Genomic DNA, 288,358 nt, shown 5'->3' on the forward strand with positions numbered 1-288,358 from the left:
AATGGGTATGTACATTTATGTCTATATTTGTTTCCACGAATATTTCTATGTTAGTTTCTTGAATATTCATTTTTGATACCAACATATAGATATAAATTTATACAAGGTATGATCTATTTTCCCCCATAAAAATTATATTTTAATTGAAATTTCCCTCTTGTGTAGTTCTCCTGATGGGCCAGTTAACTTGTATACTGATTATTTCCTTTAAATGATTAACAAGTTAAAAGCTTCATTTTATATCCTTGCATTAAACTTTTAGTGCCAACCATAATCATGTTCTATTAAAATGACCACCTCCTCACTGTAATTCTACATCTATATCATACTTAGACATAAAGCATTGATTTTTTTCAAGCATTTACAAGTGCAGAAAGGGAAAGTGAAGGAGAAATTTTTTATGGACCATTGAGGCAGACACAAAGAATGTTTTGGAGGATAGCAATTTGTATATTTATTTTTAAAATATTATGTAATGAAAATTTGCTGCATATATTTAATAAAATCATGGTGTTTGTAAGCAGAAGGATAAAATAAAATGCCCTACATTTTGAGAAAGCAATATTTAATTCAAATAATGTTAACACTAAGTCTGCTGTTTGCTACAGTATTTTATAACCATGGCTACACTGTTTTACAGACAGAATTGTACTGACATCTATTTTTCTCTAAATTTAGCTCAGTCAGTGCTGAAAAATCCTCTCACACAAATAGGTGGATGGTAATTTAATAGTTCTGTAACTGAGATATCGATATTTTCCCAGAGATACTCAAAATTGAGGCAAGAATTGCATTTTGTTTGGGTTCCTTAGTGACATCAGAAAACGAGCCAGGCTTTTTTTTCCCATGAGGATTAAATAACTATTAGTAGATACATTTGATTAAATGGCACCATGGTTTACAAACTTACTAGTAGGATTCTATACATAAACAACTCTAGTACCACAACTTCACCTATGTCCCAGTGTCCCTCACATATTCCCTACATAGTAGCAAGCTTCCTGCTGAAGACCTGTTCTCAGTTTCTATTGCCCTTGGGTACTTGCTATGTTTTTCCTTAGTGAAATACCATGAGGTACAGTTGTATAATTACATACTTTCGTGCCTGGGTTTCAGTTGTACAATGATCGAGTAACCATCCCCCCACCAGTGCCCATTCTCCACCACCAATGATCCCAGTAGCCCTCCCACCCACACCCCCATCACCCCCACCCCACCCTGCCTCTGTGGCAGGAATTCCCTTTTGCTCTCTCTTTCCTTTAGGGTGTTATAGTTTGCAATAGAGGTATTGAGAAAGCATTGTGTTCAGTCTATAGTCTACGTTCAGCTTGCGTCTCGCATCCTGAGCGAATCCTCCAAACAAACTTTACTTGGTGTTCCCTTCTCTCTCTGAGCTGCCTTTGCATGTGCTGCCGGCTTCGAAGCCATGGAGCAGACTTCCTGGTACTTCTCTCAACCATTCTTGGATGTTCGACTCCCATTCTGTTCGACTCATATTCCCCAGATGAGTGCAGTCTTTCTAAGTCTGTCCCTCTTCCTGACTCATTTCACTTAGCATGGTACTTTCCATGTAGAACCACCGGTGTGTAAATTTCATGACATCATCTTTTCTAACAGCTGCATATTATTTCATTGTGTAGATGTTCCAAATTTTTTTAAACAGTCTTCTGTTCATGGGCACTTGAATTTTTTCCAAATTTTGGTTATTTATTGTGAACAGTGCAGGAATGAACATAGAAGTGCAGATTTCATTTTGACTGCACTTTTTACCTCCCTGGGATATATTCCCAGGAGTAGTATTGTGGGTTAAATGGGAGCTCAATTTCTAATTTTTGAGTATCGTCCATACTGTTTTCCAAAAGGGCTGAACCAGTCAGGATTTCCACCAGCAATGAAGGAGAGTCCCTTTCTTGGCACATCTGTGCCAACAACGGTTGCTTTTGTTCTTTTGGATGTGGGCCAGTGTCTATGGTGTGAAATGATATGGATCTGCATCTCCCTGATGATTAGTGATGTAGAGCATTTTCTCATGTGCCTTTTTGCCATTCGGATTTCTTTTTTGAGAAATTTTCTGTTGATTTGTTGCCCCATTTTTTGATGGGGTTGGATGTTTTCTTCTTGTGGAGTTCAACCAGTGCTTTGTATATCCTTGATATCAACCCGTTGTCGAATGTGTATTGGTTGAATATTTTTTCCCATTCTGTAAACTCTGTATTTTGGTCATTGTTTCTTTTGAGGTGCAGAAGCTTCTTAGTTTAAGACAGTCCCATTTGTTTATCTCTGTTTTTACATGTTTGGCAAATGCCATGTCATCTTTAAAGATACCTTTCGCTTCAATATCATGGAGGGTTTTGCCAACATTGTCTTCAATACACCTTACGGATTCCGGTCTTATATTGAGATTTTTTAATCCATTTTGATCTTACTTTTTTACATGGTTTAAGGTAGAGATCTGAGCCCACTTTTTTGCATGCAGCTGTTCAGTGCCAGCACAATTTGTTAAAAAGTCTTTCCTTGTTCCACTTCACACTTCTTGTTCCATAGTCAAAGATTAGATGATCATATATTGTGGTGGTGGGAGGGGTGGCAGTATATTTAGCCCTGTTTCATTGGTCAGCGGCTCTATCTTTGTTCCAGTACCATGCTGTTTTAATTATTACAGCTTTGTAGGAGAGTTTGAGGTTGGGGAACTTGATTCCTCCCATTTTCTTTTTCCCAAGAATTTCTTTAGCTATTCGTGGGGGCTTATTGTTCCATATGAATTCCAGGAGTGTTTGTTCCATTTCTTTGAAGAATGTCATGGGTATCCTTATAGGGATTCATTGAATTTGTACAGTGCTTTGGGAAGTATTGCCATTTTGACAATGTTAATTCTCCCAAACCATGAGCAGCAGATATCTTTCCATTTTCTCGTGTCCTCTTTTATTTCCCGAAGAGCATTTTGTAGTTTTCTTTGTACAGGTCTTTTATGTCCTTAGTTTAGCTGATACCTAGGTACTTGATTTTCTGGGGCACAATTGTGAACGGGATTGTTTTTTTCATGTCACTTTCTTCTGTCACATTATTTGCATATAGGAAAGTCATGGACATTTGGGTGTTGATTTTATCGCCTGCAACTTTACTAAACAAGACTATTGTTTCTCGGAGTTTCTCAGTAGAGGTTTTAGGGTTCTCTAAGTATAGTATCATATCCTATGCAAATAGGGAGAGCTTGATTTCTTCCTTTCCTATCTGAAAGCCTTTAATATTTTTTTCATGCCTAACTGCTATTTCAAGTAGTTCAAGTACTATATTGAACAGCAGTGGAGAGAGTGAGCATCCTTGTCTCATCCCTGGTCTTAAGGGAAGGCTCTTAGTTTTTCCCCATTGAGGATGATGCTTTCCATAGGCTTGTGGTAGATGGCTTTAAATATATTGAGGAAAGTCCCTTCTATACTCATTTTGGCGAGAGTTTTCATCATAAATGGGTACTGGATCTGTTAAATGCTTTCTCTGCATCTATTGATATGATCATATGGTTTCTATCTTTTCTTTTGTTGATATGATGGATTATGTTGATTGATTTCAGAATGTTAAACCAACCTTGCATCCCCAGGATGAATCCCACTTTGTCATGGTTTATGATCTTTTTGACGAGTTGTTGAATTCAATTAGCTGTTGTTTTGTTGAGAATCTTCACATCCGTGTTCATCAGGCATATTGGCCTGTTGTTTTCTTTTCTTTTGGTGTCTTTGTTCCCTTTTGGTATTAGAGAGATATGGGCTTCATAGAAACTGTGTGGGAGACTTTCTGTTTCTTCAATTTCCTGGAAAACCTTGAGAAGAACGGGCAAGAGGTCCTCTTGAAATGTTTGGAAAAATTTGCTACTGAATCCATCTGGAGCTGGCCCTTTGTTTTTGGGAAGACTTTTGATTACAGTTTCAATTTCTTTGATATAAATAGGTCTATTCAAGTATTTTAGATCTTCTTAATTCAGCCTTGAGAGGTTATAGGAATCCAGGGATTCATCCATTTCTTCTAGGTTCTCTTGTTTTGTGGCATACAGACTTTCAAAGTAGTCTCTGATGATCTTCTGAATTTCTTTGGTTTCTGTTGTGATATCCCCCTTCTCATTTCTGATTTACTTAATTAGGGTTCTCTCTATCTCTTTCTTGTGAGTCTTGCTAGTGCTTTATCTATCTTGTTTATTTTCTCCAAGAACCTTGTCTTTCCATGTCATTGATTTCTACTCTAAGTTTTATTATTTCTTTCTTTCTGCCTCGGTTGGGCTCCCTTTGTTGTTTTTTCTCTAAGATCTTGAGCTGTGAAATCAAGTTGTTTATGTGGCCCTTTCTTCCTTCCTGAGAAATGCATGGCTTTAGCTGCATCCCACAGTTTCTGGTAGCTTGTGTCTTCATTCTCATTTGTTTCCAGGTATCTTTTGACTTCTTCCTTGATTTCTTTCCTGACCCACTCATTGTTCAACATTGAGTTGTTTAATTTCAGGTGTTTGATTTGGTTTTCTGCATCTGTACATGATTAACTTCTATCTTCAGTGCATCTTTATCTGAGAAGATAATTGATACATGTCTATCTTCCTGATTCTATTGAGGTATGCTTTGTGTCCCAGCACACGTTCTATTCTGGAAAAAGTTCCATCTGCACTGGAAAAGAATGTTTATTCTTTTTTGTGGGGATATAAAGTCCTGTAGAGATCTATTAGCCCTCTGTCTTCTATTTCTTCTTTCAGAGCCATGATTTCCTTGCTGAATTGTAATATTCTTCATCTATCCAGGGTTGATAAGGCAGTGCTGAAGTCTCCAACTACTATTGTGTTGCTTCCAATGTCTTTCTTAAGGTCTGTTAGCAGTTGTTGTAGATATTTGGCTGGCCCCTCATTTGGTGTTATACGTTTAGAAGTGTGATTTCTTTCTGCTGTGCATATCCCTTGATCAATAAAAAATGGCCTTCACTGTCCCTTCTAATATTTTTCAACCTGAAATCTATGTTGTCCAAACTACTAAGGCCATTCCAGCTTTTTTGAAGAGTTGTTTGCTTGCAGGGCTGTTTTCCATCCTTTGACTTTGAATCTCTGTTTGTTCTGATTGTTCAGATGTGTTTCTTGTAGGCAGCAGAGTGTTGGGTTCTGTCTCTGAATCCATTTTGCCACTCTTTGTCTCTTAGTTGGTGAATTTAGTCCATTGCCGACATTCACGGTCACAGGTCATGGTACTCCCATTATTCATCGATTTGCTCAAGCGGGCCCAGTAACATCTCCATCATGAGACTTGTTGTTACTGCGTTTGGCATATTGAATACGTCACGGCAAGCTTGCCAGGTTTTGCCGTGCGGGCGAAATACTCTCAGTAGCTTGCCGGGCTCTCCGAGAGGGGCCGAGGGATCGAACTCGGGTCGGCCATATTGGCCGCTTGCAAGGCAAACGCCTTACCCGCTGTGCTATCGCTCCAGCCCATTGCCGACATTGAGAGAGATTATTGTTATGGGGTTTTGTGTCATCTTTCTGTAAGGGTTTGTTGTGCTTCTCGGGGTTAATCTTGTCTTACAGTAGCCCCTTTAGCCCTTCTTTTAGGTTCGGTTTTGAGTCTATGAAGTTCCTGAGCTGTTGTTCATCCACAAAACAGTGTACTATTCCTTCGAATTTGAGTGAGAGTCTAGTCGGATAAAGTCCTTGGTGAAGCATTCATTTCTGTGAGTTTTTTCACTATATCCCACCATTGCTTGGAGGGTTTCCTCTGATAGGTCTGCTGTGAATCTAAGGGGTGCTCCTTTGTATGTGATTTCCTTCTTTGACCTTGCTCCTTGCAGCATTGTGTCTCTATCCATGGCATCCATCATTCTAAATGTGATATGTCTTGGAGTGTTTTTGTTAGGATCTCTTTTAGCTGGCACCCTTCTGGCTCCTTGAATCTGGATGCCTAAATTCTTTAGCTCTGGGAACTTTTCAGCAATGACTTCTTTAACCATGGCTTTTCTATTGAGATTATTTCCCTGACCTTCTGGTACTCCAATGATCCTAATGTTGTTCCTCTTGGAATCACCTCCTAGAATTCTGATTCACTCTAGAACTATTTTGAGGTCTCTTGCCATTCTTGTTGCCTGTAGGCTTCCTGCAGCTCACCTTCCAGCTTACTGGTTCTGTCTTCAGCTGCAGCCATTCTACTGTTGAGGGCATATACTGAGTTTTTTATTTCATCTACGGATTCCTTTATTCATGACATTTCTGTGCGTAGCTTCCCAATTTCTGCTCTCATTTCTTCCTGTATTTTCTCGATTGTTTCTTTCATGTCCTCATTTAATTTACTGGGTATCTGTCTCATTGTTTCTTTGAGTTCATTAAACATCTCCATTACTTCATATCTGAATTCTTTATCAGAGAGCTCCTTTATGTGAGTAACACCTACTGAGGCTTCTGGACTCTTTTCATCGTCCTCTCCTCATGATGGGTATTTTCGTTATTTCTTCATATTGTGGTGGTGGTATGGAGACTGATATGTTACAGACATTGCTGGGTTTGGGTAATTTAACTGCGGCCTCGTGGTTGTCCACCTGCCCCAAAATAGGCCACTCCCACTTCTGAGAAGCCACACCCACTTCTACATAGGCCAGGCTCTCTATGGGTACCCGGTGGGGGGGAGGGGTACAGACTTGGAGCAAGAAAACCCGGGGCAGTGTTGGGGATGAGCAGGAAAGGGATTAGAAACGGTGGAAGTCCCAGGGTCTCAGAGGACGCCTGGGGCATGTGCGCAGGGGAGGAGGAGTCCTGGGTTTGAATTTTCACTCACCCGGGAGCAGGAGAAAATTGGGCAAAGCATTGGGGACTAGAAACAGGAAGGGGCTCTGGTACTTGCTCTTTTCTGCTCCATTTCTTACTATTCTGCATATGAAAGAGATAATTCTTGTGTCTATCCCTCTCCTTCTGTTTGTTTTCACTTGCATGCTTCCTTCTAGTTTCATTCACCTGGTAGCAAGTATCATGATTTCATTTCCTTACATGTGTGTATATTTGTCACAGTTTCTTCTGCAAATTATTTTATCTTGGACACTTGGTTGTTTCCAGGTTTTGGTGATTGTGACTAGTGCTTCAATTTACATAGGCGTGCAAATGGCTATTATAAATTAGTTTTTGTACATTTGGAGTAGAACACAATTTTCCAGAAGTTGAATTGCTGGGTCATGAGTGCTCAGTTCGTTAGTTTTTTGAAAAAGGGTTTATATTGTTATATTGGACCAATTCACTTCCCCACCATTAGTGAATGAAGGTCACTTTACCTCCATATCAATATCAGCAAAGGTAATTTTGGGATTTTTTTTTTTTTTGGTGTGTGCCTATCTCACCAGTGTGAGGTGATTTTCATTATTTTTTAGTAGACCTCTTTCACAAACAGATTATTCATCCAGGACTTATGAGGATTATTATTTTCATGGTAACCATGATTAAAGCTTTTGATCTAATGCCCTTCAATGTTCACTTATTTTATTGAATGACTTTCCAGTTGATGTCAGCAGCAATTAAATTTTCTTACAGAAGTGAAGACATTTATATAATGTTCTCTGATTCAACTATCCAAAACAACAGTTCCTTTAGAAAATTTATTATTATTAGTGAGAAATTGTGGTTTAATATTACTAATAGTTACATGTTGGGCAAATATGTTACTGAAAACCATCCTCATAGTGCCAATGCTATCCTCTACCAGTATTCCTAGTCCTCTCTTATCCTCTCCATCAATGCCCTCCAGAGGCTCCCCCCGCCTCCGCCACTTTTTGCCTATATCCCACTCCCTATTTGTAACCTCGATTCTGCTTTTACAATCTAAAGGTTGGTTTTCATGAAATCACCTTTAGATTGTGAAGAGTCTGTTACGTTGCTTCCTTGCTTGATATGCTATACATTAGTGGAATCATTCTGAACTTTTCTTTCTCCTGACTTATTTCACATGAGAAAACATTCTGTAATTGAGTCACACTGCAGGAGAATGCATTTCATTTTATATTTTGTCTTATATCTGAGTAGACGTTCATTCTTTGTGCATGCTATAATTTGTCCACCCATCTGCTATGAGGCATTTGGATTCTTTCTAGATAATGACTGTTGTTGATGATGATGCAAAGAATGTCTGCTTGCACATTTATTTTTGTCTTAATAGTTTTGTGTTTGGGGGTTATATATCAAAGAGTGAAATTGCAAGGTCTTAGGAAAGTTATTTAAATTTTTAAGACATCTCCAGACTATTTTCCTTAGAGGTTAAACCAATTACAATTCCACCAACAATGAATGAGGGTTCATTCTTCACTGACTCTCCATCGACACTGGTTGGTTCCAGCTTCTATGATAATGGCCTTTCTCATTGGTGTGAAGTGATATCTCTTTGTCATCTTGCTCAGTATTTCCCTAGTGAACTTTCTGTGGTGATGATGATTTTCATGGGCTTTTGAAATATCTGTTCCATGAACCGACTTTTTTTGAATGCAGCAATCTTATTCTGAAAAAAGAAATTTATTAATTCCCCAAGGAAAAATATTAAGTTTTTTGAGAAAGCTATATTCATCTACCATACACGCAAGCTTAGCCATGCACATAGTTTCACGATAGCAAAATGTGTTTTACTTCTCTCTCACTCCATAAATGTGTTAAAAAACTGTCTCAACAGTCTTCCTCAGTTTTGAACAGAAGACAAGGCAGGGACGGGGTTGCAAGTCCTTAGACACAATTTTGCAGATAGGTGGAGTTCAGAGTTTGACTGTGGATTCTCGTTATGATATCTACCATGCTATTCATTACACTTAATGTGGGGATCTTTTCCCATTTCCTCTCCCTCCCTCCCTCCTCCAAATCCCTCCTTATATAGAGTGGGAAAAATTCCTGAATAAGCAATCTCTTTTCGTTTCTCTACTACTCTTGGTGAGATCCAGTTCTGCTGACAGCACTGTCCATTCTAACAGTTTTCCCTAGTTTACTTCCTCTTCTTGAACCAACTCATCAAGAGCACTGATCAGATCCCTAGCTTTGAACTAGGGATCTGTCCGGGTAAGTCAAGACAACAGACTATTAATTCCCTTAAGTCATCCCCTTCACTGTGCTTCACAACACATGGCAGAATGACAGTTACTGTGTCAGTTAATTCATCAAGTTGAATGGCAAAGCACGTCTACTTCTCTATCCCCTTGGCAATGAACTCTTCAGAACCAGTGCGCATGTCAACAATTCTCCTGTGAAGCTGTTCTCTGAAAGGAGTAGGGCCTCTAGTTCTGGATCGCTTGAGTACCTCAAGTTCCCCAATGGCATTTAAGACTCTACTGATTCCACTAATAGTTGATGCTTTCTCCTTTTTAAATATCTGAAGAGCAACTAAATAAGATGCTTGAGGCAGCCACTTGTCAGTAGTCATCATCTTCATTTGAGATTTCTGACTTCTCATTTGGTTGTGTAATCTTTGAAAACACCCAGTGGCTTATGAAAAAGATAAACGTGCTTTGAAGGCAAATGGTGAGCAAGTTTGGAAGGTTTCACAGCATCATTCAATAGAACATCAGTCACATGAAGGCTGAGGTGACAGTTCTCTGCCAGGGGCTAGAGTGGAATCAAGCTTTAAGTCTTCATAGAAATGCCTAACAAAGTCCCTTTCCTGTTTTTTTAAGGGGTTTCAGTTGTGCGTGCTGGGGCAGCAACATCTTTCTTTCCCTCATTTCTTCTAAACTGGAAGCACTTGAACTTGGAGGATTATTTTTACCATCATTACATTTCTTTCACAATTGTTCTTTCTTTTAAAGAAGGTTAAACGTTTTGCTATTTGACTTTTAATCTCCATTTGAATGCTTTTAAATTTTCCAACACAATGTGGCAAAAATTAACTTTTTGAAATAACGCAAGATTGACAAACAATACACAACGATTGCTTCTCTCCTTGACTCACAACTTCTTGTGTTATGTAACAACAATTTTTTGGCAGACCTGCAGTAATTTCTAAGCATAGGTCCTCAATGAGGTGGTTGAAAATCATGGGTAAACTGCTGGCTTCTTAAACTCTTTTCCTCATTATACATTTAATTTTAAAATAATGCCTGGTCATTGCCCACTAAGGAACCTCTTATTGTTGACAAATAATTCATGACCTCCATCTGCAGTTATGTAAAATATAAACTTGTTGTCATAGCTACAACAGTAATGAAAAAATAATACAAACATTCTAGTCCATAGGGGACTTTCATTTATTCAACAAGTACTCATTGATTACCTGTTTGTGTGAGGCATTGCCAGTTCTCATCTTTCTCTTTGCTGATCCACCACCTTGCCTGATGCAAAATGGCAGTAAAACGCTTTCAGATAACTTAAATTTATAAAGCTTCCTGTTATCTGAATCCTTACCACAAATTCAGTTGTTGTCAAGAACCATATTATGAATGAATTCAGTTGACCTTATTTGCAATCATTCCTAAGATATGTGTTATTCAACAGATACATGCATATCAAAATTAATCCCTAAAGAATAAGAAATATTCTGAGATCTCAACATGTAATTTATTCTTTTTAAAAGTTAACCTTCTTTATCAGCTTTTTCACTCTGAAGAAGCTCATGTACTCTCTTGAACACATTTATTTTTTTCTCTTTCATCTCATATTTCTATAAATTAATTTCAATAAAAAATAAAACAATCAAATTTGGCAATTATTTTCTAATCCCTTGAATTAGGAATTGAATTAGGAATTATTAAATCATCTTCAGGGGGGTGGTGCTGGAGGCAGACATGCCATGCTTAGCGCTTACTTTGTGCTCAGGATCCTGACTTTGTGCTCAGGGATCACTATTGATAGGGTTTACTGGACTATATTGGATGCCAAAAATTGAACCCAGGTTGAGCACATGCAAGGAAAACACCCTACCCACTGTACTTTTGCTCTAGCTTCAGGGATTGTTCAATCTTGACCCTAAATTGTTTAATAACAATTTCTGGAGCAATTGAACAAAACATCTTTTAGAGAAAGCTTTTTTTCAGTAAAGTTTTTAACAAAGGAGGACAATTTGATGTGTATGTATCCCCCCCAAAAAAACTCCTAAATATTGTCAATAGAAAAGAAACATTGCAAGATGAATTATGCATATACATATATCACTGTATCACTGTCATTCCGTTGATCATCAAATTACTCAAGCAGGCACCAGTAACACCTCTATTCCTCCCAGCCTTGAGATTTTAGCAGCCTATTCTTACTCATCTTTTCCCAATGATTGGAGGCTCTTTCAGGGTCAGGGGAATGAGATCTGTTGCTGTTACTGTATTTGGCATATCGAATATGCCACAGAGAGCTTGCCAGGCTCTGCCTTTGCGGGCAGGATATTCACGACAGCTTGCCGGGCTCTCGAAGAGGCATCTATTTATATATTTTTCTCTATGATTTGTTGCCTACTGTCTGAATCCTATTAGATATGTTGTAGTAATTGTGGAAAATAGGTAGGAAGTGTCTTACAATGTGTTGCGTGCCCGGAAAACAGCCTGGAGTGTGGCGGTGATTGGGTAGTGGAGGTCAGCTCCTGGGGCTGGGTCCCTTGGGGTGGGGAGGGCTCTCAACCGCCCCACAACCTGGCACAGAGTCCAGTGGCATGGTTCTGGGAGCCTCATTTTATATTCCCATCTGGGAGGAGCATCCTGAGTTCTGGAGGGTGGCCGATGAGAAGATTATCTGGTGCCAGCAGTGTGTGGCTTATGGGTGTGATCCCTGAGTCACTGGGATATACATATATACATACGTACATACATATGCACTCATATACACACATGCGTATTATATGTTGTTACAAAGTCAAACACATTCTTACTTTAAGTCCTAGGGATTGAACCCCGGGTTTAGTGAGCTATGATTGAAGCTCATGAGATATGATTATAATATTACTAAACCTACTGAACCCAGAGCTCCTCTTCACATATGAGAAGTTGAATCCAGTAAATTATATCTTCATTTAGAAATTTAAGTTTAAACTCTCACCATTAATTGCTAAAGAAGAAATATTTAAGAAATATTTAAGATATGTCAAGCTATTTTCATTTTTTAATTAAAAATTGGTAATTTTTATATTCTTATAAGAACCCAACATTCTGCTGCCTACAAGAAACTCATCTCAACAGTCAGAGCAAACACAGACTCAAAGTGAAAGGATGGAAAATAATTCTGCAAGTGAACAGCTCCCTCAAAAAAAGATGGGGTGGCCATACTAGTATCCGACATTAATTTCACATTGAACAAGATTAGAAGGGACAGCGAAGGCTATTTTCTCTTCATCAAGGGATACATACAACAGGAAGAAATCACACTCTTAAATGTATACGCATCTAATGAGGGAACAGCTAAATATTTAAAACAACTGCTAACAGATCTTAAGGAGAACATTGCTAGCAACACAATAGCAGCTGGAGACTTCAATATTGCCTTATAACCTCTGGATAGATCAACAAGAACAAAACTCAGCAAGGAAACATTGGCTTTGAAAGAAGAAATAGAAGAGAAAGGGCTTATAGACCTAGACAGGCTTTACACCCCAAAAGGAAAGAAAGAATACACATTCTTCTCCAGTGTGCATGGAAGATTTTCCAAAATAGACTATGTGCTATGCCACAAAACATAACTTAATAGAATGAGGAAGATAGAAATAGTATCAACAACCTTTTCAGACCATGATGCAATGAGAATAGAAGTGAATCACACACATACAAGGAGAACAAAATCAAACACCTGGAAATTAAACAACTCAATGCTGAAAAGGTATTAAGGGCATCCAGGTAGGAAAGGAAGAAATCAAGCTCTCACTATTCTCAGATGATATGATACTATACTTAGAGAAGTCTAAAACCTCTACCAAGAAACTCCTAGAAACAATAGCCTTGTATAGTAAAGTGGCAGGCTATAAAATCAATACCCAAAAGTTCATGGCTTTCTTATATGTAAATCGTAAAAAAGAAGAAAGTAACATGAAGAAAACAATCCCGTTCACAATTGTGCCTCAGAAAATCAAGCCTAGGAATCAGATTAACTAAGGAAGCAAAGGATCTGTACAAAGAAAACTACAAAAAGCTACTTCAAAAAAATAAAAGAGAACACGTGGAAATGGAAAGATATTTGCTGCTCATGGATTGGGAGAATTAATATTGTCAAAATGGCAATACTTCCCAAAGTACTGTACAGATTCAATGTGATCCCTATTACAGTACCCATGACATTCTTCATAGAAATGGAGAAAACACTCCTGAAATTTATATGGTACAATAAGCCTCCACGAATAGCTAAAGCAATTCTTGGGAAAAAGAAAATGGGAGGAATCAACCTCCCTAACTTCAAACTCTTCTACAAAGCGGTAGCAATTAAAACAGCATGGTACTGGAACAAAGGCAGAGCTGTAGACCAAAGGAACAGAGTTGAATATACAGTCATCACCCCCCAAGGGTATAATCATCTAATATTCGATAAGGGGGCAAGAAAAGTGAAGTGGAGCGAGGAAAGCCTCTTTAACACATTGTGCTGGCAAAACTGGAGGGCTACATGCAAAAAAAGTGAGCTCAGATCTCTGCCTAATGCCACGTACAAAAGTAAGATCAAAATTGATTAAAGACCTCAACATCAGACCGGAATCCATAAGGTACATTGAAGACAAAGTTGGCAAAACCCTCCATGATTTGAAAGCTAATGGTATCTTCAAAGATGTCATGCCACTGGCCAAGCAAGTGAAAACAGAGATAGACAAATGGGACTATCTTAAACTACAAAGTTTCTGCACCTCAAAAGATACAGTGACCAAAATACAAAGACAGTCCACAGAATGGGAAAGGATATTCGCTGAATACACATCCGACAAGGGGTTGATATCAAGGATATAAAAAAGTACTGTTTTAGCTCCACAAGAAAGAAAATATCCAACCCCATCAAAAAATGGGGCAATGAAATGAACAGAAACTTTCTCAAAGAAGAAATCCGAATGGCTAAAAGGAACATGAGAAAACGCTCTATATCACTAAACATTAGGGAGATGCAATTCAAAACAACGATGAGGTATCATTTCACACCACAGATACTGGCCCACATCCAAAAGAACAATAGCAACCTGTGTGGCGCAGATGTGGCCAGAAAGGGACCCTACTTCACTGCTGGTGGGAATGCTGACTGGTTCAGCCCTTTTGGAAAACAGTATGGACGATTATCAAAAAATTAGAAATTGAGCTCCCATTTGTCACAGTAATACCACTTCTGGAAATATATCCCAGAAAGTCAAAATAGTATAGTCGAAGTGACATCTGCCTTATTTGTTCATTGCAGCACTGTTTACAATAGCCAGAATCTGGAAAAAACCTGAGTGCCCAAGAACAGATGACTGGTTTAAGTAACTTTGGTACATCTACACAACGGAGTACTATGTAGCTGTTAGAAAAGATGAAGTCATGAAATTTACATACAACTGGTACTCCATGAAAAGTATAATGTTAAGCGAAATGAGTCAGAAAGAGAGGGATAGACATAGAAAGACTGCATTCATCTGGGGAATATAAAGTAGCAAAAAATGAGAGTAACACCCAAGAGTGGCCGTGGTTAGTATCAGGAGTTTTGCTCCATGGCTTCGAGGCCAGCCACACATCCTAGGGGAAAAGGGAGTTCAGATAGAGAAGGAGCACCAAATAAAGGGTGTTGGGAGTATCCTCCCAGGATGGGAGATGCATGCTGAAAGTAGACTATAGATCAAACATGATTGCCACTCAAGGCCTCTTTGGCAAACCACAACACCCAAAAGGGAGAGAGAACAAATGGGTGGGATGGGGGTGGATGGGGGGTGGGAGGGATACTGGGACTCGTGGTGGTGGAAAATGGGCACTGCTGGAGTGATGGGTGTTTGATCATTGTAAAATTGATATCTAAGCACAAAAATTTGTAAGTCTACAACTGTACCTCTTGGTGTTTCATTAATAAAAATTAAAAACATAAAATAAATTCAAAAGAAAGAGAAACTCAGGAATTGAATGAGGTAATCCTGATTAATATAAAGTGCATAACATAAATCAATATTGTATTCTTGTGAGCTTATATATTAGTAAACACACAAAACAAAAATATAGTGAAAAGCAAATGCTCATATTTAGGTACAAATAGGATTCGTAATGGAATAGAAAATTGTAGAAAGAAATAAAAACTGAAGCAACCCAAAGGGAATTAAGAGCTGGATTCAATTATAACTGACAAACAGCTCTGGGTCTGGGATGCTGAGAATGCAGAGAATGTTTCTCTATCTTGCCCTTCCTCTCTAAGCCTATACTAGGAAGAAAGCATCTTAATCAGAAATCTTTAATTCTTTTTTATTTGAAAATCATTGGGAATGATTTGTAATACATCAGAGGAGTGGTCCACAAGAAATCTATTCACCACCTTGGGGCCACTAAGTGCATTTCTCCTTCTTTCAGAATAAGCTTGCCACTGCTTTATCGATATAAAATACATCTTGTGACTGCGGGCAAGATTTTTTTTTTATGTTTTATTAGTGAAACACCATGAGGTACAGATGGTTTTTGAGGTACAGATGGTTTTATAGGATGTGACTCTACATTCTTCCAACCTATAGGCTGGTTGGTATAAAGCTTTCTCTTCCCTGCCCCTTGTCTTAATTGATGAGTCACTCCAGTAACAGTGAAGTAAGAACTGCATGATTACAGGGCTGATAAGTATGGGCCCCAGGCCTTAACCACACTAAAATTATTATTAGCATGTAATGAACTGAGATAAAGACAGGCATTCAGGACAGTGTAATATGAGGATGAGATTTAGAGAAGAATGAATATGGATATCAAATATGTAGACTACCCATGGCTATGTATGTTGCTCAATGACATGTGAGCACTTGTGTAGCATGTCTGAGACTCAGAGTTTGATCCCTGGACCTGTAGAGAGAAAAAAATATATATTCTTACACCTCCACAGAAATATATATATATTTTAAAATAAATTAATTAATATTTGGGGGGAGCAATAGTACAGCGGGTAGGGTATTTGCCTTGCATGTGGCCAACCTGGGTTCAATTCCTCCATCCCTTTCGGAGGGCCTGGCAAGCTACCGAGAGTATCCCACCCATATGGCAGAGCCTGGCAAGCTACCTGTGGCATATTCAATATGTCAAAAACAGTAACAGCAAGTCTCACAATGTTGAAGTTACTGGTGCCCCCTCGAGCAAATCAATGAACAACGAGACGACAGTGCTACAGTGCTACTTTTATTTCTATGATAATAAGAATCATTAAATGACATTTATTTACTAGTGTGTATTGAATTTTATTTTATTTTAAATTTTATACAAAGCCCCTGCTTCCATGGTCAGTGAGAAAGCAGGTGAGGGGAATAACATTTGAGTCACTCTTTTTAAGAGTAAGAAGGCAAAATGCCTGGGGCTGGAGCAGTAACACAGTAGGGAGGGTGTTTGCCTTGCGTGTAGCCAACCCAGGTTCGATTCTCAGCATCCCATATGGTTTCCCAAGCACTGTCAGGAATAATTCCTGAGTGCAGAGCCAGGAGTAACCCCTGTGCATCGTGGGTGTGACACAAAAAGCAAAAAACAAAACAAAACACACACACAAATGAACAAAGAAGGCAAAATGGGTAAACAAATAACATTAAGATGCTCAAAACCTACTTATATGTGTGTATACCAACAGCAATAATATATTGTTCGAAAAGTTGAGTTTATGTTGATCATAAAAGATAATCTGAGGGAAATCTATATACCTAATGGTGTATCCTCAAAACTTGCACTATAACTGCTCTTTTATAAGCATCTTTTCCCTAGAGAATATCAACATGAAAATGACTGAAAGTGTTTTAAGTACAGGAGTGTGCCTCTCAAAGAAATTGATAGTCCTTTTGTTGAATTCTTCTCTTTTATCATCAATTTCCTGGTTCTCAGTACTTTGGTTCTTGATGGGTTTTGACAATTTTTTTTTCTCTCCTGAGATTGGAAGCTTTTAATTGATTAGGATGCTTGATTTAAATCTCAAGTCTTTGAAGCACAGGTCAGAATAGCATTAGAGCAAGGTTGGGAAAGTCTCAAAGTTTCTAAATCTCAAAATCATTGTCCTTTTCAAAGTAAAGAAGGGGCAGGAGGTAGATGGTGAAAAGGGGAGAACATAAATAAAGGCTTTCTAACACTTCAGATAAAGAAAGTAATTTTCACTCTTTTGAAATCAGATTACTTAGAACCAATGGTAAATTGGTTATAAAAGCAAGAGGAAGTAGAGGAAGCATAGTAAATGACTCTATTATTCTCTTGGCAATCTAGAATTAGAAACAAAACAATTAAGTTTTTCTTCAATTTGAAAATGGGAATGCATTCAATGTCCTCTATGGACATTTAATTTAAAACACTTTTCTTAAGGACATATATTAATTTTAAATTTTAATAAGCTGAGGTCATCGTGGTTACAGGAAAAAAATTATGTCAAAGATTAAAGTAGAGGGTTCTTTAAAATCCTCCTTCCCTTGGGATCATCCTCCTGACAGAACAACCACTCTGCTATGTAATCTCCAAATCCTTACCTCAGCATGTCAAAATGTCTGAAACCCATCACCCACTAAAAAGAATATAATTAAATGTATTCTTTGTTTCTGGAATACTCAGAACATACCCTTGTAGTCTTATATGCTTCCACTGGAAAGCACGACACTCATTTTTCATCACCTGGACTCACAACTTCATGAAATTTTGTCCAACCTCTCTGTGATATGATTGCACATATAGGTTTGGTGTTTTTTTTCTTTTTTAATCACCATGAGATACAGAGTTACAAGGTTATTCGTGATTGGGTTTTAGCCAAAACTATAGTTCATCACCCTTGTGTACATTGGTGAAGGGACTGGAGATGCATGTCTAGTTTCGACTTTCTAATCTCTCCAAATCAGGGTCCTATTGTTAAGACCCTCTGTTTCCTTTAATCTCACGTAAGATATCTTGCTTCAATTAAGCTTTTTCTCTCCAAATCTGTGGAAATATCCCAATTTCCCAATAGTCAGATGATTAAGAAAGGTGTCATCTATATGTTTAATACCAACTATACAGAAAGGTGAAATATTTCCATTTACATCAACATGAACAAAGTCTGAGGGGGCAAAGCTAAGCTAAATGAATCAGAAGAAGAATAACAAACAACCAGATGATTTCACTCAGATGCAAATACAAAAAAACAAAGCAAGGAATATACAAAACTGAACCATATCAAACCCTTGAAATCTGCAGAACTGAGGTTATCAGTGAGGTAATGAACCAAAGGGAGGAAGGATTCCTGAGTACCCGTGAAAGAATATTGGCATCACACTGGTGGTGAAAAAAGAGTGTGGGAATCCATATATGAAGACTGTGAAATACTACACCAGAGTTGTAACCAAAGTTTCAAATCAATCTTACCTCAAAAATAAGATTTTTTTAAAAAAAGAGACTCTCCTTTTGAAGGCATTGCCTATCCTTGTAGCACTGTGGAAAAGCATCTTATTTTCTTTTTGTATCACTGGGCAACAGAGGTTGATTGACCAGCCTTTCTTTCCTCTTCACTCCTCATCTCAGAATTTTCATTTTTCTTTCTTTTATTCACCAGCATCACTGGGGTCCTTTGGAACAGAGAATATCTGTGTGAAAACTGGGGATGTGATTCTGGGAAAGCATATGCCTTATGTAAATGAGATCTGGGTTTGAAATCTGTAGTGCAAAACAAACAGAAACAAAACCTGTACTTATTGTCCTTGTTGCAGTCACCTATTTTTCAGCATAAGAGCTCCTCTTCCTGTTTATTTAATCCCCCATCCCCTAATGTCTCCCGTTAAAATAATGGATGGTTTTAATAACCACAAAATTATCTCTTCTGTACTCTGATTCTCCTCATCAAAAATTACCTTGTCTTTTAGCGTTTTGCTCCTGACCAATTCTGTGATCAGAAAGATCTTGCCATTTGCTTTCATACATTTTTCTTAAATTCTCCATTTCAACATTGTACAGACTACCACTTTTAAAGTAATTACCATTTATCTAGTTGCTCGAGCCCCAAAAAATGTAGTATTATTTTTGATTCTTCCTTAGTCACAATCCATCCTCTTCTCCTACAATTATAATCTAGCTTGGTAAAATACTGTTCTTTTTTGAAAATATAATTCAAGGTCCTTTGTATAACTCCCATGAAACCATGATAAAATTGAAACCAAGTTAAGGCAATGATTTTTTTCTCCCTCTCTGATCAAAACTAAACTAACTTACTTCTTTTTTAAACAAATAATTTTAATTGATGTCACATTTTATTATAACATGAAAGCTTGAGTTATGAATTATTAAAATGCAACATATTTATGTACTAAGTTAAATGCACCCAAAACTCCAGTTCTGTCCTCTACCATAGAGTTTGCTTTTCATCCTAATTGACCCATACCTCTTTCCATTTCTCTGTGGTAACAAATAATTAATCCAAAAGTCCATTTGAGGGTGTTTTAGTTCATCTGCTTTGTTTTGTCTGTATACTACATTGAGTAAAATCATGTGTTCGTTGTCATTCCCCATCTGGTTTATACCATCTCAGGGTATTTATGTTGCTACAAATACACACTTGTCACATTTTCCTTCATTTGATAGGTGAAGGGCGTCTAGATTGTTTCCAGTTTTGTGCTATTGTTAATAATGCTGGATTAAACAGGGGTGTGCATCTGTTTCTTTGAATATGTGTTTTTGTGTAAAAATTCTCGAGTGGGATATCTAGGTCTGATGGAGGTTTGTTTCTCATTTTAATTTTTCAGAAATAGTTTTACTGCTTTCTGTAATGGCTGCACTGATTTACAATTTATATTTCACCAAGAGTGTTCCAGGATTCTCCTTACATCCTTGCCAACACTCGTTTCTTATCTCTGGGATAATAGCTGTTCTCACTTATGTGAGAAGATCTCATTGTTTTTATTCTGATTTCTCCTAATGATGGATGGTGAACATCTTGTCCCTGTGGTTATTGTTATGCCTAGTTGAAGAAGTGTTAGTTTTATCCTCTCACCAACAAAAGTATATTTTTTCAGTTTTGTGAGTTAAATATTTTGGATATTGTTCTCTTATCAAATGTAATATTTGCAAAAAAATCCTAACATTCAACAGGATGTCGTTTTGTGTTGATAGCTTTACTCTGCTCAATTGCTTTTTTTGTTTATTTGTTTCATTTGCTTATATTTGCTTCTGTTTCAATTGTTAATACCCAAACATATCTTAAGGTCAGTATCAAGGATCCTCTGACCTGTTTTCATTTATGTATTTTGTAGTTTCAGAGCTAATATTCAAGTTGTAATCAATTTTGAATTAATTCTCAGGTATGATGTTGATAGTGTTTTTGTTTTATTTACAGGTGATTTTCTAGTTTATACAAAACCCATTTACTAAAGAGAATTTTCTGCCCATTATACATTCTGTATAACTTCTTGTCATAAATTAGTTGTCTATATGAGGATTGACTTAGTTCTGAACTTTGACCTTTGTTGTGTTGATTATAGGTATGATGTTCCAATGCCGTGCTGGTTATTATTATCACTTTGCGGTAGTTTGAAGTTAGGGAGCCTGGTAGCTTCTTTTAGAAAAACTAATGTTTGTTTTTGTTATTTGAGGTCTTTTGTCGTCCTTTTATTATTTTCAAGTTCTTTTATATTTTATGAATTTTGGACAATATCTGTGTATAATGAATGTACTTTTGGGCAGGTACTGTTACAAATTTGTATATTGCTTTAGGCTATAAAAATATGAAAAGAAATAATATCTTCCTGCCTTTTTCTGTTTCTTTTAAGAATATCATAGTTTCCCGTATGAAGGTCTTTATAATTCTGAGGAAAATGCATCACTAAGTATCTTATTTATTTTGATAATCTTGTTCTAAGTTTTCTTTCAGGTGGCTTGTTTTTTGTGTGTAGCAGCAGAAGAGATTTTTGTATATTTTGTAATCTGTCATATTATTACATCATTTTAGCAGATTATTTTTACTAGAGTTTGAGATTTTCTATGTACATTTTTTTGTATTTACAAATAATAACTTTACTTCCTCCTTTCCAATTTGGATCACATTTTATTTCTATTTTATTTTTTAATTAAACTGCTCTTGGCCAGAGTTCCAATATTGTGTTGAATGACAGTGGTGAGACTTGACATATTTATCTTGTTCCTGACATAAATGGAAAATGCTTTTAGCTTATGAAAATGAGTGTTATACTGATTATGGATTTATTATGTATCACCTTTTTTTCTGTTGAGATATATTCTATATCACACTGTTGAGTTTTAAAAATCACAAATGTTGTATAATGACAATTTCTATATCTATAGAAATGCCATAATTTTCATTTTGTATTTGGTAATGTACCTCAGATTAACTTTTACATTGTTGAACCTTCACTGTATTACTAGACTAAACCCAACCTAATCACGGTAAATTGTTATTTTAATGTATTATGGGATTGAATTATTGGTATCCAATTATTTACTTTTTGTCTGAAGCTATATGTGTTGGTGCTCAGAGGTTACTCCTGTCTCTGTCCTCAGGGATTGCATATGATGGGACTTGGGGGATCCAATCTGGTATTAGGGATTGAGCTTGGTTTGCTGTGTGCAAGGTAAGCACTGTACCTACAGTACTATAGCTCAGTGATATTTCTGTTATTTAAAATCACTTGATCACTTGATCACTTGACATCCCGTTTCTCATTGATTGGCTCGAGCGGGTGCCAGTAATGTCTCCACTTGTCCCTGCTGCATGCTAGTATAGCCCAATGACGTCTGCTTGTTCCAGGAACATGAAGAGCATCAAACCGATTGTTTAGGGTCTTAAAGAAGTCTGACCATCTCATAGGTGGGTGGCCATGTGATCTTTTGACATCCCATGGAATCCAGTCAGTAACCGCTCTAGTCCAGCAATTGTCTCCAAATCACATTATGTGTCAAGCCCATCTGATTTTTGACGACTGGGCAAACAAGACATTGTCCCTGATTCTCCATCATCGATGGAGGTCAGAACTCTGGATTCCTTCTCTCACTTGAGTGAAGCATAATAATCCAAGCACAGCTCTTTCAATTCCTCTTTGGGAGACCCAGATAGCATTTTCATCCTGTTTTCCTAGGGCCCAGATCTCTGAGGTTTATGTTAGTGCAGGAAGAATTGTGGCGTTAAAGAGATGTGCTCAGAACCAGAGAGCGGTTCTTCATCCTCTTAACTATTTCTTTGACCTTCTTGAAGGCGTTCCAAGATGCTCTCCCTCCTACACAGTTCTGGCATGAAGTCATTCATCATGTTGAGTTCTTGACTCAGGTACACATAACTGCTGCATCTAGAGATGTTCATCCCATTGAGAGTGAATGGAACATCAGGAACAAGTATGTTTCTCATAAACATTGTCTTGGTGAGATTCAGCTCCAGTCAGACCTTTCCACACTCATAGTAGAAGTTGGCCAGCATTTGTGCCGCTTGGCTAATGTTTGGTGTTATAAGAATGATGTCATCAGCGAACATGATGACATGTTCATGTAGTTGCCAACCTTCTATCTTCACTCCCATTCCTTCCTATTCCAGTCATCGCATGACGTTCTCGAGGGTGGCACTGAAGAGTTTCAGTGAAATGGTATCACCCTGCTGAACCCCTCTCTTTATGTCAATGATCACTTCTTTGTAGAATGGTGAGATCTTGGTCATGAATCTGTAATACAGCTCACGGAGGATCCTTATATATTGAGTTTGAATGCCCTGTTGGGCTAGGGCTTTGATGACTGCTTCAGTCTTAACAGAATCAAAGGCCTTCTTCAAATCAATGAATGTTAGACAGAGTGGTCTAAAGAAGCAAACAGCACCCGGCCCAGACAAGGCCAGACCTGAACACTTGAAGAATCTGCTGTCAGTAATCACCAAAATCATCAATACACTGGCTCGGCTCTTCACACGCTACCTGTCTGAATGCAAAATTCCATCCCAGTGGGAAACCAGCAGGATTGTTCTACTGTATAAGAAGGGAGACATTCATGACATTGGCAACTATCGCCTGATCTGCCTGTTGTCTGTTGTCTACAAGCTGTTCACTCAAGTCATTCTGAATAGGATTGGCAGAAAACTAGATGAGGGACAACCATGTGAGTAAGCTGGGTTCTGAAAAGGATTCAGCACAGTCAACCATATCCACACAGTTACCAAGCTCTTTGAGGTTTCTCAGGAGTTCAAGATTATTTAACATAAATAATTAAAATTTTATTTTGTTGTGTTTTGTTTTTTGGTTTTATTTTTTTACAGTTAAAGATCAACAGAGACTTAAGGTAATTTAGAGGCCATACTCCAGGTCTCTGGAACAAAGGTAAATGCCTGAAGTTGTGGTCAAAGGTAAGGGAAAATGGAGAGCTGGAGGAATATACACTAAAAAATAGCTGTTCATATTTTATTGAGAACTTTGATTTAATTATGTTACCATTTCCTTTCCAATTTGGATACTGTTTTATTTTAATTTTATTTTGATTCTTTATCAAAAATATTGATGTCCCTTTCTGGATCCTATAAGGATAAATGATATTTTATATTTTCGGGATATATTTATAGAATGAAAGTTTTTACTCTCAGTATTACAAAAATTTTTGAAAAGGATAGTCTCTTATTAATACCCCACGTGATTCATGGGTACACTCCAGTAACCCACACCACCCTAAAAATTCCGGAAAAGTTCCAAATTTATAATCAGTAGATCAAAAAAATGCTGAAGTAAACCACCTTTTTAAAAATTCTTCCAGAGAAGCATCACCTATATGCCACCCCGTAAATCCACAATTCCCACCTTCAGGGCCCGGGAACCTTCAGGGTTGAGTGCATACTCTGCAGGCAGGTGCGCTGAGTTTGACCCTGTTAATCCTGGTGCATACGGCCGACCACATTTCCTCTGCTCCTTGCAGAAGGAAGCCCAGTGAGCACACCATATTCCCTTCGGGCAGTCTGCTCTCCGCTGCCCACTCCTGTCCCACCAGGTCATGCCTCTCTTATCAAGAAACTCACTGGAGATAACTGCTACATACAGAATTTACTTTCCAAGCCCCCCCATTTGCCTGACCCCGCCCCACCTGTACTGCCAATATTCCTCTCCTCTGAGGCTCCCGAGTGAGACTGGCCACCTTGCCCACTGTCAGTGTCCTCTGGCACTGAGCCCATGGTCAGCACCTTCCAAAGAGCAAGCCCAGACGGTAGTAGCGGGAGGCGGGAGTGCTGTACAGATAAGCAGTTCCGTGGAGCGTCGCAGAACTGCTCTTAGGCTGTGCCAGTTCTTGGATGGAAAGGCATCAATTACCAGTGCTCCAGTGAGAGGACCTTTGTTATATTTTTGTGTCATGTAGCTGGCCTGTCAGAACACACCAGCCCCCCTGGACAGGTTTGGTGTGGAGTTAATGCTTGTTTTTCTATATCCCCATGCCCTCTCGTCACAAACCACACCTTCAGGCATTCCCCCCAGTCGACAGAGCATGAATCAACTCTGAATTATCTCTAAGTCTATATTCATGGTTAAGTGCCAAATGTGTTTCTGTTCTGCCTTGTGCAGCGGGACTCTCCATGTCCTGTACTATAGGTTGTTGCTGCTTTTGGGAGAAAAGCAAGGAACTCTATTGCTAACTCGGTGATGGTCACCATTGGTGTTCTCCTTGGTCTCCATACTGCCATTTTGGACACAGTCTAGTAACTCTAGGAGCCAGAGGAAGTCCATTAAGAACAATTTCAATCAAATGACTTCCTGCTCAAAACACTTTAGTGCTGCCCCGACTCTGAAGAAGATGTCAACTCTTTAAGTTAACCTCAGGTCATACGTAATTTATTTATCACAACTCCAATTCCTCCTATCTTGCCTTATTTCAGACACTGAATTGTAGCTTCCTTTCATTTCTCGAACCAGCCGTCCTGTTTCAGGCTTTTGCAATCGCACAGAGTGCTTCTTAGAGCCTCGTGAGTCTTCTTTTATCTATAGGACTTGCTATTTCATTTTATTTTGATCTCTTCAGTGGGGCCTTTTCTTACCACTTTATCTAAAAGAAGATTCCAACATCTGCCCCTATGGCTTTATCCTGCTTTTACTTTTCTAACATTCAATTTCATTGCATTGCATTTTTATCATCTCTTTCCCTTAAAATGCAAGCTTTATATGAACATGACTCTGGTATGTTATGTTCATTCCTATCCCTTATTATTTGAAAGAGAATGTGGTGTTTAAAGGGGACTCAGTAAATACACACTCATAAATCCAAGAAGAGCCATTTGACAGAACACAAAATCAAAACAATACTAGTTTTTTTGGAAAATATTCTATGTTGTGGTTTATGGTGTCGAGAAATATTAAACTGAAGTCTTACTCATTTTTTGAAAAATGACACTCAGTTGGAAGTTTAATGCCAGGGTCTAAGGATTTAGCACTGCTTGGATCCTGTGGTATCAAGGCGTATCTATCTATGCCTCGCCAGTATTTCCTGGGAGCCCTCAGGAACTCTACATTGACCCTTACAATTCATAGGTACAGGGGTCCATGCAGTGCTGGGATTTCAAATCAGTTGCATGCAAGGCAACTGTCATAGCCCCATGCTACCTCTCTAGTTTCATATTTGTTTGCTTTTAGTGCTGAGCTTCTCCCATTACTAAGTTTAACTGCATCTCACATTTTCTCTGCCATATTGTTATACTTGTTTAGCTAAAAATATGAGTTTTACTTTCAGTGGTATTTTTTCTCTAATCTCTCAATTTCTAAAAATGGCATTTGAGATATTCTAAACATTATTATGCTTTAGTTACTTTTTAGTTATTTCTAGCCATTGATTTCTAGATTAAATTTCACTGTGGTCAGAGAAGCTTCTCTACTTGATTTCAATCTTTTGAAATTTTTTGAGATTTTAAGGCTAGCAATATAAAAATTAAAACGTTTTGGGACCATTTGCTATGATAGAGTACTCTCTGATTCTTTGTTATCCTATATATTTATCATGTATGAAATATTTGAACTATCATTTTCAATGGGGGCTGGAGCGATAGCACAGTGGTAGGGTGTCTGCCTTGCACGCAGTCAACATGGCCGACCCGAGCTCGATTCCTTCGCCCCTCTCAGAGAGCCCGGCAAGCTACCCAGAGTATCTCGCCCGCACGGCAGAGCCTGGCAAGCTCCCCGTGACGTATTCGATATGCCAAACACAGTAACAACAAAGTCTCCAATGGAGACGTTACTGGGCCCGCTCGAGCAAATCGATGATCACCGGGAGGGCCTTTACTTTTACTTTATCATTTTCAATGAATTAATGCAATTAATTACTTTCATGGTGCTGTAAATAGAAGTCAGGGTCTCAAACATCTGAGGCACCACTCACTGCTGAGTTATCTCCCTGTCTGTTAACTGGAGTGTTCCAAAATGACAGTGTATATATTTTTACCTGTATATATTTTATAGACTAACAGCTATATTAAAACACTGAGGATAACTTTTATATTTTCTCCTGTAATTCTAAGTTACTTTATGTAGTGTGAGGCTTCAATAAGTGGAGCCATGCACATGTAGATTTTTACTTCCTCTAGTAGATGGAAACTTTTATTATTGTTTACAACTTTCTTCCCTGCTGACATGTTCTTACTCTTTTAATTTCTAGTTTATCTGTTATAACCATAACTTATACAACAACCAGCTTCTTACAGGTATTATTTTAATGAAATATCACTGACCCAATCTTTCTGCTTTCAGCCATTTTATGTCCTAAGAGCTAAGGTGCACATCTTGTAGTTGGGTGAGCATATGATGACTTGCTACATCCTTGCTTCTTGTATGTGTTTCTTATCTCTAGGAATGATAACATCAGGGAGTGGTGCCCACTTTTAACCATACATAAATATTAGGATATGCCTGGGAATTAACATCTCTTAGAAGCAGACTTGATTGAATTAACTTTGTTTGTTGTGCTTTTGGACCACAACCTGTGCTGTGAAGTGGCTACTCCTGACTCTGTGGCCAGGGATCAGGCCTATGGTGCTCAGTGATCACATGCAGCTCCAGGAAATCAAACTGGAGTCATTTGCCTGCCAGGCAAGAGCGTTGTCCTCTGTCTATCTCTGATATTAGTCAAAGCCTTACAGGCATGGGCGTATGAATGCCTCTGTTCTTTGAACTTGGGCAGGGTTATGCATTTTGCACTGGGTTCTAGAATCCCTCACTGAATTAAGCACCAGCAACGCCTTCTCCTGGCTGGTTTAGTGCACCTTCTTCAAAGGAAACTACCTTCTTCAAAGGAAGCTCTCGACTTCCCTGTATCAATTGTATCTTTCTTCCAGCCCCGTATTCTTCAAACTTCCAAGGAAATACTTGGTTCCATGATGAAATATCCTCTTTGGAATCTGTTCCTAAGACAGAGATATTCTTTTAGAACCTATGAAATATTTATTTATTGTTCCAATCTACTGAATCACTGTGAAACCCAAAGTTGTTTGTGGTTGAGTTTCAGGTGTACAATATTGGGACACCCATTCATACTCACTTCCCCCCAACCAATATCTGCAGTTTTCCTCCTGTCTCCCCTACCCCGCCCCCCACACACACTTCCTGCCTCCATGGCAGAAACTTCTTTTCTTTTCTCTATAGGCACTAGGGTTTATAGTATTGTTACTGAAAGGGTGTCATGCATACCAGTTTACCTCCTTTCCTTTCAGTACCCAGAATCTAGCCACTATCATTGTCATAGCTGTCTCTTCTCTGATCTAACTGCCTTCACCCCCATTGTGGCAAATTTTAAGTAAGAACTATTCCTCCTGACCACTATTTCTCTTGTGGTTGGGTGTTATTCTTCTACTGTGTCTCTTTGTATCCTGCAAATGAATACAAAATTTTAAGCCTATGCTTTTCTCTCAGACTCATTTCACACACTAATTCTCCCCACGTGTTAGCAAATGTTGTAACTTTTTTTCTCTATCATCTGCATAGTACTCTGTTGAAATAGAGAATTTTTTTAAATGTTGCTCAAGTTTACCAATCACTATACTAATCGTCATCTACCATCCAGCTGCATAGTTATTTTATGTGTGATATTCATAATATATGGTTTTAAATTTACATTAAGTATTTTATTTCTACTTATACTATTAGTTCTTAGTTTTTACCTGTTCTTAGATTAAGATAAAATTCTAACCTTCCATTAGTTCTGCAGTTTTATGATAATGTTGCTATTTTTAGTGAGTAGAACACTTATTTTGATTTGTTAATGTCTCATATAAATCAGTACTTTTACAACTATAGTTACTATTTTGTTAAGGACTTTGATTTAATAATCAGAATCCAATTAGAAGGATAAGCACATAGTGAATTAATGTGTCTACATGATATTAAATATACAAACTGTTTTATTTTTTTATTTATATTTTGATTTTGGCCATATCTGGCAATGCTCAGCCAATGCACCTGGCTCTGTACTCAGGAGTTACTTTTGGAAGAGCTCAGAGAAACTTATGGGATGCTGGGTATAGAACCTGGGTAGGTGGAGAGCAAGTCAAGCACCCTACCCATTGTATTCTCTCTGACAGCTACACACACAATACTTTCAAGCAAGTTTTTAATTGTAGTATCATGACTTAAGCAGCACTAATACTGTCTTCAACTTAAAATGCACTGTATCACCAACAGTGTGCCAATATTCCATCGTTGCTGTCCCAACTTTCTTACCCACCTCTGGTTGACAGTCTCATTTCTGTTGGCAGAATTGCAAAATTGGTTTTCATTGGGCATTGTATATTCTCCTGATTTGTTTCTTTATAATCCATATATGAGAGAGACAATCTAGTATTTATCTTCCTCTCTACGTAGTATTATACGCTCTAGTTCCAGCTACATTCCAGTGAAGTATAAAATTTTATATTTTTTAATACCTGAGTAGTGTTCCTCTGTGTGCGTATCTCATAATTCCTTTATCCACTCATTGGTTGTTGGGCATTTGGTTATTTCTGGATCTTAGATAACATTAGCAGTACTGCAGTGAACTTAGCATGCATGTATCTCAAAAAAATCTGCAAATCAGTGCCATTTATTGAAGAGGATTTCCTTACTCCACTTAATGTGTCTTGCTCTTATGTTCTAAGTATCACCCATCAGCTAATGGATTTTCAATCTACCTTATTGGTTTGAATGTCTGCTATTATCCCAGTATGACAGTTTGGATTCTTATAACTTTTCAGTATTACTAAAAGTCAGAAATTATATCACAAGCCATCTCTATCTTCTCAAACAGCTTTAGCTATTGTGGGATTTTTTTTATATAGTTATGCACAAATTTTAGCAGTTATTCAATGTCCATTGTTTAAAAAAAACTGATTTCTCTCTAGGTTTATATGCACAATTTGGTTATTTTCCCTTCTAAATATATTTTCATTGAGTTGTCATTGTATGTAGTACTATTAACATTGTTGTTTATGTGCAGTGTTGTTGAACATACTCACTACCAGTTAAGATTCCTTCCGTATCTGTCCAAGAGACCCTCTTTGTGTCCCCTTAAACTTATGTCTATTGACGGATATGTGATTTTTCTCCTGATAAATGGGGAGACTATTTAGGCCTTGTTTCTTTTACAATGCAGAAGTGTTTTAGCTTGATGTGTTCCTGTTTATTTCTGATTCTGTTTGCTTTGCCAAAGGGCTGTACTTATATGTGTAGATTTCTCTGAGGTCAACATCAGGAATTTTGACACTGTGGCATTGGACGTGATGTAGTAGTATTGGAAGTATAAAATATATGTTTGTTCTATTACATTGATTTGTTCTGATCTCTATTGTTTTCCTGCATGTTCTTACAGCTTCCTCTGTTTTCCTTTTCCCATGTTCTTAAGATCTACTGCCAGGTTATTTACTTGAGTCTTTTCTTTTTTTTTTTCCTGCTGGGTATTCATATTGATATGAACTTCCTCTTAGAACACTTTTTGCTTTGTTTCATATGCCCTGGTAGCTCATGACTTAATTCTCAGTAGTTTCTAGGAATCTTTTTAAATTTCTTCTTTCATTTCTTCTTTGACCCAATGTTTGTTCAATAGTATAATGTTCAGTATCTAGTAGTTCGAGATTTGGCCAATTTAGTGCTTGTTATTTACACCAACCTTTAAGGTATACTTAAATATAGATATGATTTTTGTATCTTTGAATTGTGGACCTCTGTTTCGTGTCTCAGCTTGTGTTCTTGGATAATGATCCACGTACCTAGAGATGAATATATTCACTGTTTAGGAGAGAAAAAACTCTATACAAATCCTATAAGCTCAGTTCTTCTATTCTTTCAGTAATTTTAATATCATCATATTGATATTTTTGGTCTAATATATAACAGCTCTGAGTAGGGGTTTTAATATCACCTCCTCTTAAATTGCTATCATATCTTTAAGTACATTCATTGATAACGTATTTTGATTTTCATTTATTTGGTGCATGTATATTAATTTATGATAAGTATTGTCATATCAATTCCTTGATAGTTATATAATGCCTATCCCTATGCTTTGTTTCCTTTAATTTATTTTATATAATATAGGTATGTCCAGTCAACTCTTTTTTAGGTTTCTCTTTTCCTGTATGACTATTTTCTAGCCCTTTGCTATTTTTAATAATTATCTGTGATATCTGTGCTCATCATAATAGTTCTTATATATCTATTGCAAACAGCAAAATGTTGGGCTCATTTTTATGACACAGATACTCTGTGCTTTTGATTGGTAAGTTGAGACCACTGATATTAAGAAATGTTATTGAAATAAAGAAATTTATTGCCATCTCTATGGATACATTCTGGGTATCAAGTTCATCTTTGTTTGGGGCTATAATATATTTACTTCTCCTATACTTTGATATTTGCCTTTTATGTAATGGTAATATTCCATTTGTCTCCTTTTGTTTGTGACTTTTAGGTTTGTTTGCCTGAAGAATACTTTCAATTTACCTCTGAATTTCTGGGTTTGTCGTTCCTCTGAACTCTAAAGCACACAAGTAAACCCTTATTTGTATTTTTCTTTACCAAATCTTAAAATCTTTTAAGTACTTTATTACGCAGATAGTTTATTTACCAAATATGGAAAATCACTGAGTGTTTGGTGCAGAGCAGGCTTCGTGCCCAAGAACTTCTGTAGCTCGTATTTGCCTGTAATGCTTCTTGTCATTGCTTTAAGAGATAACCCAACTGTAATATGTTTTTGTTTAAATTTCCTTTTCATTCAATGTGTTGTCTGTATCGTACCCTTCAGGCTTTCAAGATTTTGATAGTTTTGTTGTGGGACTTATGGGGGTTCCCTTCTATGTAAGATTTTCATTATCTCCCATTGCTATTGGGATACTAAGGTTTATCTCTGTCTTTTATCGTCTTATATGCAGTATGTTTAAGTATTCTTCTCTTTGAGTCTATATTATTATTCAGAATTTTAGTTATAGTTATCTGAGTCTTCAGATTGTGAAAACTCTAGACCAAAATTTCCTCTACCAATACTTCCTCCAAATTCTCTTTTTATTCTTATACCATACTCTTTAAAAACTTTTTTTATTTTATGGACCTTGATTTACAATACAGTAATAGGATTTCATGCATATAACATACTAACATCATACCCTCCACCGGTGTCCACTTCCTTCCACATTTGTGATCCCACAACTTTTTGTTTGTTTTGGGGCCACGGTTGGTTCACCCAGAGTCTATTCCTGGCTCTGCACACAGAGATCTCTCCTGGCAGGTTCAGGGAAATCTTTGGGATCCCAGACATAAAATCCCAGGTTGCTCACATTAAAGACAAGTGCCCTACTGAATGTGCTAACACTCAGGCCTGTGCTCCCACACTTTTAAGGTGAACTTGAAAAGCTAACCTAAATACAAAAGATATACAATAAATTTTTATTTATTTCTTCCACTTAGGTATATAGAATAAATGGATTTTCAGATGCACAATTCACAACATTATGGTCTCCGTAATTTTAAAGTTTAGAGTAAAAATGAATCCACAGCAATACTTTGAAAAACTGAACACTACTCTGTTAACAGAATAGTTTACATGGTTTCTATGTTTAGGATACTGTATATCATGAGGAACATATGTTTTAAAAGTTATTCTGGGTGATTTACCTTAAGACCACGTGTCAGTGATAGTCTTTTACACATAATATAAAATATTTCCATTAAAATGTATAGAAATAATATAGTGATGAAACTAGTAGTTTTAAACAGTCCGTTGGATATGTGACTATTGTAAGGAGTTACTGATGTTTTATTTAAATATTTTTCAAGTCTAAGTATTAAAAGTTTTACATTTCAACTCACCTTCTAAGGGATTAGAGAAAAGAATGAGTTTAATTTTAGTAGCAATGATGATAAAGAGAGAAATGTATTAAAATTATATATACTTCTTCATTTGAAGAAGTATGAGGACGATTAATACATGGTTGAAAACGTATTCAGTGAATGTATGACATGAGCAAATATTGAGATTAAATATGAAGTCCTTTCTATATTCTCATTTCTGGTAGGAAAAAATGTGAATCAAACAGTTTTATGTTGAATTCTTTTGTCAAGATATCACTGTCCCAGTTCCTTTGGGTGGTGTTCAGTTCCTTTATGCCAAATATTGAATGAGTAAACATAGACATTAGCTCTTTCATGTATATAGCATTAAATTAACTAGTACTTTGTAAAAAAAATTCTTCCAAATATCAGAGTATGTCAGTACTCAGAGTATGTCATGGATTTTTATTTTATTAATGCAAATTTAGAACAACAAAATCAGTTGAAAAAGGTTAGACTGTGCATGACACATGGAGTAGAATAAAGGTAAGCTAGAAAATATGCCTATGGCTCATAGTACACGTGAAGGGAGTGCAGTCTCCACTATAGATATGAAGAGGAAGGGAACAATCCTTACTAAAATTGAGAAGCCATCAGTGTTTGTCTTTACCATAAGTATATCTATGGATTTTTCTTTATATTTCATAAATTGATCATTACCTATACATCGATTTGTGATATTTTTAAATGTATTTGTTTATGTATATATTTTTGGTTTGGGGCCACACCTGGTGAAACTCAAATGTTACTCCTGCCTCTGCACTCAGAAATCACTCCTGGTGGTACTTGATGCACTATATGGTCCTGGGGATCAAAATCTGATTGGTTGCATGCAAAGCAAGTGTCTTACCCACACGTTATCTATCTCCCTTATATATTGAGGTATTAAGAAAATTTAATTACTCTTATGAGCAATTCATGCATCTGGTATTTGTGTCCTGACAGCAGTACAGGTACATGACAGGAGTAGGACTTTGAACTGTTACAACAAAATTAGCTTCTTTAGTATATTTTTCAGATTTTTGTATATCTTAGATTTTTTTCCTCTTGGCTTTGTGCTCATGAGTGACTCCTGGCTGTATCCACAGGACCAAATATCAATCCTGGGATTAAACCAGGACTATGTATAGAGCAAGCACCATAACCCTTTGGCTATATCTTCATCCCCTTTATGAATTTTAATACAAAACTATTAATTTGTTTATGCTTGACTCATATAGACTCATATAGAGTACCAATCTTCCTACATGTAACACATATTGAAATAGTTTCTATGTTAACAGTAAATATTAGTGGTTAACTTTTAGAACCTGAAGATATTTCTGCCAGTAATGAGAATATGGTTGTCTTTTTAAAATTGTATTTATTGGGGCTGGAGCAATAGCACAGCAGGTAGGACATTTACCTTGCATGCGGCCGACCTGGGTTTAACTCCCAGCATCCCATATGATCCCCCGAGCTTGGCCAGGAATAGTTCCTGAGTGAAGAGCTAGGAGTAACCTCTGTGTATTGCCAGGTGTGACCCAAAAAAGCATATATATATATATACATATATATGTATATATGTATATATATATATGGAGCTGGAGAAATTCTATAAAGAAGATCACACCTTCTACAAGATCATTGTCGGTGATTTTAATACTAAGATAGGACCAAGAAGATCAGTCGATGAACTCCACATCGGGACCCATGACCTGGAATGGAACGAACAGGGTGACAGACTGTCTGAGTTCATCATGTCAACCAAAACCTTCCATGGTAACTCACAGTTCAAAAAGGCTGAATCTAAACGTTGGACATGGGAGTCTCCCGATGGACGGTTCCACAATGAAATAGACCACATCATATTCAATCAGCGGTTTTGCCTAACCAATGTTGCTGTTGTCCCAAAATTCCAAACGGGATCAGACCACTGTCTTCTTCGTGCAAAATTCTACCTCAGAGAACGAGGAGAAAACAATGCAAGGTTTAAGAAGAGGACTCCCAGAACTACCACCAACTGGGAGCTCTTTGGCTCTGTTGCGGCAACATGGGAAGATGCCGTCATTGACAACATTGATGAGGAATATGATCGAATGATTCAGCACCTCCATGATTGTGCAAGGAATGCCAAGAGAGAGATAACCAAAAAAACGGCCTTTCTTCGAACACTATTGAACTTATTCGCCAACGTGGCTTGGCACATGCCTCAGGCAACCACAAGCGAACATCCGAACTGGCAAAACAGTGCAGAGAAGCCATCAAGGATGACCTCAAAAACAGGAGAGCAGCAGTACTGGTAGATGCGGCAGAAGCTGGGAAAAACATTCGTAATGCCCGCCTGTCCTTCACCAACTACAAAACCAAGATGACTGCCCTCTGACATCATGATGGATCTATCACATCTTCCAGAAGGGCAATGGAGAAGATTATTCATGACTTCTACTCAGATCTCTTTAATAGCCACGTCCACTTGCCCACATACCACATACCACATGATGGATATGTCGTTCCCAATGTTCTCCCTTCTGAAATCCAACATGCCATCTCGTCGGTAAAGAAATAAAGAGCACCTGACCCAGACAAGATCAGACCTGAACACCTGAAGAACTTACCATCAGTACTTATCAATACATTGGCTCGGCTCTTCACACGCTACCTGTCTGAATGCAAGGTTCCATCTCAATGGAAAACCAGCAGGACTGTACTACTATACAAGAAGGGAGACATCCACGACATTGGCAACTATCGCCCAATCTGCCTATTGTCTGTCATCTACAAACTATTCACTCGAGTCATCCTGAGTAGGATTAGCAGAACACTAGATGAAGGACAACCATGTGAACAAGCTGGATTCCGAAAAGGATTCAGTACCATAGATCATATCCACATGATTACTAAGCTCATTGAGGTTTCTCGGGAGTTCAAGATGCCGCTCTGTCTAACGTTCATTCATTTAAAGAAGGCCTTTGATTCTATTGAGACGGAAGCAGTCATGGAAGCCCTAGCCAATCAGGGCATACAAACTCAATACATCAGGATCCTTCGTGAGCTCTATTGCGGATTCACTACCAAGATCTCACCATTCTACAAAGAAGTAATCATCCATATCAAGAGAGGGGTTCGGCAGGGTGATACCATTTCACCAAAACTCTTCAGTGCCACCCTCCAGAACATCATGCTACGACTGGAATGGGAAAGCATGGGAGTGAAGATAGATGGTCGGCAACTACACCACCTCCGCTTTGCTGATGACATCGTTCTAATAACACCAAACATCAGCCAAGCAGCACAAATGCTGAACGACTTTGACCGTGAATGTGGAAAGGTCAGACTACAGCTGAATCTTACGAAAACAATGTTTATGAGAAACAGCCTTGTTCCTGACGCTCCATTCACTCTCAACGGAACCACCATCTCCGAATGCAACAGTTATATATACCTAGGTCGAGAAATCAACATGATGAATGACCTGGCACCTGAGTTGAGCAGGAGGAAGAGAGCGGCTTGGAATGCCTTCAAGAGCATTGAAGAAATAACTAAAAGGACAAAGAACCTCCAGCTACGAGCACATCTCTTTGATTCCACTGTTCTTCCTACATTAACATATGCCTCAGAGACCTGGACCCTACAAAAATGGGATGAGAACGCTATTCAGGTCTCTCAAAGAGGAATTGAAAGAACTATGCTTGGAATATCACAATTCACTCAAATGAGAGATAGAATCCAGAGTTCTGATCTTTGTCAATGCTCAAGAATCAGGGATCCTGTCTCATTTGCCAAGACATCAAAAATCAGATGGGCTGGACATGTAATGAGGTTTACAGACAACCACTGGACTAGAGCCTTTACTGATTGAATTCCACGGGACATCAAAAAATCACGTGGACGACCACCTACAAGATGGTCAGACTTCTTCGTCAAGACCCTAAATGATCGGTTTGAGGCTCTGCATGTTCCTAGAACGAACAGATACCATTGGGCTATGCTAGCATGCAACCGGGATGAATGGAGATGTTACTGTCACCCGCTTGAATAAATCGATGAATAACGGGGATTAAGTGATTAAGTGATAAGTGATATATATATTTTATTATTTTCTAAACTGTATAAACATCATGGTTTACAAAGTTGTTTAGAATGCAGTTGTTTTAGGCATCCAGTGTTTCAACACCAGTCCCACCACCAGTGTGATCTACCCTCCACCATTGTCCTTAGTCACCCACCCATCCCACATAATAGTTTATTTCCTATTGCTTGTTGCAGCACAATGGTAAAAGGAATGGTTAGAAATAATTCAGTAAAAGGAAATTTATAAAAGTTGTCTGATCTCACAATTGTGTTATTAAAGTCACTGTCAGTATTGACTAAATTGTTTGTTGTTAGTTGAGCCTTCTGTGTTTTTGTTTTCCGTTATTAAACAAGGTTGGCTTCTATGCCACTTTCCCATCAATTTTTCTGTGCTCCTACTGGGCTGTTAGTATTGTGGAATTTGGAGGTGTCTTGTGGCCTCTTTTGTGACTGTACTCCAGGAGCTGTAGAACTGGGACAATTCTTAGGCTTGGTATCTCCTAAGATTAGTCATGAACCTGGGCTGTTTAAATGATTCATGATTCAGCTGTGGGGTGTGGCTGTGACTGCTGGGGCTTCTGCAGGGCAGGTACTTGGCCCAACTTTATCCCCTCACCTCCCCAGAGAAAGGAGAGCTACTAGGATCATTGGTGTCAGAGAATGGGCACTGGTGGAAGGATGGGTACTCTATCATTATAACTGAAACCGAGGCATGAAAGTTTGTGAGTCTACAACTGTACCTCCTGGTGTTTCACTAATAAAAAACAAATAAATAAATAAATAAATAAATAATGTAGCTGCAGGGTGTGGCTGTGACTGCTGGGCCTTCTTCAGGGCAGGTACTTGGCCCAACTTTATCCCCCTCACCTCCCCAGAGCAAGAAGGCCTAAGGGTTTTCAGCCGAAACTTGTGTATCTGGGAGTTCCTTAGCTTGGTGTATCTCCCATGTTTGAGATTTTAAAATGAATTTGGTATAGAAGAAAATGCACTGATTCAGTGGATATAAATATATATACCACTAGGTAGTAAATAATATAAAAGTTCATATTCTACTTGGCACTGTTTTCTGTCTTTCCTTGTACTGAGATGTAATTTGCTGGGCTTAAAATATTATTTAAATTGAAGGTGCTTATATTAAATCAAATCAAAGATTTAGGTTAAAAGAACAGAATTCTTTGCAGTGACATATTAGAAGGGATGAATTTGGGTAATAAGAAAGATGTGAAATTATATCACCCAGTCACTTTCTCTACCAGTATCCAAGTTTCATTTTAATGATTTGAGGAAAAGTAATTGAACTTTGAATGATCCAAGAGAATCTAATCCTCTTTTGTTATTAACTAACCATGAGTCATGGAAGATATTACAGTTTTTACACTTGAGCTATTATTAAGAATAAATTTTAACATATATCCTGAAGGGTTTAAAGCAAATGATCCTTAAAAGTATGACCATCTTGCTGCTTATTTGTAAAATTGGAAATGAGTATAAAATAATGTGTACAATACTAAAAGTAATCAACTAAAAGGACTGTACAAAGCTTCAGAGGTGTACAAATATTTGAACTATGAGAATCAGGATATAATTTATATGATTTTTATGGTAAACAGTGTTTAACAAACAGCAAAGCAAAAGGAGTTAGCTCCTTTTCTCTTTTATATGATTTAATCACATTTTATTTAGTTTATATCACTTTTACAGGTGATCAAAAGTTCAGTTTTTCAACTAAGAATTATTTATGGACACTTTAGTATTTCAACTTTTTTCGTGAAATACACAAACTATAGTTTATGTGAAATTTTTGTGTCAAGATGTTGTAGCCCCTAACAAATGCGTGTTTTCTAATATATGTTGATAGTTTTGAGAAGTAGACTTTTATGTCTTGAAGTATATATATATTCAATCACAATCAATCACAATCACAACCATCCTGTTATTCGTCGATTGCCTTGAGCAGGCCCCAGTAACGTCTCCTTCGTCCTAGCCCTGAGACTTTTTTAAAAAGTGCCATATTCAAGGCTCTTTCAGAGTTAGGAGAATGAGACCTTTCATTGTTACTGTTATTTGGCATATTGGGTACGCCATGGGGAGTTTACCAGACTCTGCCTTGTGGACAGGTTACATTCGGTAGTCTGCCAGTTTGTCCAAAGTAGGAATGAGATGATAAGATGTTCCTCTGCCGGTACATTCATGTGTGCGGAGAATGGTCTCAGCATGGTGATGGCTGGTTCTGGAGGTCTTCGGCTGCCGGAGCCCTGGTCGGGGAGGGAGCTGGATTTTATAGTCTCTGAGTATTGGCCATTGATGGGATTACACGGTGCCAGGGGGCCAGTTGATAGGTGTGACCCCCGCCTACTGGAATTTGGAGGATCTGGATGAAGGATGCTCGGCCCCGATCCGAGTAGGCTTGGAGATCTCAGCCCCGAGACCCGCGTGTCTTTGTTCCTCTTCCGGTAACTTCATGTGTACGGAGAGTGGTCTCAGCATGGTGGTGGCTGGTTCTGGAGGTCTTCGGCTGCCGGAGCCCTGGTCGGGGTGTGGAGGAAAACTCAACCCGCTCCATCCAAGGGGCCCTGGCGAGGACAGCCAGGCTCAGGGGAGGAGACTCTGCGCTGTTTTCTTTTGGGCGCTGGATTTTATAGTCTCTGAGTCTTGGCCGTTGATGGGATTACATGGCGCCAGGGGGCCAGTTGGTGGGTGTGACCCCCGTTTACTGGAATTTGGAGGATCTGGGTGGAGGATGCTCAGCCCCGAACCGAGTAGGCTTGGAGATCTCAGCCGCGGGACCCGCTTACCTTTCTTCCTCTGATATATATTCAAATCGTTTTTAAAATGCAAAATAGCAGTTAAAGAGAGACATGCACCATTGTTTTGATTCTCTGCACTCCATTATAGTTTTTCTCCTTCATTTTTTCTAAAAATAGAATCACAATTTTCATAGAGAAATAGTTTAAGAAAACTGCGTACTAACAAGATAGCCCAACAGATAGGTATAAAGATTTATTTACTCATAAAAATATTTATCCTTGATTATTTTAAAAATACGGAAGTCTCCTTGGAGTGTTAGAAGTATGTTAATGAACATATGAATTCTAAAATTTCACTAATTTAAATGTCATACAAACTAAGATTTTTTTGTTGATGATTCTTTCACACCTAGCCAAAACAAAAACGAGCTAATACTAAGATACCCAAAACTAAAAAGTATTTTGGGAGACCAGTGCGATAGTACAGTGGATTGGGCATTTTCCTTATACATGGCTGACCTGAGATTGATTTCTTTCCCCAAGAACCCCCAGGAGTGATGCCTGAACACAAAACAGGAATAAGCCCTGAACATCACTGGATGTGTGGCCCAAAATTTAGAAAAAAAAGTGTTTTCATAAAATGACTACATTTTGAATTTTGAATATCAGGCAGAAAATTATATTTTTGTGCGTATAGATCTAGGAATTTTAACACATACAGAGAATTGTGTAGTTACACCACAATTGAGAGATGAATTAGTTCGACTATTCTAAGAAACTCCATCATGCTTTTTTTCCTGCATTCAAATATCCTTCTCCCCTTAAATTTTGACACTCTCCACTTATAGATTAAATTTTAAAGATATTACATTAATGGCACCAGTAACATCGATTTGCTTGAGCGGGCACAATGGGAGGACAGTGCTACAGTTCTACATTAATGGAATTAGAAAGTGGGCTGGAGTGATAGCACAGCGGAAGAGCATTTGCCTTGCATGCAGCCGGCCGGGCTGGGTTCGATTCCTCCACCCCTCTCAGAGAGCCTGGCAAGCTACTGAGTATCTTGCCTGCATAGCAAAGCCTGGCAAGCTCCCCGTGATGTATTCAATATGCCAAACACAGTAACAACAAGTCTCACGATGGAGATGTTACTGGGCCTCCTCGAACAAATCGATGAACAAAGGGAGGACTGTGACCAGAATTAGAAAATATGCAGCCTCTTTTTCTCAGTGTTATATCTTTGAGATTCAGCCACATTTTTGTATGTGTGCCCAGTCCATCCCTTTTCATTATTATATAATATTTCTATAGTGTGAATGTTACATGATTTGTTTATTCTTTCATTCACTTCAATATATTTATTTTTCCAGGCTTGGTCATTTAGAAATATATGAATTATAATCTTTGTGTGCATTTATTAGTGTGAACACCCTCTTTCACTACTCTCAGTTAAATATATAGGGTAGAAATTGGTACCTCAGATAATAAGAAATTGATACCTCAGATACAGTTAACTTTGAGAAGCTTGCCTAACAGTTCTCCAGAGTGGATATGCCATTTTCAATTTGCATTAAGGATGTGTGAGAGTTGAACAAACTGTTACACATCCTTGATATTCTTTTGTCTCTTCTGTATTTTTAAGGTAAGCAATTCCATTAGGTGTGAAGGGGTACTTTCATTTATCTAGTGGATAATTATCCTGAATGTAATTTTGTGTGATGAGTTGCAATAAGTATATCCTCACTGGTGAAAAATCTGTTCCAATTTTCCCAATTGTTTGTTTTGAGTTTTGAGTTTTGAGAGTTATTTACATATAAATATCCATTGTTACAAGCAATATTAAAATATTCTGTCTGTAACTTGAGTTTTATTCTCACCTCAGAAACTGTTAAGAAAACAAAGATTTGTATTTTGATATACACTTTCAGTTCTTGACATATATACCAAGAAGATTTAGTATAATAAAAAAAGGTAGTATAAATGCTATATATATATGTATACTCATATAAATATAGTCCTTTTTATGTATATGGACATATTAACCATATGTCCAATGAAAACTTTTTACTCATACAAATATTGATTCTAGATTATTTTAAAAACAGGCAAGTTTCCTTGGGATGTTAAAGTATAAAGTTAGCAAATATTAATTTGCATTAATATGTGTGATTACTACAATGTGGATGATGGAATTAAAGGCAGGTATGATATGTGAAATCAGTCAAAGGTAAAGGGATAAATACAAGATGATTTATATTATACAGAGTTTATAAAGACCAAATGGGCACTATCAAAGGATAACAAACCTTTAAACTATAGAACTAAGATCCCAGAGTGGATGGATGCAAAGACTTACAGGCGAGCAAAGAGAACGCAGACTGAAGTGACACAAAGACTGTTGTGGGCCGAAGATATCCAACTCTGATGATGGTAGTGCTCCAGGAACTTTGTAAATGGGTAATATTAATATTAGATGTTGCAAATACATTACCTCTGATACAATACAAATTTTGAAAAGGCCAAATTTACTATTATTTTTCCCCATGGTGACTTATATTTGTGGTAGAGTGTCTAAGAATTTCTTTACCTACCATGAGTTACAAAACTTTTGTTTGTTACTTAATCTTTTTCTTTTGTTTCTTTGGTCCACATCCAGTGGAGATCAAGATTTACTCCTGCTTCTACATTCAGAATCACTCCTGGCAGTGCTCAGGATCCCCTGAGGTACCAGAGAGTGAACACAAGCATCCTCCTTGCTGTACTATATCTCCAGGCTTTTTTCTGAAATTTTAACGACTTTATCATTTATATTTAGATATATGATATTCTGAGGAACCTTTTCTGTTAAGTTTTACTTAGCTATTTTTTGCATATATTACTAGTTCTCCACTGAATTGTGTTTATACTTTTGTCAAAAATATATCAATTGAACAACGTGTTTCTAAGTAACTCCTATCTCAAAAGAGAAATCTTGGGAAAACTCCAAAATGGAAGTAAAATAAAATGAAAATAAAGCATTAAAATTTTTGGTTCAGTGAAATCAGTTCTTAGAGAGATTATGTTTATCTTTTAATGCTAAGTTAGAAAAGAAGGATATAAAATCACCCTAAAATCATGAGTCTAAATTGAAACATCAAAAAACTAAAATACTATGCAAAGGAATCAGAAGAAAGTATAAAGAACTTGAGCAGAGATCTATAGAACTGAAAATAGGAAATCGTAGCTGCTTCTTTAAAGATCAATTAAATTGATAACTATGAGAATGAAATGAGAAATCTTTATTCTTGGAGATAAAAGACAGGACATAAATGCAGCTTCCGTGGACATTGAAAATATAATAAATGAGTACCACAAACAACTCTATGCCTACAAATTTGCTAAATAGTATAGATTATTTCATCAAAGACACACATATACACATATACATATATATATTTAAATCAGATGAAATAGATTTTTAGGTAGGCCTATAGCTAAGAAAGCAATTTAATCAAGAATTAATAAACTCTAAATCAGAAAGCTCCAGGCCTAGTTGGGTGCAAGGTTGAATTATATCAAACATTTCAGAAAGTAATTACTTTAATTCACTACAATCTCTTTGAGAAGAGAGATAACAGAGTGGATAATTCCTAACTCATTTATGAGGCCAATACCCTAATTTCAAAACCAGACTCACATGTCATCATAATATTTCTAATGGACTATTAACATGGATCTGAAGGAATAAGAAATTTAAGAAATGAGAGGATTTTCCTTTTGACTTAAACGTAATTTTGGTACACCAGCATGAAAAACCTGCCTTACAAAACAATCAAACGATGGGAAGTCTCATAGATATTTGGTGTTTCTTTGTCAGCCTCTAATTCTGGTCAGAAACTAGGGCAGTTACTGTGAAAGTTGAAAAAGATGGCATTTAAACCTTTAAGGAAATTAAAATAACTCATTGAATAAATTAAGTGAATTTCGTGTGTAAATTAAGTGCCAAGGTAGAATTTTTAACATTATATAGACACTAGATGAAATAAATTTCAACATTATACATTTGGGCACGCATTACCTATTCAGTTTGTAGCTTATTCATCTTATTCACATCTTTCACCAACTTAAATTTTTTCTCTCTTTTCTAACATTTTTTCTGCACCACATTGTTTATCTCTCAGAGTATATTGATAGGGATATTAGATTTGTTGCTATTGTTTCACATATTCCTTTTTGATTCTGTCTCTTGGTTCTAATGAAAATAAACTAATGTGTTAGTTACTATGGCTTCTCAATTTTGTGATTGGTCATCATGTAAAGCAGTCGTGGTCAGACTTGGGTGTGGCTTCCAGGAGTAACATCATCCCTGGAATACACGCAGGATGCGCAAGCTCTGTCCCTGCTCTGAGTACCCAGTCCTGGCTCCCAGAACGCTGCAGGGCTCCAGCCTGAGGGTCCCTAGCGTTGTTAGGCCTGAGCACCCCCAAATGACTGGATCTAGCACTTGACATGTGACACTAACAGCTGGGTCCTTTAAGGTGTGAAGTGGCCTTTGTGTTATGAAGCATTGCTGGGACACTGGAAATTCAGTAACAGATCTTTACAATGTTTTTGTCTGTTTTTAAACATTAAGTAAAAGAGTTTTAATTGAAGAAATTTGCTTTGAGGGGAGAATAGGAGGGGAGACAGCTGTGTGTTCAAGAGAAACATGGGCTTCTCCACAGTGAAAACTTCCTTCCTTCCTTCCTTCCTTCCTTCCTTCCTTCCTTCCTTCCTTCCTTCCTTCCTTCCTTCCCCCCTCCCTCCCTCCTTCCCTCCCTCCCTTCCTCCCTCCCTCCCTCCTTCCCTCCCTCCCTCTCTTCTCCCTTCTTCCCTGCCTCCCTTCCCTATTTTGGGTCATACCTGATGGTGCTTAGGAGTTCTCTGGCCCTGAGGTCAGGGATCACGCCTGTTGGAGCTCAGGGTTCACATGCAATAGTGGGTTTGGAACCAGGGTCAGTTGCCCATAAAGTAAGCTACTACCTATTCCATGCTACTGCCTCGTGCAAGGGCAGTGCTGTGCTGTTCTATTTCTCCAGTCCCTTTTTCCAATTTGTAAACTGGTTCTTTGCTTTGCTGAGTTTTTTCTTTTTAATCAAATGCATAATATATATATATATTTATATTGTGTATATATATGTATGTGCAGTTTTGGTATTTTTAATTATAAGATATGTGTCTTGGATTTGGTATATCATTTTAGCTTTTAAAGTTTGGGGCCAGAGAGAGTATATTGCCTAACGCACTTGCCTTGAATGAGGTCAATTTGGTCTCCCAAGCCCACCAGAAGTGGTCCTGAGCACAGTGGTCGGCATAAAACTTGAGTACAACTGAATGTGGCCCCAAATTAAAATAAAATAAAAATTTATTTTAACATTTTATTTGAGGGTCCATGATTTATAACACCGTTAACAATAGGGTTTCAAACATGCAAGAGCCCAACACCATACCTGGCGCTAGTGTCTGCTTCTCTCCATCATTCTTTGGGTCTACCCTTGCACCTCCATCTCTCCAACAGAAAATTTATAGACTGGTTCCCAGCTTCTGTTGCCTTTGTTGATTTATTATCCTTACTGTGCCTCTTTATTTGAGAAAGATACTTCTCAGTAGGTCTCTCTCCTTCTGGCTAACTTCACTCGGCATTATATTCACTATATCTATCAATGTAGTAGCAAATTGCAGGATTACATCTTATAGCTGACGAGTATTTCATTGGATCCATAGTTCATGTTTCTTTATCTACTCATCTGTTCTGGAGCACTCAGGTTGTTTCCAGATCTTGACTATAGTGAATATTGCAGCAATGAAAACACAAATAAAAATGTTGTTTCAAAGTAGAGTTTTGAGGTCCTTGGGACTTATGAGAAAAAGTGAAATTGGTAGGCCATATGAAAAATCAATTCTTATTTTACTGAGAAGTGTTTGTCTTGCTTTCTAAAAAAGTTGCACTAGTCGGCATTGCCACCAGCAATAGATGAAAGTTCCATTTACTCCATATCTATGCGAATACGGGATATTTTATTTTCAGTTATGTCTTGAAACTATGCACACAGGAATCAGGCCTTTTGTTTATTAGAGGAAACATTATAACTACGTTGAGTGTTTAAGTTTGTTTGCTTGTTTGTTTTTAACAATTCTTTACAAATGGCTCTGATTAAGAAATTCGTTTACGATCTATAATCCTCTAGCAAAACTCACAAAGAAAGGGAGAGACAAAACCTTAATAAACCGAATCAGAAATGAAAAGGGGGTCATTACAACAGAAACTACAGAAATTCAAAGAATCTTCAAGGAGTTTGAGAAGCTTTATGCCACGGAACATCAAAACCTCGAGGAAATGGATAAATTTATAGACTCCTACAGACTCCCAAGGCTGAACCAAGAAGACCTGGAATACCTGAACAAACCTATAACCATCAAGGAAATTGAAATGATAATAAAAAGTCTCCCCAAGCACAAAAGTCATGGCCCAGATGGATTCACCAGTGAATTCTTCCAAATCTTTAAAGAGAACTTACTCCCAATCCTCTTTAAGCTTTTCCATGAAATTGAAATATCAAAAACACTTCTGAAGAGTTTCTACGAAGTAAATATTACCCTGATACCAAAAGCAGACAGAGATATCACAAAGAAAGAGAATTACAGGCTGATAATCCTGATGAACACAGATGCAAAGATCCTCAACAAACTACTAGCAAATAGAATCCAACTACTCATCAAAAAGATCATACACCATGACCAAGTAGGATTCATCCCAGGAATACAGGGATGGTTTAATGTTCAGAAATCAATCAACATAATCCATCATGTCAACAAAAGAAAAGATAACAACCATATGATCATATCAATAGATGCAGAGAAAGCATTTGACAAGATCAAGCACCCCTTTATGATGAAAACCCTAGCCAAAATGGGTATAGAGGGGAATTTCCTCAACATAGTTAAAGCCATCTACCACAGGCCTACAACAAGCATCATCCTCAATGGGTAAAAACTGAGAGCCTTCCCTCTAAGATGAGGGACGAGACAAGGATGTCCACTCTCTCCACTGTCGTTCAATATAGTACTGGAAGTACTGGAAATAGCCATTAGGCAAGAAAAAGATATTAAGGGCATTCTGGTAGGAAAGGAAGAAATCAAGCTCTCACTATTTGCAGATGATATGATACTATACTTAGAGAACCCTATAACCTCCACCTAGAAACTCCTAGAAACAATAGACTTGTATAGTAAAGTTGCTGGTTATAAAATCAATACCCAAAAGTCCATGGCTTTTCTATACACAAACAGTGAGAAAGAAGAAAATGACATAAAAAAAACAATCCCATTCACAATTGTTCCCCAGAAAATCAAGTACCTAGAAATCAGCTTAACTAAGGAAATAAAGGACCTATACAAAGAAAACTACAAAACACTACTTCAAGAAATAAAAGAGGACATGAGGAAATGGAAAGATATTCCCTGCTCGTGGGTCGGGAGACTTAACATTGTCAAAATGGCAATACTTGCCAAAGCACTGTACAAATTCAATGCAATCCCTATAAGGATACCAATGACATTCTTCAAAGAAATGGAGCAAACACTCTTGAAATTCATATGGAAAAATAAGCCCCCACGAATAGCTAAAGTAATTCCTGGGAAAAAGAAAATGTGAGGAGGAATCAACCAACCTAACGTCAAACTCTACTACAAAGCAGTAATAAATAAAACAGCATGGTACTGGAACAGAGGCAGAGTTGCAGACCAATGCAACAGGGCTGAATACACTGACATCTCCCCTCAATCATATGATCATCTAATTTTTGATAAAGGTGCAAGAAATGTGAAGTGGAGTAAGGAAAGCCTCTTTAACAAATTGTGCTGGCAAAACTGGATGGCTACATGCAAAAAAAGATGGGCTCAGATCTCTGCCTACGACCATGTACAAAAGTAAGATCAAAATGGATTAAAGATCTCAACATCAGACCAGAAACCATAAGGTACATTGAAGACAAAGTTAGCAAAACCCTCCATGACGTTGAAGCTAATGATATCTTCAAAGATGTCACACCACTGGCCGAGCAAGAGAAAACAGAGATAGATAAATGGGACTATCATAAACTAAGAAGCTTCTGCACCTCCAAAGAAACAGTGACCAAAATACAAAGACAGTCTACAGAATGGGAAAGGATATTCGCCGAATACACATCTGACAAGGGGTTGATATCAAGGATATATAAAGTACTGCTTGAACTCCACAAGAAGAAAACTTCCAAACCCAACAAAAAATGGGGCAATGAAATGAACAGAAACTTTCTCAAAGAAGAAATCCAATTGGCAAAAAAGCACATGAAAAAATGCTCTACATCATTAATTATCAGGGAGATGCAGATCAAAATCACAATGAGATACCATCTCACACCTCAGAGACTCGCCCACATCCAAAAGAAAAAAAGCAACCGATGCTGGCGCGGATGTGGTGAGAAACGGACACTCCTTCACTGTTGGTGAGAATGCCGACTGGCTCAGCCCTTTTGATAAACAGTATGGGCCATTCTCAAGAAATTAGGAATTGAGCTTCCATTTGAGCCAGCAATACCACTCCTGGGAATATATCCCAGAGAGGCAAAAATGTATAGTCGAAGTGACATCTGCACTTGTTTGTTCATTGCAGCACTCTTTCCAATAGCCAGAATCTGGAAAAAACCTGAGTTCCCGAGAACAGACGACTGGTTAAAGAAACTTTGGTACATCTACACAATGGAGTACTATGTAGCTGTTAGAAAATATGAAGTAATGAATTTTACATACAAGTGGTACCTCATGGAAAGTATCATGCTAAGCAAAATGAGGCAGAAATAGAGGGATAGACATAAAAAGATCGCATTCATCTGGGGGACATAAAGTAACAAAATAGGAGATTAATACCCAAGAATAGCCACGATCAGTAACAGGAGGATTACTCCATGGCCTAGAGGCCAGCTGGGCACCCTAGGAAAGGGCAGCTCAGATAGAGAAGGGAGCACCAAATAAAGGGTGTTTGGAGGATCCTCCCAGGAGGGGAGATGCATGTTGAAAGGAGACTATGGACTGAACATGATTGCCACTCAATGCCTCTTTTGCAGACCACAACACCCAAAAGGAAAGAGAGAACAAAAGGTAATGCCCTGACACAGAGCAGGGAGGGATGGGGGGATGGGTGTGGGAGGGACACTGGGATCCATGGTGGTGGAAAATGGGCACTGGTGGAGCGATGGGTACTTGATCATTGTATAATCAAAACCCAAGCACAAAAATTTGTAAATCTACAAGTGTACCTCATGGTGTTCCACTAATAAAAATAAAAAAATAATAAAAATTACATAATAACAAATAAATAAAAATATAATAAAAAATGAAGCTTATACAATTCTGAAACTTAAAAAAAAGAAATTCTTTTACGATCTAATGGCTTGTGGCAAATGAAAAAAACAACTTTTCTAGTTTTTTAAATATAGCAGAATAATTTGGAGACAATATTGCCACATATCCCTGATCACATTGAATTGTCTGTGGATTGTTTACCTTTAGTTTTTTTTTTATTTTTTGTTTTATTAGGGCGTTCGCCTTACACGCGGCCAACATGGCCGACCCGAGTTCGATTCCTCCGCCCCTCTCGGAGAGCCCGGCAAGCTACCGAGAGTATTCGATATGCCAGACACAGTAACAACAAAGTCTCTAATGGAGACGTTACTGGGCCCGCTCGAGCAAATCGACAATCAACGGGAGGGCCTTTACCTTTACCTTTACCTTTGTTTTATTAGTGAAACACCATGAGGTACAGTTGTAGACTTGCAATTTGTTGTGCTTTGGTTTCAGTTATACAATGATCGAGTACCCATCCCACCACCAGTGCCCATTCTCCACCCTCACCAATCCCAGTATCCCTCCCACCCCCCATCCCCCATCCCATACTTCCTCTGTGGCAGGGTACTCTCTTTTGTTCAATCTCTCCTTTAGGATGCTGTGGTTTGCAGAAGAGGCATTGGGTGCCAATCATATTCAGTCTATAGTCTACTTTCAGCATGCATCTCCCATCCTGGGCAGATCTTCCAATCTCCCTTTATTTGGTGCTCCCTTCTCTATCTGAGCTGCCTTTTCCCCTAGAGTGTGCAGCTGGCCTTGAAGCCATATTGTGAACAACTTAGTGTTTACCACAGCTGTTCTTGGGTGTTAGTCTCTTATTTTGTTATTTTATGTTACCCAGATGAATGCAATCTTTCTATGTCTGTCCTTCTCTTTCTGACTCATTTAACTTAGCATGATATTTTCCATGTAGTACCACTTGTATGTAAATTTCATGACTTCATCTTTTCTAACAGTTACGTAGTACTCCATTGTGTAGAAGTACCAAAGTTTTTTTAACCAGTCATCTGTTGGGCAATCAGGTTTTTCTATATTCTAGCCATTGTAAATTGTGCTGCAATGAACAAACAAGAGCAGATGTTACTTCAACTATACTTTTTTGCCTCTCTGGAGTATATCTCCAGGAGTGGTATTGATGGGTCAGATGGGAGCTCAATTTCTGATTTTTTGAGAATCGTCCATACTGTTTTTCGAAAGGGTTGAACCAGTCGCCATTCCCACCAAAAGTGAAGGAGGGTCCCTTTCTCACCACATCCACGACAACGCAGTTTGCTTTTGTTCTTTTGAATGTGGGCCAGTCTCTGTGGTGTGAAATGATATCTCATTGTTGTTTTGATCTGCATCTCCCTCATGATTAATTATGTAGAGCATATTCTCTTTTGCCTTTCAGCCATTTGGATTACTTCTTTGAGAAAGTTTCTGTTAATTTCGTCGCACCAGTTTTTGATGGGGTTGGATGTTTTCTTCTTGTGGAGTTCAAACAGTACTTTGTATACTCTTGATATCAATCAATTGTCGGATGTGTATTCAGCGAATATTCTTTCCCATTCTGTAGATTGTCTTTGTATTTTAGTCACTGTTTCTTTGGAGATGCAGAAGCTTCTTAGTTTAAGATAGTCCCATTTGTCTATCTCTGTTTTCACTTGCTTGGTCAGTGGCATAATATCTTTGAAGATACCATTAGCTTCAATGTCATGGAGGGTTTTTCCAACTTTGTCTTCAATGTATCTTATGGATTCCAGTCTGATGTTGAGGTCTTTGATCCATTTTGATCTTACTTTTGTTAGGCAATAGGCAGAGATCTGAGCCCAGTTTTTTGCATGTAGCTGTCCAGTTTTGACAGCACTATTTGTTAAAGAGGCTTTCCTTAGTCCACTTCACATTTCTTGCTCCTTTATCAAAGATTGATGATCATATGTTTGAGGGGAGAATGTCAGTATATTCAAACCTATTCCATAGGTCTGCATCTCTGCCTTTGTTCCAGTACCATTCTGTTTTAATTATTACTGCTTTGTAGTAGAGTTTGAGGTTTGGGAGGTTAATTCCTCCCATTTTCTTTTTCCCAAGAATTGCTTTAGCTATTTGTGGGGGCTTATTCTGTTGATCCTTTTGTAAGATCTTGAGCTTGAAGTCAAGTTGTTTATGTACATCCTCTCTTCTGTCCTGAGATATGCTTGCAGGGCTATAAATTTTCCCCTTAATACGGCTTTAGTTGCATCCCATAAATTCTGATATCTCGTGTCTCCATTATCATTTGTTTCCAGGTACCTTTTTATTTCTTCCTTGACTTCCTTCCTGACCCACTCGTTGTTCAGCCGTGAGTTGTTTAGTTTCCAGGTGTTTGATTTGGTTCTCTGCAACACGGGCTATTTGACAAGAAATTTTAATTAGTTTCCTTAATATTTTGAGTAAGTGCTATAAGAACTTAACCTTTGTTAAAATCTTTTATGAAAGAATATTTTTTAAGTTTATTTTATAGCAGGTGGGCTGGAGTTACAGCACAGCAGGTAGGGCATTTGCCTTGCATGCAGCCCACCCAGATTCGATTCCTCCTTCCCTCTCAGAGAGCTTGCCAAGCTACCGAGAGTGTCCCTCCCATACAGCAGAGCCTGGAAAATTCCCCATGGTGTATTCCATATGCCAAAAACTGTAACAACAAGTCTCACAATGGAGACGTTACTGGTGCCCGCTCAAGCAAATCAATGAACAAGGGGATGACAGTGCTTTATAGCAGTCATTTACCTAGTGGTTTCAAGTCACAAACTTTTTTTCATGCTTCAACGATTTCAATGATAATTGATCTTTTAAAGTTTTTTGAAATGTGAAATATATTTGTTTCATGGTTGAAACACTCTCATCAGACAGTGAATTGAGAGGTGATCTGTCTTTTTAGTTCCTGACAACTTTGGAATAACTACATATTAAATCCTTGATCATGGAGCTCAAGGGTGATGCTGAAAATTCAGCAATTGATCAAGTCATTTGTATGATTCTTAGAATTTATTGGATTCTTTGAATCTCTTTTTTTATTCTAGTCAGAAAGATAAGATTATTTCACCTTACTCTATAACCAAATTCCATGATTTATGACTGTACTAGAGTCACAAATAGAAAAAATAGAAACATATGTAAAAGGGAAGAGGGAGTAATGGAATTTTTCTAGTCTTCTTAGTCTGACAGATTTCCTTATAAGGAAAGATCATGCTTGCTCAGAGTTTTAGCCTCCTTGGACTTATGTCATACTTGGTGCTACTTTTGCCAGGGAAATACTTTGAATGTGGAATGTAAGAATTGGGAAAATATGAATAAATTAGGGATCTTATTAATTTTTTACAGCCTCATTCTCCCACAACCACTACTCAATACTTTCCTTACTTTGGAAAAGTACTAGAAAACTCTAGGACTCATTATTTTCTTACTTGTGCTCAACTGAGATCATTGTTTATTTGTAAAAAAATAAATAAAATAAAATATAGAGGTACCAGATAAGTATCTCAATGAACTGGAGAGTATGCTTTGCATGTCAAATTTGATCTCAAGAACCACATGACCCTCTTGACACCACCACAAGCAACATCTGAGCACTTCTGGTTGTGGCTCCAAACAAACAAAAATGAAAAAACAAAAAAAATCTCAAAACCATAGTAACCAATAGTATGGTAGCACATACCTTAAATTCTGGCTTTGTTTTCAATCTATCAACTATTATTTATTTTAATAGTCTTTAAATCACTATTACATATATTATCTAATATTTTATAGCTATATCTAGGGGAATGGCAGGATATAATGTATATATCTCTTTGCAGAAGCAAAGTAACATGAGAAGCATTTAAGGTGTTCTCGTGTTGCCAATCTTATTTTAAAATATCATTTATTCACACTTTTAAAGAAACTTAAAATACATAAAATATTTATTTTGGTATTGATTAGTTTTTATCTGCTTTTCTGAATTGCTTTATGTATTAAAATCACAAAAATGATTATTTGAGAATCAATCATGCCAATATTTGGCTTCTCATTAGATTTAACTTCTCACTCTTCCTATAAAACTCAGCACTGGGGCTGGAGCAATAGCACAGCGGGTAGAGCGTTTGCTCTGCATGCGGCCGACCCGGGTTTGACTCCCAGCATCCCATATGGTCCCCTGAACACCGCCAGGGGTGAAACTGAGTGCAGGACCAGGAGTAGCCCCTGTGCATCGCCAGGTGTGACCCAAAGAGCAAAAGAAACCACAAAAACTCAGTACTAAATACTGTTGTTTTGTATTGGTTAATATTTCTCTCAAAAATGGGCTATGGATAGTCACTGGAGTTCAGTGAATAAACATTTACTTTACAGTTTATGTTCAATTTAATTTTGCAACCTTTGTCTACTTTTACATATGACAATTAACTAGTACGTGACACAATATATGACATATAACAGGTGTTCAAAATATCTGTTGAACTTTATGAAGTCAATGCATTCATTTCGTCAAGCATGAAATGTCATTTCACTGGGATTATTTGTTGATAAATTAAAAAATGATGATCAAAGTATGACTCTGACAACCAAGAACTCTCAATGGAAAAAGACATACATGTAAAGAATCTTTCTCATTATAGGGCATAATGAAACAAAGGTAGGCAAGAAAACTTTATTGAAAGAAAAATGAGGATGTAAGTAGATTTTTTGGATTAAATTAAAAGTCCAGCCAAAATTTTGTTGATTTGAATCTATTTATGAAAATAACTCCAAATTTAAAAAAATTAATAGGTATGCATTTATTTGCTTGCTATTACTTATCCCTATTTTTAAAAAGTTATTGTTTTAAAATTCAAACACTGTGATTTACAAGATTGTTCATAATCCAGTTTCAGGCATTCAATGTTCCAACACCAATCCCACCTCCAGTGTGACCTTCTCTTCACCACTGTCCCCATTTTCCCACATACCTTCCCAAGCCAAGAGGGGTGGAGTAATTGAACCTGGGTCGACAAGGTCGGCCACGTGGAAGGCAAACGCTCTATCCGCTGTGATATTGCTCCATACAAGTTGAAACACAACTTATGGTGAGGTAGAATAGCGGGTAAGGTATTATTTTTTCATGGAAAGCCAATGAGTTCAATCTCCAGCACCACCTATGATCCCCCACGCACCACCAGGAGTGATCCCTAAGCGTGGGTCCAGGAGTATGATCTGGATTAAGTGTGGCTGCAACCTAAAGAAAATTAAAAAAAATAATAATTTAAAAATATAAAATGAGTAAAAATCATCTTGGCTTCTTTGATGAAAGAAAACTTACAAAGAAAATAGACAACTAATTTATTTGTGTTTCTGCTTTAACTGTTTTTTAATTTTTATTTTTTTTGAGCAAACGTTCAGTTTTATAAAGCGTTTGCCTTGCATGTGGCTGACCCGGGTTTGACTGTAAACAAAACACAGATACTTGAGGAAAAGATATGAACTTGGATATTATCTCAAAAATGGAATTTATCAAAACAAAGATGTTATTAAAATAATAAAACATCCATCACCCATCACATATTACTATTCTTTAGTATTTATAAGTTAACTCATTTATTACTCATAATTCATGCTTTAGGTATAGATTCAGTTAATATCTCATAAACAAACAAATTATCTGCTCCAAATTACAGAGCTTCTCAATGGTAGTCAGAGTTGAAGTGTAGACTTTTTGATTTTTTATATATATATATATATATATATATATATATATATCTCACAGTCATGGTCTTCACGTTGTTCATCGATTTGCTTGAGCAGGCCCAGTAACGTCTCCATCATGAGACTTGTTGTTACTGTTTTTGGCATATCGAGTATGTCACAGGTAGCTTGCCAGGCTCTGCCATGCGGGCGAGATACTCTCGGTAGCTTGCCGGGCTCTCCGAGAGGGGCAGAGGAATCGAACTCGAGTTGGCCATGTTGGCTGCGTGCAAGGCAAATGCCTTTCCGCTGTGCTATCATTCCAGCCCATATATATATATATGTATATATATGTAGTGTATATATATGTACATTATTCTCTATTACTAGAAACCAAATTTTATGAGACATATCATAAACACCAAGGAAGCAAATTATTCTGTGGAATAAATGTCCAAGTTAAACATTGGTCTTTTATGTCTTTGACTTTTACATTTTAAGGCATTGTTTCAAAATTCAATATAAATAGTAGGTTATATGAAGAATTTACCTACTATAGTTATACTATAAACATTAAAGACATCTATTTCTTAGAGGTTTACATATTCATATGGTTAATGTTTCATTATTAGGGGACAAAAATGGCCATATTTTATAGTATATAACAATACTAGAAAATCATTTTATTAATAATTAATCACTAAATGTATTATCTAGATGTCATAAAGACAGAATTTCCTCTTCAATAACTCAAAGCCATTTTTCTCCTAAATTAGGAGATTCTATCTTGCACATGTCTTGCATATAACTAAAATCTAGTTGGTTTACTATAAGTGATAAGATCCACTTCAAGACCTGGTCCATAAAAAAAGTGATCTTCAGGGGCCAGTGGGATAGTATAATAGGTAGAGCCCTTGTCTTTCTCTTGGCTCACAGAGCTCAAATTCTGACACCCCACATGGTCACCTAAGCTCGACCAATAGTGACTTTTTGCACACATAGCTAGGAGTAAACCCTGAGCACTGCCTAGAGTAGCCCAAAGAAACAAACAAAAATCTCTAACATGAAGTTTTATGGGCTTTCTCCCTCTTTCCATTCATTGGATTAGAGATGCCTTTTCAGTGACATTTTGGAGTTAGATTTTAACAACCCACTAGAGGTAATTATGAAATAGTCATGAATGTTTTCAGTTATTGCACAGTAGATATTTTTTGATAGAAAGAAAGAGTGAGCAATGGTCAACTAGCACACTGCCAATACTCAGGCGCTGTGGTGATTCCCTTGTCAAACGTGGTAAAATAAAAATCTGGAAGGAATTTATTCTTTGAGTCATTAGAGACAAAAGCCCAGAAACACATATATTAAACTATGTGTAAGCAAACATAGGATGCCCATTTTTGCTTGGGATAATCCTACTTTGCTTTTCCAGTCTAATTAATAGTGCCCCCTTTCACTCAGAAAACGTATCGTCTCTTAATTTGAATGATAGTCATACCAGCAAGATAAAAGTCTTCATTGTATTAAAACAATAAGTACTTGAGATTTATCTGTCAAAATGTGTAACTAATGCATTAATTAAAACTCTAATACTTCCATTTTTTAAATTAAAAACAAATTCATCATCTTAGTAATTTAAAAAAATCAGTATATACCTTTTCACACATACGTAACATAAATTCTCCACACATTGGATTTTAGACTTCTAACTTAGTCCCAGCAATAAGGACAACAGCTATCCACACATTTCCCATAATCTGGGGCCGCAGAGATAATACAGTATGTAGAGTCTTTGTCTTGCACACAGCTGACCCGGGTACAATGCCCAGCACACTATTTGGCCCTCAAGACTGCTAGGAGTGATCCCTGAGACAGGAATAAGCTCTGAGGAAAGCCAGGTATGGCCCTCCAACAAGCAAACAAATAAATTCAATAATCTTTTGAGAATAGTATGTGGATTACATGTTGTGATTCCTTTGTGTTCAGGAGGTATTTATGTTTCCTCAGCACACATCAATGTAGAGAGAAAGTAATGTGTTATAGATGTATCCTGAGTGGCCATATGCAATTTACTAAGCATAGCTGTTTTTTGTCTCCTGGGGGCATTTTATTTCTCAGTCAAAATGATACAGTAGCTACTGCTTCAATATGTTAACAAATTAAAGATATTTGGCTTCACATCAAATCCAGCATCACAAGTTTTTGCCTCTAGCAACTATAGTATAGAGAGACCTATGACTGGAATAAATGGTGTCATATCTAAAATCAATCAGAATTATGGTTAGATTGACTTTCTGCATACAAACTCGAGTCTGTACACAAACACAACTCATACTTATGCCCTTTATAAAAGCCGCTGAGTGGAACAGCTCTTTAAAACAATAGTTCCGTTATCCATCTTCATTCCTGGATGACTTCCAACGATTGTATGTAGAATCTGATGTTTTAATTCCATTATCCCACAGTCACTCAAAAATGTCAAAAATATGTTTCCATTGCACATTTAACAATAATATGTGAAAATAATGTACAATAAGATTAACATTTAAATCTAAGGTGAGCTTTTCATATATCATTCGCTCCTCATAGATAGCACATAAATCTGGTGTGAATAGTTTTACTATTGAAGAAAAAAGTGAGGTTCAGAGAGTTCATATAAAACATCTGCAAACTGAGGCCTATACCTGCTTCAGCGACCCCTCCACACCTAGACCCGCACCCCTGAATGCCAGCTGCCAGGACCCCGGCCTGGGGCACCTGCCTCCACTTCGGCAGCGAGTGCCAGCTCAATTCGTCGCCAACCCTCCCCCGCAACAGGTCAATGGACTAGCATCAGGATGGGCTAGGGGCATGGCCTTAACTTTTGTGGGCGTGGCATCCTCAAGAGTGGGTGTGGTCTTCTGTGTGGTGGGCGGCCGCTCATGCAGCCACTCCCAGCACTCTTGACTCACATCCCAGCCTTCATCACCTCACCCAATTTCTGTGGTAAAGGTTCTGACTGCCTCAAACAGGATAGGACAATAATCCTTCTGCCTACTCCCATTATGACAAAAGTCCAGTGTACCTCAGAAGCTGTACAAGCCCAATAAAAAAGAGCTCTTCCTCCAACGCTTCACTCGATGCCTATCATAAACCACAGAATAATGTCTGAGAGGAAGGACATACTCTAGAAGGGGAGAAGGGTGACCACCATCGACCGACCTTATTCAGAATGCTTTCCCACAATAATAGGGAACAGTGTTAATGAAATTCAAGGTTTTACTTCTATACAACCATAACAGCATGAAGGAACAGTGCAAGTCTCCACTACGAGGAGAGGACAAAGAGTCCCGAATCCTCAACAGGAAAGAAATAACAAAACTTTGAACAGAAATTAATGACGTGGAAACCCGAAAAACAATCCAAAGGTCAATAACACCAAGAGCTGGTTATTTGAGAAGATAAAAATGATTCATAAACCACTAACAAGACTGACAAAGAAAGAGAAGGAACCCTAATAAACTGAATCAGAAATGAAAAAGGTGACATCACAAAAGAAAACAATGAAATTCAAAAGATCATCAGAGACTACTTTGAGAGTCTGTGGGCCACAAAACAAGAGAACCTAGAAGAAATGGATAAATTCCTGGATTCCTATAATCTCCCAAGATTGAACAAAGAAGACTTGGGATACCTGAATAGACCCAGTCATATCAAGGAAATTGAAGCACTAATCAAGTCTTCCCAAAAAGACAAGTCTTCCCAGGCCCAGACAGATTCACTAGTGAATTCTTCCAAACATTTAAAGAAAACCTTTTGCCAGTTCTCTTCAAGCTTTTCCAGTAAATTGAAAAAACAGGAACTCTCCCAAACAGCTTCTATGAGGCACTCTGTCTCCCTAATACCAAAAGCAAATGAAGACACCACGAACAAAGAAAACTATAGGCCAAAATCTCTGATGAACATGGATGGGAAGACCCTCAACAATATATTAGCAAATAGAATCCAACAACTCATCAAAAAGATCATACACCATGACCAAGTGGGGTTCATCCCGGGGATGCAAGAATGGTTGAACATTTGGAAATCAAACATAATCCATCATATAAACAAAAGTAAAGATAAAAACCATACAATCATATCAACAAGCACAGAGAAAGATTTTGACAAGATCCAACACCCGTTTATGATGAAAACTCTCACCAAAATGGATTTTGTAGGAACCTTCCTCAACACAGCAAAAGCCGTCTACAACAAACCCATGGCAACAAACCCATCCTCAATGGGGAAAAACTAAGGGCCTTTCCTCTAAGATCAGGGACAAGACAAGGATGCTCACTATCATCACTTCTGTTCAATATAGTACTGGAAATACTTGCAATGGCAATTAGGCAAGAAAAAGACATTAAAGGCATCCAGAGAGGAAAAGAAGAAATCAAGCTCTCACTATTCGCAGATGATATGATAATATATATAAAGAATCCTAAATGCTCTACCAAGAAATTCCTAGAAATAATAGACCTGTACAGTAAAGTCGCAGGCTATAAAATTAATAACCCAAAATTCATGGCCTTCCTATACGCAAATAATGAGAGAGAGGAAAGTGACATGAAAAAAAAAAACAAGCCCATTAACAATTGTGCTCTAGAAAATCAAATACCTCAGAATCAGCCTAACTAAAGAGGTAAAGGACCTCTGCAATGAAAACTACAAAACACTATTCCATGAAATAAAAGAGGACATGAGAAAATAGAAACATATCTCTTGCTCATGGATAGGAAGAATTAACATTGTCAAAATGGCAATTGTCCTCAAAGTATTATACAGATTCAGTGCAATCCCTTTAAGGATACTCATGAGATTCTTCAAAGAAATAGATCAAACATTCCTGAAATTCATATGGAACAGCAAATGCACATGAATAGCTAAATCAGTTCTTGGGAAAAAGAGGTGGGGAGGCATTACTCTCTCCAACATAAAATTCTACTACAAAGCAGTAATAATTAAAACAGAATGGTACTGAAACAAAGGCAGGGCCACAGATCAATGGAACCGGGTGGAATATCCATATACACAACCCCAAATATATGAACATCTAATCTTTGATAAGGGAGCAAGAAATGTTAAGTGGAACAAGGAAAGCCTCTTCAACAAATGGTTCTGGCATAACTGGACAACTACAAGCAAAAAAAAAATGGACTTAGACCTCGACCTCATGCCATGTAATGCCATGCACAAATGTCAGATCAAAATGGATTAAAGACTTCAACATCAGACCGGAATCCATAAGGTACATTGAAGACAAAGTTTGCAAAACCCTCCATGACATTGAAGCTAATGGTATCTTTAAAGATGTCATGCCACTGACCAACCAAGTGGAAACAGAGATAAACAAATGGGACAATCTTAAATTAAGAAGCTTCTACACTCCAAAAGATACATGAAGTGAATACAAAGACAATCTATAGAATGAAGAATGGGAAAGGATATTCACCTGATACCCATCCGATAAGGGGCTGATAAAAAGGATATACAAAGCACTGGTTGAACTCCACAAGAAGAAAACATCCAACCCCACCAAAAAATGGGGTGATGAAATGAAAAGAAACCTTCTAAAAGAAATTTGAATGGCTAAAAGGCATATGAGAAAATGCTCTACATCACTAATCATCAGGGAGATGCAGATCAAAACAACAATGAGATATCACCCCATACCACAGACACTGGCCCACATCCAAAAGAACAAAAGAAACCAGTGTTGGCACGAATGTGGCGAGGAAGGGACTCTTCTTCACTTTTGGTGGGAGCGCCAACTGGTTCAGCCCTTTTGGTAAACAGTATGGACAATTCTCAAAAAATTAGAAATTGAGCTCCCATTTGACCCAGCAATACCACTTCTGGGAATATATTCTGGATAGGCAAAAAAGTACAATAGAAATGACATCTGCACTTGTGTGTTCCTTGTCACGCTGTTCACAATAGCCAAAATCTGGAAAAAATTTGAGTGCCCAAGGACAGATGACTCGTTAAAGAAACTTTGGTACATCTACACAATGGAGTACTATGCAGCTGTTAGAAAAGATGAAGTCATGTAATTCACATACAAGTGGTACTACATGGAAAGTATGCTAAGTGAATGTAGTCAAAAAGAGAGGGACAGACATAGAAAGATTGTATTCATCTGGCGAACATAAAGTAACAAAATAGGAGACTAACACCCAAGAATAGCCGAGATAAGTACCAGGAAGTTCACTCCACGGCTTGGAGGCCATCCATACATGCTCGGGGGAAAATAAGCTCCAATAGAGAAGGGAGCACCAAGTAAAGGGTATTGGGAGGATCCTCCCAGGATGGGAAATGGATGCTGAAAGTAGATTATAGACTGAACATGATTGCCACTCATTGCCTCTTTTGCAAACCATAGCACCCAAAAGGAGAGAGAGAACAAAAGGGAATGCACTGTCACAGAGATGAGGTGGGATGGAGTTAATGGGGGTCTGGGGTGGGAGGGATACTTGGAACATTGGTGCTGGAGAATGGGCACTGGTGGAGGGATGGGTACTCGATCATTGTATAACTGAAACCCAAGCACAAAATTTGTAAGTCTACAACTGTACCTCTTTTTGTATCACTAATGAAAATTGAAAAAAATTCAAAAAATCTTATTCTTCAGTTATGGAATACAAAATCAAGTTCGCAAATATATTATAAAATCAGAGAGACAGACTCATCCAGGTACCCGCCCAGAGAAAGGGCCCTTTCCTGGGGCCGCATGTCTAGACCCCCTGAGAACGGCCAGTTTTCCTCCTTGGTCTGTAGGGGACAAGAATTGAGGCACACAGTGCACAACCAAAGCTGAACTGTTCTGGAAAACCTCTGCTCACTCATCCAGGTACCCGCCCAGCAGCAGGGACCCTTCCCGGAGCCATGGCCACTAATGCAGTTGTGAGTTATTCTCCCCCTACATGTCCCATAGGAACCATAAGTTACCCACTTAGATGGAACTTTCACTAGGTTAGCTTAACCACCAGAAACACATTAGCCAATAATTCATTAAGCCCATCTCAATTAATACTGCATCATAAGCAGAATAGTAACAGTGAGCATGAAGGTCTAAACCACACAGGTCACAAACGCAGAAGCCCACCTAGCTTACTTATTGAAGAGGCTAGCCCAGAAGACTCCAACAGTAATGAAGTTCTAGACAACCTTTCTGACATAGAATTTAGAAGAGAGCTACTTATTTTATTTCATTGAGTTTTTTCACTATATCCCACCACTGTTTTCAGGCCATAAGGGTTTCATCAGATAAACCAGATGTGAATTTTAAGGATGCTCCTTTGTAGGAAATTTCTTTCTATGATATTGCTGCTTTCAGAATTTTGTCTCTATCTAAGGTTTTGGTCATTTTGATCAGGATGTGTCTTGGGGTGTTTTTATTCGGATTTCTTCTAGCTGGTACCCTTCGGGCCTTTTTATTGAGGAGATTCTATCAACAATTTTCTCAGAGAAAACACAGGCTCAAAGTCAAAGGCTGGAAAACAATACTACAGGCAAACAACTCTCATAAAAAAGCTGGGGTAGCCATCCTAGTATAAGACCACATTGATTTCAGACTGAAGAAGGTCATAAGAGACAGTGAAGGCCATTTCTTATTGATCAAGGAATCTGTACAACAGGAAGAACTTACAATATTAAATGTATATTAACCTAATGAGGGACCAGCAAATTACTTAAAACAACTACTTATAGACTTGGAAAAAGACATTGATAGCAACACAATACTAGTGGGAGACTTCAACACCACTTTATCACCTCTTGATATATCAACCATACTCAATCATAGCAAGGACATACTTCATCTGAGGGGAAAAATAGAAGAAAGATACTTAGTAGATGTATACAGGACACTTCATCCTCAAAAAGTTGAATACACATTCTTCTCAAGTGTGCATGGAGCATTCTCCAAGATAGACCACAAGCTGAACCACAAAACATACCTGCATAAAATTAAGAAGATAGAGATTCTATCAACAATTTTCTCAGATGGCAATGTGCTGAAATTAGAAGTAAATCTCACACATAAACAAAAAACTAAATCAAATACCTGGAAATTAAGCAGCTCACTATTGGACAACAAATAGCTTAGAAAGGAAATCAAAGAAGAAACCAAAAGATTCCTGGGAATGAAGGAAAATGAGGACATGAGTTACCAAAACTTATGGGACACAGCAAAAGTCGTTTTAAGAGGAAAGTTTATAGCTCTACAAGCATTCCTCGGGAGGGAGGAAGGAGGAATGATCCCACATAAGCAACCTAAGCTCACAGTTTAAATGTTGGAGAATGACCAACAAAAGGAGCCCAATCCAAACAGGAGGAAGAAAATAATAAAATTCAGAGCAGAGATTAATGAGATGGAAACCCAAAAAACAATCCAAGAGCTGGTTCTTCGAGAAAAAAAAACAAGATCAATAAGCCTCTAGCAAAACTCACAAAGAAAGGGAGAGAGAAAACCCTAATAAACCGAATCAGAAATGATAAAGGGGGTCATTACAACAGAAACTACAGAAATTCAAAGAAATCTCAGGGAGTACTTAGAGAAGCTTTATGGCACGGAACACGAACACCTTGAGGAAATGGATAAATTCCTAGATTCCTATAGCCTCCTAAGTCTAAACCAAGAAGATCTGGAATACCTGAACAGACCTATTTCCAACAAGGAAATTGAAATGGTAATAAAAGTCTCCCCAAGCACAAAAGTCCTAGCCCAGATGGATTCACTAGTGAGTTCTTCCAAATCTTTACAGAGGACTTACTCCTAATGCTCTTTAAGCTTTTCCATGAAATAGAAGTATCAAAAACACTTCTGAACAGTTTCTATGAAGCAAATATCATCCTGATACCAAAAGCAGACAGAGATACCATAAAGAAAGAGAATTACAGGCTAATATCCCTGATGAACACAGACACAAAGATACTCAACAAACAATTAGCAAATAGAATCCAACGACTCATCAAGAATATCATACACCATGACCAAGTAGGATTCATCCCAGAGATGAAAGGATAGTTCAGAATTTAGAAATCAATCAACATAATCCATAATATCAACAAAAGAAAAATAAAAACCATATGATCATATCAATAGACACAGAGAAAGCATTTGACAAGATCCAACATCCATTTATGATGAAAACTCTCAGCAAAATTGACATTGAAGGAACTTTTGCTCAATATAGTCAAAGCCATCTACCACAAGCCCACAACAAGTATTATTCTTAATGTGGAAAAACTAAAAGCCTTCCCTCTAAGATCGGGCACAAGACAAGTTTGCCCATTTATGCCACTCCTATTCAATATAATACTGGATGTCCTGGTCATTGCAGTTAGGCAAGAGAAAGGTATCAAGGGAATACAGATATGAAAGTAAGAGGTCCAGCTACCACTATTTGCAGACAATATGATACTATAGTTAGAAAACCCTAAAGATTCTACAGAAAAGCTCCTAGAAACAATAGGTTGGTTTAGTAAAGTGGCAGGCTACAAAATCAACACCCAAAAGTCCATGGCTTTCTTATATACAAATAACAAAAGATAAGAAATAGACATTAAAAGAACAATCCCATTCACAATAGTACCTCAGAAAACCAAGTACCTTGGCATCAGCTTAACCAAAGAGGTGGAGGACTTATACAAGGAAAATTACAAAACACTACTTCAAGAAATAAAAGAGGACACTAGGAAATAGAGACACATCCCCTGCTCATGGATAGGGAGGATTAACATTATCAAAATGGCAAAAATTCCCAAAGCACTACACAAATTCAATGCAGTCCCTATCAGGATACCTATGACATTTTTTAAAGAAGTAGACAAAACACTTCTGAAATTCACATGGAACAATAAACCCCCACGAATAGCTAAAACAGTCCTTGGGAAAAAGAAGATGGGTGACATCACCCTCCCCAACTTCAAACTGTACTACAAAGCAGTAGTAATTAAGACAGCATGGTACTGGGCTAGAAACAGACCTGCAGACCAATGGAAGAGAGTTGAATATTCTGTCACAGACCCCCAAATATATGACCACTTAATCTTTGACAAAGGAGCAAGAAATGTGAAGTGGAACAAAGAAAGTCTCTTCAACAAGTGGTGCTGGGGAAACTGGATAGGGACCTGCAATAAAATGAACTCTGACCTCTGTCAAATGCCAGGCACAAAAGTAAGATCAAAGTGGATTAAATACCTCAATAACGGACATGAATCCATAAGGTACATAAAGGAAAATGTAAGCAAAACTCTCCACGGCATTGAAGCTAAAAACATCTTTAAGGCTGAAACTGCACTGACCATGCAAGGGGAAGCAAACATAAACAAATGGGACTACACCAAACTAAGAAGCTTCTGTACTTCAAAAGAAACAGTGACCAAAATACAGAATGGGAAAGAATATTTACCCAATACCCATCTGATAAGGGATTAATATCCAGAATACACAAGACACTAATAGAATTGTACAAGAAAAAAAACCTCCAACACCATCAAAGAAATGGGGAGAAGAAATGAACAGAAGTTCCTCAAAAAAGAAATACAAATGGCCACAAGGCACATGAAAAAATGCTCAACAATCACTAGCCAGCAGGGAGATGCAAATCAAAACAACAGTGAGATATCCTCTCACACTACAAAGACTGGTGCACATTCAAAAGAACAAAAGCAACCAGTTCTGTTGTGGGTGTGGGGGAAAAGGGACACTCTTTCACTGTTGGTGGGAATGCCGACTAGTACAGCCTTTCTGGAAAACAATATGGACAGTCCTTCAAAAACTAGAAATTGAGCTTCCATATGACTCCGCAATACCACTTCTGGGAACATATCCCAAGAATGCAAAAAAACACAGTATAAATGACATCTGTACCTATATGTTCATTGCAGCATTGTTCACAATAGCCAATCTGGAAACAATCCAAGTGGTCTTGAACAGGTGACTGGTTAAAGAAATTTGGTATATCTACTCATAGTCACTTGATCACTTGACATCCTGTTACTTATTGATGTGCTCGATCGGGCGCCAGTGACGTCTCCATTCGTCCCTGTTGCATGCTAATGTAGCCCAATGGTGTCTGCTCATTCTACGAACATGAAGAGCCTCAAACTGATCTTTCAGGGTCTTAACGAAGAAGTCTGACCACCTTGTAGGTGGACGGCCATGCAATCTTTTGACGTCCCGTGGAATCCAGTTGGTAATGGCTCTAGTCCAGCGGTCATCTCCAAATCTCATTACATGTCCAGCCCATCTGATTTTCAATGCCTTAGCAAATGAGACAGCATCCCTGATTCTTGACCGTCAATGGAGGTCGGAAAAGGGCTTGGGAAGACCATTATAATATTGCTGCATGCGTGTCAGGGTATTGGTAGGGTGAAGAGGTATGTAGCATTGTGGTATTCAAGAACAGCTAGTGTTTATGTTGAGAGTTTGGATTCTAGAGAGAGAACTGGAGTTTGATGAATAGCAAAAACAATGTGTCAGCTATCTTATTTGTGCATAGCTCCACTAGGGTAGTTGTAAAGATGAAATGAAGTGGTTGTGTCTAAGGTAATATAGAAGATTTCTTGGAACTTACTTTATGATCCTTGATATTATTTTTATCTAGCCAAATTCCTGGTGATCTAAACAAGAAAATTTACAATATGAAATTTTTCCTATAAATAAATAATAATTTTAATAACAATATTAAAAATTTATACTTGCATTTGCTGTAGTTTTATATCATGGTGGTTTACTTTTTAATTTAAAAGCCGTTAAAATTATTGCTCTTTTTAAAAAGAAAGTTGGATCAGAGAGAGAGTATAGTAGGCAGAGCACTTTCCTTCGATGGCCCTAACTAGGGCTCAATCTCTGGCACCTTATATGGCCTCCGAAGCATTGCCAGGAGTGATTCTTGAGTGCAGAGCCAAGAGTAAGCCCTGAGCATTGCTAGCTGTGGACTCAAAACTAAAAGAAAAAACAACAAAATTCCATCCACTTTTTTTTCAAAAAAATATAGTAGAAATACTGATAAGCAAGGAAATGGGTAGAGCAGGAGTAAGATGAAATTTCACCCTTCTTGCATCACATCCTTTCTTCCTTTACACCCTTTGTCATCTTTCCGCTAGCATCTATGAAACAGACTGAGATTTGCGAGAGCACATTTTCAAAATAATTCAACTTAAATATCACATAGCCCATTTTATTGTCCACATTTTTAAAGTATGCTCCTGTTTTATGCCAGACCATTAAGTATTAGGATTTTACTATTGTTACAGAGACTCCCAGTAGAATTGTTTTGCTGAGCAACGTTTCAGAATACGGCAAGTGATTTGTAGATTTTTCCTTGTGTTAACATACTGTTGAAGAACTTTCTAAGTTCATTTGGTAGAGTCTCTTTATGAGGCTCCCTGGGAGAAATTTTTCTCAAACCCTAAAACTGGTGGGGTGAAATGGACAATGTTCTATTTATTTGTATTTTATCTTACTGGCAGGGAATCTTGTAAGCTATTTCTCTCTTTGCTTTGACCTCTGACTAGAGTTGAATTTGAGATCACTTCTTAGACACTGTGTGCAATATTCCTTTGTTTAGTAAACTTATTGTGATTTCTCCAACTAGTCTACCTTTATTTTTTTCTCTATCTCCCACCTCCAATGCTTTTTCATGATGTTTTGTAAACAGTATATGTGGCTTACTGGGCCAAATTCCCAGTAGTGGAATTTGCTGGGTGAATGTAATTAAGTCCTCTTGTAGCCTTTAATGTAGTCTGTGATTGAAATAATCTTCACTTTTCCTTAAGTCTCCCTTTACTATGAATTGTTCATGACCAACGGTGTGAAAATAAATCTTGTGAACAAGACTCACCTCTTCTGATTTTCGGGAGATGTAAGAACATAGACGGATATTTCAGTAGTTTTTGATATGTACTGATTTATTAACAAAGATTAGTCTTCATTGGAGTATTTTATATCTACCCGTAATACTGGCATCTTTAATTTCTATTGAATAAAAGTGAATAAATGTTATATTTGAAGCAAATGCCTCAGGAACAGAAAACTAATTTTTCTTTGCTAATTGTGTCACCTATGTCTTGGGCAAATAAGAACCTCCCTTGGTGCTCATTTTAGCAAACCGGATTTCTTCACACCAGGTTTTCTGAGCCTACACTGTAATTGTTCTTGTGATATGAGCCATCAAGTCATACAGTTTTTCCAAACAAGGAATGTCCATTAAACAAGGCAGGAAATGCATCTACTTTCTAGGACTCTGTTTGCTGTATGTAATGAGTGAAACTACTACACTGTTTATTTTTAACTAATAATTAGCTTTCAATATAAAAGGAAGGAATTATGAAAGGGTTTTTCTCTATTGAATTGACTCCATAATGCTCCTTAGGAATAATGCAATGTTTACTGTGGAGTATGTTTTGTTTACTGTGAGGATTACTTTCACACACTCGTAGTCCTGGACAGAAATTAAGTCAAGTAGTGACTCTATATTAAACACCCACAGCCAAAGTAAATGTCCACAAACTGCACAAACAGGTTTAATTTTTTAAGTAAGAGATTGAGTAATAAAGATATGTCAACATCATCTGAAAATATGTACTCCTCTGTATGTGTAATAAATTCTACCCTGTTTTCTTTGTAAGCTAGAGAAAGGAAAGAAAAAATTTCCCTTGTTATTTATTCTACCTTAGAAAAAGAATCTGTCTGTAGCTTGCTATACTTCAGTTTTTAATTGTCTGCTTGACAGTAAACCTATTTCCCTATGTAGTGGACATATTTCATATTCCATTTGAAGTATGTGCTCCTAGTACTAAACATACGCATAAATGCTGTTTTGTTTATACAGTTTATTTTGTTTCATGTTATTGTTGGCCCCTTTAATAAAAAAAATCATGATTCAGGGAGTTTTAAGATCTTTAACTAGCTTCGGAAATGCTTTCTATCATCCTCCATTATTTTGGAAAAAGGTTCAGCTAATGAGATTAGTACTAGGAATTTTGCTCCATGACTTGGAGGCCAGCCACATGTGCTAGGGGAAAAGGCAGCTCAGATAGAGAAGGGAGAACCAAATAAAGGGTGTTGTGAGGATCCTCCCAGGGTGGGAGAAGCATACTGAAAGTAGACTATAGACCAAACATGATTGCCACTCAATGCCTCTCTTGCAAAACACAGTACCCAAAAGAAGAGAGATAGAACAAGGGGGAATGCCCTTCCACAGAGGCAGGGTGGGATGGGGGGGATGGGGGTGGGAGGGATGCTGGGACCCGTGGTGGTGGAGGATGGGCATTGGTGGAGGGCTGGGTACTTGATCATTGTATAACTGAAACCCAAGCACAAAAATCTATAAGTCTATAACTGTACCTCATGATGTTTCACTAATAAAGAAAAAAAAAAGGTTCAGCTAAGAAGAATGTGATCAATATATTTTGCTTTTTTTTTTCTCTTTTTGGGTCACACCTGGTGAGGCACAGGGTTACTCTTGGTGCATGCACTCAGGAATTACTCCTGACAGTGCTTGGGGGGAACTTATGGGATGCTATCGAACCCAGGTCAACTGCAAGGCAAATGCCTTACCCACTGTGCTATCGCTACAGCCCCTTTTAAAAAGAAAAATAACACTTCTGTACCAGTAGTGTGTCTGGGGCCAACTGCCCCCTGCCTGCTGCCCCTGTTACCCTCCTCCCATGGAACCAGGACACTGCAAGCAAAAGATATGAACTACAATCACTAAATTAAGGAGGAGACTGTTGAGGAGACAGGCAGGGGGGCCTCAGGGTGGAAAGTGGGGCTTTGGTGGCGGGAAGCTGACAGTGATGATGGGATTGTGTTAGAACATTGTATGCCTGACACTTAAATATGAATAACATTGTAGATCTTGGTACTTAAATCATATATATAAATTATACTTCTTAAAATGTATATATAAATCTAAAATTTATATAGGATGTGTAAAGGTAAAGGTAAAGGCCCTCCCGTTGATCGTCGATTTGCTCGAGCGGGCCCAGTAACATCTCCATTGGAGACTTTGTTGTTACTGTGTCTGGCATATCGAATACTCTCGGTAGCTTGACAGGTTCTCCGAGAGGGGCGGAAGAATCGAACTCAGGTTTGCCATGTTGGCCACTTGTAAGGCGAACGCCCTACCCGCTGTGCTATAAAATACATATTATGTATTTGCCTGGCCTAAAGATCCCCTCTCCACCCACACATGGTAATCCCAGAAAAGAGACCGAATGATGCTTTGGGAAAGATGCTATTGATTTTCTTTTAATCTCATTAAAAGATTCTATCTACTGTCATAAACAAAAATTAATATAGTATATTAAGATAAGAATGACCTCAGATATAAGTAAGACACATTAACAGTAAATTTTAGGTGAAAATATAAAAGTTATTTTTACTTGAGGTAGCATGACTTACCATAGCATTCATATTATTTCAGACATACAATGGTACTGCACTGTATCTACCCATGTTCCTCCACCAGCCTGTTGGTCCCTCCTCAGTTGCCTCCCACACAAAACCTTTGCTCCAAAACCCCACTCTGAAGCCTGATACCTGTCAGCAGCACTTCATGGTTTGTTGTCATTGGCTGTTATCCGCATACTTTGTTTATTTTTTGTTTCACATGTGAGTGGTACTGCACACTGACAATCTCTTCAATTGCCACGTCTACCTGCCCACATACCAAATTCCTCATGATGGATATGTCATTCCCAGCATTCTCCCTTCCTAAATCCAACACGCCATTTCATCAGTAAAGAAGCATACAGCACCCAATCCAGACAAGGTCAGACCCAAACACCTGAAGAATCTGCCGCAAGTATTTGTCAATACACTGGCTCAGTTCTTCACACGCTACCTGTCTGATTGCAAGATTTCATCCCAATGGAAAACCAGCAGGACTGTTCTGTTGTGCAAGAAGGGAGACATCCACGACATTGGCAACTATTGCCCAATCTGCCTGTTGTCCACCATCCACAAGTTGTTAACTTGAGTCATCCTGAATAGGATTGGCAGAACACTAGATGAAGGACAACCATGCAAGCAAGCCAGGTTCCAAAAAATATTCAGCACGATCGACCATATCCACACAGTGACCAAATTCATTGAGGTTTCCCAAGAGTTCAAGATGCCACTCTGTCTAAAATTCTAGGATTAAAAGCCTTTGGTTCTGTTGAGACTGAAGTGGTCATCAAAGCCCTAGCCAAACAGGGCATTCAAACTCAGTACATCAGGATCCTCTGCAAGCTGTGTTATGAATTCACCACCAGGATCTCACCATTCTACAAAGAAGTGATCATTGACATAAAGAGAGGAGTTCAGCAGGGTGATGTCATTTCACCGAAACTCTTCAGTGCACCTTCAAGAATGGGAAGGAATAGGAGTGAAGATAGAAGGTCAGCAACTACACCATCCCCTCTTTGCTGATGACATCGTTCTAATAACACCAAACATTAACCAAGTGGCATAAATACTGGCGAACTTTGATCGTGAGTGTGGAAAGGTCGGACTGCAATTAAATTTCACCAAGACAATGTTCATGAAAAACAAACTAGTCCCTGACGTTCCTTTTGCTCTCAATGGAACAAACATCTCCTAATGCAGCAGTTATGTGTACCTGGGTCGAGAACTCAACATGATGAATGACTTGGTGCCAGGACTGTGCAGGAGGAAGAGAGTGGTGTGGAACACCTTTAAAAGCGTCAAAGAAGTGGTAAAGAGGATGAAGAAACTCTGGCTCTGGGCACATCTTTTCAACTCCACCATTCCTCCTGCACTAACATACACCTCAGAGACCTGGGCCCTATGAAAATGGGATGAGAACACTATTCAGTTCCCTCAAAAGGAATTGAAAGACCTATGCTTGGACCATCACGCTTCGCTCAAGTGAGAGAAGGAATCCAGAGTTCTGACCTCCATCAATGATAGAGGATCAGGGACACTTCCTCATTGTCCTAGGTGTCAAAAATCAGGTGGGCCATATGAGTAATGCAAAGGATTACTAAAATTCTAGGATTAAAAGCCTTTGGTTCTGCTGAGACTGAAGTGGTCATCAAAGCCCTAGCCAAACAGAGCATTCAAACTCAGTACATCAGGATCCTCTGCAAGCTGTGTTATGAATTCACCACCAGGATCTGGAATTTGGAAATGACTGCTGGACTAGTGCCATTACTGACTGGATTCCACAGGATGTTAAAAGAATTCCTGGCCGCCCACCTAAGAGATGGTTGGACTTCTGGATTTATGGTTTGATGTTCTTTGTGATCCTGGAGCAAGCAGACACCAGTGGGCTACACTAGCATGCTACAGGGATGAATGGAGACATTACTGGGGCCCGCTTGAGCAAATCGATGAGCAACAGATGACAAGTGAAGTGATACAAGTGATGTGAGTGGTGATATCAGCTAATTCAGTTCTTTTAGTACGAGGCACTACAATTCTGTACTGGTTGGAGGAAACTTTATTTTTTAAAAAGGATTTTGTTTTGGTTAGAGTCCACATCTTAGAGTTTCAGGGGATATTTCTGGCTCTGCACTCAGGTATCACTCCTTACAGGATCCAAGGTTCTAACCCAGATGCAGGGATTGAATACCAGTGGGCTGCGTGTAAATCAAATGATTCACCCACCATACTACTATGTATCTCTCTTGAGATTACTTCCTTTCTCAGGTTGAAAAATATTATTTCATTGTGTGTATTTGTGTGTGTGAATGACAGAGAGGGGAAAGGGGAGAGGGGAGAGGGGCGATGGGAGAGGGAGGAATGAAATAGAATGAAGAGAGAAAACTCATGCTCAAGTTCTCTACTCATATATTGCTGAGTTTTGTATGTTGTAAATAGTGCTGCTATGAACATATGCACACGACTATTATTTGAAATTAATGTTTTTGTTTTCTTTGGATAGATGTCAAGGACTACAACTCTGTCATAATATTCTTTAGGTCCTCATTTGTTTCTACGATAGTTTTCTAGCCTTTGACTTTGAAGCTGTGTGCAGTGTCTCACGTAAGCAGAAGAAAGTTGGGTTTCTCTCTCCTTTTGTGTTGGTGTTGGTAGGTGCATCTCTTGCCCATCGTCTGTATTAGGGGGACCAGCTCTGAAATGATTTTTGGCATTCTAAATGCAATGCGTTTATGTAGCTCCTTAAGTTTTCTTTCTGATCCTGATTTTAGTTTTCTTGCATATCCTGCAATGTTGTGCTTCTTTATTGGTGAGTTCAGAAACTGATGGTAAATGAAATTAACAAAATAAAGGAATGTATTGCAATACTAATATATGTATGTGCGTGTTTGTAAAGTTTGGCTTTGCTTTTTTATCTTTTATTTACCCCCCTCTACTTCTATATTTAACTTTTATGTAGAGATCAGGCTTCATTTGCCTCTTTTTGATTATGTCTTCCAAGGATATTTGTCTTGAGAATATCTTGTACTCAATTCTATCAAATTAATCAATGGCTGAATAAACACTAGTACATTAAAATACTCCTACATTAAAATAAATATCTAGAGTCTTCCTCTGAAGTTTTGAGTTGATATTCCTTCTTAAATTCAGTGTCTTTTATGGAAAGTTCAGTTAGCTCTTATAGAACTGGCTTTGTGACCAGTTGTTTAGCTGTTGTTTTTCTGTAAACTTCTGTATCAAAGATTCTAAAAACTTTGTAGAGTCATAGTCAGTTGTATTCCTCTTTCAATGCTTATTTCATTCAACATATTGGCCATACCAAAATTTCCCTTTCTGGCCTATAGGGTTTCATTAGATACCTTTATTTTTTTTGGGGGGGGGGGAGTCACACCGGCGATGCACAGGGGTTACTCCTGGCTCTGCACTCAGGAATTACCCCTGGCAGTACTCAGGGGACCATATAGGATGCTGGGAATCTAACAGGGTTGGCTGCGTGCAACGCAAATGTCCTACCCCCTGTGCTATTGCTCCAGCCCCTCATTAGATATCTTAAGAGGTTTCCTTTTTAAATTTCTCTTTTAAAAAGATCAATGATTTTGATCTGTTCTTGCTTCTTCCAGGATTCTTTTGGGGTGTGGGAAGGAGTTTGGGCCACACCTGGCAGTGTTCAGAGTTTAGTCCTGGCTCTCTGCTCAGTAATCACTATTGGTAGTACTTAGGAGTCCAAACCTGGGTTGACTTTATGCAAGACAAGCACTCTCCATGCTCTACAATTTCTCTAACTCTGCTCTCACTATTTGATCTCTTTGGATTTTGCCAATATTATTATAATGTATCTTGGTGTTCTTCTGTTTGATTGTTCCAATTTATTTTCTAGGATCTGTATGTAGAACATCTCCAAATTGGAAAGACATTGGCTACAATTTCTTCAACAATTCTTCCTCTTCTTTCTTCCCTGCTCTTTTGGAAATACTGTATAATGAATTATATTCCTCTTGAAACTGTCTCATAGATATCTATTTTCTTCATTCTTTTTTTACTCTGATTTTATTAATGGTTTCATGAATCTTAATTTCAAAGGTGTTGATTAATTCATTGGTTTCTGTCACTGCTTCAGAGCCTAGCTACTGTATTTTTAAAGGGTCACCTATTATGTTCTTCTGTTCTTTATCTCATTCTTTCTTTTTCTTTCTTTGTAATATATTTTTGTTTGAGATGTTTACTTAGAAAAGTTTGAGGGATAAAGAGATGAGTCTAAGAGAGAACATGGACTTCTCTCTGGGGAAAGTAAAATTAGAGGATTGCATCACTTATTGAGATACGGTCCAATATTCAGGCTAGAGTTTAAACTCCACATGCTTTTACAATAGTTGGGTTTATCATAGAGTTTATATAAGATTGGCATTTCTTTTAAAATATTTTACCATTGGTAATGATTGGTATATACTCTTGCTTTTAGTAACTCTGTGATTAGTGAATTTCTTATTTAATTATTTTCTCCTTGTAACCTCTAATCAGAATTATTTTCAGGAAAATTCAATTAGAAAATTACAGTGTCTTTAATTACAAGAGCGCTACCATGACAGTCTTCAACAATTGTTTATTTTTATTGCTATTTAATTTTTCACAGAATTTTCAGAATCTTCCACGTACACGTGTCTTCATGATAAGAACTTGATTCAGTGCTGATACTTTCCATCGTTCCTAGAACATTGCCACCTTATCTTGGACACTTAGTTCATTCTTACTCATGAGATTTTCTGGCAGAAAGCTAGGAAAATTGACTTTATTTATCTTTAATTAATTTTTTAAGTGTTCAGAGAGTTACCTTAGTTTTAGAATTATTAAATTTGTTAATTGTCAAACCTCTATTTTTAACAGAGATTTATTTTTATCAAAATTCTTTTACATTTTACAGTAACAAATTAAAAGTTAAAGATGTAAGCATATACTACAATTCTGCAAATTTGCAGTATTAAAGTAAAGTTGATATTCATTAGTTTTTCTCATACATTTACTTCTAAAATAAATAATTCCATTTAAAAGTCCTTTCATTTCTTATTGCACTATTGAAGAAAATTATATTTGAGATAATTTTCAATGTCGTGGATATCTCCTTTCTTGTATAGAAGTACAGTCCTGCTGGTTTTCCATAGGGATGGAACCTTGCATTCAGACAGGTAGCGTGTGAAGAGTTGAGCCAATGTATTGATGCGTACTGATAGTAAGTTTTTCAGGTGTTCAGGTCTGATCTTGTATGGGCCAGGTGCTCTTTGTTTCTTTACCGACGAGATGGCATGTTGGATTTCGGAAGGGAGAACATTGGGAACAACATATCCATCATGTGGTATGTGATATGTGGGCAAGTGGATGTGGCTATTAAAGAGATCTGAGTAGAAGTCATGAATAATCTTCTCCATTGCCCTTCTGGAAGATGTGATAGATCCATCATGATGTCGGAGGGCAGTCATCTTGGTTTTGTAGTTGGTGAAGGACAGGAGGGCATTACGAATGTTTTTCCCAGCTTCTGCTGCATCTAACAGTACTGCTGCTCTCCTGTTTTTGAGGTCATCCTTGATGGCTTCTCTGCACTGTTTTGCCAGTTCGGACGTTCGCTTGTGGTTGCCTGAGGCATGTGCCAAGCCACGTTGGCGAATAAGTTCAAGAGTGTTCGAAGAAAGACGGTTTTTTGTGGTTATCTCTCTCTTGGCATTCCTTCCACAATCATGGAGGTGCTGAATCATTTGATCGTATTCCTCATCAATGTTGTCAATGATGGCATCTTCCCATGTTGCCGCAATAGAGCCAAAGAGCTCCCAGTTGGTGGTTGTTCTGGGAGTCCTCTTCTTAAACCTTGCATTCTTTTCTCCTCGTTCTCTGAGGTAGAATTTTGCACGAAGAAGACGGTGGTCTGATCCCGTTTGGAATTTTGGGACAACAGCAACATGGGTTAGGCAAAATCGCCGATTGAATATGATGTGGTCTATTTCATTGTGGAACCGTCCATTGGGAGACTCCCATGTCCAACATTTAGATTCAGCCTTTTGGAATTGTGAGTTACCATGGAAGGTTTTGGTTGACATGATGAACTCAGACAGTCTGTCACCCTGTTTGTTCCATTCCAGGCCATGGGTTCCGATGTGGAGTTCATCGACTGATCTTCTTGGTCCTATCTTGGCATTAAAATCACCGACAATGATCTTGTAGAAGGTGTGATCTTCTTTATAGAACTTCTCCAGCTCCATGTAGAATTTCTCAGTTTCTCTTTCACCATAACTGGATGTTGGTGCATAGACAACAAAGATAGAAACTGCCGGTAGTGAGCCACATTGGCAACTATCGCCCAATCTGCCTATTGTCTGTCATCTACAAACTATTCACTCGAGTCATCCTGAATAGGATTAGCAGAACACTAGATGAAGGACAACCATGTGAACAAGCTGGATTCCGAAAAGGATTCAGTACCATCGACCATATCCACACAATAACCAAGCTCATTGAGGTATCTTGGGAGTTCAAGATGCCGCTCTGTCTAATGTTCATTGATTTAAAGAAGGCCTTTGATTCTGTTGAGACGGAAGCGGTCATGGAAGCCCTAGCCAATCAGGGCGTACAAACTCAATACATCAGGATCCTTCATAAGCTCTATTGCAGATTCACTACCAAGATCTCACCATTCTACAAAGAAGTAATCATCCATATCAAGAGAGGGGTTCGGCAGGGTGATACCATTTCACCAAAACTCTTCAGTGCCACCCTCCAGAACATCATGCGACGACTGGAATGGGAAAACATGGGAGTGAAGATAGATGGTCGGCAACTACACCACCTCCGCTTTGCTGATGACATCGTTCTAATAACACCAAACATCAGCCAAGCAGCACAAATGCTGAACGACTTTGACCGTGAATGTGGAAAGGTTGGACTACAGCTGAATCTTATGAAGACAATGTTTATGAGAAACAGCCTTGTTCCTGATGCTCCATTCGCTCTCAACGGAATCACCATCTCCAAATGCAACAGTTATATATACCTAGGTCGAGAATTCAACATGATGAATGACCTGGCACCTGAGTTGCGCAGGAGGAAGAGAGCGGCTTGGAATGCCTTCAAGAGCATTGAAGAAATAACTAAAAGGACAAAGAACCTCCAGCTACGAGCACATCTCTTTGATTCCACTATTCTTCCTGCATTAACATATGCCTCAGAGACCTGGACCCTACGAAAACAGGATGAGAACACTATTCGGGTCTCTCAAAGAGGAATCGAAAGAACTATGCTTGGAATATCACAATTCACTCAAATGAGAGATAGAATCCGGAGTTCTGATCTTCGTAAACGCTCAAGAATCAGGGACGCTGTCTCATTTGCCAAGACATCAAAAATCAGATGGGCTGGACACGTAATGAGGTTTACAGACAACCGCTGGACTAGAGCCATTACTGATTGGATTCCACGGGACATCAAAAGATCATGTGGACGCCCACCTATAAGATGGTCAGACTTCTTCGTCAAGACCCTAAATGATCGGTTTGAAGCTCTGCATGTTCCTAGAACGAACAGATACCATTGGGCTACGCTAGCACGCAACCGGGATGAATGGAGACGTTACTGGCACCCGCTCAAATAAATCAATGAATAACGGGGATTAAGTGATTAAGTGATGAATTTTCAATAGCACAGTAGAATATAATATTATTTTAAAAAGCTTGAGAAACTAAAGTTCACAGAATAAACATTTGAAACTTGAGTTCAAATATTTATAAATGACAATAACAAAATATATGATTCTATCACATTACTTGGCGTAATTCTGAGAAGGTCACTTTGTCCATTCTAAACAAAATGCCAGAATATACCAGAATATTTTTGAGTAACCTAGTAAAGTCATTTTTACCATGAAAGGACATTGGTGAGTTTTTATCTTTATGAACATAAAAAAGACAAGATTTCTTTATGTGCTTTAATATTACTAGAAAAAAGAGTTTACTTAAAAATCTCTGCTGTGTCTAGCAGAGGAAAGTAATTACTAGCCCCGCACACTTAATGCTGTTAAATTTATCAGTTTTAAAATTCAGAAAACTTCCCTGTCATATCATTATAATTAACTATATTATTAAGTCAGATTTTTTTTTTTAAAAATTGGTTTTTGTCTGAACCTAGTGGTGCTTAGGGCTTACTTCCACTTCTGAGCTCAAGGATCATTCCAGGTGGACCCAGGGGATCCTACTGCGGTGTTGAGATGAACTGGGTCAGTCACATGCAAGACAAGTGCTAATCGTTGTACCATATGCTCCCAACACTTTAAAATTGTTTTTAGTTGAATTACTGTGAATTACAAAGTTATTCATCGTTAAATTTCAGGCCTACAACATCCCAACACTAATTCCTTCACCTGTGTTCACTTCCCTCCACCAGTGCCCCAATTTCCCTCCCACCCCTTATGCCTCTATGACAGACATCCAGTTTTGCCTTTTTCTGCATGGTTTGCAGTGCTGTTATTGAGAGGACATCACACATATCCCTTTTGTGTTCTCTTCCTTGTCCTTTCCCCCCTCCTTCTCCAGCTCACCTCCAGTGGCAGCTTCCTACTGAAGACCAGTTCTCCAGTTTGTTTCTAGTTCCTTCAGGCTTTTGTTATTCCTCCACTATGTTTCTTTATATCCTGCATACAAGATCATTCTGTTTCTTAACTTAGATCTTTCTTTCTTCTACCTAAAAATGTCTCCAGAGTTGTAACTTCATAATCTAGAAAATGAGAAATATGAAATGCATGCATTTGACTGTGTGTCTTTTGGTAACACTAATGCACTTTTTGGAGCGGCAACACTGACAAAATAAGAAACCACTCTAAAATATGCATGCCACAGGAATGGAATTGTGCGACATCACAGAAGATTTAAGGGACCTTTGAAACTGTGATTTGAATATCATATTTAGGCAGGAAGCCAGATTGCAAAAGATCAAGAAGAGAAAGCTGAGAAAGTGGGTAGCAAAACATGAGTTCCACATTGATTTACTCGTTTAGAGACCTGATAATATTTCCATGACTTAACATTTCCTATATAACTAAAGTAAAAAGAAAAATACATTACTAAATGAAATGGTATAATATCAATAATGGCTTTTTACCTAAATAGGCCAGATATATTTGAGTACCACACAGGTTATCAATCCCTGGAATTCATTTCTTAGTTTTATCTATTCTTTAAAATGTAGGAGTCCTGATATTTATTCACCCACTGATTAAGCTGACTAAAACGGACACAAACTCCACATTACATTCTTTTAAATCTTTATTTTTTTTAATATCTGTGAGAGAGACCATAACAAAGCTGTTCATGATTGGGTTTCAGTCACACAATCATCCAACACCATCCCTCCATCCGTGTACATTTCCCACCACCAAGGCCCTTCATTTCCCTCCCACCATCACCCAAAACATTCCCCTCAGCTTCCCTCTATTTTTGTGCATTATGGCTTGCAATACAGATATTACGAGGTCACTGTGTATGTTTAGGACATTCAGTATTTTTACCAGGACGGTAAGGGTGGAGTAGCTTTTAACTGGGTGTCAGCTTTGGGGTGTGGACATGACTGCTGAGTCTTCTGAGAGTACAAGGAGGTGGGGGGAGGTATCCCATCCCGACATGGAGAAAACCTGGAGATTTCAGTCATGAAACTCACGTACCTGAATTTTCAGTAGATTATATTTCGGTGAGGTCTGTCCCAAGATAGTAGAGTCAGGTTGGAGGCCTGGAGGTGCTTTTAGATTGTGGAAGCAAGTGGCTGCTAGGAGTTCTTGGGCAGGTACAAGCTAACACACCCCCTTCCAACTTACCTCAGTCTGTTCAGCCTTATGTGGGTCGGAGATTAACTGCTGTTTTTGTTCTCTCTTTAGATTTATTTATGGGCCTCTGAAGCAAGGCTTGGTAGAAGAGTTTACGTGGTGGCGTTGGAGTTGGTTTGTGTGCGTGAGCTTCCAGGAATATTGGGGAGTGGGGGGAGGTAGCCCATCCCAACTCTGAGAAAGCCTGGAGGTTTCTCACAAAACCTGCATATCCAAATTTTCAATAGGTTAGTGTCTCGGTGAGGTCTGTGCTAAGACTGCGGAGTCTGGCTGGGGCATGGTGGCGATTTTGGATTCTGTGAGCAAGAGTCTGCTGGGAGCCCTTTGTGGGCAGGTACCAGGCTGACCCTCCCCGCTCTGATTTTCTCCATCTACTCAGCCTTGTGATGGTCTGAGATTAACTGAAGATTTTTATCTCTTTTGATATTTATTTATGAAATTTATTTATTTATTTCGGCCTCTGAAGCAAGGTCGAAAACTGAGCTTGTATAACTGAGCAGGTGGTTTGTGGGCATGGCTCCCACATACCTAACTTTTGGGCATTCAGTTTCTCAGGAAATTTGGTCCCAAGTTGTTGGGGTATGATTAGAGGCACAGCGGCAAGTTTGGGCTATCAGGAAGCCTGAAGGTACCAATGGGCTACTGATTCACTCGCCCTGCAGGTACGGGTTGACCTGTAACCCCGAGTTTTATCTATTTTTGTTCTGAGGCCTATTTTCGAATGTGGCAGGATTTTATAACAGGTAAAATCAGATTTTAACAAATTTAACAGTAAAAAAAAATCTCCGTTAAATTTCCCTTTAATAAACATTTGGAAGCTGAACAGAACAAAATAAATATATATTTGAGCTATTCTGTCAACCTCTTAAATTATTTAAAAAATTAAAGTATTATTTCAATTATATTCTATCACCAAAGTATATTACAGTTTTAAAAAATATTGAGTGTTATCTACGTAAATATATATTCACTACATAACAGTTGAAATATTTTAATTTCGATATATATATAAATTAATTCTCATATATAAATATCCACAATTATATTCTGTGATGGCATTTCCTTTGTCCCTTTTTCTTCACACTGACTTTGATAGAATTTGGAGAGAACTTTAAATCATTATTTTTATTGTTGCCTTTTCTTTAAGGTTATAGAATTTATTTTCTTCCCAATAGAGGGAGAATATTTTTTTCAACAGAATGTGAGCATATAATCATTGCTTCATAACCATAATATTGTTTTATTAGAAATAATGTGACATTAGATAGATCATGATGTTTTTTCAGAATTCTAGGTGGGCTTTTAGAAGCCCACATGGTGTCATTCTTGCTTCTTTCCATTGATCACTCTCATTTAGAGCAGTCCAGATAATAAAGTACAAACAGTGTGAGCTACCAATTTCACTGTAATCTTCCCCCATTTGAGTACAGAAGAGAAAAAAAGTCTAGCTTAAGCCACTTTATGCTCATATTTCCAATATTTATTACTGTATATGTAAATCAAACTTCAGGGTTTTATATCCTAGATTCTTAAGGTAAATGTTGATGAACTTTTCTAAGTATCTATAAGGTTTGAGACTGGATGGCAACCACCAGATGAAATAGTAACATTCCCAGGATCAAAGATCACCATCCCCAGTGCAGAAGACAAGACAGTGGACAGGAAGCCACCAGGCCATGTTCCTTGCTTCCTCACATGCATCCCCTACAGATAACAGGCCAGACCCAATGCTCCAGTCCCACTGGTCTTCGTTCCCTTCTTTCCTTTTCCCACCCAAGACAACATAAATTCCCCCTTAGTTCCTCCCAGGGCGTGGCTCTACACCAGTCTCATCAGAGGTTCCTTCCGGGAGCGCACCCTAATAAACGTCTCCTCCTTCCTTCACTTGGTTCACTTCTTTTCTCTGTGACGGACAGGGTCCTCAAATCTATCACTATCAAACTTGTAAAAGTTAGATTTCAACTACACATAAGAATATAGAGAGAATGACAGCAAAACAACCTGTCACCAATTCTAAAATGGAGTCAAACAGCAAATTATTATATATGGAATTAAAATTTGTGGAAATTTTGGAAGTCAGAAGAAAGCAAGAAACAAAGAACAATGAATTTACATACAATTTAAAATTATTTCCAAGGAATATGTCCTCAAATCTCTGCCAAGCATTGTTCTTCTACCATCAGTGTCATCCTCTAGTTATTGTTCAAAAAGGGGAAAATTAGTTTGTTGGTTGAAAGGGTTATTAAAATTTCATTAGGAGAAGTTTAAAACAGATATAATGGTTAAATATTACAGTCTCTAATTTGGATTTTTATTTATTTTTTTGTGATTATGCTAAGTGAGAAGGTTTATTTTATTTATTTATTTATTTATTTATTTGGGCTGGAGTGATAGCACAGCGGGTAGGGCGTTCGCCTTACAAGCGGCCAACATGGCCGACCCGAGTTCTATTCCTCTGCCCCTCTTGGAGAGCCCGGCAAGCTACCGAGAGTATTGGATATGCCAGACACAGTAACAACAAAGTCTCCAATGGAGACGTTACTGGGCCTGCTCGAGCAAATCGATGATCAACGGGAGGGCCTTTACCTTACCTTTTTATTTATTTATTTATTTTTATTAGTGAGACACCATGAGGTACAATTGTAGACTTACAAATTTTCGTACTTGGGTTTCAATTATGCAATGATCAAATACCCATCCGTTCACCAGCGCCCATTTCCCACCACCACAGATCCCAGTATCCCTTCCAGTCCCCATCTACCCCCACCCCACCCTGCATCTGTGGCAGGGCATTCCCTTTTGTTCTCTCCTTTTGGGTGTTGAGTGTCAATCATGTTTGGTCTATAGTCTTCTTTCAGCATGCTTCTCCCATCGTGAGAGGATCCTTCCAACATCCTTTATTTGGTGCTCCCTTCTCTATCTGAGCTGCCTTTTCCCCTAGCATCTGTGGCTGACCTCCAAGCCATGCAGCAAAACTGGTACTAATCTTGGCCACTCCTGGATGTTAGTCTCCTATTTTGTTACTTTATGTTCCCCAGATGAATGCAATCTTTCTGTGTCTATCCCTCTCTTTCTGACTCATTTCGCTTAACATGATACTTTCCATGTAGTACCACTTGTTTGTAGAATTTGGATTTTTAAAATTCACAATATGTATATTTATTATATATTTATAGTTTCCATCGCTATTAAACAAATGCAGCATTCTTCACAGGGGTCTGTGAGAAATTATGTAGTGGATGGGCCCCTTGACTGGGAAAGGGTGTTTGTACTCAGTACAAATACACTTTTTACTCCAAAACTCTTCACAATGGCTCTTGAGTGCTTTGAGTTCCAATGAGATTAATAGCTCTGAGTCCAGGGAGTGCTCAGAGTTTTTCTGAAGACTTGTAAAAGAAAACATGAAGAACAAGTCATGATTAAAGCTCTATGATTCAAACTTATAGAATGTTATTATAAAAGTGGGTAGCCATGGAACTAAAAATGATCATCTGAGGCATGATGGATTGCAATAGTTGATGGGAGGGTTGCTTGCATAACCCATTCTCGCACCTCACTCTTTCCCAGTGTAGCCCCCTCCCATTCTTCTCATTTTCAGTAGGATGATAAGAGGCTTACCGAATACCACTTTTCACATTCGGCTGCCTTTGGTCATTTCTCCATTTTATTTCTTTTGGTCTGCATATGAGATAGATCATTTTATGTCTGTCTGTCTGTTTCTGACAAACATTATTCTCCAGAATGATATTCAAATGGTATCCTCCAAATCTATCCATGCCCTCACCCCACCATGCTTTCACCTTTTCCTAAAGCTCAGTAATATTCTATTGCATACATATCCCACTGTTTCTTTATTAAATCCTTTTGGGGGCCACAAACTGCACTAGATTTTCTAGGCACAGTGCTGAACTACTTTGATATAAAGTTTTGAAGAACAGGGGTACCTGTCTTGGCAAAACATTGCACCCCATAATTGGTAACCTCTCTGGGTACATCACTAAACAAAATTAAGAAGAAAGTGATAATGTGTGATGGCAGCGATAATAATGGTGATTATTCTCTTAGCATGAAACTCTTAAATTCACCAGGGGAATTTCTAAGCACCTTTGCTTAGATTTTTTTATTTTGTTATCACAACACTGACAGATATTGCTCTTTTCCTTTTATCTTTTTAAATAGGAAACTGAGATTCAGAGAAGGTGGAAATTCATCCATGATTCCATTTTCAAACAAAAGGTCCAGTGAGGTGTTTTTGTTTTGTTTTGTTTTCTTTTTTATTAGTGAGACACCATGAGGTACGGTTGTAGACCTACAAATTTTTGTGCTTTGGTTTCAATTATACAATGATCAAATACCCATCCCTCCACCAGTGCCCATTTCCCGCCACCACAGATCCTAGTATCCCTCCTACCCCCGTCCCCCTATCCCACCCTGCCTCTGTGGCAGGGCATTCCCTTTTTGTCTCTCTTTTCTTTTGGGTGTTGTGGTTTGCAAAAGAGGCATTGAGTGGCAATCATGTTTGGTCTATAGTCTACTTTCAGCATGCTTCTCCCGTCTTGGGAGTTTTTAAGTTAAGTAGTCTCTCTCCCCACAGGCAAGATGGTGCCTGCCTCAAGTATACAAGTTCTTCCACACATGTTTTAGTTTTCAGGGTACAAAGAATGGAAGAAACAAGAGCAGAACACTGCTCATAACTTATAGCTCAGAGAGGAAAGAGAAGAGGTCTCTAATAGTAATATCCAAGACATCTTCTACAGCACCTGATGATCAGTACAATCTGAAGTAGAAGCAAAGTGAATAAGTGCCAGGAAATTATGCAGAGACATAAACAGACAGGAAAAACCAAGATATTAAAATATACAGAAAAGGATCAGGGGATACACTGATAGTATAGAGAATAAGGGTGCTTGCCTTGCGAACAGCTAAGCTGGGTTCAAAACTTGGCACCCATATGGTCACCTGAGCACAGAGCCAAGAGTAAGCCCCGAGCACAGACAGCTGTCGCTTAATCCCTACCCCTGCCCACAAAAATGGTGAGAGGTAGGAATGAAACATTATCAGGATTGGTTTTTAGCAATAAAAAAGTCTAACAAGACAGTGGCTTAAATAAAGGTTTAATAATTATGTAGAAATATGCTGTCCTATTAAGATTGTCAACTCTATATAGTCAGATTGTCTTCTAAATAAATAAGTCCCAGACTTAACCCCACAATTTAAGAATCACAAAAATAAGAAGAAAAAAGTTACATTTTACCTCTTAGTGTTTCTTATAATTAGAGATGTCTTTGACATGATACTCGAAAGGTGGGTAATTTTAGGCATGCAGTTGCCTTTATTCTGTAGGAAAAAAGAAAATAGTGTGAAATATAGCAAATATATCCAAGACATGCATGATAGTACTTCATAAGTGGCTCCAAGTTACTGAATATATTAGTGAAAATATTAATTCGATCAAATTATGTATTCACTTTAGAATGAGATTACAAAGGAAATTGCTTTTAAGAGAACAAATTAAAGATTAAATTAATAAAAGAAAAGATTATGTAAACTCAGATAGCATCAGTAACATGTATATATTTATATAATTTCAGAGACTCACAAACATTGCTGAGTAACTTAACCAATAAATAAAGAGAATATAGTGAATTCTATAGCTAATATGCCAATCAGTATAAATCCACCATGAGGATAAAATAGAGCCAGTGTATAGAACAAAGATAGGGTTTTTTAAAAGATTATCGAAAATGAGAGTTGAGGATTTAATACTAAAAAGATATAACTTAATAAAGGACAAAAGATAAAATAATTAATATTAATGGCAAATCCTCAAGTTATTATAAATATATCCTTTAGTATTCTAAGTAGGGGCATTAAATACATTTAAAAAGTAAGGGGAATTAAGTTGTCTTCAGATAAATCCACTAAAGTATTCAGTGGGATTATATATTGTGAATATGTAGTAAGTCAAAAATTTACATAGGAAACAGTTTGGATATAAATTCAAAGGATAAAATTTCTCAAACTTTAAAGAACTCAGGGAACATGCAATCCATATTTCCTTCTTGAAAGGCAAGAAAAAAATCTAACCCATTAAATTAGAAACTGAGATCAAGAGAGTTGGTACAGTGGGTAAGGCAGTTGCCTTGCATGATGCAGACAGGGGTTCTGTTTCCAACTTGGCATTTGGTCACCTGAGTGCCACCAGGAGGCACTCTGAGAGCAGAGCCTGATGTAAACACTGAGCACATCCATACGTGGTCAACAATCAAACCAAAGGAATAATACATTTGAAAATCAAGAATGAAATGACTGGATAACCCATTTACTCTGTTATTGCTGTTTGGGGGGTTACACTGGAAAGTGTTCAGGGGCTGATTTTGTCCCTGTGCTCAGGAGTGACTCCCTGGCAGTGCTCATGGACAAGGACTGGTGTGGGAGATTTGAGTCAAGGTTTCAGCTGCAAGTCAAATGCCTTGTCTCCTGTATACTATCTCTCCAGCCCACCAGATCTACTTAAAACTGTTTAGGACTTTAGTCATGAGAGCCATACAAAGAAAAAATAATATAAGTAACAGGTATAGATAATATGGAATCAATACAATCACTTGATGACTTGATCACTTGACTTCCCGTTAATCATCGATTTGCTCAAGCAGGCGCCAGTAACGTCTCCATTTGTCCGTGTTGGGTGCTAGTGTAGCCCAGTGGCATCTGTTCATTCTAGGAACACGAAGAGACTCAAACCGATCGTTCAGGGTCTTGACGAAGAAGTCTGACCATCTTGTAGGTGGGAGGCCACGCGGTCTTTTGACATCCCGTGGAATCCAGTGGTAACAGCTCTAGGCCAGCGGTCATCTCCAAATCTCATTTTGTGTCCAGCCCATCTGATTTTTGACGCTTGGAAAAGGGGCAACGTCCCTGATTCTTGACCATCAATGAAGGTTGAAACTCCAGATTCTTTCTCTCCTTTGAGTGAAACATGATACTCCAAGCATAGCTCTTTCGATTCCTCTTTGGGAGAACCCAATAGCGTTCTCATCCTGTTTTTGTAGGCCCCAGGTCTCTCAGGAAGAACAGTGGAATCGAAGAGATGTGCCCGGAGCTGATTTCTTCGATAGTCATGTCCACCTGCCCACATACCAAATTCTGCAGGATGGATATGTCGTTCCCAACGTTCTCCCTTCCAAAATCCGACATGCCATTTCGTCAGTAAAGAAACCCAAGAATGGCCGAGATTAGTACCAGGAATTTTATTCCATGGCTTGGAGGCCAGCCACACATGCTAGGGGAAAAGGGAGCTCAGATAGGGAAGGGAGCACCAAATAAAGGGTGTTGGGAGGATCCTCCCAGGACGGGAGAAGCATGCTGAAAGTAGACTATAGACCAAACATGATTGTCACCCATTGCCTCTTTTGCAAACCACAACACCCAATAAGAGAGAGAGAACAAAAGGGAATGCCCTGCCACAGAGGCAGGGTGGGATGGCAGGGATGAGGGGTGGGAGGGATACTGGGATCCGTGGTGGTGGGAAATGGGCACTGGTGGAGGGATGGGTATTTGATCATTGTATAATTGAAACCCAAGCACAAAAATTTGTAAGTCTACAATTGTACCTCATGGTGTCTCACTAATAAAAATAAATAAATAAATAAATAAATAAATAAATAAAAGAAACAAAGAGCACCTGGCCCAGACAAGGTCAGACTTGAATACCTGAAGAACCTGCCATCAGTACGCATCTATATGCGTCTTGCTGGCTCGACTCTTCACACGCTAACTGTCTGAGTGTAAGGTTCTGTCCCAGTGGAAAACCAGCAGCACTGTATTACTGCACAAGAAGGGAGACATCCACTTCATTGGCAACTATCGCCCCATGTTCCTATTGTCTGTCATCTACAAGCTGTTCACTCAAATCAATACTATAACTCAAGAAACTTGGAAGGTATGCAAATTAAGGTCACTAAATGCATCAGTGGAAGAACTACAGGAGGAATTCTACATTTGAAACATAACAAAAGGACTTAATTTTTGGTAATGATTTCAATAATTTCCCTATTCAATCTTTCTGGATGCTTTGGCAAATACTATTTATCATGGTAAAGGAATATTTAATCCACATTTTCTATTTGTGTAGTTTCACATTATGACTTTTTAAAAATGGAATAGAATGGAACAAACTTCATTTGAAATAGCAATTACTCTGGTATCTTCAGTTGCAAGAAAAGTTACCTGAAAATCTGATTATTGAATAATTTCTAGGACTGATAGAATTTTGACTAATATTTTCTATTTTGGTTCATTTTAGTATCACTTGACTTAGTTGTATACATTTCTTAAAAATACAATTAATCATTATTAAAAAGGCAAAACGGTCAACAAGAATATCTGCTTCTAAGAGTAAATAGCATTTCAGAAAAGATTGGAAAGAAAAAGTAGAAACACCTAGGGCATACTTTAATGCGCACTGGACACATTGTAGGTGGTTCTAGAAAGCTCATATGTCAATACTAGTTTAAACAGGATATAAGTAGTATAAAATGAGAGTAAGTGAAGTCTTCTAAATTCTTGCAAGTCTATTACCTTTTACCCCAAGTAAGATAGAAATCACCTAGTATTTTTTAATATATAAATTATATGTTCTGGTTTATAATTAAAAATTTTACCTAGTTTTTTTTAGAGGATATACTATAGTGAAACAGACCTATGGGTATGAGACAGCATAAAAGATTTCAAATAATCAAGGTGAGAGATGTAACTTAAAACACAGAGGATGATGCAGACAAATAGATTCTGATCCTTTTTTTAACTAAACAATAAGAATACAATGATACTGTTAAAGATAGTTTCAGGCCTATGAAGTCACAACACCACACCTACCAGCTGATTGTCAGTGATCCTTCACTGATGATACTGCCTTTGTTAATAAATGTTAAATCCTCTTGATGACTTCATCCTTTATTCTAGAATATCTGGCCCTGCCTCTTGCTACCTAGTCTTGCTGTCCATTCCTTTCATCAGCCCCTGCTCTCCGGTCTGATTGTTGTTTGACCTTCTCCCTGTGATCCTCTCTGTATCACTGGAGCTCAGAGGGCTTATGTCGATAGCATTAGCTTGGATTTGGTTTTCAGTTCCATTCCACCACTGGAGCCTTTGATAGGCGAGTTCTAGCTATTCACATTTAATGAAATTGTTTATGTAACATAATTCACCATTATTTTTCTTTGTGAATTCTCGGTGTCACTGTCCTGTTTCTCTGTGGTATTATGCTTCTCTGGTCCTCTTTCCATTTACCTTGACATATGCCTTTTGTTTAATATTTTTATTGTATTTGCTTCATCTTCTTTGTTTCTTCTACATATTTCTTTTTCATGTTACCATGCGGCTTACACCTAAGATTGTGAATTCTAGGACTATTTTAAATGGAAAGAAAGTAAATATTGAGGTGTATTTTTCTGAAAGTCTTCATCGTTGCTCTCCTTCCGCATAAAGTTTGCATTACGGTTTATTTCAGAGCCTCCCTTGCAGTGCTCAGAGGGCTTGAGGAACACTCTAGGTGAACACTCTTGGCCAACTGGGCCACAGGCTCAGTGCCAGAACCTAAGAGTGCTTCTCGGACCCTGTGATTCCACAGATCACCAAGTCCACCATGTTGGTGCTCATGAACATCCAGGCCATATCCAGCAATGTACCAGAGCTACCCTGGATGGTGCACACAACACTATATGGTGCTGCAGGTTGAATACAGCTTATGTGCATGCACGAGGTGCCTTAACCTGTACTATCCCCTAGCCCCGATTTTATGCTTTAAAGATATGGAGCTACTATAAGCATTTTTGTTTGTTTGTTTTCATTTATACATCCTCTCTCATTTGAAAAAAACAGCTTAGTAGTGGCCACTTACTTTAACTATTTCCTGAAATGCTCTATATTTCTCCTTAAAATCTGAATTATAACCTATCTGGAGAGAGTTTTCTTTTTTTTTTTCTCTTTTTGGGTCACACCCGGCGATGCTTAGGGCTTACTCCTGGCTCTGCACTCAGGAATTACTCCTGGCAGTTCTTGGGGAACCATATGGGATGCTGGGCATCGAACCCAGGTCAGCCGTGTGCAAGGCAAATGCCCTACCCACTGTGTTATCGCTCTGACCCCTGGAGAGAGTTTTCTTGGTTGGAGATATTTTCTAGTCAGTACTCGGGTATATCAGGATACTTTTGATCTGTTCTGATCCTAGAATTCTGATAACCCACTACCACCGGACCAGCCTGTGCGCTGGAGTGATAGCACAGCAGGTAGGGTTTTTGCCTTGCATGCAACTGACCTGGGTTGGATTCTTTCGTCCCTCTCAGAGAGCCTGATAAGTTACGGAGAGTATCCTGCCCTCACAGCAGAGCCTGGCAAACTCCCCATGGCATATTTGATATGCCAAAAACAGTAACAAGTCTCACAGTGGAGATGTTACTGGGGCCTTCTCGAGGAAATCGATGAACAATGGGAGGACAGTGCTACAGTGCAGTGCTACTTTGTCCTGTGGTTTCAAGAGATAAATCTGCTTATGTGAAGTCTTATGGATTGTCTCTTTGTCTGATTTCTTTTTCTCTTTTCTCCTTGCCACTGTTAGAACCCTTATTTTTGTCATCTTAATTATAATGTGTTGCTGTCACCATCCCATGATAAATAGGGTCTCCTCGTGTGCTCGGAGCAAATGACATCTCCCTGGCCGATGGATGAAGAAACCGAGACAGAGGCTGTAATCAGTGGCAGTTTATTCAAATCTATCAGAATTATTATAGCAAAATCATGAAGGGTTGAGGTTAACTATTACACATACCTGTGGTCTAACAGCATAAACAATGGGCAGATGTAAGGTCCCTTCTTCAGGGGAAATTCTTCTAGGAGATACACCCAAGGACAGAATCTCATCTAGGAGCTCCAGCATTCTTGATTCCTACTATGAGATCTGTTCAAGGGCAGAATTCCATCTAAGGGTGTATTGCCTTCTCCTTTCCTTTACTATTAATCCATTTAAACAATCATATCAAACCTATTTCTTAATCATAATTCTAACCTTTTGTAGGAAAAATTAACATATATAGGTTTTTATCTATCCCATAGATTAAAGGCTTAAAGGGTGGCTCTTTCTGGGGGCATCTTGCCAGTCCTCAGCCAGGTTCATTTTTCCTAACCCCAGAAGGATCCTTATTCAGTTAATTCTTTTTAGGTCATGTCAGAATTTGTATCATGACCGTACTGTAACTTGATGTACTTCTTATGGTGCTTAGGCTGTCCTTTCTTTAAAGCCAGGGTAGCCTACAGCTTGCCCTGGGTCCATCCAAGACCCTTGGTGGGACATACCTTTTGGCATTTTAGGAACTAAGGTAAATCTAAGGGCAACTAAGGCTAAATTCAAGTAAACATGATGGATGCCAAGGAGTAAATATTATTCAGAGTCAATTAACTCCCGTGTTACAAAAACTATGCAAAGGACAGAAAGGAAAGAGAAAAAGCAATATTTCACTTACATATATAAAATCCAGAATCATCAGAAGGTTTGGCTTTACAGGTCACAGCATCTGATTTGGAGATATTTGTGACTAGCAGATAGAAGAGCACAAAGGAGAAGTTAAAGTTGAGCACAGAGGATTGGGAGTGCCCTGATGGAATTGGGTGTGCCTTGAGAACACTGTGGTGGGTATAGTTCAATTAACCTAAGCTCCTTTCAGGAAGAGATAGGACAACCCAATGTCAAACCTAAAATGCTTGAAACTATAATCTAACAATAATGTGTTTTGATGTCTATCTGTTTGTATTTTATTTTGCTTGGAATCTTTTGATTTCTAGATCTGGAAGACAACTTATTTTTCACTTTAGGAAGTTTGGGAAGCTCAAAATTATGTATTTGAATACAATTTCTGCCCTTTATCTCTCTTCTTCTGGAAGATGTATAATGTGAATGTTAATTGACACTGTCCCACAGAGTTCTTATGTTTTTTGTTCTTTTTCTTCCTGGTCATTTTGGATGGTTTTCTTTCATTATTCTAGAGTTGAACTCATTTGAATTTTCAGCCTATTCCATTCTTCTGTTGAGACCCTTTGCACATTTTAAATTTAAGCTAACACAGTCATTAGTCCTCTAATTTCTATTGGGAATTTTCTTAATATTTCTTTGTAATGGTGGCCATTTCATCTATTACTTTCTTCATTTTACTGAAGCATCATTAAGTCTATGATTAGATATTTCTCAGAGATCCTAATATGGCTCTGTTCTACTTGGGGTCCTTCTTAGACTCTTATTTTGATCTATCAATGCAGGTGAGTTTTTTCTCCTTTCATATGATGCTCTTATTCCATGTGCTTGACCGTGTCTGTGCATGGCTGGGGCTCCCCTGAGAATGCCTGTGTCACTGAGGTTGAGTGAGTCCAGGAGCAGCTGGAGAGTTCATAGTTGTGAATGCCCGACCCTTCTTATCATGTCAAGAGTATGGAGGCTTTTCAGGGACCAGGGAACTCACAGTTCTGAGTGCCTACATGTAAACACAGGGTGAGTGGGAAAGCCTGGCTCTCTCTTGCGCCTGTGTACAGTGGTTTTGGGCTGCTTCCCCACCCAGGACAGCTGATACCATGGGCAGGTGAAGGAGAAAACGAGGGCTAGGCTGGTTGGTGATCAGTTGCCATTTATTCCATTCTCCCATGCGCCTTTTCCAGTATCACTAAGCTCCTCATTCCAGTCTCCTCTTGTCTTCCTTGTTCATCTCCCCACTCCCTGTGCTCACTGCCTTGCTCACTCCTCAGTCTCTCACCAATTCCCCACATGGCGGGTAGCCACTTCACCCAAGTCCGGTCAACATATGAAATCCCTTCTTCCACTCAAGGGCAAAATACCACTTAGGGGTGTTTCTCCTCTCCATAGTCCAATAACTTAATTAACATCTTAATTAACTTCTCAATTCTACTTCTTAATATTAGTTATTTTGTATGGACACAGTAAGAGATACATTAAACTTGTAGGGTGACTCTCCTGGGGACATCTCTCTATAGATATCAGACTACAGTGATCAGGCCAAATTAATCTTTCCTAATCCTATCAGGGTCCAATTACAGCTGTTACTTTTTGTATCATGACAGAATTTTTCCATGACCACGCTCTTAAATTATAGTTAAGTATTATGGCACTTTGGCCTGACCCATTTTGATGCTGTGGTAGTGCACAGCTTACCCTGGATCCATCCAGTTCCTCCTTGGGACCCTGTGTTTGGGGTGCTAGGAAGTAAGGGCAACTGAGGCTTAAGTCAAGAGAACAGATTCCCAGTAGTGAATATCATTCAGAGTCAATTAACTCCCAAGTTACAAAACATAGCATTTATTGTTGTCCTGTGTCTATACAAAAGGAACATTGCTCTGAAGTAACTATGCAATTAAGGAGAATAGAAAAGCAATATTTACAAGTTAACAGAGTCTGATTAGGAGAAAGGTGATTGATGCATTGAGGAAGCAGAGCTTACAAATAAACACAGAGGGATCGGAGCACTGTGATGGGAGTAACCCAGTAAACCTAAGCTGCTTGTGGCAAGACAGAAAGGACAAACCAATGTTATCCTACATGCCTGCATTTGTACTGCAAAAAACTTATAGGCATGAGGCAAATCAATGGCTTTACCATCACTAGTAGCAATCCAGATGTACTCAATTTGAGATTCTTAAAGAGATCTGGCAATCTGGCAATAAGTAATAGCTGTGCTGCCTCACACTGGCCATGGTATTGAGGTTGAGCACATTTGGGAATTAGTGAACACAAGTGGGAATTAGTGATCACATTGACTGGTATGCCAAAGTTAAGCTGGCCCGAGCTGCAACTGGGGTCTTTGTCACCACAAGTGCTTGGTTACTTCAGAGGTGCAGTAGTCACTCAGCCATAGGTGACCGCTGGGAAGCCCAGGCTAGACAAAATTTGAAAATCCACTGGTGCATTCATCCCAGTTGTAGGAGGGCACTATCAAGGCGTGGAATGAGATCCAGTCGGCCTGGCATGTCCCAGCATGGGCTGAGAGCGGACTTCGGCAATAACAGGGCATTGAATGCCTCCGATCCCAGGGATTACATGTGTATTAAGTTTAAGTGGATCTTATAACATCCAGGTGGGGTCACTCATGAGAGCTCAGCAATGACTGTGTGCCAAGTTCAAAGGGGCCTTTTGCACAGGGACTGGTGGTTTCTGTATCATGAATTTCCAGCATCTGATAGAATGCAATGGCCTCTAGGTGGGAGGACCTGGGTGGGAGGCCAGGCTCCGGTAGGAAGAAGAGGAGCTGGGCCTCACGTGTCTGGTGACATCACGTGCACCTCCAGTATGGTCAACGAGGAGAACGCGGCTACTCCTACATGGGGAAGCACACAGAAGACCCTGGGCCTCCTCGCTCACTGACTGAACCTTGGGAGGACCACAGGGTGCTCTCTGTGTGGAGGGATGCAGAGCGCTTGCTATTCCTCACATAGGTCTGCTGGGGACTGGCGCTCTCTGTCTGCCATCAGTCAGCACTCTAGGTGATTCTCAGCCCTCTGCTAGCTCAGCTGTTGCCAGATGGGCTGGAACTCTTCCCAGGAATTGCCCTCCAGGACCTCTGCAGCGAATAGTGAGATGCCAAATGCATCCATAGGTGCAGCGCTCAGCAAAGTTCCAAAGAGTCACCGAGATGGCTCTGCCAGCTACTCTGACCCTTGTTTATATCCTAGACTCAGTTACCTAACTCTGTGTTGCAAATATAGAATTGTGACTTCAAAGTGTAAGGTTGCACAGCTCACTCCCTCTCCTCCTTCTCCAATCCGCCCCTCCCCCCCGGCCAGATTAAGGTTTCCATCTCAGAAATCTTCCTGAATATAATTTGTTATCCATTAAAGGGGGTTCAGCATCTTTGCTTCTGCTCCATCTGATTTCTGACCTTTCACTACTTGTTCATAGACTTGGTTTATTTATGTTTCAAGTTGGCTTCCTTCCCTCCCTCCCTCTCTCCCTCCCTCCCTCCCTCCCTCCCTCCCTCCCTTCCTTCCTTCCTTCCTTCCTTCCTTCCTTCCTTCTTTCCTTCCTTCCTTCCTCCCTTATTTCCTTCCTTCTTTCCTTCCTTCCTCCATTATTTCCTTCCTTCCTTCCTTCCTTCCTTCCTTCCTTCCTTCCTTCCCTCCTTCCCTTTTTCTTATTTTTATTTTTTAAAGTCATTCACAATAACTTATTAAATTCAATATTCCAACTCCCTCCCACCATCATTATTTCAAATTTCCCCAACTACCATCCAAATCTGTCCCAATAGCACCCTAAATAATTTATTTTGTATTTCTTGTTTTGAATAACTCACTAAAAATAATCAAAAAAAGTTTCATTAGAAGAAAGTGTGTGAAGATTGTTGCATCTTACCCCCCACCCATGCCATGCCTAGGTAATTTTTGTTATTATTATTAAGGCTAAATTCAAAAACACCAGAACACTCTATTACTCTAAAATAAAACCCTATTTCCATTATTGTATAATTTGCCATTTCCACCTTTTTTCATTATGTGTCAACCCCAAATCTACTTTTTCTCTCTATGGATTAAATTCTTGTGAATAATTTTTACAAATAAAATCATTCAGTAAGTGATAATATGTGACTTTTTTATTTGATTTAACAAGTTTTCAGGATTCACCCACGAGTGTCTTTCTTGTGGCTGACAATATTCAATTGCAGGAATTTCTATAGATATCTATATTTATATATAGATATATATGTATACCTGAATGTATATGTGCATGTATATTTCTACATATATATCTAAATATATAGGCATGTGTGTAGACATACAGATATCTTTATGTCTCTTTAAAAAGACTCTATGCCTGGAATGGAATATTATCAAACACATATGATCCATGTATCTAAATTAATATGTACACACATATGTACACATGTATATGTAGATGTAGATATTTGTGAGCACTTCCAATAGCAGTATTTTATATGTGGTTTTTATTTTTTCTAAGTTGTGAATAGACTGGCATTGATCATTCATCTATATATGTTTTCAATTATTTGATTTATATGCTAGGATTAGAATTCATGATAATATGCAAGTTTACATTTAACCATTTTTATCACAATTTTTCACTTTGGCCAAATCACTGCATTTCTTTAAACTATGGATGGGAGTGTTATTTTTCAAACCTTGAATTTAGTTTCTTTCAAAAAATTATGGGGATCTTAATGGGTACAAAATGGCATTTATTATACTTTTGATTTGCAGTTTCTTAATGACTGATAATATTAAGCATAATTTTAGGAGATTGTTCTTTGTAGAAATGTTTATTCAAGTCCTTTGCTCATTTTCAAAGGAGGTTTATATTTGTATTGCTGAATTTAAAAATTATTCATGTTTCATACATTAAACTCTTAATAAATATACAATTTGTGAATATTTCTATTATGCAGATTTCTTTTTTTACAAAGTCTTTTGCACAATTAAAAACTATATAACAATTTTCAATTGCTTTTGGTGTGAATCTAAGGACTCATTGCCAAATCTAAGATTAAATGTGATTATTTAGCATGATGACTTCTTAGAAATTTAACTCATTTTGTTTTGGTCAGATCCATTTTGAGTCAGTTTTTGCATATGATGTAAGTCATGCATACTACCTGTATTAATTTCTGTTTTTCTCACTTACCTATTTGCATATGCTAAGTTAAATGCTATTTGTCTTGGTACTCTACCATTTCAAATAGATTTTACAACCATCTCCCTTTCAGTAATATTTTTGTTCTTTTGATTTTATGCCAATCCCTTCACATTCATGAAATGAACTTATGGGATAGGAAGGAGATAATGAGATATTGACTGTCTCATATTTTTCTCTTCTCCTGATCCTTCTATAGCAGATCAGAGAAGGTTATATTTTAGTGAGAATAAAATGATGGTTGCAAGAGGTGATACTCCTAAGAATACTGAAGTAGATAATAAAGTAACCACAGCTTTAGGAAACAAATATATGATATGTCTGTTTCTGGAAATTGCTAGAAATGTGTCTGGAAACATTTAATTTCTTATCTTCAAGTGGTAAATAAATTGATAAAATCATATTTACCAAAATTTAGGGATAACATAAGCAGAACAAATAGTGTTCCAAAATTATCTTGTGCCATTTAAAGTATATGGTGGGGGCTACTGTCAGGTGCTGAACAAGTTCTGGTGTTGTGTAAAGGCTTCATGCAGAAAGAGACTTTGGATTGGATTTTGAATATCAGCTAAAAATTTGATAAGCTGAGATAAGGGAGATAAGGGAGAATAAGGTAGTAAAAATATGCATGTGGTTAGAGCCCTTTGAGTTATAGCTGAAATTGGATCAAAGAAAGCTCTGATTATCATGGGAGATAAATATGGTGGTATACATAGTAGAAATTTTTAAAGCATCTTGAAAATCTAAATGATGATCTTGAAATTACTTTTAAACTGTGAAATAGTGTGCGAGAAAGGTATTGGGGTAGGTAGGACATTACCAGGACGGTTATGTACAAGATATTTTGTTGAGACGAGAGACTACAGGTTGGTGACTATTCCACAGGCTATGGCAGCGGCTCAAATAAAAAATTTACGCATATCTGATCTTGGGAAGTGAAAAGGAAATTGAGGCATATAAATGGCATATCTGAAGAGTCACGTGGCTTTTAAGAAACTGACCACATGTGAAAGTTGGAAAACATAAATTTATGTTGACCAAAAAGTTTCATATTTGAGTGCATGGAAAAATTGTAGTATTACTTAGAAATCAAAAGGCAAAGTAAGAAAATAGTCTAAGTTAAAAAATATAACTTCAAGTTTGGTTACGTTAATTGGACTTTTCTCTGTCTACCAACATGACTTGAGCAAAGCAGAGAGGAGATCATGGCAGTATTTGAAATGAGAATAGTATGTTATTCTCATGATGACAAGAATTTAAGAGAGAAAATGATGTCATGTTTTCTAAGCATCATCATCATCATCATCCCAAATGTTTTGTTGTTGTTGTTGTTGTTGTTGTTGTTGTTGTTGTTGTTTTCCTTTTGGGTCACACCCAGCGATGCTCAGGGGTTACTCTTGGCTCTGCACTCAGGAATTACTCCTGGTGGTGCTCAGAGGACCGTATTGGATACTGGGAATCAAACCTGGTCAGCCACATGCAAGACAATCGCCCTACCTGTTATCACTCCAGCCTCCATCCCAATTGTGTGGCATGCATTGTTTCAAGCACATGCAAAGTTGCCATGGTCACCATTTCATTAATTCAGAAACTATTTTCTAGAGAATGAATGCTTTCCTGGTGTAATAATCCTATGTATTTGGTAGAGTCAACATTTGAAACCAGAAATGCTTAATTCAAACTTTGTTATGAACCTTCAAAACTTGCTGTCCTCAAAAAAATACAGTGAGGGAGGAAGTAAATTCAAGACGAGAACCTTTAAAAAGTGAGAGTGAAGAGCACATACACCCCAAAATCACAATGAATGGCCAAGAGTGAAAAATGAAAAGTGACATCTGGCTCTTCCGGACAAAGACAAGAAAGATCGCCTTCATTTTTTTGTTTCTAGAACAGAATAAAAAGAATCCATGACCTAACACTTTGAGCTAATTAAGTATGATATTATTGCAAGTCCTACCTTTCATTTCCCCTCCTACTTTTCAACCAACTCCGTTACAATTAATGTTCTTTAGTAGTCCTTAAGACAAAAGGAATGTGATGTATGGAGAGATGACTATCAAAACTAAGACGGTCAGGATGGAAATTCTCACACTGGATGACTAGCTAGTGCAACTTGCTTGTTTATTTTCATTTATTCTTCCCCTTTTACTTTCCACCATTCTCTCTACATCTTTTAGAATTTATTTACAAATCTTCCACTGTGTACTTATCTTAAATTTCTCTTTAATGTGTCCACCTGGTTTAGCCACAAAAAAGCTTTATTGTAGCAAACAGAAGAATTCTTGCAAAACTTCATGAAGCTAACCTTCAAGACAATCCACACTCTATGTACATACACATTTTTTTTAATCAATCTCATTTACTTCAGTGCAAATGTCAGTTTAGTCAGTCCTTGATATTTAAACTGATCCCATATGTCCTTTTTAACTCATGCATACTGTGAATTTTACGATTTGTCTGAGAGACTTTAATATTAATACACCCAATGACTCCACTCCTCTCTTATGAGGTCAAAATAGCTCTAGATCCTAGAGCAATGTTTGGGTCAAAGTACAAAATAACATTAGATCTATATTGCGCATTAATTTTGATGCTTTCATTTCATTTTGGGTTTCTCATAGCTTTCTATTCACACAAAATGTTAGCTAAGAGCTTCCAACTCTTTGTTGAAGTTGTTACTTATTTTCTAATCCCACTGCTTACATTGTATCAGACTTACTCCTGTGATAACGGAAAGATCCCTAGTACTTACTTTTCTTAAAGTTCCCAATTTCCGGATTCTGCATCTTTTTATTTCTTATTTTAAATTGAATCACTGTGACATGCAGAGTTATAAAGATATTTAAGATTGAGATTTTGACATGTATTGTTCCAACAACAATCCCTTCACCAGTGCCCAGTAGCCTTCAACAATGTCCCCAGATTCCCTCCTCCACCCCTGGCCTGCCTCTGTGGCAAACACTTTTCCCTTCCCCCGTTTCCTTAGTGTTCTCTTCCCTGGCTTATTCCTCACCCCTGCCCCAGTGTCAAACTTCCTACTGATAACCAGTCCTCTTCCTCTTTGTTTCTATTGCTATTGTGCATTTCATATTCCACAGTTAAGAGAGATCATTATGAGCTGTTCCTCTCCCTCTGACTCAATTTTATGCAACATGATACTCTTCAGATCCATCCGCTTTGCAGCAAATTGCATGACGTTATCTTGTCTTCTGGCTGAGCAGTATTCCATTGTGCATTTGTACTATAGTTTCTCTATCCCGTCAACTGTGTGTGGGCATCTGGGTTATACCCTGTTTTTGGTTATTGTATAGAGTGCTACAATGCTGATAGGAGTGCAGATTCTTTTCTGCATTGAAGTTTTGGGCCCGAAGGTCATACTCCCATGAGTGAATTGTTGGGTTACATGGAAGCTCAATTTCGAGTGTTTTGAGGAAGATCCATATTATCTTAAGAAAAGGATGAATCAGTCAACATACCCACCATCATTGAGGGCTCCCCCTTTTCCTACATCCTTGCCAACGCTGGTTGTTGCCGTTTGTTTTTTAATTTCATTAAAGAACTGTAATTCACAAAGTTATTCACGATTGAGTTTCAGACTTATAACATATCATAGTTGATTGCAACAGCAGTGTCAACCTTCTTCCTCTGATGTTCCCAGGTTCTCCCCCATCATGTCCCTTCTAACCTACCCTCTTAACAGGCACCTTTCTAAATTCTGTTTTGAAAGTTTGTTGTCTCATAAGTTCAGCAAAGTTGACTCTGTGATTTGAATATTTGCCTCTATTGTTCCGTAACACTACTGATGTATTCGAACCCCCTGGCCTGGTCCCCATTTCCTCTCTCCTTTTCCTTCTCCCTGTCCCTTCCACCCCTTCTTTCCTTATCCTCCCTATACTCTTGGACAAAGATTGATCTGGGCAAAACTCACTTAAAACATTCCATTTCTCATGCAATGATTCTAAATGTCACTTATAAGTGATTTAACCCTTTGTTTATCCTTCTTCTTCCTTCATTTAGTATATCTTTCAGTTCCAACCATGTCACCAATAATTGCATGATTTCATAATTCTTTACAGTTGTGTAATATTCCATTTTGTCTATATAACACATCTTCATGATCTGCTTACCTGTTATTGGACATATAAGTTGAGTCCAAATCTTAGCTATTGAACTGAGTACTGCAGTGAATAATAACGTGCATATATTTCTTTTGAATGAGTGTTTTTCTGCCCTGGGGATAGATACCCAAAAGTGAAATTGCTGAGATTTATGAAAGCCCAGTTCTGAGTTTACTGAGAATCCTCTATTCCATTTCCCATCAGGGTTTGATAAGACCGTATTCCTACCATTAGATAATGGTTCCTTTTTCAGCACTTAATCCCTTAATCACTTAACTTCCCGTTAGTCATCTATTTGCTCGAGCGGGCGCCAGTAACGTCTCCATTTGTCCCTGTCGAGTGCTAGTGTAGCCCAATGGTATCTGATCGCTCTGGGAACATGAAGAGCCTCAAACCGATCGTTCATGATCTTGATGAAGAAGTCTGACCATCTGGTAGGTGGGCAGGTGGGCGGCCACGTGGTCTTTTGACATCCCGTGGAATCCAGTCGGTAACAGCACTAGTCCAGCGGTCGTCTTTAAATCTCATTACGTGACAAGCCCATCTGAATTTTGAAACCTTGGCAAACGAGACAGTGTCCCTGATTCTTGATTGCTGATGGATGTCAGAACTCCGGATTCTTTCTCTCATTTGAGTGAAACGTGATATTCCAAGCATAGCTCTTTCAATTCCTCTTTGGGAGACCCTAATAGCATTCTCATCCTGTTTACGTAGGGCCCAGGTCTCTGAGGCATATGTTAATGCAGGAAGAACAGTGGAATCAAAGAGATGTGCCCGGAGCCGGGAGTTCTTCGTCCTCTTAGTTATTTCTTCGACGTTCTTGAAGGCCTTCCAAGCTGCTCTCTTCCTCCTGCGCAGCTCGGGTGCCAGGTCATTTGTCATGTTGACTTCTCGACCTAGGTACACATAGCTGTTGCATTCGGAGATGGTGGTTCCGTTGAGAGCGAATGGGGCATCAGGAATGAGGCTTTTTCTCATAAACATTGTCTTCATAAGATTCAGCTGAAGTCCTACCTTTCCACACTCATGGTCAAAGTCGGCCAGCATTTGTACCGCTTGGCTGATGTTTGGTGTTATTAAAACAATGTCATCAGCAAAGCGGAGGTGGTGTAGTTGCCGACCATCTATCTTTACTCCCATTCCTTCCCATTCCAGTCATCGCATGATGTTCTCAAGGGTGGCACTGAAAAGTTTCGGTGAAATGGTATCACCCTGCTAAACCCCTCTCTTGACATCAATGATTACTTCTTTGTAGAATGGTGAGATCCTGGTAGTGAATCCACAATACAGCTCACAGAGGATCTTGATGTATTGGGCTTGAATGCCCAGATTGGCTAGGGCTTCAATGACTGCTTCCGTCTCAACAGAATCAAAGGCCTTCTTTGATTGATGAACGTTAAACAGAGTGGCATCTTGAACTCCCGAGAAACCTCAATGAGCTTGGTTATCGTGTGGATATGGTCAATGGTGCTGAATCCTTTGCAGAACCCGGCTTGCTCGCATGGTTGTGCTTCATCTAGTGTTCTGCCAATCCTATTTAGGATGACTCGAGTGAACAGCTTGTAGATGACAGACAATAGGCAGATCAGGCGATAGTTGCCAATGTCATGGATGTCTCCCTTCTTGTACAGTAGTACATTCCTGCTGGTTTTCCATTGGGATGGAACCTTGCATTCAGACAAGTAGCGTGTGAAGAGCCGAGCCAGTGTATTGATGAGTACTGACGGCAGGTTCTTCAGGTGTTCAGGTCTGACCTTGTCTGGGCCGGGTGCTGTTTGTTTCTTTACTGATGAAATGGCGTGTCGGATTTCGGAAGGGAGAATGTTGGGAATGACATATCCATCCTGTGGAATTTGGTATGTCGGCAAGTGGACATGGCTATCGAAGAGATTTGAGTAGAAGTCATGGATAATCTTCTCCATTGCCATTCTGGAGGATGTGATGGATCCATCAGGACGTTAGAGGGCAGTCATCTTGGTCTTGTAGTTGGCAAAGGACAGACAGGCCTTACGAATACTTTTCCTGGCTTCTGCCGCATCTACCAGCACTTCTGCTCTTCTCTCTTTGAGGTCTTCCTTGATCGCATCTCTGCACTGCTTTGCGAGCTTGGACGTTAGCTTGCGGTTGCCTGAGGCATGCGCCAAACCACGCTGACGAATTAGCTCAAGAGTTTTCGAAGACAGGCATTTTTTTGTGGCTATCTCTCTCTTGGCGTTCCTCACAAATTCATGGAGGTGCTGTACCAGTCGATCGTATTCCTCGTCAATGTTGTCAACAATGGCATCTTCCCATGTTGCCGCAATAGTGCCAAAGAGTTCCCAGTTGGTGGTCGTTCTGGGAGTTCTCTTTTTGAACTTTTCAGCCCTTTCTCTCCACTGTGTGAAGTAGAATTTTGCACGAAGGAGACGGTGGTCCGATCCCGTTCGGAATTTTGGGACAACAGTGACATCAGTCAGGCAAAACCATCGATTGAATATGATTTGGTCTATTTTGTTGTGGAATCGTCCACCGGGAGACTCCCATGTCCAACGTTTAGATTCTGCCTTCTGGAACTGTGAGTTACCATGGATGGTCTTGGTCAACATGATGAACTCAGACAGTCTCTCACACTGTTCGTTCCATTCTAGGCCATGGGTCCCGATGTGAAGTTCTTCAGCTGATCTTCTCGGTCCTATCTTGTCATTAAAATCACCCACAATGATCTTGTAGAAGGTGTGGTCTTCTTTATAGAACTCCTCCAGCTCCATGTAGAACTTCTCGATTTCTCTTTCATCATAATGAGATGTTGGTGCATAGACAACAAAGATAGAAACTGCAGGCAGTGAGCCACATCTATTCAAATGTAAACGTCCAATTCAGTTTGTTAGGCATTCGAATGAATCAATGCTCTTGGCCAAGTTTGTGTTGACTAGGACACTGATGCCTCCTACACCTCTTTTATCGCATGTTCCAAGGAACAATTCTTCTCCAGTGTCGAAAACGGCATGGTGAGATTCCTGCCTTCTTGTCTTGGTCAGACCAATGATGTTGTACTTGATCATTTGCGCTTGTACCATCAGGTCCTCGATGGATGCATCTGATGCTAGCATACGTGCATTGAAAGTACAGGCGATCATTTTTGTCTTCCTTCGTTGTGGCAGCCTAGTTCGGCCTTGAGATTTTATCGGCCTCTCCTTTCTCATCCTTCTCAGTGCTGCCATGTCGTTGAAGCCTTCAGGGTCAGGTGAATGAGACCAGTTGTAGTTACTGGTTTTGGCATATCCAATACACAACAGATAACTTGCCAGGCTCTTCCATGCGGGCGGAATACTCTCAGTAGCTTGCCAGTCTTTCTGAGAGGAATAGAGGCTTTTGGGGTGACCTCTAATCGCCCTCGTAGGTGTTACCATATTTGAACCGTATCAAATATGGTACGACAATTCCGGAAAATGGGTATTTAGTGTTTTGTGATGTGTCGCGCGGTCTCAAAGTGGCCGCGCAGGTCCGAAAAGCATCCTGGAGTGTGGTGGCTGCTGGGTAGTGGAGGTAGCACATCCCAGCCAAAAGAAACTGTTCCTCATATTTTTGATACTTGCCATTTTCAATGGTGTAAGATATCTAGTTGTTTTGATTTGGAATTTTGGATTTCTCTAGTAACAAGTAATGATAAGCATTTTTAATGTGCTTGTTGGCAATTTGTTGGTCTTCCTCAGAGAAGTGTCTGTTTATTTCCTCTCCCGAAATTTTCAAAGTGTTTTTAGAATTTTTTGCTGATATAAGTTTTGGAGTGTGAGTTCTTTCTGGTCTATATAACCCTTGATCATTAAGAAATGACCTTTGCTGTCTATTGTAATTGTTTTCATCCTGAAGTCTATATTGTCTGAAACTAGTATGACTGCACTGGCCTTTATCAGGACACTATTTGCTTGAAGAATTATCTTCCAAACATTAACTTTGAATCTGCGTTTGCAGTGACTATTTAATTGTGTTTCTTTCGGGAAGCAGAATGTTTGGTTCAATTTTCTAATTCATCCTGCCATAATTGAAGCATTTAGCCCATTGACATTGAGAGAGTTTATTGTTATGGAGTTTTGTGGCATCTTTCGATAGGAGTTTGGCATGTTTGTGGAACTTGTCTTTAAGTAAGAAAAGTAAGACTCGTCTTTAAAGTAAGTCTTAAACTAAGACCCTTTTAGCTCTTCGTGTAAAAGTGGTTTTGAGTCTGTGGAGTTTCTGAATCATCTGTGAAGTTATCTGTTTTTTCTGCAAGTATAAATTACAGTCTGGCTGGTTAAAATATCTTTGTGAGGGAGGTGTTCATTTCATTGAGTTTTTTCATAAAATCCTACCACTGTCTTCAAGTCCAGAGGGTTTCATTTGATAAATCTTCTGTAAATCTTAATGACACTCTTGTATATAACTCCCTTCCTTAGTCTTATTGCTTTCAGTTTTCTCTCTCTGTGGTTTTTGTCATTCTGTTTAGGATAATATCTTCCAGTATTTTTATTTGGATTTCTTTTAGCTGTTACCCTTTGACCTCCTGAATCTGGGCATCTGTACTCTGGATGTCTGTGCTCTCCAACTCTGAGAACTTCCCAGCAATGATGTCTTGCACTGTTGTTTCTTCATCAGGGTTGCCCTTCTGTCCCTCCAGGATCCTGATGATTCTTATTTGTTTCTATTGAATTAATCTCAAAGTTCTCTTATTAGCTCCTTAATTTTATGCTCCCCGCTCCCACTTATGCTGTTTTCTGGAGGTTTTCTGCAAATCATCTTGAAACTTACTGATTCTGCCCTCAGTGGCTATTAACTCTGCTGCTGAGGCCTTCCAGGTTTTTCTTCTATTTACCAAGTTTTTCACATCTGTTGTTTCTGTTTATAGTTTTTCATTTCTGCATGCATATTTTCTTGTTTTATTGGTGCCCCACTCCACTGTTTTTTTTTTTTAAGTTTTTTTACAACTCAACAATTCCTCTCTAAATTCCTTTTCAGAGTGGTTATATAGATTGTTATTACTGGTTGAGTCTCCCAGGCTAGCATCCTAACTTACTAAACCTGGTAAGGTTCTGGGTTGCTTTACTGTTGTGACTCTAGCAGTTCAGAGTTGTTTCTTGTGAGTTGTTGTGTGGTTAGTTGTGTACAGTTAAGATGTCTTTATACTTTCACAGTAAATTATGGGGAAGAAGGTGGTCACTAGAAATCCCAACCTGCGATGGAAATGGTGATAAATTTAAAAAAAATCAAACTAGCCACTTTAGGGAAAAAATGATCACCAGAGCTGAAATATAACTCTTAGCTATCAAAATAATTCTACCAAAGAGATTTCATGTAACCAAAGTAAAATTTTGCCATTGTGTTTTCAAACATTTGTAATTATTAAAAAGACTGGTTTTTAAGGGAATTTTAGACTAAAAAAGCATAGTAAAGTTTATTCATATTGTAAAAAACCCAAATGATTGTAGCCTTATTACCTAAGCTATAATAAAAATCTGATTATTAAGAAGAATACCTCTCCCAAAAAATCTGCCTTTCATTCTCTTCTTTTACTCTTCTCTTCTATCACTATTCTCTGTATATTCCCTTTTATCACTAATTATATGACTATTTACACAATTTCACTATGCATTATAACTCTGTTTACATCACTATTTACATCAGTATATTCTCATATCACTCTTTACATATAACTCCCTCCTTTCAAAGTTTGTTTTCTCTATGTTATCTCAGGTGGGTTGGAGCAATAGCACAGCAGATAGGGAATTTGTCTTGCACGCAACCGACCTGGGTTCTATTCCTCTGCCCCTCTCGGAGAGCCCAGCAAGCTACCAAGAGTATCCCATCCACACGGCAAAGCCTGGCAAGCTACCCATTACGTATTTTATATGCCCAAAACAGTTACAACAAGTCTCACAATGGAGACGTTACTGCTCGAGCAAATCGATGAACAACGGGACAACAGTGCTAAAATGCTATATTATCTCAGGTAGAATTGAGATCACTGCTTTGTTCACTGTCTTGACCTTTACTGATGAATTTCATGTTTACATTTTTTCTAAGTTCGCTTGCCAATGATGGCCTTTTAAAGGCCATTTTAATTTTAATGCAATTTTATTTTTCTCATTAAACTCATTAAATTTATTCTAAACAATTGGTAACATACACACGTGAACACCACCTCCTTCAGTCCATACACAGCACATAGGCCCACGTGCCTTTCGTTTTTTATTCCCTGCCTTGCCCACATAACCAATTCCTTTCGATCTTTTCTAGTTTAATCTATTGACTACTGTTATCGCCATTCTTTAATTTTTAAAAAGATCTTGATTATTTTATTCTTTATTAAGATAGTGTCTTTTTACAAGAAAATAAGCATTTTTTTTGAGGTACAATGTTACTATCTCATACTCACCACCAAAGTACCAATAGTACTTCATTACAGTGCATATGAAAATAGTTAATCAAGTAAGTTTCTAGCTATTACAAAATTATATATACATATATACACACAGGTATTTATACATCCATATATACATTTAAAAAATTGATTGTACTAATCTGGTTTCTTTTGAAGGATTTTTTCACAGTGTCTTAGGTAAAATGATTGAAGTAGTTTTGGTAAACCGAATTTTCTATGCCTTTCCCACCATTTAAGTGCCACAGACCCTCTACTAGTCCTCTCCTGTGACCTCTAATCCACCTCGTTCTTCCTCCCACCACTATTTCATGCTCTCAGCTTTCAGTTTAAAGGTCAGGAATCTGTCCTCAATAGTTACTGTCTGTGTCTCCTGTTTTGTTTCTCCATGTTATCACAATTGTTGGAAGGTTTGGGAAGTCACCTTCCCAAAATTTTATTCATCAAACCCTTATTTGATCATATATACCTAAGAATTTTTCTCTGAAAAAATTGAACTTAGTCTGTGTTTTGAAAAAAAAAATTATTTGCATCAACTTGTGGCTCTATTGAGATTTCCCAAAAATCATCTTTTCCAGTTTCCTTATCTTTCTTAAAATGGCATCTTGTAAATGTTCAGTTTGTATTTATTACTAATTGGTGTCCACTACTTTTCCAGCTCAGAAAGTCTAATGATCATTGCAAAGTGGTCTTTCTTAGGCTATTACTGTGGTTAGATGACATCCTGGGATATATTTTTGTGTCATGGTTTAGAACAAATATTATAGCTAGACTTTGATGACAATACAATTTTGTTTATACAAAGCATAAGCAAATAGAACTATTTTACACTTCGAATGGCTTTCTTTATTTTGGGGAAAGATGTGGTTCGACCACAGTTGGCTGTGGGAGCAGTCTTTGGGTGCTCAGGGGGCCTTATATGATGCCAGAAATTAAACATCTGTTGGTCACATGGTCACATGCAAAACAAGTGACTCATCCCCTGCAATATTTTTCTAGTCACAATGTTCTATTTTTTTAACCATGTGTTTTGAAAACATTTTCTTATCTTGCCTTAAATATGGCAGCCTAGAAGTTGTAAGTACCTAAGCCTATGAGAAGAAACAGAAATATTTCAAATGGTTCATTATCTCTTTTCAACAGTGCCTTGTTATAACCCCAAAATTCTATTTATCCTGGGGAAATTTTAACAATGTACATCAGAAACATGTGTGAAAACATTCACTGTTTTAGAGTTAATGAAAAAGAACTGCAAACTTCTCTGGTTCTTCTGTTATAACGAATCAATGAAATACTATACAGTCTCTATTTTTCTATTAAAAATGAAGTATAATTATATTTATTTACATCAAAGATTTTAAAACTTATTTGATGTACCATACTTTTTCAGAAAAAAAAATCATGCACTCTCTACTCCCATGAGAATTCCTTTAATTGAATATACTGAATATATTCAATTAAAGTGTCCCCTCGTTGCTCTCTGAGTCTACTATGTTGCTCCCCTATTTGCTCTCTGAGTGTACTATGGCCCCTTGCCCACACTGGTTTTTCCAGCACCTTCCACACTAGAGAATGGGGATCTACATGACAAACCTGAAGAATAGTTTTATGTAGCAAAGTAAGTTCCCATAGACTGAAAAACTTCCATGGGGTGAGTAATAGTTCTTGCAATGATGATTATATGGGATTGAAGTAAGTCAGACTTCCAACCTAGAAAATTTTGTCTAAAAAAGTGTGTTTTCTTTTCAAAATCTGGAAGCTGAGGACACAGTTTGGGGAAGGAAGACTTGTGAGTAGGAAACCAATCATCGCAGAGAAAAAAGAACATTCTAGAATCATATGGCTAATGACAGTCTAATAACTTTTCCTAAAAATTTTGTCCAGTTGTAAATAAAGATAAAGACCAACTGGATTGATTAAGAATACAACAAGGGACAAAAAGTGATGAGGTATTGCATCACGATCACGATCACGATCACGATCATCCTGTTGTTCGTCGGTTACCTCGAGCAGGCCCAGTAACATCTCCTTTGTCTAGCCCTGAGATTCTAAAAAGTGCCATATTCAAGGCTCTTTCAGGGTTAGGAGAATGAGGCTCATCATTGTTACTGGTATTTGGCATATTGGGTATGCCACGGAGAGTTTGCCAGACTCTGCCGTGTGGGCAGGAAACATTCAGTAACCTGCCAGATTGTCCAAAGTAAGAATGAGATAATAAGATGTCCACTTCTGGAAGCTGGGTTTTATAGTCTCTGGGTCTTGGCCGTTGATGGGATTACACGGCGCTGGGGGTCAGATAGTGGGTGTGACCCCTGCCTACTGGGAGATGGAGGATCTGGGTGGAGGATGCTCAGCCCCGATCTGAGCAGGCTTGGAGATCTCAGCCCCGGGAACCGGATGCCTTTGTTCCTCTGCCGGTACCTTCATGCGTGTGGAGAGTGGTCTCAGCATGGTGGTGGCTGTTTCTGGAGGTGATGAGATATTGCATAAATAGATTATATGAAGAAAAAGATACTGAACATATAATTCAGAAATAATATGCTCCCAGCCAGCCTTTCTAAAACTGAAAATAAAAAAATTAATAATTAGGTACAATTAAAAATTTAAATAGAAATTAGTTTAAGTTTGTCAAACTCAAAAACATGAAAATCAGTAATATAATTTAGTATTTATTAGTAACCTATTCTACTACTACTGCAACAATGTAATTTTAAAAATTTTAATAAACTATTTGGTACATTTTAGCAACATATTTTAAAAGAATTTATATATATGACCAATTATGCAGATTAAAACACCTGTATGCCTAATGCCTAGGTTATTTTATTGTCATAAAAATTTATGACAAACATGAATAATAGTAGTAAATGGTATTAGTTTTGATGGCATATACAATCATAGTATATGTCCTTCTAAATCGCTGAAAATATTTAAGAGATGAAAACATATTCTAGCTATAATTAAAAACTGAAGTTACAAACTAGACATTTAAATATAATCTTATGATGAAGACAATTGCATAAATTTATCAAATATAACTATGAAAACAGGCTGGAGTGATAGCACAGCAGTAGGGCATTTGCCTTGCGCGCAGCCAGTCTGGCCAAGCCGGGTTCAATTCCTCCGTCCCTCTCAGAGAGCCTGGCAAGCTACCGAGAGTATTCAATATGCCAAACACAGTAACAAGAAGTCTCACAATGGAGATGTTACTGGGTCCGCTTGAGCAAATCAATGAACAATGGGAGGACAATTATGGAATCATTTTCAGGTACTGATATTAATGATATTTTTATTTTTAAGGCTATTTTTTCATCTAAAGCTAATTTTTGTGCAGAGGGGGCCATACCCAGCTGTGGTCAGAGCTTACTCATGTCTCTGTCCTCAGGAATTATGCCTGGTGGTGCTCATGGGGGATATATGGTTGTCACAAATCAAAGCCGGGTCAGCCATGTGCAAGACAAATGGCCTCTACACTATAATGTCTCCCAGCCCTCTAAAGCAAATGTTTTCTTTTTTTGTTTAATCTTAACTATTAAGGATCCTCCAAATTCCAGTAGGCGGGGGTCACACCCACCAACTGACCCCCTGGCGCCGTGTAATCCCATCAGCGGCCAAGACTCAGAGACTATAAAAACCAGCTCCCAGAAGAAGAACAGTGCAGTCTCCTGCCCCCGCGCCTGACTGTCCTCACCGCCAGGGCCCCTTGGAGGGGGGGCGCGTTGAGCTTTCCTCCCTGCCCCGACCAGGGCTCCGGCAGCCAAAGACCTCCAGGACCAGCCACCACCATGCTGAGACCACTCTCCGCACACATGAAGATACTGGCAGAGGGACAAAGTCACGTGGGTTCCGGGGCCGAGATCTCCAAGCCTTCTTGGATTTGGGCCGAGCATCCTCCACCCAGATCCTCCAAATTCCAGTAGGCGGGGGTCACACCCACCAACTGGCTCCCTGGTGCCATGTAATCCCTTCAGTGGCCAAGACTCAGAGACTATAAAAACCAGCTCCCAGAACCGCGTGGCCACATTCACGGCCGTGCAACATCTTATTATGACATCTTATTATATCATTCCTACTTTGGACAAACTGGCAGGCTACCGAATGTAGCCTGCCCACACAGCAGAGTCTGGCAAACTCCCTGTGGCGTACCCGATATGCCAAATACCAGTAACAATGATGGGTCTCATTCTCCTAAAGAGCCTTGAACATAATCTCAGGGCTAGGATGAAGGAGACATTACTGGGGCCTGCTCGAGGCAATTGACGATTAACAGGATGTGATTAAGGAGGAAATAAACTTTACAATTATATTTGTAGCATTAGGAGATTTTTCTTCCAATTCCTACAGTAAACCTTGAGTGTAATGGAGAGAGCACAGGCTAAAGAGCAGATGTCTAATTGTACCAGTAACTAAACAGCTTTGCTAGAAAAATCTCTTTGAGACAATTATTTTTTATCTTTAAAATGCCTGACCTATATCAGAGGGTTTTTATAAAGATCAAATGGCATCATGTATTTTTGACCTCTTTACAAGTACAAAGTGCTACTAATGATGCTGAGACAAAGCACAATTTTCCCAAAAAGTGATCAGAAACCCATAGGCAATTTTTCTCCTGTACTTATCAAAACATCATGTTAGAGTAAAGAGGGTAAGATTTTCATGAAAGAAACAAACTTTGGTGCTGCAAATGATCAAAGTTCGTAAAGATTCAAGTCCTTACATATAGAAATTCTTTAATTCTTCAAAGTCAAAACAAATAGTCAAATGTTGTAATCTGACAGCATTCTGGGGTAGAAGTGAAGAGCAACTGTCTGTTGGGGAGTTCTGGTTCCTAAGTGAGAAATATAACATCTAAAGGAACAATTACCAGAGAGTAACAGAAAAACACTACAAATGCTTAACACTGGGGCCTTTCTAACTTAAAGAAATAAATTTCTCAACTTCATTTTTGATTTTGTTATTGTGTTTTCTGTGGATCTCTTCGAAGAGTTATTTGCTTTGGTAAAATAATCACTTAATCACTTAATCACTTAATCCCCGTTATTCATCGATTTATTCGAGCGGGTGCCAGTAACGTCTCCATTCATCCCGGTTGTGTGCTAGCGTAGCCCAATGGTATCTGTTCGTTTTAGGAACATGTAGAGCCTCAAACCGATCATTTAGGGTCTTGACGAAGAAGTCTGACCATCTTATAGGTGGGCGTCCGCGTGATCTTTTGATGTCTCGTGGAATCCAATCAGTAATGGCTCTAGTCCAGCAGTTGTCTGTAAACCTCATTACGTGTCCAGCCCATCTGATTTTTGATGTCTTGGCAAATGAGACAGCGTCCCTGATTCTTGAGCGTTGACGAAGATCAGAACTCCGGATTCTATCTCTCATTTGAGTGAATCGTGATATTCCAAGCATAGTTCTTTCGATTCCTCTTTGAGAGACCCGAATAGTGTTCTCATCCTGTTTTCGTAGGGTCCAGGTCTCTGAGGCATATGTTAATGCAGGAAGAATAGTGGAATCAAAGAGATGTGCTCGTAGCTGGAGGTTCTTTGTCCTTTTAGTTATTTCTTCAATGCTCTTGAAGGCATTCCAAGCCGCTCTCTTCCTCCTGCGTAACTCAGGTGCCAGGTCATTCATCATGTTGATTTCTCGACCTAAGTATATATAACTGTTGCATTCGGAGATGGTGGTTCCGTTGAGAGCAAATGGAGCGTCAGGAACAAGGCTGTTTCTCATAAACATTGTTTTCGTAAGATTCAGCTGTAGTCCAACCTTTCCACATTCACGGTCAAAGTCGTTCAGCATTTGTGCTGCTTGGCTGATGTTTGGTGTTATTAGAACGATGTCATCAGCAAAGCGGAGGTGGTGTAGTTGCCGACCATCTATCTTCACTCCCATGTTTTCCCATTCCAGTCATCGCATGATGTTCTCGAGGGTGGCACTGAAGAGTTTTGGTGAAATGGTATCACCCTGCCGAACCCCTCTCTTGATATGGATGATTACTTCTTTGTAGAATGGTGAGATCTTGGTAGTGAATCTGCAATAGAGCTTATGAAGGATCCTGATGTATTGAGTTTGTACGCCCTGATTGGCTAGGGCTTCCATGACCGCTTCCGTCTCAACAGAATCAAAGGCCTTCTTTAAATCAATGAACGTTAGACAGAGCGGCATCTTGAACTCCCGAGATACCTCAATGAGCTTGGTTATTGTGTGGATATGGTCAATGGTTCTGAATCCTTTTCGGAATCCAGCTTGTTCACATGGTTGTCCTTCATCTAGTGTTCTGCTAATCCTATTCAGGATGATTCGAGTGAATAGTTTGTAGATGACAGACAATAGGCAGATTGGGCGATAGTTGCCAATGTCGTGGATGTCTCCTTTCTTGTATAGTAGTACAGTCTTGCTGGTTTTCCATTGGGATGGAACCTTGCATTCAGACAGGTATTGTGTGAAGAGTTGAGCTAATGTATTGATGAGTACTGATGGTAAGTTCTTCAGGTGTTCAGGTCTGATCTTGTCTGGGCCAGGTGCTTTTTGTTTCTTTACCGACGAGAGGGCATGTTGGATTTCGGAAGGGAGAACATTGGGAACGACATATCCGTCATGTGGTACGTGGTATGTGGGCAAGTGGATGTGGCTATTAAAGAGATCTGAGTAGAAGTCATGAATAATCTTCTCCATTGCCCTTCTGGAAGATGTGATAGATCCATCATGATGTCGGAGGGCAGTCATCTTGGTTTTGTAGTTGGTGAAGGACAGGAGGGCATTACGAATGTTTTTCCCAGCTTCTGCTGCATCTACCAGTACTGCTGCTCTCCTGTTTTTGAGGTCATCCTTGATGGCTTCTCTGCACTGTTTTGCCAGTTCGGACGTTTGCTTGTGGTTGCCTGAGGCACGTGCCACGCCACGTTGGCGAATAAGTTCAAGAGTGTTCGAAGAAAGACGGTTTTTTGTGGTTATCTCTCTCTTGGCATTCCTTGCACAATCATGGAGGTGCTGAATCATTCGATCGTATTCCTCATCAATGTTGTCAATGACAGCATCTTCCCATGTTGCTGCAACAGAGCCAAAGAGTTCCCAGTTGGTGGTTGTTCTGGGAGTCCTCTTCTTAAACCTTGCGTTCTTTTCTCCTCGTTCTGTGAGGTAGAATTTTGCACGAAGAAGACGGTGGTCTGATCCCGTTTGGAATTTTGGGACAACAGCAACATCGGTTAGGCAAAACTGCCGATTGAATATGATATGGTCTATTTCATTGTGGAACCGTCCATCAGGAGACTCCCATGTCCAACGTTTAGATTCAGCCTTTTGGAATTGTGAGTTACCATGGAAGGTTTTGGTTGACATGATGAACTCAGACAGTCTGTCACCCTGTTCGTTCCATTCCAGGCCATGGGTTCCGATGTAAAATAAAAACTTTAAAAAATGATTTCACTGAAGTCCAAGAAATAGAAGAAGAAAGAAAAGTTAAGGATATTCCGTAGATGAACTTGTGGTTAAATATATGGTTTCTTTTAATGTGCATCACAGGGAAGATTCTATCTGAGATTGGCTAGCAAATAATTAACAGATATTCCATGGTATTTGGTACAGTGTAAAGCAAAGTATTTTTAATACAAGAAGTAGGCATGCTGATTAATATACAGTATATATATTAAAATGTAACCTGCATACCATGACAGCCTAGTGGTGCCAGTTTCAAGTGAAGGTAAGCATTATTATGTTAAGTCAGAATTATTGGTAATGCCCAATAAGGTCATGTTGTCAAATTCATGGTTTTCATAATCAGGCACATATTTGTTCTAATATGTGGAAATTTATTGACGTTTATTATAAAGATTAACAGAATATAAAGTTTTATAGAAACCACTGAGTCAGAAAGTGAATTTAATATCTTTACAACTCATTTTGTGCAGAATACTTTTGTCATGTTTTCATTATAGTAAAAGGGCATCAAATTAGTTTCTCAATACCCATCACATTTATCACAGTGAAATTAGAGTCGTTGAGATGCCATGTATGAGAATATATAGACTAATTTTGAGTAAAACCAGGAATGACATGAGGATACGTTTAGCATATTATATTCACGAATCAAATTTTAAGTATATACCTAATTTTTCAAGAACCAAAGAGCTCCTACATATATGTGTATATATATGTATGTGTGTGTGCTATTCCAAGAAAATAATTCTAAATATATGCAGATTTTACAGCAGGTAGGGTGTTTGCCTTGCAAGCAGCCAACATGGCTGACCCAAGTTCGATTTCTCCACCCCTCTCGGACAGCCCGACAAGCTACCGAAAGTATCACACCTGCATGGGAAAGCCTGGCAAGCTACCCGTGAAGTTTTCAATATGCCAAACACAGTATCAAGTCTCACAATGTTACTGAGCCCACTTGAGCAAATCAATGAACAACAGGAGGATAGTGACAGTGACAACATACTAGAAATTTGAGCACTAACATTTTGAACTAAATGAAGATTACTAAAAAGAAGCTATACACAGTGCATTGAGAAACCACTGTGTCACTGTATCACTGTCATCCTGTTGTTCGTCAATTTACTTGAGCTGGTGCCAGTAAAGTCTCCATTTGTCCCAGCCCTGAGATTTTTAGCCGACTCTCCTTACTTGTCTTTCCCAACCCTGCTGTATTAGAGGTTCTTTCAGGGTCAGGGTAATGAGACCGATTATTGTTACTCTTTTTGGCATATCAAATATGCCACGGGTAGCTTGCCAGGCTCTGCAAATGTAAAAATAAAAAATACAATATTACCGTATCAGCTTTGAGAAATAGCACTAGTTAAGGTACATGTATTGGCAACTCCAATTTATCCACTAGGGCAGTACAGTCTCTCGAACTTCTCTGAGTTGGCCTGAGCAATCTTCATCATCACTCAGCCTGAGAAGCATCGTGATTTGGGGGTCTTGTATTGAACTGATGGCAATCACCAACTTGGGTCCCTAAGTGTCCGGAAAATGGCTGCAAAGCTCCTTCACCTAAGTGTCTAGCTCAGCTAGTACCAATAAAATTGAATCAATGATCTTGAGGACTGAACCAGAGTTGATATAGTAGAGGATGTGAGTAAATCATAAACATTTTTGTGGTAGGATGCAGTAACTTTGCATATTGATAGCACAGAATGCGGCATTAATGTAATCATTTCATGTGTTATAATAAAATTTAAATTTAAAAAATTGCAATCAAATCAGGTCTGAATTTAAACATAATACGACAATGGAGTAGAAAAAGAGATGTAATATTTTAAAAGGATTTAGAAGAATAAAATGAAAAGAATGAGATATACACCTCATGTGAGAATGACTATTATTTAAAGAACAGGAAGCGCCAAATTTCAGGATGTAGAGAGGAGGAAGCCCTTGAATACTGTTTGTGGGAAGTAAGTTGGTAAGGCAGTTATGAAAGCATGGTAGTGATTGTTTTTTAAAATATTAAAAAGAGAACCTAATATGTTTCACTTATCACAGTTATCCAGTTATTGCACGACTGGGGTTCAATCCCCAGCACCGCATATGATCCCGGAACACAGAGCGAGGACTGAGTCCTGAGCACCTCTGAAGGTAAGTTTAAAGGGGATTAAATCATGAGTTACCCCCCACGAACAGCTCTCTGGCACGGTCATCGCTCCAGAGACATAAGGACTTAATACAGAGCCCGGCACTTGCGGCAGAAAAGTGAATGGACCATGGTTAATCTACGGTACCATGCCTCCCCAGGAGGGAAAGGGTGTCGCTCCCTTCTGCCTCCCCCCACCCCCGGCAGTAAGGTGGCTGCCGCCTCAGAGCTTATTGTAAAGCCAGGTCTAAGCTTGCGGTGACGGGGCAACTGCAACATCATGGGAAGGGGCACGTTACCTGCTTGTCCTTCATCCCTACCAAGATCACGAGTTGCCCCCCACGAGAGACTCTCCAGCACGGCTCTCCAGAGCCACAGAAATCAATCTCATAATTATTTGGCTCTTGGCAGAAATCCCTCCAGACCTAATAAGTAAAATATCCGAAATCCAAAACCAGACATCATATGGTTCTCATAACCAGCTATAGAAAACAAACTATTTTACAATGCCTTTTCAGCAGTTCTGATTATTGGGTGGAAACTTGAAACAATAATGGTGCATCTTTTGTTGAAATAAGGAATGTAATCAAAGTAGATAGAGAGTTATGTGGAAATCATCTGCCTCACAGGCATTGGGAGGGGTGGGAGGGGGTTTATTGGGGTTCTTGGTGATGAAAAATAAGTACTGGTGACGGGAAAGGTGTTTGATCACTGCATGGCTGAGACTTAATCCTGAAAGTTTTGTAACTTTCCCCATAGTGATTCAATAAATAAATATAAAAAATAAATATATAAAGGAGATTAAATCAAGTAAAATGACATCGAAGGACAAGATTGAAATTTCCATAGGATTATACACATCTACCTGCACAATGCTTAGGAAATGCAGCACAAACAAGTACAAAATGTGATTCAGTAACAAATAAAGTTTTGTTTTAAATATTTTTTAACTTTTTTATTGAATCATTGAAACAGATCCTTACAAAGCTGTTCACGATTGGATTTCGGTCATACAGTGTTCCGACACCCATCCCTCCTCCATTTCCCAGCACCAATGTCCCCAGGTTCCCTCCCATCATCCACGACCCTCACCTGCCTCTTTGGCAGGCACCTTTCTTTTCTCTCTCTCTCTCTCTCTCTCTCTCTCTCTCTCTCTCTCTCTCTCTCTCTCTCTCTCTCTCCCTCCCTCCTCCCTCTTCCCTGCTTTCCTCCCTCTCCCTCTCCCCCTTCCCCCCACTTTTGGGCATTGTGGTTTGCAATATTGATACTGAAAGGATATCAGGAATATCCCTTTACCTACCTTTGTTTTAAAATTTTACAAAAGGCAAAATACTTGGAACTAAACCTATTACTTACAAATATGGTATTATTAATAAGAGGTGCTACTGAAAGTTTATATTTGAATTATTGTGCCTGTATGAAATAAGAACGAGATTAAAAGTAGACATCTTGGGCTGGAGAGATAAGATCGGGGTTAAAGCATTTAGCTTTGCATGCGCTGGCCTGAGTTTGAGCCCCAGCACCAGTATCATAAAGGGTTTCCCAAGCACTGTGAGGAGAGAACCCTGAGCACAGTGTTAGAAGTAAACCCTGAGAAGAACCGCCTGTGTCCCCCCCACACACTGCAAACCAAAATTTTTAAAAAACTGTATTAGGCTATAATATTAGCCCGAAGCTATGATATTAGCCGAAATCTGGCTCTGCTTTTTAATATGTGATTGGGCTTATCCACCCAAATAATTACGCACCTTCTCCAGAGGTCTTCTCTCTCTTAAGTGATTTGAAGTTTCCATAGTATAACGAAATGTCTCTTGTTAAGTTGCTTCTCAGATACTTGATATTTTTACATTGTTTTAGATAATGGCTGTTGACTTCTTATTTGCTTTCTACTCTGATTCAATTTTTGTATATAAGAAAGTGGCTGATTCTTGTAGCTTCTCCCTTTGTAGTTTCTCCCTTTGCCCTTTGGTTTATTGCTTCTAAGAGGGATTTTTTGGTGTGTATTTTTTTTTTTTGCTTTTTGGGTCACACCCGGCGATGCACAGGGGTTCCTCCTGGCTCTGCACTCAGGAGTTACTCCTGGAGGTGCTCAGGGGACCATATGGGATGCTGGGAATCGAACCCGGGTTGGCCGCGTGCAAGGCAAACGCCCTACCCGCTGTGCTATCTCTCCAGCCCCTGGTGTGTATTTTTGAGTTTATATGTATATTATGTCATCTGCAAATAGGGATAAAATTAGTTATTTTCCTATTTGGATATCTTTTATTTATTTTACTTGCCTGGTTGCTATAACTAGACCTTCTAATACTGTATTGAATAAAAGTGGAGACAGTGGCCATCCTTGCCTTATACCTGATCTGAGAGGGAATTCTTTCAGTTTTTCACCATTAAGAATGATAGTGACTGTGTGTTTGTTACAGATGCTCGTTAAGATCTTGAGAAGTGTTCTTTCCACCCCTATTTTGTTAATTTTTTTTTTATCATGAATGGGTGTTGGATCTTGTCAAAGACTTCTTCTGCATCAATTGATCATAGGATTTTCACCTTTTCTGTTATTAATGTTTTTATGGTAATTGATTTTCATGTGTTGAACCATTCTTACAACCCTGGGATTAATCCCTCTTTATTGGAGCATATGATTTTTTTTGATATGTTGTTGGATTTGGTTAGTTAAGATTTTGTTAAGGATTTGTTGCTTTGATGTTCATTGGGGAGATTTGCTTGAAGTTTTCTTTTCAAAGTGTCTCTCTCTCCTATGGTTATTAGAGCAATATTAGCATCATAGAAGACTTTGGAAAGTATTCCTTTGTCTTCAATAGTTTAGGAGACCTTAAGGAGTAAGGGTAGTCAGTGTCTCTCCATTAAGATCTCTTGTCTCTTATATTCTTGTTGATCTGTCTAGTGGCAAAAGTGGACTGTTGAAGTTTTCCACTACAGTTATGTTTACATCAATATTTTTCTGTAGGTGTGTAGCAGAAGCTTTAAGAGCTTTGATGACTCTTCTTTTGATGTATAAATGTTGATCACAGTTAGTATTTTTTGATCTATTGTTCCCTAAACCAGTAAGTGGTGGTTACCATCAGCATCACCAATTACTTTATATTGAATACTATTTGGTTTGATATAAGTATTGCTGTCCCAGATTTTATTGGGTTTTTTTTTGTCTGCCATTTGCTTGTATGCTTGTTTTCCATACGTTTGCTATGAATCTGTATTTATCCTGTGCCTTCAGTTGTGTTTCCTGTAGGCTGCAAGTGGGCAGATTTTCTTTGTTAACCCTTCTGCTACTTGATGCCTTTTTATAAAAGTCTATTAACTTTGAGAAACATTGATATAAAGTGTGTTGCATTTTTATTTATATGGAATCAAGTTGTGTGTAGGAGAGGGTATTTGCTTTTCAATAGGTGACATTTAAGTAATTCTTGCAGAAGTGATTTAGTTGTTGCAAGTGCTGCCAGCACTTATTTGTTTGCAAAGGTTCTTATCTCTCCCTTAAGAGGTCTGAATGATAGCTTGGCAGGGTAGTAGACTCTATGCTGGAAGATTTTTTGCTCAGTATTTGAGTATGCAATTCCATACATTCCTGCTTTTAAAATAGGATGGAAAGTCTGTTGTGATTCTTACCATTATTTCCCTTGTATTTATGAGTCTTCTCTATTGCTGTTGTCCCTTCTGTATCTTCTGATTTTAGTATTTTCATTACTATGTGTCTTTATTTTTTTGTTTGCATCTGCTCTATTTTGTACTCTTTGGGCCTCCTGAATTCTTACAGAAGAGTGTCCAGGAACCAGCAAAATATATCTTCCACCATCATTTTTTCCTTTTCCCTTTTCTTCTACACTTCTGATAGTCCTATAAATCTGAAATTACTCCTTTTGCCATTATCAGTAATCTTTTATTCTTTTTTACTTCCCTTTGTGTTGCCAATCTTGCTGATGGCTAGTATTTTGTCTTCGCAATTGCTGATACAGTTCTCTGCATGCTTAAATCTATTGCTTTGGCTTTCTTTAACTCTTTGAATTCCATTTGTACGAACTCTTTTATACCCTGCATCAGTTCATTCTTGAGGTGATTGAACATTTTAGTGATTGTTTTATTTCCATTGATGTTGCATGAAATGCTGATTTTGGGTCCTCCTGGATGAGCCTTTTGGCATTTTTTGCGCATGATGATTTGCTGGAACATTTTTCCTTGTCTGCCAGAGAAGGTGACGTCCTTTGTTTCTCCATTCCTCTTAAAGATATGTATGTGCTACAACTGCAGCTTCAGATTCCCAGTTATCCGAAGTCTAATCTGAATTATTTTATTTTAAGTAAGGGGCTACAATTAATGATCTATTAATCTAATATCTTCTGTGTCCTTAAGACGCAATTTCAATGGTTCTGAATATTTAATTACTCCCATTTACATAGAAGGGCCATTAGGGAGACATTGAAGATAGATATTACAACTCAAGAGACCTTAGAGTTGGTGGGACTAAGGAGGTAGAGTTGTTCCATGGCCACTAATGTGTCAGCCTGGTTTGGGGCTCCAGAGCCAGAGGGCTGGGTGGGGCCTTCCCTGGTCCAGAGGACACAGGAGGAGGTCCCAACAATACGCCATAATGTTTTGATCCAATTGCATGCATTGGATTATTCAGGCATTTGATTTGTTTCTAAGATAATGTGACTTGTAGTAAAAGCATATATACCATTAGTAACATTTTGTGGGAAAACCATTTTGTGGAATGTTTGTCTAAAATATCATATATGACATTCATTTAGATTCAGATTTGTTCCTTTGTTTACAATATAAAAGTTTGCACCATAATAGACAGATAATTAAAAATATGTTTAAGTGAAAACCTTTGGGGTTGCAGATGTAAGGCAAGAAGGCCACAAACCCCTCCCTCCCTCCCTCCCTCCCTCCCTCCCTTCCTACCTTCCTTCCTTCCTTGCATCTTTCTTCCCTCCCTCCCTCCCTCCCTCTCTCCCTCCTTCTCTCCCTCCCTTCCTCCTACTTCCTTTCCCTTCCTTTCTTTCATCTTACCCCTAACTCAGCATTTGTTAATCATTCCTGTGGACAGGACTCTGGGAACCATATGTCGTGCTGAGGATCAAACTTTGGTCAGTCATTTGCAAGGCAAGTGCCTTACACACTGTACTATCTTCCTAGTATCCTCATATCAATGAAAAATGTTATATTAGGAAAAATTGATGTATCTTTGTACAGCTCTCAGTATGCAGACCAAATCAGAAAGTAAGAACTTAACATTTTTCCTCATGGCATGCATCTTATGAGGCCATTTCCTGCCCTTGAGCTCAGTTTTCAAATTCCTCTCAAAAATGTCCTTGCTGTAAGCGGATATTAATATTCACACATATATCATAAATACACATATAAAATGAAATTCATGTATATATATGTGTGTGTGTTTACATATTACATCCAAATCAAAACAAGTGTTTAGTTACTTTACCTACCTGAATGTAAAATGAGCATAAAACAGCTATGTTAGAAATCAAAACAAAAAAGTTCAGAAAATATAAATTATGACATCTTTTATTAAACTGGAATATTACATACTATTTGTTTTCACACAATTTGGATAAACTGTCCAAAAAATAAAAACACTGGAACCTTCAAGTCAGATATATTTTGGTTGATTTCTCTATAGGTTATTATGAGCTTGAATGATATGCAGAAGTGAAAACTTTTGCTACTATTATAAATAACCACTCATTCTTTTGACCACTAGAATTTTTAATTATTCCTTCTGATTCTTTTATATTTATATTGAAGGAAAAATTATTTATATAAAAGAAATCTATTAGAATCCAAGAAGATATGAAATATGTTGACGGCCAATCAAATGTGCAGAAAAGGTGGGCAAGAAGTTTAGGTAAAAAAACATAGAAATGGGAAAAGTGGGAATAAAAATATGCCATGCAGGAACTTAGAGGGTGGTTTTATATCTACAGGAAAGACTTTTTATAGAATAATACACATGTTATGCATGTTTCTTTTAATGTAAAATATTCTGTATATCTGTAATCACACGTATAGACACATGTGCATATTTTATCTTCCTTTGGAGGACAAACTGTACACGAGATTGCCCTTGCACTTATGCCCTGTTAGCATCCGTAGCATGCAAAATGGATGTTCCACTAAGTGCTTCTGTCTCGAGGCTGCACTGATCTGAATGAACCAGCCAATTGGAGTTTGTCTCCTCTGCTCTCTGCTCCATTGATTTCAGCCTGGATATATTGATCCCAGACTTTCTAGGAGGTTCACAAACAGCTCAGGTTAAATTAACTTGAGGACAGTGTTTGAAAATGCAGAATTACTCTCACTTTTTCATTCCTGTTATTAAGTATTGTTTCCAGAAGATCAATATTTTAATTACATTTAACCTCCTACTGGTGACTCTCAGTAACAAGAACTGTATTGCACAATGATTGGGAAAATAAAGAGAAGAGAAAATAATCATTACGGCACATTTCCTTTCCAGAAGTGACATCACCAAAGAGTTGTGTGGAGTCTGTTCTTTATAAGTATATCCAATGTTGGTCCTATAATCATCAAAGATTTATTTTTCATTCACTTTTGATATGGAAAACTTATAATAATTCTATTATCCGCCATGTAACAGTAATTTTGGTAATCACATTAAGTTTTGGTAAATCACATTAATGTCATATAATAAGGAGTAAACTGTTACTATTCTATATTTTAGAAACAATAAAATTGAAACAATATTTAGTAATGTGACAATGGTTTCATAAAATAACACTGTAGCACTGTCCTCCCATTGTTCATCAATTTGCTCGAGTGGGCACCAGTAATGTCTCCATTGTGAGACTTGTTACTGTTTTTGTCATATCAAATATGCCATGGGGAACTTGCCAGGCTCTGCTGTTTATAAATTCACATGATAATTATATTAAAGTTAGTTTTGTAATATAGTGATATAAAAATCTGGATGCTATTTTATATAAAATACTTTTTCTGAATAGCTTAATACATTGAGATACACATATATTAAATATACCCTTCTGTATCTTATAAGTAATTAGCCTTACAATTTTGCAAATGGAAAAATAAAACAGATGCACAAAGAATCTAGTGCTTTTTTTCTTGCCAAAGCATATAGGAGAGAACTGGAAGTAAACAAACCGCATAATCTGTCTTTTTTTGTTTAAAATATAAATATATGACATTTTCTTTGAATCCAACATTGTAATGTGGAGTCCAATTCTGCCCGCCCCAGTATTCTCCTCAAATGACATCTTAACTGACTTGACCATTAAAATGCAATGGAAGTGATGTAGTTCTGAAGCTTTGGCCCAATAACTTTGGGGTTCAGTACTTCCCCATACAGAACTGCGCTCTGATCATCATCATGTGAATGCCAAAACCAAAGGCATAGGCAGTAACTACACATCCAGGAGCAAAATGGAGATGGGATTTTCTTCTCATATCTACACCAGAAAAGTGGATGAGGAAGTGATTTTTGACCTGCTAATCCAATACCTACCTTGTGGATAATTGAAGAACTCAACCAATAGCCACAGCAAAGCCCCAGAATATTACCTTAGGGAAGCTATCCTGGACAGAGCCATTCATTTCGCTTAGTTCTATTTAGTGTCAGGGAGAGTAAAAGGTGAATCTATTTCTCCAAGTAATGCTAGAATGTAATGATGTTGCTATCTCAAGTTTAGTTTCTCTGTCCCCTGGTTGAGATTTTTTTATTAAGGGCTTTATATCTGTGACTATATGACTAGTCAGATTTTCAGCAATATGTAATGCTGATACATCAGGGACCATGTCCTCAGGTGGATTTAAAAATCAATTATAGACTTTTAGTTCCTTTTGAAGTTAAATAAGTGGTACTGATTTCCAGGGAATTTTAAGTTCTCATCAGATTTTTTTTCTTAATTAATCAAGTTTGTCTAAATATAGGAACCTAAAATCTTTAAAATAAAATCATGGATTGAAGACAAGGCAGGAGTAGGGCGGGGGCCAGCTTCTGTAGACAAAGGAGGAGTAGGGAGGGGGGCAGACACTGTAGATAAGAGAGGAATAGGAAGTTCCACCAACCTCGATGGTTCACTACCTCATCGTGGCAAGAGGGTGGCAATGGTGCCAACCGGCAAAGAGCAAACCAACACGTATCATTAAAACATGCCACCCCCACAGCAGAGCCTGGCAAGCTACCCATGGCATATTTGATATGCCAAAAACAGTAAAAAAATGGGCCTCATTTCCCTGACCCTGGAAGAGCCCCCAATACGACAGCATTGAGAAGCACGAACAAGAGGAGGCTGCTAAAATCTCAGGGCCAAACTAGGCTACCAAAACAAAGAAGGACTAAAATGACTATCTGCACTTTTAATGCATGTACAGTGGCATCCAAAGCATCCATCGAAGACCTGATGGTGCAAACGCAGAAGACCAAGTAAAACGTCATTGGATTGACCAAGATGAGAAGGCATCCATTATGCTGTTTTCGACACTGGAAAAGAACTGTTCCTTGGAACATGCAACAGTAGAAGTGTTGGTGTTGTCAGTGTCTTTGTCAACTTCCCTCAAAGGAACGAACATCTCCAAATGCAGCAGTTATGTATACCTAGGTCGAGAACTCAACATGACAAATGACCTGGCACCTGAACTGCACAGGAGGAAGAGAGCGGCGTGGAATGCCTTCAAGAGTGTCGAAGAAGTGGTTAAAAAGATGAGGAACCTCCGGCTCCAGGCACAGCTTTTCGGCTCCACCATTCTTCCTGCACTAACATACACCGCAAAGACCTGGGTTCTATGAAAACAGGAAGAGAACGTTATTCCGGTCTCCCAAAGAGGAATTGAAAGAGCCATGCTTGTAGCTCACTCAAGTGAGAGAAGGAATTCAGAGTTCCAACCTCCATCTACGATCAAGCATCAGGGAAACTGCCTTGTTTGCCAAGGCATAGAAAATCAGATGGGCCAGACATGTAATGCAATTTAGAAATGACCACTGAACTAGAGCTGTTACCTACTGGATTCCATGGGACATCAAAAGAACGCGTGGCCACCCAACTACGAGATGGCCAGACTTTTTCATCAAAACCCTAAACAAACGGTTTGAGGCTCTTCATGTTCCTGTAGCTGACATTGGGCTACACTAGCACACGACAGGGACAAATGGAGACATTACTGGCACCCGCTCCAGCAAATCGATGATCAATAAGATGACAAGTGACACAAGTGATGGATTGAAGATTATTTTTTCGAGAAGAGATACGAATGCAAGAACAGGAATGAAATTCTTATGGTGGAGGTAGAATGTAGTAAACCATCATACCTTACTGAAAACATTAAGACATTAAGGGGCAAACATTTTTTCTTTACATAACCCTAGCCCTCCTTCCATTGAATTTTGAGATTTTTAAGTTGCTATTTAGGCTGGTTAGACATTTTGAGAATGATGACATAGTTATCTAAGAAATCTGGGAAATAAATCTCCTCAAAAGTATGAACAGATATTCAGTGGAAGTTTGGTTCCACACTTCTAAGCATCTATCACAAACCTATAGACTTAGCTCACCCACAGGGTAATATTTAACTACAGGATCTGCAGAATATATTTTCTCTTGTCTGTTAAATTCCTAACCTTTGAAATACCCAGGACCATATTTTTCTCATAGTGGAGAAAAGGCAAAAGTGTAACCCCACGCTATTCAAAAGGAAAGAAAGAAGATGTGATACCTTTTCACCTTTGTTATCGCTTTATGCTGATTCTCACTCAAATATAAGCTAGGATGAAATAGAAAGTTATAAAAAGCACTAATGTCACTGGAAGCAGAGAAATGGGCAATGAAGAACTTTTGAGGACATTCCTTTGGAGATACTGACCTATATGGAATCAAGTTCTGGATTCTCTTTATTCTCTCTGAGGAGTTTGAGCAGCAAGGCTTGATGTTCTTCTGTTGCCTGATCACTACTTTCCCCAAATGCATGCTATTCAAGTGTAAAAAAATCTAACTTATTTTAACTTAAATGAGTACAATACATACAGGGCCTTGAAATACTGAGTTTCTATTGGGCTTCTCAAAAATTGCTAGCAAGTACCATGGACAAATGATACAAAATGGAAATCACCTATTGTATTCATTGAAGACATTTTCTCAATTTTGGACTTTAAAATTTTAAGAGCTCTGTAGAATATATATATATGTATATATTATGATTATATATGTATATATAACCATAATTATTGACGTGTACAAACATCAGTATTTAGAATGTTTTGATGGCTAATTAAAAATATTAGCAGGTCAGATAAAGGGCCTTTTGATATATCTGATTTGAAAGCAAAGGGATACATTTTTGACTTGAACTAAAAGCTGCTCTACTTCTCTTTTGCTTAGAATAATGACCAATCCTGTTCATGTTCTATAAGGCCTACTACTCTGAGACATGTCTGACATCTAACCTCCATTTGCTATCACTCTACCTTTCCCCTCCATATCTCCAGTCACTAGTCTTAGCGTCATTAGTCCCTAATATGGTAATGGTCATTGTCCTAAAATAAGTTCTATATTGGTTAGTCTCTATCAGGCTAAATTTATCACATGAAATTTTGCTATTCCCACACAATATTGGATTATGAGATAATATAATGTTTTGCTCTTCCCTCTACTGATTTTAAAATATAGGAGAAAGATGAACACTGCATTAGAGAAAATGTATTTTCAAACATTTCTGATTGACACCAGCATTGTTAGCTAGTAAACTCAGTCTGCTAGTAGTCCAAGGACACAGAGTAATACTGCATTCCATACCTTTTGGAAGCCGTTCTATGAGACATCTATCCATGAACTACAATGACTGGAGTCTGGAAACTGTTGCATTAATTTCCCCTATTGTTTAGGTCAGAATGTGAGTTACTTCAAGTTTCATAAACTATTTTCTGCATGACAAGAAAATCCATTAGTACAAATTATACACTGCATAATTCCCAGCATTGAATCTGCTATTAATCAGCTGGTTATAAAGTAGAGGTACATCATGTGTGATACACATAAGATTTACAATATTCAGACCCCTGATGTTATAGAAGATAATTTGAAGTTATGCAGCAATGAACATTCACAATTTTAATGGTAGGGCAATAAGAGCTATTATTGGCATTTCATTGGTGGTAATAAAAAATTCACTTTATGAATAAATTTAAGTTAAAAGTGAGTTCATTTAAAAAAAAGCAAGTGATGATGTATGTGGAAAAAAAGTTGCTGTGATTTTTTATCCTTGAATAAATATGGAAATGTTTATCTTTAAATATGGTTTCTTTTGTCCATGCTTTTGATTTATATAATGTAAAAAGTTGATTTTTAGTCAATCTGTGGTTGAGAGCAATCTCTTACATAAAATTCCTAATATGGAGCCAAAATGTAGCTCTGTTTATGTGTGTGCGTGTGTGTGTATGTGTGTATACATGTGTTGAGAAAAATAATGGAGAATAGTAACCAATTGCTATTCTGGTACAAAGTCTAGTGGTGTAAGGAGATGGGGGAGAGAATGAAGAGGCAATAGGTAGATAGTGTCTGGAGTCTAGATTAGAAACTTAAAGCAGACACAAAAGTCAGGCTAGCTAGGAATAAGTACTGGTAACGAGATGAATGTCCTGTGCTCAGTGCACCCTTTGAATATTAGAGAACACTCCTTTAGAGGGGATACATCTGAAGCTCTGTGGGTTAGCCTGAAAATCATGCAATCTAAGTGAATGTAAGCTCTATGGACGCTGCACAGTGCCCTGTCTTAAACGCTGTTCTACTGATTGGCTCCCTAAATCGGCTACCCTGCTCTGCCTTCTTATGGACTTCTGATCATGCATGACCTTTTATTTCATTAATTTAAAATCACAGTTTGTACCTTAACCTTTCACAGGCCAAAAATGTCATACGTTCCTTCAGCTCACTCCATATCATTCTTTCTTTTCTCTGAATAACCATCATTTAAAAGAAAATGTCTATATACATATATGTTTATATTTATAGCCATAATAATCATAATTGTGAAACATTGACTAAAGGTTAAACAACAGATCAATGCAATGGAACAAATAACTCAGAAGTATATCCATAGAAGTATATGCATGGTTTTTGGACCAAATATATATATATATGTATTTTAATTCAATGGAGGAAATACTCTATTTTCTAAAATTGTTGCAGAAGTAATTAGATTTTTATATTAAACAAACACAATTCCTTGATCTAAGTGTCAAATGTTACAAAAAATTTATTGAAGATAGATAATGTATTGAGAAGCAAAGCACACGATTGTTTTTAAAAACATAGAAAGTATTTATGGCCTGACTGGAGTTTGTACAGTGGGAACGGCTTTATTTGTGCACAACCTGAGTTACATCCCCATCATCCCATATGCTTTTCTGAGCAACTCCAGGAGTGATTTCTGAGTGCAGAGTCAGGAGTAACCACTTAGCATCACTAGGTATGGTCCCCAAACTAAAGATCTAGCAATAGCCTGAGATCGTTTAATTATTCATATAAGCAGGCCCACAAAAGAAAATTATAAATTAGAGCAAAAATTACTGTTATCTCTGTAAAATAACTTGTTAAAAAAAGATACCTTATTACATAGAAGAAAAAAGTATACTTGCACATCTCATTGCTAGCAAAGTACTACTTTGTTTTTGTTATTGCTTGGGGTTCACACCCAGGTCTACTTGGGGATGTTCCTCTTATTTATGCTCAGGTGTCAGTCTTGGAAATACTCCAGAGACTCTCTATCTCAACACATGAATCTTATCTAGAAATAGAATATGGAACAATAAGCCTCCACGAAGAGCTAAAGCAAGTCTTGGGGAAAAGAAAATGGGAGGAATTAACCTCCCAGCCTCAAACTTTACTACAAAGCAGTAATAATTAAAACATCATGGTACTAGAACAAAGGCAGAACTGCAAACCAATGGAACAGGGCTGAATATACTGACACCTCCCTGCTCCAATATATGATCATCTAATCTTTGATAAGGGAGCAATAAATGTGAAGTAGAGCAAGGAAAGCCTATTTAACAAATTATGCTGGCAAAACTGGACAGCTACAGGCAAAAAGTGGGCTCAGACCTCTGCCTAACACCATGTATGAAAGTAAGATCAAAATGTATTAAATACCTCAATGTCATACCAGAATCCATAAGGTACATTGAAGACATGGTTGGCAAAACCCTCCACGACATTGAAGCTAATGGTATCTTAAAAGATGACACGCCACTGGCCAAGCAAGAGAAAACAGAGATAGATGTATGAAACTATCTTAAACTAAGAAGCTTCTGCACCTCAAAAGAAACAGTGACCAAAATACAAAGACAGTCTATAGAATGGAAAAGGATATTCACCCAAAACCCATTTAATAAGGGGTTGATATCAAGGATTTACAAAGGACTTGTTGAATTCCACGAGAAGAAAACATCCAATCCCATCAAAAAATGGGGTCGTGAAATGAACAGAAACTTTCTGAAAGAAGAAATTCAAAAGACTAAAAGGCACACGAGAAAATGCTCTACATCACTAATTATCAGGAAGATGCAGATCAAAACAACAATGAGATGTCATCGCATACCACAGAGACTAGCCCACATTCAAAAGAACAAAAGCAACCAATGTGGCATGGATGTGGGGAGAAAGGGATTCTCTTTCACTGCTGGCGGGAATACCAACTGGTTCAGCCCTTTTGGAAAACAGTATGGACAGTTCTCAAAAATTAGAAATTGAACTCCCATTTGACTCAGCAAAACCACTCTTGTGAATAAAGCCCAGAGAGGCAAAAAAGTATAGTCGAAATGACATCTGCACTTCTATGTTCATTGCTGCACTGTTCACAATAGTCAAAATTTGAACAAAACCTGAGTGACCAAGAACAGATGACTGGTTAAAGAAACTTTGATACATCTATGGAATGGAATACTATGCAGCTGTTAGAAAAGAAGAAGTCATAAAATTTACATACAAGTGGTTCTACATGGAAAGTACTATGCTAAGTGAAATGAGTCAGAAAGAGAGGGACAGACATAGAAGGACTGCTCTCATCTGGGGAATATAAAGTAACAGAATGGGAGTCGAACATCCAAGAATAGTTGAGATAAATACCAGGAGGTCTGTTCCATGGATTGGATGCTGGCAGCATGTGCTGGGGGAAAAGGCAGCTCAGATAGAGAAGGGAATACCAAGAAAAGGTTTTTGGAGGACTTATTCAGGATGCGAGATGTGTGCTGAAAGTAGACTATAAACTGAACACGATGGCTACTCAATACCTTTATTGCAAACTACAACACCCTAAAGGAAAGAGAGAGCAAAGGGAATGCCCTGCCACAGAGGCGGGGTGGGGTGGGGGGAATAGGGTGGGGAGGTAGGAGGGCTACTGGGATCATTGGTGGTGGAGAATGGACACTGGTGGAGGGATGAGTATCGATCATTGTATAACTGAAACTCAAGCACAAAAGTTTGTAAGTCTAAAACTGTACCTCATGGTGTTTCAATAATAAAAAAAGATTTTTAAAGTATTATTGGATGACAAAAGGAACATATTATATAAGCACCCAACTCTGTCACGTTTCCCAGACAATTGTTCTGAGTGAATAACAATTCTCAATATTGCATAATATGTAATTCAACTTATACAATCTTATGAGACAACAAAGTTATAGAAATGGAGAACTGATTAGGGGTATGCAGGGAAAAGGAAGCTTATAAAGCTGTTTAAGGGTGGCCTAGGGGGACTTTGTGGTGATGATAATGTATCTGAGTTGTGGTAGTGCAATATGAAAGTTAGCATTAGAGGATATTACAACTTGGAAATGTAATATATTGTGCTTTCATTGCATAGTCATAGTACTATACAGCAGGTTGGTTGGAATATTATGTAATTTTATAAAAATATATATAAATTTAACACATATTACATAATTACATAGGCTGGAGAGTTTGCACAGTGACTAGTGCAAGGCAAATGCCTTTGCCGACCCAGGTTCAATTCCTCCATCCTTCTCAGAGAGCCTGGCAAGCTAATAAGAGTATCCCACCCGCACAACAGAGCCTGGCAAGCTCCCCGTGGCATATTCAATATGTCAAAAACAGTTACAACAAGTCTCACAATGGAGATGTCACTGGTGCCCGCTCGCACAAATTGATGAACAATGGGAGGACAGTGCTGAAGTGCTATAATTTTATATTCTAAACCATCCATATATACATATTATATATGAATTATAGTTATATATAACATACATATATTTATTGTATTTATATATGAGTATTTTTATTATATTTACAATATTATAATTTTCCACATGCCTTATAGTACCGTGTGTGTGTGTGTGTATATATATATGTATATATATATATATAAGCATACGTACATACAATGGTTTTGTATATATATGTATATATTGGTCACAGTCACGGTCCTCCCGTTGTTCATTGATTTGTTCGAGCAGGCCCAGTAACGTCTCCATCGTGAGACTTGTTACTGTGTTTGGCATATCAAATACATCTCGGGTGGCTTGCCAGGCTTTGTCGTGTGGGCAAGATACTCTCGGTAGCTTGCCGGGCTCTCCAAGAGGGGCGGAAAAATCGAACTCGGTCGGTCATGTTGGCTGCATGCAAGGCAAACGCCCTACCGCTGTGCTATTGCTCGAGCTCATATGTAAATATAAATACTTAAATAATACAAGGCAACATTCTTTATAGTATATATGTATATATGTATATATATGTACTATATGCAGTACTATATATATTGATATAGTACCACTATAGAGTACAATACATATATAAGGTGCTATATAAGGTACTTACAGATATACATAAATGTGTACATATGTATATATATACTCTGTGTGGTAGTATATATATGCATATTTATAGTGCCACATATAGTTCCAGTTTGCCTTATAGTAGCACTGTAGCACTATAACACTGTCCTTCCATTGTTCATCAATTTGCTCGAGCGGGCACCAGTAATGTTTCCATTGTGAGACTTGTTTTTACTTTTTTTGGCATATCGAGTACACCACAGGGAGCTTACCAGGCTTTGCCATACGGGTGGGATACTCTCGTTAGATTGACGGGCTCTCCAAGAGAAGCAGAGGAATCAAACCCAGGTTGGCCGTGCAAGGCAAACGCCCTACCTACTGTGCTATCACTTATATATGTGCATATATATATACACACATATAATATACACACACACACACACACACACACACACATATATATATATATATATGACGTTTCTGATCACTGTACCTAACACATCTTCTCCCCCATTTTTGTAAGTTCATCTCTGCTTCTGAAGGGGAGAAGTAATTTCATTTTGCTTTATCAGATCTTGGTTAACAGGCCTCATACACATGCAACAGAATATCTAGGCCTAAAGATTCCAGTTCATTTCATTAGTGTGCAATGAGAGAATGAATGAGCATCCGGAAATTGCAGATTCTCTGGAAGGAATAATTTTTTTATTAATTTCAGATGAGAGCTTGCTGACCCTCCACTAAAATGCACTGCAGAGATCCTTCGACCTAAAGACAAATAATGACAAGACTTTAAAATATGGGGAGATGGCAACAACTATTTGTGTAACTGCATATTCTTGGATCAAAATCAAACATATTTTGACCCCAGACATTTTTTTCCAACAATGAAATCACCTCCTTTATGATGGAGAGCACTAAACATTGCAGTTTGTATTTCATATTGTATTTTCTCCCTCTGCTGGCCAAGTGCTACATCAACATTGAAATAAATAAATAGAAAAAGATGTTTTCTTCTGCATTGTATAATTAGCTTCTAAAATTGGAAAATCATATTGAGAGGAAGTGTCATAAAATATCTTGTGTATTTTTTCCACCTTCAGTGCCCTCAAGCATTCTGTAACACTCCCCTAAAAATACAAAGCAAAACATTCTGCCTTCAGGAAATATTTTTATTAGTAATGCCTACCTTGGTTTAATTGTAAACCAACAGGCCTCCTGGAGGAGTCTATTCAATTTCTTACACAGTTATTGGGCTATATGTGTCAGAAGCCCCACTAGTTACAGGGCACTTAAAAATGAAGAAAGTTTTGTCTTGCTCCATCCCCTCAGAACTCACATTCTAGCAGGGAAGGGAGATCCATAAATAGTTAAAGTTCAACATAAATGTTACAAGGGGGAGTTGTGGAAACTGTTGGGAAATTGCAGAGAAAGATAGAATTTGTAGCCTCGGGATCTATGGAGAAGAACAGAAAAACAAAACACAGATAACCGTGGTCTAAAACTTAAGGGATTTTCCATAACATATATATTCCTCTTGGAAGGTCTTTTGAAGTGATGAAATAGTCCAGGCAGATGTGCCAGTTGGGGTCATGAAACCCAGTTTGGGGGAGATCAGGCCGAGGGGTTTGGTATCATGTTGCGCTTTGTGATGAAATGGCTGGAAAAAGAGACTAGAAAAATGCCAGGAATTTAAAAGCCTACCTAGACTTTCTGAGGCTTAAGACCTCGTCTCATAGCAGATAAGATACAGTAATTATTTTTAAGCAAAGGCCTCATGTGATTATCTTCATATATTTGCAGTTGGATTTTAATTTACGGTGAAGGAATTAACATTGTAAGAGAGAGTGAGAGGCACAATTTTTGTGGAAAAGAATGTTTTCAGATGCACTAATGATATTATGTTGGAAGCTATATGTATGAGACCTTATAGTATTTAAGGCTTAAATTCAGATCTTGGTTCCATTGCCAGCCATTTAAATACATCCACTCTTTGATGACTTATGGAAAGGAACTCTGTCAGTCTGACACAACCAAGGAAGACAGAAGGTATAAAATCTCACAATAATTCAAAAAGTGACTAAGGTAAATATTTTAAAAATAAAGTAAGATTATTTTAATTTTCTTCAGAATGCTTTTAGATTTGTTATACATAAATGTTATGATTTAGTTTGGTCTACCTTGTTCGAATTTGCTTCAGAAAAAGCCAATCTATTGATTAGGTTCTCTTCTTTCTTTTTTTTCCTTCCTATCCTTGCCTTCCTCAATTTCCTTTTAAGCCTTCTTCTCTCCCTCCCTGATTCCCAAAAGAAATTTAATGATATTATTCAGAGGTTGTTTTTGTAAACTGTGGATAAATATCTACTGAATGTACCTTGAAAAAAATATTTGATATATAAGTTGTCTCATGAGAGGGAAATGTTCAACAATTTGTCAAGAACTTTCTGCCATAAGGAACCAGCCCATGTATGGTTGACTACTTTTGAAGTCTCTCCCAATTCCTACACTTGTATTTTGAAGAAGAAGAATATCCAGACTAGACCCTAATTTCTGTCCCATATTGTATTTCCAGGTTTCAGACTGGAAAATAAATGTTTTAGATTTATATCAGAAAATGTCATGCCATGTAAGCATATCATAGACATTTCTAGAACTTGGATGAGAACAAGAGAAGTCAGTAAAATGTAAATCCAAAGATTTAAAAGTTAGAACATAATTTATTAATAAAACACCTGATACTGCGACCTGAATAAATACTCAGCACCTCAGTGACAGCATTGTGCAAAAATGAGTTTAACATATGCTTCTAAGATGTCTGAGATTTGGTATTCAAATATTAAAATTAGATGAATTTAATTACTATTGAGGTAATTTGTGTGTAATTTGATTTGGGGTGGCAATATTTACATGAGAAGCTATTTAGTAAGTTAATACATCTTTCTTTTTGGTTTGTATTTTCTTAATTTTAGCAAAAATAAAGAATTCGTTGTTAAGATTTACAGATAATTTACACTGCAGTAAAGCAGGTAAAAATATTAAAATATCAAGTATTCATATGCGATTTTCTATCTGAATTGTCTGTTGAAAATGCAGAATGTCTTCTTTGTATTTCTTCTTTATTACTCTAGTTCAAACAGAAACATAGACTGGAGAAAAGTTAAAGTTAAGTGCTAATTTCAGAGAAATAGTAACTGAATTGCCATTTTCCTGATCATTCTTATTTGTATGAATAGCTTGGAGACCAGCTCAAGAAAAACCATAGGTTGGTGTTTTTATTTATCATCTATATGTAGGTCAGGAGGTCATCTACCTCCATCAGTTTAGTCTAAAATTTTATTCTCTATACTTAAAGGACTAGAATGTTAGCACACAGCAGGTAGGGCATCTGCCTTGCATGCGGTTCAACCAGAGTTTGAATCCTCCATTCCTCTGGGAGAGCCCAGCAAGCTACCAAGAGTATCCCACCCGCACTGCAAAGCCTGGCAAGCTCCCCATGACATATCCGATATGCCAAAAACAATAACAACAAATCTCACAATGGAGATGTTACTGGTATCCACTCCAGCAAAATCACTGAACAACAGGATGACAATGCTACAGTGCTATGTCACTTGATCACTTGATCCCTTGACTTCTCGTTAGTCATGGATTTGCTCGAGCAGGCACCAGTAACATCTCCATTCATCCCTGTTGCGTGCTAGTGTAGCCCAATGGCGTCTGTTAGTTCTAGGAACAGGATGAGCCTCAAATCGATCATTCAGGGTCTTGACGAAGAAGTCTGACCATCTTGTTGGTGGGACACCACGCTGTCTTTTGACATCCCATGGAATCCAGTCAGTAACGGCTCTAGTCCAGCGGTCCTCTCCAAATCGCATTACGTGTCCAGCCCATCTGATTTTTGATGCCTTGGCAAACGGTACAGCATCCCTAATTCATTTTTAATGTCTTTTTTAAAATTTATTTTTATTAGTGAGACACCATGAGGTACAATTGTAGACTTACAAATTTTTGTGCGTGGGTTTCAATTATACAATGATCAAATACCCATCCCTCCACCAGTGCCCATTTCCCACCACCACCACGGATCCCAGTATCCCTCCAACCCCCCCACCCCATCCCATCCTGCCTCTGTGGCAGGGCATTCCCTTTTGTTCTCTGATTCTTGACTGTTGAAGGAGGTCAGAACTCCGGATTCTTTCTCTCATTTGAATGAAACGTGATACTCCAAGCATAGCTCTTTTGATTCCTCTTTGGGAGAACTGAGTAGCATTCTCATCCTATTTTCCTAGGGCCCAGGTCTCTGAGGTGTATGTTAATGCAGTGCTACATAAAGGAGATCCCTGGCCTCACTTCCCAATAAATCAGTGAGATTTGCTTTTTTGAAGTGCATCAAACCCATTGTTTCTTGACAAAAGACTATTGATGTTAAGACTGAAACAAGGTGAAGAGTGAGCATAGGGGCTACAATATGTGGGTCAGTTCTGACTTGAAAGTTGAGAAATCGGTCCCCAGATACTTGGTAGAGTCCACACCTTCCAAAATTTATAGAAAAATTGTGACTCCATTTTTTTCTGAGAAAATTAAAGCTTGCTAATATGAACAGGAATATCAAAGCCCAGAAGACTGGACTCCAGTTTATGTTCACATGCTCATGTGTCCAGTGCTCTTTTAATTTCAGAACTTCGGGGAATTCTCTATCCTTTCATTTTATTTGGAAACAACAACAATGAAATACAAAAAGAACAAAAAATCATGGAAAAGATGATGTGACCCATTCTATATTTTGTCATTAAATCAAAGGCCCAGAGAAAAGTGATTTAGATCGCACCTAAAAGTACATTGAAGATTTCTAGTGTGTGGGAGTGGACGGAAACAACTTTTCTTTCTATTGTCTTTCCTTAGCCTGATACCTCTGTTACGGACATTTTGGCAAACTTTGAATGACAACAAGAAAAAACAAAACTCATGAATGGGTAAGTTGGAAAATGCTAACAAAACCAAACCGGGTGGGGGGGGGGAGCAGGAAAATGGTACAGGGATCAAAATGGTACAGGATACACATGGCCGACCCTAGTCTGTCTCCAGTGCTCTCCAGGCCTCCGAGCACTGCAAGGATGGCCCAGGGCATCTCTCATCCTGCATGTCCAAGCAGTTCCACGCTTTTAAGCTCTCAATAGAACTACTGATGTGGATCACTGGTAGGGTCCCCAGAACTTGCTGAGCTCTTCTCAGAAGATACCCAAATGATTCAGACAAAAATAAATAAATAAATAAATAAATAAATAAATAAATGCCAACATCTCCGTTGTGAGACTTGTTCTTACTGTTTTTGGCATATAGAATACACCACGGGAAACCTGCCAGGCTCTGCCATGCAGACAGGATACTCTCAGTAGCTTGCCAGGCTCTCTGAGAAGGACAGAGAGATTAAACCAGGGTCGGCTGTGTGCAAGGCAAATGCGCTATCTGCTGTGCTATCGCTCCAGCCCAAGCAGAACTATAAAGTAAAAAAAAAAAAGAACAGATTTAAAAAAACAAAATGAGGGCCTTAATATAATAATCCAGTGGGTACTGTGTTTCCTTTGCACACTGCAACCCAGTTTTAATACCCCACACTCGGTACAGTCCCACAGCAGAACAGGAATTCCTGCACTGCTGGGTGTGTTCCTCCCTATCACCCCCCCCCCCCCACACACACACACACAAAACTTAAAGCAAAATGTGTAAATATGTATCTACTTCAGAGTGACCTTTCTTTTGTTCATTAAAATTTTCTGTTAAAATAGACTTGCATTGTATAAATTATAACATAAAATTCTGGGAGAGAAGTCTCTCAGGCAGTCTTTACTGTCCCCCCCACCCCCCACCCCCGCTATTCTCTGTCAGCCTGGCCATGAGCTTGGTATGTGCACTTGAAGGTGCATTGCCATTGGTACCCTGTGGGTTGGGGATACCTGAGCCACTGGAGATGCTTAGGGATTCCAGGGATTTCACAATCACAACTGGTGGTGCTTGTGGGACCATGAGGTACCAGGAGTTGAACTAGGATTGACCACATACAAGGCAAGCATCTTAACCCCTGTACAATTTTCTTGACTCCTAATGTACTATTTTGTTTTACTTTTGGGGTCAACCCAGCAATACTTCAGGAACTACTTCTGGCTCTGCACTCAGGTATTACTCTGGGCTATACTCAGCAGACCATGGTATGCCAAAGATTGAACCCAGATCAGTTGCATTCAAGACAAATACCCTTCCCACTGTACTATCACTCTAGTCCTCCCTAATGTAATCTTTTTACCAAAATATATCAATAAGCATGAGATTCTGGTAAATATTTCATTGTATTATGGGATATGATTATGATAATGTTAATGTTTATACTATAAAAAATGTAGAAAAAGTCACAACTGTTGACAAAATTTTAGAATTGAAAATTCATTAGATACCAAAACTCCAGTATTAAAATTAATTTAAGTACAAAAAATCATTTTATGTGAAAATTGTTATATCTGATTGTGGGGTTCTTAAGTCCTTGTCTAATAATTAAACTGCTCAAGCCTCTGTGTTACTGTTTCTGTTTGTTGAGTTTAGTTGGTTTTTATGTGACTTTTTCATCTAATTTGACATGCTCCTACTGGAATTGCAGTATTGAGAAATAAGGAGGCATCTGTGACTGCTTGGTACAGAGACTTCAGGGTCTCAGTCCAGCCCAATGAGCCTGGGCTTCCTGAAATCCTGGGGTGGGTCAGGGGAGGATACCCACACAAACTCTGAAAAACACCAGAGTTCTCAGCCTGAGCTCCAGGGACATGAAATCATTTGCAGTTCGGTGCCACTGCAGAGAATATTCATGAAACAGTGCAGTTGAGCCCTTGATGTGGCTGGAGCGGTGGTATGTGGGTGCAGCTGCTGGAGCATCAGCGGGGTGAGTACTTGGCCTGCTCACTCCCGAGGGAACCCCATATTTCAGCAGTAATCAGTGATTTTAGCTGCTTGGTGTGGATCTCCTGAGAGGTGGAATTGGGAATCAGTAGGGGTGGGTGGTGGTGAGTCAACAGGGCAGGTGGGTATAGCTGCCCTGACTTCCAGCAGTATGGGGGTTTGAGAGGAGCAAAGTTATTCTATCATCACCACCACCAAAGAGCTTAAATACTCCCCTCCTAGGTTCCTTCTTGTCTACCCTCTTGACCTCATCCACTCAGCATCCGTGTTCAGTTACCTGGGTCCTGTTGTCAAAGTTCCAGAGTTTTGTTCTTTTGGGAGGCTATTCCCTTGCTTCGCTTCTGTACATGCCAGATATTTGTCCTCCCTTTGGCTTCCTTTGCTTACCATCTGTAAAATCTTATCACGCTGAAGGTTGTGTGTTCACGGGCTCGCTGAATGGCACTGTCTCACCGCCTGCGTTCGGTGCTCTTGAGCCTCTGTGTGTGGCCTGGATCGGAACGGCTGTTGGCCAAGGGCAGACGGAAGAAGAAACGGGGGCCAGGCCAGTCTATATCAATAGTAGTTTATTCCAATCCTCTTCACTCCTGTCTTTCTCTGCCTCCTTCTCTCCTGGGCCCCAATCTTGGAACATCTCTTCTGGCTCTGACTCTGGATCTCTGAAGCCCGAGCTCTCTCGCTTCTGACTCCCTCTCTCCAAGCTTACTGCTGTTGACTCCCCTCTCTGAGCTTACGTCTTAGTTTATGTAGCAGTCACATAAGGCGGTGACACAAAGGTGAGTTGAATACTGATGAATCAACAAAGAAGGTAAGACAACTCCTCCAGGAGATTAACTCAGGATAAAATCTCATCTACAGAGATTACTTAGGATTACTAGGAGATCTGCCCAAGGGTGAGATCCCAACAAGGGTGTGTTCTTCCCTCAGTTAGTAATCTACTTAAATAGTTGTAATAAATCTACTTCTAATATTTCTAGCAATGTCATTCTGTATGAGCACAGTAAGAGATATAAATTTAGTTTGGTTCTTCCTGAGAACATCTCACTATACATTTCGCAGTCCTCAGGCCAGGTTAATCTTCCTACCTCCAGCAGGGTCCTAGTCTTGTCATTACTTACTGTTGGATCATGACAGCATTTGTCCGTGATCATGCCCTCAACTTATAGTTGAGTATCGTGGCTCTATGGCCTGGCCCATTTCGATGCCAGGGTAGCTCACAGCTTGCCCTGGGTCCATTCAGTCCCTTGTCGGGACCCTGCTTTTGGGGTGTTAGGAACTAAGGGCAACTGACTCAAGAAATCAGATGCTCAGGAGTAAATATTATTCGGAGTCAATCAACTCCCAAGTTACAAAGCATAATATTAACTGTCTTCCTGTGTCCACACAGAAAGGACATTGCTTACAATACAAGTTCAGTGTCCTTAGATGGGTGTGACCTGACAAACCTAAGCTACCTGAGGAAGGACAAAAGAGTGTGATCCTACAACCATCTTACCTTTTATTTCCATCTATATTACAGCAAAAAGCAAAATTTCATTTTTTGAATTTTTCTTAGAGCTGAGTAGAATTCAAATGTCTGTGTACCAAAATTCCATGTTCTATGCTTTGATTGTTGGACACTCAGGTTGTTTCCAGACTTTGGCTATTTTAATGGTATGGGACTGTGCTCAACATAAACCCACACGAATCCTTTTGAAGGTATTTTTGTATTGTTGGGGCAGATGTCCTGGAGTAGAATCATGATATAATGGTAGTTCTATTTTTATATATGATTATTTTTAGAAAATGCCATATTATTTTCCTTAGAGGCATAACCAAATGGCAGTCCAATAATTTTTAAACAGTTTTGTTGTATTTTTTTCTTTTTTTCAGGGGTGATCATATCTGCTATGATCACCCCTGAAAAGGGCTCTGCTTCCTGTGCAGTTCTGGAGGAATCAGGAAGTACTAGGGCTAGAACCCAGGGTTTCATATGCACAACACAGTGCTCCAGTCCTTAAGCCACTTCCCTAGACCTCACTTAAATGTTTGAATTTGTTATTAAACCTGATTAGTGTTTCAAATACTAATAACAAGGTTTGTAACTGTAGTATTTGATGCCTGTGTGACAATGGGAAAAGTTAAAATTTTACTTATTCTTCTTAGGTCATATATTCAACATTAAGAATATTATGGTTTACATTTATATATTATGGTTTATGTTTAACATTGACAATTGGCCCTCAACATTCCCTTGTAAATGCTAACATTAGCAATCTACCACATGACCAGTCAGAATCAACCATCGCAATACCCATAAAAGAGTAAGAAAATGGAAACTCACCACTACAGGGAAATCATACTTTAAGAAAAAATCAATTAAACATGTGCAATTTAGATGATGTATTTAACAGTTTAATTAACTCACTGTCCCCCTTTTGAACCTAAACACTTTTATATTCCTAAGTAGACAGTAGCACCGTACAAAGCTTTTGTGCCTTTTCTGCTCCCTGATGGGGTGCGTTATAAGAACTACTATTAAGGATTACAAACTGGCCTCTGCTAGACATGAGTACCTAATCCAAGTGCTACTTGCCCTTCATGTGTAATCAGTGCATTTTTGTGAACATATATTTATAATATCCAGCTCCTCCAAAACAGTGTCCTACTCAGCAGTGAGAATCTGCAGTCTGTTGTGAGGTTAGAGCTTTCTGCAAGGGGGGTCTTGTTTGATGCATGATGCATGTCTATACTCCACATGGCTGGTAGTCACATTTGCCTCAACCCAATCGTATGCAATTTATTTTTCAGGTGCTTGAGATTTAGAAATTGCTTCCTCGGGGCCAGAGAGGAAGAGCAATAGGGAGGGGTTTTGCTTTACATGTAGTTAACCTGGTTTAGATCCCTGACACCAATGTTTGGTTCCTCAAGTTCTACTGGAGTGATCCTCGATTGCAGAATTAGGTGTGAGCCACGGGAATCTCACTGGGTGTAAGAAGAGAGAAGAGAAATAATTTATTGAGCTAACCTCAGGCATGGTTTCTCTTTCCTCTATTCTTAAACGGTTTTAAAAAATGTAATGGGACAGAAAGATTGTAAAGCACGTATACAATGCTATCAAGAAGAAATTTTATTAACATGATGTAACTTTTAAAAATTTATATTTTATTAGCTATTAAATACAATTTAAGCATGGGAAGTTGTTTGAATTAGAATGCCTTTTAAGTAAATGTGTTGTTTGCTAATGGACATTTTAATAGTAGAAAGTCTTTCTTGAGATTGAGAGCATAAGGAAATACATGAAAGGTGTATCTCTGAACCTCTGGAGACCGTTGAAAATGACGAAATTATTAGAGAAAACCAACACTGGGAATGAATACTTAGATAAATTAATATACTTGATTCAGCTTATGAGTCAGAGGTGAGAAAACTCTATAATGAATCAAGGAACTGCATTTTGTATAAAATGGAGCTTGGTCTGTGTTCTTATTAGCCAGAGGAAATGTGTATGACATAGTGACGTGCTTCCCTTGACTAAAACTGCCACACTTAGGCATTAGTTTCTTCTGTTTTCTAACTGAAATTTGAGCCAGTTACTGATATCATCAATATTGTTAAAACCAACAAAACAAAACATACCCAATGCTGGAAAAAGCTTAGAGAAGGAATTCAATCTTATCTCTGTAGCTTACGCATTCGTATAAATATCTGTACTCTCATCAACTTTGAATTATTTACATTTGCTTCATAGAGATGTATAGTTATTGTTGTTAGTATTCATGGGGTACAAAAATTAATGTTGCTTTGAGTCATACCTGGAAGGTTTAGGAATTACTCCTGATTCAGCTCTCAGGGATTACTCCTGGCTTTGCTTAGGGGACCAGATGATGTACCTGCCCAGAATAGACCCTGTGGCAGGCAGGTTAAGGCAAGTGCCCTAACCCCTGCACTATTTCTCAGGACCTAAGATCTTTTTCGTTTGTTGTTTGTTTGTTTGTGTGTTTTTTTGGCTTTTTGGGTCACACCTGGTGATGCACAAGGGTTACTCCTGGCTCTGCACTCAGGAATTACTCCTGGCAGTGCTCAGGGGACCATATGGGATGCTGGTAATCGAACCCAGGTTGGCCATATGCAATGTAAACACCCCACCCACTGTGCTATTGCTCCAGTCCCAGGACCTAAGGTCTTTTATTTTAAATTTTTCATTGTAATTCTGAGTTAGAAATCTAAGTATTATGTCTGTTGTGCTTCCATGTTAATAAATGGCTGCATTTTATAAATGAAATGTGACCTTAAAATCAAATGCATCTGTTGACGGTTGTGGTGTCTCTCTTTGTTTTAAAGTAATTGATACATGGACTCTCACAGCAGCTGAAAAATCTCAGTGTGCAGACAATGTTCTGTAGCTGATTTATGAAAAAGGTAGTTATTCTTCAGTCTTCAAGGACAGCTTGTATGTTTATGAGGGAAACTGAGAAGGGAATTTTGCAAAGGTCCAGAGCTGGTAGATATGTCACCAGAGAGCTGATCACCCAAGTGGGGAAAAATAAAACGATGAACCTACAATATCAGATTATTTTATCAAGAAGCCAATGACAGTTTGACCAATATGAGGCACCAGGATTTAAGAAAGTGCAGTTATCTTAGGTAGAAAGCAGAAACGAATGTTCTCATTGCCTTTTCTGGGGTAAAACTAAAATTGAACATGGCTTTATTTTCAGACTACACTCATCCTTGCTCTAAAATTTAGATGCATGGCTGAGGGGCAAAACACATGCTTAAACATTTCAGGTGAGAGCATTTACTTTCAAACCTCTTTAAACCTTTTATTGTATAGTACTTTTAAATTACCAGAGGGCAATATGTACTTAATTGCCTTGCTTGAGCCCCCAAATTCTAGAATTACTTTCCTTTTCCTAAGAGTCTGCAACCAAATAGTTGTGGTAGTTATTAAGGCTCCCTAATACACTTTTCTCTTCTTCCCTCCTGCTTTTTGTCTTGTTTTAGATCCATTTGCTCATTTATCAACCAACATTTATTGAGCCTATTCATGGCTTCTCTTGGGGGAAAGCATGACATCAGGCACTGATCAGGCAAAGATAATCACTACCTTTGCATGTGACAGTCCCAAACTCCTCAACTCTTATCTGAAACCAAATAGAAAAGAAAAGAGTGGAGAGTGGAGAGGAAGATGAGGTAGAGCTTATGGTGTTGGTGCAATAGTTGTTGATTTTCAAAAATCTTTTTGAGACCGTCCTGATATTTAACCTCAAGACTATCTCCACTTGCTACTGAAGGATTCATCCAAGAATTAGAATTCTGAAAGTCTCCTAGAATTCTTCCATGTATCCATGTCATCTGAAGAAAACAATAAAAAATGCTAATAGGGATTTTGTCAAGTTCTTCATTGGCTGTTCAAGATTCCCATCTCTATTCTGACCTCCCTCAGTTACTAACTCTCTTTCTTCACATTACAAACCCTCTGCTCTAATAAGAAACAACTACTTGTGGTTTCTCACATGTTCCAGCCTCTACATAACTGCCTGCTGTCCCACCCTTGAAAGCCTAGTCCTTGTTTCTTTGTACAAAAGTTTCTGAGCACTTTAGTTTATCTTATATAAACTCTCTCCATCTCACAATTAAATTTAGCTCACTATTTTATATTTACTTCCGATTTTAGATGGGTAATTTTTACATGTAATATTGCTTGGTGAAAGCTATATTTTTGTCTCATTATTCATTAATGTTGCTGTAATTCTGATATTTTACAGTGCCTCTCAGTTGTTGACAAGCATATTTAATTTACTGAGCTGAAATTGAAATATAATAAATCTACCATGCAATTAAGACATTAGGAGATTGATGCAGTTTTATTTTGCACTATACCACAGGAAAATCTCAAGAGATATAGGTAATACAAGAAAGTGAAGAGCAAATGGTGTTCGAGTTCATAAAGGGAAACTGGAATAAATGTAAAACTGTCCAGATGGGAAAGCCTAGGGCTGATGTCATCATCGGTTGCTACCTTTGGACTCTTCACAAAGTAATTTGAAAAGGACATGCATGGACTTGTGCCTTCGACCTTCTTGATCTTGTTTCTGATAAAAATAAAATTCCTGGATGATTCAAACTCTGTCAGCCAGAGCACTGCAATAAAGTAATAGAGGCAGATCACAAAGCATCCATGTAATCAGTCTGATGATAAGAAAGCACATGAGTGATTTTAAGGAATTTCAGACAGAAAATGTATATAAACATAATAAAATTAGTCATAAAATTACCAAATAGGAAACAGATGGAAAGGAAAACAAAAAGCTTCTAAATTATCAGAGGAACAGCTGCTACAACTAGAAGACCAAGTTGTGTCTGGTAACCTAAAATTTGAAAAGTTAGAGGTGGGTTTCCCTGAGGGACAGAGACTCAAGCCTCTTGAAATTTACCTGCCAATTAGGGAACAATTGCTGCAGGAATTGAATGGAAAAGAATGTTTGCTCATGTGGCAGAGGCCAGAATCAGGAACTGGTTGAAGGAACGGAAGGACTCCATCCTTCCTGCCCTTCAGGCCTTCTCTAGCTCCCCCTATTGTCTGAGTAACATCACAGCGGTAGGGCGTTCGCCTTACAAGCGGGCAACATGGCCGACCTGAGTTCGATTCCTCCGCCCCTCTCGGAGAGCCCAGCAAGCTACCGAGAGTATTTGATATGCCAAACACAGTAACAACAAAGTGTCCAATGGAGACGTTACTGGGCCCGCTCGAGCATAAGGAACTAAAGTCACTAATATATTTTGTATTACTCAGATTGAGTAATATAGTTTCCTAACAGGAAATTGAGTATCAAAACAAAAAACTTACAGAGTTCTGGCCCAGGAAAAGAAAGCAATGCTTAGACCTCTAAGTCTGGGACTGAAGAGTAACAGTCTACTGTCTCTGCTAATAGGTGCAGGAATGGTACAAGGAATGATTGCATTACCATTGGAGCAGGGCCTATTGAGCACCTCCTTCATTGCTTCCTGGCTGCCTATGACTGTCCTCAGTGATCCACAGCTAGCAATGAGTCCAGCTTTCTCTGACCATGCTGGGTTTGAAAGTTGTATGCTGATTCACTGCACTAGACTGATAGTCAACCCCTGGAACACGTATCTTCTGATTTCTGGGGAAATAATTCTTACTGTACAGTGGTACTAAATAATTTTCAGAGCAGAGTCAATCCCAAGAGACTGATTTATGTTTCTGTGGTTTAGCAATCACAAAAATGGGGAGAGGCTGCTAAAGCACTGAAGTAATCACTATCACATGTGTTCCAGTTTTGCAGATATTATAATGGTAGCAGGTTATTACTCTCATTTAGGGCTGGAAAAGGAGGGCATGCACTATCTTAAGTTCCCAAAAAAAGACTTAGAATTTAACTTGAGCCAGTTGGTTACTGCATGCATAACTTACAAATGGTAAAAAAGGAAAGGTATTTAAACTCCATCTCAATAGTCACTGAAAGAAAAAATATATCGCTCCTCCATCCTCTTATATTTCTTGTTATTTGAGGGTGTAAAGCCACATGGCTAAAAATCAAATCAATACTTTCCTTACAAGACAGCTTAGCTTTGAGTGCTGCTAATGCTTCTACAGGCATCCTTTAAGTGACTTCAAACTGCCAGGTAGTCTGGAAAATTAATGCAAGTTCACTATTACTGAGACTTTGAAAAAGAAAGCGTAACAAACTTAAAGAAACCAGATGAATGACATTTCACTAAACTACTGTTAAAGTAATTTGAAGGTTTTTACTTACAATTTACCTTTCTAGTTCCATCTTATACCATGATTGCAAGAACTACTATAAGTATCTCATCCAGCTGAGTTAAGACACAAATGTACAAAGCTCTTAGCAGCTCCTCCAGCAAACAGGTCTCTGCTTTCTCCTGCTTTTCCTCCTGTGTTTTTGTTCTTGTTGTGGCATGTGTGGGCAGGGAAATGTAGGTGGTACTCAGGAGACTAGGGTACGTAATTTATGGCTATTATTGGTCAATGGGGACAGTTACTCAATGTGGGAGCCTAAGCATGGGGTGCTTCTTAGGCTGTGCACAGTAGGCAGAACTGGGGAACACCAGTATCACTCCCGGAAATGTTTGGGGGGGCTTGTGGTAGCAGGTATTAGATTTCAATGCTTTGTATGTGGCCTCAATCCCTACATTATCATCTCATTGTCCTATGCTCTTTAATAAGATTTATATAGCACTTTTGGTAACTACAGTTATTATTCCACAAATCTATGATTAATTATTAACTGAATGTCACCTATTAATTAATATACCGTTAAGAGAAATGTTTTCCTTAAACTATAGTACAATCAATTTTATGAAGCATCTCTACTTCGGGCATGATGGAATACAGAGATATGGTGCATTTTAGTATTAATTAAATGTACTAAGTGTGTGGGAACTGCCTCCGTTGTCAAACTGTTAATTTGTGAACTCCAGGACAACAGATATATGACTCTGTATTGAGTTCCTAGTGTCAACTCTACTGGTTAACATGTAGAATACTCTTTTGTCAAGTCTTGCTAAAGTGTGCCTCTCCAAAATTAAGATGCAAAATGAAACTGAATTTAGGAAGATTTAATCAGCTAATAATTTGCTCTAGGATCACAGTTAATGTGTGGGGCAGTCATAGGTGATACTTAGGCATAAACCCAAACTTTATTTTAGAAAAAGTTCAGGATTTTCATTCAGGGCTAGTTGCATCTTTCAGGATGACTAGGGATTTATAGCATGTGATTCAGTTTTAATAGACAGGCAAATGCTCCTAAACCAGGCATTTATTGCCTGACATTCCCACTCTTTGATTATCCTATCCTGTAACCGAATGCACAATTTCCTGAGAGGAAATTTCATTAAGCTTTATCCGACAGTATCATTGAATGAATTAGTCGCTGGGTGCTGCTACAAAAGAAACCAATAACCAATTTCAAAAATAGTTCTGATAAAATAGTCCCTCGGATTAGTTTTTAGCATTGTCCAAGAAAGGCAGAGTTGGGAAAGAGGTTTCAGAGTGAGGGACAGCTGAGGGCAGTGGGGCTCTTATTCAAGATGCAGAAGGGGGACTAGAGCATAGCACAGCAGGTAGGGCTTTTGCCTTGCACACGATTGACCCAGGTTCGATTCCCAGCATCCCATATGGTCCCCCAAGCACCACCACGAGTGTTTCCTGAGTGCATGAGTCAGTAGCAACCCCGGTTCATCACTGGGTATGACCCAAAAAGAAAAAAAATCAAGAGGCAGAGAGCATGCTTACTAATATACAAAAGACATGACCCTGGTAAGAACCTACTGGCCAGTACCATCTGCTACTGGCTGCTACCATCTGGGGAACTCTGCTTCTATGTTATTCTAAAGCCTTTCCTTGAAGAATGGTTTCGATTCTGCATGTCTGCCCTTTGTGAGACCTAGATGCTTCATTTTCATTCATCTTACCTGGCGGCATTCATCTAAATCTCTTCAGTACTTTTCTCCTTTAACTATGTGGTTCCTAGATGCTGTCTGTTCCTTGACAGTAGTTTCTTTAATCAAAAACTCTGTTTGGGAAAGAAGTGTTTATCACTCCTCTAATACACATACTTCTGGATCTTTTCCTCATGCTGAGCCTTATTATTATTCTCTGGGTCAACTTGGACTCTACTCGTTGTATTTTAAGTGAGCTTCATATATCTATGGTCTCTGAAACACGTTTTTCTGTTTTTTATGTATCAGTTGTTTCTACATTTTCTTCCTTCTTTACAAATATGACCAAGTAACTGAACTTCATATGCCTTTTCCTACCCGATAAAGGCCTGAAATACTGTTTCTGCACTTGTGCGTTTTTTTGTAATTCCTCTCCATTTTAAACACACTTACATAAAAAATACCCTGTGGTTTACCTCTGTAGCCTTTCTGAGCTTGTGCAAAAGAGTCTGACACGTATGTCATATATTTGATAAACACACCTTCTAAATAAAGAATAATAATATATTTTATTATATGACGTGTTGAACTTTTTAAAAGTACTTTTATATTTTCCACTTTTCTTTCCTATTTAGTTGAAACTTACAACATTTCCTAATGTCTTTTTAGTCATTCACTTTTGTCTTTTCTAGCAGTCATTTTATTTCTGAATAGCATTCACATAGTTTTTATCACTGTAATTCTGCCTAATGAAACCTGCAATTTTGAGAATTGTTTTTACTATGAACTATATTTCTTTCAACAAATACTCTGTTATTCTACATTTAAGATTTCTATTTAATCATTGGAATTTGAATTAGTGCCAACATGTCTATTAGAGTTATACCTACTAATTTTATAATCATAATTCTCCAACTGTGATCACTAGGTAAACACTCTCTTGATTCTTTCCTTTAATTCTTCTTTTGACAAGGCAGCATCTAACTTTGAATAATTATAAAATATCTTCTTCCCACCTCCAACTCTGACATTTCTCTCATAGAATATTTTTAAATCAACAGCTTCTACACTACCATCAGGATGTCTTTAGATGTTTTAGTCTTTTTTTAGTTTTTTTCTTTTCTTAGATATCACTATTTATAATTTGTGGCAGTTGGATTTATATCAAGGTCCTTAAGATTCTTTCTAGATGTCGTACATGTTCTGCGTGATCTTCTCTCTGACGGTGCTACTGTGACTAGGATGGAGAATCACTTAGAGTTATGATGAAGTAATTGGTGGAGGGATCTTTGTAGACATAATTAATATCAAAAGGGAAATTAACTGGTTGAATCAGACTTAAACAGATGAAAACATTAGAAGGAATAAAGGTTGAGCAGCTGATGATCATCTTCTGTCCTTGCGCTTATAAACAAGCACATGGTGGGTAGGGATATGTGGCAGGAGAATAGGCAGAAAATAGGGGTGACCCCAAACAACACTGTCAAAGAATAAAATGAGGTTTTGCAAATGTATGAAACTAAATTATTCTACAGCCATAGCTCAGGAAAAAGTCAATGAGCACCAGATTAGACCCTGTGTTTATTTTAGAACCCTCCCTGATGTAAACCAGTAAGGTAGACCTTGAGTAGAAAGCCATGCTATGTGGTAACTGGATTTCTGACTGACAGAACCTACTAAGTTCGTGGTCTGCAACACAGCAGAAGAACATTGTGTAAGTTTCTTTTCTTTTTTTGTTCCACACTACTCTTTGCAACTGCACTGCCCATTCATTATAACTACATTTTTGGGAGTAATTGTCTTAAGTTGTGGTAACATTTGACCTCTTTGATTAGCATGATTGCATTTTGTCTCAACCTTTAGTCTTAGGATTATTTGGTTTATTCATCTTCACTTCCAGGAATCTCTTTCCTTGCTTGTGCATTCTGATTGATCTTCTGAAGTTTCCAGTGATACTGTATTAATTTATTCCATTCATTTACTTTTACACAAAATCGCATTCTTTAGGAACATTTCAACTTAGAAATCGAGGTGGAATTCAAAACCAGCTGGTTATAATTACATATATGTTCTGATGCTCCAGTGAAATATACTCATTCATTCATATTCTCATCCATTCACTTTATTTGACAGAATATCAGTCTAAAATATCATATACTCTCCTAGATCTTTTATGAATATAAGTATAAGACTGGTTTGGGGACTGGGGATGTGACTAAGTGGCTGAGCGTAAACCCTTTTAATGTGTGAACTCATAGGTTCATTCCCTGTTACAGCATGATCCTACAAGTACTAGCTGGTTTGTGGCAAAGAAAATTGATTTTAATTTTAAAATGCTTATAGCAGAAATGAGTTAGTGTCAAAATAAAGTAAAATATTAATTGTGACCTTAAGACTATAGAAGATTAATAACCATTAAGAAACTTGTCTTGCAATGGTTTTCTAGTTTTCAGTTCCTGACACCACATAGAGTCCCCCAAAACTGCCACAGGTGATCTCTGAGCACAGTCAGGGATAGCCCCAGAGCATCCACCACTAGGTGTAGTCCCAAAGCAATCATGCATATATTTATATATGTAACTTTAAATTTATGCAATTTTACTTCTCTTGTGTGTGGGTATTGCTACATTCTAAATTGTTTATTCAACACTGTTTAGACTATAATATAAAAATACCCGCACATAAGAGAAGAAGAGTTCGAAGCATGCATTGAACAAAGAAACTAATCTGAAAAAAAATTGAGAAAAAAACAAGAAATCGATATAGTAGTTCTCCCTGGAAATACCATTTGGTGTTTTTTTTTCTTTTAAGAAGTGATTTTCCACCATGTTTTAGGCAACTATTACATGTAGAAAAATATAACAAAGAATAGTAATTGTACCCACAATGAAGGAGTATAATTTTCTATCTAAATGAACACTTATCGTTTTGCATACTGATTACATTGGCTAGCCTCCTGCATGTTTTTTATGGTGGGTTTCATTAGTCATACAAACACACAGTAGTATAAAGGTATGTTTATTATAAATTATATATGTGTGCATGTGCGTGTGTGTGTGTCTACAAACAGTAGTCCAGTCATGGACCATTGGTAGACAATTTGTATGGTACACATTGCTGTGTAATTTTCTACCAATAAGTTTGATTTGGCCTGCAACATCCTGTGTAGGCAGAGGGTATATAAATTACCAGAGCCCTAGGATAAGCAGTTATGGATGACTTTAGCAGAATGGATGTCAGTGAACTGGGCTAAGAAACAGTGCAGCCAGAAGAAAAAACAAACACATTTTATAGCAGGAAACTTTCTATGGAAATGAGAAAAGAGAATTCCAAAGAAAATTTATTTCCCTGTATATTTCTGCCCTGTAGGATGATGATAATGGGAAATATTTTAATAACACTGTAGACTTTAACAATGGCAGTGCTTCTTGTGAAAGAAAGTATTTTTCTAGAGACATAAATATAACATCTCACGTTGAGGATATATGCCTTGTCTTGAAACCAGTCTGGCCACGGTATTTGAGTGCCTCTGAGCACCTGCTCTACAGCTAGATAGCAATATAACAATTTAAAGTTGTTTGTCCCTCACACTGTAAACTGGTTCATCTAAAATCTGTGCTAACAGGTGAAAATCAAGGGAAGGTTATTTTGTACTGAAAATAAATACTAGGGAACATTTTTTATTTGTTAAATCTTTATTGAAGTAATATTGCAGTTTGGCAGCCTATACATTTTAGGTTTCAATCATTATAAATCAATATCTATATATACTACATTAAGTCCACCAGTGAAAGTACAATATCCTTCATCATAAAATCGAATTCTTTTATCAAATTTATCTACCCCCTGTATCCTTTGCTTTCGGTAATCATAAAATTGGTTTTGTAGTCTGAAACTCTATCCTGCTTTATTTTCTTCATTAGTGTGGTTTGCTTCTTTATGTACCACATGAGTGAAATTATCCAGTGTTTGTCCTTCTCATTCTGACTTAATGCTCAAATGTCAGGATTTTATCTTTTTAATAGCTGGAAGTAATATTTTATTGTGTATATACTCCACATCTTTTTACCTAATCATCAGTCACTAGACACTTGTTTGTTTCTGACTCTTAAGAAACACAAATAATGCTGAAAAACAAGGAAGACGCATTTATCACTTTAGATAACTATTTTTATCTCCCTTGGATAAATAACCAGAAGAGATAAATCTAGTTTTTAATTATATCTCCATTCCTCAGTTTTTCATATGGAAAAATTATAATAATTCCTCTTCCCTTTTCAGTTTAGTGTGTGGCCAACAAGTGTTCCATGAGAAGTTCCGTTAAGGTAATCCTAAATTCCAAAATAAATCTAAAACCCTCATCCACTTCCCCACAGAAATATTTTGATTTGGTTACCTGCAATCCTTTGCTAGACTAGACCTGTGTCCAGGGAATTAGCTTTTCATGTCACCCAGGTTTATGGCTAAAATGAAAAATTTGGTGCAGAAGCCCCAGTCTTAATACATCAAGGTATAGACCTTTTAGCTGATGTTATAATCATTACTATATGAACAAGAGTGATTATTTAACAGAGTTGGGCTTATCCAAAATAAACAAATATGGTGTAACCATTGCTAAGTTTATTGATTTAAAAGAGCGATATGAAAATATTGGTGCCAAGCGCCTGGAGTGATAGTACAATGGATAGAGCATTTGCTTGAAATGTGACCAACATGAGTTTGATTCTGGCATCCAACATGGTCTCATGAGCCTGCCAGGAATGATACCTGAGCACAGAACTCAGAGTAAGCCCTGAGTACTCCTGGTTGTGATCCAGAAACCAAGGAAAACCATATTGATGCCGAAAGTGCTTGAGATGTTGCTGGTAATACAAACAACATAACTGAAGCTGTAACAACTTCAGCTTCTGTTCTGGTATGATATACCGCCAAAGAGGCTTTGAAAGATTGAGCAAATACAATGCTCCAGGTAAAATCAGAAGAGGTGTGATGTTAGCTGTTCAACTTAACAAACTGCCTGAGTCTGGGACCACCCTTGAAGAGAAGGCTCAGTTTGATACAATTTTTGTAAATGGAGACAGAGTAATTGGCCCAATCATTCCTGAGGTCAAGAAAAGACTTGAAAGAAAAGATATGTCTAGAGAAAAGTATAGACAAACGCTACTGAAGGATAATAGGAAGTTCTGGAAGGAATGGTGATTGATCAAGGCTGTACTTTTTCATCTTGTGTATGTGACCCTGGTAACTCAGCTATGAGGAATGTGTGGGGGCTGTGAAGATAGCACAGCAGGTAGGGCATTTGCCTTGTGCACGGCTGACCTGGGTTGAATTCCCAGCATCCCATATGGTCCTTTGAGCACCACCAGGAGTCATTCCTGAGTGCAGAGCCAGGAGTCACCCCTGAGCATCACCAGGTATGACCCAAAGAGAAAAAAATGCATGTGACTGAATTAGACATGTGTATGCCCTATGTTCATGATTGCAACATTGACTGAGATAAGGGAGTGGGAATATGTATATGTGTATATACATAGGACCACATGTCTAATATATATAATTACAATTAAATAAGTACATGTATTTATACATGCTTACATTTCTATATAGATCCTTATCTGTAGGCCGACGCATAGACACAACTCCACATTCATGTCACATGCACATAAGAAAAAAATAAGTTGTACTTTGGACAAGAAATTGAATTCTCCTCCCTATTCAATTACCACTTAGAAATGATTTCCAACTTTGTCTTGGATCACAAATGCCACTAAATATTCAGACTTGTCTATCTTGCTTCCTATTTAGAGTCAGCAGTTAAGTATCCCACAGAGATTTGAAGTCATCGAGATCAAAATTGAAGTCACAGTACCTTCAAATCTACTTGACTTTCTGCGTTTATTCTTCAAATGGTAATATCATGAATCATATCTCCTATGAAAGAAACTTTAAAATATCTTAGGAAGATTTCTGAAATATTCATGATTATCATTTATAAAATTCTCACTATTTTCCCTCAGATTTCTTCTCCACTCCTCTCTTCGTAATTTTTTTTTAATTAGTGAAACACTATGAGGTACATTTGTAGACTTACAAATTTTTGTGTTTGGGTTTCAGTTATACAATGATTGAGTACCCATCCCTCCACCAGTGCCCATTCTCCACCACCAATGAAACCAGTAGCCCTCCCACCAAACAATACCCCCTCCATCCCACCCCACCTCTGTGGCAGAGCATTCCCTTCTGTTCTCTCTCTGCTTTTGGGTGCTGTGGTTTGCAAAAGAGGCATTGAGAGGCAATCATGTCAACTCTATAGTCTACTTTCAGCATGCATCTCCCATCCTGGGAGGATCCTCCCAACACCCTTTATTTGGTGCTCCCTTCTCTATCTGAGCTGCCTTTTCCCCTAGCATGTGTGGCTGGTCTCCAAGCCATGGAGTAAACCTCCTGGTACTTATCTCGTCTATTCTTGGGAGTTTGTATCCTAATTTGTTACTTTATGTTCCCCAGACGAATGCAATCTTTCTATGCCTGTCCCTTTCTTTTTGACTCATTTCGCTTAGCATGATACTTTCCATGTAGTACCACTTGTATGTAAATTTCATGACTTCATCTTTTCTAACAGCTACATAGTACTCCATTGTGTAAATGTACCAAAGTTTCTTTAACCAGTCATCTGTTCTCGGGAACTCAGAATTTTTCCAGATTCTAACTATTGTAAACAGTGCTGCAATAAACAAACAAGTGCAGATGTCACTCCGACTATACTTTTTTGCCTGATATATTTTGATATATTCCCAGGAGTGGTATTGCTGGGTCAAATGGGAGCTCAATTTCTAATTTTTTGAGAATCGTCCTTCTCTGCTGGTGGGAATGCTGACTGGTTCACCCCTTTTGGAAAGCAGTATAGCGGATTCTCTCTTCATAGTTTTTAATCAAGATTTCTCTATGTTATGTTTTGATAGATTTTACAGTATTCTTCTAATTCTATTGATTTACTTTTAGTAAGATCTTTGTGAGCTTACTAAAATTAAATATTTGTAACCTGAAATTTTTAATTACTTCAGGATCTGTAGAATATTTAATTCATTAGAATAATATGTAAGATTTGTTATTAATATTTTTCTTAGTTACCTATTCCATTTCAGTTTACATTATTCTTTGAAACTAATAAAATCTAGAAATGAAAAAACTAAAAGTTGGAAATCAGTAGATGTAAGTTCAATATAGAAATGACAGTAAATCAACTTACAACATATTTCTGAATATAAAGAATATGGTTCTGAGAGATAGCATGGGTGTTAAGATGTTATCAGGTGTTATCAGATATGCCGTCAATCCCAGTGGAATTCTTAGAAACTTTATAGATCCCAGAGCACCTTCAGGAGGAAGTCTGAGCACAGCCAGATATAGCCTAAATTCCTCCCCCACCAAAAAAAGAGACTCAATTACTTATTGTATAAAACACACATTAAACAATAATTCAGGAGAGTTTCAAAAAAAAGTATAGAAGATAAGAGAAGGAACACATGGAGGGTGCGGGATCCCGGAGGAAAAGAAAAAAGAAAAAACAGGTTCCAAAAAGAGCCGAGAGCACCGGCAAGTTCCAGATGGAGTAGGCGCCGCATCCCGCCTCCCCCAGATGGAACCCTGGTGACCAGAAGCCTCTACAAACACAGCTCGAGTATGCGGGAACGAGGACTTTTTCTCAAAACCGCGCGGCCGCGTAATACAAAGTGATCAATGAGAAGTAAACCACCCAATCTTTCTCCCTGAAAATCAGAGTTAAGTTTGGAGCATGGCCACAGCCCCAGAAACACAAGGACTTAATGCAGAAACCAGCAGCTTAGAGCAGAAAAGTGAACGGACGATGAGTTAACCCAGGCCATCATTTCTGCCCAGAGGGGAAAGGGTGTTGCCCCATTCGCCCTCTCTTCTCTGGAAAGAAGGATGGCGGCCGCATGGGAGCCTTGTGGAGAGCAGGTATGAGCCGGGGGTGTGGGGGCGACTAAAACCTCATGGGAAGGGGGGCGTTCCAGTCCGTCCTTCACGCCCTACCGAGGTCACCAGTTACCCCTCACGAGCGGCTCTCCAGCACGGCCACGGCCCCAGAAGCACAAGGACTTAATGCAGAACCCGGCAGCTTGGAGCAGAAAAGTGAACGGACTATGCGTTGATCCAGCCCATCAAGTCTGCCGGAGGGGAAAGTGTGTTGCCCCATTCGCCCTCTCCTCTCTGGAAAGAAAGATGGCGGCCACATGGGAGCCTTGTGGACAGCAGGTATGAGCCGGGAGTGTGGGGGCAACTAAAACCTCATGGGAAGGGGGGCGTTCTGGTCCGTCCTTCACGCCCTACCGAGGTCACCAGTTGCCCCCCACGAGTGGCTCTCCAGCACGGCCACAGCCCCAGAAGCACAAGGGCTTAATGCAGAACCCGGCAGCTTGGAGCAGAAAAGTGAAAGGACTATGCGTTAATCCAGGCAATCATTTCTGCCCAGAGGGGAAAGGGTGTTGCTCCCTTCCGCCCTCCTCCCTCTGGAAAGAAAGATGGCGGCCACATGGGGGCCTTGTGGACAGCAGGTATGAGCCGGGGGTGTGGGGGCGACTAAAACCTCATGGGAAGGGGGGCGTTCTGGTCCGTCCTTCACGCCCTACCGAGGTCACCAGTTGCCCCCCACGAGCGGCTCTCCAGCACAGCCACGGCCCCAGAAGCACAAGGACTTAATGCAGAACCCAGCAGCTTGGAGCAGAAAAGTGAACGGACTATGCATTGATCCAGGCCATCAAGTCTGCCGGAGGGGAAAGGGTGTTGCCCCATTCGCCCTCTCCTCTCTGGAAAGAAAGATGGCGGCCACATGGGAGCCTTGTGGACAGCAGGTATGAGCCGGGAGTGTGGGGGCGACTAAAACCTCATGGGAAGGGGGGCGTTTCGCTCCGCCCTTCACGCCCTACGGAGGCCACCGGTTGCCCCCCGCGAGCGGCTCTCCAGCACGGCCAGGACTCCAGAACACAGAAACCAATTTCTTAACTGTCTGACTTTCTGTAGAAATACTTCCAGGGTCAATAGGTAAAAGAGCAGAAATCCAAAACCAACATTTAATTCTTGAACCCAGCCATAGAAAGCAAATCACTTCACAATGCTTTTTCAGCATTGGGGGGGGGGGGTAAACTCTAAATAATAGTGGTGAATCTTTTATTGAAACAATGAATCTAATCAAAGCAGATAGAGTGTTAACTAGAATTCATCTGCCTCACAGGGACGGGGAGGGGTGGGGGGTGGGGTTTTATTGGGGTTCTTCATGGTAAAAAATAAGTATTGGTAAAGGGAAATGTGTTTGATATTTGCATGACTGAGACATAAACCTGAAAGCTTTGTAACCTTTCCCACAGTGATTCAATAAAAAAAAAAATTTTATGTGGACTGTAAAGAAGACTGGGTTGGGGGGTGGGAGGGATACTGGGATTAGTGGTGGTGGAGAATGGGCACTGGTGGAGGGATGGGTACTCGATCATTGTATAACTGAAACCCAAGCACAGAAATTTATAAGTCTACAACTGTACCTCATGGTGTTTCACTAATAAAAATTTTAAAAAAATAAAATAATAAAATAAAATTAGAATTTAAGAAATAGAACTATTATTCCAGAATAAATCCACTAAAAGCAAAAAAAAAAAGTATAGAATAAGATCTGAGGCAAACAGGAGAAGAATTTGCATAGCATTTCCATACTGCTATACATTGGTAAGTATATTTCCATAATAATATTAGATAATAGAACTCAAGACAAAGACTACTTCTAACTTTCTAATGATAAAGAATCGTTTTATTAAAAGTGAAGTTTCTTTTCTTACACAAGGTGCAGTTAAAATGTAATCAACTTAAGTATACAGATGAGTTTTGATACACATGAAAACAAAACTAGAGAATAAAAAAGGCAAATTAGTAATGATAATTGTATAGTTTACTGCCCTCATATAGAAATAATAGAAAAAAGTGACTGAAAATAAAATGACTGAAGAACTAAATAATATTTCAGCAAACTTAACAAAATTGGCAACTGTAGATAACTTTACCAAACTTTGGAGTATTTCATTATTTCATGTTTATGAAATAATTTCCAAAATCAGGTACTTTATACTAAATGCCCATAAATTGAAAGATTAAAATTTTATAAAATGTGATCTACAAAATAAAATAAAATTTATAAAAATGTCAGTGTGATATGGTTAGATTTGTCACAAATATTACAAAGTTCCTGTTAAAATAAGATAATATATCAAAATATCAAGAGAAAATTACAAATATTCATGAAATAAAATAATATACACAAATCTGAGAGGATGCATCAAAAACATTATGTGAGAAATTTACATATTGAAGTGCCTACAGAAGAAAAAAAAGAGTCATTATTAAGAAGCTAAAATTCCACTTAAAAAGCATCTTTAGTAAGTTCAAGATGTCTAAGAAAATACCATATATTTTATAGCTAAATAATTAAACCTTGTCATCCAGAGACAACTTCCAGAGGAATGGCAGAATAGACATGAATATTGATAAAGAATAATCAGAATTAACCATGTAACATAGAGAACTTCATGAGCTCACAGTTTGATTGGACTGAGAGACACATGTCTGCATTCTGGAGGTAAGTAATTACAACACTAAACTCAAGGAGGGGAGTCTTCAGATATGTGAAAGATTTAAAGTGCTTCATACTCTAGCTGTCATTGCTATTGCAAACCCTACTCTTCTTAGAGAAGTAGACTGTGGAAATATCACCATATAAAATCACTGACCTTCATATGGGGGGAAGGATGTCATTTGATGACAATATTTTTAAAGCAAAGGTTAGTCTAAAACACTAGTTACAGCTGGACCAGCTGCATATTTTCATCCTGTTTTTGAGCGAATATATTGAAGATTGGGTCAAGTACAGTGTTGAAAACCTGCAATGCGAATTTTGGGTGTATATCAAGACTGGCTATAAAAACAGAGGGTCAACATGCAGTTCTCCCTGTGATGATTTTCCTTCACACCACACTACCAACAAAAAATGCTGTGTCCTTAACCCTCTCATAATCCAAAAAATCAAAGAAGAATTCTAACTGGCAATGCTTGCGGTCATAAATTATTTGACTATAAGTCTCTCTCTCTCTCTCTCTCTGTATGTATGTATATATGTATACAAACACACTCAAACATGTGTGTTTGTGTATACATACATATATATCCTATTTACAAAAATTATTAAAAAAGTGATAAAATATAAAATAAAAGCAGCAGGACTGAAAGTGAAGATATAATCTCTTATCCAAGAAATATTAAAGAGCTAATATTAGGAAAAGAAGTCAATATTTTTGTAAAGTCGATCATTATCACTTAATCACTTAATCCCCGTTATTCATCGATTTACACGAGCGGGTGCCAGTAACGTCTCCATTCATCCCGGTTGCATGTTAGCGTAGCCCAATGGTATCTATTCATTCTAGGAACATGCAGAGCCTCAAACCGATCATTCAGGGTCTTGACGAAGAAGTCTGACCATCTTGTAGGTGGGCGTCCACGTGATCTTTTGATGTCCCGTGGAATCCAATCAGTAATGGCTCTAGTCCACTGGTTGTCTGTAAACCTCATTACATGTCCAGCCCATCTGATTTTTGATGTCTTGGCAAATGAGACAGCGTCCCTGATTCTTGAGCGTTGACGAAGATCAGAACTCCGGATTCTATCTCTCATTTGAGTGAATTGTGATATTCCAAGCATAGCTCTTTCGATTCCTCTTTGAGAGACTCGAATAGCGTTCTCATCCTGTTTTCGTAGGGTCCAGGTCTCTGAGACATATGTTAATGCAGGAAGAATAGTGGAATCAAAGAGATGTGCTCGTAGCTGGAGGTTCTTTGTCCTTTTAGTTATTTCTTCAATGCTCTTGAAGGCATTCCAAACCGCTCTGTTCCTCCTGTGCAACTCAAGTGCCAGGTCATTCATCATGTTGATTTCTCGACCTAGGTATATATAACTGTTGCATTTGGAGATGGTGGTTCCATTGAGAGTGAATGGAGCGTCAGGAACAAGGCTGTTTCTCATAAACATTGTCTTCGTAATATTCAGCTGTAGTCCGACCTTTCCACATTCACGGTCAAAGTCGTTCAGCATTTGTGCCGCTTGGCTGATGTTTGGTGTTATTAGAACGATGTCATCAGCAAAGCGGAGGTAGTGTAGTTGCCGACCATCTATCTTCACTCCCATGCTTTCCCATTCCAGTCGTCGCATGATGTTCTCGAGGGTGGCACTGAAGAGTTTTGGTGAAGTGGTATCACTCTGCTGAACCCATCTCTTGATATGGATGATTACTTCTTTGTAGAATGGTGAGATCTTGGTAGTGAATCCGCAATAGAGCTCACGAAGGATCCTGATGTATTGAGTTTGTACGCTCTGATTGGCTAGGGCTTCCATGACCGCTTCCGACTCAACAGAATCAAAGGCCTTCTTTAAATCAATGAATGTTAGACAGAGCAGCATCTTGAACTCCCGAGAAACCTCAATGAGTTTAGTAATCGTGTGGATATGGTCGATGGTACTGAATCCTTTTCGGAATCCAGCTTGTTCACATGGTTGTCCTTCATCTAGTGTCCTGCTAATCCTATTCAGGATGACTCGAGTGAATAGTTTGTAGATGACAGACAATAGGCAGATTGGGCAATAGTTACCAATGTCGTGGATGTCTCCTTTCTTGTATAGTAGTACAGTCCTGTTGGTTTTCCATTGGGATGGAACCTTGCAATCAGACAGGTAGCGTGTGAAGAGCCGAGCCAATGTATTGATGAGTACTGATGGTAAGTTCTTCAGGTGTTCAGGTCTGATCTTGTCTGGGCCAGGTGCTCTTTGTTTCTTTACCGACGAGATGGCATGTTGGATTTTGGAAGGGAGAACATTGGGAACGACATATCCATCATGTGGTATGTGGTATGTGGGCAAGTGGACGTGGCTATTAAAGAGATCTGAGTAGAAGTCATGAATAATCTTCTCCATTGCCCTTCTGGAAGATGTGATAGATCCATCATGATGTCGGAGGGCAGTCATCTTGGTTTTGTAGTTGGTGAAGGACAGGTCGGCATTACGAATGCTTTTCCCAGTTTCTGCCGCATCTACCAGTACTGCTGCTCTCCTGTTTTTGAGGTCATCCTTGATGGCTTCTCTGCACTGTTTTGCCAGTTCGGATGTTCGCTTGTGGTTGCCTGAGGCATGTGCCAAGCCACGTTGGCGAATAAGTTCAAGAGTGTTCAAAGAAAGGCAGTTTTTTGTGGTTATCTCTCTCTTGGCATTCCTTGCACAATCATGGAGGTGCTGAATCATTCGATCGTACTCCTCATCAATGTTGTCAATGACGGCATCTTCCCATGTTGCCACAACAGAGCCAAAGAGCTTCCATTTGGTGGTCGTTCTGGGAGTCCTCTTCTTAAACCTTGCATTATTTTCTCCTCGTTCTGTGAGGTAGAATTTTGCATGAAGAAGACGGTGGTCTGATCCCGTTTGGAATTTTGGGACAACAGCAACATCGTTTAGGCAAAACCACCGATTGAATATGATGTGGTCTATTTCATTGTGGAACCGTCCATCGGGAGACTCCCATGTCCAACGTTTAGATTCATTCTTTTGAAACTGTGAGTTACCATGGAAGGTTTTGGTTGACATGATGAACTCAGACAGTCTGTCACCCTGTTTGTTCCATTCTAGGCCATGGGTCCCGATGTGGAGTTCATCGACTGATCTACTTGGTCCTATTTTGGCATTAAAATCACCGAAAATGATCTTGTAGAAGGTGTGATCTTCTTTATAGAACTTCTCCAGCTCCATGTAGAACTTCTCAGTTTCTCTTTCACCATAACTGGATGTTGGTGCATAGACAACAAAGATAGAAACTGCCGGTAGTGAGCCACATCTATTCAAGTGTAATCGTCCGATTCGGGTTGTTAGGCATTCGAATGAATCAATGCTCGTGGCTAAGTTTGTGTTGACAAGGATACCGACACCACCGACGCCTCTTTTATCACATGTTCCAAGGAACAGTTCTTCTCCAGCGTCAAAAACAGCATGATGGGATTGATGTCTTCTCGTTTCGGTCAGACCAATGATGTCGTACTTGATCTTTCGTGCTTGTACCATAAGGTCTTCAATGGATGCAGCAGATGCCAGCGTACGAGCATTAAAAGTACAGACAATCATTTTTGTTTTTCTTCGTTTTGGCAGCCTATTTCTGCCTTGGTATTTTATCAGCCTCTCCTTCCATATCCTTCTCGACTCTGCCATATTCAGGGTTAGGGGAATGAGATCCATTTATTACTGGATTTGGCATATCAATTTGGTCTATTTGGCATAGACCACGGATAGCTTGCCAGGCTCTGCCGTGTGGGTGGGATATTTAAAGGTACCCTGAAAACTTTAGAGAAAAGTAAATAAATAGTACGGAACTACAAGCTCCCAGGAGCTTGTGATAATCTCTGGATCCTGGCTGTTGTTGGGGTTACACGGCAGTTGCAGGGTGTAATTGTCTAGCTACTGACAGGTCCAGTCCCAAACCCTGCAGGCTTGGAGATCTCAGCCCCGGGTCCCACACACCTGGGTTCCTCTGCCAGTTCTGTTATGCCTGAGGCTTATCCAAGTGTGTGGAGAGTGGCCCCAGTATGGCCTTGGCTGGGGCCTGGAGGTCTTCAGCTGTTGGGCCCTGGCGAGGATAGTCACGCACAGGGTAGGAGACTCTACTTTGTGCTCTCCCGGGAGCTTGTTGTGATAATCTCTGGATCAAAATATCAAAAATAAAGTCGATATATTTTTGAAAAACACAATTGACACAAAACAGAAATGGAAACTTATCAAGATGCAAAAATAAATAGAAAATTCTTGAATAGAACCAGTTATGCTAAAATAATTGAATAGCTCAAAGTTTTCAACAAAATAACTATCAGACACCCCATTTTATTGGTGAATATTACTGTGTTTAAGAAGAGGTAACACCAATTTAATAAAATGTTCTTTTTTAAAATCTCCTTTTTGCTAAAATGATGTGTCAACCTCTCTGAGATACTTTCAAATATTCTTTTAAACAGTGTTTTTTTAAATGCTGCATTTCTAATATTCAAGCTACTTACTGTGGTGCTTTAAAATTGTTGTCCATCCTTCCAAAGTGAGCTCCCAATTTCAGAACAATCACAAACTGCAACGGCTTCCTTTATTTATTTATTTATTTCTGTTTGAGGGTCACACCTTGCAGGGTCAGTGGATCTATATTGGATTCCAAGAAATCAAATCAGGGTTGGTTGTGTGCAAAGCAAACTCCTTTCCTGTTGTCCTATCACTCCAGCACTTTGAGCACATTTCAAAATGAATCCAATTTTAATGCCCTTGAATTGGGGATTTTAAGGAAATTCTAACATAAAATACAGTTAAAATAAAGAGAGTAATATAAATCGTAGCAAGAATTTTGTTCCTTACCCAGGGATAATTAAAATGAAATTCTCTTTGCAACTTTATAATTATTCTGGTTCTTGTGTTCAGTTGAAAATATTAGGATTTTGTGTTTGTGTGTATAACTTATATGCATGCATATATATATTTATATATAGCCATTGAACTCTTTCACCATACATATGGTTATTAATGTTATTAAAAGTTATCAAATGTTATTAATGTTATCAAAAGTTATCAAATGTTATTAATGTTATCAAAAGCTGAGCTATTATATTCCTGAAAATATGCCTGGAGCTCAAGTATTAATAACTGTGAATCATCATACTTAATAAAAATTAATTAAAAACTGGTAAAAATATTAAAAACATAAAAGCCTTTCTCAGTCCTTGAATTTCCATGTATTTTAGTAAAAGTACACATAGGAATAAAAATAAATTTTAAAATGGTTGATATCCACCTATTTATGAGTCATTTTAATCCAAAGGAGTCTGTTATTGAATCTTAAAGAGAGTCACCTCCGTTTTCAGGAGAGCCATACCCATAAGACATCTAGAATGAGATTCTTGAATTTCACAGCATTTTGTAATCATTCTCATTAATATATTTGATGGTCCAGTTAGAGAAGTAAAGACTTACTTTTCAACAAATAAGAAAAGCAAGACATACTCTAGGTCACAGTTCATTTCCTATCTACTATACAAATTAGAACTTCTCATTCCATGTCACCTTTGAATTAAGCTTAGACTTTTGGTCTACAATGTAATTTATTTCAAATCATAGGTGTTCAACACAGAAAAGAATTTAAACATGTTTTAAAAATAACTAGCAAAAATAATCTCATTAATGAGATTTTGTTTTATCTACAATAATCAATACAACTCTCACTTGCTATTTCAGCCTAAAATATCATATAAACAAACTGTTCAATACAGAGAATGGTTCTAATAGAAATAGAAGTACATCATCTGAGAAATAATCGGTCCCTTTATTAACTAACCACAATTGCCAGTTCATCTTTATAACAGCATCTAATTATAAATGAATGTAATTAAGGAAAACATATCTTCATTTGGTTTCCATTTTAGTAACAAATTGAGTCATATCATGGAGTATAGCATGGAATGAGACCATGAACTCTTTTTAACTCCAGTAAGCTGTATTAATATTAGGATAAACTATTTTTTTTGTTTGAAAACTAATATTTGTTTATTACATATAAAATCCTGATATATGCAGAGAAGAATATGTGCACTAACTAGAAAAATGAAAAGAGCTTATGTTGACTTCCTGAAGGAATAGGACTGTGAGAGTAAGAACACAAATATTTGACAGGAAGTCAAGAAGTGTCTCTGCCATGTTACTGCATCTCATGTTAAGAACAGTTTTCAATATTCAGGAACTGCAATTCATAGTCAAAAAGCTCTTGGTAAAATTATTTCTATATTTTTTGGTAACAGAAGTAGAATATTCTAGCTTAAAATCAAAATGTCCAAAGAATGTCTTCACTGTTAAAATGTTTTCTATGTACAAATAGGTATATTGATTTATATCACTCAATATCTTGTAGATATATTTAATTTCATCTTGATTTGTCACTAAATTTGTAAATTGACGGTAGGAATATATGTATATGAAGATATAAATTTATACATATATGCAGACATAAGCTCCACAAAACCAGGGAAGCAGAACTCTGTGACCTTGGACCCCAGGTTCAACGGACCCGGGAACAGAGATCCTCTGCCTGCTCCCAGCAGCCCAGCAGACCTCCATTACCTCCACTACCTGCACTACCCAGCCACCACCACGCTTCAGGACACTTTCCGAATACTCAGGCAGAGACTCAGGCATGACTAAAACCTCACTGAACCAGGGAAGCGGAACTCTGTGACATTGGACTCCAGGCTCAACAAACCCAGGAACAGAGACCCTCTGCCTGCTCCCAGCAGACTGGCAGACCTCCACTACTTTGACTACCTCCACTACCCAGTCACTGCCATGTTCCAGGATGCTTTACGGAGCGTGCGGTCACTTTGCACATCATAACACACTTAATACAAGATTCACAAATCACAAATACAAGATTACTGCACCATATTTGATGGGGAACAAATATGGTTTGAACCAAGGGAACACCTGTAAAGACAATTAGAGGCCACCCTAAAAGCCTCTATCAGTCTCGGAGAGCCTGACAAGCTACCAAGAGTGTCCTCCCCCCCCGCCCCCGCACGGCAGAGCCTGGCAAGCTATGGCTTGGAGGTCAGCCACACATGCTAGGGGAAAAGGGAGCTCAGATAGAGAAAGTAGCAACAAATAAAGGGTGTTGGGAGGATCCTCCCAGGATGGGAGAAGCATGCTGAAAGTAGAATATAGACCAAGCATGATTGTCACCATTGCCTCTTTTGCAAACCACAACACCCAATAAGAGAGAAAGAACAAAGGGGAATGCCCTGCCACAGAGGCAGAGTGGGATAGGGGGTATGGGGGGTGGGAGGGATACTGGGATCTGTGATGGTGGGAAGTGGGCACTGGTGGAGGAATGGGAATTTGATCATTGTAGAATTGAAACCCAAGCACAAAAATTTGTGGGTCTACAACTGAACCTCATGATGTCTCACTAATAAAAATTAAAAAAATAAAACAGTAAATACAATGGGTCTCATTCTCCTGACCCTGAAAGAGCCACCAATACGGCAGTATTAAGAAGGAAGAGAAAGGAGAAGATGACAAAATCTCAGGGCCAAACTAGGCTGCCAAAACTAAGAAGACAAAAAATGACTTTCTGTATTTTCAATGCACATACACTGGCATCGGATGCATCCATCAAAGACCTGATGGTGCAAGAGCGAAAGACCAAGTATGACATCATTGGTCTAACCGAGATGAGAAGGCATCAATCACATCACGCTGATTTTGACACTGAGGAAGAACTGTTCCTCAGAACATGCGACGAAAGAGACGTCCATGGTGACAGTGTCCTTGTCAACACAAACTTGGCCTTAAACATTGATTCATTTGAATGCCTAACAACCAGAATCAGAGGATTACACTTGAATAGATGTGCTCACTGTCAGCAATTTCTATCTTCGTTGTCTATGCACCAACATATAATTATGATGAAGGAGAAAATAAGAAGTTCTACATGAAGTTGGAGAAACCTAAACACCTGAAGAACCTGCCGTCAGTACTCATCAATACACTGGCTCGGCTCTTCACACACTACCTGTCTGAATGCAAGGTTCCGTCCCAATGGAAAACCAGCAGAACTGTACTACTGTACGAGAAGGGAGACATCCACAACATTGGCAACTATTATCGCCCAATCTGCTTGTTGTCTGTCTACAAGCTGTTCACTTGAATCATCCTGAATAGGATTGGCAGAACACTAGATGAAGGACAACCATGCAAGCCAGCTGGTTTCTGAAAAGGATTCAGCACCATCGACCATATACACACGATAACCAAGCTCATTGAGGTTTCTTGGGAGTTCAAGATGCCACTCTGCCTAATGTTCATTGATTTAAAGAAGGCCATTGATTCTGTTGAGACTGAAGCGGTCATCAAGGCCCTAGCCAAACAGGGCGTTCAAACTCAATACTTCAGGATCTTCCGTGACCTGTATTATGGATTCACTACCAGGATCTCACCATTCTACAGGGAGGTGATCACTAACATCAGGAGAGGGGTTTGACAGGATGATACGATTTCACCAAAAGTCTTCAGTGCCACCCTGGAGAATGTTATGCGATGACTGGAATGGGAAGGAATGGGAGTGAAGATAGATGGTTGGCAACTACATCACCTTCACTTTGCTGATGACATCGTTCTAATAACACCAAACTTCAGTCAAGTAGCAAAAATGCTGGCTGACATTGACTGTGAGTGTGGAAAGGTTGGACTAGAACTGAATCTCACGAAGACAATGTTTATGAGAAACAGTCTCGTTCCTGACATTCCATTCACTCTCAATGGGACGAACATCTCTGATTCTAAGTAATAAGTGAAATTAGGTTTACTTGATTCAGACTATGAGTGTAGCTTCCAAATAATATAATAATCTATTCTCCTGTTGTTCATTGATTTTCTCGAGTGGGCCCAGTTATGTATACCTAGGTTGAGAAGTCAACATGACGAATGACCTGGCACCTGAGTTGCTCAGGAGGAAGATAGCGCCTTAGAATTCCTTCTAGAGCATAGAAGAAATAGCTAAGAGGACAAAAAACCTCGGCTTCGGGCACATCTCTTCGATTCCACCGTTCTTCCTGCATTAACATACGCCTCAGAGACTGGACCCTACAAATACAGTATGAGAATGCTATTAGTGTCTCCCAAAGAGAAATCAAAAGAGCTATGCTTGGAGTATTATGCTTCATTCAAATGAGAGAATGAATCTGGAGTTCCGACCTCCATTGACAGTCAAGAATCAGGGACGTTATCTCATTTGCCAAGTCGTCGAAAATCAGATGGGCTGAACATGTAATAGATTTGGATTAGAGCTATTACCAACTGGATTCCATGGGATGTCAAAATCATGTGGCTGCCCACTCATGAGATGGTCAGACTTCTTCATCAGGACCCTGAACGATCCATTTGAGGCTCTTCGTGTTCCTAGAATGAGCAAATGCCATTATTCTACACTAGCAAGTGACAGGGATGAATGGAGATGTTACTGGCACTTGCTTGAGCAAATTGATGAGTAACAGAATGCCAAATGATCAAGTGATCAAGTGATGCAGACATATGTGTCTTTTTCTGGACTCTGGATCTCCAGTCATAATTATATTACTGGATCTCCAGTCAATGATATAATTATCTTTCAACTTTAAAATGATTTTTATTATGTCTTTGTATTCTACTTTTAGACAAATGCATGATTCTAAGTAATAAGTGAAATTAGGTTTACTTGATTCAGACTATGAGTGTAGCTTCCATATAATATAATAATCTATTCTCCCGTTGTTCATTGATTTTCTCGAGTGGGCCCAGTAACATCTCTATTGGAGACTTTGTTGTTACTGTGTCTGGCATATCGAATACGTCATGGGTAGCTTGCCAGGCTCTGCCGCGCGGGCGAGATACTCTTGGTAGCTTGGGCTCTCCGAGAGGGGTGGAGGAATCGAATTCGAGTTGGCCATGTTGGCTGCGTGCAAGGCAAACGCCCTGCCGCTGTGCTATCGCTCCAGCTCCATGAATGTAGCTAAGTGGTAGAATATATTCCTTGTTCACTATATATATATTATATATATATATATATACACGCATACATATATAAACATTTTTATTAATGCACTGTGATTTTTGAAGTTATTTATTGTTGAGTTTTATATATACGATGTTGTAGCACTGATCCCATCACCAGTGTCAACTTCTCTCCACCAAGTTCTCAGCTTCCTTCCCATATTCCCCCCAAACCCCTGCAGTCTGTTGACTTGACAGGTGCTTTTCTAAGTTTGATTGTTGTAGTTGGGTGTCTCTAGATTTCAGTGTTGACTTTATCATTTAAATATTTGGCTCTATCATTCCTTCACATCACCTTTGTACATGAATTACATGATTTTAATTATATCATTCTTAACAACTGTGTAGTATTCCAGTGTGTCCGTGTGCGTGTATTCCAGTGTGTGTGTGTGTGTAAATCACATCTTCATGATACACTTGTCTTTTGTTAGACATCTATTTTGAATCTGAATCAACTACTGTACTGAGCACTGCAATGAATTATGGTGTGCACAAATTCTTTGGAATGAATATTTTATTGTCCTGGGAATAGATATCCAAAAGTGGAAATGATGCATTGTAAAGGAGCTCAATTCTGAGTTTACTGAGTACCCTCCACACTCTTTTCCATAGGGGTTGTACTAGACAGCATTTCCACCAGCAGGGATGAGGGTGGATTTTTCACCACAGCCCTGCAAACAAGATTGTTTCTTGTGTTTTTGATACTTGCCATTCTCACTGCTGTAAGACAACATCTCCTTGCTGTCTTGTGCTGGACTTCCCTATTAATATGATGAGCATATATTCATGTGTCTGTGAGTCATCTGTTGATCTTACTCAGGAAAGATTCTGTTCATTTCCTCTCTCCATTTTTTGATGGGACTTTCAGGTTTTGTTGTTGTTGTTGTTGTTGTTGTTGTTGTTGTTGTTGATGATCTCTCTGAGTACTTTATAGATTCTAGATATCAACCCTTTATATGATGCGTTGAGTGAAAATATTTTCTCCCATTCAGTTAGGTGTCATTTAGTTTTAGCTCATGTTTCTTTTGCCATACAGAAGCTTTTAAGTTGAATATAGTTCCATTTGTTTAATTTTGATTATGTAGCCTTTGTCAATGGATGCTCTAAAATTTAATAATTTAACATACTCCTTACCTGATGTTTCCAGGACTTTTCCATTGTAGAATATCTCCATCATAGATCTCCAAGCCTGCTCGGATTGGGACTGGGGCCTCCTCCACCCAGATCCCCCACCTCCCAGTATATAGGCGTTACACCCACCAATTGCCCCCAGTGCTGTGGAATCCCATCAACAGCCAAGACCTAGAAACTATAAAACGCTGCTACCAGAAGAGAACAGAGCAGAGTCTCCTGCCTCTGCACCTGGCTCTCCTCACCGGGGCCCCTTGGAGGAGGGTGGGTTGAGTTTCGCTCCCTACCCCAAGCAGAGCCCCGACAGCTGAAGACCTCCGGTTCCAGCCACAGCCATGCTTAAGACCACTCTCCACACGTTTGGGCGAGCCTCACGCATGAAGGAACCGGCCAAAGAACCCAGGTGTGTGGGACCCGGGGCATAGATCTCCAAGTCTACTCGAATTGAGACTGGGGCCTCCTCCACCCAGATCCCCCACCTTCCAGTATGTAGATGTTACACTCACCAACTGCCTCCGGCCTGTGTAATCCCATCAGTGGCCAAGACCCAAAGACTATAAAACCCTGCTCCCGGAAGTGTACAGACATCTTATTATCTAGGTCTTACTCTGGAGAAACTGGCAGGCTACCAAAAGTATCCTGCCCACACAGCATAGTCTGGCAAACTCCCCATGGCGTATTCAATATGCCAAAAACAACAATGATGGGTCTCATTCTCCTGACCCTGAAAGAGCCTCAAATGTGGCACTCTTAAAATCTCAGAGCTAGCACGGAGGAGACCTTACTGGCGCCTACTCGAGGCAATAGATGACCAACAGGATGACAATGATACAGTTATTCCATTTAAATAGGGATAAGTATGTTTAGGTATAAGAAAATAGACTCTAAAAATTAAAATTATAAACTCTAAAAAATTAAAACCAAGATATTTTATTTTAATTTTGGATCATACCCTAAAATACTCAGGGATTAATTCTGACTCTGAACCCAGAGACCATTTCTTGTGGTTCTCAGTAAGCAACTAGGGTGCCAAACATTGAACCCAGTTTAGTTGTGTCCACAGGAAGCACCTCCCCCCTTTATAATCTCTCTGGACCATGACTGAGACTTTTCATACATAAAATGAAAAAAAAAAGATAATCAGGAAATCATATGCCTTCTTCCCCAGCTAAAAGCTTCATAAATTAAAGTCAGAAGAATAGATTAGCCAAAATCATATTGCTCATTCAGGTATCTTTGGGTGGTAAATAATGATAACAAAAAGAGCATTCATTGAAAATGCTGATCATTCTGTTTATGCTTAAATCTATTCTTCCAACCTCTGTGACATTATAATATGCCTCCATTGTACATAAGAGAAAATATCGAGGAATGTGTCGTTTCTGCTCAGATTGGCATGATGAGTCCCACAGTGTGGGTGGTTTAACCAATGGGAACTTATTATTTCACAGTTCTAGAGCTTATAAGTCGAAATATGTAAGAATTGTGGGAAAGGATCTGTTTCAGATCTTTCTTCATGTCTCGTTCATGACCATTACCTCTCTACTTTTTTCTTTTCTTTTTTTTTTTTTTTTTTTGCGGGGATCAGGTAGTGGGCTCCCAAGTACAGCTAAAAGGGCTTGAGGGCCATTTCCACTAACAGCTGTGCTTAGTTAAGTCATTATATGTAGTAAAACCATAACAGTCATAGGACATGCAATGTTGGAGGTGTGGGAACATTGTTGGGGTGGAGAAGACAGAGATGGGGATAAGTCGCAGGCAGGCACTTCAGTGGTGAGGAATATATATCAGTGCCAGAGACTTGAAGACTATTGTAACCCTATTACTTAAACTATAATAAAGTAATATAAACAATATTCTCTCTAGTTTCATTATTGTTGTGCTAGAGGAAAAATTTCATCATGCAGCTGAATTCCACTGTGTGTCCCAATGTGTCTATCGCATATTTCCCAACCATCTGCCATTGGACATTAGTTCTTTCCCCATCTCTTGGTTAATGTACTTAGCAACGTAGTGAATATAGATAAGCATGCATCTTTTCAAGTTATTGGCTATTGGGTTCTTTGTGCCAAAGAATAGAATTTCTGGGTCATGTGGTATTGAACTTAGCAAATTTTGGTTTCTTGAGGAATCTCTATACCATAAAGGCAGACTTTGATGGTAGGCCTGGCGACCAGTCAGAGACTTTTTTTTTCCTACATCTCCATGCACAGTGGTTGTTTCTGGCTCTTTTAATCACCATTTCCACTGGTGTGGTGGTAACTTACTGGCATTTTGATTTCCAGTTCCCTGATAATGAGTGAAAATATTCAATTTTTTATGGCTTGTAACCTGCCATACATGTTCTTCAAATAACTGCTCATTACCTTTCCACATCATTTAATGGGGGTGATAATTTTGTGGTCTTTTTTTTTCTGTTTAATCAGAGGAGCTTGTTTTATTTCATTTTACAAATAAATGCGTAGGACTCTTTGTGGTTTAAAAATTATTAACTTTAAAAATAAACTCTATGGGGGCTGGAGAGATAATACAGCAGTCAGAGTATTTACCTTGCACACATCTGACCCAGATTTAATCTGTGGCATCCCATATGGTCCCCTGAGCACTGCCAGAAGTTAATTCCTGCATATAGAGCCAGGAGCATTACCAAGTAACCCCCAAACTGAAAGAACAAAAATTATAAAAACCAAACAAACTTTAGGGGCTGGATAGTATAGTGGGTATGGTGCTTGCCTTGCACATGCCAAACCAGGTTCAATCCTCATTCCATAAGGTCTCCTGAGCTCCGCTAGGAGTAATTCCTGACTACGGAGCTAGGATTAACCCCTGAACATGCCTGATGTGACTCAAAAACAAAGCAAAAAATTATTAAGCTTTTTTTTTTGGCTTTTGGGGTCACACCCGGCAGTGCGCAAGGGTTACTCCTGGCTCACACACTCAAGAATTCTCCTGGCGGTATTCAGGGGACCGTGTGAGATGCTGAGAAACCCAGGTTGGCCGCATGCAAGGTGAATGCTCTACCCACTGTGCTATCGATCCAGCCCCTTAAGTTAAGCTTTTATCTTTTTTATTGAATCACCATGAGATACAGTTATAAAGCTTTCATGTCTAAGTTTCAGTCATACAATGTTTGAACCAGTGCACATTTCCTACAACCAATATCCCAGTATCAACCCCCCTATCCAAACCCTCCCCTTGCTTCTATGGCAGACAATTTCCCCTGAACTCTCTCTCTACTTTTGGGCATTATGGTTTGCTCGAATTTTCCCACCACCATTCAAGCCTGCCCACTAGGGGCAGATGCTAGATAATTTATTTTCTATTGTATATTATTAATATCATCAGAGGTTGCACAGCCCCTTGTGGCTGCGCACTTCTGGGATTCTAAAATTGTAAATGGTTGGGGTCCAGAGACATCTCTTTACGGAGTTAATCCATTTTGAGATTCATTTGTGAGTCTCTGGGTCAAGGCCTTTGATGCACTGAGATGGCACCGGGAGGCAGATTGTGGGCGGAGGCAGACTGTGGGTGTGACAGCCAGGTCCCGAAGCAGGCTGGCCGGAAGACAGGAAGCTACGGGGTGTCTCTGCTGCCCCGTGAGGCCTAGAGTCTTAGTCCTAGAGCCCGCATTCTTGGGTTTTGCTTCTGGAAGCTCATGGCCACCAGTTTTTCATCTGAAGCAAGAGGAGAAAGCACACCTGCTCCATCCGAGGTGCCCCGGTGGAATTGGCTCCGTAAGGGTTCTGGAGAGATCTCCTGTGAGCTGCTGTCTTCCGGATTCACTGCTGTGTCTCTCAAGCTTTTATCTTTATACACTTTATCCTCCTAATATTTCTTGCCATTTATATCTATTTTCTTAAGATAAAAATGAAGTACTTGTGGGGCCGGTGCGATCGTACAGCCAGAGGGCATTTGCCTTGCACACGGCTGACCCGGGTTAAATCCTCGGCATCCCCTATGGTCCTCCAAGCATAGCCGGGAGTATTCCTGAGTGCAGAATCAGGAGCAACCCCTGAGCATAGCTGGGTGTGACCCGAAAAGAAAAAAAAAGAAATGCTTGTTATTTTCTCATTTTACAATGAAGGCTATAAGTCTATATAATCTTTCTGAGTTCAGCTTTTTTTCACAGTGCCCCATTAGCATTGATGCTTAGTTTTCTTTTTCCTGATCTTTTAGATAGTTGGCAAGTTTCCTTTGGACTTCCTCTCTGGAAAATGGATTATATTTATTAAATATATAAGTGGTTAATATATTTTACGGTCCAAAAATGTTAAGTTAATTCTAATTTTTTTTAATAATTCATTTCTTTATTGAATCACTGTGGGAAAAAGAGCTTTCGGGTTTAGGTCTCAGTGATGTAAGTATCAAACACATTTCCCTTTACCAATACTTATTTTTAACCGCGAACCCCAATAGAACCCCACCTCCGACCCCTCCCAATTCCTGTGAGGCAGATGAGTTCTAGTTAATACTCTATCTACTTTGACTAGATACATTGTTTCTATAGAAGATGCACAATTATTGTTTAGAGTTTACTACCCCCCCCCCCATCAGATATGCTGAAACAATGTTGTGAAATGATTTGCTTTCTACAGCTGGGTTTAAGAATAAAATGATGTTGCGCGGCCGCAATAGCGGCCGCGCGGTTTTGGATTTCTGCTGTTTTACTTATTAACCCTGGAAGTATTTCTATTAAAAGTTAGATAGTTAAGAGATTGGTTTCTGTGCTCTGGAGTCCTGGCCGTGCCAGAGAGCCGCTTGTGGGGGGCAGCTGGTGACCTCGGTCGGGCATGAAGGATGGCCCAGAACGCCCCCCTTCCCATGAGGCCCCTGCTGCCCCCCGCCCCCGGCTCAAACCTGCTGTCCACAAGGCTCCCGTGCGGCCGCCATCTTTCTTTCCAGAGAGGATCGGGCGAGCGGGACAACACCCTTTCCCCTCCGGGCAGGCATGCTGGCACGGTTTAACACATAGTCCATTTGCTTTTCTGCTCCAAGCGGGTGGCTCTCTGTGCTAAGTCCTTGTGCCTCCGGGGCCGTGGCCGTGCCGGAGAGCCTCTCGTGGGGGGCAGCTGGCGATCTTGGTCGGGCGTGAAGGATGGCCCAGAACACCCCCCTTCCCATGAGGCCCCTGCCGTCCCCCGCCCCCGGCTCAAACCTGCTGTCCACAAGGCTCCCGTGCGGCCACCATCTTTCTTCAATTTTGTGGTCTTGTTGAGTTTTTTTTTTCTTATCTCCCATTCAGTAGGCTATCTTTTAATTTATTTTTTAATTTATTTTTTTATTAGTGAAACACTATGAGGTATAGTTGAAGACTTACAAATTTTTGTGCTTGGGTTTCAGTTATACAATGATCGAGTACCCATCCCTCCACCAGTGCCCATTCTCTACCACCAATGAAACCAGTAGCCCTCCCACCAACCCATACCCCCTCCAACCCACCCGGACTCTGTGGCAGGGCATTCCCTTTTGTTCTCTATTTCTTTTCAGCGTTTTGTTTTGAAAAAGAGGTATTGAGTGGCAATTATATTCAGTCTATAGTCTATTGTCTCATTCTCTATCTGAGCTGCCTTCTCCCCCAGCATGAGTGGCTGGCCTCCAAGCCATGGAGCAAACTTTCTGGTACTTATCTCGACTGAATGCAATCTTTCTATGCCTGCCTCTCTCTTTCTGACTTATTTCACTTAGTATGATACATTCCATGTACACTTGTATGCAAATTTCATGACTTCATCTTTTCTAACAGCTGCATAGTACTCCATTCTGTAGATGCACCAAGTCTCTTTAACCAGTCATCTGTTCTCAGGCACTTGGGATTTTTCCAGATTTTGGCTATTGTCAACAGTGTGACAAAGAATACACAAGTGCAGATGTCATTTCGACTATACATTTTTGCCTCACCAGGACATATTCCGAAAAGTAGTATTGCTGAGTCAAATGGGAGCTCTATTTCTAATTTTTTGAGAATCGTCCATAATGTTTTCCAAAAGGGCTGAACCAGTCGGCATTCAGGCCAGCAGTGAAGGAAAGTCTCTTTCTCACCACATCCGCGCCAATACTGGTTGCTTTTGTTCTTTTGGATGTGGGCCAGTCTCTGTGGTGTGAGATGATATCTCATTGTTGTTTTGATCTGCAATCCATGATGATTAGTAATGTATACATTTTCTCATGTGCCTTCTAGCCATTCAAATTTCTTCTTTGAGAAAGTTTCTGTTCATTTTATTGCCCCATTTTTGATGGGGTTGGATGTTTTCTTCTTGTAGAGTTTGACCAGTGCTTTGTATATCCTTGACATAAACTCTTTATCAGATGGATATTTGGTAAATATCCTTTCCCATTATTTAGACTGTCTTTGTATTATGGTCACTGTATCTTTTGTGGTGCTGAAGCTTCTTAATTTAAGACAGTCCCATTTGTTTATCTCTGTTTCCACTTGGTTGGTCAGTGGGTGTCATCTTTGAAGATACCATTAGACTCAATATCGTAGAGGGTTTTGCCAACCTTGTCTTCAATGTACCTTATGGATTCTGGCCTGATATTGAGATCTTTAATCCATTTTGATCTGAGTTTTGTGCAGGGTTTTAGGTGCAGGTATAAGCCCATTTTTTTTGCATTTATTGTCCAGTTTTCAAGCACCATTGCTAAAGAGACTGTCCTTGCTCCACTTCACATTTCTTGCTCCCTTATCAAAGACTGGATGTTCATATATTTGGGGTTTTGTGTAAGGATATCCCACCCTGTTCTATAGGTTTGCAGTTCTTTCTTTGTTCCAATACCATGCTGTTTTAATTATTACCTCTTTTTAGTAGAGTTTGAGTTTGGGGAAGGTAATGCCTCCCAACGTCTTTTCCCCAAGAATTGCTTTAGCTATTCATGGGCGTTTGTTGTTCCATATGAATTTCAAGAGTGCTTGATCTATTTCTTTGAGGAATTTCATGGGTATCTTTATAGGGATCACATTGAATCTGTATAATGTTTTGGGGAGTATTGCCATGTTGACAATGTTAATTCTTCCTATCCATGAGCAGGAGATATGTTTCCATTTCCTCATGTCCTCTTTTATTTCATGGAGTAGCATTTTGTAGTTTTTGTTGTAGACATCCTTTACCTCTTTGGTTAGGTTCATTCTGAGATACTTGATTTTCTGGGGCATGACTGTCAACAAGCTTGTTTTTTTCTTCTCACTTTTCTCTGTCTCATTATTTGCATATAGGAAGGCCACAGATTTTGGGGTTTTAATTTTATAGCCTGCGACTTTACTGTACAAGTCTATTGTTTCTGGAGTTTCTTGGTAGAGGAATTAGGATTCTCTAGATATAGTATTATATCATCTGTGAATAGTGAGAGCTTGATTTCTCCCCTTCCTCTCTGGCTGCCTTTAATGTCTTTTTCTTGCCTAATAGGTATTGCAAGTACTTTCAGTACTATATTGAACTGAAGTGGTAATAGTGCCTTGTTCCTGATTTTAGTGGAAATGCCCTTAGTTTTTCCCCATTGAGAATAATCTTGCCATGGGTTTTTCATAGATTGCTTTGAATATCTTGAGGAATGTTCCTTCAAAACATATTTTGGTGAGCGTTTTCATCATAAACAGGTGCTGGATCTTGTCAAATGCTTTCTCTGCATCTATTGATATGATCATATGGTTTTTATCTTTACTTTTGTTGATATGATGGATTATATTGATGGATTTCCGAATGTTCAACCATCCTTGCATCCCTGGGAGGAATCCCACTTGGTCGTGGTGTATGATCTTTTTGATGAGTTGTTGGATTCTATTTGCTAATATTTTGTTGAGGGTCTTCATATCTGTGTTTTTCAAGGATATTGGCCTATAGTTTTCTTTATTGGTGGTGCATTTATGTGCTTTTGGTATTAGGGAGATATGTGCCTAATACAGACCATTTGAGAGAGTTCCTGTTTTTTTTTTCAATTTCCTGGGAAAGCTTGAGAAGAACTGGCAGCACATCTTTAAATGTTTGGAAGAATTTGTTAGTGAATCTAACTGATCCTGGGCTTTATTTTTTGGGAAGACTTTTGATTACAGTTTCAATTTCCTCGTTATGAATAAGTGTATTCAGGTATTCCAGTTCTTGGTTCAAAATTGGGAGATTGTAGGAATCCAGGAATTTAATCATTTCTTCTTGGTTCTCCTGTTTTGTGGAATACAGACTCTCAAAGTAATCTCTGATGATCTTTTGAATACCTTTGGTTTCTGTTGTGATGTCCCCATTCTTATTTCTGATGTGATTTATTAGGGTTCTCTCTCTCTCTTTCTTTTTGAGTCTTGTTTATTTTCTCAAAGAACCTGCTTTTGGATTAATTGACCTTTCGGATTGTTTTTTGGGTTTCCATGTCATTAATTTCTGTTCTAAGTTTTAATATTGCTTTCCTTTTGCCAAATTTGGGTTTCTTTTGGTTCCTTTGGTCTTTTTCTAAGATCTTGAGCTGTGAGGTCAGGTTATCTATGTAGGGCCTTTCTTGCTTCCTTAGGAATGCTTGCAAAGCTATAAATTTTTCTCTTAACACGGCTTTAGCTGGGTCCACAGGTTCTGGTAGCTCATGCCTTCATTCTCATTTGTTACCAGATATCTTTTGATTTCTTCCTTGACTTCCTTCCTGACCCACTCATTGTTCAACATTGAGTTGTTTAATTTCCAGGTGCTTGATTTTGTTATTCGTGTCTGTGTGCGATTCACTTCTATCTTCAGTGCATCTGGTCTGAAAATATTATTCATACTATTTCTATATTTCTCATTCTATGAGGTATGTTTTGTGGTCTAGCATGTAGTCTATTTTGGAAAATGTTCCATGTTCACTGGAAAAGAATGTGTATTCTTTTTAGGGTGTAAAGCCCTGTGTAGGTCTGTTCGTCCTTTCTCTTCTATTTCTTCTTTCAAAGCCAAAGTTTCCTTGCTGAATTTTGTTCTTGTTGATCTATGCAGAGGTGATAAGGCGATGTTGAAGTCTCCAGGTACTATTGTGTTGCTATCAATATGCTCCTTAAAATCTGTTAGCAGTTATTTTAAGTATTTAGCTTGCCCCTCATTAGGTGCATATACATTTAAGAGCGTGATTTCTTCCTGTTGTACATATCCCTTGATAAATAGAAAATAGCCTTTTCTGTCCCTTCTAATCTTTTTCAACCTGAAATATATGTTGTTGGATATTTGTATGGCCATGCCAACTTTTTGGAGGGAGTTGTTTGCTTGCAGGAATTTTTCCATCCTTTAACTTTGAGTCTGTGTTTGCTCTGACTGTTCAGATGCATTTCTTGTATGCAGTTTATTGTTTTCAGTTTCTGGATCCATTTTGACACTCTGTGTCTCTTGATTGGTGCATTTAGACCATTAATATATAGAGAGATTATTTTCATGAGGTTTTGTGCCATATTTCTGTAGGGCTTGGTTGTGCTTATAGGTGTTTTCTTTTCTGTCTTTTACTGGACCCCCTTTAATCCTTCTTTTAGGCTTGGTTTTGAGTCTATGAAGTTCCTTAGCTGTTGTTTATCTACAAAATGGTGTATCATTCCATTGACTTTGAGTGAGAGCTGGATAAAGTATTCTTGGTGAGGCGTTCATTTCATTGCGTTTTTTCACTATATCCCACCATTGCCTTCGGGCTTGGAGGATTTCCTCTGATAGGTCTGCTGTAAGTCTAAGGGGTGCTCCTTTGTATGTAATTTCCTTTTTTGACCTTTCTGTTTGCAGTATTATGCCTTGGAGTGTTTTTATTAGGGTCTCTTTTAGCTGGCACCCTTCTGGCTCCTTATATCTGGATGTCTGCATTCTTTCACTCTTGAAACGTTTCAGCAATTACTTCTTTCACTGTGGCTTTTTCAATGGGGTTGCCTCCCTGTCCTTCTGGTTCTCCGATGATTCTAATGTTGTTCCTCTTGGCGTCATCCCTTTAGTCTCTGATTCGCCTTAGATCTATTTTGAGGTCTTTTCCCATTGTTTTTTGTTGCTTATTTGATTTCTGCTGCTCATTTTCAAGCTCACTGGTCCTGTCTTCGGCTGTAGTCATTTAACTGTTGAGGGCACCCACTAAGGTTTTAATTTCATCTTTCGAATCCTTTATTTGTGACACTTCTTTTTATAGCTTTTGTATTTTTGCTCTCATTTCTTCCTGTATTTTCTTGACTATCCAATCCACTGTTTCTTTCATTTTTTTTCCCTTTAATTTTTGGATCTGCTTTATTGATTCTTTGAGTTCCTTGAACATCCTCAGCATTTTTTCTTGGAATACTTTATCGAAGAGCTCGTATTTGTGGGTAACCTCTATTGAGGATTCAGAACTCTTTTCTTTGTCCTCTCCTCGTAGTGGAGATTTGCGTGGTTTCTTCATGTTGTTGTGGTTGTATAGAGGTAGAACCTTCAAGTTCACTAGTACTGTTCCCTCTTATAGCAGGAAAGGGTTCTGCATGAACTTGGTTGATGGTCTTCACCCTTCTCCCCTTTTAGAATATGTCCTTTCTCTCAGAAATTATTCTGTGGCTGACGATAGGCATCTAGTGAAGTATTGTAGGATGTGGTCTTTTATATAGTGCTCGTACAGCTTTTTGCATGCACTGGTCTTTTAATGGAGTTGGTGTAGGCCAGTGGATTGTTGTAGCATTGTGCTTGCGGACGCCAGGACGTTTTGCTCAGAATTAGGTGCTATAGATTGGCATATGAGCTGAGAGTGTGGGGGGTGGGAAAATAGCTGCTGCCACACCGAAGGCCACACCCACTTTTGAGGAGGCCACACCCCTATCGTGGAGGCCACCCCCCCCCCAGCCAATACCCGATGCTAGTCCTGGGTCCTGTCTGGCTGCCTCGGGGTGGGTATGTGGCACGGGGGAGGGCCCATGGGGCACGGGGCACACAGGGCGCAGGGGGCAGGGACGCGCTGACTGACACACCTGCAGAGGAGGGCGGCGCTGTGACAAGGTGGGCGGGTGCTCCAGTGGAACTCAGGCAGATGTTCCCCAAAGTCTCCTCTGGCTGCCAGCAGTAGAGGCACGGCTATCTTTTAATTTTAATATATTTCCTTCACCATGCAAAATCTTTTTTGTTTCATGTAATGGACTTACATTTGATTTTGTTTTCTTTGCTAATGGAGTTGTGTCCCTGAAGACACCTCTGAGATATACAGTTTGAAGAATTCCACCTAGGTTCTTCATAATTTACTTCATGTATTTTGTTCTAACCAGAGTGTCATTAATCCATTTTGAATCAACTTTTGCATATAACTTAAAAGAGGTTTCCAATTAGTTTTTACTTGTATCTTTCCATGTTCCCAAAAACTATTTATTGAAGAGTTTTTCCCACTCCACACACGTAGGTCCTGTCACAGATTAACTCCCATCTTTGTGATGGCTTATCCCTGATTCTCAGTTCTATTTCATTGTTATGAAAATCTGTTTTGATGCCAGTACTACACAGTTTTTATTATTATATCTGTTTAGCTTCGTTTAAATCCAGAGACCGCTTTGTTTCCCAGATTCTTGTTTATCAATTGCTTTTTATGATTGCTATTCTTCCATCCCTGTGATAAATCCTAATTAATAATAGTAAATGGTGCATTTAATCTGTTTGGCATTCAAATCACTAAAATTCTATCAAGTAATATTTGTTTCTGCGTTTATCAAGAATATGTTGGGGCTGGAGCAATAGCACAGAGAGTAGGACATTTGCCTTGCACGTGGGTAACCTGGGTTCGATTCTCAGCATCCCATATGGTCACCTGAGCACCGCGGGGGTTATTAAAGGAGTAATTCCTAAGTGCATGAACCAGGAGTAACCCCTGAGCATCACCGGTTGTGACCCAAAAAGAAAAAAAAGAATATTGTTGTGAAACATTTTTTATTTTAGTAATGTCTATTTCTGCTTTGGCAACATAAGTTTAGTAATATAAAACTTATGTTTTCCTCATAGAAACTATTCAGGAATGTTCCTATTTCTTGCACTCTCCCAAAGAGCTTGAGAAGGATGTGTAGTAGGTCCACTTTAAAGGTTCGCTAGAACTCACAAATGAACAAATGAACCCATCTGACTGGGCTTTGTTTTGGAAGAGATTTGTATTGCATCTTGATTTTCTAGACAGTAATGGGTCTCTTCAAATGTTCTATTTTCTCCTCTCTTGATATCAAAGGGTTTCCAGGTTCTAGAAATGTATCCATTTTTTCTAGAGACTCCAATTTAGTGGTTTGAAGTTGTTCATAGTAATATCTTCCAATATTTTGTATTTTTGGAGCTACTGTTGTCATTTTCCCTTTCATTTCTAATATATTTATATCTATTACACCCCTATACATACCCCCCCACACACATACACACACCTTTGAATGGCGCTTTGTATCAAAATGTCACCTTGCTTTACCTTGCTTGTCTCTTTTTTCTTTAAGTCTCTTCTTCACCTCACCCTCTTATCCACCTCCAGGGAAACAGTCTTTGGCTTTAAACTTGTTCATAGTTCCATAATGAACATGGTGGACAGTGAACAATCTCTCTTTGATTGTGTCTGAGTTATCCAGTGGATTTTATCAGGAAGGTCCATCGCAAAATGTTTTTATGCATTCTTTGTACTGATATCATGGTGTTCCTCTGTTACTGTCACTCGTGGGCATCCCCATTTATGTGAATATTTGTCAATATTTTCTTTTTTTATATAAGAACCCCAGTCATCCTCAGTTAGAACACACCCTAGGGATCTCACTTTAACTTGATTACCATACAGTTCTACTCTGAGGAACTATTGACAAGAATTTAAGCATCAAATTTTTGATGACACAGTTCAACTCCTGATATGGATATTCTATAGTTTGATTTAATCACATCTTTTTTTTATGTTCTAGAAAGTATTCTCAGTATTTTGGAGAGAAGCAAATGACAGAATATCTTATAGAAATACTTATATAAGGATATGAATTCCTATTCAATGGACAGTGATACATTATAAAACTCCTTTCTTCTTCAAATTTCAGACAGGACTATTCATGCTTTTGGGTATGTTTAGAAGCAAGTCAATAAAATCTCTATGGAGGGCTGGGGAATTAGTACAGGGGTTAAGGCATTTTTCTTGTGTTCTGTGGATACTGAGTCAATCTACTAGTCGCTCATGGTTCCCTAAGCACCAAGGCCCTGAGAGTAGTTAGGTGGTCTAATCCTACCTATTTACCACACATCCTCTCCGAAGAAAGGCTCTGTGTCATTATGGCTAGAGCACAGAGTTTCTACCCAATAAACGTGGGTGACTTTAGTAAGAAACTATATAAAATACGGAAGCATTGCTTATGGAAACAATAAGCACAGTAGAGTTAGATCCTGTGTTAAAAGAAAGATGATGTGATTGAATAGATTTGCAAACAAATAAGACTAAAAGGCCATTAAATTTTCCTTAGAATTTCATTAATTTGCTATAGTTGCAAGAGTTGGGTTATGGTATAATTTTTTTACAAATAGGTACAGGTTTCTGAGTGAAAGAAGTGTGACAAAGAAGTCACCAAAGACTACAGACATAAATTGACACTGTCTTAGGCAACCTTGGAGGAATGGCAATGCTAGACCACAGGGATGTAATGATCAAGAGGTTTAGTCAGACTTTGAAGTTGAATTGTTTTAGAAACAAGAAAACAGAATATAATTCAATTTTATGAGCACAATACATCCTACATGTGTACAAAGTGCTTAGAGAAGATGATGATGAATAGTATAAAAAATAATAGTAGAAGCCACCTCTGACTTGTGCTTCTATTGATAAATTAGAATTCCAGCTACAAATGAAGTGAAATAAAGATTTTTTTCTAGAAAGAAAATATATGACATATCATAAACGCAGAAATATTGCGATCAGTTGTAACACTCATTGTTTAACAAAAATTATTTGAGCACCTACCCTGTGAAAGACAATGATCAAATAAGGCATGAGAGGTCAACAATATAATGCTGGCACTAACATTCAACTGTGAGAAGATAAACAGTTTGGGTAAAAACATTTTGTCCTCTTTAAAAAGTAAAATTTATATTTCTTTAGTGTCACATTTTATTATATAATGCTTCCATCTTTAATTATAATAACTTATGAGTTATAATAAAATACATAAATACAAGACATATTTAACACATATCCAATCGCCTACCCTCCATCAAAGGGTTTTTTTTTCTGTTCTAAATTATATCATTCTAGGTATATATCTAGAAAGTGAAGGAGAATAAATACAAAGAAAAGGTGAGCATGCAAGGTTTTCATTCTCTTTTTAATTTTTGGGGGGCCACACCTGGCTATGCTCAGGATTTACTCTGGGCTCTGGGCTCAGGGCTAAATACTGGTGGGTTCAGGGGACCATATAGAGTGCCAGGGATCTTCCTTGATTCAGCTGCATGCAAAACAAGTGCCCTACTCACTGTCAATCTTCCCGGTTCCATAATTTCATTGTAGATGGGATCAACAGATTCTTTCCCTAATACTTGACAGTTGCCACTCTATAGTGCTGCTGTTTGGGACTTATGTATGTAACAACATGGTGGAGGAGGGGACAGGGTACACCTGATGCTCTCACTTATTTCTAGAGTATAAGGAAACAAAACAAGCGATTAAGCAATTCTCAATTGAAACAACACTGTATATTCCCACTATAGCTGTCACCTGAGGGTGCGGGGGAAGGAAGACAGGAGGGAATTTGGAGATAAAGGTGGAGGGACCTGAGCATTCTGGTGGAGGGCATGATGTAGCAGCGCAACGCAAATAAAATGGTAACATTTATTCTCCTGTATAAAAAGAAGTATTTTAAGATATAGGACATCAAGTCATATAAAATATCACACACTGAGATATTTTTGTCAGGTGCTCTGCTAAAGCACACATACATGATATAGAAGGTCTTTTACTGCTTATTCCATCTAACAGGCTATCTGTTAAGAGAAGTGAGTTGAGTTCAACACACTCATTTCATATAAGTATAATTGTTCTAATGATAGCTGATTTGCTTTTCAAAATTTAAGCAGTGCCTTTATAATAGGATCAATAGTAATATAGTGGCGTTCCTTAATCAAGAGTTTATAGAACATTTTTCAATGATCGAATTACATATTTTTCTCACATGTATTCCCCCAAATTCAAAGTGGCAATAATTTAGAAATATCACCAGCAGGTTCACTCTGAAACCAGGGATATCGTTATTATATCCTCTTAGCCAATAGGTTTGTCTTACTTAGTCAGAATTATGCTCAGAAAAGGAATACTTTTCTGGAAGATGGAAAACTTAATTTGAGAATAAAATTGAACTTAAAAGAGAAGCCTATTTGTGGCACTTAATGGCTGTGTAGTTTATGTTTACTAACCATTGTCTGAGCTTTATAAAAGATATTAAAGTACAATAGTATCTGTGAAAAAAATAAAAAATTTCGTCATATTTTCCTCAAAATTAAAAAAAAATAATGCTTAGGTATTCCAGTCTTCTTTATGTGTTCTGCCTATAGGTGAAGTATTTCAGGTGTGCACATGTTCTGTGTAGAACTGGTCTACCTCAGTCATGATTGATAATCAATAACAGATAATTTTGTGGGGAAAGTCATGGTAGAAAATTCCCAGGTGACAATTATAGAAAATAAAAGTCATGCCCAGGTTTTGCTTGAAAACTTTTATGGAAATAATTTACACACCCATGATCAGAAATGAGTCATTAGCCTAATTCTGTGGCAAAATCCCTATTATGTAACAGTATCCATCATCTTCCCTCCTTTAATTTTGTTTTTTTCTTTATCTTAACTTTTTTTCTTTGATTCTGTCTCACTTTCAATTTAGTAAGTATAGTGGCGTGATCAACAAATGACTAAAATTTGAAAGATGCGATAGCACAGTGGGTAGGGCATTTGCCTTGCACACAGCCAACATGGCCGCCCCGAGTTCGTTTCCTCCTACCCCTCTCAGAGAGCCTTGCAAACTACCAAGAGTATCTCACCCGTACGGCAAAGCCTGGAAAGCTACCCGTGACGTCTTCAATATTCCAAACGCAGTAACAACCAAGTCTCACAATGGAGACGTTACTGGGCCCACTCGAGAAAATCTATGAACAATGGGAGGACAGTGACAGTGACAGGTATTTGTGTAAATTAATCTACTTTCAGAAAACTGAAAACAATGATGGGTCTCATTCTCCTGACCCTGAAAGAGCCTCGAATGTGACACTTTCTAAAATCTCAGGGCTAGGATGAAGGAAACGTTACTGGTGCCTGCTTGAGGCAATCGATGAACAACAGGATGACAGTGATACAGTGATACAGAAAATTGTTACTTTTGACAATATTTTGTATGTTTATTTTGATAATAAAGTCTCATTGTTTTTAGGTAAAGGACTGTGATGACACCTTTGATTCCTTTAAGGGAATTGGTATTCTGGGAAGATTTGAAAGGGTTAGGATTCAGTGGTATTTTTTTGATCTCCAGAAAAATAGTTCCAAGGGCATCTCAAACCATTTGGTATTGTTCATATACCTCTAAGTCAGGGGCTTGCAGAAGATGGGATTCAAGAGACTGGCTGGACTAAGTTTGTGACAGTTTATGAGTGGCAGGTGGAAGCCAATAAATTTTATGAAACATGAAAGAACAAAAAAGATTTATAGAGGGAGGGGAGAAATTATGCCAGATTTTGTTTCTAGATAAGTTACTTTTCTCAATAGTATTAAGAATTCTTTAGAAAGTTATTCATCAATTTAATAAAAAAATATCCTAAAATGGGTAATGAAAAACGATTCCCTAAATAATAATTATAGTTGAGGGAAGAAAAAGAAAATTGCAGGCTTGGTAATTACATATTCTACTTGTATAAACTTATGTAATATTTGAAAACACATGTTCTTGCATATGTGGTGTATAAATTTCAGGATTTGGATAAAGAGTCAATATATAAATATTTAAAATATATATATTTTTTATTATTATTTTTTATTAGTGAAACACCATGAGGTACAGTTATAGACTTACAATTTTTTGTGCTTGGGTTTCAAAATATATTTTGAATGCTCAAAATATATTTATTTTTAAGTTATTTTATCTTTTAACTGAACAGGGGTTTTATTTTTACATCAGACTTATGAAATCTCATGAGTATTTGCCATGGGTGTTTGTAGCAAATACTGTTTGTCGATTGACAATGAGTTATTTTTTGCTCTGATTTTATTTCATATGTATACATATATCCATATATACATATATATACACAATGATAGAAACCAAATCCTCAAACCTATTATGAAATTTGATCTGTATAGTGTCTGAATTTATTTTCCCCACATCATAGAATAACCTTGTAGAGTATAAATGCCTGATATTAAATAGGTATTCTTTTATTTTTTTAAATTTAATCACCATGAATTATTGAGTTCAAAGTTATTCATCATTAAGTTTTAGGCATGTAGTGTTCCCACACGAATCCCTTCACCAGGGCCCATCCCTCCAAAAACCAGATATTCTTTTAAAAAAAATTATCTTTCACTTCTACCAACTAGATCTGAAATTATATATATTTTTTTCTGGAATCAACCAGACTATGCCTTTGTCAGAACTAGTGTGTGTCTTTGTTTTATATTTTCCTTGATTAAAAATCCTACATTGACATGCTAAAGTAGCATGCAACGTAAATTTGTAATAGACTAAATAGACCTCCAGCTTGTTTAGGCCTTGTTTAATTGCAAAGGAAACCTTGACTCAATGCTATGTCAACAATCACAGCAATAATAATGTGCTCAACTCATACTGCTTTATGTTTTCATTATTTTCTCTGTGCTTAAATAAAGTGTCGAAAGTTTTAATACTTCATGAATTGTATTCTGTAAATTATAATAATATACTGTACTTCTTTGACCTTTTCAATATTGGTGATTTGGTTGGCTGGCCTCTCTATTTATAGCCCTGCTGAGCGGAGGGAAAGAAATGAATATCTTGCCTCTAATGAAAATATCACATATTGAAAGTCAAATGATGATGATACTGTCTGAGTATAGATGACTATATTTTACTAGATATACAGCATTAGGCATTGTAATTCTGATAAATCATTTTCTTGACAAAGAGTATAATGAGATTAGAAAATTGCAAAAATTAATTCCTTTACTGACAAAATTTCTACCCAGGCTAAAAAGAGTGTGTAATTTTGACTGAATCACATTAGAACCCCATATAAAGTTATATTCTTTTCAATGTCTACTGAGTTAAGTTACTATGTTTGGTACTTATTACCAAGCATTGTTAAAGATGATACTGTGAAATTGTCTTTGTTTAATTGATTTTTTTTAAGTGAATCACCTTGAGTTACAAAATTACAGTTGTTTATGATTGAGTTTCAAGTATACAATATGGCAACACTAATCCTTTCACCAGTGTCCACTTCACTTCCACCAATGTCCCCGGTTTCACTCCCATCCCCTGCCTGCCTCAGTGGCAGGAACTTTTCTTTTTCACCTTTTTATTTCCCCTTTTAGGCACTATGCTTTACAATGCTGTTACTGATCAGGCATCATGCCTGCTTCATTTCCTTTCAACACCCAGTCCTCCTCCAGAAAGACCACTTCCCTCTCTCACTGTCAGAGGTGTGCCTTCTCTTACTTATTCCAGCACATTCTGAAGTGGCAAGTTTCCTCCTTAGGACCAGATTCCTTCCTTCTCCATTTCTATTGCCTTTGGGAACTAGTTATTTCCCTAGTATGTTTCTACCCAGCAAACAAATGATATCGTTCTATGTCTGCCCCTCTCCCTCTGACTCACTTCATATAGGACAGTACTCTCCAGATACATTCACGTGCGAGCAAGTTGCTGCTTTTGAATATTTATTGGAATTCCTAAGTTGAATAATCTTTTCATTAAACAAGCATTCTTTTATTAAACTTCTTTTAGACTATGTCTTTACAGGAAAATAAAGGACTGTATAAATTTTATCCCAATAAACTTTTTTATGTCACTTGTGATCTTTTTTCTCTTACTTAAAAATATAGCTGTTAGAAAAGACGAAGTCATGAAATTTACATACAAGTGCTACTACATGGGATGTATCATGTTAGGCGAAATGACTCAGAAAGAAAGGGATAGACATAGAAGGATAGCATTCATCTGGGAAACATAAAGTAACAAAATAGGAAACTAACACCCAAGAATGGCCGAGATTAGTACCAGGAATTTTGCTCCATGACTTGGAGGCCAGCCACACATGCTAGGGGAAAAGGGAGCTCAGATCGGGAAGGGAGCACCAAATAAAGGATGTTGGGAAGATCCTCCCAGGATGGGAGAAGCATGCTGAAAGTAGACTATAGACCAAACACGATTGTCACCCATTGCCTCTTTTGCAAGCCACAACACCCAATAAGAGAGAGAGAACAAAAGGGAATGCCCTGCCACAGAGCCAGGGTGGGATGGGGGAGATGAGGGGTGGGAGGGATACTGGGATCCGTGGTGGTGGGAAATGGGCACCGGTGGAGGAATGGGTATTTGATCATTGTATAATCGAAACCCAAGCACAAAAATTTGTAAGTCTACAACTGTATCTCATGATGTCTCACTAATTAAAAAAAAGTCAAATAAAATAAAAATAAAAATAAGTTTTGCTTTAAAAACATGTGGGAGAAAGACAAGATCTTTTGCTGCCTTTGTTAATTTAAAGTTTTAGTGCATACTCCAGCAGTCCTAATTAATATAATCGCCTGGTTCATTTTGGGGGCCTATGAACTCTGCTCCAAGCCATCTACATGATATTGATAGTCCAACCATTATATAGTCCGAGTATGGCTTGGACCTACACTGTTCACTCTATTTTCCATCCGTTCATTATTTTTATATACATTATAATTGCAAACCTTTCACTCTATGAGACCTGCAGCCTCCTCTTCTAAGAAGCAGCAGAGATTTGCTCTGTTGTACCTTCAATTAGCATCTTGGATTTACTCATTTGAAATTTTTTTATAATTTTTAAATTTTTATTAGTGAAACACCATGAGGTACAGTGGTAGACTTACACATTTTTGTGCTTGGGTTTCAGTTATACAATGATTGAATAATCTATCCACCAGTACCCCTTTCCCACCACCACGGATCCCAGTATCCCTCCCACACCCCATTCCCCTCATCCCACCCCGCCTCTGTGGCAGGGCATTCCCTTTTGTTCTCTCTCTCTTATTGGGTGTTGTGGTTTGCAAAAGAGGCAATGGATGACAATCATGTTTGGTCTATGGTCTGCTTTCAGCATCCCTCCACCAGTGCCCATTCCCTGCCTCCAATGCTCCTGGAATCCCTCCCACTCCCCCACTCCCCCACTCCCCCATCCTACCCCAACACTGTGCAGGGCATTCCCTTTTGTTCTCTCTCTCTTTTTGGGTGCTGTGGTTTGCAAAAGAAGCATTGAGTGGCTATAATGTTCGATCTATAGTCAATTTTCAGCATGCATCTTTCATCCTGAGAGGGTCCTCCCAACGCCCTTTACTTGGTGCTTTCCTCTCTATCTGAGCTGCCTTCTCCCTCAGCATGTGCGGCTGGACTCCAAGCCATGGAGTGAACCTCCTGGTACTTATCTCGGCTATTCTTGAGTGTCAGTCTCCCAATTTATAACTTTATATTCCCCAGATGAATGGAGTATTTTTATGTCTGTCCCTCTCTTTCTGACTCATTTCACTTAACATGATACTTTTCATGTCGTACCACTTGTATGTAAATTTCATGACTTCATCTTTTCTAGCAGCTGCATAGTACTCCATTGTGTGGATGTACCAAAGTTTCTTTAACCAGTCATCTGTTCTCGAGCACTTGGGTTTTTTCCAGATTTTGACTATTGTGAATAGTGCAGTAATGAACATAGAAGTGCAGATGTCATTTCGACTGTACTTTTTTGCCTCACCAGGATATATTCCCAGGGGTGGTATTACTGGGTCAAAATGGAGCTCTATTTCTAATTTTTTGAGGGTCGCCCATACTATTTTCCAAAAGGGCTGAACCAGTTGGCATTCCCACCAGCAGTGAAGGAGAGTCCCTTTCTCCCCACATCCACGCCAACACCAGTTGCTTTTGTTCTTTTGAATGTGGGCCAGTCTCTGTGGTGTGAGATGATATCTCATTGTTCTTTTGATCTGCATCTCCCTCATGAGTAGTGATGTTTTGCATTTTCTCATGTGCCTTTTAGCCATTTGGATTTCTTCTTTGGGAAAGTTTCTGTTCATTTCACCACCCCATTTTTTATGGGGTAAGATGTTTTCTTCTTGTAGAATTCAACCAGTGCTTTGTATATCCTTGCTATAAACCCTTTATCAGATCGGCATTGGGTAAATATCCTTTCCCATTCTGTCATTTGTCTTTGTATCCTGGTTATTGTATCTTGAGGTGCAGAAGCTTCTTAATTTAAGATAGTCCCATTTGTTTATCTCTGTTTCCACTTGGTTGGTCAGTGGAGTGTCGTCTTTGAAAATACCACTGGCCTCAATGTCCTGGAGGGTTTTGCCGACCTTGTCTTCAACGTATCTTATAGATTTTGGCCTGATGTTGAGATCTTGAATCCATTTTGATCTGACTTTTGTGCATGGTGATAGGTCGATGTCTAAGCCCATTTTTTTGCATGTGGTTGTCCAGTTATGCCAGCACCCGTTGTTGAAGAGTCTTTCCTTGTTCCACTTCATATTTCTTGCTCCCTTATCAAAGATTAGATGTTCATACATTTGGGGTTGTGTGTATGGATATTCAAAAATCTTATGGGAAGTCATTATTTTAGACAGGTTAGAGATGATTTATTGCATAGGGTTGAATTAGACATGTTTAGTTTGATTAAATAGCACATCTGTTGGGGTAGTAGTAGGGAAAGTTTATGAATTAAAAATCATGTCAAAGGCAAAAATGAAAGAGTCGCATGTAGCATGAAAGAGGAGCAATGAAACCTGAGTGACGAGAAACACTTGATCATGTCTGAGTCACCATCTACATTTCTAACACATACTTAGGCGTTACCAAGCCTCTTTTGTGTAATCCTAATAATGATTGCATAATATAATCCTGATTTTCCTATTTAGCAAAATAAAACCAGTTCAGGGAAGTTTAATTAGTTATTTCCCTTATTTTTTCCTCAGTAGTTAACTTATCAACAGCTTGACCCAGACTTCCTTCACTCAAACACAGATTGTCATTCCTTTCCACTCTAATGCCTTTCTAAAGTCCTTCCCTTTACATTTGTCCACAGTCTATGCAATATTTTTTGTTCAGTTCTCTCAAAATTCTCTCATTTTCACAGTTCAATCTTTTCCCATTCTTTCTCTAAATCGGTTAGTATTGTTCTATAAAGCCTGAGTACTCCACAACTTGATGATGTGACTCATGTGGCATTAAATCATTCAAGATCTGTTGAATATTTTCAGAACCTAATGTCCAGGTGTCTTTTCCTTTTGTTTAACAAGGTATCACATACCTCTAAAATATTCCATGAATATATGTCTCCACTCCTTTGGCTTGGCTCAGGAAGAATTTCAGTGGGCTTCTACATCAAAATGATTTCTAATATGAGCCTTATTCATGGGCCCTCTTAGAAATATTACTATTTTCATTTTAGTTTGTAATAATGTTAGTGTTACTGCTTCCCTAATTAAAATTAATAACAATAGAGAGTTTGAGAGATAGCTTCAAGGCTCAGGGTGCATACCTGGCATGTGAATACCTGAAGCTTGATAATCCACCAACTCTCTGGGGTACCCTGAGCACTGTTTGGAGGATGCCTTGTTAAGCACTAATAGCACAGAGCTTCAAAAATAGAGTAAAAAAGAGACTTAAATTTTTAGTTGACACAGTCTTTCTAATACACAGGCCATTGGTCACCTTATTAGTATTTAATCCTGGTTTTTCTCAATTGACAGCTATAGTGACTTTTTATTTTCCATAAACTCTGAGCCCCAGATTAGAAGGAAAGCTAGATTAATTCATATTAGTTGAGTTTTAAATATTTTCTGTGAACTTGGTATTCTTATTATTGAAGATAAATGGAATCTCATAACAACTCTAACACAATTGAATGTCTATCCAAAGATATGAATAAGATATTCATGCTTTTATGGCTTTGTTAAATAATATTGGATACTCAATTTGAAAACATTAAAAAAGAGCTGTAGTTATCATATTTACTTCAATACAGTTGAAAACATGAGAGCAAGGTAAGCATTGTTATGCTTTATTTCTGTTATTGATTTCTTTACACATGTGTAAGATTAATCACATTTTTGCTTTTCTGGGATTTTACAGAGTCAAGTATAGTTTAGGTATGAAGGCTACTGACAAAAGATTATTCAGCTGAGTTAATATTATCTGAGGCATTTCTACTTTGTAGCAGCAATATGTTATTCGTTTATTTTGTTTTGTTTGGGGCCATACTTGGCAGTGCTCGGGCCTTACTCTGGGTTCTGCTCTTAGGTGGGCTTCCTTAGCTTGGCGGGGCTTGGGGGACCATATGAGGTGCTGCAGTTTCAACGCAGGTTGGCAGTGTGCAAGGCAAATGCCCTACCCGCTGTACCATCACTCTGGCCCTTATTACTTTTGTTTTAAGTGCAGCCAAGTTAATCAACGACTGAATAGCAAAGCATAGCTTAGTGACCACTACAAATATTTTTACTTAAATTGCAGAGAACACATTTTTAACATAATTATTTGTAAAACTATAGCATAATAGGCTAGTCCTGTTTTAAATCCACGTGCTGGAAAGTGATTGAAAGAAGTGTGGTTCATGTCCTTAAGCACTAGTGTGTTTAGAGAGAAATGTAACATGTAAAAATAAATCTTGCTTAAAGGTGAATCCCAATGGGCTGGGCAGACTGTTTAAACATTACTCTATATGCTGCATATCTTACTTGACTGAATTATTAAAGAAAAATGTTCAGGAAGAGTTCCTAGTAAATTCGCTAGGTCTTTCTGTTGGAGGATACACATCACCTAGGAACCCCAAACACTGAATAATTCAATAGAACCTCAGGGAGCTCTTTCTTCAGTTGGTGAGCAAACAGAGATATGTATCCATATGACTGTCTCCAGGTTTCCTTGATTTGGGGGCTCTGCTAGAAAAGAAAACAGCTCCACATGTTTGATTTCTGCCAGACCTAGGGAGGAAATTGTACATACAAGAGTTTTTTTTGTGCTTTTGTTTTATTTTTACTCATTTCACACCCTTACTAGTGGCCACCAGCAGTTTTGGAGAAAACTGTCAGCAGTTTTATAGTAACTGAGTCCTGTCAACATTTATAACTTCACTGTAGATTAAAATATCCTAGGTTGAAATATGACATGCAGAACTTCAGTCTGCTGGAAGAAAGGAAAAAAAAAGGGAAAAAATGCACTCGGATGCTTGATGTCAACTCATTGTGTGCTAGGTAATTCAAGTACCAATACTTTTCTAAAACAAGCCACCATAATTTTATGGTGCTAACCTTTGATTTTAAATAAGGGAATTCACAAGAAAAGAACTTAATTTTCTGGCAGTTTTATTTGATATGCAAGAAATAACGATTGTGGATAAGCAGAGTTTAAGAGGTGTATCTTGAATTCTTTATCAGTTTCTTTTATTGCGGATTCTCTCACTATATGATTATCAGTTGATTGGCTTAAGATTGACCAGAAACATTTCTAAATCAAAATAATAGTTGAAGGTATGCCTTGGTGTGTCTAAGTTTTGCTCTTCTCTTTCAAAAAATACTATTCCCAAAATGATGAAATGAATTGCAAAATATAGAGAAAACCTTGAAGTTGGCAACCTGTTATAAACCATCTGTCCTTTTTTTAGTAATAGATTCAGTATTATTTCTTGATATCTCAATATTCTACTATATATCTTCTTTTAACTTCATAAATCTCATTTTCTTGATTCTAGAGACTCAAATGTAGGCAACTTTTAGAAAGAAAAAATGAACAAATTTAACTAAAAGTAGAGCTTATTAATAAAAATCTCAAAATGGATAATATTACTACATTCTCCCTAGTGGTACATGGGTATATTTGCTTTTTTAATGTATTTTCCTTTTTTAACTTTTGTTATCATATTCCAAAAAGTCTCAATGAATTTTTTAAAAGTGTCTTGAGTTATCAAAGACTAGAACAAAGGTATTATGTTCATCAATAATGAAACCAAAGCAATAGTGCATCTGCTCTGGGAAGAACTGCTCTAGACACTTGGAGTTAATAAAATCTTAATGGTGGTTTATCTATTTGAAAAAAGCAGTTTCACATTTCCTGTGACTGGGACTGCTTGTACAAGAACATTCACCAAAAATAGACTAGAATTTTCTCCATTATTCCAGTTTCCATTCTGAGTGCCTAAAGTATAAGATCACTCAAACCGGAGAGATAGTACAGGGGTTATGGAACTTCTGTTTACGATCAACTGACCCTAGTTAGATCAGTGGTACTGGATATAGTTCCTATCATCATCACAAGTGATTCCTAAACACAGAGCCTGGAGGAAGCCCTGAGTACCCCTGGGTGTGCCCCACCCACAGTATCTCACCAAGAGCTGAGGGGTTCCATCATCAAAATATGACTTCCCTGTTGCCGACACTAAGACATAGTGTACTCATGAGCATTGGAGCTAGTGGATTCCCACCAGCACCCTCGGCTCCTCTATTTTCATTCATTAACAGAACTCTTTCCTCCGAATAATATGGGAATATTCAAATATACTGTTCCCTGTATACTCTGTCACTCATATAGGATTATTGAGATCATCTTGATTCCACGCCGAAATGGTGCATCCTCACCATCAATTACAGTTGTAGCTATAGTTTACTATGCCTATTTAGAAGAAGTGTAGTTTTCAATTCTCCATGAAACTTGGTTCTGAAATAGCACATTTGGGCTCTTTCAGCCCAGGTTCAAGCTTCTTCTCTTCCCCTTTTAGCCTGAAACCAATTTCAGAATTTATTGTTGGGCAGAGACAGATTCCTGTTCTTTGAAACTTGGAATATGAAATTGGAGGACTTGAGGACAATAATATGTAATATTAAAAATAAAATGTAGTCAAGGTCTTTGATGAATCCCAAGTGAGGGAATTAACTTAAAAGTCTACTACCTTAGTTTCATGAAAAAATATATGTGTCTGAGAATTAAGGGGCTAATTAATGACATTCAAATATTTCTCTTCTAGGACAGTGTAGTAGACAAAAATATATTTTCCCATCCCAAATAAAATTTTGATGTTGCTTTAAAATAATTGAAGTTGTAAAGAAAATTGCAGAAATAGTATATGTACATATATATAATACTTGTGTGCTCTTTATGCAGATTTCTCTAACGTTAATATTTTATATTACACAATAGTTATAAATTTAACTTAATATATTATTAACTAAATCATAGACTTTGGTGCTTTTATAAACTTTCATGAGTTTTTCTGTTTCTTTCACATTCAAGGGGTCAGTCCAAGTTGATCTAGTGAATTTCATTCAATGTCTTTTTGTTTTGTTTGGGACCACACCCAGAGGTGCTCAAGGCTTACTCCTGTCTGCATCCAGGATCACTCCTGGTGGTAATTGCAGGGCCATATGGGTACTGGGATTAAATGTGGGGTGAGTCACACTCAAGGCAAGCCCCCTACCTGCTATAGCATATCTCCAACCCAATAATGCCTTCTTGATTCCAACACCAACTGCTTTCATAATTTTTCTTGCCTTTGATATTTTAACAGTATTTGAGCGTCATGGGCAAATGCTTTTGTAGAAAGTCACACAATTTGGGGTTTTCTGAGATTTGGTAATGATCAGGTACAGTATTTAAATCTTTAGCTCCTGGAACACATAGGTGATACACTGGTCTTAGCACAACCATTATATCAAGGCATGATCCATTTGTTTTATTTTAGATTTATGTTTTGTTGTTTGATGTCAAACTTGATGCCTTTGTTCAGAGAAGGTATGTTGGATTTCTCATTGGTGAGGTTACTCTTTTATGCTGTAAAATGTTATCTGATATAAAATTTTATCTGTAAATATTCCATTCTTCTTTAGACTTTTACCCCCAATCATTTTATCATTCATTTATGGATTATTTTATTATAATTACTCAATAGTTATAATAATGTTTTGTCTTTTTTTATTTCTGCTGTATTAGTGTCTTGTAAGAGAGTGAAGATACAAAATGTATATATCTGCTAGCATACACAATTATTTCAATATGTATCATAATAAATATGTATATTTATTTTATGTGTTATAATATCATTTTATGACTATTTATTTTGATGCTAAAATTATTTCAAACTTTGTCATTGAAATCTCCTTCAGGTCAACATTTTTGTCGAGTAATTGTGAAATAATTTATCCTGTGTTTTTCAAAAGAGACACCCTTTTCTTAATAAGATTTGCTAATATTCTCTGTATTCTATCCCATTCAATAATTTTACACACAACAGTACTCCCCCCAAAAAAATCCCACTAGTTTTTTAACTTTTTTAACTTTTTTATTTTTATTAGTGAAACGCCACGAGGTACAGTAGTAGACTTACAAATTTTTGTGCTTGGGTTTCAGTTATACAATAATCAAGTACCCATCCCTCCACCAGTGCCCATTTTCCACCACCACAGGTCCCAGTATCCCTCCCAACCCCATTCCCCCATCCCACTGCCTCTGTGGCAGGGCATTCCCTTTTGTTCTCTCTCTCCTTTTGAGTGTTGTGGTTTGCAAAAGAGGCATTGAGTGGCAATCATGTTTGGTCTATAATCTACTTTCAACATGCTTCTCCCATCCTGGGAGGATCCTCCCAACCCCCTTCATTTGGTGCTCCTTTCTCTATCTGAGCTCCCTTTTTCCCTAGCATGTGTGGCTGGCCTCCAAGCTATGGAGCAAAATTCCTGGTACTAATCTTGGCCACTTTTGTGTGTTAGTCTCCTGTTTTGTTACTTTATGTTCCCCAGATGAATGCAGTCTTTCTATGTCTATCCCTCTCTTTCAGACTCACTTCCTTAACATGATACTTTCCATATAGGACCACTTGTATGTAAATTTCATGACTTCATCTTTTCTAACGGCTACATAGTACTCCATTGTGTAAATGTACCAAAGTTTCTTTAACCAGTCATTTGTTCTTGGGCACTCATGTTTTTTCCAGATTCTGGCTATTGGAAAGAGTGCTGCAATGAACAAACACGTGCAGATGTCACTTCGACTATACTTTTTTGCCTCTCTGGGATATATTCCCAGGAGTGGTATTGCTGGGTCAGATGGGAGCTCAATTTCTAATTTTTGGAGAATCGTCCATATTGTTTTCCAGAAGGGTTGAATCAGTCGGTATTCCCACCAGCAGTGAAGGAGGGTCCCTTTCTCTCCACATCTGTGCCAGCACCGGTTGCTTTTGTTCTTGTGGATGTGGGACAGTCTCTGTGATGTGAAATGATATCTCATTGTGATTTTGATCTGCATCTCCCTGATGATTAATGATGTAGAGCATTTTCTCATGTGACTTTTAGCCATTCGGCTTTCATTGAAGACAAAGTTGGCAAAACCCTCCATGACATTGAAGCTAATGGTATCTTCAAAGATGTCACGCCACTGACCAAGCAAGTGAAAACAGAGATAGACAAATGGGACTATCTTAAACTAAGAAGCTTCTGCACCTCAAAAGAAACAGTGACCAAAATACAAAGACAGTCTATGGAATGGGAAAGGATATTCACCCCACTAGTTTTTGAGCCCCTGTATCCATCTTTGAATTGACTCTCACTCCAAACAACAACAACAACAAAAAAAAAAAAAACCTCAAGAATAACCTCTCATACAAACCTTGGACTGTATAAAATAAAATGGAGAAAAGTAGAATAACTAAATTAGAATCATCATTAGTTGTCAAATAAAAGGAGAAAGTGTGTTGTATTTTTTTTCCCTTTATTTAATTTTATTTTTTTTAAAGTTGTAGATTTACAATTTTTTGTGCTTTGGTTTCAATTATACAATGATCAGATACCCATCCCTCCACCAGTGCCCATTTTCCACCACCATGGATAATATCCCTCCCACCTCCATCCCCCCATCCCCCCTGTCTCTGTGGCAGGGCAATCCCCTGTGTTCTCTCTCTCCTTTTGGGTGTTGTGGTCTGCAAAAGAGGCATTGAGTGGCAAACATGTTCAGTCCATAGTCTACTTTTGACATGCATCTCCCCTCCTGGGAGGATCCTCCAAACATCCTTTATTTGGTGCTCCCTTCTCTATCTGAACTGCCCTTTCCTCTAGGATACCCGGCTGGCCTCTAAGTTATGGAGTAATCCTCCTGGTGCTGATCTCAGCTATTCTTGGGTATTAATCTCCTACTTTGTTACTTTATATCCCCCAGATGAATGCAATCTTTCTATGTCTATCCCTCTCTTTCTGACTCATTTTGCTTAGCATGATACTTTCCATATTGTACCACTTGTATGTAAATTTCATGACTTCATCTTTTCTAACAGCTACATAGTACTCCATTGTGTAGATGTACCAAAGTTTCTTTAACCAGTCATCTGTTCTTGGGCATTCAGGTTTCTTCCAGTTTCTGGCTATTGTAAAGAGCGCTGCAATGAACAAACAAGTGCAGATGTCACTTCGACTATACATTTTTGCCTCTCTGGGATATATTCCCAGGAGTGGTATTGCTGGGTCAAATGGGAGCTCAATTTCTAATTTTTTGAGAATCGTCCATACTGTTTTCCAGAAGGGCTGAACCAGTGGACATTCCCACCAACAGTGAAGGAGTGTCCCTTTCTCGCCACATCCACGCCAGCATCGGTTGCTTTTGTTCTTTTGAATGTGGGCCAGTCTCTGAGGTGTGAGATGGTATCTCATTGTGGTTTTGATCTGCATCTCCCTGATAATTAATGATGTAGAGCATTTTCTCATGTGCTTTTTTGCCATTCGGATTTCTTCTTTGAGAAAGTTTCTGTTCATTTCATTGCCCCATTTTTGAATGGGGTTGGATGTTTTCTTCTTGTGGAGTTTAACCAGTATTTTGTATATTCTGGATATCAACCCCTTGTCAGATGTGTATTCGGTGAATATCCTTTCCCATTCTGTAGACTGTCTTTGTATTTTGGTCACTGTTTCTTTGGAGGTGCAGAAGCTTCTTAGTTTAAGATAGTCCCATTTATCTATCTCTGTTTTCACTTGCTCGGCCAGTGGCGTGTATTTTTAGCTAGCCTATATGAACATCTAAACAATTTCAGGAACATAAAGAATTGAATAGAGAGATAGATTTCCTAAATGTTTTGCATTTTTATATTATAAAAGTTTTATTATTATTTTTATTATTTTATTGTTGCTGTTTAGGAAGTCAAATCTGGATGTCCACATGCTTATTGAAACAGGGCCCTTTAGCCCCAAAACATCAGGGAAACGTCCAGCCCGGGGCTGTTTGGGAGAATTTCTGCAGAGTATGAAATCCATGACCTTACATGGGTTAAGCAGATGCTCTACCAAATGAAAGTCATTCCTGGCTCATATTTTTTTTCTTTTATTAAGAAAGTTTTTGAGGATATATTTTCAACCTAAATGCAAACATTAAATAAAATCCATAAAAGTAAGTTCTGAAACTCTCGTTAGAGGAAAATTCTATGTACCTTCAGTCCTAAAATGGGAAATTTGACAAATTTCTCTTATGGTGACTTTTAATGTTTATCTCGACATAAAATGGAGGGAGTTCTGGAGTTTTGTGTTGGGATTAAGTAATCTTTTTGGTGGAGAGTAGCACTGTAGCACTGTCCTCCTGTTGTTCATCAATTTGCTCAAGCGGGCACCAGTAGCATCTCCATTGTGAGACTTGTTGTTACTGTTTTTGGCATACTGAATATGTCAAGGGGACCATACCAGGCTCTGCTGAGCAAATGGGATATTCTCAGTAGCTTGCCGGGCTCTCTGAGAGGGATGGAGGAATCAAACCCTGGTCGGCCAGGTGCAAGGCAAGTACCCTGCCTGCTGTGCTGTTACTCGAGTAACTTGGGGGTAATAAGGATAGAAATCAAGTTTGTGATTGTTAAGAACCCTCTCTCTATTTTACAGAATGACTTATCTGGAAACTCATTTCTTTCCAAAGATTTAAGTGCTATTGCCTATCCTTAGTTACTTTAAAGAATTACGACACATTTGTATTTGTTGTGAGCCTGCATAATTGCTGATCATTTTTATCATAATGCTTTTAGGCAAGTTTTATATATCTAGAAACAGACACATAATGTATGTTTACATTTCAGAGTAAAACATTTCACTCTTTCTTTCAATGCATCTTCGTATTCACTGTGCTTATAAAGAGAAAATGAGACCGACACATTTCCATAGGGTACCATGAGATCTAAGTGAGCCAATGGGAACCACGAGTCTAGTTGGTAATAAGTCGCTGTTTATTCCAGTCTCACCACATTAGTTATGGAGAAATACTAAGGATCTGAGGGGAGAATTACACATAGGTGTGGTTGCACAACATATATAAAGCCCGTCCTTCAAGAGAAGCTTCTAGGACAAAATCTCATCCTGCCAAGAGATGAATCCCAAGGGTAGAATTTTATCTAAAGGCATATTCCTCTATTCTTTAGTCCAAATCCATTTGAATAGTCATTTTAATTTATTCATTAATAATCTTCCTAGTCATTTTGTATGAACACAGTAAGAGATATATTAAGCTTACAGTGTGGCTCTTCCTGGGCACATCTTACCATAGATCCCAGACTACAGTCCTCAGGTCAGATTAGTCCTTCCTAACCCCAGCAGGGTCCTTATTCATTTATTTCTTTTAGGGTCATGAGAGAGTTTGAACATGACCTTGCTCTTATATATGTCTTATGATGCTTGGCCTGCCCTTTTTGATGCCAGCATAGCTTATGTCTTGCCCAGGTCTATCCAACTCCCTCGCCAAGCCCTTCCTTTTGGGGTGTTAGGAACTAATGGCAACTGAGGCTTAAGTACATATGACAGATGCCCAAGAGTAAATATTATTTAGAGTCAATTAACTCCTAAGTTAAAAAAAAGCATAGCATTAACTGTCTTCCTGTGTCTATACAAAAAGGACATTGCTCCAAAAAAAATTCTGCAAAGGACATAAAATAAAGAAAAAATGCAATATTTTACTTACAAATACAAAATCCAGAGTCCTAAGAAGAATCTGACTTTACAAGTCACAGGGTCTGATTTGGGGATATAGTAATTAACAGATAGGGGAAGCAGAGCACACATGAGAAGTTAAAGATAAACACAGAGAAATGAGAGCACCTCAGGAGCGCTGTGATGGGTGTAAGTCAATAAACTTAAGCTCCCTGTGATGGGGGAGAAAGGACAAACCAGTGTTATCCAACAGGCTCTCAACTTGAAAATGTTGAAGGTGCTTAACTTTCAAGAGGGCATATAAAATTTCAGAGAAAAATATTACATAAATTATTATGTGCTATATATATATATATATATATATATATAATGTGATATAGTGCTATATCAGGTACAATTCACAAGAGAAACTTCCAAAACACAGTAAGCCTATCAGAAAATATACACACATATTGGTTGACTGCATGTGTGGGAACTCTATGATACAATCTAAGATGAAGGAAAATAACCTGTCTTATTTAGTTCACAAAGTAGTGAGGCTTCTTCATAAATATATAGACATGCATATGCATAATAAGTGTTATACATATATGTGATATATATTTATATATATCCATCTCTCTATATATATATCTACATATCTATATCTATATATTCTCCCTAGGTTAGAAACAGATTTAAGAAAAACAACTTAAGCTGGATCAGGTCTGTGGAGGATTTATGTAAGACAAGTATTTAAAATATATTTTAGGAGTAATATGATGACCCTGTATTATTAAATGATAGCATGGAATTAAGAGGTCAAAGTTTTCACCCCAGGATCCCAATGGTTCCCTGGGTCTCTCTAAGAGTGACCCTGACCACAAAGTTGGGAGTAATCATTGAGCACTGTTGGGTGTGACCCAAAAACAGACCTAAAAAAGATGCACATAATAAATAGATAGGGGTTATACCGAATTTAGGGAAGTAAATACAATTTTATTTTCAACCTGAAAAGAACTACATTTAATTTTTTAGATTGAAGAACTGTATTTTACCACTTGTTTTGAAGTAGCTACATGATAACCTCTTTGTGTACGCAACAATGATCTCAAAATCACTTATCTATAAAAATGGATACATAGCCCTCCTTTGTAATATAAAAGTAAATTTAATACCACTGCACCATCTTCTCTGTAAGTAGCATTAATTAAATAGCAACAGAACAAGCATCTGTTCTCTGAACTATTTTGAAGTTAGCATTCATCACTTTTACCAACAAACCACAAAGGGAGGTATTCATAGTTTCTATATACATACTAAGAAGACTGGATAAATATTAAAGCAAAGTTATTTCCTTCTGACCTGGAGCAAAATTCTGTATTTCAAGGAATTGTTACATACGAAAATTGTATGAGGTGCTATTGAATGTATTCAAACAAGTTTCTGTTCTTAGTAGCTTTAACAGAGACAAAGCATGTCTGTAAGTTACTGTGATTATATGAGAACAAGTTAATGTGAGTAGGTCATATGATTAGAAGTGATAAAGAAACACTACAGTATTTCAAAGTAGGAAGTTATCAAGTTTAGGTGGTCTTAGAAGACTAGATTGCTTTAAAAAGTGGGACTTCAGATGAGTTTCAAACAGGTAGAGCTTAGAAAGTCAGATAGTAAGAGATTATACACAATAGGCAGAGAGAATAATAAGGCTAAAACACAATGATGAGGGACAGACAAATGGAGACATGGAGGAGCTTGCCATATTCCAAACATTTATGCAAATTTAGGTATTGAATGACTTTTGGACTCAGCCTAACCTGATTAATGCACTCCACAATTCAATTTCTACCTCACAGACCCCCAAGCTCCTGTCTCTGTTTCTATGTACTTCCTATTGCCTGACGGATGCTCTATTTTGTGTCCACTATTTTTGATATTTTAAAACTTTTTATTATTAAAGTTCTATGACTTATAATACTGTCAATGATGGCCTCCTGTTGCCTCAGACTTTGATCTCAGTCCCTATTTCTGGTCACTCTGTACATTGTTATACTGATACTAGAATTCCTTTTGTTAATTTTCCCCTTGCCCTATAACAACCTGCTGCACATGGTTGAATGGCAGAATGGCAGAATATTATGTTAAACTGATTCACTTGTTAGGAAGAAAAATTGATTTAATGGTTAGTTACTGGAAAACATAAGAGAGGGAAAGGGGAAATTATAAGGAGACTAAGTCACATAGCTCTATTTTTATAGACTAGTATTGTACAAATTAGTTTTGTTTGGGAGCTACACCCAGTGATGCTGAGTGGTAACTCCTGATTCTGCACTCAGGAATCACTCCTGATGGTGCTTGGGAGAACATATGAAATGTTGGGTATCAAACCTGGTCAGTCACATGTTCCCTACTCGCTGTACTATCCCTCTGGCCCTAACCTTATGATAATTTTCTTTTCATACATTCCTATAACCCATAATATATCTCACCTATGGGTCTATAAGTTGACTTATTTTTAAATGTACTACCTTAATGGTACTACCCATACAATAATCTTTTAGATGAAAATTAGGACTATATACCCATATTTATATATATATATAAATTAATTGTATTTTTAAAAATAAAATGTTATATTTGTAATATTTATATGCAGAAACTTTTAACAAAATTAACCTTAATGTTTATATAGGATTATTGAAGGTACAACATGATTAAGATATATAGATTATTAAAATAAGTACTGCACGCTAACCTGAGCGACAGCACAGTGGGTAGGGTGTTTGCCTTGCACGTGGCCAACCAGAATTCAATTCCTCTGTCCCTATCAGAGAGCCCAGCTAGCTACCGAGAGTATCCTTCCCGCACAGCAGAGCCTGGCAAGCTCCCCATGGCATATTCGATATGCCAAAAACAATAGCAACAAGTTTCGCAATGGAGACATTACCATTGGCCACTCAAGCTAATTGGTGAACAATAGGAGGACAGTGCTACAGTGCTACAAGTATAAAGTCATATATAAAAATAGCACTGTAGCACTGTCCTCCTGTTGTTCATCAATTTGCTCGAGCGGGCCCAGTAGTGTCTCCATCATGAGACTTGTTGTTACCGTGTTTGGCATATTGAATACATCATGGGTAGCTTGCCAGGCTTTGGCATATGGGCAAGATACTCTCAGTAGCTTGCCAAGCTCTCCGAGAGGGGCGGAGGAATCTAAGCTGGCTCAGCCAGGCCAGCTGCGTGCAAGGCAAATGGCCTACCACTGTAAAAATGAAGTTCTTAATTTTTTTTTTTTAGCATAAGGCTCATGTGAGGCAAAAAGTGAAAGAAAATGACAATGGCGGTTTATTAGTGGTGTGTTTCTTCCTGGTGATCTCAGGGAGAGTCGGTTCATGGGAATCCAAATAGAAAACTTGATCGAAGTTCAGTGTAATAAGGATAAAGTTCCTCCACGCAATGGGTTGAGTAAATACATTGGTGGATAATATAACAAGTATGTCTACAATGTTCTTGAAGCGCATGTGAAAAGGTGTGTTTCTCTTTGGTAGCCAAAACACAATTTACTTTGAAGTTAAAATAGCATTTTAAAAATAAATTCCAAAATAAGTACTTCCATATAGCTGTCCTATTTAAAGACTTCATAGGCATGTTTGCTATTTTCTTGTGAGCCAAAACAGAAAGTGTTTATTACTATTGTTTCATTACAGAGTAAGGGTATACTTTATTAATCAAGTACCACAGGTATATAGTTAAAAGTTAAGCCATGTTTTGCTTTACTTTGTTATTTCAGAAGTTTGTTTTTCTTTCCAGGAAAAGCAGTGGCTCACTAACACCATGAACCATAGCTGTGCCTGGGGTTTCTTTTCAGTTTGTCTTGAGTTATAGAAACAAGTGAGAAATATGCCAACCCTTTGGCATCCTCCACTAACTTCTATTTAAAGTAAAATAATTAACTAGCAGAGGCTACATAGTGGGAGAACCCACCAAACGACAAATCACGATCCATAAATCCTCAGTTTTTCTAAAATCTAGCTTTTTCCCTTGAGCCCATCTATGGAGCCTGGGTTAAAACTGATGCTCCCATAGTATTAGGTTCCCTCCCCTGACCCTTTGTAAAGAAGCCGAATCCCAAATCGCAGGTGTTAACCTGATTAGTTTATTCCCTCTTATAGTTTCCATCTGTGTCCTGAAACTTAGAACATTACTAGTGACAAGATGAATTTGTGTTCAAGTTACAGTTCCCTAAAACCCAATTCTTGCTCCTTAACTTACCCATGTGCTTAGCTACTTATAAATCATGTAATGGGAGTTTGAACACATTTTATGCAGAACAGAGAAGATGGGGATGAACTCATGTATATTTTCCAGCCAAACTGAGACCAAAGAAAAACTAGGTCTATTAAATACTTTTCAACATGACTCAAGATATCGTGAATGTGAATCATGAAAACAAAATAAGTTTGAATTCTCCCATCACTGGAATATTTGTTGTGCCTGGGGATTAGAAGTAAGTTAAAGAAAAACCATGGCTAGGAGATTTTATAGACTGCCAAAGCCATTCTGGATTTATTTCTTTTAATTGTGTTCCATATCCCCCTTTTTATGAGTATACTCATATAAAATGGTACATAATATTTAATGAATACAGGCCTATAAGATCTTCTGGATTTAAATTCTAAATATGCACATGAGTGGAGTTCAATAAAAAATTTTTATCGGTGCAACGGAAGGCATCCAGAGATGCTTTCCAACTTCTTTGCAGTTTAATTTTTTTTTAAACACAGAATCTGCTATGGGAACAGAGTAATTAATGTTGCCTGTCTCACAAGCAAAGTCTACTCGCCAGATTTACAGCTAAAAACACAGCTCCAATCAATTCTTACTGTGTCTTAACATCATGTTTTTAATCCCTATCTCATTCTTTTGTTAATTAAATAAGATTTGTTATTTTCTGGCCTACAATTCAGAAGCTTGCAGAATTTCACTTTCAAAATTCAGAGGCTTTGTACTATTTTTATATTGAAAAAGAATCAATTTAGTTTAGCAAGAGATTATGTGCAGAGACTAATAGTCTAATCAGAGACCTAAGGGCTTTGAAATATTAAGTTACATTTCTGTTTCAAGTATTCCTCTTATCATCTTTTTTTTCCTATTAAACTAGGATCAGAGTAGAAAAAATGCCTTTTATAAATGCTTTAAATGCCTGATGATGAACAGGCAGAAATGCAAAGGTTGATGAATAGCATTTATTTGTACAGTTGTATTAACTGCCAAGTAAATGCATATCAATCACTCATTTTCAAATGTAATTCACTAGGATCCCACCCTCCAGTAATTACATGACTACTGAAACTTGAATACTTGTTTTTTTAACAGAAAAAATTCATTCTCTTCAACTGCTTGGTATCATTTGGTCATGAATTTGAGCTTGAATTTTAACTTCCCTTATTTCATTCCTAAGACTACCCAATCTTAACAAAGCCCAGACTACCCAAAATTATCTGATCTTCAATTTTTTTCTAATTAGTCTTGTCTAAATTTAATTTTTGAAAAATTACTTCATCCACTGAAACCCATGGTCAGTGCTGTAAATTGAGGTTCATTTTTCAAACAGAAAATCTATTGGAAATATTGAATTAAAATAAAGTTTCTTCTTGTAAACAGTATGGACCATTCTCAAGAAATTATAAATTGAGCTCCCATTTGACCCAGCAATACCACTCCTGGGAATATATCCCGGAGAGGCAAAAATGTATAGTCGAAGTGGCATCTGCGCTTGTTTGTTCATTGCAGCACTCTTTACAATAGCCAGAATCTGGAAAAAACCTGAGTGCCCAAGAACAGATGACTGGTTAAAGAAACTTTGGTACATCTACACAATGGAGTAATATGTAGCTGTTAGAAAAGATGAAGTCATGAATTTTACATACAAGTGGTACCACATGGAAAGTATCATGCTAAGCGAAATGAGTCAGAAAGAGAGGGATAGACATAAAAAGATTGCATTCATCTGGGTGACATAAAGTAACAAAATAGGAGATTAATACCCAAGAATAGCCAAGATCAGTACCAGGAGGATTACTCCATGGCTTAGAGGCCAGTCGGGCATTCTAGGGGAAAGGGCAGCTCAGATAGAGAAGGGAACACCAAATAAAGGGTGTTTGGAGGATCCTCCCAGGAGGGGAGATACATGTTGAAAGTGGACCATGGACTGAACATGATTGCCACTCAATGCCTCTCTTGCAGACCACAACACCCAAAAGGAGAGAACAAAAGGGAATGCCCTGCCACAGAGGCAGGGTGGGATGGGGGGCATGGGTGTGGGAGGGATACTGGGATCCATGGTGGTGGAAAATGGGCACTGGTGGAGGGATGCGTATTTGATCATTGTATAATTGAAACCCAAGCACAAAAATTTGTAAAAAATAAAATATAAGGTAAAGGTAAAGGCCCTCCCGTTGATCGTCGATTTGCTCGAGCAGGCCCAGTAACGTCTCCATTGGAGACTTTGTTGTTACTGTGTCTGGCATATCGAATACTCTCGGTAGCTTGCCGGGCTCTCCGAGAGGGGCGGAGGAATCGAACTCGGATAAAAAAAATAAAAATAAATAAAGTTTCTTCTTGAAAGCAGAAGATAAAATCCTATAAATATTTTGTGAGGAGACAATTATTTCCTCTATCATTTGCATCTAGCTAAAAGTTAAATACCTAAACATTGAGTGAAATAAGTTCAAAATCTCTCAGAATCACTAGTAATATAAAACTACAATAAAATGAATTCTTCCTTAGGTAGAGAAGAATTAATTCAGTTAAGCAAATACCTTTGAAAGAGTACAAGTATATGATGGTGTGACTGTCTTGCTTTTTCTGGCAATAGGTGCAATCAGCAGAGAGATATGTGCAGAAATAATCTCATAATCTGCCCATTTTGATTTAATATTTATTGTAAACCTTATGTGATGGTTGTATCACAGATTTATCTACATGGTACTAATACAAAAGAATAGTTGACTTTGGGTGAGTTTCTTATGTCCATTGTCTATTTCTTTGAATCTCTGCAAGGTTACTCGTTGTTCTCATATTCTTTCTTTGTACTCTTTTTGATGGTAGTAATGTGAAACTATTCTTTTTACCACAGCCTGGAACAATAACACAGTGGTAAAGCGTTTGCCTTGCGTCCAGCCAGCCCAGCCGAGGCATGTTCAATTCCTCCACCCCTCTCAGAGAGCCCAGCAAGCTACTGAGAGTATCTTGCCCGCAAGGCAAAGCCTGGCAAGCTACCCGTGATGTATTCATTATGCCAAACACAGTAACAACAAGTCTCACGATAGACGTTATTGGACCCGCTTGAGCAAATCGATGAAGAATGGGAGGACAGTGTTTGTTTGTTTGTCTTTTACCGTGTAAGGATAATGAAATATAGACTTAGTGTATATCTAGTATCTTATTCTATCTTCGGTCTTATAAAGAAATCCTGTCTCTGTTACTACTAAAAATCTGCTTAGATCCTTCTTCCCTCATTTCTTTCTTTCTCATTATTAATTTCCTTCCTGAATTTTAGTTCCTGATATTTTTTATATTTTCTTCCTGTGATATGGTTGTTCATTGGATCCAAGGCAGATTTGGTATCTCCTGGTTTACACTTATACTTTGCTGGTTGAAGTAATGTACTCATAATCTGCTTCAATTAATTGAATGATACAGCCTCAAGACCTAAATCATCTTTAAAGTTGGTTAACTGGAACTTAAATGAGATACTCTGGTTTTCCATTAAGTAGAGGTTGGCAAACTATAGCATTGGAGTCAAAAATAGGCCACAGTCTGTTGACATAAAGATTTTATTGAAATACATTTAGAACCAACCATATGTCTATATATTGTCTATGGCTATATTTAATTCTATAATTTTAAAGTATAGTTGTTTAAATAGAGACCATATGGCCCACGAGACTTTATTAAAAAAAAAAACTCTTTGAGTCTCATCTCCAGAGGGTTTGGACAAGAAGAGATAACTAATTTCTCTCTCCCCTTCACCTTCACCTCTCAATTTAGGAATAATGTCTTTTTACTCTGTATAAGAGCCACTTTTTATGATAGAAATAAACTTCATTTTTTCCTTAAAGTAATTATTATATCATATATGTAGTTTAGGTTACAGTTATATTTTCTATGACTTGTACTTAGATATTTTAGTATTTCTAACCAAATTATTTTTGCTTCATCAAGGGAAAAAGCTTCGTCATGTTAATATAAAACTAGGATATTTTTTCTAGTTAACTTTATTCTAGCAGAATTGAAGGCAAAATCATTTCCTTAATCCAAAATTTTTATGGAAATCCTCATATTTCTTCTTTCTCTTAAAATTTAGAAGACAGTGGATAGTGTTCCTTTCACCATATCCCCATCAACACAGATTGCTTTTGGTCTTTTTAATATACACCGTTCACAATGGCCTGGAGTGATATCTCATCATTGTTTTGATTTGAAGTACCCTAATAACTATTAACTTTTAAAACTTTTTATTTTCCTTCCCTTTGGGGCCACATATGGCTGTACTCAGAGGTTAAACCTATTTGTATGCTCGACGGTCTTTCTTGGCAAGGCTCAGAGGACTGTAGAGGGCATCAGTAACGTGTATGAAAACTAAGTCTGCTTCATGCAAAGCAACTGCCTTACCCATCTTTCTGGACCTCATGAACACTTTTCAATATGACTGCTGGCAATCTTTATGACCTCACTCACTGTCTGTAGAAATATTGTCTGCTTTAGTCTTTATATAAATCAGTTTGGCATTTCTTATAAAGGAAAGAATAGATCTTCCATATGATGCAGCAAATCAACTCCTGGGTGTCTACTCTGCAAATATAGAGATATTAATTTAAAATATATATATTGACTTGCATTAATTGAAGCATTTAGAAAAGTAACCAGCATTTGGAAATACCTAAATGTCCAACAACTGATGAATGCATAAAGAAATTGTAAGACAGATACACACACAAACGCACACTTAAAAGTTGCAAGTTTAAGATTAAAAAAATATTGCTATTTGCTGCAATGTGGTGAACTGGAGGATATCATTCTGAAGCAAGGAAGTCAGAGAAAGGACAAATACCAGATGATTTTACTAACAGGGGAATACAGTGAAACAAAACAAGAAAAAACAGCACATGCTACAACTAATGTACTAAATAAAAAATTTAGACTGATCTTAGGCTCTAAGTCTTATCTACTTGAAGGGAGTCACATCTTGTTCCTTGGGGGTTACAAATAGGTTTTATGCAATGTGTAGCTTCCAGTCAGACCAAAGCACTTAGATGTCTAGGAAAGCTAGACAGAACTCTGAACTTATCATACTGACTGTAGAAGGCTTTTGTTCTAATGAACTGATAAAGAAGAAGGATCCATTAAAGGCAAACTAGAGAAGATGTGTTTTATTGGCAGAACAGAACGGATAATGGGGAACTTTGAACATGAGTATTTATGAGTGAAATGTTCTAGAAAATCTAGAAAGAACAATAAAGCAGATGTGCTTCAGAAGCCACTTCAAAATAGTGTTCTCATTGTGGCTCTGAGTGGGAAATATGGGTCAAGATTTTTTAAATTATTTTAAAAATCTGTAGATTTTCTGATTTGTATTGGGTAGGAATAGTTATATGGACTCCAAAGGGATTATAATTTCTTTACATAATATCTGCTTTTACCTCTTCCATATATGAGAGCTTGCCTTTCTGGTCCTTGTTGCTCCTAATTGGTTTAAACATGAGAGTGTGTGGGGTCAGAGAGGGAGCTACAGTGGGGAAGGTGCTCAAGGTGCATGTGGCCAGCCCGGTTTGATTCTCCGCACTGCATATGATTCCCTGAACCCTGCCAGGTGTGATTCCTGAGTGCAGAGCTAGAAATAAGCCCTGAGCACTGTCGAGTGTGACCATCTTCCCCCCAAAAAACGAACACTAGAGTATGGGAGTTAGAAGGAGGAGTACTAGGACTAAATAATTTTGACTGTTGGTGGAATAAATGTATCAGCTGAAAGAGTATTACAAGAGAATCAGGGTTGGGGGGTGGGCAGGTGCTGGAGTGATATTACAGCAGTAGGGCATTTACCTTACACACGATCTACCCGGATTTGATTCTCAGCATCCCATGTGGTCTCCTGAGCACTGCCAGGAGTAATTTCTGAGTGCAGAACTAGGAGTAACCCCTATGCATCGCCCGGTGTGACCAAAAAAGTTTTTAAAAAAAGAGAGAATCAGGGACAGAAATAATTATAGCTGCATCAGTGAGAAAGAAAAAATCAAAAGAGGAACCTGGAATGTGGCTTGGTGCTAGAGTACTAAACTTGCTCTGGTAGTACAAATCCTCTCAATGCATTGGGTCCTGTGTACCATCAGGAGTTATTCCCAAAGACCAACTCAAGAGTAGCTCCTGGGCGCCACTCAATGTAGCCCAGAAATAAAAACAAAACAGAAAAATAAAGAAACAAAAGCAACAGAAAGGGGAGAAATGAGAATTATTTGACTTTTGTTTCTCTAGTGTCTATGTTTTTATATTAATTAATAAGTTTAACTCTTATTTTCTCTCTTACATTTTTAGAAAAATGAGTGAATGTAATTTTCACTTTGCTCATAATTTTCTTAGAGAACAAAATTAAATATCAAACAGTGATAATATGTAGATATTGTTAAAATATATCTAGAAGCTTAATTTTTGTATTAAAATTGAGGAAAGAATAAGAATATTTTGGATACATATTTTAATCAACACTGAATATTTCAGAATAAATATTTGATCTCTTTCATCATCTTCACTGTGTCAGATAGTAATGTTATGTTAGGATATAGATTCCTTATCAAGTATGGAGGAAACTTGCCATGAGTTTTGGAAGACAGGTTGTATTTTATCACTTAACTATATTTATCTGCTTCTCCTGACATTTGTGTTCTTTATATTTGTTTATAGAACTGAGTTTTTCAAATCATCTTATACAAATCAATTTGTTTATTGTGCTGGGAATCAAATCCAGAGCTTGACACATGTAAGATATGTACTCTAACACTCAGCTATGTTCCTTGTAGCTCTTGTGTTATTTTATTATGCTTGTAACTATGCATACTTCTTGCTGTGCAGTTATAATAGAATAATCATTGAGAGGTATGTGTGTAATAAAATAGATTGTAAAGAAAATAATTAAATCTATATCAGACTGACATAAATTCACTTTAATTGATGTTTTCAAAAAGGCGTTAGGAGACCTAAGAACATAGATCCATATCTATATAGAATAGAAACACCATCAAGAATATACCATGGCCATGGGACCATTGTCTGGATTATATCAATATCCATCTATGGAGACTTGGAGATACATCAGTGTAGTGTTCCAGACCCCTAGCATGAGACTATGTATTCTTTCCAACCACCATCCCACATACCAACCACAGTTTTGTGTGTGCTACAATTTGTGACCCCAGCACCTCAAAAATGTGTGGTCTGCAGGTTCACCATAACACAAAGGACGTACAGCAACCAATCATGTGACTCTCCACGATACTCAAGAGTGTGTGGACCTTCACCATTATAACAGCAATTATGATTAAAAAAAAAGGTCAAACAAATTTGGGGTGAAAAATTGATCTATGGAAAAGAAACTAACAAAAGACAACATGTTAAGGAAGAAAACAAGTGATTGTGGTTTCGTGGGAGATAAGACCAAAAAGCATTTCAAGAAAGAGGAATTTTAAACTTATAAAAGGTGGTTTGAGGAGCTGGACAAGGAAATAGTTTTGTTAAGATGTTGATTGTTGGTAGCCTTGATAAAGTGTCAGTGAAACAGTGGTTGAATCAAAATGAGAAAGTCGGAAACAGAGGAACATGGGCCAAGTTCAACAATTTCTGGTTCCAACAAATCTGGAGTTTTGAGTTACAACTCCTGTGTACCTGCGTTTTCTGCAGATTCACTCATGGGTGAGGCATGGCTCGATCATGTGAAGAGCAGTCGTGAGCATGGTGGCAGTTGAGTTCTGGGGGTTTTTAGCAGCTGGGGCTGGGTCCATTGGGGAGGAAAGGGCTTTCACCTGACCTGGGTGGGGGAGAAGATCAGAACAGCTTGGGAGACGAAGAGGAAGAGGAAGAGGCTCAAAGCTGTTTTTCTCACAGCGTCCAAGAGGACTGCTGGCGGGTTTGCAGGGAGAAATCCAAGTCCCGGGTTCAAGTGCCTGTGGATAAACTGACCTGGGTGGCAGAGAAGATCAGCACAGCTTGGGAGACGAAGAGGAAGAGGAAATGATGGTTTTTAGGTAGTAAGCTAGTACTTGGGGTCAAAGTTTGTAATTGAGTTTAACTAGCATTATCAGCTCCTTAAATAATGCAGCAGGTACCAACTAATATATTTAATCAGTTACAGGAATTTATTTACAAGGCCATCTTCTTTATTTTTCTATGTAAGGTAATTTGTTACAAGAAAATCTAATTTCTGGATCCCAGAAACATAACCATATGGATATGGAAAACAAGAATGCAAATTAATGTGACAGCATTGACAGAGAAATTCCTTTTGAATATCAAACTGGCTCTATCATCTAATAAGAAGGCGAGTTTATTCACAGATGTGTATTTTATTAGCATGTGCAGTGCATTTCTTACTTGGCTCAGAGTATAATAAATCTGGGTCCATTTTTTATCATTTCTGTAAATATAATTGAGCAGACATAAGAGAACTGATATTACCAAAATTCAAAGATGTATGTGATGAAGGATGTGCTTATCAATTATGGCATATCAGGAATCTCTAAAACAGAAAAGAAAAGAAATCAGGTCAAAAAGTAGGAAAACATTGATTTGTAATGACATATTCTACTTTTATTTTTATTGACTTACTGATTTACAATATTAATGAAAGTCAGAGGTTTCACTTCAAAACTCTCTACCAGTATTACTGTTACCAATATTACCCCAATCTCCATAGCTTTTACCATGTTTAGAAGTTATTATTATTTCTTCCCAATTTGTTTACTTTAGTAACTCATTCCACATCTGAATAAAGCCATCAGTTCATTTTCTTTAAATTCAAAGTTGATTTCACTTAGCATAATCTACATATTGCCCTGCATGTTGGCCCAAATGTATGGTTTCATGTATTTTTAATGTTAGAGCCAGAATTTGATGAATGGAATCCACGTCACGGCTTCTTTATATAGTCACCCATTGATGGCTATATATATATGTAGGAATGCCAAGAGAGAGATAACCACAAAAAACCGTCTTTCTTCGAACACTCTTGAACTTATTCGCCAACGTGGCTTGGCACGTGCCTCAGGCAACCACAAGCAAACGTCCGAACTGGCAAAACAGTGCAGAAAAGCCATCAAGGATGACCTCAAAAACAGGAGAGCAGCAGTACTGGTAGATGCAGCAGAAGCTGGGAAAAACATTCGTAATGCCCGCCTGTCCTTCACCAACTACAAAACCAAGATGACTGCCCTCCGACATCATGATGGATCTATCACATCTTCCAGAAGGGCAATGGAGAAGATTATTCATGACTTCTACTCAGATCTCTTTAATAGCCACATCCACTTGCCCACATACCACATGATGGATATGTCGTTCCCAATGTTCTCCCTTCCGAAATCCAACATGCCATCTCGTCGGTAAAGAAATAAAAAGCACCTGGCCCAGACAAGATCAGACCTGAACACCTGAAGAACTTACCATCAGTACTCATCAATACATTGGCTCGACTCTTCACACGCTACCTGTCTGAATGCAAGGTTCCATCCCAATGGAAAACCAGCAAGACTGTACTACTATACAAGAAAGGAGACATCCACGACATTGGCAACTATCGCCCAATCTGCCTATTGTCTGTCATCTACAAACTATTCACTCGAGTCATCCTGAATAGGATTAGCAGAACACTAGATGAAGGACAACCATGTGAACAAGCTGGATTCCAAAAAGGATTCAGTACCATTGACCATATCCACACAATAACCAAGCTCATTGAGGTATCTCGGGAATTCAAGATGCCGCTCTGTCTAACGTTCAATGATTTAAAGAAGGCCTTTGATTCTGTTGAGACGGAAAACATGGGAGTGAAAATAGATGGTCGGCAACTACACCACCTCCGCTTTGCTGATGACATCGTTCTAATAACACCAAACATCAACCAAGCGGCACAAATGCTGAACGACTTTGACCGTGAATGTGGAAAGGTCGGACTACAGCTGAATCTTACGAAGACAATGTTTATGAGAAACAGCCTTGTTCCTGACGCTCCATTCGCTCTCAACGGAACCACCATCTCCGAATGCACCTAGGTCGAGAAATCAACATGATGAATGACCTGGCACCTGAGTTGCGCAGGAGGAAGAGAGCGGCTTGGAATGCCTTCAAGAGCATTGAAGAAATAACTAAAAGGACAAAGAACCTCCAGCTACGAGCACATCTCTTTGATTCCACTATTCTTCCTGCATTAACATATGCCTCAGAGACCTGGACCCTACGAAAACAGGATGAGAACACTATTCGGGTCTCTCAAAGAGGAATCGAAAGAACTATGCTTGGAATATCACGATTCACTCAAATGAGAGATAGAATCCGGAGTTCTGATCTTCGTCAACGCTCAAGAATCAGGGACGCTGTCTCATTTGCCAAGACATCAAAAATCAGATGGGCTGGACACGTAATGAGGTTTACAGACAACCGCTGAACTAGAGCCATTACTGATTGGATTCCACGAGACATCAAAAGATCACGTGGACGCCCACCTATAAGATGGTCAGACTTCTTCGTCAAGACCCTAAATGATCGGTTTGAGGCTCTACATATTCCTAAAATGAACAGATACCATTGGGCTACGCTAGCACGCAACCAGGATGAATGGAGACGTTACTGGCACCCGCTCGAATAAATCGATGAATAATGGGGATTAAGTGATTAAGTGATAAGTGATATATATATTGAATCACTGTGAGAAGTTACAAAGCTTTCAGGTTTAAGTCTCAGTCATACCATGATCAAACATCAATCCCTTCACCAGTGCACATTTTTCACCACCAAGAACCTCAGTGTACCCCCCAATCCCATCCCTTTACCTGCCAGTGTGGCAGATGATTTCCACTATACTCTCTCTCTACTTTGAATGCATTCAATTTTTCGATAGAAGACCTACCATTATTATTTGGAATTTTCCCCCAACATTCAGACCTGCTGAGAAGACATCATTAGATAGTTTGTTTTCTATTGCTTATAATGAAGAACATATGACGTCACAAGGCCGGAACAGTGGCCACACAATTTTGGATTTCTGATGTTTTCGTAATTAAGTCTGGAGGGATTTCTGCCAGAAGCCGCTGGGTTCTGGGATTTGTTTGTATGCCTCTGCGATCATGGCCATTCAGGAGCTGGAGGAACCATTCATGGGCAGCAACCTGGGGTCTTGTCAGGGCGGGGAGAAGAGCTGGTTCCAGCCCCCATCTGGAGAGGCCCTGCACATCTTGTCACTACAGGCTCATACCTCACAGTCGAAGAGGCTTTGAAAGATGGCAGTCACCATGCCTCCGAGGGGTGACGGCTATCTTTTGATGAAACCAAGAGTTTGGCTAGTGTGAGTAAAATTGATGGGAATATCACTGTATCACTGTGTCACTGTCATCCCATTGAATTACTCAAGTGGGAGCCATTAATGTCTCTATTCCTCCCAGTACTGAGATTTTAGCAGCCTCTTCTTACTCATCTCTTCCCAACATTTGGAGGATCTTTCAGGGCCAGGGGAACGTGAACTGTTCTTATTACTGTTTTTGGCATACTGAATATGTCATGGGGAGCTTGCCAGGCTCTGCCCATGAGGGCAGGATACTCTTGATAGCTTGCTGGTCTCTCCAAGAAGCATATATTTATATATTTCCTTTTATGATTTGTTGCCTACTGTCTGAACCCCAGTTTGGTCTGTTTCATTGCTTGCTTCTTTGTAGCTTCCCTCTGAAGACTTTCACTCATAGAGGTCTCATTATCATCATCATCAGAATCATCCCCAAACACTGATGGCTTTTGCAAAACAGGATGTAACTACTGTGCTTTCTTTGGCAAATTAAGCCCATACTGCCTGCCCGGAATTGCCATCTTGCTCCCGTCTCCGCAACCCTTCAGTGCCACCCTCGAGAACATCATGCGACGACTGGAATGGGAAGGAATGGGAGTGAAGATAGATGGTCGGCAACTACACCACCTCCGCTTTGCTGATGACATTGTTTTAATAACACCAAACATCAGCCAAGCGGCACAAATGCTGGCCGACTTTGACCGTGAGTGTGGAAAGGTAGGACTACAGCTGAATCTTACGAAGACAATGTTTATGAGAAACAGCCTTGTTCCTGACGTCCCATTCGCTCTCAATGGAACGACCATCTCCGAATGCAACAGCTATGTGTACCTAGGTCGAGAAGACAACATGACAAATGACCTGGCACTCGAGCTGCGCAGGAGGAAGAGAGCGGCTTGGAACGCCTTCAAGAACATCGAAGAAATAGCTAAGAGGACGAAGAACCTCCGGCTCCGGGCACATCTCTTTGATTCCACTGTTCTTCCTTCATTAACATATGCCTCAGAGACCTGGGCCCTAGGCAAACAGGATGAGAACTCTATTTGGGCCTCCCAAAGAGGAATTGAAAGAGCTATGCTTGGAATATCACGTTTCACTCAAATGAGAGAAAGAATTCGGAGTTCCGACATCCGTCGACGATCAAGAATCAGGGACGCTGCCTCATTTGCCAAGGTGTCAAAAATCAGATGGGCTGTTCACATAATGAGATTTAAAGACGACCGCTGGACTAGACCTGTTACCGACTGGATTCCACGGGATGTCAAAAGACCGCGGGACTGCTCACCTACCAGATGGTCAGACCTCTTCATCAAGATCATGAACGATCGGTTTGAGGCTCTTCATGTTCCCAGAGTGAACAGATGCCATTGGGCTACACTAGCACGGGACAGGGACAAATGGAGACGTTACTGGCGCCCGCTCGAGCAAACGACTAACGGGAAGTTAAGTGATTAAGTGATTAAGTCTGAACCCCATCAGATATGGTGCAGCAATTATGGAAAATGGGTAGGAAGCATCTTACATGGGAATGTAAGGTTTGCAAATATCCTTTAAAATAGTTTTTACAATCTTTATAAAAACACCTAAAGTGGTTATGCTGACTATATGGCATTTCCAAAAGAATTTCTATACTGTTTCCCCCTGTGGCTATACCCATTTACGTTCCCACCAACATCAGAAATTCTTTTTTTTTTCCCTTTATTTTATTTTATTTTTTTTAAAGTTGTAGATTTACAATTTTTTGTGCTTTGGTTTCAATCATACAATGATCAGATACCCATCCCTCCACCAGTGCCCATCTTCCACCACCATGGATAATATCCCTCCCACCCCCATCCCCCATCCCCCCTGTCTCTGTGGCAGGGCAATCCCCTGTGTTCTCTCTCTCCTTTTGGGTGTTGTGGTCTGCAAAAGAGGCATTGAGTGGCAAACATGTTCAGTCCATAGTCTACTTTCGACATGCATCTCCCCTCCTGGAAGGATCCTCCAAACATCCTTTATTTGGTGCTCCCTTCTCTATCTGAACTGCCCTTTCCTCTAGGATACCCGGCTGGCCTCTAAGTTATGGAGTAATCCTCCTGGTGCTGATCTCAGCTATTCTTGGGTATTAATCTCATACTTTGTTACTTTATATCCCCCAGATGAATGCAATCTTTCTATGTCTATCCCTCTCTTTCTGACTCATTTCGCTTAGCATGATACTTTCCATATTGTACCACTTGTATGTAAATTTCATGACTTCATCTTTTCTAAGAGCTACATAGTACTCCATTGTGTAGATGTACCAAAGTTTCTTTAACCAGTCATCTGTTCTTGGGCATTCAGGTTTCTTCCAGTTTCTGGCTATTGTAAAGAGTGCTGCAATGAACAAACAAGTGCAGATGTCACTTTGACTATACATTTTTGCCTCTCTGGGATATATTCCCAGGAGTGGTATTGCTGGGTCAAATGGGAGCTCAATTTCTAATTTTTTGAGAATCGTCCATACTGTTTTCCAGAAGGGCTGAACCAGTGGACATTCCCACCAACAGTGAAGGAGTGTCCCTTTCTCGCCACATCCACGCCAGCATCGGTTGCTTTTGTTCTTTTGAATGTGGGCCAGTCTCTGAGGTGTGAGATGGTATCTCATTGTGGTTTTGATCTGCATCTCCCTGATGATTAATGATGTAGAGCATTTTCTCATGTGCTTTTTTGCCATTCAGATTTCTTCTTTGAGAAAGTTTCTGTTCATTTCATTGCCCCATTTTTGGATGGGGTTGGATGTTTTCTTCTTGTGGAGTTTAACCAGTATTTTGTATATCCTGGATATCAACCCCTTGTCAGATGTGTATTCGGTGAATATCCTTTCCCATTCTGTAGACTGTCTTTGTATTTTGGTCACTGTTTCTTTGGAGGTGCAGAAGCTTCTTAGTTTAAGATAGTCCCATTTATCTATCTCTGTTTTCACTTGCTCGGCCAGTGGCGTGGCATCTTTGAAGATACCATTAGCTTCAATGTCATGGAGGGTTTTTCTAACTTTATCTTCAATGTACCTTATGGTTTCTGTTCTGCAACATCAGAAATTCTTTAGCACCATAATTTACCCACTTGTTTATAATCTTTTTTGATATAGCCCATCCTCACCATTGTGAGGTGCTATCTCATTGTGATTTGATCTTAATTTCCTTAATAATATGATGAGGAGCATTTTTTTTCTTTTTGCCTTTGAGAGACAGCTACATTGTGTTTTCCTGAGAAATGTCTATTCAGTAACTTCACCTATTTTTAAATTTAGTAGCTTTATTGTTAAACTTGTGTAATCTCTCTCTATTTTGGATATAACCTCATGTCAGGTCTATTATGCTTTCTGTTCTCATGCCCAATGCAATTGGGTCACCAAATACATCTGGTATTGGAGTCCTAGAGACTGTTCTATTTTTACTTGTATATACAGTATAGTTTCTGATATCTGTTTAGTCTATTTTGAATTAATTTCCATGGATTATGTTAAATAATCCTCTAGGCTTATTTTATTGTATGTGGCACTTTTTCTAACATTTGCTAAAATGACTTTTCTTCTTTTTATGTTTTTGGCTCCATTATCATTGATTAAATATGTACATATGTGTGGTTTTTTGTAGACTGTCTATGTAATTCCATTTGTATATAAACTTTTGTTCCAATACCATGCTATTTTAATTACTATTGCTTTATATTATAGATTAAAGAGCATCATCTCTTCATTTTTCTTTGTTTTAAATCTATGATTTGCTAAGGTTATTAGGAATGTCGGTGGTTTTATGTAGCTTTTAGAATGATTTATTTGGTCTAAAAATGCCGTTAGAATTGTTTTGAATGTATAGATAGCTTTAGGTAAGAAAAATCACTATAATGCTTATTCTCCTATCTTTGAGCATGGATATCTTTCTATTTGTGCATTCATTATCTTAAAGTTTTCAGTGTATGGGTTTTTCACCTTCTTCATTAAGTTTACATATGTTTGTTTAGTACAATTGTAGAGGCCAAAGTGATTAGACAGCAGGCAGGGCATCGATCTTGTGTGCAACTGACCAGGATTTGATCCCCAGCATCGCAGATGGTTCCCTGAGCCTGCCAGGTGTGACTTTTGAGTGCAGAGCAAGCTGTAAACCCTGAATATCATTGTGTACTCAAACCCAAAACTAGAGAGAAAAATAATACATTTGTAAATTGGATTGTTTTCTTAATTTCCCTTTCCAGAAGCATTTTGGTATGCTTGAATATATATAAATGTCGCATTTTTTGTGTACTGATTTTGTATCCTACCACTTTACTGAATTCACTCAGTAAAGATTTTTGGTGTAGTCATCTGAATTTTTTATGTATGCTGTTCTCATCCACAAATGGTAATAATTTCCTCACTAAAATTTCTCTTACTTTTGGTTGTAATTTTCTTTTTCAAATCGTATTTCTTTCGTATCTGTGTAGTACCTATTTTTTCTGATAAAAATTTCCAATCCTATGTTAGAAAGGTCTTATCCTCATTTCTACATCATATAGCAAATTATTACATTTTCTCACTATTTTGTATATTTAGTGCGAACTAGCCAAAAATAGCCTTATTATGCTAAAAAAATTTTCTGCTATTCCCAATTTTTTGTTTTAAAAATATATATAAATGTTAAATCTTATCAAGAATTTTTCAGCATCTGTTAATATAGTTAATGTGATTGTATCTTTGTTTTGTTGATTGGTATAGAACATTAATTGCATATACTGAACCACCTCTGTATTCCTGAAATGAATCCCACTTGATCATAATGACGAGTTTCTTGATTTTTTTAAAAATTGAATTTGCCAAGATTTTTGTCAATGGCTTATACTTATATTATTGGTCTGTAGTTATCTTTTTGTGCTGCCTTATTCTGATGAGTAGTATAGTGATATAAGCGCCATAGAATGTATTTGGTAGTGTTCTCTATTTTGAGTCAGTTTGGGCATGATTAATATTAGTTGTTTTATAGAATTTGTTCAAATAAAGTTCTTTGAGGGATAATTTATTATGGATTTATTATGATCTATTATTTATTACGAATTATTTATTTATTATACAATAAATAATACATTTATTATTTATTATTATTTGTTTATTTTGTTTTGACAGCTTTCCTGGTGGTACCCAGGACTTACCCTGGTGGACTCAGGAGATCATATGTGGTGCTGGAAATTGTACCTGGTCTGGTCATGCACGTGGCAAATGCCCTGTTCATTGTTGTACCTCTGCAGCCCTTTTTCAGGATTTTTATCTCTGTGTTTGTTATCTGCTTATCAAAATTTTATGCTTTAGTCTTGGAAACTTCTTTAGTTCTAAAAGTTTTCCCTGTTTTGTTCTACACTCCAAGTTATTTGCTTATCTTTAAGTTGTTCATAGTACTCTCTTATAATCTTTACATTTCTACTAGCAGCTGTAATCTCTTCTATTCTATTCCTTCATTCTATTCCTGATTCTTTTATTAGAGTCTCTTCTCTTTTTCCTTAGCGAGCATAGCTAGGAGTTTATCAACTTTAATGATGTTTTCAAAAACCAATTTTTCATTCCATTGATCTTTTGTATTATAATTGTGGTTTCCGTTGCACTTATTTCTGTTCTAATTTTAATCACTTCCTTTTCTGGCATTGATTTTACCCCACCCCGTTTCCCTCGGGTAAAATATTCAATGGTTTTTTGCATCTTTCCTATTTATTTGATATGGGCCTGTGTAGCAATGAACTTCCCTCATTGTTTTATCCCCTGCTTCCCAAAGGGTCTTATAATCCATTTTGTGGCCTTATTATTTCCTAGGTAAACATAAAATTCTTCCTTTGGTTACCTCATTAATGAAATACTTAATCAAGAACATAGTTTTTGTCTCTGTCTGTTAAAATTTTCTTCCATTTGTGTTGATTTTTATTCCCATATCATTGTGATCATTCTGATGCATTATTTTATTAAATACTATTATGTACTTGCTATATTTTTATTTGGCTATTTGTAATGCTGTGAGTAGTACGTGGATATCCCTATGATCATTGTGTTGTTATTGATGTAGGCTTGTAGTCTTTTAATGATTCTGTTGTATTTTTGAATATTCCTCACATTGGTTAATATATATTGTGAATAATTATTTCTTTCTCTAAATTGGCCTCTGGTCACTATATATGGTCACGTTTATGTCTCCAATTATCATCTTTTCTATTGTAAGTACATTACATACAAGAAAAGCAGTTTATACATTTTCCTCTGATATTGGTCTGAAACATCTAGCTCCAAAATTTTACTCTGAGTTTATATTTATCTTTATAATTAATGTAATGCTCTTGTATTTGCATAGTATAGATTAATCCTTTATTTTCTAATCCACAAATTATTTTTTGATAAGTTTCAAGAGTTCTCATATATAGTAACTATTGATAAAAGGAGTTTATTTGCTGATGTTATGTATTTTGTATTCAATTGCTTTATAATCCTTTTCCTTTTTCCCTGAGTCTGTTTGCCATCCATATGGTAAATCTATCTATCTATCTATCTATCTATCTATATATATATAAATAGATATATTTACACATTTTTTTGCACATTTTTTTCTGGTGAATTCTCTATTTATCATTTTTCTTCACAAAAATTCTGTCCATATTTTTTTCTTTATGTTTGTCCCTGGGATTGTATTATAAATCTACATGTAGTAATCTATTCTCCTATGCATTTATTTATTTTTTTTGTAAGCAACCAGACTGGAATTCTTATTTAGTAAATAAACACTAAGTCCAAGAAGTTCCATGTTTTAGATTTAGTGCTGCTTGACAAGACCAATAAAGTAAAAAAAATTGTTTTTCTACTTCCTTTATTCCACAAACATGCAAAATATCCATATAAAAGTTTGATTAACTATGGGGCATATTTTCTGAGTTTCCACTTCATATTCTTTCTATCAGTCTGTGTATTTGGTTGGATTTAATTTTGAATGTTTTAAGTTTATTGCCTATATGGACTATTGATCTTTAATTCCTTTGGTTGGAGTATTAAGAGATTCTATTTCATGGAATAAATTAGACACTTTTCTCTATTTTTCAAGTTTCCAGAAGAGCTTATGTATGACAGTATATGTAACATTTTTTCTCCTCTAAAGTTTTTAAAAGCTATGAATTCAGTCATCTCATATTTGAGCTGCCTTAAGGGAAGCTGTCCATTAAAAATTCAATTTTTATAAATAGAAGCAATTTCTTTATTTGGTGAGGAGGGCAAGGGAGTCATGTATGGCTGTGCTCAGGGATCACCCTTGGCAGGACTCAGGGAACCATATGTAGTGCCAGGAATCAAAATCAGGTCTGCTGTGTGCAAGGCAATCACCCTGCCCACTAGATTGCTCTAGTCCCGATCTATTTCTTCTTAATTAAGCTTTTATAGTTTGTGTCTTATAATGAATTTGTTAATTTCATTTTAGTTTTGGAATCAATTGACATATAACTGTTCATTAAATTTTATATTTATTGTTGTAGAATTTATAGTGCTTTTTTTCTCAATCTTGGTAATGGTAATTACTACTTTTCACTATTTCTTTTCGGTGTGATTAGATATTTATTAACTATTCTCAAAAAATCAGATTTTAGCTTTATCTATTTTCTTTATTACATTTATATATATTTCATTTTCCATGATTTGTATTTCATTTATTTCTGCTTTAGGATTATTTCCCTTTCTTATGCTAGCCTTAGGCATAATATACTCTAGGGCTGGAGTGATAACACAGCATGTAGGGCGTTTGCCTTGCACGCAGCCAGCCCAGCCCAGTCAGGTTCGATTCCTCCGCCCATCTTGGAGAGCCTGGCAAGCTACCAAGAGTATTCAATATGCCAAACACAGTAACAAGAAGTCTCACAATGGAGACGTTACTGGGCCCGCTCGAGCAAATCGATGAACCACGGGAGGACAGTGTATTTTCTTCAGGTTGGATAGGCATTGTTGCACTGTCCTCCCGTGGTTCAATGATTTGCCTGAGCAGGCACCAGTAATGTCTCACAACAAATTGTGAGACTTGTTACTGTTTTTGGCATATTGAATATGCCACGGGGAGCTTGCCAGGCTCTGCTGTGTGGGTGGGATTCTCTCGGTAGCTTTCTGGGCTGTCTGAGAGGGGCGGAGGAATTGAGCCTGGATCGCCCCCATGAAAGGCAAACGCCCTACCCTCTATGCTATAGCTCCAGCCTAGGTTGGATAGGAAGCTCATTAATTGTCTTTCTATCTGTCTTATTTTTCAAAACCCAAATTTAAATGTCTCTAGACATTCTCATCACACATACCTTTAATTTAGTGTGTCAGGAAATTTTGACTTCTACACTTAGTATATCATATAATATTTCTCCTTATTTCCAATGCTTTGATCTGATTCAACTCACTGTTTCCCTTTCCTGAATTCTTGCAGGAGTTTATGAAAGATAACCCTGCTTCTATCTTTGCCCCTTTACAATCTACTCTCAATAATCACCTGACTGATCTATTCAGATTATGTCACACATCTGTCAGAATTCTACTAATGTCTTGACTTCCAGTTTGGATCTTGACATAGATGACATGACATTCTTTCGATACTCTGATCCGATCACCTTCAGGACCCCTATTGCTCAATCTGTCTTGCACAGACTATGCTCATTTTTATCCAGAATAAAAAATATTTCCCCAGACACTTACTCATCTCACTCAAGTCTTTTCTCAGTTAGCTCTTATCGATTCTAGTTTAAATGAAAAATATATGCCCCTCACCCACACATTCCCCTGCACCTTTGCCATTTCTTGTTAACCCAAATTGGTTGAGTTTTGTTTGATAAAACTAACTTTGATCTTATGTACTATATCTCTTTTCCTCATGGTGATTTGGTCTAATTCCTGTGCTGTTTAAATGTCACCTGAGATGGGGTAGCATAACTCTACATGGGGATCTTTGGAAATAAATTTATTATTTAGTTTTAGTAAATATTCCATTTGTATGATTATTCTATATTCCTTATATATGGGATAGTAGGTTGTTGGGGTAGAAAAAATTTAAGAGACAAAATTAAATCTTTGCCCTATGTGTATTATTTTCCCTTTTAAATCTAATATTTTGTCAGCAGTCCAAATAAGTTAAGCTTTGTAGAATAAGTGTTGAAAAAATTACTGGAGTATTTTACTGTCTGCATAATATTCCTTGACGTAAATTAAATAATCCTTTATTTGGATTCCCAGTTAATCATAGTAAATAAATTTAGATGTAAATATGAACACTCAGGGGCTGTAGAGGTAATTTGGTGAGGCACTTGCCTTGCAAATATTTGACCCAAATTTGATCTCTGGCACTGCATCTGGTTCTTCAAGCCTGCCAGCAGCCATACTGAGTGCAGAGCCAGGAGTAAGCTCTAAGCACGGCCATCTTTGCCCTCCCCCCCCCCCCACCAAAAAAACGCAAAACTGAGAGCATCTCTAATTATTGTTTTTTTTGTGTATGCATGGATACTCATGATCTGTTCAGGTCCATCCCTGCTCCTATCGTCAAGTTCTGCCTTCTCCACTCCACTCCCAACTCCAGTGGGATTTTGCTAACACTGCTCATCTCTCCATTCTTTTTAGAAATGTCAGGGAGCTTTCAGCTAATTTTTCCATAGGTAGCAAACAGCTGAGGAACATTTATCGAAAGCAGTGTAGGAAGAAGTGAAGCGCAGCTCCTTAACTAAGGTTAGAAAATGTTTTGAGGCGCACATTATTCATTGTGTCCTCCATTGCCCCAGACTGAACATTAGGGTGCATATATCTCTTTGAATCGCTGTTTTTGTGCTTTGGACAAAAGCCACTCCTCTTTACCAGAAGTAGAATAGCTGAATCATGGGGTAATATTTTAGTTTTTAGAGAAGTCACCACACTTCTTCACAAGGGCGGAACCAATTGTCTAGCCCACCAATAATGACAAGTTTTCTTTTTTCCACTGCATCCTGCCAGCACTGGTTATTTCCAGACATTTTCATACAGGTGACATTATTCCACTGGTGCGATGTGCTATCTCATTGCTGCTTTTACTTAAATTTCCCTTGAAGTGTGACATGTTCTTAGAAAGTTTAAAGTTTGATGCTAGACTACAGAGGCTGCATCTAGAGCCTAATCTAGAAATTCCTATCTACAAACCTAACCTATAATACCCCTAAATTGTGTTTCTAGGAGAATAATTACAAGTGTATGCAACTGTCTATATTTATAAAATCACTGATATACTGCTTTTTGTTTAGCTTCCCCAGAAGTGCTGGAAAATTTCAGGCTTACCTGGTGGTGTTGGAGAAGACATGTAGTAAATGGAATCAGACCCTGAGGTCTGTGCATGCTAGTCACATCTCCATCCTTTATGCTGTTTCTCCGACCCTCTGGTCATAATAGTTCAAATGAAGCCTCAAACTCATAGAAAGAAAACAAAAGGAGTTTTAAGTTTATTGTCCTTGTTTGACTAAGCACAATCCAGTGATATCTGCTCACAGAATATTATAGATTCCCAGGAACCTATAGGAAATGTGCGGTTGGTTACCTGACTTTTGAACCCAAAATGTTGTTCCTCTATAGTTTTCAGTATTTTTTTCAAAATAAGTTTGAACAATCTCACTCTCTCATCACTGTATGTGGGTAATTTTATACCCTAATTATGGAAAAGAAATATCAACACATGAAGTACCCTTAGACAAATGGTTATGAATTTGATTTGATCGACTATCTCTAATGGAGGAGGAAAACCAGGATTCTTGGGGATATGGCTCTCTCCTTTCAAGTGTTGGAAGGGTAAACTAACCAAAAAACACTTTAAAAAGTCATTTATCCATAGGATAAATAAGGGCTCCCAAAGAAAAGTAGAAGATGCATGAAGGTAATTACAACTTTTTTTAAATGGGGGCGTGGAGTAGCTGCAATTAAACTTATACAGTTAAGTGAGATATGGAGTAGAGAGAACGGCATGTACTAAATTGTTCTTAATAAGGATGCTTACAACTTTTTGTGAAACTGACCTCTTATACACAGCCTGCAAGCAAACAGCTGAATAGATGTTGCACTATAGCTCTGTCATCCTGTTGTTCATCTATTTGCTCCAGCAGGCACCAGTAACATCTCCATTGTGAGACTTGCTACTGTTTTGGGCATATCAAATACACCATGGAGAGCTTGCCAGGCTCTAGCGAGTGGGCGGGATACTCTCAGTTGCTTGCTGGGCTCTCCAAGAAGGATAGAGGAATAGAACCAGGGCTGGAGCGATAGCATAGCGGTAGGGCATTTGCCTTGCTCACAGCCAGCCTGGCCCAGCGAGGTTCGATTCCTCCGCCCCTCTTGGAGAGCCTGGCAAGCTACCGAGAGTATTCAATATGCCAAACACAGTAACAAGAAGTCTCACAATGGAGACGTTACTGGACCCACTCGAGCAAATAAATGAACACGGGAGGACAGACAGACAGGTCACTCAAGGCAAATGCCCTACCCACTATCGCTCCAGTCCATCGTCACTGTGGAGAGGAATAGATGTTAGATGGAGTAAATGAGAACACCTTAGCTGCATTAATAAGAATTCTTCCTTAAAGAAAAAGGGTAAGAAGTTACTTTTTAAAATCTTTCCTAAACCAATTTTTTCACCATTCACAGTAGTAAGGACAATAGTTTTGTGCATAAAAAAAGTCTCTGTTAATTAAAAAAAAAATGGGACCACACCAAGTGATGTCAGGATTTACAACTGACCCTGCAGTCAGGAATTACTACTAGACAAGCTAAGAAGACCACATGGGATGCCATGGATCAAATCTGGGTTGGCTGCATATAAGGCAAAATGTCCTGCCTGCTGAACTATCATTCCAGCCCTGAATTTTTTAAATACTGATTTTAATATGAACTTGTTTTCCAACTTTGAAAAACAAGGTCCCAATCTGAGTCTTGAAAGCTCAGAATATATGAGCTATTTCTGTGTAATCTTTGATTAGAACTGTTTAGCTAATATAATAAGGCAACTAAGAAATATTTAACTTTATGGAAAGTACCAAAACATTTAGCCATATATTTAAAAATTCTATTAATTCAACTCATTACTCCATATTAAAATTCTAGTGCTTTAAATTAATTTACCCAAGGCTATATGAGGCAAATGTGTAATGGTATGTATCTTTAACAGTTTAATCATGCATTTCTGGTTCTCGCTCTCTCTCTCTCTCTCTCTCTCTCTCTCTCTCTCTTTGTCTCTGTGTGTGTGTGTGTGTCTCTCTGTCTCTCTCTCTCTCATATGCTAAGTAAGTGACCTTGTGTGGGTTACCTAAACTCTCCCTACCTTACTTTTCTCAGCTTAGCAATGAGAAAAATAGTGGAGGATTTTTCCTATTTGGGAATTGATTAAATTCCATTAGCAATGTCTTCACAGTGCCCTTTGAAGTCAAAGGCTGAAAGAGGTTGCTTATTTAGGAAGTTGTATAAAAACCAAATTTATATTCCAATGTCTTCTATATTTCATTATTTTCTAATAAAGTGCTAAGTTATAATCAATTCTTTGTAAATTATTGTCTTAGACGTACTTTACCTCATTCACTTATGTTTCGTCTAAATAGATTCCTGTTTTGTATATGTCTTGTCATTTTCTTTGGAATCTCTTTGACTTTTTCTAAAATCATTCCAATCTTTCAAAACTCATGCTAAATTTATATTCTCTTTCTCTCAATCCAAGGACTTCTTAGAGGCTCTGGAAAGATATTATAGGGCTTATGTCACTTACCTTGCATTTGTTCAACCCCGGTTTAACTAAAAATAATTCCTGAGCACAAACAACCTGAATACTTCCAGGTATGGTCCAAACACCACACACAAATTATTATTTTTTTTTGCAGTATGTACACAGTCTTATCCATTCCCATTCCCAGTGTCCTCTACACAGTTTGCATAATATATCAGCTATAAATGCTTATAGCCTCTTTTTTTTAATTTTATTAAGTCACCATGAGATAGTTACAAGCTTTCCTGTCTGGGTTACAATCACCAGTGATCAAACACCCATCCCTCCACCAGTGCACATTCCCTACCACCAATATCCCCGGTATACCCCCCCTTTGGCATCCTCCCCCTGCCTTCATGGCAGACATGATTCCCCATAATCTCTCTCTACTTTTGGGCATTATGGTTTGCAATACAGACCCTGAGAGGTGCTTATAACCTCTTTATTAAGAACCTCATAGCAATTTTCTTTACAATACTGTGGAAATTTGTGCCTTCCTCATAGTGCCAAACTGGGTGATACTTTGCAATGAAGTTATAGTTATTGACTCCTATCCTATATTATGTTTAAACTTTTTAAATAAAATTCAGGTTCACACATATATTTCCTTGTAAATGCCTATTTGAATACCTTGTTAAGAGAAAAGTCATAATATTTTAATACATATTAGTTGACAAGTATTAAATGGAGTCATTCTATTTACTGGTCTATTCAGAGTACAACACTGTCAACTCTACCTCATCAATAATCTGCCAAGTCTGTAAACATAAAATTCAGTCCTGTTCTCTGTACTCCCCCACTCGGATCTTATTTGCTCATGCTCTCAACATTAAAAGCCTAACAGCATTAAATTGCCAGACGAAGAGAAAGACTGTGATTACAGTTGTCACTTTCTCTCTCGGTTGGCCTCAATGGACTTTATTACTTTATTGAGCTGTTCTCCCAGTTGTCACATACCAACTGATGTTTACATTTATAATTGTTAATGTCATTATCAAATTTACTTCACTTCTCATTAGAATACACTAAAATGTTCATACTAAAATAGAACAACAAAACCAATAATACCTCACATACAATCTATTAAACTACCGGATGGCAGCAGAAGGGATTTTACTTCAAAGGGATAAAGACAACGGAAGTTACGATAATTTTGCCCAGTTATCCTGTTGCCTTTAGTAATTTGTTTGAAAAGAATGTGTGCTTTTTCTGAAAGTAATGCTGATTCTGAAGTCAAAAAATGAAATGCGAATTAATCATGAATATGTGTCACAATGTAAAAAAAATTGTAAGAAGTAATTGACAATTTTTTCAAAGGACCTCAGATTAACCAAGCCCCTAGGGAGTTTATGTAATTATAACCTGGACCTCATAGCAGTAGTGATATTTCTTTGAGAGGAAGGTTTCATCAGCTTTGCTCTCTTGAATTCAGAAGTTCTATGTTTTTAAACCCTTTAAAAAATTATAGCTGGCTCTTTAAGGGGAGAAATAGCTCAATTATATTTATGAGGCCTCATTAGTAAAATATAGGTGGCTTTATTGATTCACATATTCCATAAAAATCTACTCAGAATTTATTACATGTATGGCTCTCTTCTAGGATGGAAAAGTGCAATAATAAATAAAACATATGAAACTCTTGACTTACTCAAACTTCCTTTCTAATGATTAGAAAAGAGAGAGCAAAACAATATAAATGAAATATAGAATTTGTGAAATAATATTGGAGTGTGGGTGAGAAAAATAACTAAGAATGTATTTCACAAATGATATAATTTAGCAAATACTGTAAGATTATAAGAAAAATATTGTTTGCATATTTGTAAGTAAGGGATTTTATGTGAAAGTACAAGGATCTGAGGAACAGGTGTCACTTATTTCTACCAGAAAGGCAAATAAATCATTCTGAAAGGAATAAAATAAAAAAAGAAAAAAAGTTTTGAAAATAGAGAGTTAAGGTGAAACTAGATCATCAAAGGTCTTATCAGTCATTGTTGAGGTTTTGGCCTTTGATAAAAATTTATAAAGAGAAATTTGAGCAGAGCAGTCTGACAATGTCATTTATATCTTAATAGAATCACTGCCTGGTTTATTTTAAATAGACATCAGAACAACCAGGGAAGAAATGATATGCATTAGAGTTTATTGAAATAATCTATTTCTGAGAGCTGGTGACTTGTACCAATATAATAATCACTGTATCACTGTCATCCTGTTGGTCATCTATTGCCTCGAGCACGCCCCAGTAATGTCTCCTTTGTCCTAGCCCTGAGGTTTTAAAAAGTGCCACATTCGAGGCTCTTTCAGGGTCAGGAGAATGAGACCCATCATTGTTACTGGTGTTTGGCATATTGACTACGCCACAGGGAGTTTGCCAGACTCTGCCGTGTGGGCAGGATACTTTTGGTAGCCTGCCAGGTTTTCCAGAGTAAGACCTAGATAATAAGATGTCGCTTCCAGGAGCTGGGTTTTATGGTCTCTGGGTCTTGGCCATTGATGGGATTACATGACGCCGGGGGCAGTTGGTGGGTGTAACACCTGGAAGATGGGGGAATCTGGGTGGAGGAGGCCCCAGTCCCAATCCGAGCAGGCTTGGAGATCTACGCCCCGGTTCCCGCACACCTGGGTTCCTCAGCTGGTTCCTTCATGCATGAGGCTCGTCCGAACGTGTGGAGAGTGGTCTTAAGCATGGCTGTGGTTGGAACCAGAGGTCTTCAGCTGCCAGGGCTCTGCTCGGGGTGGGGAGGGAAACTCAATACACCCTCTTCCAAGGGGTCCCAGTGGTGGGTACTCATTTGCTTGAAATTTTTCAAAATAAAAACTTGGCCAAGGAGCATACAAAAATACATTTATTCATTACTTTAAAAAATCTGCCCTGGAGACACACAAACAAATCTCAGAACCGAGCAGCTTGCTACAGAGATGCCTCCGGACTTTGCAATAGGCCACATTCACTGGGGTACTACAGATGGGGGCAGATGCTGTCCTTTCACCTGCCCCCTAGGAATCCCAGAGGCCGCCATCTTCCAGAACCCAATGAGAAACTCAGGTATGTGGGAGCAGTAGCAGCAAACACCAGGACTCACAGGACAGGCAAGGAGCTGGTCCCTGTCCTTCTCTCCTGCCCCCGTCAAAATGAGACTCTGAGGTGATGCCCATGAACTGCCTCAAGCTTCTCATTAAACTCCTTAACAGCCACAATCCAGAGACACACAAATGAATCTCAGAACCAAGCAACTCGCTGCAGAGATCTCTCCAGACCCTAATTATTAAAATTTTAAAATTCCAGGAGCATGCAGCTGCGAGACATTATATGCTATTCATAACTAGCAATACAAAACAAATTGTCTAGCAGTGACTTTTCGGCAGGTTTGAATGGTGGTGGGAAAATTCCAAATAATAATGGTGGGACTGGTGTCAAAAATATTGAATGTAAGTATATAGAGAGAGTATTGTGGAAATTGTGTGCCACACAGGCAGGGGAGCGGTTGGATTGGGGGGGTATAGTCAGGTTTTTGGTGGTGGAAGATGTACACTGGTGAAGGGATAGGTATTTGATCATTGTATTACCGAAACTTAAATTCGAAAGCTTTGTAACTATCTCACAGTGATTCAATTAAAACATGTTAAAAAATAAAAAAGGGGCCAAAGCGATAGTACAGCGGGTAGGGCATTTGCCTTGCACACAGCTGATCCAGGTTCAATCCCCGGCATCCCATATTGTCCCCCAAGCACCGCCAGGAGTAATTCCTGAGTTCAGAGCCAAGAGTAACCCCTGTGCATAGCTGGGTGTGACCCAAAAAAGCAATAAATAAATAAATAAATAAATTTTTAAAAATATGCCCCAAGTCAAGTTACTACAAGAACATTAAAGGTAAAGGCCCTCCCGTTGATCGTCGATTTGCTCGAGCGGGCCCAGTAACGTCTCCATTGGAGACTTTGTTGTTACTGTGTCTGGCATATCGAATACTCTCAGTAGCTTGCCGGGCTCTCCGAGAGGGGCGGAGGAATCGAACTCGGGTCGGCCATGTTGGCCGCTTGTAAGGCGAGCGCCCTACCCGCTGTGCTATCGCTCCAAGAACATTATTTGATATTTATAGTTAAAGGAACTCAAATCTATAAAATCTTATGGAAAACTCTTATATAAAACAGTTCAGATGCTCACTGTAATATATACTACATATAGTATATAATATACATATATACTATACTCACTATACTCAATATAATAATATAATATAATAATGCAGTGGGAGGAACGAATCTGAAATCTGCATTTATAAAGTGATGAAGTGGTCGAATTTTTTTCACAAAGGATTAAATGATTGTCAAAGTTAATGTTTTTAGTTTGAGTAATTAACAGTCTTAGTAAGTGAGTTTCTATTTTCTGAGATGTGGAATGCTTCATGGAATTGCAATAAAATAATTTTGACAGGGGAGAAATTAGATAAGGTAGAAATGCTTTGGGTTGCTCAGAGATCTGTACGTAGGTTGATTTGCGTAAAGCATGGTAAGTATGAACATAATCAAGGGCTATACAGTTGGACAGATTTCCTGGAGGTCCATCCTATTGACATGGTCATGTTGGTACTGGACAAAAATTTTAGGCATAATCAACAGTTTCTCAAGAATATTTATTTTCCCTAATAATTTCTGCTGGTTTGTCTAGTTAAAGATTCAACACCACACTTCAAGTTGAATCATCAAATGCCTTATTAAAAGACGCCAGGCAATCAGTCTGCTTTGCTTTACTACCTTTTAGACTATGGTTCCCTGATGTCTCATTGTGGAAAGAAAATACTTTCCTAGATCCCTATTTATGTTGCTCTTAGAGAAGAATTATTCTACAGTACAAAGTTGTGTGTTGTGATGAAACTGCTATTTGGCAAAATTGAAACAAAACCAGATCTCACAAAATGTCAACTCTAAAGAAATCTATTGACATTCCCCAAGGTCTGTGTCCCTTAGTTTTGCCTTCTTTCTGCCATAACAGGAAGTACATGGCTGAGACACTTGGCTTGACCATATTTTGCTATTAGTTGTGATAATAATAGCCGGATATAATAAACTACTTCTCAAAGTAACGTGGATTATATGACAATGTCTAGAGACTACAGCCAGCTGCTCAATCAACTGATAAAAGATTCTGGGTATCAATTGCTGAATCCAAGAGTGAGACTGGCTACTTGCTCAGATCATGTGGATAGGACTACACTGAACCCCTTGTTTTGAGACCACAGCATATTGACCAAACTCTCTCAGAGCTCGTTTTAGCTACGAGAGTAATTTGAGGAGAAAATTTGGGATTTTTATAAAACCATTTGTTCAAGTACCATAATTGTAAATAGCTTTCTGCTTTCATTTTCATTTCATTTTTTTTTCATTTCATCATCCTGTTATTCGTCGATTGCCTCGAGCAGGCCCCAGTAACGTCTTTTTCATCCTAGCCCTGAGATTATATTCAAGGCTCTTTAGGAGAATGAGACCCATCATTGTTACTGGTATTTGGCATATTTGGTGCGCCACGGGGAGTTTGCCAGACTCTGCCCTGTGGGCAGGCTACATTCGATAGCCTGCAAGTTTGTCCAAAGTAGGAATGAGATAATAAGATGTCATAAAAAGATGTCCTGATAAGATGTCACACAGCCGCAAATGCGGCCGCGCAATTCCGGGAGCTGGATTTTATAGTCTCTGAGTCTTGGCCGTTGATGGGATTACATGGCGCCAAGGGTCCAGGTGGTGGGTGTGACCCCCCGCCTACTGGAATTTGGAGGATCTGGGTGGAAGATGCCGACTCCAATCCGAGTAGGCTTGGAGATCTCTGAACCCCTTGTTTTAAGACCACAGCATATTGACCGAACTCTCTCAGAGCTCGTTTATGCTACAAGAGTAATTTGAGGAGAAAATTTGGGATTTTTATAAAACCATTTGTTTAAGTACCATAATTGTAAATAGCTTTCTGCTTTCAAAGGAAATTAAATAGACCAAAATGTAGAGTCAAGGCAATTAAAGATAATAGTCTTAGACCTGAAGAACTACTTTTGTTGGGGAAATGATTTTCTTTAACTTGTCATTCTGAGTATATCTCTGCTATTGACTTAATATGTGACCTTAGTGCCAGCAATTCATCTCCTTCTATCTCATCTTTTAAACTAGAATAATAACATCTGCTTTTCTTTCAAGGTGTGATAGAAGGAATAACTATTCTTTATAAAGGACGTTCATTTACTGAGGCCCTACCCACATTATTGTTATCATGAATCTTTATGAATAAACACTGAATTATAACTATTAGAATTTGGCCATGTAGAAATTTCTTCTGAAGTCTGCAGCTCAGTAGCCTAACATGTCTTAACCATATCACTTTATCTTTTTCCTTTGATCACTTCTGATGCTTTATTTTTGGAACTCTCATGAAAGGAAAAGTATTAGACTGAATGTTAAGAGGAATTTTAAGTTTCAAAATGTTGCAAACTGTTCCTTTTAAAAAAATAGTAGATTGATGTACTGTGAATCTATCTTGTTTTCTCAATAGAATGAAATCTTCATTTCCACAAATTATTATTTTATGCAAGATTTTTCAAAGTCCTAAAGCCAGAGGGTCAGGGGAATGAGACCCGTTTTATTTACTGGTTTTGGCATATCAAATATGCCACGAATAGCTTGCCAGGCTCTGCCGTGTGGGTGGGATACTCTTGGTAGCTTGCCAGGATCTCCGAGAGGGATAGAGGCTTTTGGGGCAGTCTCTAATCGTCCTTGTAGGTGTTCCCATGGTTCAAACCATATTTGAACCCTATCAAATATGGTGCGTCAATCCTGGAAGATGGATAATGAGTGTCTTATGATGTCTCGGTCCAGAAAGTGTCCTGGAGCATGGCGATGGCTGGGTAGTAGAGGTAGTGAAGGTAGTGGACGTCTGCCAGTGAGGTATTTATCTGATACCAGTAGGGTGAGTCTTCTGTGCATAATCCAATCCCTGATCTCACCATTATACAAAGAAGTGATCATTGATGTCAAGGGAGGGGTTTGGGAGGTTGGTATCATTTCACCAAAACTCTTCAGTGCCACCCTTGAGAACGTCATGCGATGACTAGAATGGGAAGGAATGGGAGTGAAGATAGACGGTTGGCAACCACACTGCTTTGCTGATGACATCGTTCTATAACACCAAACACTAACTAAGCGGCACAAATGCTGGCTGACTTCAATCATGAGTGTGCAAAGGTCGGATTCCAGCTGAATCTCACGAAGACAATGTTTATGAGAAACAGTCTTGTTCCTGATGTTCCATTCGCTCTCAATGGAACAACATCTCTGAATGCAACAGTTATGTGTACCTAGGTCGAGAAGTCAACATGATGGATGACCTGGCACCAGAGTTGTGCAGGAGGAAGAGAGCAGCTTGGAATGCCTTCAAGAGCATCAAAAAAAATTAGCTAGAGGAAGAAAAACTTCCGGCTCCAGGCACATCTCTTCGATTCCACTGTTCTTCCTGCATTAACATACACCTCAGAGACCTGGGCCCTACGAAAACAGGATGAGAACACTATTCGGGTCTCCCAAAGAGGAATCAAAAGAGCTATGCTTGGAATATCACACTTCACTTAAATGAGAAAAAGAATCTGGAGTTCCGACCTCCATTGATGATCAAGAATCAGGGATGCTGTCTCGTTTGCCAAGGCGTCAAAAATCAGATGGGCTGGACACGTAATGAGATTTGGAGATGACCTCTGGACTAGAGCCGTTACTGACTGGATTCCACAAGGTGTCAAAAGATCACATGAACCCCCACGTACAAGATGGTCAGGCTTCTTCCTCAAGACCCTGACCGATCGGTTTGAGGCTCTTCATGATCCTAGAATGAGCGGACACCATTGGGCTACACTAGCACGAAACAGGGATGAACAGAGATGTTACTGGCGCCCACTCAAGCAAATCGATGAATAATGGGATGTCAATTGATCATATGGTCAAGTGACCTAAAGTCAGAGAGATGTGTCTTTGCATTATTATTTTTTCGTTCCAAGATTTTTCATTTTTTAAATTTTAAAAAATCATAGTAAATCATCATGATTTACAAAGCTATTCATAATTTTCTTTGAGGTGCATCACTTACCAGAAGGGTGCACCACCCTTCCATGATCCCCCACTCAGCTTGCCTTCTTGACAGGCACCTTACTAGCTTCAGTTGTTAAAGTTAGGGTCTGTTGATTTTAGTGTTGTTGATTCTGGAGTTTTCCTACTTGTCTCTATCCTTCCTGAACACTACCTTTGTACCCAACTCCCTGACCTGGTCCTGTTGCTTTCTGTCCGTCTCTTCTCTCCTATACACCACTTTTTCTTTCCTTCCACTCTGGGGCCAAATTTGATCTATACACCTCCCCTGGCCCCCCAAAAATTGCACTCCCTCATTCAGTCATTTTAAATAACACATTTCAGTGATCACTTGATCACTTGATCACTTGACATCCCGTTACTCATCGATTTGTTCGAGCGGGTGCCAGTAATGTCTCCATCCTTTCCTGCTGCGTGCTAGTGTAGCCCAATGCCATCTGCTCAATCTAGGAACACAAAGAGCCTCAAACCAATCGTTCAGGGTCTTGAAGAAGAAGTCTAACCATATCGTAGGTGGGTGGCCATGCAATCTTTTTACATCCATGGAATCCAGTCGTAATGGCTCTAATCCAATGGTTTTCTCCAAACTCATTACATGTCCACCCATCTGATCTTTGATGCCTTGGCAATCCAGACAGCATCCCTGATTCTTGACCATCAATGGAGGTCAGAACTCTGGATTCTTTCTCTCATTTGAGTGAAGCATTATGTTCCAAGCATAGCTCTTTTGATTCCTCTTTGGGAGACCTGAATAGTGGAATGAAAGAGATATACTCGGAGCCAGAGTTTCTTCGTCCTCTTAGCTACTTCTTTGACACTATTAAAGGCATTCCAAGCTTCTCTCTTTCTCCTGCACAACTCGGGTGCCAGTTTATTTTTCATGTTGACTTCTCGACCTAGGTACACCTAACTGCTGCATTTGGAGATGTTCATTCCATTGAGAGCGAATGGAACGGCAGGAATGAGACCATTTCTCATAAACATTGTCTTCGTGAGATTCAGCTGTAGTCCAACCTTTTCACACTCACAGGCAAAGTCGGCCAGCATTTGTGCCCTTGGGTAATGTTTGGTGTTATGAGAACGATGTCATCAGTGAAGTGGAGGTGGTGTAGTTGCCGACCGTCTATTTTCACTCGCATTCCTTCCCATTACAGTCAACACATGATGTTCTCGAGGGTGGCACTGAAGACTTTCGGTGAAAGAGTATCATCCTGCTGAACCCCTCTCTTGACGTCAATGATCACCTCCCTGTAGAATGGTGAGATCGTGGTAGTGAATCTGTAATACAGCTGACAGAGGATCCTGATGTATTGAGTTTTAACGCCTTGTTTTGCTAGGGTTTCGATGACCACTTCCATCTCAACAGAATCAAAGGCCTTCTTTAAATCAATGAACGTTAGACAGAGTGGCATCTTGAACTCCCAAGAAAGCTCAATAGCTTGGTTATCATGTGGATATGGTCGATCGTGCTGAATCCTTTGCAGAATACAGCTTGCTCTCATGGTTGTCCTTCATCTAGTGTTCTGCTAATCCTATTCTGGATGACTCTTGTGAACAGCTTGTAGATGACAGACAACAGGCAGATTGAGCAGTAGTTGCCAATGTCATGGATGTCTCCCTTCCTATACAGTAGTACAGTACTGCTGTTTTTTCCTTGGAAGGGAAACTTGCATTCAGACAGGTAGCATGTGAAGAGCCAAGCCAGTTTATTGATGAGTACTGATGGCAGGTTCTTCAGGTGTTCGGGTCTGACCTTGTCTAGGCCGGGTGCTTTTTGCTTCTTTACTGGTGAAATGGCGTGTTGGATTTCCAAAGAGAGAACGTTGGGAATGACATATTCATTCTGCGGAATTTGGTATTTGAGCAGGTGGACATGGCTATCAAAGAGACCCGAGTAGAAGTCATGGGCAATCTTCTCCATTGCCCTTCTGGAAGATGTGATAGATCCATCAGGACGTCAGAGGGCAGTCATCTTGGTCTTGTAGTTGGTGAAGGCCTTGCGAATGCTTTCCCCGGCTTCTACCATATCAGGCAGCACTGCTCCTCTTCTCTCTTTGAGATCTTCCTTTATCGCTTCTCTGCACTGCTTTGTGAGCTCAGAAGTTCTCTTGCAATTGCCTGAGGCTTGCGCCAAATCTCATTGATATCATCCTGTATTTGTCAACTTCTTTTAACATGATGTTTTCCAGTTATTTTATATTTTTTAAGGAACTTGTGTGCTTCTATTTCTTTCCACAAATTTAAAAATTGTTTTACTCAACTGTCACTGCCCTCCTGTTGTTCATCAAACTGCTCAAGTGGGCACCAGTAATGTCTCACAACAAATTGTGAGACTTGTTGTTACTGTTTTTGGCATATCGAATGTGTCACCTGTAGCTTGCCAGGCTTTGCTGTGCAGGCAAGATACACTCAGTAGCTTGCTGGGCTCTCTAAGAGGGGAGGAAGAATCGAACCCAGGTCAGTCATGAGCAAGGCCTACCCGCCCTACCCGCTGTGCTATCGCTCTAGCCCTTTATTGAACTAAACCCCAAATATTTCAAACTACTCGTGGAAAAGAATTATGCCATGTACTTTAGTATTTTGTGAATGTGCCTAGGGTTGATGCAGAGTAAATTCCTGGTGACAAGGTTTTCAAAGAAAATAAAATTCTTATTCCAAGAAGCAGTATACCAATTTTATACAATGTTTAAATAATTTTCTTAACATCTAGAAGACTAATATATATTATTCAAACCAAGACATTTAAAGTTGCTTTTATTCATGCTTGGGCATAAACTAAAATTGGACTATTGTGACTCACCCTGATATATAGTTACTTATTAGCAACATAAAACTAATGGATAGGCAAGTTTTCAGATACTAGACATTTTATACAGTAACAGCAGTGAAAAATGTCAATTCAATATTCTTACCATTTCTTAGTACCGCAAAACCTTGCACACTTTTTTTTTTTGCCTAGCAAAAGAAGAAATGGAGAGTGTTAAATGCTTTGTGGAAACCTCCTAAATTTTCATAATTTAACATTTACTAAGAACTGATGTAGAAATACCAGCCAAGTAATTTCCACAGGTTTAAATAAAAGAGTGAAACGATTCACATTTTGTAAGATTTTTAAAACACCACGCACCTGATATGTGTATATTTCACTTTATAGAAAACACCTCAATTTCTCATTTTTTAATTTTTAAATTCTTTGTAATTATGTCCCACATAATATATATATGAAAAAGTAGATAATTGCAAATAACTAGGAAATGGCCAGTCTGAATACATCAACAGAATAACTATAAATTATATAAACCTAGAATAATTTGTAAGCCACAGTGCTCAGGTTATTATTAAAATACAATTTTATAAAATTCGATCTATATTTTAAATTGAAAACTTAACAGACACAGGCCATGTTTACTCTTCAAAAAAATAAAAGAGCTAGACAATATATGAAAATTTTCCTGAGATTCAGTTGTGCCAAAATGATTTTATTGTTCATAGAAAACTGATCTAATTGTGTCTTAACAGCAACTCATGACTGGTAAGAGCTCCATTCAATAACAAATGTTCCTGGTATTCTTGTTTGAGAAACCACTGTAGACTGAGCTTATTAAGGAATTAGTCCCTGATGAGGTAGGCACTAAAAGCTCAATCACTATGTAATGAAACAGTTATTTTCATGTAGCTGCAGGAAAATCCAGTAAATCTAAAAATGTTGGACAGTGATATGTGGAGGCAGGGAGCTGAGTCTCTCGTATACTTAGGCAGCATGATTTAAGATGGATGGAGACATGAGAAGTCTGCAAAACTCAAAATGAGGAATCTAGATGATGTGAGAAAAAATAACATTTGGACCTGTGCATGACAGCTGAATTCTCTTAGATGATGCTTTACAAGAGCTTCTGTGACTGTTTGATTAGAATCACTGCACACAATGTCCTTTACCCTATATAGTGAAACCATTGACCTCATAATCACACATCCCCAAATATGTGTACATGCATCCATGTGTATGCATTAGGAATGTTTCTCCATTAAATATTAGGTTGTAGAAATGAATTGAGCTGTAGCAAAAACATTTTCATGTGGTTACTTTATTTATGGCCAATTTAAGTTTTTTCTCGTTTAACAATTTTGTTAAAATACATAGATTAGCCCTGGGAATCTATTGGGCCTCGAAGGCCATAATATGAGTGAAAAGTTTCTGTTTTCAAAATTCTGCTTCCACAAAATAAGAGCATTCTTTTCATAAAAAAATGTAAGAAGTGAGCTAAAAATAAGTTACCTCTCTTGAAGAATTGGTCAGTGAATGTGATTCTTCAAGAGATGTCTCTAACAGCATTTGCCATTGCACAACTTCTCCACAGGACATGTGCTGTTTCAAACACTTAACACCTGAGGTGAAACTTGCCTCCTGCATTCAGAAGCTGGTCCAGGTGCTTTTATTCCAAGTATTTAAAAAAAATCCCTTTCCAATGATTGCATTTGAAAAGTTTTGCTACGGACAACATGAAAGTACAAAATTTTCTTTATAAAATAGCTACATGGAAGACTCACCCTCATCTATGGTCTTTTTTTGTGTGTGTCTGATTCTTCTCTCAAGTTCAGATTGTATTAGATGCAGTTCCTGGACTGCAGAATGAGGAAATGAGTTGACATGGTACATGGTTGGTATTTTAGAAGTCCCAACCCTCTATCCCTAGTCATTACCAGTCCACACACATATAATAACAACAAACTTCTGCATCGTGATAAATAATATATTTTCTTGCACTATCAGATAATAAGTGCATAGGTTTTATTATCTATTGAATCCTTAGCATATGTAGGACTAGAATACTAAAAGGTAGACGTATTGATATGGCTTAGAAATACTTCTAAGAGCACAAATATTTAAATTTTCTTTATAAGACGTTGATATTTTAAGTTTTAAAAGAAATTATCACTGAAAAATTTAAATTTTTGTTTGATTTTATTACATTTATTTTATAATTTAACATTGACCTTCTAAAGGGTCATGATCTTAAGGGTCAGTTGCCTTTATTTCTGAATATGATCTTGTTATATATTGCTGAATTTTACAGGATTTTTAGCAATTATACCATTAATATAAAATCTATATTTAATATCCTATGTTTCAATCTGTTTCTTCATATATGGCTGCCTCCCTCTTTTGCCTTTTCCTCGTTGTTGATTGTTTCTGTAGATAATATCATGCTTTTATTATACATCTGCTTAAGTAACTGGTTTTTTATTTTCAAGCTGCCCCTTCAACATCATATTTATGATAATCCAAAAGTCAATTCCTATTTAAAATATTACTAAAATGATGGATCAGAGAAAATACCACTTTGACTGTGACTATTGTTTTAGCTACTTAAAACCAATCATAATCAAAAATAAATTTTAGCAATACATGTGGATAAAGTACATGGCATAGGCTGTATGCTATGGGACCTGAGAATAGACTATTGATTTATAAACCTCTTTATTTATAAGCACTCTTAATCTTCAGGACAGAAATAGTTTCTGGTTTTCTTTAGCAGAAAAAATGAGGAAGATAAAAGGCAAGGTGAAGGTGCTGAAATTAGGCTTGAAAATGAAGGAAGTCATCTAAGAAAAGAATATTCTCAGAATTAAATCTACTGGCCATTACACCCACTTATGTAAACCAGCTCTTTGAACTTCTTTCTATCACTTTCACTGTCACTGTCCTCCCATCGTTCATTGAGTTGTTCACTGATTTGCTCGGGTGGGCCCAGTAACATTGTGAGACTTATGGTTACTGTGTTTAGCATATCAAATACGTCACGGGTAGCTTGCCAGGCTTTGTCGTGAGGGTGAGATACTCTTGGTAGCTTGTAGGGCTCTTCAAGAGGGGCGGAGGAATCGAACTCAAGTTGGCCTTGTTGGCTGCATGCAAGGCAAACGCCCTACCCGCTGTGCTATCACTCCAGCCTCTCTGTCAAAATTTAGTCCGGGAAGTGGTCTACTGAATACTTGAGCAGTTTGAGATCTTAGAGTGTAGAGTGTCAGGACTGGAAAAATTTGGCCAACTTTCTAAAATTTTTGAGAATAAGAATTCACAGTAGTGGGCATTAACATCCCCTAAACCAAAATTTGTACACAATTGTGAATTTCTTAAAAGATAGAGTGGAATGGTTGGAAGCATGAGCTGGGGGGAAGGCAGCTGAGATAGAGAAGGGATCATTAAGTCAATGGTGGTTGGAGGTATCGCTCGGGATGGGAGATGTGTGCTGAAAGTAGATAAAGGACCAAACATGATGGCCTTTTTGTACCTGTATTGCAAACCATAGTACCCATAAGTAGAGCATAAGAGGGAAACTGTCTGACGTAGACGAAAGTGGACGGGTGGTACAAGGATTGGGCCTAGGGATACTGGGGACATTGGTGGTGGAAAATGCACACTGGTAGAGGGTTGGGTGCTCAATAATTATATGACTGAAACTTAAACATGTTCTGGTACAGTAGCTCGCAGTGATTCAATAATAAATAAGATAGTGTTGAAATAATTTTTTAAAAGTTTTTCAGCAAAAAATTAATAAATGTTTAAAGATCTAAATCTTCTTGGTTTGAGAAAAAACAAAACCCCTAAAGGTATGTGTTTCTAAGAAGTATTATTCAGACTGAAAAGCAAAGCAGGGTTTGCAAACTAAGGAAAGGAAATAATAGGAAATATTTCGAAAAGACAATATGCTACTTATTCAAAACTGTAGAAAGTTCAGGACTTTTCAGAAACAGAAATATATATTTTATGGGTACATTTGAATCTGCCTGTAAATAAGGAAAATAAGATAGAAAACAAAGTATTAGATCACAGAGATAAAAATAATTTAATGTATTGTTTTGGCTATATGAAGGTCCACAAAATAGTTTAAGCTAATGCTTATCAACATCAGATTTATGTTATAGATATTCTGCTTAGCTTTGAAAAAAAGCAAATTTAGTTGTTCTCTCAAATTTAATCTCATTTCTTTAGACTGAGAAAGTCATTTTTAAAAAATCACAAGTCTTATCCCTTTTAAATGGGGAATTTCTGAATTATGTGAATTATATTTTCACATAGAAATCATTTCTCTGATATGCAAATCTATTCATATTAATATTCAAAGTGTCCTATTATTAAATGTATTAAATATTTGTTTTCCAAATTGCTATTGTTTATATCACCACACCATAACTGGTTTAAAATAACGCATATTTGTCATCTTATGTTTCTGTAGGTTAGAGACCAGGACCCAGCACAAATCTTACTGGACTCAAATTGTTTATGCTCTGTCAGGTCATTTCTCAGACTCTGACACCATCTTCCATGTGAAAAGACCTTTTGATTACACTGACTCTACCTGGTCATCTAAAATAATCTTCCTATTTTATCTGAGTTCTTTTTCCATTGAGGTAGCATTGTTTTATCTGACACCGCATAATTTAGTAGTACAGGCCCACATTTCTGACTGTCCATCATAATCCATTTCCCTCCCCTCTCTTTTCATACTTCCATCCTCTCCCCTTCCATTCTTTGTTCAAATTTCCTCTACCTTCTGGTAACCCCAGTTCTTTTGTCAGAATCCAAGGGCTTTCTCGTGGGCTTTTTTGGCTATTTTTATCACTTGCCCTTCCTTGAGTAGGTGAGGTGGCACACCCAGAAGTGCTCAAGGTTTTCTCCTGGGTCTGTGCTCAGGAATTATTCCTGGTGAGTCTTGGGGGACCATATGTGATGCCAGGGATCAAACTGGGTTTTGCTTTGTGCAAGGCAAGTGTCTTAGCAGCTGTACTATGTCTCTGGATGAGAAATGAAAGTCCATTACTCTTCAAAATATATGTTACCACACCATAGGCACTGGTGGATGGATATTAGGTTGTGGCGGTTGTTGTGATATGGTAATATTTTAAAGTTTTGAGGCACCTTCAGGTTGCCATCCAGAGTGAATGCATCAATGTAAATTCCCACACACCACAGCGTATTTGAATTCTCTTTTCTCTACCCTCACACCAATACTTGTTACTTCCAATGTTAATGTAGGTCATTCTCACAGGTATGGAGTGACATCTTCTAGTGGTTTTGATTTGCATTTCCTTCACTTGATGACTTGACATCCCGTTACTCATCAATTTGCTCGAGCAGGCGCCAGTAACATCTCCATTAATTCCTATCACGTGTTAGCATAGCTCAATGGCATCTACTCATTCTAGGAAAACAAAGAGCCTCAAACCGATCATTCAGGGTCTTGAGGAAGAAGTTTGACCATCTCGTAGGTGGGCGGCCATGTGACCTTTTGATGTCCTGTGGAATCCAGTCAGTAACGACTCTACTCCAGTGGTCGTCTCCAAATCTCATTATGTGTCCAGCCATCTGATTTTTTGACACCTTGGCAAATGAGACAGTGTCCCTGATTTTTGACCGTTGACAGAGGTCGAAACTCTGGATTCTTTCTCTCCTTTGAGTGAAGTGTGATGCTCCAAGCATAGCTATTTTGATTCCTCTTTGAGAGACCCAAATAGCATTCTCATCCTGTTTTTGTAGGGCCCAGGTCTCTGAGGCATATGTTAATGCAGGAGGAACAGTGGAATCGAAGAGATGTGACTGGAGCTGGAGGTTCTTCGTCCTCTTAGCTATTTCTTCGATGCTCTTGAAGACGTTCCAAGCCGCTCTCTTCCTCCTGCGCAACTCAGGTGCCAGGTCATTTGTCATGTTGACTTCTCGATGTAGGTACACATAAGTGCTACATTCAGAGATGTTTGTTTCGTTGAGAGTGAATGGAACGTCAGGAACAAGACTGTTTCTCATAAAAATTGTCTTTGTGTGATTCAGCTGTAGTCTGACCTTTCCACATTCACGGTCGAAGTCAGTCAGTGTTTGTGCTGCGTGGCTAATGTTTGGTGTTATTTGGTGTATTTCCTAAATCTTTTAAATACGTATTAGCTTGTCTGCAATCTTAATCCCATTCCTGACCTAGATTCCCCTTTATGCAGGTAAAACAATATTCACAGGTTCTCAGGACTAAAGCATATCATTTGCTGGATTAAACTAAATATTAAAGTCTTAGAATACCCATGCTATTAAAAATAATAGGACTCGAAATCTACTTTCACATTTTGGAGTGCTCCAATTACATCATTGATATTTGTTATAATTTATTTTTCTTCCAGATTTATTTTCCTACTTTTATGTCACTTTTATTCATAATCAACAGTGCCAAATTCCCTTGAGGAAGTGCAGAATATTGATCAAGAAAGCTTTTCATAATCACAATCATTAGATTATTCTTATTCAAATGCCTACATATGAACATTCTTGTTAATTATGTATATATAGACATTGAATTAGTTTTATTGAGTAGAATTGGTTCATAAGAGCTTAGATATATTTTAGAGGTATAAGGTTGTCACACCTCACCCAATACCAAAGTGCCAATATCCCTCTACCACAATCCATTGGACTCTTTAAACTCTCCCTGCTCCCAGCTTGGTACATCAACTCAATAGTCAGATTGTAAAAGTTTCTTTCCATTGAACAATATCTCATCCCTTTGTTTCTGTATGTAGCATAAAATAAGTGAGGTCATCTGATATTTGTCTTTCTGACTTATTACAATCCATTTTGTCTTTTATTTATATATTATATATATTGATATAAGTATATATTATATATTTATATATTTATTGAATCATGAAGTTACAAAGTTGTTCATGATCGGGTTTCAGTCATACAATGATCCAATACACATCACTTTTTTTTTTTATTAGTGAAACACCATGAGGTACAGTTGTAGATTTACAATTTTTTTGTGTTTGGGTTTCGATTATACAATGGTCAGATACCCATCCCTCCACCAGTGCCCATTTTCCACCACCATGGATAATATCCCCCCCACCCCCATCCCCCCATCCCCCCCTGCCTCTGTGGCAGGGCAATCCCCTGTGTTCTCTCTCTCCTTTTGGGTGTTGTGGTCTGCAAAAGAGACATTGAGTGGCAAACATGTTCAGTCCATAGTCCACTTTCGACATGCATCTCCCCTCCTGGGAGGATCCTCCAAACACCCTTTATTTGGTGGTCCCTTCTCTATCTGAACTGCGCTTTCCTCTAGAATACCCGGCTGGCCTCTAAGTTATGGAGTAATCCTCCTGGTGCTGATCTCAGTTATTCTTGGGTATTAATCTCATATTTTGTTACTTTATATCCCCCAGATGAATGCAATCTTTCTATGTCTATCCCTCTCTTTCTGACTCATTTCACTTAGCATGATACTTTCCATATTGTACCACTTGTATGTAAATTTCATGACTTCATCTTTTCTAACAGCTACATAGTACTCCATTGCCAATACACATCACTTTACTGGTGTACATTTCCTACTGCCAATGTCCCCAGTTTCTCCCATTCATGGCCCCTGTCTGCCTCTATAGCAGACTCTTCCCCCACTTCCCCTTCCCTTCCTCCATACGCCCCTTTTTGGATATTATGGTTTGCAATACAAGTACTGAGAAGCTATTAATCCACGTTTTCTTAGAGATTCTTTTCATGAAGCTGTGTAGTATTTCATTGTGTACCTCCAACATGCCTGCTTTATATACTTATCTTTTGTTGAGTGCTTAAGTTGTTTCCAGATCTTTTTAATTTTGTATTTTTAAACTAGGGTTTAGTGTTTTTGGATAAATATCTAGTAATATATTTTGTTCTATGAAATAGGCTGATTTCGTGGTTAATAATTTTGAGATCTCACCATAATGAATCCAGGTGCCAGCCTGGCCCATCTGGTGTGAGGTTCTTTTTCCACCACCGATGCAACCAGCTTGTGCTCTTTCTGCCCTATTAGATTTAGATCACATCCACATGTGAGGTGTGCTATCTCATTGTCAGGTTGATTTGCATTTTCTGGTAACAAGAGTTATATTTTATGGAGAAAAATGACATAAAAATGGATTAAGGACTTAGATGTTAGTCACTAGACCATAAAATACATAAAAAGATAGGCAAAACACTCTCAGATACTGGCTTCAACGATATCTCAATTATTAAATTTCTGGGAGATATGATGCCTCCAGCAGGGCAATCTATACCTGTGAGGCGAGTGCATCAGCAGCCTTTCAGATACCCCTAAATTAGTGTCGTGCCTTTGGCCAGACCCCAAAAAGTTGGGGCAAAATTTACCAAGAAAGTAAATGGCCAAAAGTTAGGTGTGTGGGAGACACACTCACAAACCACCTCCAGCCCAGCTATATAATTGGAGGCATGGCCTCGCTGGTTCCTGATCAAACTGCTTAATAGTCATGATCCCAGAGACTCAGAAAGGAATCTCAGAACCAAAAGGCTTTTTGCGGAAATGCGTCTTGTTCCTGCAGTAGGTTACTGGCACTGGGTCACTCCAGGTAGGAATAGGTCTTATGCCTTGGCCTGTTTCCCATGGCAGTCCGATGACCGCCATCCTCCAGAGGCCACTGGACAGTCAGATTTGGGCCTGCAGTGACGAGACACATGGGACCTCACCAGATGGGGGTGGAACCGGCCTTTTCCTACCCATCCCAATGAGACCTCAAGTTGCCGCCTGCAAATGGCCTCTCTGGCTCCTGATCAAGCTGCTTAACGGTCATGATCCCAGAGACTCAGAAACAAATCTCGAAACCCAGTGGCTTTTGGCAGAAATGCAACCAGATAGCATACAAGGTGGCAGCTGCCTCAGAGCTTATTGAAAAGCCAAGTATGGCCGGTGGTGACAGGGCAACTGCAGTCTCATGGGAAGTGGGGCGGTACCAGCTCATTCTTCATGCCCTATGAGGCCATGAGTTGCCTTTCCACTAGCGGCTTTCCGGTATGGCCATGTTTCCAGAGGCAAAAGGACCTAGTCCAGAGCCTGGCAGCTTGCGGCAGAAAAGTGAATGGACCATGCATTGAACTACAGCGTCATGCCTCCCTGGGAGGGGAAAGGTGTTGCTCCCTTCTGTCTTTTTCTCCACCCAGCAGCAAGGTGGCCGCCGCCTCAGAGCTTATTGGAAAACCAGGTATGAGTCAGCTGTGATGGGGCAACTGCAGTCTCATGGGAAGGGGGGCAGTACTGGCTCATCCTCACGCCCTACCAAGGTCACAAGTTGCCTGCCACGAGTGGTTCTCTGGCACAGCCATAACACCAGACACACAGAAACCAATCTCATAATTATCTGGCTCTTTGCAGAAATCTAAATTCATTATATGATTCTCATAACCAACTATAGAAAAGAAAGTATTTCACAATGCCTTTTCAGCAATACTGATTGCTGGGGAGGAAACTCTGAACAATAATGGTGCATCTGTTGTCTAAGTACTCAATGTAATCAATATAGAGAAGAGTTAATTACATCTGCCTCACAGGCATTGGGAGGGGTGGGAGGGGGGTATATTAGGGTTCTTGGTGGTGAAAAATGAGTACTGGTGAAGGGAAAGGTGTTTGATCATTGTATGACTGAGACTTAAACCTGAAAGCTTTGTAACTTTTCCCAAAGTTATTCAATAGATAAATATAAGAAGAAAAAAAGAAATAAAATTATGAAAAAGAGGTGGAGTTCATGCCCAATTCAATCAGCTAATCAGTGGCTGAATAAATAGCAGTACTCCTACATAAAAAAGTATTAAATTTTTATCAGTAAGGGAAACTAGACAAAAAATAAAGAAATAGGATCATATCAAATTTAAGGCCTTCTGAACTATAAAAGAAATTATCATTAAAATAAAAATACATCCTACAAAATGGAGGAAAATATTTGCACACCATGCAACAGGGATAAATGTAGACGTTACCTGTGCCCACTTGAGCAAATCAATGACTAACAGGATATCAAGTGATTAAGTGATCCATCTGACAAAGGGCTAATATATACAGTGTCTGTGTAGATGAGCTGAATAGACATTTTGTTTGATTCTTTTATTTTTTTGAGGGGAGTTTGGGGGCATGTGGACCATACTGAACACTGTTCAGGCTTAAATCTGGCCCTGTCCTCAGGTGTCATTTGTAGCAGGGTGTGAGGTACCAGAGATCAAACTCTGATTGGCCACATGCAAGGCCAACACCCTACCCTCTGTCTTATTGCTCTAGCCCCTCTTTTTAATTCTTAAACCAAAACTTTGAAATACCTTCTCTCTTTTATGTTACCTTTATATTTGATGATAAATCCGAAGTCCAGAGAAGCTTAGAGTAGAGCAAATAAAGTTGGCATCAAAATCCAAAGCCTGGCATTAAAATCCAAAGCATCCTTCACAGGTCTGGAGCAATAGCACAGCAGGTAGGGCATTTACCTTGCACGCAGCAGACCCAGGTTCAATTCCCAGCATTCCACGTGTTCCCCTGAACACTGTCAGGAGTAATTCCTCAATACAGAGCCAGGAGTAACCACTGAGCATCACAGGGTGTCACCCAAAACTAAAAATAAACAAATCAATCAATAAAAAGCATTCTTTACACTTGTATTGGCCAACCCCTTCCCCATAACAGCAGCTCCATGCGAACTCACTGTTTATCTCTCATATATTGCCCCCACACTGAGTCCCATTGATTCCTCACAGATCACTGTTCCTTCATGCTCCATCCCCCAGCAGAAACTCTCCCATCATTGGTAATCCTCTTCCTCCTCTCATTCTGTCTGCAGGTCCCATCAGTGCCTCCTTTGGCAAGAGAGCAGGTTTATTCTGGCTCCATCCAGAGTCTTTTTTCTTTCAGGGAGGGAGGACGTGAGGAGGGCAGGCCCTCTTAGAGATGAGGAAAGCTTTAGTGCCCTTCTCTCAGGGAAACCCGCTGTTTTGCTTTTGTTAGAAGTCACCACCAGCCTGGCAGTATCAGCCTGTAATCTATAGTCACAATCAGATCACACTCTTATTTCCTGGGAATAAGAGAGATGGAGGCTTCAGAAAGTTATAAATATAACACTTTGCAAGCTGAACTGAATACCCAGGGAGAAACCCCCTGCAATTAACAACAGGATCTTGCACTGATTAGATAGAGTTCTTTCAAAGAGTTTGAGCATGTGTTCTCTGGGCTTTAGCACACATCCCCTACCCTTGCTTAAATTGTTCCAATTGTGCAAAAGACATTAGGCTTGAGCTGAACAACCCCCCATTTTGTATTAGTAAAGTATTCTGAAAGTTTCAGAGTCCTTATATTTGTATGACTACATTCAATTCTCACAGTGTTCTGTGCAGTAAACAAGATGATTGCAAGTATCCTTTTGAATAGGTGAAGATGCTGAGGACTGTCTTTGCATATGTAGTGAGCGTCAGAATCAAGAATAAAGTCTCAGCATCACGTTGTCAGTCTAGTTTTTATTTCCTTTTCCTATATTGTTTTCCTCACTAGTTCCTGTCTTATTTTCATTGTCTTAGCCCCTCACTAGAGGAGTTTAAAATAATTACAGTGGCAATAGACTCCAATTCAGAGATCTGGTTTTTAAATGAATCTTTTAAGGCCCTGGGGGATAGCTTGATGCACTGAAGAATAAGCTTTACATATAGAGGCTTTAGCATCAGCTCTGGACAAACCTTGGCCAGCTTAGTACTATGGGGAATGCCTCTGAGCACTGAGCCATGAGTAACACTTAAACAGCACTGGCTGTAGCCCATAGGAACATATATTTAATCTCCCTCCATATTATTTATATATGTGTGTAATAAAATACTTCTTTCAAAGAAAACATAGATATACAAATCTACAAAATATGCTTGCGTTAATTGTGTCCATCGTCTTAAATTCAAAATTCCATTTCTGGGGCTGGAGCAATAATACAATGGGTAGGTTTACCTTGGGTGGGATGCAGCCAGCTTCGATTCCCAGAATCCTGTATGATTCCCTGAGCACTGCCAGAAGTTATTCCTGAATGCAAAGCCAGGAGTAAACCCTGTGCATCTCTGGGTATGACCGAAAAAGCAAACAACAACAACAACACAAAACACCAAAATTCCACTTCTTACAATTACTAGCACATTCAATAAATATGTATTGTCTGCCTAGTAATATTTTTGTGCAAGTACTCATTGCAAAAGAGAACTGGTTAGGCTTCTGATGTTAGAGAGGTTATATTGAACATACAGAGAAAGAAACTCTGAACATCAAGAACATTGATCTCCTAAACTGCATGACAGTAAGAACGAAGAGTGGTAAGAGAGTGGAATGTGTACAAATATGCTTGAACTGAGTTTAATTAAACAGGGAGGAAAGAGGAAACCAGCTTTGTTTCAATTTGCTTTGCTTTCCTTTTACACTGGGGTGGCACCTTTACAAAGATGTACAAGAGAAAACAAATCCATTAGCAGCTGTTGAAAAATTTGACAGCTTTCCAATATTAAGTAGCTGTACCCTTAGATCTTTCTGTCTTCAGGTAGTTGACAAGGCTGACCTGTAGCCTTGAAAATCTTAGAATATTGGTAGACAGAATCTGGGACTTATTGTTTAGCATTTGTGCATCTAAATCACTAAGTTGTTCTTCCCTCAGTACTTCCCAGGATAGTCACTGCTCCTCTGTACACACACACACACACACACACACACACACACACACACAGAACCAGACTTTATTTTTGGTTTTGGAGCCACACCTGGTGACGTTGAAGGGTTCCTCTTAGCTCTACACTCAGGAATCACTCCTGGCAATGCTCTGAGACCACATGAAATGCCAGGGACTAAACCCTGGTTGGCTACTTGCAAGACAAATGCCCTATTCACCGTATACTCTCCCTTCACACCCCCAGGAACCATACATTTAATACAATATAGTGACTTATCGCTTTCCGAGAGAATACAAACACGTCTCATAGAGCTTTGCAATTCACATCTTAAATAAGCATCTGTGGTACAATCTTACTATTGATGGCACTTTAGTACTTATCTCTGCAAAGTCTCCCCTTCCTCCTGGTTCATAGGAGAAGATATTATTCACTTTTCTCTCTCTTAAAGTTAAGTATGATTGGTCTGAACTCTGGGTTAAAGGTAAAAGTGACATGAATGAAGTGTCACTTCCAGATGACAGAAATTATTTCTGACACAGATCTCCAAAATATTCTTTAACAGGCTCCCACAGTTGGATAAATCCAACTTAATCACATAAACCTGAACTTCTGTATGTATGTTTGATAGGCATTGTGAATCAGAATTCTTTGTTATTTAAACCACCAAAGTATTAGGCTTGATTTATTTTGAAGAAAAGCATACCAAATTCTGAATAGTTTAATACCTTTAGAAAAAGCACATGGTATAGGTTCAGTCAACTTAACCCAGTGTGGGAGAGGGGAGAGAGAGCTGGAAGGAAAGAGAGAGGGAGAGAGAGGGGGGGAGATAGAGGGCAAGGGGGGGGGGGAGAGGGAAAAAGAGAGAATACCTGCCATAAAGCCTTGGCTGGGTGATAGGAGGGAAACTGGGTGAGAAATGGACACTGGTGGAGGAATAGATGTTGGAGCATTGTATGACTGAAACCTGATCATGAATAGCTTTGTAACTGTATGTTTCAGTGTGACTCAATTAAAAACAACAACAACAAATCCCAACTTAACCCAGTGTCTTATTCTTCCCTGCCCCTCATTTTCCCAGAACTCCTTGGTTTCTATTTATTCCTTTAATGATGTGCATGGATTGCTTCTGGGATGCCATACAGTTGAGTATACAAAATATCTGTACACATTCTGAGTTTCTGGAACAAACTTCATTATGTATCTCATAAATTAGCCTTCTGTTGGATGTACAGTGTGCAAATATCTTCTCCCATTAAGTATGATGTCTTCTTTCTTTCTAATTATAGCTTCTTTCACTGTGTAAAATTTTTAAATTTGATGTCTGATGTTTACTTTTACCTTTTGTTTTCCTTGCCATTGGAGTTTAATCCCCAAAAAAGAGTTACAGAAGCCAGTATCCTAGAGTGTTTTGACTTATGTATTTTATGCTTATGTATTCAGTCAATATATTTTATGGTTTAAGGCCTAGCATCCTAGTCTTGAATATATTATGAGTTAACTTCTGTAACTTAGGGTCATCCTAATAATGCCAACAGAACTGCAGCTAGTAGTGCTTGAGGAAGCATGAGTGCTGGGGATTAAAATGAGGGTCAAACCCTGTAAAGCATGTGCTCCAGCTCTTTGATTCCAAAACCAACATTTTATTTCTATTGGAAGAAAAGGTATCTAAAAAATATAATTCTCAGGATTTACTTCTAACTCTGGTCTCAGGGATCATTCCTGGTGGAACTCGAGGGACTATATGGTCTGCCAGGGATTGAATCACAGCTATGGCAAGAGAAGTATGTTTCCCACTCTACTCTCTCTTTGACCCCCAGACCTGTAATATTTTAAAGAAAACTCTCACTGTACTACATATAGGTAGCTCTATATAGATTTACCTATATGTGTTAGATCGACTGATATATACATCCAGGTTACTATGCTAGATACCAAATACTAGAATGCACTTTTCAAACTAGCAATTTTGAGTCTCTTTCTTTGGGTCAGTTTTCCAATACCTATTAGAATAAAATAGTTCTGTGAAGGTGAAAAAAAAAGAGCTGCTCTCTTCAGAATGGGTGAGGAAGTGTTGGGTATAGAACAGAACAACACAAACTCATATTATAAACCTTTGATTTATTACAATAGCACTTGGCAGAAGTTAAGCAGACATAAACCCAACTTTCCTGAATGGGCCTATACATACATATACATTATGTATATACACACACATACGTACATATATACATACACATAAACATACATGTATACATACATCTAGAGAGTAGAACACTTTAAATTGCTGATTTTCCCCTCTTATTTCTTCCAAGTGTGCTTCCTTTGCGTTTCCTCTGAAGTTCCCGTGTTAGATACCATCTTGCTTGTTAGATACCATCTTCATTATTGGAGCATCCTTTGTTGCCATAGCAATTTTTTTCTTACTCTCACGTTTTATTGCACTTACACTTAGTTGCTACAGGCAAAAGGTGGAGAAGAAGGGAAGAAGCATGATTTTGTTTTCTCTCAAGTAGCCCAACTTTCTCTCTTCTGAGAAACTTTTAACTCTCCTTAAAAGGGGCTGTTCTCATGCTTTTGGCACTCACAAGTGGAGCAGATTTCCTCTCTAGGCGCGACTTGGGCAGTGCATGGTGCTCTTTTGATCGGGGTAGAATCGCATCATTCCTGTATTAAACCCTATTCTTTCATGCTTCAGCATTTATGATAAAAGATGAGAAAAACGAAGTGGGATTTGGCTGAGGTAAAGCTCCAAAAGAAAGTAGAAATTAAAAGTGTTTTCTTTTTGTTTACTTACTTAAGTGCCTTTCTAGGGACAGCAAGGAGAGTGGAGTGGGTTGGAGCACTTGCCTTGCATAAGGTGACCCCTCATGCAAGGAGTTAGACTCACTAGCCCCCGTAAGATTTCCAGAGACCTGTATAGAGTGATCCCTGAGTGCAGAGACAGGAGTAAGACATGAGCACTGCTGCATGTGGACCCCAAACTAAATAAATAAAAATGACTTTCTAAGGTCACCAAGAAAAAGTTTTCAAGGTGACCATGACCCAAAGTTGTATGAGTGATAACCATAATTATTATGTCGTAGTATTCATCTCATTTATAATATTTTTCCATGCAGTGACGAATTTTATTTTTGTTTGGGGAATTCCTCGTGCCTGATGGACAGAGATTTAGAAGTCCTCCATGATTAATGCTTTCCCTGTCAACAATAATAGTTTTTGCTAATTTTTTTTCTTTTTCTGTCATGCCTGGTGATGCACAGGGGTTACTCCTGGCTTTGCACTCAGGGATTACACCTGGCGGTACTCAGGTAAAAAATATGGGATGCCGGGAATCGAGCCCCGGTTGGCCACATGCAAAGTAAATGCCCTACCCACTGTACTATCGCTCCAGCCCCATGCTGATGTCTTAATCCTTCCATTCGCTCATACCTGCAACTTAGTGATTATTTGTATTGAGCATAAAACATTGTAAACTATCTTACATACTACAATATTGCATATATAACAGTTTTATCCAAACATCCAATGCTGCGACTTGTGAGTCCTTTCTTAACCATCTATTATAACTTACATGGAGCCCACTCTAATGGGGGGCTATTCTGTAAACTGTGCAGGCTGATTGAAATTCAGATTTTCATCCAGTGTTATGACTATAGATCAGATACTTAGAACATAAAAATTATGTTTTTCACAGCCAATGGCTTTTGTTATTCATATATTAAAAAAGTGCAATTAAATTTTTCTTCCTCAGCATGATATTAAACATAATCAAATGTTATAAATGCTTCTTAAATATTTTTGCAGGAGGAAAAATCTGCTACTTTCAACTGTAATTTTTAAATGCTCAATATGTATAGACAAGCTGCTGTATTTTATATAAATGAATGTATTCATAGAACAAACTTTAAATTTCAGAAAACAACACAGATTGCAGGAGTTTAAATTCCTGTTCATATTCCAGTAGAAATGAGTAATGTGTCCATTTTGGGAATAGTGGCAAATGATTGAGGAGGAGTACATTTCTGCACTCGTTTAAGATTGCTATTTTGTGGAGGAGCATTTGTGGCCTGGTGACTCAAGGCTCCACAAAGGCAGGTAACTACCCATTGGAACTTCTGCTTCCATTTCTCCATCTGTCCTAGATTCATGCTGAGATCTTGTCTAGGTAACACTGCCCTCTACTGGGTGGATCCAGAACACCTCTCCACTCCTAGAACACAGCAGCGGTGGAGTGGGGATTAGTGCTCTGCCAGTGTGATTTCAGGGATAATTTTAAGATGAGGACACTGAGGTGGGAAAAGCAAATTAGTCAGGCATTTGTGATCCTTTGTAATTTGCATCAGAGACCACAAAGGGTCTTTTCCCCTTAGAGTTTTTTTTCCCCCAAAGAAAGCCTGGCAAGCTACCCATGACGTATTCAATATGCTGAACAAGACAGTAACAAGTCTCACAATGTTACTGGGTCCACTCGAGAAAATCAATAAACAACGGAAGGACAGTGACCACAGTCCCCAAAGAGTACAGAGTAGAATCCAGACTCTGAACATACATACAACAAAATGAGAAATACAATACTTGCAGCTATAGAAATCTTGTTAAATGATGAAATGTCTTGGGGCTGGAGTGATAGCACAGTGGGTAGGGTGTTTGCCTTGCACGCAGCCGAACCGGGTTCAATTCCCAGCATCCAATATGGTCCCCCGAGCATACCAGGAGTAATTCCTGAGTACATGAGTCAGGAGTAACCCCCGTGCACCGCTGGTGTGACCTGAAAAGCAAAAACAAACAAACAAAAAGATGAAATGTCTATAGCTGCATGAACTTTGAGATTTGAAATGGATGCTAGGTAAATTCGGAGTCTATAATTATCTTTGTATTATTCTTAAAACTGCTAACTTGCACTGTTTTCTTTCTGCTTTAAGTGTTTCATCATTTGCTGCTTGGACACAAATCTGTCTTCAGATGGAACTTTGTCCTAAGCAACTGTGAAATATTCATTAATGGGCACATTGTAGTGGAATTTATTTTTTCTATTCATGACTTAATTGGTATCATTTCTTCTTCCGGTATGTTTTCATGAACTCTTCTGCATTTAGTTCTATCTCCATAGAGTTAGCCAAGTGAATAGATGAAAGAAGAGAACATATACATGAGCAAGTAGAAATTGACTGGGGATGGGACTATGTCACCCACGTGACAGTAATAGCTCGTCTCTTCATAATTCAGATGTCTAGCAATCTCAAACCTATCACATAGATTTATAAACTTAGAGTTTGGCAATAAGCAAAAAAAAGTCAGACAAACAGTATTGCCATAATTTCATAAGCAAAATGCTCTTGCTCTCACTTATTATGAATATTCTCTTGTTTTACATAGGTTCCTCTAACCAGTTTAAAATATATGAAGACAGTGTAGTATACAGTATAGGGCAGGTACTGTGATTGAATAGATGATTTCATCTATGTACATACACAGTAAAAAAATAATAACAGTTGGAATCACAGAAAATAGGGCACATGAGGAAGAGAAAAAGTTATACTATAGAAATCCAAAGATCTGTTTAATTTTTCATAGACAACCCCTTGGAAATAGAACCAACTTTACACAGGCCTTAGAAGAGTCTAATAATTCTATAATATGAAACAGAACAGCTTAAAACAAAGATTAAGGTCATTGAATTTAATCTAATTGAGAGTAAAGAATAGCTCTATAGTCTTTATTTGAATTTCTATTTAAAATAGCTAAAATTAATAGGAATTTTATGACTCCCATCCTCAGCTCTTCAGATAATTCAACTTCAAGATAGTTTTAATTCTTTGAACTGGAGGACAGTGACAGTGACAGTGACAGAAGTTATAAAATTAGGAGAATTCATTTAGTTTTCTTTCATAGGCTTTTGGAATTTTAGCTTAAAATATAGAATTACTTTATTTAAGTTGTTTAATTAAAAAGTGTGTTGAATTATTAGTCTGCTATATGTTAGGCAAGATTCTAGTCATTAAAGATGTTAGAACTCACGGTCATGGTCCTCCCGTTGTTCATCGATTTTCTCAAGCGGGCCCAGTAATGTCTCCATCATGAGACTTGTTGTTACTGTGTTTGGCATATTGAATACATCACGGGTAGCTTGCCAGGCTTTGGCGTACGGGCAAGATACTCTCAGTAGCTTGCTGAGCTCTCCGAGAGGGGCGGAGGAATCGAACTAGGGTCGGCCATGTTGGCCACTTGGAAGGCAAACGCCCAACCAGCTGTGCTATCGCTCCAGCCCATCAAGATACTCTCAGTAGCTTGCTGGGCTCTCCAAGAGAGGCGGAGGAATCGAACTCGAGTTGGCCATGTTGGCTGCATGCAAGGCAAATGCCCTACCACTGTGCTATTGCTCCAGCCCTACAACTAAAGATGTTGTAGATATAAAAACATGCAAACTGGTTCTTCTGGGGAGTCTTCAGAAGAAGGCATATTATAACAACATAGATAAATACCAACACAATATGAGGGGGTAAAACAATTTTGGGTGAAACATAGCAAGGAAACAAGAAATTGGGAGAAGTTTCAACTTTAACTAATGAGGCAGTTTCCTTGAAATGAAGCTTGGGGAATAAAACATAGGTAGATGACAAACAATGCAGCGAATATTCAGAGGGGAAACACAGTAGCTACCCCTTGAAATCTCAACTCGCTGTCCCTCCAATATCTCATTTAAAGTGTCATGCTCTGCTCACTATTAAAAGAATTATTCTCTCCTTTTACTCCAAAGCTCCTTCATTCCTTGGAACTCACATGGATCCATCTTTTCACTCTTTCAACCTCCTCTTTACCTCTCTGAACTCAAATTCTTTCTTCCCATTGGCCGTATAATCAAACTTATTTACTGTGTAGTGCGTGCCATGCATATTCTAAATCCCACTATCCACTCTTACCTTCCTTTATCTGTGTCTAGAGTCTAACACTTTTATTAAAGTCTTTAGCCTCAGTAAGTGCTCAGTGCTGTCCAGAAATCATGTCGCTGTATTCTAGTCTATTTCTTGTCTCATAATCTTTGATGTTGTTCCAGAACCTTTCCTATCTCCTTTGAACTGCAGTTCATGAGTTTTATGGCCTCACATCCATTTCACTAAGAAAACGAAATAAGCGTAAGAAAAATTGCACAGGTTTACATCATATTTACCTTACTACCAGTATCGGTACTGGCTTTTCTCTTATGGTAGTAGATTAGGTATCCACATTGTTATTGACAGCTCTTTGGGGGATCCCGTTCTATCCCATTTTTCTTATCCTGAGACTTGCCAACAACCATATTCTTCATTGCGTTTCCCAAGGAGCGTGATAATGCTCTTGACAGGAGTATCAATCTACGATGGAGTTGGGACCTCTTTTGAAAATTTAAAGTAGGTAGATTTCCAGGGGGCACTGAGTAATTCTTTTCCTGAAAAAAGAGGCCAACGGGTGAAATTAATTTGGAAAATTCTGTTCTCCATCATCATTTCCCTCTCTGCTTCGCATAAATCTACAAATAAACTTGTTCTTTCTTATGCTTAGTATAGCTTTTCAGCTACAGATCTTTTGTTACTATAGAAAAGCCTTTCCAGACTTTTCTATCTCCATGCTTTCTCTTTCTTTCTTTTGAAATGATGCTAATCATGCTTTTACTCAATTCTAGCTTCTGCAACTACTTTCTCTAGTTTACCAACGTCTTTGCTTTGCTAAATCAGAGATTAGTTTTCAGTATTCAACCAGATGAACCTGTGTGTTTGTATCATCTTCCTTTTATTGTCTGGATCCTAGCAGCTTCAAAGGAAGTTTGAGAAAAGTACAATTAGATTCAGAAACCCTTTATATGTGGGCACACTATAACATAAATAATATTTGTGTAGCACTTTATTTTTTCAAAATATTAGACATGTAATCTACTGTAATGTTAATAATAATTTTAAAACAAAGGTATTTTCAGGTGAGAGATATTTGAAAAATCTCCGATTCCTTTCTAATACATATATTTTTGTAGTTTCTTAGTGACTGAAAGGGTAACTGGAGAGTGGGGGACCCATTTTGTTGTCACCTTAAAAATACTTCTCAATAAAAAGAAAAGCCTCTGGTTTATTATGGACTCAATGTATTCTTCCAAATTTCCATTTTGAAATCCCATCCTTTAAGGAGTTATTGAATCATGATAGTGAAGCCCATGAATGGCATTTGTTTTCCTAAAAGCTATCCCAGAGAATATTCTCATCCTCTCTGCTATGTGAAACTATAAGAGGAATCAGCTCTCTGCATCCCAGAGCAAACTTTCATTAGAAACTGACTATGCTGGTACCAGGATCCTTCAGTCCAGACTCTAGAAGTGTTAGATATAAATTTCTGTTGTGTAAAAGTCCTCAGTTTTCATACAACAACCTAAACTAAGACAAGGGTACTACAATTTAGTATCCGTATTCTCCCAGTTGTTCTGATAGAACAAAATATCATTGACTATGAGGCTTAAATGAGCGTTTCTTCACTGGAAGCTGTTTCACTCCTTGTGGACCCCAGAATATTCTAAGGAAGCCAGAGGGGAAAATTGTGTAAATGGAAGACTATAGCACTAGATTAGGGTCCAATCAATAGAGTGTGGGGACAAGGGTTCACAGCAAGGAAAAAAAAGTAAGAAGACAGCCACATTCAAAGAAAATTGAAGAAACACTGATATAAACAACAAAAATTTAGTTTTGAAACATAGAAGTCTAATGTCAGGGCACTGACATTTTTGTTGACTGGCTTCTGGTTCCTAGAAGCCTTGTTCCAGCTGAGTTTTCTTGTAGCAGAAGAAGCAAGAGAACTCACTCAAGTCTCTTCTAAAAAGGCACTAATTCACTTCATGGGGATTCTGACATCATCATTTAATAAATCCCTTATACTCCCACTTCCAAATGCCATCACATAGGGCCAAAGAGATAATACATGGGTTAAGATTATTGACTTACATCGTACCAACTGCTGTTCAGGGCTCTATGTATGTTGCCCTGAGCACTGCTGGGTGTGGCCTAAGCACCAAAAAGAAAGAAAAATTGAATGTGAGCACATTGTGGGGCTGAAGAGGTAGTCGCATAATTGCCTTAGACCGAACTGACACAGGCTTGATCCCCAGCACCCCATAAGATCCCCCTGAGTATTGCCAAAGTAATTTCTGAGTACAGAGTCATGAGTATGCCCTGAGCACTGCTGGGTATGACCCTCACACAAACAAATAATCAGAAAAACCAAACAAACATGAGCACATTGGGGATTAATCTTCACCTAATAAGTTGGAGGAAACACCAGCAGGCAGTCTGTAATGACCATCAAATATATATATATATATATATGTTAGTATTTTGAATCTCTTCATATAAAAGCAACTACCTCAAAGAATTATTCTCTGAAATAAAAAAATAGTGAAACATTGAGTCTTATTTTCTCTTTCCCTTACCTGGGTTTACCCTAGAAGAACTATATAATATTTTATAAATAGTTTTGTAATAAGTGTGCCTTTCTTCATGTTTCTCGCCTCCTATTTTGAAATAAAAGGACATAAATCTCCTATAATCACTCCACTCAAATATTGTTTTCATTATTCAACAAATATTTGTTACAGATCAATTATGTGTCACACATTTTTATAGGTTTGGGGACTATAGCACAACATTTATTGGAGAAATCCTCACCCTCAAATGAGATTAACTCAGAGCTGTGCTTTCACATACATGTTTGGGATCCTATCTTTAGGATTCCCTCCTCTTTTCTACAATTTTCCAGAACACTCACTGCCAATCATTTTGGATTACATCTGTAAGCCCCTCAAACAACTTGGAATGTAATTTATCTCCCTTGAAGAACTGGAGAGTGGTAGAAATTAGTACAATTCAACCATTCAACCTATGTGTCTCCTCAACCTATGTGTCTCCAATGGGCTGATTCTGAGACCAGTAAATCTATTTAAGCTGAAAATGTTTTTGAGACCAGAAGTTTTTCATAACATCCATACCTTAGTTGAACCCAGCTGTCTAATAACTTCTGGATTGGCACCACAGGGTTAATTCTCAAAAATTATTTACTAAATGAATGAACCATTATTAAAGTTGCTAATTAGCTGTTTGGTAACTGCTTATTTGCTTAGTTTAAAAATTTGCTGTCTCCTATTATGATTGGAGTTAGTAAGGGAAAAAAGCATTTTCCCCACATTCCAGTGAGAGAAGTTTTGATAATAACAGAGGAAAGAAAAAATGTCATGCACTTCCCTGTGAGATTGGCATGTGCCAGATGGGTCTTCATTACCCTTAGTTACTGAAAGGCCCTCTTTCATTTTAAGCAATATTTGCAAAACTGTAAAGTACAATAATGAAGGAAGGGAGGCTAGCATTCTCTTTTACACCATTTCATTTTAAAAGGCTATCACAGGGCCGGGGAGATAGTTCAGGGATAGGGCATTTGCCTTCTGTGAGGTCAAACGTGAGGCCCCCACATGTTTGATTCCAGCATCACCTGTGGACTCCAAACACTTCCAAGAAGGATCCCTGTGCACAGAGCCAGAATGAAGCACTCAGTATGGCTATCTCCCACCAAATAAGTAATTAGAAGACTTACATGGTAGCTAGCAGTCAGATACATTAAGGCATATTTGATAAATGATAAAATGAATGAAATATGGCCTTTCTGTCATGCATTCTTAGTGAGTGTATAAAATAGAATTCCACAAAAGAACTATGGAAACTTAGAAACACTATATAGCATATTATGTCACTAGCAATCAATATAACAATCATTCAGTAAGCCATAAATGTGTCTACTGAGTTATTTTCAAACTAGATACTACAATGTACATAAAGTGATCATGAAACACTATGGTTCATTTTTAATTCAGCCTCCACCTGCAAACATGTTTGAGTAGGAGAAATCTGAAAAAAAAAACATAGATTAAATGATTCATTTGGGGTAAATAATACATATAACTACAAAGTAAGAAAAAGAATGCAAATACAGAATTTCACCAATTAAAAATGCTCACACTTACATGATTGCCTGGAAATGTCTGAACAGACATTAGAAATAAGTATAAAATTAATAGAATATAAAGTTAGTTTTAACCTCAAACGCTCTCATTTGAAAGTATAGCAAGTATAGCTCACCACTAAGATATCCTATGTACCCAAACCAGTTGGCATACAATTTGCCACCACAAATATGCAACCACATGTTCACTGAAATGTGCAACTGGGGAGTTTAGATAACAGCCTATGGAGCACAAAAATCCTTGAAATCACTGAAAACTACATGAAAATGTATAGCTTTCTCAGGATTTTAAATGTTTTCAAAAACCCTTTAAAAATGGTGTACTTGCAAAATAAAAATTAAGAAATATTAAATCGCCCTTGAATTAACAAGCTATAATGCAGCAGGAGCAAATGAATCCCTTGGTATTTAAATAATTAAGAGTCAGGATACTAATACACAGAACTATAAATGCTGGTTAAGCACTAAGAATTTAACAGAACTATTGATGTCTTCCAATGGGAGGTTATTTTTTCCACTTTATAAAGAGAAGAGAATTAATACATAGGCAAATCATATGTATATCTCTCATATATATTTATATATTTCACTTGGATGCCACAAATGTCTTAGAGTGATATCAATTATTTTAAAAGGTAATTTTTATTAATGTTTAACATTATAATCTGCAACGCCTATTCCCCCTGGCGGCCCAGTGGCCACTATCTTCCAGAGGCCATTGGACAGTCAGATACAGGCCAGCAGTGACAAGACACGTGGGACCTCACTAGATGGGGGTGGAGCTGGCCCTTGTTCTCCCCCACCCTAAGGAGACCCTTAGTCGCCTCCCATGAATGGCCCCTCTGCTACTTATTAAGTTCCTTAATGACAATAATCCCAGAGACATACAATCGAATCTCAGAACCCAGCAGCTTTTGGCAGAAATCCCCCCAGACTTTAATAAAATTTCAGAATTTCAAAATCTGTATGTTATTCATATGAATTCATTTCAAATTCCATATACTATTCATAATCAGCAATAGAAAAAAATTGTCTAATGTTGCCTTTTTGGCAGGTCTGAGTGTTGGGCAAAAATCCCAAATAATAATGCTGGGTCGGGTCTCAAAATAATTCAAAGTCGATAGAGAGTAATGTGTGGGAGGGATGGTATGGGGGGTATACTGGGGCTCTTGGTGGTGGAAAATGTACTCTGGTGAAGGGACGGGTGTTTCATCATTGTATAACCAAGACGTAAATCCAAAATCTTTATAACTGTTCTCACAGTTATTCAATACATAAATTTATTAATAATTAATTAATTAAAAAATAAAAAGACCACAAGATTGTTCCATGTTCATTGTATATTCCTTCTTCAAGTAATTAACTTACATAATGTTTGTTGAATTTGTACTGTCTGTAGGTCTTGAGCTTGTAAATATTACTAAGATAGAACTCATGTTCAATTGGAGTGTATAGCATTTTGGAAAGTCAGATATGAGTAGTGATATAGAAATGTATTGGGTATTTAGAAAAGGGCAAATAGTTTCAAATAATAATTTTAGATACAAATATGAAAGGAATGTATAAAATTTAGTTGGGATGCATGTGGAGAGATATTACAGCTAGTAGAGCACTTGTCTTGCATGGATTTGACCTGGGTCCAATCCTTGTTACCTAATATGATCACAGGATTCCCTCCAGGAGTGATCCCTGAGCACAGGGTCTAGAGTAAGCACCAAGCACCACCAGGTATGAACCAAAAGCCAAAAAAAATGAAGAAAGAGAATATTAAGAAAAGAAAACAAAGCTGGGAAAGTTTTAGACATAACTATTACTGAGAATCAACGGAGAGCTAAATTTAAGTTTTACATGGAGTTACATGAAAAGTGAACTGATTTTCACTTTTAAAATGATGACTATGTGCTCACAAAGAAAAAAATGCCAGAACCCTGTCAAAAATAGGGAGATGAAATGAATAGATACTTCTCAGACTAAGATAGGTGATCAATAGACACATGAGAAATTGTTCTGCATCACATCAGTTAGAGAATTCAAAATGAAGATGACAATAAGTTATTATCTCATGCCACTGAGAATGGCACATATCAAAATTAATGCTAACAATCTGTGTTGGTGGTGATGTGATGAAAAAGGAACTCTGATCTGCTACTGGTGGGGATGTTGACTGGTCCAACACTTGTGGAAAACAGTTTACAGTGCTCAGTAAACTTAGAATTGAGCTACCATATAAGCCAGCAGTTTCATTTGGGTAGAAAGGAAGAAGATAAGAAAAGAAAGTGGGGTCAGGATTCTCATGCATACTGGTGATGTGAAAGAGTGTTATAGTTATACATCCAAAGCACCAATTCAACATTGAAATCATGAGATCTAAACTACAACCAGCAAACATTGAAAGATTCCTTTGAGGGATCAGGTGAAGGGCTTGAGGTGGATGGGAGAGAGTGTGGGAGCACTGGTGGAGGGAATTTGATGTTGGTGGTGAGATTGGTGTTGGAATACTATATGCCCAAGACCCAGCTCTTGGTACCTTTGTAAAACATGGTTCTTTAATTTTTAAAAATTAATATATATAAATAAGCTGATTAAATGATGAAGCAACATGAGGAAAAGGAGACGTGGAAGGACTTCATAAAGATCATTAATGACACTGTGCTCTATTACAAGTACATACAGTGAAAGCAAGTACAGCAGTTAAGTTAAAAATTACTTATAATTTTAAACAGGAAGAGTTCTTCCAAAGAGGCTAATCTTTCAATTCTCAAAAGGAGAAAAATTATTCTCTCAATGTACTTTCTTGTTTTATAGCAGAGCTGAGACATGAACCCTATCTTTTAACTCTGTAACCAATTTTCTTTCAGTTTTAAAAAACATTTATTGATAGACATATTCGATATGCCAAAAACACAGTAACAAGTGTCACAATGGAGACATTACTGGGCCCGCTTGAGCAAATCAATGAACAATGGGAGGACAGTGACAGTGACAGTGATATTTAAATATTTAATGTTGACTTGCTTTTCTGACATACATTTCTGAAATTCAAATTTATTATACGATTTTATTTATTTTTCTTTTTGTTTATTTTAATGTAGATAAAAGCAATAACTGTTGGTGCAATTTTAGAGTTGAAATTGAGTAGATAACAAATTTCCAATAATTAAATCAAAAAGTATAAAAATGAGTTTTTTATGTGAAAATTGTAATATCTCATTGTGTGGTTGTAAAGTTCTTGTCTGTACAAGAATTTAATTAACTAATTAAGAATTGAATTTAATGCTCTGTTTGCTGCTAATTGAGCCTTCTGTGTTATTGTTTTGGTTTGTTGAGTTTATTTGACTTCTATATTATTATCCCTTTAAATTTGGTGTGCTGCTATGGGACTTTCAGTATTGAGGAATTAGGAAGTATCATTCTTATGCAGTTCAGATACTTCAAGATCTATGGTTTGGGCCAATGAGTTGACATGGTAGTAGATTTGGGAGCTGGGCATGGCTGTTGTGACCAACGGGAAAAGAAGGGGCATGGTGGATTGGAGGTTGCCCCTAAATGTTGCCAGAGTTCTCAGCCCGGCACCCAGGTACCTGAAATTATTTGCAATTTCGCATCTCCACAGGGCATATTAGTGAAGAAGTGCCCTTGGTGTGGCTGCAAATGGTCAGGTATACGTGCAGTTACCAGTTCTTTGGCAGGGGGGGTACCCTGCCTGCCCACTTCCCCACGAGCAGCCCAGAGTTGAAAACTCTGGGGACTGGTGTTTGCATGAACTTTAGCTGTTTGACTTGTATCTCCTGTGAGATACAGTCTTGAATAGGTCATTATTTTCTTGATAAACTCTATATCAGCTTCATCATCAATGCAGGAAAAATGAGTTGAAGAAACACAATCCTGAACAAACTCTTAGGATTCTCTTTATCTTAGTTGTCCAGCTGTAAAATTAATGATTGAGTTAAGTGGTCTTTGCTAATCTTTTTTTATATATTGGATCTTAGCTCTCAAGTAGGATCTTGATTAACAACCATTGTTAGATATGTTCCAATCTGTGTGGGAACAGATTAATGGACAATAGTCTACCTGGAAATAAATTAACTCCAGGACTTTTATATGCAGGAGAACTACTGTGTGGACCTTAAAAATATTGATTATTAAACTATGGCTGGGAAATGATTTGCTGCTTTCTCTGGTGATAGTAATTACTTATGATCCTACCAGCTAATACAGACTTTCTTACCATATTTTCTTTTTTAAAAAACTTGTTTTTTGAGGGGGAGGGCAGTAACGGACTAAATTAGACCTCCTGCAAATCCTCATTTCCTATTCATGATGTATTATTTAATAAAATCTTGAATTTTGCAAATATGGGAAGATGGTTTTCACTAAAAGGGATCATATTTGGTATAGCTATGTCTGACATAGGACATAGAAAATTTTCTTTTGTCATAAATCCAATTTATGAGGCTAGTTTTAAATTCACTTTTTGTCCATGATATATTGGAGAAAAAAAAGCATATTTATAAAAACTCCCGAGAAGGGCAGTTGTGGTTATAAAAGGATTTTAATAATGTTTTGACATTTTCTGGGATGAATGATTTGGTTGAACAAACTGAGAAAAATGCCTAGGAAAGGATACAGAAAGCTTAAGCTATTTGTATATGATAGGGGGAAATTAAAGTCATTCAATAAATAATGTAGAGAAGCTAGTGCATTTTAAAAAACAACACATTATTTGCAGTATTGTATCTTTCATTTATAAATAAAGCTTATAAATCCGAACCTAGTGGGTATCTGTTCCATTAAAGATGGTTGAAAGAGACTAAATAAATGAACACTGATATTTAAGGAAATATATTAGAACTGGATTAACAAGTGAAAAGACAAATTTGCTTCATGGAGATATTTAAAAATAGAATCAAATATGTACCTTTCCATCTATAATTATTTAGATACCCTCCTACCTGAAGCTGGTGGTGCTATTTGACGCCCAACAATTCATTGGGGGGTATTGAAAATATTTGATTTCATATCACTATATTTTAATTCCTTTAAAATTGGATTAAAATGTAAATTTTAAACCTTATATGTTAAGGTTTTGCCCAAGTCTTTGTTCAGATTAAAATAAAGAATCTTCTGCAATATGAAAGAGTTAGGGCGGTGGTTTTGATTGCTGAAATCCAGTGGTATCATTAAGGTCAGCTAATGCCCTAGCAGTTGGGGTTCCTCATGCCTAGTTTCCTAAATGTTAATAAATCCCAGTAATGGAACCTATTTATAATGAATACAACCTAGAAGAATTTAGGGCTGCCATGGAGCACCCACCTATGACCGTGCATGTATGCACACACATGAACTTCACACTCTAAAAAAAGAGTAATAAATTAGCTTTTTGGTCACATTGATTAAAATTGAACAAAGCAGTTATTTCTGAAAATGATTGTGTTCCTCCCACGCACCAATTACCCTCCAACACACACACAGTATTCCAGGCAGTTCTAGAAATTTTCTTTGACATACGGTGCCCTTTGTAGGCTGATGTTGCCTGACTCAGCCCCTGCTGTCCAGGTGCTGTGTTCTATACTCTATGCCAAGAGTACGAGGGGGTGTGGCTAACTACATGCTCTAGTGATCAAAGTGGTTCACTGGCATCCACACACCTTTTCGTTCTGCACCGTCTGAGATAAAACCATGGCTTAATATTCTCAAATCGCTTCTGTAATGGCAGACAATGCTTGACGTGAGCCAGCTGCCTTGAGAGTGAGGTGATTATCTTGGCTGGAATTAAGTAGTTACAGGTGTCTACACTTGCTGCACTGATAAGACGGTCTACATGATTTCTGTGTATTGTTAACACAAGCCATTTGATGGAAGTGGAGTTCATGGAAACAGGGTATTTGGCCTTAATTTACCTTCCCCAACAGGCAAGCAAAGTCCAAGCTCTACAGAATGAGTTCATGATCCTCTTTATGTTGCTTGTTCAGAGAGAGGTGTGCTCGAAAACCTGTGATTAACACTACAGAAATCTCACACTAGGAAAAACAAAGTGTAGCTTGGAATTTCAAAGTCGAAGTGTCCTTAGCACTTTGGCATTCCAAAATAAATATAAAAATGGCTTTTGCATTTCTTATTGTTACTACAGCTAGCTGTTTTGTTTCCACTTAGAATCAAATTGATAAGAAAGCTTCTTATAAGTATTTTCCTCTGGAGTGTCTGGTGCCCTATACATAGTTCTTGAGTGAATTTAAACTAGCTTTTTTTCATCAATCTCTTGCTCCTTAGTCACTGTCACCGTCACTATCCTCCCATTGTTCATCGATTTGCTTGAGCAGGCCCAGTAACGTCTCCATTGGAGACTTTGTTGTTACTGTGTTTGGAATATCAAATACATCATGGGTAGCTTTTCAGGCTCTGCCGTGGGCTTGCTCCTTAGTGTAAACACTAAATAGTTTGGTTACTATTTCTAGCTCAGGGTTCCTATCTAGTGAGAACTCCTATTTGGTAACATTTCATACTGTTTATTCTTGGTCTTGGACCAGAGTAATAGCAGAACAGTAGGATGTTTGCCTTGCACACACATGGCCGACCCTGTCGACCTGGGTTCGATTCCTTTGTCCCTCTCGAAGAACCCGGCCATCTACCAAGAGTATCCCACCCACAGAGGAAAGCCTGACAAGCTCCGTGTGGGGTATTCAATATGCCAAAAATAGTATTAACAAGTTTCGCAATGGAGACATTACTGGTGCCTGCTCCAGCAAATAGTTGAACAATGGGAGGACAGTGCTACAGTGCTATTCTTAGACTTCTTTCCTCTTCACTTAGTTTCTTTGATTACTCCTCCCCTGTGGTCCACAGAACATTTTTGTCCATATCAGATGGGAATTTAGAAATGCAGAATCTAATATCCTCTCTTAAAATATTGAATCAAGTATTAGATTTTTTTAAAAAATTGACAGAAATTTATCTTTGCATCTTAAATTTTGAGAATCACCTCCATACACATTTCAGTGCGATTCATTGTAGAGATGCCTGGTTTCCCTTGGCATGAAAATGCTTTGAAGTCAGGCCTTTAGCTACCAGTCTAGTTATCTGTGCTGGTGCTTCTTTTCTTGCTCTTTCCACTTCTTCCGGTAGGGTCGGTCCTATAGGTTTCTGGATCAGATCCTGCCCATACTCATTGATTCTCCTTCACTATCCCTAATGTTTCCATTGTTGGCAGAAAGATAGGGAGCTTGGTAACATGGATGGGAAAGAAAAACTGGCCCAGTGGCATGAAGGACTTTGCAAAACAGGCTCCGCATGAGGTGCCCTTTAAGATGAAGAAGTCCAGACCATGAGCTAAATGCCTAGGAGAAGCAACTTCATGGCTGTGTGGTCCCAGCCTTTTCCCCATGACTATGTGCAAATAATTATAGACCTAGGCAATTAAGAAAAATATCCATATAAAACCTCCTTCCTAACTCACTGAGAGATTTCTTCTCACCATGGAGGAACCTGTGCTTTCTCTTAAGCATGTAATTCTTTTTCTCCACTCATATTTTTTTCAAACACACTAATCTTACTTGCCTATAAGTCTCCTTTCTGGATTATATCATTTTGTGCAGGCAGGTGATATCGCCGAGAGGAAAAATTGGGGCAGATTTAAAACTGAATTTTTTTTCCTGCAAAGAGCAAATTCCTCATTATACCCCAAAGTTTTGGCTCCTAAAGACATTAGGTGGCTGGGATCAATTTTCATGCCAGGAAGATAAGATCGAACACAGGCTCTGTTTGACCACTGCCTGGTAGAACTGGTGGAACCTGAATCTGTACCATGAAGGATGTCCATAGACTACTGTATCAGTCTCACCCCCCCCCCCAACCCTTTTGGGCCCTCCCCAGGTGTCCAAAGTCGGTATAGAAGAAGGCAGTAAACTCACCTCAAGGGGATTTATTTTCTCAGTACTTCACATAAGACACCTGCAACATTTCAATATCAAACACTCACATATTGCTTCTCAAATGAAGTCTGAACTTCTTTTTACAGTTTGGTATCGAAAGGTCTCTGTTTTAGGCCTGTGCCTAATTCTCTCCTGAAAATGTTTGTTGCATGTTCCATCCTTCTGAAAGTTGGCACTGCTTTATGCTTTGATTACAAACTGCAGAAGGGCAGGAGGCACTCTCATTTGATTTGCCTCTCCACTACGTAAATATTGCATAAAGTGGTGTACCAAAAATCCTTTGATTAATGATTTTCACAAGCTCTACCTTCTATTAGATGCAGCTGCTTTTGAAACTGCTATTAGCCCTCTAGCAATTTGGTGAATAATTGTTTCGATGTTTGAAATTTGTTCTATGAACTTGAAAGCATGAATATCTCTCCAAAGCACATCCAATTTATCCAGGTAATGGGTAACTCATCCAGCAGATTTAGCTCCTTATGTTGCTATGAATTTAGACTCTTTTGGCAGAACTGGATATTCCCAACCCTGTGCCAATCAATATTTGAAACTCTTGGTTGGCATCCTTTCCTTTTGCTTTGGAAGGAATATTTCTTTGCTACTTTTCCTGGCCCTTTCCTCACCTTATCTGCAGATGGAAAATGTGAAATGACTAAGGGTAGCACTGTAGCACTGTCCTCCCTTTGTTCATGGATTTGCTCAAGCAGGCACCAGTAATGTCTCCATTATGAGACTTGTTGTTACTGTTTTGGGCATATAGAATACATCACAGGGAGCTTGCCTGGCTCTTCCATGTGGGCGGGATACTCTGGGTAGCTTGCTCTGCTCTCCAAGAGGGGCGGAGGAATAGAACTAGGGCCGGCCATGTGCAAGGCAAACGCCCTACCTGCTGTGCTATCACTCCAGCCTAAGGGTAGAAAAGCTATATTCATTTTTATTTGTTAGCAGTAATGCATCATATATTTATTATTTTATTTTTCTTAAAATTGAGGTAATAATGGCCTACAATAGTTATGCTTTAGGAGTTCAATTTCACAACTCTTCAAATGCATAGTACTTCCATCATGCTCATGTTTTAGTAACCCCCTGCCAACATCTCACAAAACCCTTCATCACTCCCTCCATTTCGATAGCCCTACCCCTCTAGTAACCACCATTTTGCTCTCAACGTCTAAATTGTTGTTTTTGTTTTCTTTTGGTTGACCATTTTGTTTACCACATTATAGTCCACTTATGAGCACTCTAGTACTTATCTTTTTAGAAATTTATCCCACTTAGTTATATCAATATTATCACCAACTGAAATTTCATTACAAAACTGTTGAATAATTACTAGTTCAAACAGTCTGATGAGAAAATACACAGGATTGGACGATGACCCTGTGCTAATAATGAGACCATGGTCTTGACTTGAATGCATGCCCTGTGTGTATCTATTAGTTTCCACCACTTGGTAAATAGGGATACAGATCAGTAGACATGGGCATATACCTAGAGAAATATAAAAGGAAAATGAAGCTATCAGGTACATGAGTGATAGCAGCAAGTAAACAATTTGATGAGAAATGGACACGGTTTTGTAATCACGTACAAGAGAATCTTAGGTGCATCACCAGCATGCTACAAGAACTTGGCATTTCAAAAATCTGGATAGATAATGCAGGAATTAAGGCACATGCCTTGCTCACAGCTGACTATGGTTTAATCCCTGGCACCAAAATTTCCTCTGAACGTTACTGGGGCAGCCCTGGAGACCCTTGGCACCAGCAAGATGGCCCTGGTAATTGCTGGCACTGTAGGTTGTGAGTAGCGCTGTGTCCTCAGGCCCTTGCATTGAACCACCAGAATTGAGTCCAAAATCACAGGATAGAACCCTGGAGACCCCTGAACACTGCTCTGTGAAATCCCCCAAATAAATAAACATCCCACATATAAAACAAAATTATTTAATAGATGTGAACCTCAACTCTCTCATCCCTCAACTGAAAATCATTTGTCTAGCTCTAGTCATCATAGTCAATGTATAATTATCAGATATGTACTATGCAATTTATGGGTTGATTTGAGGGTAAGGATTGAGTGTGGGCTAAAAAATACCCACCTACCCACCATGACATGCCTCCAGGCATGATGCTTTCTCTGCCTCCAGGGTAGATTTTCCCAATGATTTCAAAGGTACACACCATACAGGCTACTTCATAAGCCCACATGCAACTTCTTGATTGTTCAGAAAGAATCAAAATTAGGGGCCTTGATGGATCTCAAAGAACTGGAGCACAAGCAGAGATCCTAAGTTCAGGTTCAGTCTCTGGCATGGCATACCACCGAGCAATTCTGGAAGCGTCACTGGTGGAGACTGGCAGCACTGGGTCCAAACAGCAAACCAGCAGGCCTGCGCTGCTGACATTACCACGGAGAGTGATTCCCCCAGGCCTTTGGGCACTGCACCTGAGCACCTATCAACCAGCAAAGAGTATCAACATAAAACAATGAAAGCGTGCTTTGAATTCGCTAGAGGTTCAGGTCATTCTTTAGATCCTTGTTTTGCTTCTCCATCATTTATGAATTGAGGTATTGTAGTTGAAAATAAGAATGAAGTCCTTATTTTGTAGTTGTAAACATACTACATTAACAACCCCCCCCCCCCCACTCTTCTCATCTCCCCATGCCATCCCTCCTAGCTCTGTTGCTTTCATCTCACGATTTGCTATTGTTATTCTTTGAAATAGAGGTTTTCTAGACCCCGGGCTACAACTAATGCTACTCATTGTTCTGAAGTTTTTAGGCTTTCAAGTCTGCCTCCAGGAAGATAATCTTTTCCCAATGTGAAAAGGAGCTTTGAATTCACTAAATGTTTTGCCATTATCTAGTCTTATTTTGCTTCTCTCTGAATAGCAATTTTCTTCTCTGATTTTCTGCACCCTAGGTTAGAACTAGAACTAACTGGCCTCCAACCTTCCCAATTCTTCCCCAAGAGAGATTGTCTCTCCCTTCAGTTCTACTGTGGAAAATCTCCAACAAAAGCATCAGATAAATAGGTCCAAAATCACATGTTTAGGAAGGTAAAACATTTTTGTCACCAGTCCTTACTTTTACCAGGAGACGATCAGGAAGAATACAATGCAAGACAATGAGGCCCTCCCCACACCCCAAATATGAGTGATTTGAATAAAGACAAAACACTATCTCCAGTGACTAGAGTGATAGTACGGTGGGTGATGTGGTTGTCTTGCATAGAGAAAATTTGATCACGGGCACATCATATTGTTCCCTCGGTTTTCCAGGAGTTATCCATGAGCACAGACCCCAGATGTAAGACTTGAGAACTACCACGTAAACCCCCTCATACATGCCCAAACCAATATTTTCATAATAATTCTTATAAAAATTCAACATTTGTTATATGTTTAGAATCTGGATAATATCATTGAAACACAAAGAGACAAGAAGAGGTAAACTTCTTTGAAAAGGTAGAATATCAACAAAAACATTGAGACCTATCATATCCAGATGAGTCAGCAAATACAGAAAAAAAAGTCATTGCATAAGCTAGTATTTCCCTTGATGGAGACCATTCCTGCTTTCTCCATTCCAGTTTCTTTTATAGCAATTGACAACGGATCTGAATGAAAGCATTACTAGTTTGACTGTAATATTTATTATTCCTCCATTCACACCTCCATCATTTTTCAGAACTGTTCATCTGTCATTCCATCACTGTCTCAGGTATTTGAGATACTTAGATCCTAAAATCAGGATGTTTCTATTGACATATTGTAAAAATCTTAAAAAAACAAAACAAAGCATTGTTTTCATACACCTTCAACCATTATGTAGGAAAGGAAATTGTAGAAAGCCAATGAGATTAGAACCTTCATATTGGAAAGACAGCAGGGGATTATCACAGAGAATGAGACAAACACTTCAGGAGAAAGTCAAACCCGCAGGGATTCTCTAAGCTTTAGGTCACCTGAGCAGCCATTGGTGGTCTCGAAGGCAATTGATTGAAAAGAATACAAATAATGGTCACTCCTCTGACAGCACCATAGGAGCCCAATAGGGGAGTCATTGTTGACAGAGACATTAAGGACAGCATAGCCACATTCAATAGGTCCATGGACTCAAAGGCTGGGCTGCTTTACATGGCTCTCAGAAATCTCTCTTAAAATATAATGTCTGACCCTTTCCTATTCTAGTTTTGCCCGTGCTGTCCCTACATCTAAAAGACCCTAAACAGTCATCTGTTTTCAGTCTTATATAGAATATATTCCTGGTACATTTTTTCAGGCAGCGGGTTTTGGTATCTATTCTATTTTTTCCTGCTCTATTATTCTTTCGTAGGTTTTTTTTTTTTTGTAAACCGTTTACATTATAATTCCTAAACTGTTTTACCTAGGGTCTTCTCCCATCCTTGGAAATTTTTTATTAGGGAGACAAATTCTCACAGTAAATTACGGTCCTTCTTAAACAATCCCCTATATATATTTATATATACACTAGAAACAGTTGTTTATGTGTAGAGAGATTTATATACTAACTACATTTCATTTCATTTACTATATACTATTATATATTATATATGCTATATGTAGTGTATGTGCACGGCAGAGCCTGTGGCGTATTCAAAATGCCAAAGACAGTAACAATAACGGGTCTCATTCCCCTGACCCAGAAAGAATCTCCAATATGGCAATGTTGGGAAAGATGAGTAAGGAGAGGCTGCTAAAATCTCAGGGCTGGGATGAATGGAGACGTTACTGGCGCCTGCTTGAGTAAATTGATGAACAATGGGATCACTAACTATACTAACTATATATACAATATATACTATATTTATATGTGTGTGTGTAGAGAAAGAGAGAAAGAATTGTGTAATAGAAGGAATTATGCACTAGGAACAGTGCAACAGGGGCAATGATAATATATGAATACTTGTACATTGTTGGGTAACATTGCTTTGTCCTTCAAGAAGCTTAGGTTTTATCTGGTTACACCCACCACAGTGCTCCAGAGGCACTTCCACTTCCATTGTGTTTACATGTAAACATGTAAACAGTCTTTCCTATGCTCTCCTTCCTACCCAGTTAATCAGCTTTCCCCTTAATCAGACTTTGTTAGTTTGTAAGATCAGTTTCCCAGAAATCTATGATTTTATATGTATGAGTGAAATATTGCCTTTCTCCTCTCCTTATGCCTTATGAACAGTTTACTTTAAAGTAATATCCTTTTTGTATAGATACAGGAAGACCGTTAACATTATGCTTTGTAATTTAGGATTTGATTGGCCTTGAATATTATTCACTCCCGGGCATCATCTTTCTCGACTTAAGCCTCAGTTGCCCATAGTTCCTAACACCCCAAAAGCAGGGTCCCGACGAGGGACTGAATGGACCCAGGGCAAGCAGTGAGCTACCCTGGCAGCGAAATGGGCCAGGCCAAAGTGCCACGATTCTTAACTATAAGTTAAGAGTTTGATCATAGACAAATGCTGTCATGATCCAAAGGTAACGACAAGACTAGGATCCTGCTAGGGGTGGGAAAGACTATCTGGCCTGAGCACCGTAGTCTGAGATCGAGATGGCCCTAGGAGAGCAATTCTATAAGTTTAAGATATTTCTTACTGTATCCATACAAAATGATTTATATAATATTTTATATGCTTGTTGGACAAGGAGAGGAGAGGCACGCCCATGGAATTCTGCTCTAGGGTGGGTCCTCCTGCTAAGGATCTGTCCTAGGAGCGGTCTTCCCTGAGGCTAAGATTTCTACCCCTGTTCATCTCCACCCCTATTGATTGTGACCACACCTATGTGTAATTGTTCCCCCAATTCCTCAGGAGAGAGAATTTAACGATACTGTAGGAGCGGGCAGGAGAAGGAAGAAGAGAGTTCAGAGAGGGGCAGGGAAGGAAGAAGAGAGTTCAGAGAGGGGCAGAAGGAAGAAGCAGAAGTTCAGAGAGGATCAGAAGGAAGAGGAGGATGAGGGGGGATGGGGAAGGAGAATGAAGTAGCATGGGAGAAGAGACAGGAGAGACGAGGAGAAACAGAGAGAGATGGGAGCAGAGAGAGAGATAGAGAGACAAGGGGAGAAGAGGAAAGAATCAGAATAAACTACGACTAATACCAACCAGCCTGGCCCTCGTTCCTTCCTCCTCCTGACCATCGCCATCGACCTCTCCGGGGTGGTAGAAGGGTGAGACTACCGAACGCGGGTGGTGGGAGAGATAGAGCCGCCGCCGTGTGGGTGCCGTGCCCCCCCAAGTTGTGTGAGTTTACACATCTGGCGTCCCTGGGTGGGAAGCTTTCCTCCGGAGTTAAACAGAGAGGATTTTAAGATCAAGGATGAAATTAAGAACGTTTCTACTACTGAGAGGGCCATACCTTCGGCTCCTCCCATGCCCAAGCCTAGAAAGAAGCCTGATGCGCAATGCTTGACTGCTCCTATACCCAAGCCCCGAAAGCAGCTCAAGGCGTTTCCAGTGCAAACACGTTCTCAGAACCAAAATCTCTCTGCCGCTAATGAATTAACTTTCCCTACTGATATCGCACCAGAGAGACCTCCACCTCCACCTCCTCTGTACGACTCTACTTCTAGTACGTCAGAGGAAAGTGATGCATATGATGAGCCAGCTACCACTTCCTCAGATTCTGAGTCTGAGAGCGACTTGGTACAGGAGGCTTCTCACAGGAGCCGCCGCTCAGCCAAGAGGCCTACAGGCCGCTCGGGACACGGTCCCAATAGAAGCTTACAGCTGAAAGCTCTCGACCGTAAGTGGTCAATCCCACCCAGACCCCATGAGCTCCGTCTTTTTTTTCCCATCCAGCTGGAGGAGAATCAGTCTCCGTCTTATGAAGGGTTAAGAATGGATTCACTCAGTAATTTCAAAAAGGCCTGTGCCTTGTACGGACCTACATCTCCGTACTGCAAGGAGTATCTTACAGGCTGGAGTAAAAAGGCTCACTGGGTACCTCAAGATTTTCACGTGGTTGCTAAGACGTGCTTAAGCCCTTCTCAATACATCCAGTGGAGGATGTGGTTCAGTGATGAGGCCAAGGCAAAACTTCAGAGCCTAGGCCATGCTGGACGAAAATTTTCAGGGATTAAATTGACTTACGAGATGTTAATAGGTGAAGGGAAATGGCACGACCCTAAGAAGCAAGTCACCTTGCCTCGTGCTGTTTTTGCTCATGTCCGTGATGCCGCCCTGTGGGCCTGGGAGAGGATTGATGCAGATGCTGAATTTAAGGGAAGCTATACAAAGATTATTCAGGGTGCCACAGAACCATATGCAGATTTCATAGGGAGGTTGATGGAAGCCATTGAAAGACAGGTTAAGGGTAAGGAAACCCAGGAACATTTGACTAAACAGTTGGCTGTTGAAAATGCTAACGAGGATTGTCAGGCCATCCTGCGTCCCATTAAGGAGAAGGAAGACATAATGGGGTACTTGAAGGCATGTCGGAATGTTGGTTCTATCAAACATCAGGCACATATTAATGCTGTTGAGGCCTATGCCATACAGAGACAAAATCAGGCCAAATGTTTTAATTGTGGGAAATCAGGCCACTTCCGTAAGGATTGCAGGGCACCTCCCAAACGTGCAACTGTGAGACCACCACCTGGACCTTGTCCACGATGCCGTAATGGAAACCACTGGGCCAGAGATTGCCCCCTCAATTTTGGTGTATCTGGTGATCCTAATTCGGGAAACGTGCAGTGGGGCCAGCCCCAGGCCCCGCAAAATCAGGGGACATTCCCAGCTGCAGCTCTTCTCTCCAGTGTGGAGCTTCAGAGCTCCAATCAGTAGATTCACTGCAACCAGCCACGACAAGGAGTGCCACTTTGGATATTTCTTGCTCTGATACAGTTAGTATTTCTCTCACCCAGAGTCCCTGCAGATTAAATTCTGGTGCAACGGGACAAGATTTGAACCCCCAGGTAGAAAGGGAGTTTGCTCAAGCAAACGGTACAAGCAGCACATTAGGTTTTCATGGTTGTCTGGAAGACTTCCTGACAGTGCAAGGAAAGGCATCTCCGATCCCTGACTCCATTCCTCATGCAGAGCATTTAGAGGCTCACCAACAAGTGGTTGAGTTCAGGGAACAAGCTATCCCGTGTATGGGACATGCGGAGCTGAGTTCTGCACCTAACGTGCATCAGGTTTTGAGCCAGGACAAAACTGAGAAACTTTGGGATCAAAGCGTTGTGTCTATTAGTGAATTTGCACTGGCAAACCAAGCAGAACTTTGTGTAAAAGGGCTCAGCTACCCTGAGATTCCTCAGTCAGGTCAGAGGCGGAGAAAGCCTTCTCTAGTTTCTAGTCTTGATTCCCAAGAACATCTGCCAGGAACTCAGTCTGGACAACTGACTCTCAGGTCTTTTATCAGAACCAATGGTGAACTGCTAGTTCCAAAGAAGGTTATTCAAAGATTCAGGCTGGTACAGTTTTACTTTTGGAGAAGTGAACTTCTAGTTCATGAGATGCTGCCTCTGGGAAAACGGCTTCAGGGCCAGTGGGTACGTGGTTATTCTCCCACCCGGCCATTGCTTATTGACCCAGGAGGCACAGAGACGCCTCATTCCTGGGTGCTCACCCACTCAGCCATTACAGATGCTGAGTCTGGTGAGGGACAAAAGGCATTGTCACTAGGATACTTCTGCTTGTGTGTGTGTTTATGGTTATGAAGCGGATTATTTCTGATGTCAGGAAAGAGCTTCCAATGAAGGCTACAACTTCTTGCCACATTGGTTTTTTCACTGGCCCATATGCTAGGGCCTGCTAATATCATCTCAGACTCAGTTTATGTTGTTGGTCTCTTCCCTGGTACTGTACCTAAGTTTCTAAGTACATCAAATGTTATATAGCTCAACAATTGCTTCAGCAGCAACAGGCTCTTTTACAAAAGTGTTCTGAACTTGTTTTTATTACTGATATCAGATCTCATTCTGGTCTTTCTGGACCTGTGAATCGGGCATAGTTCAAAAAAAAAAAAAAAAGGAGGTATGCCCCGTTCAACTCCTTGTCCTTCACATTGTTCTCTTTACAAATTTTGAATTTACCTCGAGGGGAGCCATATACAGCAGCTGAAAAGCATTTTCAGGAAGATGCACAAGCTCAGAAAACTACTAATTCTTCTATTTTGATTAAAATTGACAGAGACTGGGCAGAATGACGGAGACACCTCATTCGAGGAAGAAGCTATATTTTTCTTTCAACAGATAACTCCACCAAGAAACTTCGGGTCTCATTGCATTTCATCAGGAGCCAAATTCATCTATTTGCTTTAACTTTCAGACCTTTGCAGTCTTACAACTCTCTAAATTCCAGCTCCAAGCTATCGACAAGCTGATTTCAAGCTGATTTCAGCTGGAATTCACAGGTAAATCAGAGAAGCCAGCATCAGAAGGCCTGCAGCAAAGGATTCCAGCTCCTTCAACATATCATGAGATCAAATTAAAAGCATTCCTTATACCCTTCTCTTACAGGTTGTGGATTGGGCAACTCCAGAACCCCATATTTTGGATTAACAATTTCTTACTTTTACCCTCTCCTTAGAATTCACAGGTGTCTCAGCTCTCAAAGGAGAAAGGAATGACTTTTAATAGGAACGCCTTTTAATTTTTCTCTAGGAGAACTGTCGGAGTTCCCCCCTGTCTCTTTCTCTATCCACAGGCATGGAGATGTACCAAACCCCAATGGTTGAAACCTGATAACTTTAAAAAAGTGTTTTTTCCAAACATAAGCTAGGTTGCACATATATGACTGCCAGTGAACCTGACCAGAGAATGACTGCATTCCCCTGCTGAAGAGCTCCTGACAGAAATCGTGATGCTCCTGTTCCAGTGCTCCTGCCTGATCCAGTGCTCCCTGAAGTTCATCAGACTCCAATAGCTACTCCCCTGGGACTCACTGCTGTGACCACTACTGTTGCTGTTGCAGAAATAACTCTTCAAATTGTGATCCGGACTCTCCATTTCTTCAAAACGTGACTAAATGACTCTGATCACCCTTGAACAGTGCAGGACTATTGGACACTTTGCAACAAGCACTGCTCTGGGTTCAGGGGTGGACTGAAGTTTTACCACAACAAATGAGACTTTGTGTTTGTAATTGTTACTCTTTCTATTTCAAATTTTGTGTTTTTTGTAAACAGAAAAGGGGGAGATGTTGGGTAACATTGCTTTGTCCTTCAAGAAGCTTAGGTTTTATCTGGTTACACCCACCACAGTGCTCCAGAGGCACTTCCACTTCCATTGTGTTTACATGTAAACATGTAAACAGTCTTTCCTATGCTCTCCTTCCTACCCAGTTAATCAGCTTTCCCCTTAATCAGACTTTGTTAGTTTGTAAGATCAGTTTCCCAGAAATCTATGATTTTATATGTATGAGTGAAATATTGCCTTTCTCCTCTCCTTATGCCTTATGAACAGTTTACTTTAAAGTAATATCCTTTTTGTATAGATACAGGAAGACCGTTAACATTATGCTTTGTAATTTAGGATTTGATTGGCCTTGAATATTATTCACTCCCGGGCATCATCTTTCTCGACTTAAGCCTCAGTTGCCCATAGTTCCTAACACCCCAAAAGCAGGGTCCCGACGAGGGACTGAATGGACCCAGGGCAAGCAGTGAGCTACCCTGGCAGCGAAATGGGCCAGGCCAAAGTGCCACGATTCTTAACTATAAGTTAAGAGTTTGATCATAGACAAATGCTGTCATGATCCAAAGGTAACGACAAGACTAGGATCCTGCTAGGGGTGGGAAAGACTATCTGGCCTGAGCACCGTAGTCTGAGATCGAGATGGCCCTAGGAGAGCAATTCTATAAGTTTAAGATATTTCTTACTGTATCCATACAAAATGATTTATATAATATTTTATATGCTTGTTGGACAAGGAGAGGAGAGGCACGCCCATGGAATTCTGCTCTAGGGTGGGTCCTCCTGCTAAGGATCTGTCCTAGGAGCGGTCTTCCCTGAGGCTAAGATTTCTACCCCTGTTCATCTCCACCCCTATTGATTGTGACCACACCTATGTGTAATTGTTCCCCCAATTCCTCAGGAGAGAGAATTTAACGATACTGTAGGAGCGGGCAGGAGAAGGAAGAAGAGAGTTCAGAGAGGGGCAGGGAAGGAAGAAGAGAGTTCAGAGAGGGGCAGAAGGAAGAAGCAGAAGTTCAGAGAGGATCAGAAGGAAGAGGAGGATGAGGGGGGATGGGGAAGGAGAATGAAGTAGCATGGGAGCAGAGACAGGAGAGACGAGGAGAAACAGAGAGAGATGGGAGCAGAGAGAGAGAGATAGAGAGACAAGGGGAGAAGAGGAAAGAATCAGAATAAACTACGACTAATACCAACCAGCCTGGCCCTCGTTCCTTCCTCCTCCTGACCATCGCCATCGACCTCTCCGGGGTGGTAGAAGGGTGAGACTACCGAACGCGGGTGGTGGGAGAGATAGAGCCGCCGCCGTGTGGGTGCCGTGCCCCCCCAAGTTGTGTGAGTTTACACAGTACATTATTTAGTTGTTACTATGGAAGAGGAGGGTTGGATCGGGTCAGCAAGCTATCTGATTTATTCAGTTAGTCCTTCTAAACCTCTCCCTTTGAAGAGAAGTTCAGTCAAGTAAATAGTAGAGATAGTTGAGGTTGTAATGTGAAGCGCAGGTGAGAAATCTCCTCATTGGCCCCAGTCCATTTTGGACAGTCGGTACCTTCTCTGTGCCTCTCCAGTTGTGCCAGACCTTAGAACGGGAAAGCTGCATTTCCCCATCATAGGACTAGAAAACCAAGGAAATTTCAAGGGCCAAAGACCCTGAGGGAGGTCAGAGAGCCCCATAAAGGACAGGTGAGCTCCAGGGCTCCAGCATCAGGGACAGTCTCAGAATCAGAACACAGAGTCAGGGACACAGTGGAACAGTGCCTGAGCTATCCTGGTGGGCAAAGGACCACAATGGGGCAGCATCCAGTGGTCTTGGTCATCTATCACTGAAGGATCTGGTGAAGGAACAGGATGAATGATGTCCTGCACAAATCAAAGAGAGATAAAGCTTGGGACCCTGGGGAAGGACCTAGAATAACGAACTTACAATCAACCAGAACTTCATAAATATCTGGAGTTCTGCATAAAACTCTTTCAGACATCATGCAAGGACCCACTAATTCAGGGACTAAATCAGTTTCATGCTGACACAGTCAGGCAGAATTCTTTTCTGAGTAAGCCAGATGATACAATGTAAGGGACAGGCCCAAAATGGACTACCACCAGAATTAATTTAGCTTAGCTTAATAGGAACCTGCATTGCAAAATAACTTGTTTTTCAAGGAACAGGTCTAGATAAGCTTTTCCAGATCCGCTTTATAGGAGCCTGCACTGCAAAATAACTGGTTTTTCTGCCCCTGAGCAAGGAATTCAGATACAGGTACTCGAAGGGTGGGGGTCAGACCAGATAACCGGATGTCTCTCATAAGACCCATGTTGCAAGACCCAGGACTGCCTTAAAAACCTGTCAGTTCCTAAGCACCGACGCAAAATGCTGATCTTTAAACTATAGGCTAAGAAGTGATGTACCCTTAATTGGATTGGTTAAGAAAGCATATGTTGTCACAAATCTATTGGCTATGAAATGCGCGGGCTTTGCTGTGACGGCCAGTGAAGTCCTATATAAGATCCCCTTTTAAGAGGTTCGGGGTCTTGCCTCACCTAACTGACCTGGGTGTCTGTGTAGGTGGCTTGACCCTGGCTAGCCAGTCTTACAATAAACTTTGCTTGCTGTTTGCAGTCTCTGGAGTCTCTTTGTCGTTAAAGGGAGATCACGATCCGCGCCCTAACAACAACAGGTAGAAAGAGTTACACGGGAAAGAGTTGGATTTCACTTGAAGTCTAAGAAGTTCATTATTAACTTGACAGAGCACAGAACTATGAGGCTTCTGAGCTGCAAAAATGATTCCACATTGGGTTGTTTTGGTTTACAGGTTTTTAAATTAAGTTCTTATTAAGTTTATATTGTGCAAAATGAATTGTTCTGTTATATAAGTCAAACACAGTAACAACAAAGTCTCCAATGGAGATGTTACTGGGCCTGCTCCAGCAAATTGATGAACAACGGGAGGGCCCTTACCTTTACCTTTATATAAGTCAAAAATATGTCAAAAATAGAAATTATTTGAAAACATTTGAGGTAACTAAGTGCACCCATCTGCTAATTAGCACTGTCTTTTTTTTTTTCATTAACTATAATTCAGATTGGATTTACCACTGGAAAAGTTAATTTAGAAGAAGATCAGAAAAAAGGTTGAATTTTCAGTTGCTATGAGGGAAGAAGAAAGTAAGATACATGAGAAAATGCAGCTAGTATTTGAAGGACAGTGAGCTGTGTAAACACACAAGAAAGGACGGGCAAAGGGACGGCAGCGGCCTATCTCTCCTGCCACCCATATTCGGGAAACGTCTCAAGCCGTTTCCCCACTCTGGGGAGATCGATGGCTATGGCCAGGCGAAGGAAGGAAATGAGGGCTAGACTGGTTGGCAGTTTATTACATGGAAGAGATGTATATCATGGAGGCCCCAGTATCTTTCAAGCACATGCTTCCTTGTTCTCTCCGCTTCTGTCCCATTCTCTCAGCCTGTGTTTCCCATTCTCTCAGGCACGTGTTCTCCCAGAGAGCCCTGAAATCTCCCTTATACAGATCATGGTACCTCTAAAGGGCACAATACAGTAATGTCATCAAAAGCAGTTATAGTGAAAGAATCCATATTAGGGCATCAAATTTTTGTACTTTAGCTAACTTGCAACATTGCTTTCTGTAAAACTGCTTGGCTGCTTTGCACCTGGGAGAGAGGGGACTTGGAAAGTGATTTACTGTCCCTGAAATGTATTGTCTCAGTAAAGCACCCTGCAGATTTGAGTAAAGGATAACTCAGGATGCGGGTGGTTGGGGGAAATTGCCCTTTCCTGGAATGTATTGTCTCACTAAAGCACCCTGCAGACTTGGGTAACTCAAAACGAGGATGGTCAAGGGAGATTACCTAAGGCTTAATGATTCCAGCTATAACCTTGCTTGTACGTAAATGCTGATCTTTGAATCTATAGGCTAAGGAGTGAGGTACTTTTAAATGGATTGGTTAAGAAAGTATATGTTGTTACAAATCTATTGGCTATGAAATGCGCGGGCTTTGCTGTAACGGCCAGTGAAGGCCTATATAAGATCCCCTTTGAAGAAGTTCGGGGCTCTCAGCCACTGCCCGTTTTTGGGGTATGCTGCGGAGCCCCAGCATGCTGGTCTAAATAAACCCCATTTTTACTCCTGCAGGAATTGTGTCTATCTGGTCTCTCCGCGCCTCCCAGGGCCAGGGAACTCCCGATCCCAACAACAGAAAGAACATTGAGGTGGCAAAACATACATTGTTTCATTACATCTGCAGGCCAGTAATCTTGGCCTGGGGGGAGGGGGGGAGATACAAAACCAAGATTGAAACCTTTCACAAGCTTTCACAAGCACTTGGATTTGCATCCCAAAGACCAGTCTGGTAGATCTTGGAATCTACATCCCAAAGACAAGTGCCTGAGCTTTGCATCCCAAAGACTAGCCTGCCTAGAGCTGGGAATCTACATCCCAAAGATCAGGCCTGGCTAGCACCTGAGATTACTGAGGGAAAAGGGAAACTGCTTCTTATAATATACGGAAATTATTTACTGAAGGCAGTTGAAGGGGAGAAATGTTCAGTCTCATCCAAGCTAGTCAGGACACACGGGAAAGCTGCTTCTAGGACAGATGCTCATTTAGCAGACCAACTCACCCTAGAACGGAATTCCCTGGGTGTGTTTCTCCTCTCCTTGTCCAACAAACATATAAGCATACCTAATATAAATCATTTTGTATGGTCACAGTAAGAAATATTTTAAGCTTATAGAATTGCTCTCCTAGGGCCATCTCGATCTCAGACTGCAGTGCTCAGGCCACTTATCTTTCCTATTCTTAGCAGGGTCCTAGTCTTGTCGATACTTTTGGATCATGACAACATTTGCCTATGATCTAACTCTTAACCTACAGTTAAGAATCGTGGCACTTTGGCCTGGCCCATCGCGATGCCAGGGTAACACATAACTTACCGGCTTGCCCTGGTTCCATCCAGTCCCACGTCAGGACCCTGCCCTTGGAGTGCTAGGAAGTGAGGGCAACTGAGGCTTAAGTGAGAAAGCAGATGTCCGGGAGTGAATAATATTCAAGGCCAATTAAATCCTAAATTAT

Source organism: Sorex fumeus, unplaced genomic scaffold (genome assembly GCF_029834395.1).
Source record: "Sorex fumeus unplaced genomic scaffold, SorFum_2.1 ptg000003l, whole genome shotgun sequence".
Lineage (NCBI taxonomy): Eukaryota > Metazoa > Chordata > Mammalia > Eulipotyphla > Soricidae > Sorex > Sorex fumeus.